Source organism: Caretta caretta, chromosome 6, assembly GCF_965140235.1.
Source record: "Caretta caretta isolate rCarCar2 chromosome 6, rCarCar1.hap1, whole genome shotgun sequence".
In the NCBI taxonomy this organism is placed as follows: domain Eukaryota; kingdom Metazoa; phylum Chordata; order Testudines; family Cheloniidae; genus Caretta; species Caretta caretta.
In genome coordinates, this window is record NC_134211.1 from 69,575,281 (window position 1) to 69,863,638 (window position 288,358).

Sequence of the window (288,358 nt, forward strand, 5' to 3'; positions counted from 1 at the left end):
TCACAAAAACAGCAGTGTATCTCAAGGAGCAGACCTAGCTGCTTAATATGGGGTGCCCAAGATGGAGCCCGGAGCACAGGGTGGGACAAGGTTCTAGTACCAGCCTGAGGAAGGGGCATACTAGCTTTACATAAGGACTATGAGCTGAGTATGGGGCTGAAGACTGAGCCTCAAGGATGGGTTGAGAACTAGCTGAAGAAGGCTCTTTTGTTTGGGGATTATTTGTTGGTCTTTTTATTACACTGGACGGCATAGGACTAAAACGTTGCCTGGCTGGAGGATTAAATCGGAACTAGAAGAGGTGCACCGCCACAGCGACTATCAGCGGGTGCTAGAGAAGACACCACTGCTATGCCCCACCTAGTCATGAGGGGGCACACCTGCAGTGAGTCTACTCTTCCACAGGCCCCCATTACCAGATTATCTCAGCCCCTCACAATCTTTAATATATTAATCACTATAGCACCCCTGGGTAGTTGAGCCCTGCTGTTATCCCATTTTACAGGTGGGGGACCTGAGACAGAGAGGCTAAGCAACTTGCCTGAAGTCACAGGAAGCCTGTAGCAAACAAGGAATTGATCCAGGGTTTCCAAAGTCCCAGGTGAGTGCTCTTGCCATTGGATCATCCTTTCTCTCCGTAACTGCTGTTAATCCAGTGAGGGAGAGATTTGTATAGAGATGAGAGAACTGGTTGTAATTACATAACAATCCTGTTCTCTAAATTCTCCTATGGGGGGGGGGGGAGAATCTTGTGAGAAGTATGCAGGTGCTGTGAATCTTTTGAGGTTCCCTTATCCCTACCTTTGCATCAGTTGGAGTAACAATAGCAGCTGTGTTAAGACCAGATCTACCTGGGATTTGTGCAAGCTTCCCATTGACATCAGTGGAAGATTGTGTGGATTGAGGGGGTTATGGAGTTTTGCATTTATAACCCACTCCATCGATCATGATTTAAAGATGGAACTGAAGGCTCTCCACTGAAGTTTGACACAGCTGGTTTAGAGGAAGTCTAAACTGATGTAAACTCTGCTTTCCTCCACCCCCTTCAACATGTATGGTGTTCAGCTTAGACTCCCTTAACGTTAGTTTAGACTCACACCCACTTAATCATAGAATCATAGAATATCAGGGTTGGAAGAGACCCCAGAAGGTCATCTAGTCCAACCCCCTGCTCAAAGCAGGACCAATTCCCAGTTAAATCATCCCAGCCAGGGCTTTGTCAAGCCTGACCTTAAAAACATCTAAGGAAGGAGATTCTACCACCTCCCTAGGTAACGCATTCCAGTGTTTCACCACCCTCTTAGTGAAAAAGTTTTTCCTAATATCCAATCTAAACCTCCCCCACTGCAACTTGAGACCATTACTCCTCGTTCTGTCATCTGCTACCATTGAGAACAGTCTAGAGCCATCCTCTTTGGAACCCCCTTTCAGGTAGTTGAAAGTACTTACCACTGTGTAACTCGTATCTGCCTTTTACACATAGACATCCATATCATTGGAGGCTTTTAAGAACAGGTTAGACAAACACCTGTCGGGGATGGTTTTGGTTTACTTGGTCCTGCCTCAGTGCAAGGGGCTGGACTAGAGGATCTCTTGAGGTCCCTTCCAGCTCTACATTTCTATGATTTCATCCCTCTGAATTAGGTCCCTCTGAATATAAGTGTATCTAAGGGAGTGTAAATTGATGTAACTCACGCATGAGGAGCCAGAGGGAAACAAGAAGTTAATAAGTAAAGCACCTACACAGAGGGTATCAGAAGGTGGAAGCTAAAGCAACATACACCCTACTGTAACCTGTACCTCCTGCTCTATCTAACCCAAGTTAGATGTAAATGGGTGTAAGTGGATCTAGGGAAGTCTAGCTGAGTGTAAGGAAATCTAAATTAGTGTAAGGAGATCTGATTCCCCTAGCATACCAGTGTCAGCCAGAGGAGACTCATGCCTAGGGGAATCTATTTTACACACACCTTACATATCACCTGAATTTGGTCCACAAACTGTGTGCGCGTTGGGGTGAGGGGAATGGAGCAGTTCCATCAAGGCAACTGCAGGATGAGACCGATTAGGAGAGGGGAAACGCCTAAAAAGACACTGAATCCAGCTCTTCCAACGGCATGCTAGTGTTTACAAAATGTATTCAGGGGTGCGTTAATAACTGATGTGAGCTCTGCTTCTTGGATTCGCTGCCCCCCGCAGTAGCTGAACGTACTGGGGTGAGGGGAACAGTGAGGGTTTTAGGACCCATGAGAACCTTCTTGAGCAGGGGGTGGGAATCCTTCTATAAGCCAGCAAGAGCCCCAGCCTTAACAGCAGAGCTTCTGTGGAGCCGGAGAGAGCGGTCAGCGCGGGGAGAAGCCCCCGGGACCCAGCAGAGCCATGGCTTGTCTCCCGCACCTGGCCAGCCCTCTCCAGCTGCTGCGGCTCTCCACGCTGGGTGAGTGGAGTAACTTCTTTTTCACCCCCTGGCCGCACAGACCGAGGCCCTCTCACCCCCCGCCCCCCGACACCAAGTCTCTTATTTCCTGTCCCCGTTTTCTGTTAACTTTTAGCCGGGGGGAGGAGACAAAAAGGAAAAAGAAGCCGACGGTGCCAAACCTCTCTCCCAGTAGATCGCTCCTGATGGCTAGCTACTGAAATGCCGGGGGGGGGGGGGAGTTTGAGAAGGGCTGCGGCTGAGGGAGGTGAAATGAAGAGCGCCCCTTCCACTGGCCCCGGAAGGAGAGGTGTCTCCAGGGCGCAGGGAGAGGCTGGGCTGGGGGGGCCAGGGCACAGCTCGGGGCGATGCGGTGTAGACGGGAGCGGTTCGGGGTGCGAAGCTGGGTCCCCACGCGCCGCGGTGCTCAGGCTGAGTTTCGCAGGGAGTCCCTGTTCCGGTGCCGAGCGGCCGCAGGAGGGACCCGAGCAGGGTAGGAGGGGAGCTGCCAGGAGAGCAGGGTGGGGAGCTGCCTCTTCGCAGGTTCATTGCTAACACTGCCGCGCCGCGCCACGAGAGCCTGGAAGGAAAAGGCTCCTCCGGGCGCCTGCCAAGGCGCCCCGCATTCACGCGGTGCCGGGGACACTGCCAGGAATGCAACTGGGGACGGCGCCTGGTGGCTGGGGCTGCTGTCAAGCGAAGTAGTGCTGCTTACCCTCAGTCTAGTACCTGATCTGCCTTCCCCTGGGGGGGCTATTGTCTAGCTCCTGCAGGGGCTGGCGTAGGTCTTTGCTAGCTCTGGCTAAGTGCTAAAAGGATGTTGCATTTTTATTTGCGTGGGGCCATTCCAGGCCAGCAGCTTGGGAGCAGGTTTCAGCATTTATGGAGACTTCTGCTTACAAAGCCTGGGCCGGGCCATCCATATCTGTTGTTTCTGGCTGTGTTGTTCCCATTGGGAAGACACTAGAAGTTGGCACACCCCTTGTAAGCAGAGCTGCTGTCTGTTTCCCTCTTCTTCGGAGAGCCCCCGGTTCTTTGGTTGCCCAGGGTCTGATTCAGAGCCATTGACTCTTGTTTCAGTCTCCGCTTTTGGTGGAGTGGTTTTCAAACTGTTCTCTGTGATGAGATTATACTTAGGTTTTCTTATAGTGGCTGTTGGCGGGCACATCATTTGAAGGGTGGCTGTCCTCGAAAGAGGCGGATAAGGAAGATGTGTTTTAGAGGGCACAAGTAAGGAGATAAAGGAAAACAAATATATAGTTTGCAAGCTCTGACCTGCCATATGCCAAAAATATTCTCAATTGTCCAAGAAGTGACAGGGGCACAGAGAGGTTTAACCCCCTTAGCTGCTTTGATGGGCTTCAAAAGGGCGTAATCTGCCTTGGAGAAGGAAGATCCTGAGACTCAGCATTCATTTCTTTTAGGGCCTGCTCCTGAGGGAGTCAAGGGGAGTTTTGCTGATGACTTCCATAGAAGCAGGATCGGGCTGTTCATGGCCATTTGTTTCCTGCTGGATTTAACTGCCCTAAGCCCTGGCAGTGACGATAGCTCCAGCCCCACACTGATCTCCTGCTTTCTGCCTGGTGAAATGCACATTCCTTGTGGGCCGTGCCCTGAATGGGCTATACCAGTGTCCCTCTCTTCTGCTGGGTCAAACTTTCAAAGTGCTGGTGCTTATTGAGGGAAGAGGGGGGGACCAAAAACCTACAAAAAAGCCCAGAAAATCATATGGAGGAAAGAAGCCCAAACCAGGGTGTTGCTGGGGAGATGCGTTAGCCAGACCGTGGGGGGAAGAGACCTATGCTGCCTCTTCAGCGGCCAAAGTGGAGGCTATAGCCCCAAAACACTGCTGGGGAGGGCAAGGGGAAACCAGACAGAGAATGATTGCCTAGAAAAGAGCCTAGTTTTGCATCATCCATGTTGTTCTGAATCCTCCCTTTTAGCAGGTTTCCCCTTGGAATTCCATGAAGGCCAATCCCCTAAGGAAGACTGGGTGCTGATGCGCTCTCTTGATAGAAAGCTTAAATGCCCTGTCAACAGAATTATAGACAAACATATGCCCTAGCGGAGCCTCCCATTTCTAACACACTGTTTGTTCATGACTATACCATGCACCACACAGTGATTTTAGTGCTGGAGAAGCGAGTGGTGGCTTACTGGTTATGGCCACCACTCTACAGCTAAGGTTGTGAGAACTCTTCTGTTCAAACATCTGTTTTCAGCCCTTTCTATTGTCTGCTGTGCGATTGTTATGGGATGGGATTTTTCAAGCTTCATCTTAGGCGAGAGAAGTTTTCTTGGGGGAAGAGTTTCAGAGTAACCTGTCTAGTCACTTTTGACTTGTGCAACATGAGAGCAGTATTGGAATTAAGGATGTGCTGTTACTAGGTATCTCCTATCAACTTTAATTTCTTAGTAACCTTCTGCTGGTAGCAGCCAGGGAGCTTTTCGTGCTGTCTCTGGGTTTGTCTAAACAAGAAAGTTTCACTGGTTTAACTTAATGTGGGAATTAAAACAAGTTTCCTTAAATCAGTGCAAACCTCTTATTTCAGTTTGAGTGGCTTATTTCAGTTTTGCTTAAGTCGCTTGAGAACAAGTTTTAGCACCTGAGATTAAACCAGTGTAACTTTCTCACAGAGATAAGTCCTTTCTCTGACGTCTGAGGCATCCAGGCATTTAGGTGTCTCTTTCCTTCCCTTCGTCTATGTGGAGGTGAACATACTATGAGTGGAGTGAGATGAGGTAACCCCTTCTCCTTCCTATTGTGGGATAGCCTTCCTTTTATTAGCCCCTCAGTCTCTTTTGTGCTACCTGTCACAAAGACAGGTTTGTGGTTTCATTAGACCACTCTACTAGTCCCAGGCCAGGACAGCACCAAGTGATCCTTGAAAACTGTTGGAGGAGGATTCAAGCTCCCTTACTAAATAGCAGCCTGTCTCTGGATATGATGTCCACCTTGGGGTGCATGGTACCAGGCACTGCTACCAGCACTGAAGGTTAAGCAGTTGAGGGAGAGTGCCAGTTGGGGATGCCTTGAAATGAAAGGAACAGATTTTTAGGCATGAAAATTGGGGAAGTAGAGGGAATCTTTAAAGTACAATGGAACAGGTCAGGCTAACTGGAGAGGAATTCTGTTTTCAGGGGAAACTCGGGAAGGCATGAAAACTGGGGATTTTCAGCCTCTTATGCAGGGAGGACACATCATGCAAACAAAGGCTGGAAGGAGGGTGGAACAAAGCAAGGGCTCACATGCACTGTTATTTTAAAGTCTGTCTTCTGACCTGGAAGACATGGTCCTTTGACAACCATGGGAGGTAAAGTCCAACCATTTGTCCATGCTCCTCTGTTCATTACATTGCTACAACACTGTGCTTGCGGCCCACTTAGAAATGGGGAGATTCAGTCAGAGCAATGGATGTACTAGTTCAGTGACATCTCCCTAACTGCATACTGTATGTATGTAAGTGTGTGTGTTTGCAAGCTGTTTGTATATGTGCCTAGTTATGCATGGTGTACTTGTATATGTATGTGCATCTACATGCTGTGTGTGTGACTACCTGTTTAGATGTGCTCTATCCTGTACTATGTAGGTGCATTTGTGTACAAATGCTTGTCTTCAGATTGTAGGGGTGTGTAGCAATGATGATAGTGGTTGTTTCCTTTCCTGGAAGGAAAACTCCTGCTTGTAATTCCATGCTGGATCATGGCAACATTCCTTCTGGCCCCAGAAAAATAGTAATAGAAACAAAGATAACTTGAACTCTCCTTAAACTTTCAGTGAAAGACAGAAAAAAGTGAGTGAGGGAGAGGAGACAGATAAGCTTCCTAGAAACAGAAATAAACAGAGGGGAAATTAGAGGCTAAATTTTGATCTGATGTAGCTCCATTGACTTGAGTGGAGTTACACTGACTTATACCAACTGAGAATCTGGCCCTAGATATTTAAAGACCCTTGATCCAAAACTAAAACCTTCTTAGCACAGCTGTGATTCCTGACCCAAGAGCCCGAATCGCAGCAGGAAAACAATCACACTGATTACTGAACTAGACCAGGTTTCAGAAGGGCAGCCCTGTTGGTCTGTATTGGCAAAAACAACGAGGAGTCCTTGTGGCACCTTAGACTAACAAATGTTTTTGGACATAAGCTTTCATGGGCTATGATGCACTTCATCAGATGCATGGAGTGAAAAATACAGTAGGTAGGTATAAATATACAGCACATGAAAAGCTGGGAGTTGTCTTACCAAGTGGGGGGGGGGTCAATGCTAACGAGGCCAATTAATCAGGGTGGATGTGGCCCATTCACAACAGTTGACAAGAAGGGGTGAATATCAACACTGGGAAAACTACTTTTTATAGTGACCCAGCAGCTCCCAGTCTTTATTCAGTCCTAATTTGATGGTGTCAAGTTTGCAAATTAATTCCAGTTCTGTGGTTTCTCGTTGAAGTCTGTTTTTGAAGGGTTTTTTGTTGAAGAATGGCTACTTAAGTCTGTTATTGAGTGTCCAAGGAGATTGAAGTGCTCTTCTTCTGGTTTTTGAATGTTACAGTTCTTGATGTCAGATTTGTGTCCATTTATTCTTTTGCATAGAGACTGTTTAGTTTGGCCAATGTACATGGCAGAGGGGCATTGCTGGCACATGACATATATCACATTGGTAGATGTGCAGGTGAACGAGCCCCTGATGGTGTTGCTGATGTGGTTAGGGCCTATGATGGTGTCCCTTGAATAGATATGCGGACAGAGTTGGCAACAGGGTTTGTTGCAGGGATAGGTTCCTGGGCTAGTGTTTCTGTTGTGTGGTGTGTACTTGCTGGTGAGTATTTGCTTCAGGTTTGGGGGGTGTCTGTAAGCGAGGACTGGCCTGTCTCCCAAAGTCTGAGAGAGTGAGGGATCGTCTTCCAGGATAGGTTGTAGATCCTTGATGATGCGCTGGAGAGGTTTTAGTTGGGGGCTGTAGGTGATGGCTAGTGGTGTTCTGTTATTTTCTTTGTTGGGCCTGTCCTGTAGTAGGTGACTTCTGGGTACCCTTCTGGCTCTGTCAATCTGTTTCTTCACTCCAGCAGGTGCATACTGTAGTTGTAAGAATGCTTGATAGAGCTCTTGTAGGTGTTTGCCTCTGTCTGAGGGGTTGGAGCAAATGCGGTTGTATCTTAGGGCTTGGCTGTAGACAATGGATTGTGTGATGTGGTCTGGATGAAAGCTGGAGGCATGTCGGTAAGTATAATGGTCAGTATGTTTCCGGTATAGGATGGTGTTTATGTGACCATCGCTTATTTGCACTGTAGTGTCCAGGAAGTGGATCTCTTGTGTGGACTGGTCCAGGCTGAGGTTAATGGTGGGGTGGAAGTTGTTGAACTAGACCAGGCTCACAGCCCTTCCCTGCATCTGAGCACAGTTCATCCTCTGGAAATTCCTCTCTTACTTGCTCCCCTTCCTGTCTCCTCTCCCACATTACAGCACTGGGTTCACTTTTGGTGTGACAGAACCTGTTGGTGCAGAGAAACAAAAGATGGAAAGGAATCCTTGTGTACAAAGCATCAGATAGGTAATAGGTACGACAGCAGGCTGTGTGGAACAGCAGAAAACTTAGATCTCTTATGAGAGATGTGTGACAGCAGATATGACACTTGGCTGTTTGGGCTGGAGGGGAATTCAAAGCCAGATAGCCAGACTGTGACCAGCACCTTTGAGGGTCCATACTGGATGAGGGTGCAAGGAGCTTTCTCTGCCCCATGCACAGGGGTCCGTCACAGTCCAAGCCTAGGATTAGTGCCTACATATGCCTTTGAAAAAGAGACAATGGAGGTGGGACCAGAGCCTTGCACAGTATAATGGAATTGGCTGACTGCAGGGTGGAGTGTACTTCCTAGTGGGTGCCATGCCCTGGGTTAGTGAGACTCCATGATGCTCCCTATTCAGGGCTGTAATTTGTCATCATCAGATCCATAATGAGTAATGGGTAACAGAGAGGGAAATAACATTGGCTTAGTGTAGAATTAAGGGAGATGGAGGTGGCTGTTCAATAAGCGAGAAGGGAACTCTCTGATAGACACTGGAATAAGAGAAGAGCTCTGATTTGTGTCTATTGAATTTCCAGGCCAAATAAAACTCCATTAAGGAGTTGGTAGTGATTCTCTATTTGAATCTTGAAGGTAGTTGGTTGAAAAACATGAAACTCTTCACAACCATTTTTTGTCAATATATTTCCCCCACTTTTCATTAAAAAATGTGGATGTAAAGTTTCCAACCAGCTTTACTTAAGGGAAAGAAACCTCAATGTCCTAGATTGTAACAAATAATAATAAATGCATCTATTAGAAAAGGACATTCAGAGTTAAGGTTAATAATTTTTTAAAAGTAGGGGAAACATGGAAATACAGAACTGAAGTAACTCAAACACCCTGGGACTCTTATGTTCCCACATCCTGACTCAGCTTCCATGTAGAGGTAGATCCATATCTGTCATAAGCACCACAGATTTACAGCTAGTCAGTGTCTGAAATCCCTTGGCATTTCCCCCCAGGAATTATGCCTATTTATAGGTATTCATCTACATAGTTGTAGCATAGTATGTGTATCAGAATATAGAGAACAAGTCTGAGGGTATATGCGGCTTAAGATATCCACAGATCCACTGTTTTATATTAAGAATTTGAAATGGTAAAATTCTTGCCGCCTGGCAGAAGGGAATGAGATTGGTAAATTGGGATGGGGCTGGATGGGTTTTCAGTGTGTGTTAATATGTAAAAAGTGAGATGTTTGCATTCCTCTCATTAAGGAGAACAGCCTCTGATAGTATAGTTTGCATACACACACATGATGGGCGATGCATTGACTAGTATACTGAGTAAGGTACAGAGTACCAGGGGTTAGACTAACACAGCTTATGCTGTCTATGTTGAAAATGAATATTGTGTGGGCATAACTGTCCCATGATTTAGTTGAGGATGTTTGAGTACCTTGACTTTGCAATTCCATCCTTTCCTGGGTTTGTTTTCGTTGTAGTTATTTTAACTTTGTTTTTCCAAGATTTCCATTCTTTGTGGTTTTCCTTAATTTTTCACATACATTTTTTAGGTCTCCCCCCTACCCCCCAAGTGGTTAATGCAGATTTGTTACTGTAATATAAGTTTAACAAATTTCTTTCTTGGAAATTCCTTAGGCTTTTTTTAAAGGTACTTTAAGATTTGTCCTCTGACTTTGGATGTGCGTTATTGGTTTAGGGAATCCATGTCTCTGCATTTGTAACCTTTTTAAAGCACGAAATTCACCACATGAACACTTTAATGCTTTAGAAACCTTTCAGAATTGCTTCACATGTTTCATAAGCTCTGCAAAACTGTGGGTTTGTAATCACCATAGGAGCTTGAGCAGCATTTAAAATTTCAGATCAGGAACTGGCATAAAGATTGGCATTTCAGCTATAGATTTTAAGAAGTTATATTGGATCCTAAAGTCTACAAACCATGATGCAATATTCACACCCGGCAACAAATGTTTGGAATTGTTGACCAAGGATTGTGGTGGAGTCTCCATCACTGAGAACTTGTAAATCAAGATTGGATGTTTTTCTAAAAGATCTGTTCTGGGAATTATTTTGGAGAAGTTCCATGGCCTGTGTTATACAGGAGGTCAGACTAGATGATCACAATGGGCTCGCCTGGCTTTGGAATCTAGGAATCCACCTCTACCTTCTCTCATTCAATGCATCCCACTCCACTCCCAGGACCGGGAATAGAATACAGGAATCCTCACTCTCAGCCCCTGCTTTCACTCACTCATGAGACCCAACTCCACTTCCAGGAACAAAGTCATGAATAGTTTTGTTCAGCCAAAATATGCATTCTTCAGAAAAAAAAGAAATGAAAACATTCCCCAGCTCTAATTATAAGTGAACAAAAAGTGTTATGAGAATTTTCCCAAAAAAGTCGTTCTAATTTTTCTGTGTCTGATATTTCAGAAAGGGTTTGTCCAATTCACCTCAAAATAGAAAGGGGGGAGGGGGAAAGTTCTGGCTACAGACATTTCAGACTCTCTGGAGTAATGGGTACAGAGGGAAGATTTGAATGTCTCTCCCTACCAGCCTCAAAATTAGCCTCTTGGTATAATTTTTGCATTTATTATTTTTGCAGACTGGTGCCTTGGCTGTCCAGGTAGTCTTAAAATCCTCAGTGTAATGAAAATTCAGCTCTTAGCACCGAATCAAGAGCTGTAATTCATTCACTTCCTCCTACCAGTACACACACACTCACCCTTTCCTTTCCATGCTGTTCTTGATGCTTCAAGGCTCTTAGAAAATACTTTCTGTTCAGTTACTTGTTTTTGTCTTTCATATGCTGTTCATTTTCTTTGTCTGAGAAATCGGGGGCAGTTTTTCCACTGCAATCCCAAAATAGTCCTGTCTTTTCCAGGTCAATGTGGAAAACAAAATCTGTTTAATTTTTTATAAAACTGCCAACTTCTTTTGGATCTCATTTCTGCACTGGTATTGGGAGCTGAAAAGATGTGGAGGGAATTTATAGGAAATCATTTATTTCTTGTTTCATATTTTCCCTCCAAAATCTCTAAGACTCAGAAAACTCAACATATACAGTTAACAACAATATTTTGAAAAATCAGCTCATTATTACTTGAGTACAGATGTGAGTAATGTTTAGGGTGACCAGATAGCAAGTGTGAAAAATCGGGACTGGGGGGGGGGGGGGGTAATAGGCCCCTATATAAGAAAAAGCCTTGAATATCAGGACTGTCCCTGTAAAATCGGGACATCTGGTCACCCTGATAACATTCATGTTAATATCAGAAATGGTTACATCCACCTTACTGTTTCATAGCTACTGACATGAATACCATTTGTGACTGTATCAACATTAGCCAACTATCAATTTTAGTAACATTTATGACTATATTAGTCCTTCCTGTTTGTTACTAAGCCTCAGTAGAAGTATCATGTATTCCTGTTTCAGTGTATATGCAGTAGGAGTTACATCCCTTACAGCATTACTAGTAGATACTGATAATTACTGAAGGAACACCACCATGTTGACTGTTACAAGGATTGAGCAGAAGTAATAGCCAAGAAAATGAGGCTTCCAATGTTTGTCATTTATTTGCAGACAGTGTGGTAGGATATCTTCTCTCTCCTACCCCCCCCCCCCCGTAAACGTAGACGTTAAAATGTAGAATTGCTGACTTTTCCATTGGACTTTTTAGGGATCATGAGGGTAAGATTAGTGGTGAGTGAATATGAAGAGGTTTAAAGTTCAGGCTACGTTCAGTTAAACTCTCAAACATTCAGATGCTTAGAACTACTTGAACCTTTTTGACTCTGCGAAACTGACTGGAAATCTGAAAATGGGCTTCCTCATCAGATCTCCAGGACTTCCCTGGGTGATTGCAGCCAGAAATGACCCAAGAAGCATCTTTTTAGTGGAATTCTTCTGATTTTGGTCCCAGCCAGAGTTTGGACATTTTAAAAGAGTATGAAAATGAAAGGGTTATTCAAACGCTTCAAAAATCTTAGCAGTGGTTCAGATCACATTTGCTTTGGGACATGTCAGATGACATGGGAAGGGTGTGACTCTTATTTTTCATGAACAGGTTCACCAAACTCTAGGATAGGAGGAAAAAAGAAGTGCCCAGTTGGCTATTCCAATTCCATTCCACTGTGGGGAAACAAATGCCAGATATGAAACTTGCTGACAAGCACACTAACCTCCCAACTTCAATTTGTAACATCACAAAGACAATTTAAAAAGCCAGCAGTAGATATTTTTCTTACTATTGGGACCTGAACTGGTTTCCATGGAAGTTGATAGCAAAACTCCCATCAGCTTCAGTGGGTGGAAAATCAGGCCCTTCACCTTTAAGTTTATACTGGATTTTAATTAATTTTAAAGAAATACAGAGAAACAGTTGGTTCACCATAGAGCCCTAAAATAAGAAATCACTTTCCTTTTAGCCCCATGGCTGAAATAGGCAGCTGCTTTCAGATTTGATCAAGCCACGGAAGGGCCTTTGGCTGAGTAAAGAAACCTTTATACAGCTGGGGAGTGGACTGAAGTTGTTCTGAAGAGGAAAAAGGGCAGGACTAGATTTAGCTCCCTAAAGAGAGGCAGCCAAATAGTTTAGGGCCTAGGCTTACCTTTTGTAAACAAAAGGTTTTATAGACTGTTCACAGAAATGTTTTCATGATTTTTGAAAAACATGTCAACCATATTAAAAAAACAAAACCCTTAAATATTCCTTTCTAGCAACCCCAATTCCAAAGGATTAGGCTAGTGTTTGAGAACTAGGAAGTGAAGCTCACTAGAAGCAGGAAGTGGAACGGAAGAATGACTTAGTTTCTCTTGATGAGCTGAGTGAAATGCAAAGGGTAAATAAGTAGCATAAATGGTGATGGAAAAGCAGTACTGGCCAGCCCGCAAGCATCAAGAGGTCATAAGCCAGTTCCTCCACCCACCACCTGCCCCCCAAAAGTCATGAGATGGACTTGAAAATCATGAGATTAAAAAATTGTGTTCTTTTTATGTGCTTTCTGGTTTTTGAGCCTTTACAGTTTTTGTTTTCAAACTTTTCTCTACAACTCCGAAGCCCTGAAACTTTTTTTTTAAATGAGGGCTGTGATTTTCATGTAATCACCTGACTCCAGGAGCTGGGCCTCTAAGAAAAACATCAAATGTCATGAGACCAGTGAGAGAATCGTGAGAGTTGGCAGCACGGAGGTGATTGTAATACTTTCAGTTTTACTAACCATACAGTGTTACTAAAAGCACATGCAGGGAACACTTTAAAATCAGCCTTTCCTTGTTGACAATACTTAAAGCAGAGCAGGTGAACTGGGAAGCAGCACTATCTAACATTTAGAACAGGGGAGTGGGAGTCAGAATTCCTGGAATCTGTTCCCAGTTCTGCCCCTGACTTGCTGTCTGATTTTGGGCAAGTCACTTAACCTCGGTGCCTCCGTTTCCCAATCTGTAAAATAGGGACAGTACCATCTACCACTGAGGGTGATCTGAGCCTTAAATCCTTAATGTTTGTGAAGAACTTTCTGATCCTCCAAAACAGGTGCAATATACAGTGCACAGCATCATTATTACTTGTTATATATTTTATATACTATGCCGGGGCGGCCAATCTGAGCCTGAGAAGGGGCCAGAATTTACCAATGTACATTGCCAAAGAGCCGCAGTAATACGTCGTCAGCCCCCCATCAGCTCCGCTCCCAGCACCTCCCACCCACCGGCAGCCCCACTGATCAGTGCCTCCCTCTCTCTCCCTGTGCCTCCCGATCAGCTGTTTTGTGGCATGCAGGAGGCTCTGCGGGGGGAGGGGGAAAGAGCAAATCGTGGCAGGCTCAGGGGTGGAGTGGGGGCAGGGCTGTGGCAGAGCCAGGGGTTGAGCAGTGAGCCCCCCCGGCACATTGGAACATTGGCGCCTGTAGCTCCAGCCCTGGAGTTGGTGCCTGTACAAGTAGCCACATGTTAACTTCTGAAGAGTTAATATATGTGGCTCCGGAGCCACAGGTTGGCCACCCCTGTACTGTGCTCTATTATCTCTTGCAAAAGTAACCCAGAATCCTGAACTCAAATTCAGGCAGATATTGGAATATTTTACTTTAAAATGTGTATTCGTCATTCTTATTTCACCATGTACCTTCTGTTACTGGTACAGGCTTTCAAACAAATCCCCCCTGTTGCACCTGCGAAGGCAATAAAGCATCTCTTTAAAGACTCGCTCTCCACATAGCCAAAGTGTGTTTTGCTATCTCATGACACACCCTGTTGCATGCTGTGCCTTCAGGATAGCAGATGTAAGCAGTGGTGGAATCTACACCCATTTCAGTGGTGACATGACACTTTCTATGCCAGTTCTGCCTATCTCTGCCATCTGACTTTCCATTAAACTTCAGGATACAGTTTCATCTGGAGGCACAGGGATTTACACAAAGTTTAGCAGCAGGAAGAGTAAGAGGGAGAATACAGCTGCTAGGGATGGGCTTCTAGGTAAAATAGCACTGGATGCCCTTTCAAAAAGACAGGTGTTTTGTCAGTGCTGATTGCTGCTCCTTTAAGGAAGCACCCTGCTCTGGGGAGAGAGCCAAAAGCTGGGAATCATTATCATTCTTCAGTGAATTCAGTGTTGGGTCTTGGAACCCTTCTACTAAACCTCTGCTCTGTCCCACGCTGCAGCACATGGCTCTACTGCTCTACCTACTCCCCCTGCACCCTGCTTTTTGCCTTCTGCTGTAGCCTGTTCTCCCACTGCTAGTTTGGTGTTTCTGTAACATGGTGCACAGGAGTATCTTGCAAGTCTTCAATGGTTAAGCTTATGTGCCCATGCCCAGTTATCACCACACTTCCTCAGTACATGTGTGAGGGCACACACCTTTTCTCCCTCTTGCTTCACGCAATCATGGCTGGATCTTTAAAAGAAAGCAAGGCAATTACTTAGTGTCTTCATGCCTTTAAATTTAAGCCCAGATTCTTGGCAGCAAAAAGAAAAACAATGTATTTATAAAAGGGTACAATCTGCTCAGTGTGTGAATGTTTGCAGACACTGCTTATGCCAGCACAGGACTCTAGCTGTGATGCAAGGGAGAAGTTGAAATCTTGGCTGCCAAATTGTTAAACTCCCTGCTGAAAATTTTGTTCAGTTTTTACATTCCAGCTTCTTAGTCTCCTCTGAGTGCTTGTTTGATTGTTTTACTGCACTGGAATCCAGCTGGCATCGACCGGCACAGCTGTTAGGAAGCCCACATTGGGAGTCTCAGCTGGATATTATGGATGGGAGCACATATTGCTGGAGTTTTGGCTGGCACTGTTAAGGGCCCTCCTCTGGGGAAGCTTACAGTGAGATTCCAGCTCATGTTGTGAGGAAGATCCTAGTGTTTGACTCACCTGGGATTGACAAGGCACTGCTGTGCAGATGATCACAGTACTGGGCATTTGGCCACTTCAGTTGGCATAGAAACTGTGTCCCTTTCTCACAGACAGACCTGGCCACGAAAGTGATGCCTTTTTCTGCTCCAGGCTGGATTATAGCAGGGCACTCCAAATAAGTCTGATTGAAAAGCCACATGGAAGCTTCATCCGGACTAGCATGCTGTAGCTTGCCACCTGACAGGGACACGTCAGCAGAAGCATATCACACCAATGTCTGAGATGTGAACGGACTTTCCAGCAAACTTCAGATTCACTTTACGATCCTAGTTGAGCTATGAAGCAGTCATGGACAGAGACCTGGTGACCTCAAGAACTATTGCTGTCTCTACAACCCTCCTGAAATAGACTGATCCACAAGGATATTATTACTGTTACTCTTTTGGGTACCAAGGAATGGGCATTTCTAAAGAGAACTCTTGGCCACGACCGGTGCTTGAAGTGGTCTGAAAAGGTAGGGAAGCTGAAGTAAATTTTCATGTACTCTTTGCAGACAATTCATAATTTCTTGTATACATATATTACATAAACACATTTAAGTTCTACTTGTTTTTAAATGAGGCAACAGGCCTTGTACAAATTTTAAAAATGAAATACATCCTGGGAGTTCAGGGGTAGGGGCCTAGGGGATGCCATGAGATACAGTGGGGTTGTGGGGACTCTTTGGGTATAGGGGGCCTGGCAGGTGCAGTAAAATTCAGTGAGGTTGGTGTCTCTGGAGACTGAGGTTCAGTGGGGTTGGGAGTCTCTGGGGCTGGGGGTGCAGTGACAGTCAGTGGGGATGGGTGGGGGCTGTCCTAGGTATGCTGCCTCTGCCCTTCCATCCTTGCTCTGTCCCTTCCTGCTGGTCTGGCTCACAGCCTGTCCCTACTAGATGCTAGGTAACCAGCAGGGGAGGGTCTAGGCTCCCTGTGGCTTGTCCACGTCCCCTCATGACTTCTCCCTGCCCCTCCCCAGGTTCTAAATTGTATCGCTACCACATCTGCTGCTCCCCAGAGACAAAGGCCCTCCTGTGCATGTGATGGATAGGTGGATGGGCCAATAAGCAGGCGGTGGCTGCCCAAAGGGGAGTGAAATGGAGCTCTGGGAGCTGTCAGAGACTGGAGCTCTGATAGAAGCTCGGCACCCCTCAGTAATCCCACCTGTGAGCTTTAAGCACTAGCTGTGGCATTCCCTTTCCCCCTCCCCCACTTCCCCAGAGGTGACCAGGCTGAGCCAATGGCTCTTCTGGTGAACCACACACATTGCACCTCTTGGCAAAGGCTGTTCCTAAACAAAGGATGCTTCAAATACGCAAACATCCCTTCCTCAAATAAAAAAATGACCTCCTTCAAACTGTTCCCATCCCCCCAAATGCCTGTCCCCTACATCTTTCATAATGTTCTTTCTGGCCTGTGGAGAGAGGAGTTAATGGTCTTGTGACGGGTATGTCCTCACAGCTGATGAAAGAGGTAACTGGAGCCAGAGAGCAATTAGTGCATCTGGTTGCCCCGGCCCAACTGAAGATGAAACCCAGCTGGGTGGTGAGCAAACAGAGAAGAAGGCCCAGTGAGAGAAGAGAACAGCTCCACAGTCCATCTGTGCTTGTTAGAGAATGCAGGAAAGCCCTGGAGATACAGATGTACAGTAACTGCAGGGCGAGACTGAGGGAAAGAGCCTGAAGGAAGGCTGAGGCAGGAAGAAGTCTGAGGGAGCAGGCCTTAGCTGCTCGCCACAGAGTCTGGACTGGAATCCCGAGAAGAGGGAGAGCCTGGATTTCCCTACTGGTCCACTGGAGGTGGTGGTGTGGAAACACCATGACACAAGTGGGAGAAGGATGACTGAGTTTGGAGCCAGGCCTCCAGGGAGAGAGCCCTGGTAGGTTTTGCTCTGCACAAGGGAGGGAGGATAAGCCTTCAGAACCTGGGAAGAGGTGAGGAGTCTGCAGAGGAGTGAGCCTGGGTAGGTGTGAAGAGTGATGTCTAGTTTATTAGACAGTCTTTTATGCTGGCAGGCAGGGACTATGTGTGACCCGGGTGGGGGGGTGGGTGGCAAGTCATGAGAACAGGAAGATCCCCACAGTGGCTGTCGGCAGTGAGTGCTGGAAGTCAAGAACATGTTATGCCATACGCAGCTGTAAGTCCATTCCTCAACAGGGCTGTTTGCAGACAAGCAATGTGTTATCCTTTTTAATTACTGTACCCAGCTCCTGGATATTGCACTCATAGATGCTGTACAAAGTCCTTGACTCCCACCTGGCATTTACAGGACAGTGTTATAAGCAAGCTCATGCTGCTTAAGATGAAGCTCACATGGTGATGGCAGTGCTTTGAGCTGTGGTGTTCTAGGAAAGCCCTTGTCCTGCTGAAGGCCATGGTTAGCCCTGCTAAGAGACCAATATGAGGAAGTGGTTAGCATTATGTCAGCTTCCTTTTCCCTGGCAGGAACTGTAGCATGCTGGAGCAAGGGTTATAGCCAGGGTAGTGGAAGATCTTGGCTAGAGTATCCAAAGGCACTGACTTTGAAATATGGATCCAGGTCTCTCTTTGCAGACACTAATTTGCTAATTATAGCCCTGTTTCAGATTCGTTATGATTGAAGAGGCAAAATCCAGGAGTTGAGTGAGCAGCCAAAGTCCAAACATGATTAAAAAGCATGGGAGTTTGGAAGATGACAGACTCACTAGCTATACTGAAGCCAGCATGGCAAGGAAGCCATGGTTGTTCAGCTAATTCATGTCCATCTCTCTAGTGTGTACAGGGAACAGTTTGGGACTCTCAGGTTAAGGAAACCTCCCCGTCATGCCTATTTGCTGGTGGACGCCTTTTCACTTCGTAATCTGCCTGTGGGAAGTGGCACCGCACAGCTGTCTTGCCCAGAAGCAGAACAAGGCCCGAATTGACTCAGGCTATGTCTACACTCCCACCCAGAGGTGGGATTCCCCGGCTCCCCGCAAGGTATACATAGCAGAAGTGTAGTCGCGGTGGCATGGGTAGCGGAAGCATGGCTGAGCCGTGCCAAGGACGAGCCTGCCTGAAACTGCGGGACGCGTACTTGGCACAGCTCAGCCGTGCCTCTGCTGCCGCTACCTGCGCTTGCTGCAGCCACGCTGCTGTTCAGACTCGCAGGGGCTGGGTGAGAGCTAGCATACCTGGACGTGAGCAGAGGAATTACATCCCTAGCTCCTCGTACCGACGTACCCAAAGTCAGTTTAGTCTCTGCTTTCCCTGTACCTCTGGGAGAAGCAAGCTGTGCCAGCCCTTCCCCTGGCATAGCTTATTTCCCTCCGTTGTCTGGCTCTGCTATTGCTGGGTGGTGCACTGGTAGGCAGAGCCAAGGCTCCACCCGCCAGGGATGCTGGAAGAATGTGTATAGCAGGGGTGCTGAGAGCCATTGAACTAAACTGTAAACCCTGTATAGGATGGAAGCTGCTTCAAGCCAGGGGGTGAGGCAGCAGCCCTAGTTCTGGCACCTATGCCACCCACTCTGTCTCAGCCTGCCCACCTGTGTGGGATAGGGAGCAGCAGCAGCCAGTGCTGGTTTCTCCCTCATGCGGTGACCTGCAATGCAGGTGAGCCCACATGGGGGAGTAAAAGGAACCTTCACATCTTTTCCGTCCTGTTTGGGTGGGATGGCTGCCATCTTGACCGACACCCTGGGGATCTCCAGACCTAGAAGCATGAGCTGCTACTGCTTAAGCTAAAGAATCAAGTCTCTGTAGCCAGGGGCTGTAACAACTCATCCCCTGTGATCAGCACAGAGGGAGACCCATAACACACACTCACTAATGGATTACCTGGGCCCATAGGCTAGCTCATACTTAAGCCCAAAGGAGTCTGTCAAGTTCTAGCGTCATATACCCCGAACATTTTATAAACAATGGCACCCTTTTTAAATGTCCAGTTCTGCACAGTGGGGATTGCTGGAGTATCTTCACCAGAAGGGGACACCTTTCTGGACCTAGCTAAAAGAGTCTGAGAAGGGACAACACTTTGCAGGGAACAATAATATGATATGCAGCCTCTCACATAAGTGCCCACTTAAAACATTGCTCAGGCCAGCAATGACTGAAAGCTGATTGACTGTGTAAAGAAGTTGGTAGCCTCAGACAGTTTCCTTGCAAGCTGTTTCCACAAAGCACAGAGTGTGTTCTCATGCGATCTGCCTTGTCAGTCCTCATATCCTGATGATTCTAAACAGGCTTAGGAAACAATTAAGAGGCTGAGGAATCAGCCGTGAAACCAATCTGGACTGCAGTAGCCACTGTGTTTCATGCCTTGCAATGTTGTGCTCTAATAAATGTTTGGTTTGTTTGTTTTGTTTTTTTCTTGGAAGAAACAGTGCTGAGTTGAGCTGTTCAGAAAGTTGAAAAGTAATTCTCTTTCTCTTAGTGTTTTGGTATCTCTCTTTACGCAGCACATGGTTACAAAATACCTCCAGAAAAACAGTCCGTTAGCAGCAGCATTTCCCTAGTGCCTGCAAATAGAACTGTTCGATGCTGGTGGGAGGGTTTGTTTCCAATATTCTTCCTTTTTGATGCCATTTTGCTTTTTAAGAGATAATCAATTCAGCCATGGTCTGAAAGAAAGAGGGAAAGTTTCCCAAGAGTCTTTGTTTCTCACAGACACTCGTCCTGTGTTCCTTGCTCTTTGATGCTCTCTCACTGATTTCATGCTGGGATTGAGGGTTTTATGTGGTACTCAGTGTTATGGACTCAAGGATCTTCGAGGAAAATGACACAAGCGAGGGGCCCATGTTTTGGTATAGATCGGATCAGCACTGGTGATCTGGTGCGGTCCAGTTTTACAGTCACTTCTCACTAGGTCACTGAGTTATCCACAGATATTCCTCTCCATAAAGATGTTTGAATGTGAGAATCAGATTGCCCAGGCAGGCTGCAGTGTATGTTATAAAGAACAAAAGGAAGTTGATCATATTACAATCACCATGTGTCCATGCAGAGAGATCTTGTTGGAATCCACTGTTAAACTTGTTGAAGTTTGAAGCTCATCCTTGGGTTGGGGGGAACTAGAGGCAATAAATCTGAGGCTCTCAGCCTGGGGAGTGAAGACAGCCCTAATTTCAAAGGTACCCTTTGGGCGAAGGGATAGGTGTTGGCCTTGATGTGGTTCTTCAGAGGAAAAAATGTTACACCCAAGAATTTCCTTCAAAGAGTAGAATAAGGTTTTCACACCAAATATCTCCTTTCAGGAGATCTCAGATTTGGGGCATGGTAGTCCCAAACTCTGCCCACTGATTTTGGCTTCTCAGGTGGGCAGGGCATAAAGTGTCAAAATAAGATGGTACTCACAGTAGATTGTGTAACTGTTCACAGTCCCTCATCTATCTTGCACATTCTGTGAGCAGTGATGTCAGCTGATTGTCATCTCTTTCTTGCATGTTTCTTCAGGAGTGAAATAATCAACAAGGCTGATATGCAAATGATCACCATTCAGCTTCAGAGTCCATACCTTACTTGAAATGAATAGGGGCAATTCTTACCTCTGGGAGCTATTGTTTCAGGCCACCTGCAGACTTGGGTTCACATTTTGAAATTTAACTTTGTAATCACAAGGGCTAGAGATTGCATTTTTTTTTTTTAAATGCAAGTTTAGATCCTGGAGCATATGAGAGTAGCCTCTTAACAAACTAAGTACCAGCATGCCAAGCTGCCATGAGCTAGTCCAATTTGATCCCTGCCTTTTGGTGTGTGCAGAAAGCCCTAAGGCTAAGGCTCTGTGACTCAGTATGACTTACGCAGGATTCTTTCCCCACCATGCTAATCACCCTCCAAGTTTGAAGAGAATTCTCTGTTTCTACTGTGGAGCACACTCAATCCTGGGAATTTCCATAGTACTGTAGGCGTGCCTCAACCCCAGCTTGGTGAGGGTAGTGCCCTCAGCTTGTAAACATCGAGGACCAGTATGAACAGGCGGATTGCTTCCCATTGGTCCCAATAGAGCACACAGACCCTGAGTTAGCCCTGTCTACACTAGCAAGCTTCTGCGCAGTAAAGCAGCTTTGAGCGCTGTAACTCCCGAGGTGTGCACACTGCCAAGCCACTTAGTGTGCAGAAACTGCGCAGTTGCAGCGCTCTTTTAAAAAAAAAAAAAAAAAAAACCAAAGAAACCAACTCCGACGAGAGGCGTGCAGCTTTCTGCGCTGGGGCTACAGCGCTGTGGCGTCAGTGTAGACACCCTGGCGGTTACAGTGCTGCGACTGGCCTCCGGGAGGTGTCCCACAATGCCTGTTCTTGCCTCTCTGGTCATCGGTTTGAACTCTACTGCCCTGACCTCAGGTGACCAATTGTGAGCCCCAGCCCTTAAATTCCTTGGGAATCTTGAAAGTCCCCTTCCTGTTTTGCTCGGTGAGGCATGCAGTGATCTCAGCGCATCTTTCCAGGTGGCCATGCCTGCTCCATGCACCAGGCGATCCCCTGCTTGGAGCAATGCCGAGTTGCTGGACCTCATCGGCATTTGGGGAGAGGAGGCTGTTCAGTCCCAGCTGCGTTCCAGCCATAGGAATGATGATACCTCCGGACAGATTTCACAAGGCATGACAGAAAGGGGCCATGACCGGGACACACTGCAGTGCAGGGTCAAAGCGAAGGAGCTGCGGAACGCCTGCCCCAAGGCATGGGAGGCAAACCACCGCTCCAGTGCTGCGCCCACTAGCTGCCGGTTCTACAAAGAGCTGGATGCGATACTCGGTGGTGACCCCACCTCCACTGCAAAGACCACCGTGAATACTTCATTGGTTTGCTTGCCAGTCGAGTGGACTGAGCCAGGAAGAGGAAATCTTGGAGGAGGATGTGGAGGATGACTCAGAGGTCAGAGATGCATGCAGCCAGGAGCTCTTTTCTACCCCAGAGGAGGCTAGCCAGTCACAGCTGTCAGAGCTTGGCGAAGTGCAACCAGGAGAGGAGGCCCCTGGTGACCGGATTTGATTTTGGGAATCGCTGAAGCGAGTTGTTGGGGGCAGGAGGGTTGAAGAAAGTAGGCTTGTCTGTATGCTGCACGTACCACCACAAGCCTAGTCTGAGCGGTGGAACAGGCTGTTGATTGACTCCCTCACTTCACAGGAATCTGCCTCAGAGATCTCCAGGAAACTCTCCTGGAGTTACTGGGCAATCTGCTGTCGCAGGTTCTTTGGCAGAGCTGCTTTGTTTCTTGCCCCATTAACTGTAACTTTCCCATGCCACTGTGCCGTCATGGGGGTGGGGAGGGCACAGGCGAGTCGCATAAGGGCCAGGGCGGAAGCCGCAGGCTTGGAGAAGACCCTCCCTTGATTCCCTGCTCACCCTCAGCAGCGAGATATCTTCCATAATGGTCACGTTCTGTGGAAAATGTGGGGACAGGAATGATTATCAGGCCCCCCCTACAATGCTGGCTCTTCCCAAGAGCCATGTGCCCAGTGTACGGTAGGGTCTGGGAACACTGGTTTACCCTGCACCTGTGGCTACTCACCGTTTTGGGGGTCTTGTGGCTCATGTGTGCTTGCCTGGTGTCAGCCAGTCAGTGACAGGTTTGTGAATACTGGCTGAGTTTTAAATCACTGAATCAGTGTTATGTGTGTTGCAAACAATACTGCTTCTGTAAAATGTTGCATTTAAACTTCACAGAGATGACCTTGGGAGCCCAGCCTCCCTCTTTGTTGTTGCTGGCTGGACAGCTGTGCAGAATTAGAAAGTGGCCATGAAGAACTAAGGAGGACTTTCTGCGTGACGTTATGATGCACTCTGCAGCCGAAAAACAGGAATTGAAGGAATGGCTGGACATGGAGAAGCAGGAGCAAAAGGAGAACGCGGTGCGCCAGAATCCAGCCACGGAGCAGCTCTTAAACTTTATGGAGCACCAAGTGGACACGCTCCAGACGATGCTAGCACTGCAAACCGAGCAGCTGCACGCTCGCCTTCCCCTGCAGCCGCTGTCACAAAACTCTTTCTTTCCCATGCAGCCCTCAGACACTGCCAACACGCTCTTACCAAGCTCCTGGCTCCAGTCTGTACCTGTGGCATTCCACTCCTCCCCCGTCACAGTCCTTCCCTGTGGACTCCCAGTACCCCCTGCACTCAACACCCATCCCTCTGCAGTTTGGCCCTGCTGAAATACAGCACCTGCTGCATTGTACACTGTTGTTGAACTGCTCTTTGCTGCTGTCAAGTTGCCCCGTGTATGGCTTCATAAGCCATGGCATTAAGGGGTAGGCGGTGTTTCCCAGGATCACAATAGGCATTTCTACTTCCCCTATGGTGATCTTCTGGTCCGGGAAGAAAGTCCCTGCTTGCAGCTTCCTGAACAGGCCAGTGTTCCGAAAGATGTGTGCATCGTGCACCTTTCTAGACCAGTCTGCGTTAATGTCTGTGAAACACTCACGGTGATCCACAAGCACCTGGAGAACCATTGAGAAATACCCCTTCCGATTAATGTACTCGGTGGCTAGGTGCTCCGGTGTCAGAATTGGAATATGTGTGCCATCTATCGCCCCTCCGCAGTTAGGGAAGCCCATCTGTGCAAAGCCATCCACAATGTCACACACGTTGCCCAGAGTCACAGTCTTTTGAAGCAGGATGCAATTAATGGCTCTGTACTCTTCCGTTAACATGAGTCCAATGGTCGATTTTCCCACTCTGAACTGGTTAGCGACCGATCAGTAGCAGTCTGAAGTAGCCAGCTTCCACAGTGCAATCGCCACACGCTTCTCCAGTGGCAGGGCAGCTCTCATTCTCGTGTCCTTGCACTGCAGGGCTGGGATGAGCTCATCACATAGTTCCATGAATGTGGCTTTCCTCGTCTGAAAATTCTGTAGCCACTGCTCATCATCCCAGACGTGCATGATGACTTAATCCCACCATTCAGTGCTTTTTTTCCCCGAGCCCAAAAGCGGCATTCCATTGTGGTCAGCATCTCCATGAAAGCCACAAACACAATCTTGTGTTGTAGCTAGTATGCGTGGCGAGATCAATGTCGAATTCCTCTTGCCTTTGTAATTTAAGAAATAACTCCACTGCCACTCGTGACATGTCAGTCAGAGCGAGCAGCGTACTGGTCAACAGTTCGGGATCATAGAATATCAGGGTTGGAAGGGACCTCAGGAGGTCATCTAGTCCGACCCCCTGCTCAAAGCAGGACCAATCCCCAATTAAATCATCCCAGCCAGGGCTTTGTCAAGCCTGACCTTAAAAACTTCTAAGGAAGGAGATTCCACCACCTCCCTAGGCAATGCATTCCAGTGTTTCACCACCCTCCTAGTGAAAAAGTTTCTCCTAATATCCAACCTAAACCTCCTCCACTGCAACTTGAGACCATTACTCCTTGTCCTGTCCTCTTCTACCACTGAGAATAGTCTAGAACCATCCTCTCTGGAACCACCTCTCAGGTAGTTGAAAGCAGCTATCAAATCCCCCCTCATTCTTCTCTTCTGCAGACTAAACAATCCCAGTTCCCTCAGCCTCTCCTCATAAGTCATGTGTTCCAGACCCCTAATCATTTTTGTTGCCCTTCGCTGGACTCTCTCCAATTTCTCCACATCCTTCTTGTAGTGGGGGGCCCAAAACTGGACACAGTACTCCAGATGAGGCCTCACCAATGTCGAATAGAGGGGAACGATCACTTCCCTCGATCTGCTGGCTATGCCCCTACTTATACATCCCAAAATGCCATTGGCCTTCTTGGCAACAAAGGCACACTGTTAACTCATATCCAGCTTCTCGTCCACTGTCACCCATAGGTCCTTTTCCGCAGAACTGCTGCCGAGCCATTTGGTCCCTAGTCTGTAGTGGTGCATTGGATTCTTCCACCCTAAGTGCAGGACTCTGCACTTATCCTTGTTGAACCTCATCAGATTTCTTTTGGCCCAATCCTCCAATTTGTCTAGGTCCCTCTGTATCCTATCCCTACCTGCCACCGTATCTACCACTTCTCCTAGTTTAGTATCATCCGCAAATTTGCTGAGAGTGCAATCCACACCATCCTCCAGATCATTTATGAAGATATTGAACAAAACTTGCCCCAGGACCGACCCTTGGGGCACTCCACTTGATACTGGCTGCCAACTAGACACGGAGCCATTGATCACTACCCGTTGAGCCAACAATCTAGCCAGCTTTCTACCCACCTTATAGTGCATTCATCCAGCCCATACTTCTTTAACTTGCTGACAAGAATACTGTGGGAGACCGTGTCAAAAGCTTTGTTAAAGTCAAGAAACAATACATCCACAGAACCAGTAATCTCATCATAGAAGGCGATTAGATTAGTCAGGCATGACCTTCCCTTGGTGAATCCATTCCTGCAGGCTGAAGAGGCAGAGTGCACAGTGTGCAAACCGTTGAAAGATGGCGCCAAGTGTGGACGGAAGCACAGGGATTGCTGGGACGCAAAGCAATGCATTATGGGACATTGGGACAGGACCCAGGATGTCCTGTGACCCCCCCTCCTTCTTCCCACAACTCTTAGCGGCGGAAGAGATGCTTTGTGGGATAGCTGCCCAGAGTGCACCGCTCCGAATACCACTGCAAGTGCCGCAAGTGTGAACATGCTATTGCACAGTGTGAACACACAACACCGTTTTCCCTGAGCGGCACTGTAACTCAGCCAGTGTAGACATACCCTTAGTGTCCAATCTCCCCTCCCTCCTAGGGTGTGGCACTATTGGTAACTGTGAAACCGTAAGCAATAAAACCCGCACCTTAAGCTTCTGCTTGGCAGACTCTGCCTAGTTCCGTTTGTATAAAGACCTGGTCCCTTTCCCTTTATAGCTTCAATGAAGCTAAGTGGATCCACTTGCAAGCCTGACTTAGCCACTGTGTTACTCCAGTAGCAACCCCAGGAGGTATTTATATATAGGCTTGGAGGATTACTTTGTTATTGATAAATGCCACTTTCACCATACACACACAAATGGACATGCAAAAATTCCACCAATGATACTTTGCTTACCGGTAAGTTTCGGTTAAGAAAAATGCTTCTTGAGAACTTAGTAGTTTGATCTGTTTTGCCTATTTTGATATGTGTTGACAATTTGTGTCTTTATAGTTATAAACCTTTAACTTATTTTGAATCTCTATGGCTATTATTTAATTGTCTGTCTCCTCCCCCGGAATGTCTGCAACTGTGAAAATTTAAATTGATTAAAAAAGTGGGGGGAAATGCTTAAAAACCATTGATATTATATTTAAAAAAATGAATCTGCTAAGCCTAATTATATAAGAAAGTGTAACATGCTCTCCTCCTTGTTCCTGTGCAGCTCTGCCATAGATCAGCCTAGTGTGGGGATATGCACCCCCAGTGACGCTAGGATCCCTGCAAGCATGACTGGCTCCTGTCTCGGGAATGAAAAGGGACGGGCTGCTTGCTGCCCTCCACCATGGCTCTTGTGCAGGTGCACTGGGGCAGGCAAACAGCCACCACCTCTCTTTGCTGTACTCTGAAGGGACTTTACCCCCACTGGGCTGGTAACACGAATACAGAGAAGAATCCAAGGGAAGGATTAGAAAATAAAGGCTCACTGGGATGTGACATTTAACCTTTGTGATGTTTGTTTGAAGTGATTCCATACCTTCTCCCGGGGTCTCTGATCAGGGAGAGTGCATTCCTCTTACTCCACTTTATGCTGGGCTGGAAGGCTCTTTTGCTTACATCTCCTTCCCTTTTTGGCTGTGCTAAGTGATATGCTGTTCTCCCAGCTTCTTCCCTTGCCAAGAGAAGTTTCCTGATTTAATTTAGGGAGATGCTGTTCTGTCAAACCCCTTTCTATAATATCCTTTAATCAACAAGAAACCCCTCTCTTGGTGAGAGCAATTGGCAAGTGAAAGCTACGTTGACAGATCAGTTTTAATAAACTTTCTACTCTTGGGCTTCTCTGGCTCTATCAATGACCCTGGCTCTGACAGGGAGGGACCACTCTTTCTGATATTAGTTAGTATTCATTTGTTTTACAGTAGTCCCCGAAGGGAGTCCACCAAGATCATAGCCCTGTTATTCTAGGCACTGTACATACATAGAGAGTGAGGCAGCCCCAGACCTGAAAAGCTTACTGTATAAATAGAGAAGATGGACAAAGGCTGGGAGAAAGGGAGCATTCTTACCCCCATTCTACAAATAGAAATGTGAGCACAGAGAGTGTAAGGCTAGCATCGCACAGAGTTGGCAGCAGAGCCTGGAATTTAACCCAGATCTTCCAAGTCCCTGTCCAGTTTCATAACCACTAAGTACTCAGTGGTTAGGGCAGGAGAATCCTGCCTCTGTCTTTTCACATGTTGACATAAGATGGCCAGGATACAATGGAGCAATCTGAAGTAATTTCACTGACTTCCGTGGAGTTATTTAGAAATTACACAGGGGTTACTGAGGGCAGAATTAGTCTTAACAGCACTTGTGTGTGCCACACAACATTCAGCGTGTTACAAGTATACTAACTCCTGGCAAAAATGGCGAATAAAGCTACAAGAATCCTTCAGTCCAGAAAGGAGCTTGGCAGAGCACTAGAGCAGCTGGTTGCAGCAAGTGATATTGAAGAGAAATTGTACAGGATCTGTTGCCACAAGTAGCAGGTCCCAGAGCACTGGTGACCTGCAATACATCCCCCTGAGTAAATGAAGCAGACTGAAAACTGCTCCTTGAAAGTATGCTCCGATCCATGCAAAAGTAATTTGGGAAAGAGATTTTCTTTACAAGAAACCTGTTCCAAGGCACGATTGACCATTATATTACAGACATGATACAGTGATGTGAATTTGAACTGCTACCAGACACACTAATTAGAGAATGAATTATTTGTGGTGTAACTGATAGCTGGGTTAAAACAAGGTTATGATGATAAACAGGCTTGGTATCAAAAGGAGAGTGGATATTTGCAAGAGCAGTGAATAGTACACTTCCCCAAATATAAGTGTTAATAAGAATTGAAGTGTATCTAATTAAAAATGCATACTAAGGCATAAAGAGACCAAACAAGGGCAAATAAATAGACACCAGAGCTGGTTGTAATTAACATGTAGGCAATCACATTATCACAGTGTAATGGAAAAGTCTTCAGCACAAAGGGACCAGTGTCATGCAATAAAAACAACCATTTTGTAAAAGAAGGTGGCCCTCAGTGCAAATTGTAAAGAAATGAAAAAGCAAAATAAATTCATGAACTTGTAGGAGAAAACTCGGCTACAGAAACACAATTGGGTCTCTCAATGCATTTACAAAGCAAAGTTCTGCACCAGATTGTGACACTTGAAATAAAATCACAAAATATGAATTTCAAACTGGATACTGGACATCAGTGATACATAAACATAGCAAGAGTATGCAAAACTACTACTGACCATCCAATGTTACAACTGAAAACAAAATTTTGTTACATAGTGTGCACAAAATAAGGTCACATAGCAAAGCTACGCTGATTTATTTTTTTATAAGGACGGGTACCTCTCCATAGAGTTTCAGTGGAAGAAGTCCAAATTATTCCTGGAATAAACAGTAGTCTGCAAATACAGATGATCTATAGACAAGTTATACACATCTTTGAAGAGGAGGCAAAGGACATTCTTAAAGAACTTGATGGAGAGTTTAACAGACTGGGAAGCAGTAAGGATATAATACATCACATTGACAGGGATCTCAGGGGGTCACCAAAACTACATGCACCATATAAGGTCCCATTATTACTGAGAGATAAAGTAAAAACTAAACCTGACCAGATTATAAAATTAGTTATTATTGAGAATAGAGACAGCAGTTGACTAGGTTACCGAAGAAGCTAAGGATGCATAGATCCACCAGATAAAAATAAGGCTATCAAACCTAGTCACTGTCCCTTGAGAACATGTGAGGAAGATGAGTCTAAACTTCTGTAAACAAGAGTCTTTTCAATTTTACATGCAAGCCAAGAGTTTTGGCAGGTTTGACTTGCAACTTCCCTTTTGATAGATGAAGTGAGTTTCCTTTGTGATTGCTTCAGGTCCCAAAGTGCACCAACGCAGCATGTCCCAGATCTTTGAGGATCTGGGTGTGGCTGTTGATCCCTCTTGATTTGGGGAGAAAATAATGAATACAATGTGAGGCTGCATTCTGTTCTACAGCATGCCAATGGAAAGAGCCTTAAAGCGAACAGGCACAAATCCCAGATCTGACTGGATGAGATTTGCCACAAGAATGTCTGAACATGCTGAAAGAAAAGGAGTACTTGTGGCGCCTTAGAAACTAACAAAGTTATTTGAGCTTAAGCTTTCATGAGCTACAGCTCACTTCATCAGATGCTGTAGCTCACGAAAGCTTATGCTTAAATAAATTTGAACATGCTGAACAGAAATTGACTTTAGCTGAGTTTGTAAAGTGCTGACTAAATTTTCCAACAATTTGTCTTGCATTCCAGTCCTATCAGTGAGGAAGTGAGGTACTAAGCATGTGTCTTTCTGCCATCTGCCCTGATTGGTTGAGGCAATAAGAAAATTGGAATCGTCCCCACCCTGTCTGGTTCCTTTGTAACTAATGGCTCTTTTCAAAGAGCTCCTAGGCTCTAACACAGCGGTTTTCAACCTTTTTTCCATTTGCGGACCCCTACAAAATTTCAAATGGAGGTGATGACCCAATAGAACATCTCTGGGGAGTCTAAGATTTCCAGTGGTAATGACAACCTTTCGTGGACCCCTTCAAGCTAGTCTGTGGACCCCCGTGGTCCATGGACTGCAGGTTAAAAACCACTGCTCTAACACCATTACTGAAATTTCCCATAGATCCCAAAGTTAATGGCTCAATGAGGTTAAAAGATTAGAACTGGTACCAGTGCTGAGCCTCTTCCATGGAGCTGAGAGTTAACTGGAGAAAGTTGTCAGTGACCGCTTCTCCCCAGCATGAAGAGGCAAATTCCTGGGGATTCTGGAAGATGCCATGGGGAGAAATCAGTTTTGAGTCTCAGGTTGTGCATTGAACAACTGAGAAAACCAACGAGATAGGTAAGACATTGTCACAAGCATCCCACATTTGGTGGGCATCCCACTTCTCCCTCTTGTTCACAGTTGATCTAAAGGTGGTTGGGAAATTAATGAAGACATCAGAGATGCACAAACTGAATTGCATGAAACCACCCTGGCCTGCTGCCTTCCAAACTGAACTTTTTCTTCTGGGAAGTTCAAAAAGATTTGATTAGTTTCCCCTATATCCATCCTTCTGGGTTTTGTTTGTTTCATTTTCACATGTCCCTGGATATCCAAATCCTGGCAGGGGTCAGAAATACCAATCTCATGGGATTTCGGGCCCAGCTAAAAACAAGAAGTACAAGCAATATCAGGAGAGAACTTGTTTTTGTGGTTTTTCCACTCCAGTTTCTCCCCCCACCCCCGCCCCTCTCCATTTCCTGAGAGACTCAGAGGATTCAGGTTCAGATGAGCAGCCAAAGTTTGAACTGAGTCTTAATACTGTCACCCTTAGGACAGGAAGTTGAGGATCAAAAGATGAGTAAATTTCGCTCCCAATTTACTCTCTCTCTCACTTCTTCCTTAACTAGCAGGAACTTGCTTCCCTCACTGCTCCCTCCTGATCATTTCCCCACATCTAATGTGGCCCCTTACATCTCCATAGCTCTTTACTGACCTTCCCAGAACAGGTACCAGAAGAGCCTTTCTTCACCCATAGGCCAGCATTATCGTCCTGCCTTTGTTCATGGAGCCACTGGTGGCCCATACTAGTTTTTCTGAAGCCCCAGCTTGCCCTCCTAAATTGAGCCATCTCCCCATTGTTGGTTCTCAGCAGGGAACACCGAGTAAGGAAGAGAGAAGAGGGGGTTCCTAGCAGACTTAAGATATAGTGAGTTCCTTTTTCAGAGTTCTGACTTGACTCATCTTCCTTGCTGCCAAGAAAAACCTCTCTCTTCCTGCCCCGGCACTCCCTGCTGTCTTTTCCCAACCTCAGGAAACAAGCCAGTCAAGGTGCAAAACTCTCAAGGAATACTCACTTTCCTCAGAATTAAGTCAGACTAGCAGATATTAGCATTGCTTTCTGTGTGTGTTTAAGAAGAGACAGAGAAGAGGCTGCTGTATAATTTTAGATCCTTGAGTGACTTCAAAATATGTTTAAGAAAAGGAAGGGAGATGGGCCGTCAGTCAAAAGTGTTATGGCTTCAGGGAAGGAGGGCAGAACAAGGGCTGCCCTTACAATGAAGAGAGAAAAGAGCCTCTCGACCTGTCAGACATGTGATGGACATTAGCAGCAGGAATTACAGACAGAGCCCAAAAGAAAGGCTCTATTTGTCTTTAGAAGACAAGGGTGAGGGGGAATGACTTTTTTTCCCTTTAACAAAATTGACTGCATTCTTCCCTGAGGGCTTCTGATATGTTTGATGTATGGGCACAAACTGGGTACACTTTTTCTCACCAGTCTCAGGAGAATACAGGCCACGTATTCCTTCCCCTTTGATATTCTTAGGGGACTTCTTTGACTAGGCCAGATTCTGCTCCCTTTATTCATGTTCAGCAATACCCAACGCTACAAGTAGTCCAACTGACTTCTGCAGGGTTGCATATGGAAGAAGATGCTACTCAGCATGAGAAAGGCTTCGAGACTCTGGCCCTTTGAAAAGAAGAAAGGAGTAAGATTAGCTCAGTAAATAAGAGGTGGTTTTGTTCTCTCTCCCTGCCTGTTTACAACATGGGAGAGAGAATATTGCAACACTAGGTTGAATTATCAAATATATGTAAGGATATGAACTATTTTCTGGCTGGAGGCCAGTCCTCATATTTACTCCCTGGCTTTTCTGCTAGCTTTTCCTCTCTCTTGCTTCATAACTCGTTTCACTAAAGGGGACTGGCCAATTTTCCTTGTAGATTTGGGGTTGTACCCTCTAAGTAATAGGACAGAATGAAAGGGAAAGTTGGGAGTGGAAGAAGAAAGATCTCAAATCTGGAAAGATCTGATAACTGTATGACCATGGGGAACTTCAATATGAGTGACATGCTGGATGTCTCACAATGCCAGGACTAAAACATCCTTGGGATTAATAGAGGACAGTTTCTTAGCTCAAAAGTGTTCCATCCAACATGAGGGAATTCTATATTATTCCTCATTTGGTCAGATAAGGAGGCATTGATGAGTCTTCTGTTTGGGGAGGCTTACATGTGAGCACCAGAAGCTCCCTAGAAGTTGCGGGGGGGGGAACCAGTGGCACCTGGACTTTGACCCCACCCCCCAAGACCATGACCCCACTCTCCCTCCTCCCATGAGGCCCCACCCTCACTCTGCTTCTTCCTGCCCCTGCTCCACCCCCTCCCCCGAACCTCCTCTTCCTCCTCTCCACCTCTTCCCCCGAGGCCGTGCCCACCTGCTTGTTGCTCTTTGCAGTAGGGTTGCCAGGTGTCCAGTTTTCCACTGTAACACTCAGTCGAAAAGGGACCCTGGGGGCTCCGGTCAGCACCACTGACGGGGCCATTAAAAGTCCAGTTGACACAGGCCTGGCAGGCTCCCTACCCAGCTCTACACGGCTCCCAGGAAGTGGCTGGCATGTCCCTGCAGCCCCTAAGTGCAGGGGCAGCCATGGGTGATCCATGCGCTGCCCCCGCCCTGAGTGCCGACTCTGCAGCTCCCACTTGCCAGGAACCACAGCCAATGGGAGCTGCGGGGGCAGCACCTGTGGGTGGGGGTAGCATGTAGAGCCCCCCGTGGCTGTGCCTCCACCTAGGGGCTGCAGGGACATGCTGACTTCTTCCCAGTAGATGCCTGAGATAAATGCTGCCCAGAGCCCACACCCCAAACCTCCTCCCAGCCCCAAGCCTCCTCCCACGCCCCAATCCCCTGCCCCAGATCAGAACCCCCTCCCATCCTCCATCCCGGAGCCTGCACCCCCTCCTGCATCCCAAGCCCCAGCCCTGAGCCCCCTTCTGTACCCAAACTCCCTCCAGAGCCTGCACCCCCTCCCGCACCCGAACCCCTCATCCCTGACCCCAGAGCAGAGCCATCACACCACCTATACCCCACCCAGATCCCCCTCCTGCATCCCAGAACCCGCACCCCCAGCATTTTGATTAAGAAACTAGAACTATACAAAATCAACATGGCATGCTGTCATAAATATAAAGGGAAGGGTAATCACCTTTCTGTGTACAGTGCTATAAAATCCCTCCTGGCCAGAGGCAAAACCCTTTCATCTGTAAAGGGTTAAGAAGCTAAGGTAACCCCGCTGGCACCTGACCCAAAATGGCCAATGAAGGGACAAGATTCTTTCCAATCTGGAGGGGGGAGGGAACAAAGGGTTCGGTCTGTCTGTGTGATGCTTTTGCCAGGAACAGATCAAGAATGCAGCCTTACAACTCCTGTAAAGTTAGTAAATAATCTATAAGTAATCTAGCTAGAAAATGTGTTAGATTTTCTTTTGTTTAATTGCTGGTAAAATAAGCTGTGCTGGGTGAATGTATATTCCTGTTTTTGTGTCTTTTGTAACTTAAGGTTTTGCCGAGAGGGATTCTCTATGTTTTGAATCTGATTACCCTGTAAGGGATTTACCATCCTGATTTTACAGAGGTGATTCTCTTACCTTTTCTTTCATTAAAGTTCTTCTTTTAAGAACCTGTTTGATTTTTCATTGTTCTTAAGATCCAAGGGTTTTGGTCTGTGTTCACCTATACCAATTGGTGAGGATTCTTATCAAGCCTTCCCCAGGAAAGGGAGTGTAGGGCTTCGGGGATATTTTGGGGGAAGACGTCTCCAAGTGGTCTCTTTCCCTGTTCTTTGTTTAACACGCTTGGTGGTGGCAGCATATGGTTCAAGGAGAAGGCAAAGTCTGTACCTTGAGGAAGTTTTTATCCTAAGCTGGTAAGAATAAGCTTAGGGGGTCTTTCATGCAGGTCCCCACATCTATACCCTAGAGTTCACAGTGGGGAAGGAACCTTGACACATGCATTAAGTTGATTAAAAACTGGCTAATCAGGAGGTCTCAAAATGTGATTGTAAACAGGGAATCATCATCAAGTGAACATATGCCAGTGGAATTCCTCAGTGGTCGGTTCTTGGCACTACACTACTTAGTATTTTTCTCAATGACCTGGAAAATAATATAAAATCATGATTGACAGTGTGCATGTGATGGGGGACATTCACCCCTCTCCTGAGCACCTCCTGTTGGTTGTGTGAAAACCTGTGCAGGTGCACACACACTCTCTCCTCCCGGCACCCTGTCAGCTGTTAACCTCATCACGCACGTCTTCAGTGGCTCAGTCCTCCAGCTAAGTCACACATAATCTAAGCACATGAAGGAGCCCCTGCCAGGGTAAAAGGTCCAACAGGGCCTGTGCCTGTGCCCTTGGTAATGTCTTTAGCCCTGTCTCTGGGCTCAGTCTTCAGCCCCTTCTGCACTAGCTTTAAGTCTGTGTCTGCCTGGGTATAGAGCAGTGCCCCCAGGGCTTTCTCCCTGGAGACGCTTGAAGTCCTTCCCTTGGGCCTTATCAAGGCCCTTAACAAGCCTTATCCCCTTCTTGGGGCTTAGTCACTTTGCCAGTGGCTGGTGGGAGGATCTAGGCCTGCCCACTACTCCAGGTCCCAACCCAGGGATCTTATAAATAGCAGCCACGTGCTGCTTCCTGTAATAGTTGCTGCTGCTGCTATTCCCTGGGCCACTTCCCACATAGCTCCTTCCTTTTCTTGGGTTCTCTGTCTGAGCAGGGTCTCTTCTAGGCCTTCTTTCCAGGAGAGCTTTGCAGTCTCCATTACCCTTCTGGTCCCAGCCAGCAACTGAACTGCTCAGGCCCTGCAACTCCTTTTAACTGAGCCTGCTGAGCTCTCATTGGCTGCTTTGCTGCAGCCTTTCTAGGCAGGCCTGGAGGACCCACCTTCACTGCTGCTTTTCTGGGGGAGTGGTAAATAGTGGTCTCTGATACAGAGTGATCAGAATCACTCAGTAAGCTGGGTGCAAGAAAACAACATGCATTTTAATATAGCCAAACGTAAGGTCATGCATCTAGGAACAAAGAATGAAGGCCGCAATGATAGGAAGGGGGCCTCTATTTTGGGAGGTAATCACTCTGAAAAAGAGTTGGAGGGTGTGGTGGATAATCAACTGAATTTGAGCTCCCAGTACAATGCTGTGGCTAAAAGGATTCATGCAGTCCTTGAATGATGAATTAGAGATGTTTCAGGAAGAGCCATGAGAATGACTAAAGGGTTGGAAAACATGCCTTATGGTGAGAGAACTCAGTCTGTTTCACTTTACCAAGAGAAGGTTAAGAGTGACTTGATCACAGTCTATAAATACCTATCAGGGGAACAAAACTGTGATTACAGAGGGCTAAATGATCACAATCGCCCCTTCTTGCCCTTAAAATCTACGTAAAGGGTTGGAAGTAGGATCCAGGGTTTTTTCTCTCTTAGTTAAACTGAAACAAGACTCCAAATCTTCTGAGGTTCACCAGTTCCTAATGTGTGTAATGTATACACATACACTTGAGCTAATGCACATCTATATGTTTGTGTGCAGTGGTGCTGTAGCCGTGTCGCTCCCAGGATATTAGAGACACAAGTTGGATGAGGCACTATCTTGTGGCACAGGCATTTGTGTGCATTCATGTGTGTGTGTGTAAAAGCTGAATAAAAGATCTGTTGGGATGGGAAAGGACCTGTCAGGAAATGTATTAGAATGATAAAAAGATGAAGAAATCCCCTCTCTGAAAGAGTATCTGAGCACAAACTTGTGTGCGAACAAGAATGTGTGGATGTAGCATGCATGTGGTTTCCTAGTGCTGGCCTCATTAGCCAGAGGGAAATGAGCATGTGTTTTGGCACATGAGCGAGCAGATACTCTATGCAGAAAGAAAAGGAGTACTTGTGGCACCTTAGAGACTAACCAATTTATTTGAGCATGAGCTTTCGTGAGCTACAGCTCACTTCATCAGATGTTTACCGTGGAAACTGCAGCAGACTTTATATACACACAGAAATCATGAAACAATACCTCCTCCCACCCCACTGTAGTGGGGTGGGAGGAGGTATTGTTTCATGATTTCTGTGTGTATATAAAGTCTGCTGCAGTTTCCACGGTAAACATCTGATGAAGTGAGCTGTAGCTCACGAAAGCTCATGCTCAAATAAATTGGTTAGTCTCTAAGGTGCCACAAGTACTCCTTTTCTTTTTGCGAATACAGACTAACACGGCTGTTCCTCTGAAACCTGTCTCTATGCAGAAAGAGGACAAAGAGGATGCGTGAACACAAAGTACCTGCTCATTTCCCCCCTTCTTGTGCCCACACTCAGTGGGGAGAGAAGGAAACCCATGCTGATAGTTTAGCAGGATCACAGCACAAGGGAGATCTAGTTGTTCTTTTAAAAAAAAAAAACAATTAAGATGAGTGAATTGTCAGGATTTAAAAATAGAAATAATTTCTTCTTTTAAACCCCCTTTTCTTGAGGCAGCTGGAGCCATGCTGACTCCTATTCAGAATATTTTATTAGCAATATTGGATTAGTCATGTAGAGACCTGTAGGCCTGGACAATCTGAAAATGAAAGATTTCTTCTTTGTGTGTGTGTGTATTTTATTATATTGGAAATTGAGCCCAGAAGGTGAGGAAGGGGTGTTAAGAGCATCTTTGTTTTAAAAAAAGTTCCTTGGTACAGAGACCATCTTCCTTTACTGTATTGTACAGCACCAGTCACACTGTCAGGCTGAACAAATAATGATACAAACAAGTCCTTTGGCAAGCTTAATGCTTTTAGGCTATGTCTACACTACAGCTTATGCTGGCAGAATTTATGTTGCTCTGGGGCTGAATAAATCACCCCCTGAGCGACATAAGTTATACCAACATAAGCACCGATATGGACAGTGCTATGTCTGCGGGAGAGTTTCTCCCACCAACATAGCTACCGCCACTCGCCGGGGCTGGAGTAATTAAGGCGACAGGAGAGCACTCTCCCATCAGCTTAGAGCGGCTACATTAGAATAGCCATACCCTTATTGAGCAATCTTGAAATCTTGGGCAGACACGTGGAGGCAAGTGTTTTAGGGGGAACATATTCCCAGTCTGCTTTCTTCTTAAGTAGGATGCTTAATGGAATCAATGTCTTAATAACAAGGAGACTACTTTGAGCCTGGTTCTGATCTCACACCAGTGTGAATTGGGAGTAACTCCAATGAAGTCAGTGGAATCTCAGTTGTGAACATGAAATTGGAGTCATGCCCTTTAAATTGACTTTGTGTTTCTATGGGGACTTTCACTAGAAGACCCCAGAATGTTTTTAAACATACATTAATTAAACCTCACAACACCAGCCCTGCAAGGTAGGTAAGTCCTATACCCACTCAGTACATGGAAACAGTCTCAAGGGGTAAGAGATGTGCCAGGAAAGTAGAGGAAGCCAAGCTGCCCCCTATCCAGAAGGAGGCATGGGGTGAAAGTGGGGAAAGACAGTGGGTCTTTTTAACACCTTCTTTATTTCTTCTATGTAGCCTTACATTGCATAGTTAACCATTGCATCTAACTGTCTATATTGAAGATTGACAGCATTACCCTATTTGATTTTGAGCCTCCCAGCAGAGGAACAATACTTATATTCCAGAGAAACCACAAAAGAAATACATGCACATGTGTGTATGGAGACCTCACATGCCACACTTCCGCACCTGTCCACCTGCATCGACCTTGGCTAATACAAATATAAATCAGAAGCTGTCATTGTAGTGTGCTTGGTGACAGGGTATCCTCCTGCTTGAGTGGCTTTAAAAAATCAGAACCCTTTGGAAATAAAAGAGAAAGCAATGAATTCTACTACCCCCAAACAGCTTTCGAAATATAAAGTATCAACCTCTCCATGGACCTCAACAAAATGAAATGGTCCACTAACTCCAGTGGCTGAATCTAGGGGTTTTGCTCTCTTGCATGTTCCCTCCACTCACCCCAGACTTGTATTTTTCTTTATGCTGCTTCTGTTTTTCTTTCTCTGATTCCATCTCTGCTTCTTAATCCACCTGTTTTCCCATTGGTCATTCTCCCTCCCTCTTTCTCACCTTCTTTATCTTTATCTGTTTCTTAAATCATTTATTTTTCTTGCTCTCCCTAGTTTTGAGACATAGAGTTTAAGGCCAGAAGGGACCACAAGATCATCTAGTTTGACCTCCTGTGTATCACAGACCACTAACACCACCCACCCACCCACACACTAAACGTAACAACGCGAATTAGAACCCAAGTATTACAGCCCACAGGAGAGTAAACAGTTGTGTGCTATAGGCAGAGAATAGGAGGGATTAAGGTGCACCAGTGCAATGACAGGGAATTGATGAAGTGAGATGTACCCACATGATCCTAGTAAGTGACTGTGACAGAATCCCTGGGGTGCAACCTGGAACTGTGGGACCACTGTGCCCCCTTAACTCTCCAGCCTGGACTGTCTCTCACAATGCTTTGCCAGTGACAAGCAGCGACCTCCTCCCGGCACTGTTGTCACTCAGGCACCAGCATGCAGAGGCACACCCAGCTAAGGTGCATGAAAGCGCCCCAAACCCAAGCCAGTGGCAGAAGCTTCAGAGGCAATGAACAGAACAGAGCAATTATCAAGCGATACATCCCCTGTCGTCCAGTCCCAGCTTCTGGCAGGCAGAAGTTTAGGGACACCCAGAATATGAGGTTGAGTCCCTGACCTTCCTGGCTAGTAGCCATTGGTGGACCTATGCTCTAGGGCCGTGTGTATTTACATTCATTTTAACCCAGTTATACTTTTGGCCTTCACGACATCCCTTGGCAAAAGTGCCACAGGTTGACTGTGCGTTGTGTGAAGTACTTCCTTTTGTTAGTTTTAAACCTGCTGCCTGTTAATTTCATTGGGAGACCCCCGGTTCTTGTGTGATGTAAGGGGTAAATAACACTTCCTTATTCACTTTCTCCACCCCAGTCATGATTTTATAGACCTCGATCCTATCCCCCCCTTAGTCATCTCTAAGTGAACAGTGCCAGTCTTTTAAATCTCTCTTTATATGGAAACTGCTCTAGATCCCTAAGCACAGGCATTCACCTGCCTTCTCCTATGTTCCCCCTCATAGAGAATAAGTGTGGTATCATTTGGCTATTATTCATGGGTCAATAGTCAATTCTTTATTAACTCTTCTGCTTTGTTCCTCTTTTTATTGACTCACCTCTGCTGCGCAAAAGCTTCACGTGTGCGGCACAAACATATCATCAAATGTACTGGTTCTCAGTGACCTTCCACTATCTGATGGCCCATCATCCCTTCCTTCTGGCATGATAGGGCCTACCATAAAGGCATGCAGCATGAGAACTTGTTGGCTTCTTTAGATGCAAATATGGCTTGACTTTGCCTAACAATCAATGGGAACTCTTACATGCATTTTGAACTCCAGGAGCCAACAAGTAGGCAGGCTCTGTCCCGCTTTTAACAAGAGACACTTGTTAGATACCGCACCATTTGATTGTTAACCCGGAAATCTATCAGAATTACACAGATGAGACTGTCTATTTTGTCTTTGTGTGGTTAGTAACATCCTGATTTTTCTAGTAAAATAATTCTGGGGAAATCACAATTTTAGGGCAGGACACAGAATTGCTAGAACCAGTGCTAATTGCAAGCTGCACTAACTCCCCCTGAAAAAGGCATGGGTCGTGCATGCCATTCAAATGTGTTGCACCAAGACCTAACAGCAGCTTGCATATGCGCTCCAAATGAGCACCCAAAGAAGCAGCCTTACTAGCCATAGGAGTCCCTGCTAAGGGCACGTCTTCACTAGCAACGACAAGCGGCAGCGCTTTCACATGGCTGTGTAGTCGCAGCATAGTGCTGGGAGAGAGCTCTCCCAGCCCTCTAAGAAAACCACCTCCACGAGGGGAATAGCTCCCAGCGCTGGGAGCGTGCTCTCCACTGGCACTTTACAGCGCTGAAACTTGCAGCGCTCAGGGGGGTATTTTTTCACACCCCTAAGCAAGAAAGTTGCAGCGCTGTAAATTGCCAGTGAAGACAAGCCCTTAGTGTAGTCTGAATGTAGCATGGGTCTCTCTGCCTGGGACAGGGGATCCAGCTGCTGCTAATGACCACCTTTGATGGCAGGCTCAGCAGAGAGGCCAAGCACCGAATAGGCCATGGAGACTGTAAACAATACTCTCAGTATTATAATTGGTTACACCAGGTCAGGGTTGAAGGACCTATGTGGGGGAAGCTTGCAGTGCCACTGTACATTCTGTTTCTGATCTGTAAATAAACAGAAAACTGCAGTCTCCAGGGATTTCAATTTGGCACCTTTCATGCAGCACTTAAATTCACTTTTTAAAGGGCAGCTTTCAGACACAGGAGAATGTCACACTCTCTTTACAAAAATCTCATGCTGTTCAAAACATGGTGGTTTCAATTAACAGGGCCTTGTGGGAGCCTTTTGATTGTAAACCCCATGTGTTTACAATCCAGGTAGATTTCACTCTGGTAGTAGATTCAACTGAACACAGAAATTCAAGCTCACTCTAACTAAACCACTGTGTTTCATTCGGTCTGGCACCACAACCACGAATCATGGACGTTTTCAATACAAATCAATAAATCATGTCCAGTTCACTCAAAACTTGGGCCAGGTTTGCTCTAAATGTTTTGAAACCCTAATGAAGTTTTCAGTGAACCTGAGCCAAGTTTACAATGAAACCTTAAAAGCTGGCAATTTTCACATGGTTTTAGGGCTTAATAATACTGTGCACATTTTTAGCCCTTTCCAGTCAAGGATCTCAAAGCACTTTATGAATATTCATGAATCACATTTCAAAATACGCCTGCAAGGGAAAAATGATTACTCCATTTTACAGAGGGTGAAAATGAGGTACAGAGATGTTCAAGCTGGGCACCTAAAACCTGAGCCACCCAAAATCAGTGGCCACTTTTGAAAACTTGGCTGCACATGAATTTGGGACTCCTGATACTTAAGTGGTGTGGTTCTTTTAAAATCCTTTTGAATGTTTCAGAACCATCAAGCTCTGCACATAACTAGATGACAGCAGCACATGTGCTTATTACTGTTCCCTCCATTCGCCGCACTCATTCAGTGCGTCTGTCTTAGATTGTCATCACTTCTAGACAAGGACTGTGTTTCCCTTTGTGTCTGTACAGTACCTCGCCCAGTGGCCACCAATACTTATCGGGCCCTTTGAACTCAACTGTAATGCAAGTGGTGATGTGACCTGCCCAAGGTTGTGCAATGGAAGAGTAAGAACAGGACCCCGCTCTTCTGGCTCCTAGGCCTTGTGTATTTGCCGTAGGACCATCCTGACTCTCTTTGCATAACTGACATTTCACACAGCTCTAATAAACCACAGCCTCCTACAGTTTTATAAGGGGTTGCCAGCAGCTGACTTCAAAATAAACACTCTAGTCTCCTTCATGAAAATAAACCATTATCGTAATATTAAATTGCAAATAGAATGAGGGAATTCTATTTCCTTCCATGCAAGTAATTATCATTTGAAATCACTCCGCTAAAAAAGAGTGACTTGAGTCACAGGAAGGTGAGCAGAAGGTGCGGGGAAGGGAAAATTTAAACAAGACAATGGTGTTGGTCATTTTCCATGTTCCCCAGGCAGTTACGGGTCAAATCTTTCTCTCTACCCACACCTTGTTTCCTCCCTTGATCGCCTCCCACTCTGACTCTGCCAATTTGTGACCAGGGAATGTCACCCAAGCTATCTAGCATCTTACAAAGGAGTTTATCTCTCTGCAAAGTGGGGCTAAGAATATTTACACACCTTTGTAAGGTCCTTTGAGTTCCTTGGATAAAATCATTGTATAAATGCAAAGTGCTGTTGTTGTTGTTATTATTATTACTAGATGGTTGAGGAAGCTTGAAAATAAATTAAACTGAAATAAGGAGTGTATGTAATAATAAGACTATGACACCTGGAAGAGCTGAACTCTGTTTCTTGGTCCCAGTTAGTAGCCTTATCAGATTGAAGTGGTCAGGGTCCACAAACACCAGCGGTTACTGCTACATCTTCTCATTACAAAAAATGAAAATAAAAATAATAATAACCCCACACTAACACAACCAATTAACGAAACACAAAAGACTGAGGTCAAGAATGGAGCTCAGGGCAGGAGATCTGTCAGAGGAGAGGATTACTCTGCCTCTGATTGGGTATCTGGCAGTAACAGCCATATTTGAACCTTGATATTTTTCTGATCACACAGCCACTTTTTATCCTTAAAACAGGTTCTCCTATGGTGGCCTGTTCAGCCACCTGGAGCCTGCATCTACAGACCCTGATATTTTTCACTGGAAGTGGGCATGTGTTACTTCTTGTCAGGGTTCCTTCCCCACTCTGAACTCTAGGGCACAGATGTGGGGACCCGCATGAAAGACCTCCTAAGCTTATTCTTACCAGCTTAGGCTAAAAACTTCCCCAAGGTACAAACTTTGCCTTGTCCTTGAACCCGATGCTGCCACCACCAAGCATTTTAAACAAAGAACAGGGAAAGAGCCCACTTGGAGACGTCTTCCCCCAAAATATCCCCCAAGCCCTACACCCCCTTTCCTGGGGAAGCTTGAGAATAATATCCTAACCAAAAAGAAATAACCAGATGCAGTTACGTCTCCAAGTGGTCTCTTTCCCTGCTCTTTGTTTAAAACGCTTGGTGGTGGCAGCATACAGTTCAAGGACAAGGCAAAGTTTGTATTGTGGGGAAGTTTTTAACCTAAGCTGCTAGGAATAAGCTTAGGAGGTCTTTCATGCGGGTCCCCACATCTGTACCCTAGAGTTCAGAGTGGGGAAGGAACCCTGACAGCAGGATTCTAGATGTCTTCAAGAAATGCAGAGCTATGTCATGCTTGGTTTTGTTTAGGTGTTTTCTGTTCTTTCTGTAGGACTGACTCTAAGGAGTGGTTAGGACAAATGTCCCAGAGGCAAATAGTATCACTGTTCCCTAATGCCGATTGCGAGTCACCATCTGTTTTAAATCTTCTAATGTTCCCTTTGTATCACGATCGAGGGAACTGGAGTCAGGGGGCCCATGTTCCCTGGAGGTGACAGAAGAAGAGAAAAACAGGAATTATAGGGAGTTAGGCTGGAAGCAATGCAGACACATGGACAGAGCAGTCCACTGGGTTTAATAAAGTTCCACTTTTGTTCAACTTAACCTGTGCTCAGCTTCAGTGTTTGCAAATGAAACATGGTGGTAGCATCTGACTGGTGAGTTCTCTGAAGTGCAACAGCTGGCAGTATGAGCCATGGAATTCAGTCTGAAGTCTTCTAGTGGTCTGGATTTTGCGGACACAAACACACCCCAACAATGGACCCAGTGCAAAGAGGAGCTCAAGCTCTTCCCAGATCTGGCCATGCAGGAGGGCAACAACAGCAGGAAAGAAAAACTATTCTTTTACCTTATTGGGGAACAAGGCAGAGAGGTCTGCAGCACTCTGGAGCTCACCACTGCCTCAAGCCTCCCAGCAGCCCTAGGAGCCTTGGGACATATCGTTCTCCAAAGCGGAATGAAACTGTGGACCAAAACAAGTTTTTCACTAGCGCCCACTCCAAAGGGGAGGAGATAGAGCCCTATGTTACAGCCTTATGCACACTGTCTGCTATGTGCAGTTTGGGGGATTTGACAGACTTCCTAAATCTGGACAGGATAGTCTGTGGCACTTGGGATCATCACTTGTGGGAGCCACTGCTTCAGAAAGGCAATCTCACCTTAGACAGATGCTTAGATGTTGGGAGTGCCATGGAAGCCACATCAGAAAGGATGAAAGCCCTTGGAGGCACAACACCCCCAGGAGTACATGCAGGAGACAACAGCAAAGGAGAGCAGGTGGCCAGTGTTCCATATTCATAGTGAGATGCATTACTCTGGGAGGCAGCATGAGCGGGTAAAGGAGAAGTGCCCCGCACTAAGACAGCTCTGCAGAGAATGTGGTAAGTTGAACCATTTCAGCTGTGTGTCCGAGAGCAGAGGAAGGTCCCAGAAAGATTCAGTCAGACTTGTCCAAGAGGGGGATGGCACCTCAGCCAGTGGTGATGACATCCTGACTCTCTCCTTATCTGAGAGCATATCATGTTCAGGCTGTCAGGACAGGAAAGCAACAAGGCACAAAACCAACCTCCATGCGTACAGCAATGTTAACGGGGAAATGTTCAGTGCAATTTCAGCTGGATAGCGGGGCCTCCTGCAATGTGATTCCTTGGGGTGAATTGGGCTTGAACATATCCATTACAAAGAGCAGGCACAATCTAATGATATTTAATGACAGCACAGGAAAATGTGACCTCACACTAACTAACTTGAAAAATAACAGATGATACCAACTGAAGTTTGTGGTGGCAGATGGTTGGCACCACAGACCCCTCTTAGGGAACAGAGTCATGCAAGCCATGGATCTGATCAGGACGCAGCATCAGAATTGTATGGCTGAAGTGCAAAAAGCAAAAGGAGGAGTCCCATGGATAATGGCAACAATTTTAAAAGCATTTGGGAATGTTTTCAAAGGTGATGGGTGCCTCGAAGGAAAGCTGTGACTGGAAGTAGACCCCACTGTGTGCTTGCCACAAAGAACAATTCCAGTGGCACTATGTAATCTTGCACACATGGAGCTCAAAATCCTGCAAATGGGGAGTATCATAGCACCTGTAGAGGCCAGGATCGCCTGGGTAAGCAGCATGGTGGTGGTAAAGACTCAATCAGGCAAATTATGCCTCCGCATAGACCCAAAGCCACAAAACCAGGCATTGGAAAGATGCCACTATCCACTGCCCACAATTGACGACCTCTTGCCAGAACTTTCCAAAGCCAGAGTCTTTGTAACAGAATCACTGTGGTGTGAGGAACAGGTTTTGGCTCATACACCTAGAGAAAGAGTCCAGTATGCTGACAGTCTTTTCAACACCAGATGGCTGCACATGGCAATGGGCATAAGCCTAGCCCCAGAGGTATTCCAGAGAAGACTCATCCAAGCACTGGGAGGACTGCCTGGGGTAAAAATAGTGGCAGGTGATATCCTCATTTTGGTGAAGTGAGCAATGATACAGAAGCTGAACGAGACCATGATGGAAAATGACAAGTCTTTCTACAGCAATTCAGGGACAAGAACATAAAACTCAGCCCAGGAAAAATGTGTGTCAGGCAGTGTGAGGTGACATACATTGGACATCTGCTCACAGCAATGGACTGAAAACAGATCCCAACAAGATCAAGGCAGTCAGAGACATGCCCGCCTCAGTGGATGTTACAGCACTTCTTAGTAATGATACATTTTCTCTCCAAGTTCTGTTCACACCTGGCTGAGGTAGCAGAACCCATATGTCAGCTCACAAGACAGGATGTTGAGTGGCACTGGGCAGGTCCCCAGCAGCAAGTATTTGATCCACTGAAACAAATGATAATGGATTCCCATGTCCTCAAACACTGCCAGCCAGGAGAGCCACTGGCCATCCAGTGTGATGCATCGGAGAAAGGACTGGGTTTAGCTCTTTGGCAGGAGCAGCTGGTCGCTTATATGACATTATCTAATTAAAATATAGTCATGCAAATCATTGTTGCTACTACTGTTATATAATTGCAACGAATCTTGTACAAAGTTCGACATATGGCCAGAACGGGTTAAGCAGCTTTCGGGCTAAATAACCCAGAGCCAACCTTTAAAGTCATGTTAGAAAGGTATGCGAATGGTAATTAGAGCCATTTCATGGTAAATAGGCTAGAACTTTGAAATGCAAACCTATGTTGTTAGAAGTGATACTAATTGTATGTGTTTACTTATAGATGCTAGCCATGTAAACAAACAGTTCCTGTCTGTCACTATAGCTATTGATTCATAGATCAAAAGGGAATATTAACATTTAGATGAATCTTGGGTGCAATAATGTCATTGTCTATATGTCTCTCTAAAGTTTATGATAAACTGCTTAATGGATAAATTATCTTATGTTAATCCATGTAGTTAATTACTTGTGAGGTTTAGGAAACAGAAGGTTATATCAAAAGCCTATTGTACACCCAGGACTGTATGGTAAGGTGGCTGCTAGAAAACCATATAAAAGACCCTTGGGTCCTGATCCTGTCATCTCAGATCTGTTTGAGGTTTCATGCTGGGGAAGCCTAAGCCATAAGGCAGGGGTCAGCAACCTTTGGCACACGGCCCATCAGGGTAATCTGCTGGCGGACCGCAAGACATTTTGTTTACGTTGACCCTCCTCAGGCACGGCCCCCGCAGCTCCCATTGGCTGCAGTTTGCCGTTCCCGGCCACTGGGAGCTGCAATGTTCCTACTGTAATACTCTTATTGTTCAAGCCTGGAATTTCCATCCGCGGAGATTCGATAATACAGTTGGAATCATGTAAGATTTTTACTTTGTTTGACTCTATGCTTTCTTTCACATATAGTGCCAGTCCCCCACCTCCGTGACCCGCTCTGTCTTCCTGTATATTTTATACCCTGATATTACCATATTCCACTGATTATCCTCATTCCACCAAGTTTCTATAATGCCTGTTATATCAATATCCTCAATTAATGCCAGCCACGCTAGTTCACCTATCTTAATATTTAGACTTCTAATATTTCTATATAAGCACTTGCACATTTGGTCAATATTCAGTTGCTTGCCTTCACATGTTATATTTAAATGAGACTCTTATACATTTGACTGTTCCTCACTAGCCTCTATATGTACTTTACCAACTTCTTTCCTATTTGGTTTACTAGGCTATAGAATTCCCCCTTTAATAAATCCTTTCCTAAGGGATGTCTCCACCTGAACCATGTGCACCTGTCAGCTTTTCCCCAGCCCTTAGTGTAAAAATTCCTCTACAACCTTTTAAATTTTACATGCCAGCAATCTGGTTCCATTTTGATTTAGGTGGAGCTCATCCTTCCTGCGCAGGCTCCTCCATTCCCAAAAGGTTCCCCTGTCCCTAATAAACCTAAAACCCTCCTCCCTACACCATTGGCTCATCCATACATTAAGACCCTGCATTTCTGCCTGTCTTCCTGGCCCTGCACGTGAAACTGGAAGCATTTCAGAGAATGCTATCATGGAGGTCCTGGCTTTAATCTCTTACCTAGCAGCCTAAATTCACTTCCCCCAAACTAAATTATCTGGATGAGACTCTTCTTTTTTTTAAACTCTTGTTGTTAAGCTTTAAAAACTGGGTCCAGTGCTCTCCCTGTGTAGTAAGTCCTTTTTGCTAACCTTTATTTGCCTTTGTCACATGGGTGCTTATATTACAGAGACAAGGTGGGTGAGGTAATATCTTTAAGTGAACCAACTTCTGTTGATGAGAGAGACAAGCTTTTGAGCCACACAGAGCACTTCTTCAGGTTTGGTAAAGGTACTCTGAGCATCACAGCTAAATGCAAGATGGAACAACTTGTTTACCATAAGTAGTTAGCACATATTGTAAGGGACCATTCCAGGTAGAGTGGCCCATAAACACCTCTGTAGTCATAAGACAAAAAGGGAGATTAGGAGGTTAAAGATTGTTGTAATAAACCATAAATCCAATAAAAAACCAAGGAGTCCGCTGGCACCTTAAAGACTAACAGATTTATTTGGGCATAAGCTTTCGTGGGTAAAAAACCCACTTCTTCAGATGCGTGGAGTCTCTGTTCAGTCCATGATTTTTAGTGTCTATCAGAGTTGTGAATTTAAGCTCCCAAGCATGTCTTTTGGAAAGTGTTATGCAGGTTTCCTTAGAGGATGAGGTCAGATACAGAGCGATTGCTTTGTGAAAAAGTGTTCACCCACAGGTGATAGGGTATTCTTGTCTGTTATCATTTTCCTACACGAATTCATTCAAGAGAGTAGTGGGTCTGGTTTCACCCACATAGTTTTTATTGGGACATTCAGTGCACTGGATGAGGTACGCCACATGTTGTGAGAGGCATGTGTAGGACTCATGGATCTTGAAAGGTGAATTCTGGGGGATGTTGTTGATCATTGTAGTAGTGGAGATATGTCTGCAGGTTTTGCATCTGTTGTTCTGGGAGGGTCTGGTGCCACTTTGAGTTGGTGTGTCCTGATCTGTGGGGAGCTTGCTTCTGGTGATGAGCTTGGAGAGGCTGGGGGTTATTTGAAGGCCAGAAGTGGTACTTATATGCCCCTTGCTAACAAAGAATCTGAAGGCCTTCCAATTATTTAAAAATAGAAATAATAATAATCTCTTTCTTCCTTCCTACCTTCCTTCCTAGCCTGTAGGACAAATAACTTGATGGGTGGTATGCATGCGCGCACATACCTTTGTGTGTGAAGACCTTTTTGAGGAAAAGCCAAGTTGAAGAGTTTTGCACATCAGTCCTATGGCCATTCCTATCTCTGGGAGTGCATTCTACAATCTAGGTCCAGTGCTTGTGAAAGCTCTGTCTCCTGTGCTCATGAGCGTCCCCAAATACGTTGACAATTGCATTGTCCCAGTGGAACACAGCTGTTGTGGGAGGTCTCCTCTACTGCTTAGAGCAAAGGAATGGGAATCAGGACTTCTAGGTTCTGTTCCTACCTCTGCCACAGAGGTACTCTGTGACTGTCCTCTGAAACATCTTCAGACGGGGGCAGGACTAAATAGATCAGTGCTCTGATCCAATATGTTCCTTAGTGACGTCACCAAGGCTACCCAGAGGGAATCAGAGTCAGTCCTGGGGTAAGAGTGCAGTAGTCCCTTGCTCTCAGTGTTATGCTTCATCCACCAGTCACGTTATTCTACCAGTCATGTTATCAAACTGTCCCTCCTAGTATTGAGAGGCCTCACTGGCTGTTCAGTAGAGGAGCTGGCGCAACTGACTTGTGTCCTGGAGAGAGCTGGTAGCACTGTGCTGGGTGGGAACCCTCCTTGGCCAGATGCACACTGATCTAGGATCTCCCCCAAAAGTGAGAAATCCACCGACGTGTTCGTGGACCCCAAATGCCAGCCCTGGGAAGATCTATGGTGAGCCCTTGAAATGAATGGAAGCAGTGTGGCCAATCCTTTAGCTGGCTTTGAAAATCTCAACCCAGATTAAGAAAGCACCATGAGAGACTTTCAAACCTGGTGATCAGTGCATATTTTCAGGGCTATCTCTGCAACAGAAAGGGCTGGGAACATGTTTTTTATTTAAAATAAAAGCCAAGATTGCCTTAACATTTTCAGATCTGTGGAGCAGACAGCCACAGGCTTCGCGAGCCTCGTCTATCTGCTCGTCAGATTTTACAGATACACCGGAAACAGGCTTTCATTCTCTGCAGCGAGACACCCTAAATCACAGGGTAACAGGGTGAGGGGTGAAATTATATCTGAGACCTTATTCAGTGCCATCTGGCTATTACAAAAGATGGAAGGATGAATTCAGGGAGGATTTGTCACTGGTTTCTCATACAGGGAAGCAAGACTGTAAAGAACCAAAGGGTGTTGACTTTGAACATACATCTTTCTCCCCTCAAAAGCCTAAAGCTGCCTTATCAGAGAAGTTCACATCTCCCCTCTCACAGAGCATATGCACCTCTATTAAAGACAAATCAAGCCCTTATCTCCCCTTCTACATCCCTTCCTGGTGCTGACACTGAGCTTCTATTAAAGCCAGAGTCCTCACGCATTCCTTTATCAGCTCCCTGAAGGGCCAGGATTTGTAACCTCTGGTGAATGGAAGTTTTTCTCACAGCTAAGCTAAGGCTACCATTTGATTATACATCAGAGCTCTGTTTAAGCTACTGAAAGGAAGTGGACTGGCTGCCTGATGATTGCACTGATTGGGGAGCTGGGACCAAGGATGCTGGGGGTGCAGCAGCACCCCCTGGCTCAAAGTGGTTTCTATCATATCCAGGGTTTACAGTTTGGGTCAATGACTCTCACCACCCCCACTACACAAATTGTTCCAGCACCCCTGGCGCTAATCAGACTGTTTGACTGAAGAGGGATTCCTGCAGATCAAATACTAGATACTGTAAATTCTGCAAATCCAGCAGTGGGCCCCAACCAACCCTGATTTGGAAGGTGAGCCCACCCCACCTTGGAGTGTGGGGAGGGAGGTATTTAGTCCCCCAGTTCATCCATCTCAAATTAAAGGGAGACCTATAAATCTGCAAGTCAGAAAATAACACAGCACATTAAATAAAATATAAATTTCTCTTAGAATGTAGTCTCTTGACAGAAAACAAGCCCAGCTTTATACCTGTGCTAACAGAGGGAAGTAATCAAATGTGTCTCTAAGATCCCTATTCATGAGTTAATTAATGTGACTGAATGGATAAGCCATTAGAAGTAGTGAATCTCATTACTGGGGGTGCTTCTCCTGGATTTTCATGAAGCTAGAAGACAAATACAGAGCCAAAGACAGAGTTGCCTTTCTGTCAGAGACTGAATAGATACCAGAGAGAAACCCTGAATGAGGATGTAGTGTACTGAAGATGAAATGCATTAGGCTCAGTATTCCCAAAAGGCCCAGCCCCAAGACTAAGGAGCTCTTCTGTTTATATTAATTTTCTTCCTTATGTTTTTAAGTTAATGCTGGTGAAAGGTGCCAGATTAACAGCCCCGGAGGGTGACGTTCTCTGCCCCCAGAACAGAGGACAGGCAGCAACAGTGCAAATTTCCTCACGCCACCCAGTAAATGTACTTCCTCTTTAAGTGTAGGGAGGTAATTCATTCCTAATGAACCTCTGTGGAGACTGCCCCCTGGTCTCAACTGTGTGTATTGGTGATGTGGACACATCTGTCCACAAAGGGAATGGAATAGACACCACCAGCTTTTTTCACATAGGCCATGAACCATTGTCAGGTGGTAACAACTTTCCATCGCTATCAACTTAGGGCAAATTGAAACTGGGATTCTGTTATTTTAAAGGTAATGGGGAACCTCAGATTCATTGAAGAAGAGCAATGTCTGTGTGTATTCTGGTATGTCAAAGTGAATGGTAACATATTTTGCTCTGTGTGTGTTCAGTGTCTGTATATCTGAATATGTATCTGATACAATGGAAGGCAGGGAGAGGGGACACTGTTTGTAAGATGATCCTGTCAAATGGCTTTGGTTCTGTGGCTGTTGATGATGCTTTCCCTCCAGTAGAGGGAAAGAATATTGCTCAGATGTGCCATCTGACCACATGTGCTGATACCATAGAATCCATCAGTCTGAAAAGACTCCTTGCTGTATATCAGTATAGGGCAGGAAAATGTTTTTTCTAAGGGAATAGTGTAATTAGCAGATTGGGCTTCATCCAATCACGTTTTTGTCTTTTCTGTCCATCTCTCCAATGATCCTTGGGTACACTTAGCCATTCTGTGTGGATTCATATTAACAATAATTGCATGTCTGAGGGAAGAGGGAGGACAGCCCAGGTATAGGGGTGAGGAATGGGAGAGGCATTATATAATAAGTGTATCAGTGGGTTTTTTGTCCGAGCTGTCATAGTAGTCGTAGATCTTGTGATCCGGTGAATCGCTAGGTAGCTCTCTGAGTTACTCAACATCTTTCTCTTTTGTTGTACTCTTTCTGTACTGACAATAAAGTAATGCACAAGATCTTCTGCACTGTATAGTTTTGATACCTTCTGGAAATGTTAGTGTAGGGCATATCATTACGTGTCTTTGTGGCGTGAACAGGCAGTTCAAAACACAGAATCAAACGTTAACTTGTCCCAAATCAACCAGTCGGGACAATATGAATTCTAGGATATTAAGGGAATTAGCTAGCAAATTTATTGCACTGCAGGCATTTATTTTTGAAAAGTCAAAGACAGTTGAAGACTGGATGAAATATAGTACCAACTTTCAAACCAGGAAAAACTAGCGATTCTGGCCAGTTCTGTCTTGTCAGTCTAACTTCTATTCCTTGTAAAATATTGTAACAAATACTTTGAGAAATAAAAGCTTGAGGACAGATTCTCCAGTCTGCTAAGTCCACTTGGTGTTCTAAGTGGTGCAAAGTGGATTTAAAATAGCTAGAGATGACTAGTGGAGCATTGCCCTCATGCAGGGGGACATTCCATTAGTGTCAAGCTGGCAGAGATGCATAGCTGCCTACTGTGTCAGCCACTGCCCTCTCTCTGGAGCAAGAGGCGGGAAGGGGCAAGAACAGAGTGTGGCAGAACAGAGCTTCACTGTGCCCAGTACCCCAAAGATCCCTGAACAGCCTTATGCCAGTGGTATATGTGAGCAGTGCTCCCTTGTGGCTCTAACGGAGCTCAAGAACAATCGAAAATGTTGCCTTTTTCATCTGCAGTGTGACAGAACCATGAACACTAAATGGCAGGGGATTATAAAAAATAAATCTCGCCAGGCTAACTTGATTGTTCAGATATATATATACGTAAAACTACAAAATTAGCAGCCATGGGGCATGCTGAAAACAGAATGTACTCTGATTTCAGTAGAGTATTCAACATGGTATTTCCGAAGTCTAATTGGAAAATTTGTTCAACTTGATTTGGGTAGGAACACTTTCATGTGGACTGAAAACTGAATCAAAGATCCTAGATAAAGTATAACATAAACAGCAATGTGTCCAGTTGGGGAGGCATCCAGTGAAGAATCAGAGAGATCATTGTTAGGTCTTATTCAACATCTTCATTAATTATCCCAACAAGGGAGTCAACAGTTCATAATTGACATTTACAGAGAAGGAGTTTCAAACATCAGGGAGGACAGAGCAGTAACAGGTAATGACTGGACAGATTAGAAGCATGGTAGAAAGTAACAAACTAGATTAGTCCTTGCAAAATGCAGGTTAATAGAGCTTGGGGGAAAATAATGTGAAATAGTACACTTTATGAGAGAGAGAATCCTAGCAATCAGTAACAGTAAAAAAGACTGATGGGTGACAGTAGGCATCAAATTAGACATGAGTTTACAAGGTCACATAGATGTGAAAAAGATCAATGCCATTTCAGATGGCATAAGCAAAATTAACACCAACAACACATCATACAAAACAAGTACGCCATTTCTGATCACCACATTACCAAAAACCTAAAATCGGGATTTTTGCCATGACATAAACCAGTGTTGCAACTTGTGAGACAGAAGGAAGAAAATTTGGATACTCATTATTTTGAGGGGGACAAATTGATACAGGTTCCTTGGTGTTGTGGTGAAATACAGCACAAGAAACAGCAACATCTCAATCGTGGAGGTCCCTGTGACAGAGTGCTAGGTATGAAAGCCTGAATCAACACTCTGTTCACAGCAGCTCCAATCTGCCTTGCCTGATTGGAGCTGACTAAGCAGAGCTGTGCCTAATTTTTGGGTGGGGAAGGGCAGAAAGGCTAATTAAGCCATTAGCCAGAGCCCACAAATAGGCACAGGAAGGAAGTGAAAAGGAGGGGAGTGATTGCTTGCTCCTGGTTGTTAAAGGTGCTATGTATGCTGTGAAGGTGGTGGGATTCCTTAATATGTAAGCAGAGTCAGAATGAGCTCTACCCTGACATCTGGGGGTGAGTTGTGGAAAAGGACTTCAGGGGCTGATCTCGTTTGCATGGGCACACCCACCCTGCCTAGCATGATGGGACTGCTCGCCCAAATGGTCACCTTGGCTGCTGTGGGATCCCCAGTCTCTTTGTTATTGGGGCATGAGTAATAAAGTGTTGTTATCCTGGTTATGTGACTCAAGGACAGTAGAACTGTACTTGGCATTTTATGAAGGAGGGCCTCGCCCTCAACTAAGTAGCACTCGCTAGGCAAGGGATGTGGGTTCCAAAGCCCTGTGAACTGAGAGAGAGGATGTGTATGTATAGGCCCCCTTCTGAGGGCCCTAAATGCTACTTTGATCTCTTTAGCTCTCTCCCCACTGTGTAATAACAGAGCTAATTTTGACTCCGTGCTGCAGAGCTGAAATCACTGGTACCTAGGTCTAAGCATTAGACCTATTTTGGGCTAGTGGTTCTGAGTGTGCTAGCATTGGGGCCCCCCTACTAACAGCTGAAATCACTGAATGCTGTGTTAAAGGGGGGGACCTGAAGACATATTGCTGAGTGGCTAGCGGAGAGGTGCAGCTGGTGGTGAAGACTGCAGCAGAACACCATGGAGAGGCGTGACAACTGACCTGAGCAGCGGAGCATGTAAGATGCTCTCCATACCTTCCCCCCACTTCCACCCAGGCTGGGAGGTAAACTCTGCAGATGAACTTCTGAACTCTGGGGCTGTGCTGACCAAGGAGAGCAACTGTGGGAGGGGTGACTTTTGGGTTGTTGGACTTAAGACCCTGAGAGGAAAAGGACACTGCCAAACTTACTTGGGGGTGGGTCTTTTGCTCATGGTTTGTGTTATAAATCCTGTTTGTGGTGTTTCCCCAACAAAATGCCACATTGTTTCCCTCCTTTATTAAAAGGCTTTTGCTACACTCAGACTCTGTGCTTGCGAGAGGGGAAGTATTGCTTCTTAGAGGCGCCCAGGAGGGTGGTATGTATTTGTCCCAGGTCACTGGGGGGGGCTTGAGCCGGTTTTGCATTGCGTTATTGAAACGGAACCCCTAGATACTGAACCCAGCCCTTGTTGCTGCCAACTCTGACGGGCAGAAGGGTTACAATAAATAAGGTTTTGGACCAGCAAGGGTTTCCGTGTGGTTTGTCAACTGAGACAGAAACAGGAGCAAGGAGGCCCTGTTACAGTCCCTAAAGGCTTTTGCTTTAAGAAAATGGAGGAAATTGAGTTGTTTCTTAGTAGCGAATAATCCTGGATACTGTGCTTTATTATAGCAGAGATGATGAATTTGTGTCAGTGCTGAAAGTTCCTTTGTATTTATGCTGATAGTGGAGTATTATTACATTTACTCTATTGTTTGTTTCTTCTTATAGGTTCTTTAGAGGGAGATTTTACTTCTATAAAGAATTTTCATAAATTTCCTCTCTTCTCACCTTCCTGCCCTGTTTCATTTCACTTAAATTGGTGCCTCTGGTGTTCCCTGCAGGCTGTGAGGCAAACCCACAGCCAGATCAGTGCTGTTCACTCAGCTGCCATGACCCACCCTTGCAAAAGGGCCTGCAGTGACTCAGCCCTCAGGCATGTGGCAGCAGCCTATCCCTGAGCAGAGCTTGGGTCAGATGACCCCAGGCTCAGGTATTTCCCCAACCCCTCCAGAGTTGCAAATTAGTCTGCGCAACAGCACTACCCAGCCAGGAACCCACACTGCAAGGCACCAGGCAACAGTCTCTCTAGACTGCCAGCCGGTTGTTCCTCCTATTCCAGCCTTGCCCGTACCCTGTTCTGACCTTGCTTCAGACCTGCATCTGCCTCCTGACCCCTAGACCCCATGGACTCTGATCACCCAGCTTTGACCCTTGGCCTGCATCTGGACTTCAGCTATGGTACTAATTTGGCTTATCTGTGGACTCTGACCACCTGGCTTCAACTTCCTCTCCGACCACCAGGCCTGACTGCTTGGAACCAGCAGCTGACAGTTTGCACAGACTCCACTGTATCAGACCCTACTGGCCTCGATTGAGCACCTGGGTGCTGCAGTCCCAGAGACGACGTCCCTACTCCAGGGCCTCCAGAATCAAATTGCCCAGCTGCAGTTATAGAACGCTTCTCTCCGAGTGCAGGTCCAGACATCTCCAGGACCCTTGAGCCCACCCATGGTGGCAGCCCTGGAGCATGGTCTGAAAATCCCCTTGCCAGAGTGGTTTGATGACAATCACCACAAGTTTTGAGGGTTCGTTAACCAATGCCGCTTGCTGTTGCCGATGCTGCGGCCATCCTTGCACCCAGATGATCAAGCAGAGATGGGATCTTTCAACTCAAGGTTCAAATCCCATTACCATCTGAAACTCATGTATTTGATCGTGAAATGACATGGTGGCCTCAGTATAGTTCCTAGTTTGTATTGGCAGTCTCTACAGAGAAGCCAAGGACTGAATGGGTGTTTTGGCTGGGTACTAGCCTTTTCTCTTTCCAGGGAAGTGGATCTTAGCCTCCCTCTACTGTGTACACAAGTAACTCCTGAGAGTCAGAGTTGCAACCTGAGAGAAATGTCTGCACTGGCAGGTTGCTGCTGTCTATCTACAGTGTGGTATTAGAGTTGTGTGCCGTTTTGCTGCCCTCTGCTTATGTCCTAACTCTGTGGCCACAGAAATATCCTTTTTACCATCCAAAAGGAAATCCCCGTTTCCACACTACCTGGCAAATTTAGGGAAGTTTTCAGTTATCACTAGAGGATCAAAGACCAAAAAACTACTTATCAAAGGGTCAGATTTTTCAAACGTGCTTTAGAGATTTAGGCACCCAATTCCCATTGACTTTCAAAGGGAGATGCACGCCTAACTCCCTTAGGTACTTACAAGAATTTCACCCATGGCCCGTAGAATCAGGTAGAGCATCTAGTACAGCAAGTTAGGTATAACATGTCCTTTGTCCATCAGCTCTTAAACATCGCAGAAGAATAACTTCTCTGAAGAAAGAAAGTTATCGTTGTTGATATCTTGCAAGCAATCCACTGGTGCCAGTGAATAGTTGACTCTCCAGAGTGAATCAAAAAATAAAAAATGGTGCTGACATTGGAGTCCTTTTTTCAACATAAAGACTTCAAAATGGGCTAGACAAAGGCAGAAGCAATCCTCATCAGCTGTAATGTTGTGTTTTATTAGAAGCAAGCTTTCCAAACAGATCCCCTCTGCTGCCTACATGTGCCCCAGCACAGGTGGAGCCCTGCCAACCAGATCTGCAGGTTCCCTCTCCAGCTCTGGGCCTGTGCCACACCCAAAGGAAGTTGTATTTCACTTGCATTGATTGACTCGGGGGTGTCTGGCAAATTTAGAGACTTGGCCTTTGCTTGAGTCAGTCAGTTGCCCATTCAGAGGAAGCTTGTGCCAGATCAGGCAGAGACCACTCACAGCAGTATGCTGACCTCCTGGGACAGTCTCCTATGAGAAAGCCCCTTTCCAGGTCGGGACTAGAGACCACCAGGAAACTATGCAATTCTACCTGATCCTTTTGCTGCACTTTCGGATAAGATTGGACCTCCCCTGGTTCACCCTCCACAATTCAAACATATCGTGGTTGATGTGGGAGGTATGGTTCAACTCTGGGTTTTGATGGCTGCAATGCCTAGGAAGACCCAGCAGGGAGAAGATGAAACCCCAGCCCTGGAAAGGCATCCTTCCTCCTCAATACTACCTCAGCTTCAAACAATACTTGGCTGGAATTGATGAACCAGTATAGTGGCTTGCAGATGTCTTTGATAAAAGGAAGGCCAATGTCCTACCCCCACACCAACCTACAACTGCCCTGTAGACCTCCAGCCATGGACAAATATCCCTTTTGGGCACATTTACCCTTTATTGGAACCTGAGCTCAAGGCCCTGTGAGATTACCAGGATGAAAATCTGGCTAAGAACTTCATCCAGCCTGCCAAATCCCCTGCAGGAGCCTCCATCCTGTCTCTTCAACAGAAAGATGGGACACTGCTCCTCTGTGTTGAGTATCATGCCCTGAATAATACTACCATGAAGAACAAGTATCCTCTTCCACTGATCAATGAGCTCCTAGAATGGGTTGGCATAGCAAAGGTCTTCACCAATCTTGACCTGCAGGATGCGTACAACTTGATCTACGTCTGGGAGGATGACAAGTGGAAGACATCCTTCTGTTCCATTCATGGCCACTAGGAGTACCTGGTTAAGCCCTTCGGCTTCTCTGACTCCCCAACCGCATTCCAGTGTTTGGGGAATGTTCTCTTCTTTGTGCTCTAGACATTCCTCCTGATAATTCTTTATCACGTATCACAGGCTCAGATCATAAAGCATCAAGGTCCTTGTATATTTTGGTCGTAGCATGAAAATCATGAGATCTTTGGCTGTGGTTTGTGGAGACCAAGGCTCTACCTCCTTTATGACAAGGGTTGGCTGCAGTATGAGAGCTCCTCTATTCGAAACTGTCACAGTATGGACTGCAAAGCATTCCCTGGTGGATGATGGAGACTAAGGGTCATCTCTAGTATGACAAGAATTTGATCCAGTAGGACAACACCTCTGCTCAAAACAGGTCACTTTTACCATGGTGTTTTTGTTATTTCCTCTAAAACATGGGAAATGAGGGTTATTCAGGGTACAGAATAATTCTTATGTCCTTCGACATGTTCTAAGACTTGGTCTTTTCGCCACAATTACCAAAGCCCACTCCCATAAATCTGCCTAAAATTTGATGTGAATAAAAAATGCAGTCCAAGCAAGGAGCAAAAGGAAGAGTCATTACTGTGGTGGCTATAGATAACAAAGACATCCCTCAAATAGACATAGTACAAGGGAATTACTAATATGAATCAATATAACACCATTTTCACTGGAGAATGGAGAGCACCTACAACTAGGACATCAGTTAAAATTGGCATCTGGCAAATACAAGAACATTGTTTGGTTTCGGCTACTTTGAAAATCTCAGCCTTTGTGAAAGGCAATAAAGAGAGACTCTGGATTTGTACAGTGGTGTAAAGGTTTTATCAGCATGGCACCGTTAATGCATGGTGAACCCATGAGGTAAGTTATGCAGGTCCCAAATGAATGCTCATAAAGCGTTTATACCATCCTGTCATGTATTCTGTATGTCACATGTCACAGTAAAACTATTTTACAAATGTTTTGGAATAGTAGGTCTCAGACTGTGAACTGCAAAGCATTCACTCATGACTGGTGACTCAAGGGTTGCTGGTGGGTAGATGATGTTGCCTCCACTTTCTCATTTCCAGCCACTTCTAAAATTATATATTCCTCCTGTGTATAGAAACACACCCAAAACATCACTAGGCAAATAGATGGCTACACTATAAGGAGGGTATCATTGGATGAGTATATTGCTGTTGCATGGGCACTTTGGGGGTATATTGTTACAGCAAGGGCATCTTTGAAGGGTATGTTGCAATAACAAGGGCATAGCTGGGCAGAATATATCTGTACTAAAGAGGACATCATTAGTTGAGTTATGTTGCTATAGTGTGTGCATCTCTGGGAGCCATACTGCTATAATGAAGACCTCATTGGAGGAGCACTGTATTGCAACTGTAGGATGAGGGCAGATTTTGGTGCGATATACTGCACTAAAATGGGTTATGCTGGGTGGATGTTCCTATTGTAATGGAATTGAGAATTTTAAGCCTGGATCAATATATATAAACATTAAACGTTCCCCATTCTTTATTGTTTTGTTACAGTTGCTGTGTCCTGCTCTGGATTATATGAGAAAAACCCTTCTTTACTGAGTCCCCCTCCCAGACTGTCTCAAGGCAAAAATGTGATGGTGTCATCTGATCAGTCTTCCAGTCCAGGTACTACAACTCCTGTCCCTTTAGTCCTTCCTATCTCATAAGCAGGACCCACACCGAACAGAGGGGATGAGCTGCCCTCCTTGATAATCAGAAGCCTCCCATCTCCATGTGTGTGTCTGGTTACCAGAAAGCCAAGCTGCTGGCTTTCATAGGATGAATGGAACGGACTCAAACAAGCTAGTGTAGCCTTAAGGCACTGTCTCCATTTCTGTGGTGGGAAGCCCAGAACAAAAAGTCTTCTCCATCAACACACTATGAAAACAATCACTAGAATATGTAGAGTCCCTGAAGCAAATGCTAATTAATGGAACTGTTTCCTCAGCAAATAGAAAATAAATTCCATGGCAGTAATACAGAGTGAAGTTATTTTCAAAGGAAATTCTTTCTCCCATCTGTCTGCAAAAACTGAACAGGACTGAGTGAGTAGCTGCAAGGAAGGTAGGATGAATTGGGCTTCCTGTGGTACCAGGAGTAGTTGGATGAGTGCCCACATTTGTGAAGGGCTGAGAGAATGAGCCAAGCACTGCTAGAAAGGTAGATAACTGTACAAAGCTGTGGTACTCTTGGAGGATTCTGTACATGTGTGGAGCGTGTGCACAGTTCAATACCCACAAGGCTTCAGGAACGCTGTCCTTTCTTGTCTGCACTCCCACCATAGCTCTGCTTAAGGAAAGAGCAAAGGGGGAAGGCTACTACATGAGGCAATTTCTGATAGGGGACCCTTTCCGTTAGAGCAGGATAAGTGTATTGTTACTGTTCACATACCAGAGAAGTTATTCTCTTATGCAATAGTGTGAGTGCCCTGAAGGGCCAGCTAGGAGTTGGCCTCCTGCAGTGAGAACATCCTCATGGCACTACCCTGTCAATGTCACCTAGGAATCTTACAGTGTGGAATTCCTCCCTGAAGTGGTGTGTCTGTGCTGGCTGGAATCCTATGGAGTACGTGTCTTCATTGCAGTTCCATGGCAACTAAAATTTCCTCTTGTGGTGATTGGGGCAATTTTTCCATATTTTTGCCTTCTATTTTAAATTGTTTCCCTTCATTCTTTTTGTATGTATTCCTTGTGCATTCAGCAGTTTTTGAAACTGTTCCAGGATGTGAAATGCCTAGAAGAAGGTGAACAATTAGCTGTCATTAACTCCCCATTGTAATAAAACCCAACCCAATGTCCTGGAAAGCAAGTGGGAGGAGGACAGTGGAGAGGCCCTTTTATCAGGATCTTAGGGATAATGGTAGCATGACAAATGGGAATGAGGATATGGAGGTAGATATTACCATATCTGAGGTAGAAGAGAAACTCAAACAGCTTAATGGGACTAAATCAGGAGGCTAGATAATATTCATCCAAGAATATTAAAGGAATTGGCACATGAAATTGCAAGCCCATTAGCAAGAATTTTTAATGAATCTGTAAACTCAGGGGTTGTACCATATGATTGGAGAATTGCTAACATAGTTTCTATTTTTAAGAAAGTGGAAAAAAGTGATCCGGTTAACTATAGGCCTGTTAGTTTGACATCTGTAGTATGCAAGGTCTTGGAAAAAAATTTGAAGGAGAAGGTAGTTAAGGACATTGAAATCAATGGTAAATGGGACAAAATACAACATGGTTTTACAAAAGGTAGATCATGCCAAACCAACCTGATCTCCTTCTTTGAGAAAGTAACTGATTTTTTTAGACAAAGGAAACGCAGTGAATCTAATTTACCTAGATTTCAGTAAGGCGTTTGATATGGTGCCACATGGGGAATTATTAGTTAAATTGGATAAGATGGGGATCAATAGGAAAATTGAAAGGTGGATAAGGAATTGGTAAAGGGGAGACTACAACGGGTCCTACTGAAAGGTGAACTGTCAGGCTGGAGGGAGGTTACCAATGGAGTTCCTCAAGGATCGTTTTTGGGACCAATCTTATTTAATCTTTTTATTACTGACCTCGGCACAAAAAGTGGGAGTGTGCTAATAAAGTTTGCGGATGATACAAAGCTGGGAGGTATTGCCAATTTAGAGAAGGATAGGGATATCCTACAGGAGGATCTGGATGACCTTGTAAACTGGAGTAATAGTAATAGGATGAAATTTAATAGTGAGAAGTGTAAGGTCATGCATTTAGGGATTAATAACAAGAATTTTAGTTATAAGCTGGGGACACATCAATTAGAAGTAACGGAGGAGGAGAAGGATCTTGGAGTATTGGTTGATCATAGGATGACTATGAGCTGCCAATGTGATATGGCTGTGAAAAAAGCTAATGCGGTCTTGGGATGCATCAGGAGGGGTATTTCCAGTAGGGATAAGGAGGTTTTAGTACCGTTATACAAGGCACTGGTGAGACCTCACCTGGAATACTGTGTGCAGTTCTGCTCTTCCGTGTTTAAGAAGGATGAATTCAAATGGGAACAGGTACAGAGAAGGGCTACTAGGATGATCCGAGGAATGGAAAACCTGTCTTATGAAAGGAGACTCAAAGAGCTTGGCTTGTTTAGCCTAACTAAAAGAAGGTTGAGGGGAGATATGATTGCTCTCTATAAATATATCGGAGGGATAAATACAGGAGAGGGAGAGGAATTATTTAAGCTCAGTACCAATGTGGACACAAGAACAAATGGTTATAAACTGGCCACCAGGAAATTTAGACTAGAAATTAGACGCAGGTTTCTAACCATCAGAGGAGTGAAGTTTTGGAACAGCCTTCCAAGGGAAGCAGTGGGGGCAAAAGATCTATCTGGCTTTAAGATTAAACTCAATAAGTTTATGGAGGAGATAGTATGATGGGATAACACAGTTTTGGTAATTAAATATTCATGGTAAATAGGCCCAATAGCCTGTGATGGGATATTAGATGGGGTGGGATCTGAGTTACCCAGGAAAGAATTTTCTGTAGTATCTGGCTGATGAATCTTGCCCATATGCTCAGGGTTTAGCTGATCGCCATATTTGGGGTTGGGAAGGAATTTTCCTCCAGGGCAGATTGGAAGAGGCCCTGGAGGTTTTTCATCTTCCTCTGTAGCATGGGGCACAGGTCACTTGCTGGAGGATTCTCTGCTCCTTGAAGTCTTTAAATCACGATTTGAGGACTTCAATAGCACAGACATAGGTGAGAGGTTTTTTGCAGGAGTGGTGGGTGAAATTCTGTGGCCTGCATTGTGCAGGAAGTAAGACTCGATGATCATAATGGTCCCTTCTGACCTAAATATCTATGAATCATGAGATCCCTCACAGAGGAGGAGCAGTTTTTGGCAATGAGGGAGAAAACTGGATTTGTTCAGCCTTAAAGGGAACCATATTTTTATTTCAATAGCATTACAATAATTCCTCTTTAGTTTATGCTCCCTCCTTTCCCACCCCACAGTTTCTCAGACATAAACAGAAATATTGAATTAATGCATCCATTCAACAAAATTTGCATCATGCACTATCCAGTTGGTCGTCCAAAAAGAGTTCTCCTCTTGATTTCAATTGGGTGTCATAATTAATAAAACACTCAGCAACTGTACATATCAAAAAGAGCTCTGTATTTTTTTTTCAAATCAGTAAACTTGGTCCCAGCTTGCATAACTCATTTATCATATGAATTTCTTTCAGGGAAGACAGTTTGCTTACTTCACCTGAACACGAGTTTCCATAACAAATAGTGGGATATGGTTAGCAAATATAAACAAAGCCACCAAATCCTATAAATTAATCAATTTTATCTACCTCTTTTATTGGCTGGGAAGGAAAAAAAGAGAGATTATTATTTCTATTTTGAATCCTTGGGAGTTGCACAAATACAACAGAGATGGGGCCATGTAAGCACGTGGATAGATGATTGATTGTCTGGCAAGCAATGCTCATACTTCATATTATCTCTTTGCACGCTTCACCAACTACCTGCATAACTGGTGTAGTCAGGGAGGCAGGCATATGCTATGTAGCCATAGAATCATGGAAATGTAGGGCTAGAAGGGACCGTCCATCGACTCAATGGGAGCAGGACTGCCCTTAGTCCCCAAGAAGAAAATGAGCCTTTGACAAGGTGGAAGAAAACCAGTTCATAAAAACCAAGTCCTAAGCTTGTGAAATGTTCCCCTTAGTGTCTAAAACACAAAGTTCAGAATTTATAATCCCCATGTACAGGGCTCTGGCTCCCCATCCCCTGGTCTGTGGAAAAAGAAGATCCACATAGATGAAATAGTCCCTGCTCTTGTCCCAGGAATGGTTCCCCAAATCCCATCCCAACTATAAGGTACTAGTCAAAGAGTCGCATCCCAGCCTCCACTGTCATGTGCCACCTGAGGAGCAGATGCACATTTAACCTGGGACAGATATTCCCTCATACTCAGACTATCTGATGTGCACCCAACACTTCCTTGCTCTGTAAATGGCCCTAGCCATCCCCTTCCAATTGCCGACCATTTCCCTTCATGCCACAGCTCAGACTGCCCTTCCCCAATAAGCCCTTGATATCTCTTTCCAGATGTCAACCCCTCACAATTTTCCATTCTGTAGTAAAGCTTGTTACTCCTCTCCCAGACATCAGAACCCTCCCAACCTAGAAGTGATGGGACTCCATCCAGCTTTGTACACCTGGAGCAAGTGGGGAAATCATCTGCTTGTCACTGTGAAAGTAGTTGTTGTATTTACTTTATTAGTGGAGCAGTTTGCTATGTGGCTGTATATTCAAGGAGTTAGAAATACATTGCTCTAATATCTGTAACTACAAGTTCAAGACTTGGTAAGATATTTTAAAATGCAATAATTTTCCATAAATATTTATTTTTAAATAAACTTTATGGAAAATTGTTTGGCATTTTTGCTACTCAGACTTCAGTTTGCTATCTCCAATGTTCAACTGTAGCACTGCAGACATAGTGATTGTGTTTTCTGGCCCTGTTTGGGTGCTACCAGATATAAATATTTACTTATAATAACAATAGGGACACATTATAAACTCTCTTACCTCATGTAGGTGAGCAGTCACTGGCATGAATAGTCCTTCAGATTTCAATGAGTGTTCTCATATGAGCAAACTGCTCACCAGTCTGGGTGAATACGGGGTTCATAACCTGGCCAGAACTACTAGGACAAAGAACTACATATTTATATTCTGTATTTTTCCTGAGTTTACCTACTGTGATAATTATATTTTTAATGTAATTACAAATTACTTATACTTATCTACTCAGGATATTATAGTAGAAATAATAACCTCTTCCACAGTGACAAGTAGGTGGCAAGTAGTGGGGAAAAGCCAACAGGTGTGGAGAAGTCCCTTAGGGATGAATTTTGTCAATGGGGAACTCAATATTCTAGTAAAGAGGATAGGAATGAAGTTGGTAAAGTACAGGTAAAAACTAGTGAGGAATAAACAAACAAAATAGAGTCCCATTTAAATAGAACACTTGAAGGCAAGCAACTGAATATTGACTAGTGCTTCTATATAAATGCTAGAAGTCTTAATACTAAGATGGATGAATGGGTGAACCGGAATTATATGAGGATTTTGATATAATAGGTATCACGGAAATGTGGAGAAGTAAGGATAATCAATGGGACACGGTAATACACAGTATAAAATATATAGGAATGACCGAGTAGGTCACGGAGGTGGAGGAGTGGCATTAAAGAAAGCATAGAGACAAATAATTTAAAAAATCTTACATGAAACAAACTGTACCATAGAATCTCTGGGGATAGAAATTCCATACTTGAATAATATGAGTATAGCCAGAGGAATATACTACCAACCACCTGACCAGGATGGTGACAGTGACTATGAAATGCTCAGGGAGATTAGAGAGGCTACAAATTCAGAAAGCACAATAATAATGGCTGAGGCTACATTTTAGTCATGGGTATTTTTAGCAAAAGTCATGGACAGATCACGGGCAGTAAACAAAAATTCACAGCCCGTGACCTGTCAATGACTTGTACTTTAATCCCTGACTAAAACTTGGGTGCTCTGGGGGTGGGGAGGGCTGCCCAGGGGCACTGCAGGTGCTGGGGGGTGGGGGCCAGTGGGTGGCCCAGGACCTCTGCTGGTGCTGGGAGGAATGGGGGCTGGCAGGCTCCCTACCCGGTTCCTGGAGGCAGCCGGCATGTTTCTGCGGCCCCTAGGTGGAGGGGTGGCCAGGTGGCTCCATGCGCTGCCACTGCCCAGAGCACCCGCTCCACAGCTCCCATTGGCTGGGAGCTGCGGGGGCAGCACCTGCGGGTAGGGGCAGCACCTGCGGGTAGGGGCAGCACCTGCGGGCAGAGGCAGCGCATGAAGCTGCCTGGCCACTCCTCCGCCTAGGGGCTGGACATACCAGCTGCTTCCAGGGAGCCCCCCCCAAGGTAAGCGCCACCCAGAGCCCAGCCCCCTGCCTCAGCCCTGAGCCCTCTCCCACACCCAAACTCCTGCTGCTGCTAGGTGGGAGGGGCATGGTGGCCCAATATTGCCCCAGAAGCAGCCGGTGCAGCTGGCCCGGAGGCTGCCTGAGCAGCTTGGGCGGCCCCCAGGCCAGTCACACTGGCCACTGCAGAAGTCATGGAGGTCCCGGAAAGTCAAGGAATCCATGACCTCCATGACAGACTCGCAGCCTTAATAATGGGGGATTTCAACAATCCTCCTATTGACCGGGTAAATGTCACTTCAGGGTGTGATGCAGAGATAAAATTTCTAGACACCATAAATGATTGCTTCTTGAAGTAGCTAGTCCTGGAACCCACAAGGGGAGATTTAGTCCTAAATTAGACCATCATGTAATTAAATATAACATTGTTATACGGAGGAAATGCCAAAGAAACCCACCACGGTAGCATTAGACTTTAAAAAGAGGAACTATACAAGAATTAGGACTCTTGTCAGGCGGAAATTAAAATGAGCTCTCACAAGGGTTAAATGCCTGAAAGCAGCATGGGGATTATTTAAAAACACCATGATAGAGGTTCAGACTAAGTATATACCCCAAATCAGAAAAGACAAGAAGAGGATCAAAACAATGCCACCATAGCTAAACGGCAGAGTAGTCGAGGCTGTTAGAGACAAAAAGTAATCCTTTAAAATTTGGAAGTCATATCCTAATGAGGATACTAGGAAGGTGCACAAACTCTGGCAGGAAACGTATAAAACTGTAATAAGGCAGGCCAAAAAAAACTGGAGAAGCAACTTTGTAAAGATGCAAAAACTAACAGTAAGAATTTAAGTATGTTGGAAGCAGGAAGCCTGCCAAAGAGGCAGTGGGGTGACTAGATGACCAAGGTGTTAAAGGAACACTCAAGGAAAACAAGGCTATAGCAGAGAAGCTAAATGAATTCTTTGCATCAGTCTTTGCTGCAGAGGATGTGGGGGAGATACCCATAACAGAGCTATCCTTTTTGGGAGACAAATCTGAAGTACTACCCCAACTGATAAGTTAATAGAAGAGGTTTTAGAACAAATTGATAAATTAAACAATAATAAGTCACCAGGGCCAGATAGTATTGACCCAAGATTTCTGAATGAACTCAAAAGTGAAATTGCAGAACTACTAACTATAATATGTAAATGATCACTGAAAGAAGACTCTTTACCAGATGACTGGAAGGTAGCTTATATAATGCCAATTTTTAAAAAGGGTTCCTGAAGCGATCAGGGCAATTACAAGCCAATGAGCCTGACTTCAGTATTGGGCAGATTGGCAGAAACTATAGTAAAGAACAAAATTATCAGACAGAAAGATAAACACAATTTTTGGTGGGAAGAGTCAACACTGATTGTGTAAAGGGAAGTAATACCTCACTAATCTATGGAATTCTTTGTGGCTGTCAACAAGCATGTGGATAAGGGTGATCTGGTCAATATAGTGTGTTTTGATTTTCAGAAAGCTTTCGACAATGTCCCTCATCAAAGGCTCTTAGGGAAACTAAGGAGTTGTGGGATAAGAAGGAAGGTCTCATGGATCAGTAATGCGTAAAAGATAGGAAACAAAGGATAAGAAAAAATGGTCAGTTTTCACAATGGAGAGAGATACACAGCAGGGTCTACTAAGGATCTCTACTGGGACCTGTGCTGTTCAAGATGTTCATTACTAATCTGGAAAGAGGAGGGAATAGTAGGGTGATCAGATAGGAAGTGTGAAAAATTGGGACAGAGGGTGGGGGGGCAATAGGCACCTATATAAGAAAAAGCCTCAATATTGGGACTGTCCCTATAAAATCGGGACATCTGATCACCCTAGTGAATAATGAAGTGGCAAAGTTTGCAGATGATACAGTTATTCAAGATAGTTAAGTCCAAAGCTGACTGTGAAGCATTACAGGGGGATCTCAGAAAACTGGGTGACTGAGTGACAAAATGGCAGATGAAATTGAACATTGATCAATACAAAGCGATACACATTGGAAGAAATAATCCCAACTACACATATATAATGATGGGTTCTAAATTAGCTGTTAACACTGAAGAAAGAGATCTTGACGTCACTGCGGATAGTTCTGTGAAAACTTCAGCTCAATGTGCAGCAGTGATCAAAAAGTCTAACAGTATGTTAGGAACTATTAGGAAGAGGATAGAAAATAATATCATAAGGTCACTCTATAAATCCATGGTGCACCCATACCTTGTGTCCAGTTCTTATCGCCCCATCTCAAAAAGGGTATAGTGGAATTGGAAAAGGTTTAGAGAAGGGCATAGATCAAGGGCATAGATGGCCTCCATATGAGGGGAGGCAAAAAAGACTAGAGCTGTTCAGCTTAGAAAAGAGACAAATAAGAGGGGATATGATACAGAGCTATAAAATCATGAATTGTGTGCATAAAGAGAATAGAGAAGTGTTATCCACCCTTTCCCATGATACAAAAAACAGGGGTCACTCAATAAAATTAATAGGCTGCAGGTTTAATACAAACAAAAGGAAGTACTTTTTCACACAATGCACAGTTAACCTGTGGAACTCATTGCCATGGGATGTGGTGATGGCCAAAAGTATAACTGACTTCAAAAAAGAGCTTGATAAGTTTATGAAGGATAGGCCCATCAGTGGATATTAATTAAAACAGTCAGGGATGCAACCCCATGCTCTGGGCAACCGTAAACCTCTGACTGCCAGAAGCTGGGAGGAGAAGATAGGGATGAATCGCTCCAGCTTCCCTTTTTTGTACACTCCATCTGTAGCTCTGGTACTGGCCACTGTTGGAGACAGGATACTGGGCGAGGTGGACCACTGATCTGGCCCTGTATGGCATTTCTTATGTTGTTAGTCAAGTAAATTCCCACAGGAAAACCTTAGTTTGTATACAGCTGGAAATTTAAACCAACAAGAAGAGTTAGCAGATTCTCACCTTAAAGTACCAAACGAACTTGAATTCTACCCTGCTCTTTGTTGCCCATCCTTCACTTACGGTCCATAAGACTGGCCCTGTTACTTCCCCAACCTTAATTCTCTCCCTAGGGACTGGTTCCTATTGTCCTTCCTTCCTTGGACTGGGTCCCTCATTGGGAAGTAGAGAATATATACAGCCCCTGAGGCCTCTAGATGCTATAATAATAATTACCACCTGAATGAATATTAGCCTGCAGTACTTGTTCATCTCACTGTGCATATGTGTGAATGAGAGCATTAGGCAGCTGATGTCCCTGCAGGGACCTTGTATCAGATTGATAAAGCAGCAGCGAATTAGTTCTTTGCTGGTTTATAATATGCTGATTATGAAAAACGACTTGGCCAGGATACTGCGCTGCTCTCAGTACTGTGAATGAGCTCTATGGGTTCCAGTCGGTCGGGGTTCTCCCCGCCTCATCTTAGGGGTGGTGAAACTGTTCTGAAGGACGTCCATTTTACAACCCTTAAGGTATGTCTACATGACAAAGAAAAGCCTCTGGTACCAAGGCTCAGAGCTCAGGTCAATTGACATGGGCTTGTGGGGCTTGGGCTGGCTAGAGCAGCAGTATGGATGTTTCTGCTCAGGCTGGAACCCAGGCTCCAAGACCCTTTTGTTACCTCAATTTCCCTAGAAACCAACCCAGGGTTACACTTACATTGGTTTTATTAAATGCCGCTATTGGATCACACAGAAAAGGGATAGATCTTATTCATACACGCACACATTCAACGCATTCATACCGTCGGTAAAGAGGTAGTTACAAACTTGATGTATCACAGGCTTTTGGACAGAGGTGGCCACCACGGGGATAGATGTGTGATTGACAGTTTGGCAGGAGGCAGAGGGGTAAGGAGAGGGAGGGGTCTAGTTAGAGTTAAAAGGGGCTGTGAGTATGGTTTGTTGCTGTTCCCTGCCTAATGCGGTATCTTCCCTTTTCCCAAACCCCATACACCATAATGCTAGCAATGAGACAAGCACTACAAGACAAACATAAAACACAGAACATAAGACAACGTAGAAGTTTGTCGTGACGACGCACCATGATATGTTTCAGTTGTCCTTCAGCTGGTACCAGCTCTTTCTGGTGCCCTGAAAAACAGAAGCTGCGAAAAAGACTTAAACATTGTAAACCGTAGGCTATCGTAGAGAGGAACATGGAGTCGGTGTGGTTCCCCCTACATGCTTGAGCTGTCCCCGATGGACACACTTCCCAATCAGGATATCGTCCACATATGAGACCACCCACCCCTTATCCCCTGGAGGGAGATGCTCTAACATTTGGGTCACTACCTTATGCGCAATAGCGGGGGCACTATGAAATCCCTGGGGTATACGGGTAAAGCAATACTATACCCCATCCACATGGAACGTGAATCGGTCCTGCGATCCTTCGTCAAGTGGAATAGCAAAGAAACAGTTAGACAAATCCAATACAGAAAATCTTTTAGCTTCCCTTGGTATGTCTTGCAACACCTGGGTCATGCCTGCGACTATTGGCACCCGCTGGGGGGTCATCACATTGACTCTCTGATAGTCAACAGTCTCCATGAGACCCCGTCAGCTTTCCTCACAGGCCATATGGGGGATTTAAAGGAGGAAGTTGTTCTTTTCACTACTCCCTGCCCTTCCAGCTCTCTAACTGTCTCTGCTACAGCCTGACATGCTGCAGCGGGGATAGGACATTGTTTCTGTGGGGGGACTGCTGGTCCTTCTATTTTCACTGGTTCCCCAGTCCATTTACCGCAGTCCAGCTTGTGGGCCGCCCATGCCTGGGGAAAACGCTTCCTCCATTCCTCCTTGCTATCCCTGGTCACTGCAGCCTCTCCCAACATACTACGCGTCAGCAATCCAGTATCTCCCTTCCTTACTTCAGGGGTCGAGTCTTTCTTTGGGGTCCTCCATAAACCTTTGTTAGCACCATCAACCACTATTCCTCCCTCTTGCAAGCAATCTATGCCCAAAATTGGTTCTGTGGTTGTGGGGCTATAAATCAAGGGCCATCTTCGGGTAAGATTCCCCACCCGGGTGACCATTCATCCCAACACTTGTCCCTGCGCCAAGGTGCCATCAAATCTCTGGATCTCAATGGTTCCCTGGATTGGTACTCCCGGCACGGGACAGGGAAGCAGTGAGACAGCCACAACAGTGTCCACCAGCACCACAAAATCCAGTTCAGATATCTCAGGGCACTCATATGGCCCCCCAACCTGAAGGCGCACATGCAACCTTCCTCCCAAATCCACCTGGAGAGGTCCCACCCAGGTCCATCCCTTTCCTCTCCCAGTGTACTCAGGGAGTCGGGCCCCCCCCCAGTCTGAGGTTGTTTTTTTGGCCCCAATATTGCCCCCCAGCTCCAGGAGCTTCAACCCCAGCTGAATACAATGGAGTGCTAGGGACTCCATGGGCTTCCTGTCCCATTGGCCCATGGGTTCCCCCTGATCCTTTAAGGCTATCCTCAACTGTATGCGGAGCTGACTGCTGTCTGATTGGTGGCGCCTGTGTCGAGGCGCTGGGGCTGCTCTTGTGGTCTGGCGTGCTGCTTCCTTAAGGTGTGATATGTCTAGGGGCTCTCCCTGCCTCCACACTTCCATAGCCATCTGAACATCTTTGGGCAACATTGCTGCAATAAGCCTTAATTCGGCCATTGGAATCACAATCTTGGACAGGGTCCTGGGGATCGCTCTCCCCTGGGCGGGCCGGATACCGCCCAGTTAACAATCACACTAATACCAAACTCTCCACAAAGATGTCAGGGGCCTTCCCCAGAGCGGGGAAGCCTGCTGCATACTGGCAGCTGACCTCCTGCAGTGCCTTTCTCTGAGCCAAATTGCAAACCAGCGCAAATGGGGACTGCCACCATCTGGCTGCCTGCGTCCGCAGTGCGATTCTCATATCGCACCCCAGTACTGTGGATGCCGTCCTCAACAGCTTCCTAACCTCCTCTGTGTTTAACCTCCCCTGATCCTCTATCGCCCTCAGAAACTGATATGCCCATTCCGAGAATGTGCTCACCTTGGCTGGCCCTAACCCTTGAGCCAGAGAAGTTATCTCTGCAGGGGTCAAGGCTATTTCCTCCATAGTCACCCTAGTTACAGGTCTGGGGCTCCCTCCCTGGGCTGGGAAAGTTAACCATTGCACAGCTGCCACTGGGGCTGGCTGAGCTCCCGGCCCATCTGGCAGCCATCCCGGGTCTGGGTCATACCAGATGTCCCTTCCCAGTCTCTGGGATCATATCAGAGTGGCGCCTTTGTCCCTGATCCCGGGGATCCTGCTGCTCTCCCACCCAGACGGGTCCCCTGCTCTAACACCAGTCCCCACAAACACTCCACCTGGACGTCCAATTCCTTAGATTGTTCCCTCTCTTCTTCCGCCTGTTCAGCTCTCTCCATCGCCTTGACAGTGGAGGTTTCTAGCTGCTGACAACTTGCCCCTGCCGCTTGTTCTTGTGCCTTCCACATATCCCTTTCCACCCTTACTCGCTCCAACTCCTGCCTCACTTGCATAGTTCCAGAATTATAATCAGCTTTAGCAGTTTGCCAAGCACAACACATTTGCCACAACAATCATGCCACTGCCCGATCCTTAGTCTTTGAATCCAGATGTTAAAACTCACAATATTTCTGGTACGTATTATCTATGTCCACCATGGCGTCCCCTGATGAAACCGACCCTGGGACCCATGGGTCAACCCCCTTGGAGTGTGCCCGGAGGAGGAGGAGGGGAAATTTTGCCACTTTTCCCTCCATTGTGGATGTGGGGGGGCTCTTTCCCTTTCTAAACAGCGGCACCATGCCCCAAATCAGGAAGGGGCAGCAAGCACCGCTCAAGCTCTCTACTCCGTGTCACCCCTTTCCTCTAGTGTACCTGGAAGAGGGAGCAGGCACCGCATGCGCTCTCTACTCTGTGTCACCCCTTTCCACTAGTGTACCCTATTGGTGGTTGACCACATTCTCCACCACTAATATTACCTCAATTTCCCTAGAAACCAACCCAGGGTTACACTTATATTGGTTTTATTAAATGCCGCTATTGGATCAAACAGAAAAGGGATGGATCTTATTCATCCCCGCACACATTCAACGCATTCATACCCTCATGCACCCACACACTCACGCAGGTGGAGAGTTACCGGAGACAGCAGAGGAAGCTGAGAAGCTGAAGCATAGTAGATTTGGTGTGTCCGCCTGCGGTCACGGATCCTGGCCGGCAAGCAGGTCAAGAAGCAGGGGGCTTGCATGCATGCCTTCTTCCTTTTGGTGGAACTGGGTAGCTCCTGTCACGTACACTGAGTTTTCCTTCTGTGTCTGTCACTGAGAAGTATTCCCAGACCTTGTTCCTTTCATGCATACCAGGTTCTTCTTTTCTTTACAGCACCCCATGATTGCCTTCTCAGGGCAGATTACATTAGACACACCTGGCTCCTGGCTCTGGGCTCTTTTCTCCTAGCAGTTCCTCTCTGCCCCGTCCCACATACACTCCTTTGTTCACACTCCCTTATCTCCCCCACACACTCACTCCCTCTGATCGTGTGTTGGAATATTGCAAAGCTTAGAGGTTCATACAAAGGGTAACTGAAAAGGTTACAGAGCTCACAAAAGTTACGAAACTTAAAAGGCTATGCTAACAATAACTAAAGTTACAAAAAGAAAAGGAGTACTTGTGGCACCTTAGAGACTAACAAATTTATTTGAGCAATCCACTGAATACATCCGATGAGGTGAGCTGTAGCTCACAAAAGCTTATGCTCATATAAATTTGTTAGTCTCTAAGGTGCCACAAGTACTCCTTTTCTTTTTGCGAATACAGACTAACACGGCTGCTACTCTGAAACCTAAAGTTACAAAGTTTGCAAAAGGTTACAGAACTTAATGATCATACTAGCAATGACTGAAAAGTTACAAATCTTACAATCGCATTCTACTGGATTGAGTGGAGGCTTTACATAACACCTCTCATCTCGCTGAGTTTCATACACTCAGCTCTTCTATTTGAGAAATTCCTGAGTTCTGTGTTCCACAATGTGAGGGGTCTGTTTCCATCCTCTTTCAATTCTTTTGCTATGCTGGATGTCACTCTTGTTCAGGATTGTACTTACAAGTGGGCCAGATCCTCCACAGGTGTAAACTGGTTTAGCTCCACTGACTTCAGTGGAAGAATGCTGATTTACACCGGCCAAAGAGGTCCAGGGTTGTCTCCCTAGGTTGGCCTTTTCCCCACATCAGGTAGGAGAATCTCCATCATTCTTATCCATGGGCAGCTTCCTCTCTTCCCTCTGACAGTTCCTTTTTACCTGAGATGTCACAGACTATTTTGTTGATAAATTGCAGAGGGTTCAGAGAAGAGCCATGAGGATGATTAAAGGATTAGAAAATGTGCTTTATTGTGATATATGCCAGGAGCTCAGTTTATTAAGATCGGGGTGGCCAACCTGAGCCTGAGAAGGAGTCAGAATTTACCAATGTACATTGCCAGAGAACCACAATAATATGTCAGCAGCTCCCTATTAGCTCCCCCCACTCCCAGCACCTCCTGCCCACTGGCAGCCCCGCTGATCAGTGCCTCCCCCTCCCGATCAGCTGTTTTGTGGCATGGAGGAGGCTCTGTGGGGGAGTGGGGTGGAGCAAAGGCACTGCAGGTTGAGGGGAGAGGACGGGAAGGGGTGGCGTGGGGGCAGGGCCTGTGGCAGAGCCAGCGGTTGAGCAGTGAGCACCCCCTGGCACATTGGAAAGTTGGCGCCTGTAGCTCCAGCCCCGGAGTCGGTGCCTATGCAAGGAGCCGCATATTAACTTCTGAAGAACCACATGTGGCTCTGGAGCCACAGGTTGGCCACCCCTGATTTAGGTTAACAAAGAGAAGGTCAAGTGGTGACTTGATCACTGTCTATAAGTACCTACATGGGGAACAAATATTTGATAATAGGCTCTTCAGTCTAGCAGCAAAAGGTATAACATGATCCAATGACTAGAAGTTGAAGCTAGACAATTTCAGACTGGAAATAAGGCATAAATTTTTAACCGTGAGAGTAATTAACCATTGGAACAATTTACCACGGGTCACAGTGGATTCTCCATTACTGGCAATTTTTAAATTAAGGTAGTTTTTCTAAAAGATATGTTCTAGGAATTATTTCGGGGAAGTTCTCTGGCCTGTGTCATACATACCATATATACATTCATACATGTCATATATACATACATACATGTGGTCACTATAGTTACTTCTGGCCTTAGAATGTATGAATGGACTCATGAATCTAGATCTGCTCATTAACATCCTGGGCTGACACCCTCCCTAGAGCCAGGTGGCACACCAGTGAAAAGTTCTCTCTCTTTCTCATCCCAGAAACCTCTTGTACCTATGGGTCCATCTGCTCCTGGGTAACATCTACGGACACCTTCGGAAAACCAGACTGGGTACCATCTTCAGTGAGGGCCTTGGTGCGGCAGCAGCAGCATCAAGTTCTGGAGAACCATTCATCCAGAGGAGACATAGAAGGTAGACAAACTTCCAGTTTATTCCCAAAGGGGTACACATATGCACACACAGATGTCTATGGCCATCCTCCCTTGTCTCTCTCAGACTGCCACATAGACTATACCTGTTTACATGAAACCATCATGAAATCCCACTCTGAACTCTAGAGAACACACCACTAAGAATCACGTGTATATTAAAAAAGCCATTGATTTTTCCATATATTTATAGAACACTAGACTTGAGCACATTGCATAGATTTATGGAATATTTACTGTGTAGCAGCCTTGCTCATACTGCAATGTACAATGTGAAACTTGATACATATTGAACACAGCCCATTTTTATACAATGCACATACTGCAACATTTGAAATGCAAAGGCAACACTCTCAAAGAACCACAGTTATTGGCAAGTCCCTCCTCTTTTGTCAGCAGTGCATAGTGTAGCTACTTCCATAGGTAGCTACTTCGAGACCCTGAGAAAAGCTAGGGAAATTCAACTCCTCGTGTAGCTAATAGGATTTGAAGGGGCCCAAGTCTGCAGTATTCCAAGCCCTTTCAGCTCACTTTGCCTTTAATGGGAATTGTAGATGCTCAGCACTCTTCACTGTTAGGTCCCAGGTATTCATCACTCTTGGGATTTGGCCCATAATCTTTATGTTCTTATGGTTCAGGCCCTTTGTGAATTAGCTTTGTTTCCACCACAGTCAGAAGAAGCCACTTTTAACTACAGAGGGTGAGACTCCCAGGAAATTCAGCCCCTTGACAAGGCTAAGCTGACTCCTCATATTTGTGCGCTTACTCATGTCTGTGTTGTGTTTCTAACCAGTATTATATCTGTTGCCTCCTCCCTTCTTTTTCCTTCTCTCTCCTTGGTTTCTTTTCCTCTCTTTTCTTCTCTCCTCTCTCTCTCTCTCTCTCGATCTGTTCTCTACTTATTTGCTTTCTTTTTTAACTTAATTCTTCTTTCACTTTTTTATCTTCTCTACTTTTTTCTTGTCTTTTCTTCTCCTCTCCTTTTTCACCACTGCTTCTTTCAATCCCTCTTTCCTCTTGTTTCCTCTTTTCATGTCTTCTCCCCTTGTACTCTTCCCTTCTTTCCTTCAGGGGACATTCTCCTCCTAAACACCAGCAGGTTCTTGGATAGATGTGAGTTCAGTCTGCATAGCCCCATCCTGCCATGGAGCGTGGAGTCCTGCTTGCTGGAGTTGGCCATATATTCACAGGGCACTGCTCCTGCTCTTCAGGGATTCACAGTTGAAATCCGACATGTGGAGACAAACCGGAACATAATCATCCCTCTGAGAGCTGGGCAAGAGGAGAACACCTGGTAAGGCTAGCTACCTGCAGCTATTTAAATGTTGCCTGAGGGGCAGTTCCCTTAGGGCATTGCTTCGAGCAAAGTCTGCTCCGCTTCTCTCTCCCCAAAGTCACTGATTCTGTGATGGCCAACTCTGAGGACTGAACTGAGAACCTCCAGAGCTAAACGCATGAGTCGCCACAGCGTGATCTAAAGAAGTAGCCTCCAGAGCTGCTGGCTGTAACAGACTCTCATCCTTTGGGGATAAGACACAGAAGAGAATGTATAACATACACTTGACCAGTGGGTTACACTTACATAAGAACGGCCCATACTGGGTCAGACTAAAGGTCCATCTAGCCCTGTCTTCTCCTGTCTTCCGACAGTGGCCAGTGCCAGATGCCCCAGAGGGAATGAACAGAACAGGTAATCATCAAGTGATCCATCTCCTGTTGCCCATTCCCAGCTTCTGGCTAGGGACATTATCCCTGCCCATCCTGGCTAATAGCCATTGATGGACCTATCTTCCATGAATTTATCTAGTTCTTTTTTGAACTCTGTTATAGTCTTAGCCTTCACAACATCCTCTGGCAAGGAGTTTCACAGGTTGACTGTGCATTGTGTGAAGAAATACTTCCTTTTGTTTGTTTTAAACTTGCTGCCTATTAATTTCATTTATTAACTTCCTCCCAAACCTTCAGTAGGGTAACGATGCCCCTATTTCATCTGATTCACTTACTGTTGCTGAGATTATAGGCCTCAAATCTACTGAGTCCAAAATGCTCCTTCAGTAATGGGCCGATTTCTCTAAGCAATGTCATGGGTTATCCTGGTCACAAGAGCTAAATTTCTCATGGTTTGGCGTAGTTTTAACTATCATCATTCTTCCCCATTCTTACCACCAGTATCTGCTTGAAAAGGATTGTCAGTGCACATTCGCGGGCAGAGCAAGCAGTCTGATACTCCGGCAGCATACTCCTCAGCCACTGTTGGTGTGGGTGAACTTTTGGCAGAGGGCGTGTTACCCAAAAAACAGTCTCCATAGTTAAAGGAAATACATCCATACTCATCCCATCAGCAGCAGTTGATACCATCAGTCATCACCACCAAGAAACTTCCAGGGTGAATAGAAATGCCCTGAAAGGCCACAAGTCCTTTCTCACAGATCAAGTACAATGGGGTCGCTATTCCTCCACCTCCAAAATGCAAAATGTCCCACACGGTTCAGGCCTCATCCCCAAATTGTTGAACATCTATAGAGCCACTCATCAGCTGTCCATCACCCAAGGCTCCCCATGTGCTGTGAGAATCATCTGGTAACTGGTTAGGCCAGTTTTCTGGCTCCTTCACAATGCTAGAGGGTTCAACAGTGGCTTTACTGGAACCAAGCATCTGGCCCCTAATGCTTTGGCCATGAATGAAAAATTCTTCATCTTCTTTCTTTTCAAAGGCTGCTCCTTTCTGAGATGCCTCCCTGGGTGGAAGAGCTAGGTATAACAGTAGAGCCTAAGTCACAAAGTTCAGTTCCCAGTGCTGATCCAGACTTTTCCAGAGTTCAGGGGTATTTGCTTCTGGTCAATCTGTAAAACTCTGGGCAGGGTAGAAGAGATAGCATAGAAAGAGAGAGGAAGAGAACGCAGATAAGAAAATCAGGCAATACCAAACCTTAGCCTGGATGTTCCTTACTTTGGTCTTCCCCATGGTTACTTTTTCATTCCTGGATGTGTCAGAATGCACATGAGATGGGAACCAAGAGGGTGCTTTGAAGTGCAACAGGGAGACGGAGTTCTAACAGAGAAAGAGAGGGAGGGGAGCCCACATGACTGTTTATTGGCAATCATCCTTGTGCTTGCTGTCCTTTCCTTCTACCTGCCTTTGAGGGGCATGAGTTAAGTACACTGTAAACTCTTTGTTTATATAACCTGATTGGCTCCCATTGAGAATTCCACCAACAGATCCTTGCTCTTGTTTTCCTTGAATTCCCTGGCACCACCTTTTGTTGCTATAGAGATACCCAGCCAAGACTCCTGTTCTGGTGAGCAAATTAAAATTTAATTCTTAACCTCAAATCCCTTCTTCTCCTATTTTCAGTTCTTGCTCACTTCCTTTCTAGGTGGGCCCTTCCCCCTCCAGATGTCTCCTTGCCAGTGTAGCAGGGAAAAAGTTGTCTTCTGATGTCATTCTTACCCCCAACGACTGCCCATGCCACTTCAGGCATGTGACTAGTCTCTGCTGGCTGAGGCAGCTAGATTCACAGGTGCATTTCTGCCTATTATTGATTGATTGAGTGCTCCTCACAAGTACCTAGCTGTTCAGTATCAATAGTGATCACTTCACCCTCACTGACATGCGGCTATCTCTGGAATGGAAAATAGCAGCTATTTAATAGCCTACCTGAAGACTGCCACAACAGCTTTAGGATATGAAGTTAAGTTCATCCTCTCTAATTAAAATTACAGTGGAATTTAAGCAGGTAGAACCTAATTTGCTCAATGGAAATTTGTCAGGACATTGGGTTAATACCTTTGCTTTCATGAAAGGAGCGAAAAGCTGAAAGGGACCTGTAACAATCATAGGTGGTCAGGGGCTTAGTTTTAAAGACATCTAAAATATGTAATATACTTCAGTCATGTTTAAAATATGTGGAAGTAGGGAAAACAAGGGGTTGGAATTAGGGACCCTTGGAAAAAATGAGATTCCTTTCTTTTTCTTTTACAATGGATTGATTTAAAAAGTCTCTATACAAGTCCAGGGTGGACAAAGGAAACCTAGTTTAGTGTGTGTAGCAGAACAAATAAGAGTCACTGTTGCATAGAGATCTAGCTTCTCTATGGCAGGTACATGGCCCAAGACCAGCTTTCTTTTTTATATCTGAAGGTCTTGTGCTGTGAAATGACAGGAAGACCAGCCTGAAGTAATTGGTTTTTTGGATGGTTTGGGATTTTTAAATGTATTTGTCCACTTCTAAAAAATACTGTACTGTTAGGAGTAGAACAGGAAGTATAATGAGCAAATGAGAGTGTAGGGATAAGGCCTATGTGCAGCATATCATTAACCTATGGAGCTCATTACCACATGATATTGTTGAGGGATGATTAGTAATTTATATGAAGAAAAAATTAGCACTCCTACCTTTTCAGGTGGGCAGAAACCAAAGAAAAGCCTACCTCAGCCCTTCCCCATAATCCTCCCCCCCTGTTGTCAAGCCATACCCAATCCCCAATTCCAGACAGAGCACTTCACTGTGTTCTTCTCTTTCTGATTCTGGAGGTCTCCTATAATATTCAGCTCTTCCTTCTGAATTCATCAACAGTGCTTTTTCCCTAGGATTCTGCTCTGTCCTACATTTGTGTTTTATGCATGAGAAGGTGCTTTTCTGATTGGTGCTCAGCTCTTGGATCAGTGAACCATCCTCGGATTGGTAGTGCTGAAGCTACTGTTCTGTCTGTCATACCCACAGTTCAGATCAGTCTCTGGTAAAAGCTTTCTGGTGAAAAAATGGTGAAGAGAGATGGCTGGAACAAACCAAACATCAAAGCCCCTGGTCTAAATTTAACAGGATAGGTGAAAACCCTAAAATAGCATCTGTAGTTGCACTATCTAGAATGAAGAGGAGCTGCTAATCCTCATTCTTCAGGGGACAAGATGACCACTACCTGGGGACAGGAAGTGCTTTTCTCTTCAATGGTATGGTAATGCTAAAATATCCAGGTGTATTGTGTTCATTTTTTCCTCCTTCCTCTAAAATACTAGGCATTGGCCACAGTAGGACGCAAGGTACCAGAGCAAACAAATCACTTGTTTGTTCGAGTATAGCGAGTCCCATATTCCTGATTATTGATCAACACCAGCTAAAGGGATAATAATCCTCACTCAGATATCAGAAGTTACTGTTAGAGTTAGATGCTGGGTCTTGCTCTACGTGTGTGAATGTAAATTGCAGGACTGTAGAAGCAGGTCCATAATCCACATCAGCAAGAGCTCTCTGCTACTGAAATAAGGCTTATCTCGGATTGGTGCCACCAATATACCTAGAATCTATTACATCCTGGTCATCTGGGTCAACACAATCCAGTCTGCCACTTAATGGAAACTGTCCAAAGTGAAACCCATCCAATAACAAAGTCTGCCCTAGGATCAGATATGGAGAAACCTCCCTCAATCTCTTAGTTCACTTGTAACAAGGAGATTAAATCAGTGGCAACCTGGAATGGACCCTGGGTGTAGCCTCAGAGAGGAAATGAGCTAGAACTGGATCTCTGTGCTATAATCCCTGCCAGGAGAAGAAATGGAACTTGGATTTCTGTGCCTCTCTGAAATGGACTTTGGGTACAATTCCTAAGAGGAGACAAATCTGAGCCTGAGATGGATTGATGTTTGACATCTTTATCTAGAGAGCCTCTCATACTTTAGGTAATCTCTGAATAAATTCTGAAGTCCTGAAGCAATCTTAGAATCATAGAAATGTAGGACTGGAAAAGAGCTCGAGAGATCATCTAATCCAATCACCTGTGCTGAGGTAGGGCTAAGTATACCTAGACGATCCCTGACAGGTGTTTGTCTAACCTGCTCTTAAAAACCTCCAATGATGGCATTCCACAACCTCTTTAGGAAGCCTATTCCATTACTTAACTCTCCTTGTAGTTAGAAAGTTTTTCCTAATATCTAACCTACATCTCCTTTGCTTCAGATTAAGCCCATTATTTCTTGTCCTACCTTCAGTGGACATGGAGAACAATTGATGATCATTGTCTTTATAACAGCCCTTAACATATCTGAAGTCTGTTATCAATTCCCTCCTCAATCTGCTTTTCTCAGTACTAAACATGCCCAGTTTTTTAAATCTTTCCTCATAGGCTAAGTTTTCTAAACCTTTCATCATTCCTTGTTGCTTTCCTCTGGACTCTCTTCTTGGTTTGCTTATGAGAATGTCATGTGGGACTCTGTCAAAAGCCTTACTAAAATCAAGATATACCATGTCTACTGCTTCTCCCCTATTCAGTAGGCCAGTAACCCTGCCCAACAAGGAAATTAGTTTGGTTTGGTATTATTTGTTCTTGACAAATCTACATTAGCTATTATTTATAGCTGTATCATCCTCTAGATGTTCACAGACTGATTGTTTAATAATTTGTTCCAATGTCTTTCCAGGTATCAAAGTTAGGCTGATTGGTCTAGAATTCCACGGTTCCTCTTTATTCCCATTTTTAAAAATAGGCACTATGTTAGCCCTTCTCAAGCCCTCTGGGAACTCATCCACTGTCCATGAGTTCTCAAAGAAAATTGCTAATGGTTCTGTGATTGCTTCAGCTAGTTCCTTAAATATGCAAAGGTGAATTTCATCAGGCCCTGCTGACTTGAATACATCCAACTTTCCTAAATGTTCTTTATGCTGTTCTTTCCCTATTTTGCATTGTGTTCTTTCCCTTTTGTTGTTAATATTAATTGTGGTAAGTATCTGGTCACAATTTACCTTTTTAGTGAAGACTGAAGCAAAATTAGGCATTTAACACTTCAGCCTTCTTAATGTTGCCCATTATTAGCTTCCCTTCCTTGCCAAGTAAAGGATGAAAACACCACCTGCGCCACCAACTCCTTCACCCCGGCCTTTTCCTTAGTCTTTCTCTTGCTCCTAATGTATGTATAGAACCTCTCCTTACTGCCTTTTTTGTCCCTTGTTTGGTGTAACTCATTTTGTGCCTTAGCCTTTCTGATTTTGTCCCTACATGCTTGTGCTATTCTTTTGTAATCATCCTTAGCAATTTGTCCATTTCCATTTTTTGTAGGATTCCTTTTTGATTTTCAGGTAATTAAAAGAGCTCCTGGTGGAGCCATATCAGTCTCTTACAATTCTTCCTATCTTTTCTTCACATCAGGATAGATAGCTGTTGTTCCTTTAATATTGTTTCTTTGTGAAACTGCCAGCTTTCCTGAACTCCTTTTTCACTTTTCGTTTCTTTTCATGGAGCCTTACCTACCTGTTTTCTGAGATTGTTAAAGGCTGCTTTTTTGAAGGCCATTGTCCTTATTCTGCTGCTCCCCTCCTTCCTTTCCGTAGAATCATGAAGTCTGTTATTTCATGATTACTTTCACCCAAACTGCCTTCAACCTTCAGATTCACAACCAATTCCTCCCTGTTAGTCAGAATCAAATCTAAAATGGCTGTCCCTCTGGTTACTTCCTCCATCTTCTGAAACAAAAAGTAGCCCCCAGTACATTCCAAAAACATTTTGTGTTTTGCCATATTACTTTTCCAACAGATGTCTGGGTAGTTAAAGACACCCCCCCCCCCATTAACATTGGGTCTTGTGTTTTGGTTATTTCTGTTAATTGTTCCATCTCCTCATCCTCGCCTCTTCCTAATTTGGTGGTTTACAGTAGACCCCCTACCATGATACTGTCCCTGATTTTTACCCTTTTTCTTCACCCAGAGACTGTCAGCTCTTCTGCCTCTGACCTCCTTCTGCACCTCAGAACAAGTGTATATATTCTTGATACATAATGCAATATGTCCTCCCTTTTTTCCCTGCCTGTCTTTTCTGAACAAGCTATCCCCACTCTATACCAATATCCCAGTCATGAGATTTATCCCAAGTCTCTGTGATTCCAATTAAGTCATAATTTAGCTCATGTACGAATAATTCCAGTACTTCCTGTTTATTCCCGATGTGCCTTGCATTTATGTATAGATATCTAAGATGATGAGCAGATTCCATCACTGTTATCCCTCTTGTGGCTCCTACAGCTCAATTGTAATTTTCCATTTACCCCCCAACACTTAGTTCTCTGTTCATTCCACCTTTTTTTAATACTTACTTGTGGGCTTTTGCCACCTGCCTTCTTTTAACCTAAATTAAAATCCTCCTTACTAGATTGGAGAGTCAGTGTGCAAAGATGCTCTTCCCCTTTGTAGTCAGGTGGACCCCATTTCTTCCTAGCAGTCCTCCTTTCTGGAACAGCATCTTAGGGTCGAGGAAGCCAAAGCTCTCCCATTGATACCCATCTGTGTAGCCAACTGGTCATCTCAAGGATGTCATTGTCCCTGCTTGGGCCCTTACTCTCAACTGGAAGGATTGAAAAAAACACCACCAGCACCCCTGACTCCTTCACCCTTGCTCCCAGAGCCCTTTAATCACTGTTGATCTGCTCAGGTTTATATTTGACAGTATCATTAGTGCCATGTGAATGAGCAGCATGGGATAGTGGTAAGAAGAACAGATGAGCTTTAGCAGCCTTTATGTAATGTCTTGGATGCAGGTTCCAGGCAGGCAGCACACCTGTAAGGACATCAAGTCAGGTCAGCAGATGGATGCCTCTATCCCATTCAGAAGGGAGTTCTTAATAACACCACTTGTGTCTCTTCCTCTTGCTTGTGGTGACCATGAGTCTCCTGGACTTGGGGGCAGGTGGCTCCTCTTCTTCAGCCACTGTGGTCTGCTCCTCACCTCCTTTTTCCAGTGCCAGTTCTTGACCTTGTTGCAATGGGGAACTGGATCGATGAAGTGCTGCCTACAGCTCGAGGTGGCCAGCAACCAATCTCCTCCCCTTAGAACAGCTGGGTCTCCTTCCCCACTGGGGGCCGCTGTAGCCATCTGTAGCTGGCTAGCATCCTCCATCCTGGATGTCTCCATCTGCATCCTATTGGTGAAGTCCTCCTGCTCCTGGATGCTATACCAATGAGCCATCTCCTCCTGCAGCTTTCTTACCTACTTCCTGAGGGATTCTACCAACAGGCACCTCTCTACACCAGCTGGCTTCCCCTGCCTGGCTTTCTTCATCAGGGACATGCAGGACACATGTCCAGCAAGTCAAGACCAGTGTCTGGGTAGAAGCCTCCAGGGCCAGAATGCCTGTCTAGCCAGGGCCCCCACAGGTGCAGGCAGAGGCAGAACAAGTAGTGCTTTTGGCAATGTGCCGTTTTCCTCCCATTGCAGGTTCTTCCTTGCAGAGTACCTGTAAGTTGAAACAAACCCTACCTCCCTGCCTTCCTCTGCTGCTAAACTCAGCTGGCTCACTCCTTTAATCTCTCAGGTGGGAGTCTGCATGGTTTTCAAAGCCTGAGCCTCACACACAGCTGGAATAGGTGACTTACCCCCTCTCCCTCAGCCTCCTGTAATCACTAGCCTATTCAAAAAAACTGCTCTGTTGTCATATCAAAGAGCCTTTCTAGGGCCCTTAAAAGAGTCCCGCTAGAGCCCTGCTAGGAGTCAGGCACTTATTCACCTAACTGCAGGGTGATCTAGCCCAGACAGTCAGCAACCAAACTTCAATGTGCACACACCAAACACAGCAAAGCAGCCTGGAGCCCTCCCAAACTCAGAGGCAAGTTCCCAGTACACAAAAGTTTCTCCTTTTTTGCCCCCCAAAATTAATCAATAGCAATAAGACAGAAGTACAGATACTCACCAGCTGGCTAACTCCCTTAGTCTCCTAGCTGCCTTTTTCACACCAGCCACCAGAGAAATGAAATAGCTGATATAATGCTTCTACTTCAGGTGTTCTCTGATTTAGCATAGTGTCACATCTGTGTCAGAATCTATCCCTCTCGCTTAGAGAACATTCCAACTCTCCTGCTCATGTAGTTGAACTCATCATTCTTAATAAAGCAGACTCTTAAATATTGTTCCTGGAAATTCAACAGCAGTTCTCTTTGTTGGAGATAGTGAGGCATTGAGTAGAGGGGACTGGTCAGAATTGGGGGGGAAAGGGCTTTGTTCAACAGAGGGAGACAGAGAGTCTGCAAGCCTCCTAGTGCTAAGAATATTGATGAACAATAGAAATTACTAGGGCCACACAATGCATACTGAATTATCTTGAATTAAACATCAAGTTGTTTGCAGGTTCATACTCTTATTCTTTCCTTGCAAATTGCCCAGAGACATGTCAGGCTCTGAGAGCCCCTAAGAGTGTACACAGCAGTTTCAATGTCTGTATGATCTGTAAGTGTAGTAATATTAACCAGATTACTGAGCTCTAGCCTGACGTAAAATCGATAGTAAAGGTATTGCCAGGCTGGGCTTATCTGAAAGCCAGCTTCAATGATCCATCTTCTGCTGTATATACTAAAGGTTTCGTTCCTGATTCCATTAAGAAAATTAAATTGGCTCTGAATAGGCCCTGTTTGGATACCAGGACCAAGCAAAGATAGTGCAATATTTATGCATTTAGAGAACTTGCTGCAGTTGGACTTTGGACCTGAGTGTGTGTGTCAGAATACAGCTGCCCTAGGGAATACCTGGGCAGTGCTCCTTGGTAACAAGGTGTACATGTAAGCATTCTGGGTGATGCAAAGCTACATATCACTTGCAGTTTCTAGGTGCTGTGCTGTCATACTGTACTGTGGAATTAATGGAGTCAAGTCTCAGTGCTGGAGCTTGTTGGATACAGTACTATAATGTATAAGGAAGGTCATGAAGTCATGAGTCCGTGCTGGAGGTTCTTCGATGATCTGCTGCAATACAGAATGGTGGTAATGTGACTGTGACTGAGTATTAGAGGTTCCTGGCTGCTCTGGTGTGATGATGCAGTCGTGACTCAGTTGGAGAATGTGGGCAATGTGCTGTGTTACAGTGGAGGTAACAAAGCTGCGTGTCTGTGCTGGAGGAACATGGTGGCTATAGTATACCAGGTAATATAATGGAAATGGTGGTGCTGTGGTCCAGAGCTGAATGGTCTTGGATTTTGTGTGGTGTTGTGGCAGAGATAAATGTATTTCTAGCTTAGTGCTGAAGATTCCTGAAGGCTACACTGTAATATAATAATCAGTAAAACAATCACATCTCATTGCTGGAGGCTCTTGGTTACTTAGCTCTGTGGCAGATGTAACAGAGTTGTGCTTCAGAGCTGGAGATTTCTGAAACGGAATGAAATGATATTACAATCTTGGGAAAGCTATAATTCTGCCTGAAATGCCAAAAGTGTGAAAAGGGGAAATATTTTCATCTTCTGAGAAGGTTGAGGGCTGCGCTGGTTTTGATTAGGGGCGGGTGAACCTCCAAAGGGATGGTGGGGGAGAGAAGATGGGGAAGGATAGCAGCATCCTCTGACAGAGAAAGGGTGTGTGGTTGATGTCAAACACTGGCAATGAATTAGGTAGATAATCAGTTAACACAGGCTGATGTAAATGGGAAAGGCCATAAACATTTAAAGCTGCTGACATTTCTACACAATTTTATGTGCTTATAACAGGGGCTCTCATGTTTTCATAGTATGCACCACATCTTCATAGAGTGTCTTGTGCAAACCTCCGATTCACCATGGTGTAGACCACCTCCCCATCCTTTTGTGATCCAACAGACCTTTGACAATGACATAACATCTTGGTGACTAGCACAGCAACTTCTTGCATGGAAATGTAATATTAGGAATGTATTTTATGTATTTTTAGCTGCCTTTTAAAGCGATTTAGCAGCTAGAAACAAGGAAGGGAGTCAGCATCCTGGGCCAGATATTTAAAGGTATTTAGGTGCCTCATGATGTAAATAGGCACCTAGTGGGGTTTACAAAGGTGCCTAAGTAGGTGAAGTACCCAGGTGCACAATATGTGTGTGATTGCTGTTTGTTGTCTTGTTATAGGGTCAAGTGGAAAGTACTCATGGCTCAGATCGGTGAAGTGGAGAGGCCTTTTGAGATCTCCCTGCTGTATTCAACCTGTGGAGCACAAGGGGCTGGGCTATTGGCATTGGGCTCCTTGCAGTTCAGGGACTGCTTCCATGGTAGGTTCCAACACATCTAGTAAGAGCTGGAAAATCTAAATGAATGGAGCTGGAAATGAAAAAAGGACACTGCCTAAAATTGTTGAGTATGATCTAGGAGAAGGCCACAATAACTCCCTCCGACCGCATACCCCTAGTTGTCACCTACCACCCCATGCTAAAACCCATAGAGTCATGAAACCATTACAACCCATACTTGATGGTGAATCCATCCTGAAAGAAATTTTTCATAAACCCACTCTTCTGGCCTTCAAACAACCTCCCAACCTCTCCAAACTCATCATCAGAAGCAAGCTCCACACAGACCAGGACCCACCAACTCAAAGCAGCACCAGACCCTGCCAGAACTACAGATGAAAAACCTGCACACACCTTTCAAGATCCCGGGGTCCCATGCATGCCTATCACAACATGTGGTGTACCTCATCCATTGCACTAACTGCCCCAATAACAGCTATGTGGGTGAAACCAGACAATCACTATGCTCTCGAATGAACTCACCCAGGGAAATAATAAAACACAAAAACATCATATCAGTGGTAAGGTGAACACTTTTCACAAAGCGATCATTCTATATCTGCCCTATCAGTCCCCATCCTCAAAGGAAACCTGCACAACACTTTCAGAAGACAGGCCTGGGAACATAACTTCATAATTTTGCTAGACACTAAAAACCATGGTCTTCAGAATGACACTGGACTTATGGCTTATTACAACAATCTGTAATCCACTAACCCTGCTTTTTGTCCTAAAGACTACAGGGGTTTTAATGTGCCACTTCACCTTTAATGGTCCCTCAGAATATGTGGTAACTATTTTTGCTAAACTATCTGTTCAATCTTGTAATTAGCTGGAACGCTCTTAGTACCTTTCCTGATCTGAGGAAGAGCTCTGTGTAGATCAAAAGCTTGTCTGTCTCGCCAACAGAAACTGGTCCAATAAAAGATATTACCTCACCCAGCCTACACCGGCACCTTTGTCTACACTAGCACTTTTGTTGGCAAAAGTTTTTTTTTTCACACCCCTGACAGACATAAGTTTTACCGACAAAAGTGCTGGTGTGGACAGCACTATGTTGGCAGGAGAAGCTCTCTCACCAACATAGCTAATGCTGCTCATCACGGGGTGGTTTAGCTCACCCGCAGGCCACATCCAGCCCGTGGGACCATCCTGCCCAGCCCTTGAGCTCCCGGCCAGGGAGGCTAGCCCCTGGCCCCTCCCCTGCTGTCCCCCCTCGCCTGCAGCCTCAGCTCGCCATGCCACCAGCGCTCTGGGCGGTGGGGCTGCGAGTTCCCGCTGGGCAGTGCTCTGGGCGTTGTGGCTGGCTCCGGCCAGGCGGCGCAGCTCAGGGGCGGATTTACCAGTAAACACAGGGTGCCCTGGCACGGGGCCTCCCAACAACCGGGGGCCCCAGGGCCTGGCACTCAAGAAGCTCAGCACTGGCGCACCTCCCATGGAGGGCGGGGGCTGCACTGTGGGGGCAGGGGAGAGCAGGGTGGGAGACTCATATGCAGCCTCAGGGGAGCAGGCGGGAGGTACGGGTGTCAGGAGCACGGCGAACGCCGGCTGGAGGACTCGGGAGGAGCACAGCGTGGCTGCACAGCCGGCCGGAAAGAAGTGGCGTTTTGAAGGGGAAACTGCCGCTTCTCTCCAACTGCGTGGCTGCCCCTGCTCCTCCTGAGTCCTCCATCCATGTTCACAGGGCCGCATTCCGGAAGGGGCTTTAGAGGGGGGGTTGGATAGGGGTGAGGTCCCGGGGGGACGGTTAAGGGTGGGGCGTCCCAGGAGGGGGCAGTCAGGGGACAAGGAGCAGGGGGGTTTGGATGGATCGGAGGTTCTGAGGGGGGCAGTCAGGGGGCGAGAAGTGGGAGGGGGTGAATGGGGGTGAGGGCCAGGCTGTTTGGGGAGGCACAGCCTTCCCTACCCAGCCCTCCATATATTTTTGGAACCTCGATGTGGCCCTCAGGCCAAAAAGTTTGCCCACCGCTGCCCTAGAAGCACACATGAATCGTTCTAAAAAATTGTCTATGTTGTTTATAAAGGTTTGATTTTTTTTCTGTACTTAAAGGGCCATTGTTGAGATTAAAAACCTTTACCTGTGCCACTAATACATGAGAGCAGTACTTCCCAATCTTTTCCACACTGTGACCCTATGTTCCGACAGAAAAAGGTTTTTACTGCTTCCCGACCCCCTCCACCATATAGTCATAAAGCAAAGGAGGGTGGTCATGTCTACGTGAAACCTGTTTGGCACTTCCGAGTTAAGAACCTCTGTCTCAGATTATTAAAAAAAGAACAATTAGAATCTAGTTTGTTTTTCACCATGTATGCTGCTTTTTACTTCATGTAGTTCATTCAGCTTGGCAATGAAACTAGCCTGGGCAGTTTCACCTTGTAGTTATAGGCCCTGATCCTACTAAGTGCTGCATGCAGACAGACCCCTGAACCTGTGTAGAGCCTCACTGACCTCAGTGTTGCTCCTTACAGGTGCAGGGGTCCATTTGCTCAAAGCAGTACGCAGGATCAGGGCCATATTCAGCTTCATTTTATGGTTCTCATGCACTAGCATCATGCTGTTGGTTCTGGCTTGCAAACTGCAGAAAGAGCTTTAAATTTACCAATATCCAACAAAATACTGTTTTCACTGACTTTTTAAAATGTTCTGATCCTATTAGTTTTTTCTGTTTAATTTACTTTAGGTTTTTTAAACAAAATCTAAATTTTGGATATAATCTTCTTGACTGTTGCATCATTTATGTGTTTTATGTGTGCAAAGTGTTGTGTGCAAAAAATAAAACCCCCACTGTGGCAGGGAACTTGAGTGATTTAAGCCAGAGAGGATAATTTATACACATGGCTGTGGTTTTGAATTTCATGCAAGTACAAAGAAGTGTGGGGAGATGGTGGGAGGGAATTGGGAAAGAACACAATAAATCAGGTCCATTTGATAACTCGAGTGCCCTAAGGGAATCTTTTGAAACCAGTGCTAAATCTACTAGCCATAAAGATCATCTATTATCCAGGGAATGCATTTCAAGGTCTCACATTTATTGAAAGCCTTAAATGATATAGAGTCTATCGGGGGACTATCTTTAGCAACATCTGGGAACAACTTCACTGGAACTGCTGACAGTTCCGTGACACAGTCTTGAGAGAATAGGGAGCAGGGCCTTCTCAGTGCAGGGTCTGCACCTTTAGAATGCTGCCCCCCTTTGCCTGTAGATTAATGTTTGGTTTAGGGTGGGCTGTAAGATGTTTATGTATTATTACTAAGGAGGTGCAGGTTTGATTCATTTGCAGGCTAGTTCTACTGATTGTTCACTCAACCACATTGCTTTTTCAGCTACATTTTGTTACAGGCTCAGAGACTTTCTGGCACAAACATTGAAATTAAATGAGTATTTATTATTATTATTATTTTATTTTATTATATGGACTGATTGTCTTTATAATGTAGCAAGGGGGAAGGAGCATGAGTGTGACTGAGGAACCATCCAAACCAAAGCCCTGCTCTAGACCTTCTGCTGACTCCTCTCTCTGGTCTTCTTGCTTTGTACCCTTTAGAAAAAGAAAGCAGGGATCTTTCCACATCCAACAAGGGCTCCACTTTCCCGTGCCCACGTGGGGGCTGTGTCAGCCACCTGCAGGTCTGTGACTTTCACAGTGATTGCCCTACCAAAGAGGATGAAGAGGCCATATGTGGTGAGAAAGAAACTTGCTCCCTTAATGGGTTCCTTCAGTCGTTCCTCATTTTAGTCCTGCTGGAATTCTGTGCCATGGCACAATGTGGAATTTGCACAGAATTAATCTTCCCCACAGAATTTTATTTTTTCACAGAGAATTTGTGATTTTCCCCCAGCACTCCCACCCACACCTGTTACATTCAAGTGGGGCTTCTGCTGTCAGCCCTGGGTGGCTGGGACTCGCTGCTGACAGCAGGAGCGTGATTATATTGTGTTATTTTGACAAATAAAATATGCAGAATTTTAAATTATTGTGCACAGAATTTTTAATTTTGGGAGGCAGAATTCCCCTAGAGGTATCATTTGTCATCCCAATTGCATCAGTAAAACCCCCCCACCCCCACCCCAAAGCCAACCGCCAAGACGACTCAGTGAGCACTTAAAAAAGGGTGTTCCAACCAATCTATAGTCAGGATGTATTTCTCCACAAATTTCTGTGGGTCACTATACCATCTACCAACTACTAGTAGGATATAACTAGTCAAGAAATATATCCCTTGAGATACCATTAGAAATAGACACCTGGGATTAACCTAACCACTCACTGTATGTATGTATGTATTGATTTATATAATAAAATACACCTATCCCACACACCAGGTGCATATAAAAACAATTTTAATCAAAAATGCATACCCAAAGCTACAAACCAGACTGATATTGTTAAAAAACTCTTTTCTACCTATTCAGCCAATCAGGAAGAATAATAATTTAGAAAGTGAAATAGATTAATTAAATTGATTACATATAGCGATTACTTAGATATTTTATCTACCTAGTTTAACTGGGTACCTGGACCTGGGATATCCATACGGAACACACTCCTGGGATGAGGAAAATAGGATTTTCTATACAGGATCAAACCACTAGCCTACCAAGTCTGGTATCCTTCCTGGCGCAGTTCCTGCTACTTCAGAGGAAGACAAAAGCTCTTCTTTTTATACCTGTCTCACTGGGGGAGAAATCCCTTCCAGACCCTATCCCGATCAGATGGAAGCACTGACCATCCTTAGAATCACCGCAAATGTTATTGGTCAGAAAACTATCCTTTCAAAATGCAGATACAGTGATTTACTCATGCACCATGGCAGAGAATTCCATAGGCTGACTATATGCCATCTGAGGAAGTGTCATTTTATTTGTTCTAAATTTACTCACAGTTACTATAATCAGCCATTCTACCACCTTTACAAACGACATGGGGACCCCTGGGATATCTATTGGTATCCCATAAAGCAGTCACCAAACAGTTACCACATGGTGGGTTCTCGGGAACCAGAGTTTTCCATTGCACTTAGAATAAGAAATAACAGCAGTATCTCTCATACTACTAAGTGATGAGTATTGACTTTTTGGTGGGTGACTATTGTACATGAAAATAAACTAATAAGCCATTTGGCCATTTCTTGGTAGAAGACTAATATGCAGTGTTGACCTGAAGAAGAGCTCTGTGTAATCTCAAAAGCTTGTCTCTTTCACCAACAGAAGTTGATCCAATACAAGATATTACTTCACCCACCTTCTCTCATGGTAGAAGACTATAGGGTATTACCTTTGTAGCTCCCTAGAGAAACATAGTGAAAGTGACCTTGGTGACTTTACAGTTTTCTTGCTCTTATGCTCCCTAATCAGATCTGTGTGAAATACCCCCATTTTTTCTAATCCTTTCCAGCAGACAGTCTCCCAGCAGGAGCACACTGTTCTTTTGAGCAGGGTCCCTGTGGCTGGATATTGAATGACACTGCATCTCCCTCCTGGTCCATCAGGGGCTTTGAAGAAATGACACAAGAAGCTCCATTCATGGGATCAGCCTTGCTAGCCACCAGAGGTATGTTCCTCATGGCGTACTTTCTCTCGCTAGTCTCAAACATGTTTTATGGAAATGGTTTTAAAATTCTTTGGCCCACCTCACCAAATCACCTTTGCATTCATCAGCATTAGCTAGGACTGTGTTTAAACTGAGCCCAGTGTGGTTTCAGTCCTGGTTCAAAGACCTATATTAAAAAGATCCAAAAGAACATCAGTCAGCTTGGAAGGAACACACAGAGAGGCTAGAGCCTCTGTGAACTAGGGCTAAAAACTAGCAACGGTCAGCTACAAAATAACCCATCCTGGTTCAAGGTTCTTTGCCAAGATTAGGGGTGTTCATGGTATAGCATGTTTTTTCTCTTGCTTGCATGGATAGAAAATGCTTGTGATAACACTGCCCTAGCTGTGGCTTAGAACCATGAGTTAGCACAATTCTTTTTGTAACATAGGCCCTAGGATTGCAGCTTCATTGCTCCTCTCTCTCTTAGTCCTTTTCTTTCTCCTAAGAACCTAGCTAGACCTTCCTTTCTGGGGACAAGGGACCAGAAACAGGCAGTTCAGTCCAAGCTGCTCCCAGCAAGGATCACTGGAGAGAATGTGGTAGGAGTACTGGTTGTTGGGGAGCTCACTGTGAATTCCAGTTCTTGTGCCCACAAGCCATTGTATGGAAAGGTGTAGGAGGTGCACTCACTGATGGTCCAATGAAGGTCTAGCGATTTCAACTCCCATGTTGCTAAAATCCATTTTTCCATAGGTTTTCAGGGCACCAACTTATCTAAGTTTACTACCGCCGTGAGAGATCCATGCCCCTAATGTGGCTTCTATCATGCCTTTCTGTCACAGAGCTTTCAGCACAATGATGTGAAGTTATTTTACAAATGCATGAAAAAGAAAAACGCCAGACTTTTTTTTAAACAAGCTTCCTCTCTAATCAGCAGGCAGTGGGTATCCAGTACGCGAACATCCATCAACGAAGATTTCTTGTTGTCTGGATGAACTGACGCCATTTTTTTTCTAATTCATTGTTCTGCTCACAGGGCACTTCCTGTACTTGCGAGCAGACAGCAATCAGACAGGTGATGTTGCCAGGGCTTACAGTGCCAGCCTGCCAGCCAGTCTTGCCAGTGGAGACTACCAGGTATATTGTTCAGTTTTAGCATCCTTGTGGAGCTAATCCGCAGTTTACAGGTCCCTGTTCCTGTATGATGGCTACCTTCCCTATCTCTCTGTATGCCAAACAGCCTGGGAACATTGTAAATTAGAGTGGCTGACCACACAACCCATCTAGCCAACCATCAGACCCCGAAGCATGGGCAGGCAGGTGCATCCCACCACAGTCAAGCGGCATCCCTAACCTCCAAAGAGAGACCTCAGAGATTTGCAGTGTTTTGATTGTCAGAGAACAAGGCAAACTGCTCAGGGCTCAGATGCCAGGGGCCTGGCAATGCATCATGGCTGGCTAACATACAGATCGTCCAGCCTGAGTGGGGGATCTGCTACTTGGCCATTGGAGGGAGTGAGTAACACAGCTAGCTCATTTGGGGCATATAGTGTACATGTGGCTGAGCTCACGTCTCAGGCATTAGAACATATGTCTTCTTGTACCCTCGTTCATGGGAACAGAAACACCAGATTCCTAATGGGGGGTGAAGGCCGAAGTTAATGCAGTGACATTCCAGGGATAGAGGGACACCAGCATGGCCCACACCGCTGTGAAGCCCCATGTGCTGAAATCTCATCACGTGTTGGAAGGCAGTCAGATGTGGCTACAAGTTCCAAGAGTAAAACCATTTGTCCGCCTGTAGGACAGATCCTTGTAAATACCCAGGAGCACTAAGGGTTTCTGGTGGTAAGGGAGTATTAGAAGATATTCCATCTGATATTTTAGGGAAAATTATGTTGAAAGTTTGAGCCAGAGTTCAGTTGTGCTACATGGCGAATAGGCAACTTTGATCACTCACAGAAGAGGTGAGTGTCTGTGAGAACACAAATGAACCTGTGTTGGGAGAAGGGAGGAAGGCTGCTCAGTTCCCTACTGAGTGAGTGAGCCAGGCGGGATCAAGTGCAGACACAAAGAGGTCAGATTCAGTGGCCATGGAGACAAGTTCCCTGCCTCCCTTTACCTTAGAAAGGGAGGTGTTACCACAGGAAACCCCAGATCTTGACCCTCATGGAGATGGAGCAGAGAGAGCAAACAGTCCCTGAGGAGGGAAATGGTTTCTTCATATACACACAGCCCACAGGTGGAAATCAAGATCCTGAGAAGGAATGCCAGAGCAGGTGAGCCCTGAATCCCTTCCCCACTTGACATGGGGTAACCAGAGCTCAGGAGTTAGTGCTCGGTTAAGACCAGCTTCACAGGGGGCTAGGTCTCTCTTGACCACCCAGCCTTTCAAGGGGGTGCTTCGTACATTATTCCAGTGGGAGAGAAACCCCAGCATATATCTTTGGTGGGTGGCACATTAAGGAAGGAAGTAGCACCCACTCCCTAGCAGACTAGAAGGAGGAGGAAGTGGCAGGTTCAAGTCTCAGCTTCAAACCCAGAAGTTCTGGGGCAATGCGGGTGTATGTGAACTCCATCTGTATATCCGTCCGGTGTGCTCTGAAAGGGGAACAGATATGTGACAGATTTGGAACTGCTCTGTGATGTTGGATGAATACTATATGTTGGTTTGGTTATTGAGATATTTACTGTATGAACATATGGGATGAAGGAATTTGCCTTGATGTATATAGTATCTTTAATGAGACTTGGAAGGACCATGTTTCCCAAGGGACGGGCTTTAATGCCAAATTGCTAAAATAGAGTCTGGCACCCATGATTATGATATGGAGGTGGTTCATGTCAAAGGGGATGCAAACACAATAGCAGATCCTCTATCTTGTGAGGAGATGTGAGAAGGTTCCTTGAGTACCCCTTCTCCATTCCCCTTCAATGATGGGGGTATGTCTTTGTCAAACTGTAAACTCATATTGTTTTGGGAGCGCCATTTTTTATTGTAATCTTCCTTGTAACCTTAACTTTGCATTGTAACCTCCATCTTGGGTTAAGACATCCAGATGGTGTTGAAAACCAGTCAAATCCTGACAATCACTTGATGATTACCTGTTCTGTTCATTTCCTCTGAAGCACCTGGAATTGGCCACTGTTGGAAGACAGGATACTGAGCTAGATGGACCTTTGGTCTGACCCACTATGGCCATTCTTATGTTCTTAAGAACGGTCTATTCTCGATACTGGGTGCTTATGCCAGGGAATTGGGACACCTCAAGAGACTAGCAAGGAGAAAGCCATCAAGGGCTATCAATTCTGAATCAGTCTTCCCTAGTGAAACCATAGGTTTGTTGCCTACAGGGGCCATTGACTTTGAATTGACCCTAGCAGAAACCTGTCTCTGAGGAGGGGGTTGGGGTCGCCCAGTCTAAGCACATGACTGGAAGAGCTGCAGTTGCCTGGCCTAACCACATGACTAAAGAGGAGAGAATTTATTTAAGGGAGCTGCTTCTTGAGTGGGGGCATTCCATCACTGCAGGCCTGGGGAGCTATCTGGACTAAGGACTGAGACCCAACCTAGCACTCATTGTGGTGGTCCGCACATTGAGGGAGAAAGCATTTGGGAGTTAGTTTTCCTAAGATCTGTAGTCCTAGTGCTGTTTAAGAATAAAAGTGTCTGTGGTTAAGAAATTCTTTTGTTAAGCCTTTTTCCTTATCTTACTGCCATGTTGTCCCTGAGGGGTGTAATTGGGAAACCAGAGTTCCCATAGTGAGGTAGAGTCTGAGAGAACATCTCCAAGCAACGGGGGGCTTGGGAAGGCTGGGGCACTAGTTCTGGGCTCCAGGCAGCCAGACTGTGGGGTCCCATTGCCCTTGAAGAGTGTCAGATATGGGGACTGCATCTGGGAGTGCGCTTGAGAGACTCAGAGCTAGAAACAGTGATCAGTCACTGCCCAGACCCAGCAGGGTTTAGAAGCACATGGGATTCAGCAGCTGGATCCAAACACAACAGTCTGGAACCCACCCTGGAGAGGCCAGAAGATGACATGAACTATAAAGATTCTCATTTTAAAGGCTGGTTTGCATGGTTATTAAAGACAATCCATCCTTTCAATTGCCACCCTCCTTTTACCACAGGATGCCATTATTTTCCTCTTATTTTATTCCAGATCCAATTTTCAGTGCATATTTTTGGCAGTTACAATGGCACCATCTCATTCTCTGTCCAGGAAGAGACAGGTGGAGTCAGTATCTCCCCTCTGGTGTGGGAAAGAACAGGGAACTGGAGCGACCACTGGTTTCTCATTACACTGCAAATGCCAGTGCTCCAGAACAAGTAAGAATGCCATTGGTTAACAAATTTGTTTGCTGGACTGTTGTGGAACATGGTTTGCATTCTTGACTTCTTCCAGTGCCTCCCCTACAGTCACATATACTGGGGTTTTGTAGGTATGGTTGTTGGAATACATCCTCTTAAATCATTGCTCTCCTGGATACAGACGTTCCTATCGCCACCTCATGGTGACATATAGAACTGCCCCGGTCCTTTTATAATACCAAAGAGGGGCAAAGAATAAAATAAGGAGGGGCCTGATCAAATGCCTATTGCAGTCAGCGGGATTCTTCCCGGTGATTTCAGTGAGCTTTGGATCAGGGCCTAGATTTACTGTCTGTTCAAGCTGAAATGTTGTTTTGCGTTGGCTGCATTAGCTAGGCTGCATTATGGAACACTGTGTTAACTTTACAGTTAGTTCTTATGACATGCAAAGTGTCGGGAAAAGGTAGGATTTTGACTGAGGGTGCGGTAAACAAAGTGATCCATAAAATGCTATTAATAAATTCTGGATTGTGTATGGCTGAATCAGTCACGTAGGTAAGTGAATAAATATCATTAGATCATTAGGACATAATTCATCTCTATCTGTTCTGTGGATTCAGCACATCATTCAAATTACCCCCATCTTTCTAACTGCTTGAATGAACTTTTGTGTGTCCATTGCTGTTTGAGATTAACTGAGAATGGATGCAAAATTAATATGTTAAGGAAAGGTCTGTTTTCTAAAATGAAAAATACCCAGATTTTCAAAAGGCCACACACATGCACATCTACTAATGCACACCCCCCAACTTAGCTCAGCACAACACCCAATGGGCGGCATGCACGTGTCAGTGATTTGCATGCTCATGGATGCTTGTGTGCAGCATCACTGTGTGCATGTGGATTGGAAACATCAAGTGTCTAAGACAGGCATGCACAATACTGCTTGTGTACATTCGTGTTCACCTTTTGTACAGATGGGGCTAATGTTTATTTGTTGTTCTATGGAGTCAAGTTTTAAAGTCTATAAAATCTCAAACCAAGTGTTTTTTTTTAATCAGACTTTCCTCATCCCCCTCTCAGCCTCAGTCAATTTCAAACCAGGAGGAATATATTGGCAGCTTATTGTTTTGTGCAGAGAGAGAGGTTTTAAATTTCACTTTTCTGTTTTTGAGTCTTCCTCAGCAGAGCCTCACCCAAATGACATTTCTGACAAAAAAAAGTTAGCTTCCATTTTAATTATTAAACAGTACAATGAAAGGAAATATCCCATTTAATATTTACAACAACTAACGACTTCGAAACATCATTGTCAAGAAAAAAGGGGACTCCATGTAACAGAGCTGGGCGCAAGGATCCAGATCCAAACCTTCCCAGAGTTCAAGTATCTAGGGGTTTGGCTCAACTTGAAATACAGACTAGTTACAAAGTTTACAAATGATCCAAACTCCAGTAAAATTCAGATCCAGGATTTTTGTTCAACCCCATCTCTAGTTTTTAATATAGGAGTCTCAGGTTTTCCAACCCTTAGACCATAGTGCACATCTTTGTCCCGACCTATACTTAAATATAGGGTGGATCCTCATGCTGGCAATATGCCTAATGCTTGGGAGTGATGTTGAGAAGCAGTATGGAACCTTGTCAGTTTGCAGCTCTTTAGTTCTGATCATGTAAAAGTTTATTAATGTAACCAATGAATTGATTTAGAATGAAACATCCTGCAAGGAACTCCTACTTGGCACTAATTGTTTGGAATCTCAGAAAGGAATTCCAAGGGCTGTCCAGATATAGTTAAGACATTGTGTATTCTGCAACAAGCAGATCCTAACTTCTGTGCCCAGGGTCCTTGGTTTCTGCACATGGCAGTGCTGAATTTTGAAATAAAATGGACACTCTGGGGGACATACATGGGAAAATGCTCAGAAAATGAGGGAGATATGGAATGATACATAATATTACACACAAAAAACCTCCTTAAACTAACGTTATTAAGATTGCAAAGTCAAGAACTCAAAAGTTAAGAAATGCCACAATTAAGGTTGCCTGTGCAAACTTAATTTGGCCACTTTGTGAGTATGCATTATGATATAGATTCATAGATACTAAGGTCAGAAGGGACCATTATGATCATCTAGTCTGACCTCCTGCACAACGCAGGCCACAGAATTTCACCCATCCGCTCCTGCAAATAATATTAAATAGTCTTTAATAACATGGTTACATGCTATTTTTCCACAGTACCCCTGCCTCATTTAGTGCACAGGATGGATGGTGCTCACTTAATGAGCAGCTATTCAATATGTTGTTTTATTCTCATTGTTCAATTTGTGGTGCCAGACTTTATTTACTGCACACCCGTCCAACCCTGCTCTGAAGACAGAATTATTAACTAACTTACGCATTTCTGTGGCACTCATCACTGTAGTATCTGAGGGCTTCACAAACATTAATTTATCTTCACAACACCCTGTGAGGTGAGGAGATGGTATTATCCCCATTTCACAGACAAGGCACAGAGAGATTAAGGTCAAAATTATCCACTAATTTTCAGTGCCAAATCTGAGATGCCCATGGCCTGGTTTTTCAAGTACATGGCATTATTAAAGCACTTTAGATATTAAAAGCACAGTTCCCAAGGACTTCATTTGCAATTATTAGTGCTCAGCACGTCTGCAAATCAGACCGTGGGTATATCAAGTCAATAACCCAGATGAGGACCACACAATTATTGACCATATGTGAAAAGTTTGGTTCAAGTGACTTGCCCAACATCACATAGGGAAGCCTGTGGCATAGGCAGGGGTAGAATCCAATTCTCCAGAGCAGTATTCAACTGCCTTACCCATGAGATCATCCTTTCTCTTCCTGCAATTCCCTTGCTTCATTCACTACACCCCTTCCAACAAAGACATCAGGTGTCCTACAGACAATGGCCTCCTTTACTACACAACCTTGATTCATCCCCAGTATACAGTCCATCCTGTGCACAGATAAGGCAGGGATCCTGTCGAAATTATAGTATGTAAGCATGTAATTAGAGTGTTTGTAACACAAAAGGGGGACAAATTAAGGTTGCCCAGGCGATGCGTTAATTCTGTCTTTTCCTTAATTTTGAGTATTTGACTTTGCAACCTTGTTAATGTTGTTTAAGATAGTGTCTCGTGTGTAATTACTAGGTTTTTAAAAAAGCAAACTGAAAAAACAGATATTCCATCATGTGGCATCATACTGACATCCACAAGGGTCATCAGCAAGGTTGGAACCTTTATATCCACTGCACAGACCTCTGCTACTTAAACTAAGGGAATAACTGAAAACAGAAGTAGGTTGTCATCCTCTGTGTGGACCACACTAGTAGGGGATAGGAAATGTTACTAGTGGGTTTCAAATATATTTGCTGACAACAGAGCTATGGTAAGACTCAGGAATCTTAGGTTCCATTCCAGGCTCTGGAGGGGAATGTGCTGTAGTGGACAATGACCTTTTTGCCTGTTTCCCCCCCAAGCCTGACTCCTTCTGCCCCATCCCCTACAATCTGTCCCTGTCCCATTCCTTTTTCTCCCATACTCTTGGCTCCTCATCCCAGTTCCATTCTCTTCACTTCCACTCCCCAGGTTTCTCTCCCAGTCTCATCCTCCAATATCAGTGTTCCCCTGGCTCCTTATCCCACTCTCTTTCCTCAACTAGGCCCAGTTCTCCCACAACATGCTAGGTTCTTAGAATCACAGGACTGGAAGGGACCTCGAGAGGTCATCTAGTCCAGTCCCCTGCACTCAAAGCAGGACTAAGCATTATCTAGACCATCCCTGACAGGTATTTGTCCAACCTGCTCCTAAAAATCCCCATTGATGGAGATTCCACAATCTCCCTAGGCAATTTATTCCAGTGCTTAACCACCCTGACAGCTAGGAAGTTTCTTCTAATGTCCAACCTAAACCTCCCTTGCTGCAATTTAAGGCCATTGCTTCTTGTCCTATCCTCAGAGGTTAAGAAAAATGATTTTTCTCCCTCCTGCTTGTAACAACCTTTTACGTACTTGAAGACTGTTACAGAATTCCACAGCAAGGATCCTTTGAGGCACAACAATACTGGATCCTGCATTAAAGTGGAAAGATGGCAGCAGCCAAAAATGCATCAAAAAGGAATTCACAGACAGATCTACTTCCCTGCCCCACTAGTTCTCAGTCTAACTCTCACTGTCCAACCAGCCCCAGTCTCCCACCCCCAGCTCCTTGGTCGATCTCAGTCCTCTCTCACTGGCTTCTAATCCACTCTGAACCCCCAGTTTCCCTTCCTGGCTTTCAGTCCTAGTCTCCTTGCCCGCCCCGTCCTAGTTTCTCCTACATCCCAACTCCCAGTTTCCCTCTCCCTCCATGTCAGCCTCCAGCCCCAGTCTCTCCCACCCCAAGTTCCATATCCCAATCTACTCCCTTCACCCCACAGATCTGTATGTTGTTCCCCCTGTATTTGAATCAGGCCATTTCCTCATCCATCCTCTTATTTGCATGTATAGCACAGGAAAGACAGACTCCTGCTGTTAGCTGAGGTGCCTGGACCTGGCTCAACCCATAGAAGCTCATAGCAGCAATTACAGGGAACAGCCTGCTCATCCACGGGCTGTTGCATGCCAAATATAGATGAAATCTTTGGAGATTTTTGCTGTTAAACTCTAAGAAGTTTCTACTGACCACATGCAAATTGCAGTTTTTGAAACCTTATAACTTGGCCAAATTTGAGCAGATTTTCACAGGGATGGCAAAAGGCAAATCCTTGATACAAAGGCCACTCTCCTGCCAAATTTCAAGTCCTTGCTCCAAAGCATGGGGGTTCTGGAGGGTGTCTTCAGAACTTTTTAACACGGGCAAGGCAATGTATTTTTCCTCAGCCTCATTCTCAGAAATGGTGGAGCCGTTTTGGCTGAAGTTTAATAATAATGATATCAAAAATAATAATGATCAATGATCAGCCTGAGGCAGACACCCTGCGTGAAAAATTTCAGCCCAAATGGCTAAAATTTGGTAAAGTTATAAACAACTAAAAGCAGGGGCTTCTAATGGGAAGAATCAGGCAACCTTAATAATAAGTGGTGCTACCAGCCCCATCTATAACAACATGACAGGTAGTGTTGTTCATTGTAATTAAATAGAAATCTCTGTCTTTGAATTGCTTTTTGATGCATTTCTGGCTGCTGCCATCTTTCCACTTTAATGCAGGATCCAGTATTGTTGTGTTTCAAAGGGTCCTTGCTGTGGAATTCTGGGCCAAAGTGCCATGCCCCTTCTGTCTTCTTCAGGGAGACCTCTAACCTCCTCCTTCTGCTGTTGGGTAGAGTTCCTGGCTCCCAGGAGGGGGAATACCCATGGGCATGGGTAGAATAGGAGAAGACAGGAAACAGGAAGGAGCAGTGTGAACTTAGACCCAGATAATCAAGCCTGTGAGGACTGAAAGCAGGTAAAAAGGCAGAAGCTGGTGGAGGCCAGAAGGAAGGAGTACTAGGTAGTTGAGGGCAGGCTATGTGGAGCGTAGTTCTTGGTAAGTTCAGCTTCCTAGTTGATTATTTCTTACCTTGAATGGGGAGAGGAGAATGACAGCCTAGAAGGTTCAGTGCTCAATGTCTTGATCAGAAGCTTCACTATCTATAAAACTCCTTCTGGTTCTCGTAACTACGCTGCACACCCACTAAAACCAGATAGAAATCCCCGTTCTGAGGGGAGAGATGGCGAGGCAGAAAACAAGAGAGGCAGGCAAGGAGCCCAAAAAGTCTTTGATTGCAGTAGTCAGCAAAACTGCCCCAGTAAGCAGGAACAGTGTGTTTACAAGGAGGGTTTCTGCAGCAACTGGCTCAAATAGCAAATTCCTCTGCGGATTCTCTGGCTCCAGGGCTGTGAAATTTGACAGGGCCCTGAATTTATAGTACACTGATGCTGAACCAGCAAATGTTCTTCCTGTATGGGTCCAGCTCCTGTAGTTGTGAATTTTTTCACTTAAACATAATGGACCAGCTCCTCAGCTAGTATAAAGCAGGGTAGACCTAAGGATTTCAGTGGAGCTACACCACATTACATCATCTGTGATCTGGGCCAATGTTTGGCAGGTATATATATTTTAATTGCCTCTCATTTAGAACAAGACTGTTCCCAAACTGTACAGTGAATATATTTAAACAGCATACTCTGCATGTCAGTGCTCCATCTCCCATAAATCATGATGGAGTTTCACCAGTGGCAGTAACTGAGGTTCTCCCCATGTGTTTTAAATGAGATCCAAATGTATTTAGATGTCAGACATCTATTTATTTATGATGGTAAATCAAAAACAGTTCACCTTCATCCATTAGGAAGGGACCCCACAGCATATTTTTCCCTCTACTGAATTCAGAGTGTGTGACGTGATGTCTTCATGCACACATTGTCTTCCTGGCACCCGCCTAGCTAAGCTAGTTAACGTATGACTCCTGCTGAGCAAGCCTAAGAAGGGTAAGACAACAGCAAAGTGAACATGCTGGGGAGCTACTGCTAAACTTCTCAGGAGCCAGTCCCTCATCTGGTGTACATTGGTGTAGCTCTTTTGATTAACCTCTGTGACAGGGTCAGGCCAGATGGCTACAGGAGAGTGATAGAAGGCAGCTATATTAGCCCCAGGTTAAGTAGGTCCCTTTTCCCTGGATAAGGTAACAGGGAAGGTTCCAGAACAATCAGGAACTTTCTGGAAACAATTAAGGCAGACAGGCTGATTAGAACACCTGCAGCCAATCAAGAAGCTGCTAGAATCAATTAAGGAAGGCTAATCAGGGCACCTGGCTTTGAAAAGGAGCTCACTTCAGTTTGTAATGCACGTGCAAGGAGCTTGGAGCAAGAGGCGCAAGAAGCTGAGAGTGAGAAGGCATGCTATTGGAAGACTGAGAAGCATAAGTGTTATCAGACATCAGGAGGAAGGTCCTGTGGACAGAATAAAGAAGGTGTTGGGAGGAGGCCATGGGGAAGTAGCCCAGGGAGTTGTAGCTGTCACACAGCTGTTACAGGAGCCACTGTAGACAGCTGCAATCCACAGGGCCCTGGGCTGGAACCCAGAGTAGAGGGTGGACCCAGGTTCCCCCCATCCCTCCATTCCCCCAACTCCCTACTTGATACCGGAGGAGTTGACCTGGACTCTGGGTTCCACCAGAGGGGAAGGTCTCTGGCCTGTTCCCCGATCCACTAGGTGGATCAGCAGAGTCTGCGGGGATTATTCTTCCTTTTCCCCATGCTGGCCAGTGAGGAGGCTAACTGAGTGAACGGCAGATTCGAGCCACGAAAGTGGCCAAACTGAGGGCTGCCATGAACCTCTGAGGTGAGCAAATCTGCCAATAAGCACAGGACCCACCAAGGCAGAGGAAGAACTTTGTCACACCTCATTTACACCATCTGAGGATCTGGCCCAGGGTTTGTCTCTTGTTTTGTAAATACTGGGGAAATCATTGGGGTTTTGGGTTTAATTTTTGCCTTTTGTGCATGGATATTTTCCTTTTGTCTTGTGGTGACTGAAATGGGGCAGTTTACTTGTCCCCTTCCCTCACCCCTCTTTCTCTCACTCTTGGTCTGTAGGTTGCATACTGCTTAGCATCCCATGAACTGTTGCATTCCCCTGAAGAAATACTCTGACTCAATGTTATCATTATGGGGTGGCTGTTTTGGGAGTTTGTTTCTCTCTTTCACTCTCTGTCTCTAAAAGCTTTCTCTTGTTCCAAAGGTTTCACCTGCAGCTTTTAGCAACCTGGGGTTGGAATTCCCAAGCTGACATTGCAATGGACAATATTACTTTTGGAGTGGGCTGCTTCCCTGTTGGTGAGTCACAAAGCATTCTGAGCCTCTCAGATAATTTATATAGGATAATCAGCATACCAATGATCCAGGCCTTGCAAGTTATGGTCTCCCTGCAGAGGGGACTCGGATTATATGTGCTACATCTTATCGTGCTGTAGTATTTGGACATAGTGACTCTCAGCTCCTTCCCTGCAGAAGATTTCCTTCATTTACACAATTTTCCAGTGTATCTCTGCCTTCTTAATGCTCTTTCTTTTCCGTAACCTGCAGTATCCCAGATCACATATTTTGGGACCTTTGCCCATCTTGACTGGAAGCACTGGCCTTGCAATTAGCTCAAAGGTAGAAAGATCATATTGCACTGTTCTTTAGTGACCCCTTCTGACCTACCTGCTCTGGAAATTGATAGACTTCAAAGTCACATTTAGTCTGAATCAACTAGTGGAAAGGTCACCGTAATGTATCGCCTTTGAGTGTGAGGGTAGGAAAATAACAGAACCTTGAGAAATCATTTCCTCCCCCTAGTACCAATGCTTTCTCTCTTTGATAAAAAGGGCTAAGATTATGACTACCGATACAATGAGTTTACTCCTCCCGGCTAGGAGAGGCTTCACATGTCACTGGTGGATGGGTAGTATGCAAGCAATCAAGCAAGGAAAACCACAAATACCTGTAACTTGTTACAATGTATTCTACCTAGAAATCCAACCAGGTGCCTGGAAACACAGGAAGCCACCCCCATTGGCCTCAGGAATGAAGTAGGCCCTAAGTGCCAGTGGACTCTGGTGGGGCTCACACGTTAGGATGTTGGTTAAAGTGCGCAGAGGGGTTAATTTGCAGCCTGCAGAGCAGATATGTGGAAGGAGGGCAAGGAAGCACTTGCTCTAGCACTTGGAAACATCAGCAGCTGACTTTAGTTTTTAAACACTGAAAAAACTAGCATCTCTGTGAAAGAAACAGAACATAAGGAAAATACATAGTTCTTTTTCCAAACCCTGGCTGGCATCCTAAGGAAAATGTGATAACCGTGTCTCAACCTGCTCCCTATTTGTGCACAGCACAAAATCACCAAGGAGTCTATTGTCATTCCACACAATTGCCTGTCTCTCTGCCCAGGAGGGCTTCGGGCCTGCGGGATCAGAGGTGGTTGAGTTTGCGACTGAGGTGTGTTAGCGGAACTATGCAAGGGAAGTATACGCAGCATCTGCCCACACTGTGCCTGGCTCAAGTCAGTGCTATCAGTCCTCTTCTTTGTGCTTCGCGGAGCATGACTTTCTGAAGGGCTGAGCACTTAGACCTCCAATTTGAAATCAACAGGACCTGCAGGTGCTCATCAGCTCTGCAAGTGAGGCCATACATCTACTCCAACATTTCTGCATTGCTAACTGCTGAAGGTACGTGGGTGTAGACTGGATTTGGGGTTTGGTCTGTAAACATTTCTCTGGTGTCTTTGGAATATAATTGAAGAAGAGATGAAGGTTTTCTAAAGGTGCCATCTCATTTCCTGTCTCAATGTGAGATGTGGAGGGGACGCAGATCTAGCCTCTCTTCTCATTCTTCTGCAAAAAGATGATGTTGGGAGCTAAAAGCACGGGTATGTTAAACATGTAGGCCCAGATGTTCAGCTGGCATAAATCAGTATTGATTTGAATGGAGCTACAGCCATTTATACCTGCAGAGGATCTAGCCTGGAAGGCACAATTCATGCAGTGGAAGGACAGAGTGAAGAAACTGTGTTTCTTACAAGACTCGGGTTTACCACTGTTCTTTGAATCCTCATTGTGAGTTGACATTTTCTTGCCTTTGAAAACAGCCTTCTATTCATCTTCTCATCCCTTTAATTCAGTTAGGTCACGGAGAAGCCCAGCAGCTCTGCTGTGTTTTCAGTAATGAAATTACTTCTCTCTGGCCAGGAGAGGCTTCACATGTCACAAATGAAGCCAATTAAGATCCAAGCAGAGAGAACTACATTCTTTGCAGAGGGAGGCAAGAAGGAAGCCTGGCAGCCTGGCAGGCAGGATTTGCTCCTTGTTAGGATGTAAATACTAATACCCAAATCCACAAAGATACTTAGGCACCTGAACGCCATATTAGGCACCTAAATCTTGGGTGGTGCCTAAATCTCAGTTTTAAGTTCCAGTGCAATCCACAAATCTCCCACCAAACCCTGTAGGTGCCCAAATGGGGGGAGGGATAGCTCAGTGGTTTGAGCATTGGCCTGCTAAACCCAGGGTTGTGAGTTCAATCCTTGAGGGGGCCATTTAGGGATCTGGGCCAAAAATTGGGGATTGGTCCTGCTTTGAGCAGGGGGTTGGACTAGATGACCTCCTGAGGTCTCTTCCAACCCTGATATTCTATGATTCTATGAAATGTTCTGGGTAAAAGTGCCCTCAGCAATTAAATTTCTGTCTCTGACCATGCACACTGCTGCCTCACTCCAGGAATCTGGATACCTATCTCCCACCTAGACCTCAGAGCAAATTGTGAACTGTGGGGAGAGAGAGGTTTGCTTGCCTTTCTTGCATGTGGAGCCCGATCCAGTAGGTGGCCCCTGAGTACCCCTCCTTTGAATTGGGTCTCATTCAAAATCCAGCCAGCTGCAGCAGTGCCTACCTTATGACTTTTAGAGCACTCGCATGGGATGTGGAAGACCTGGGTTCAATCCCCCCATCTCTGCCTGAGGGGGAGAAAGGATTTGAACAGGGATCTCCCACCTCTGAGGAGAGTGCTCTAACCACTGAGCAGTGCAGTATTCTGATGTGGGGCTCCTTGAGACTCTCCTGTTGCAGCTGTTCCGCTCTGACTAAATAATGGAAGTGATTAGGGCAGGGGGACTGGACTCAGGGACTCCCAAGTCTCCCCCTCCTGCCTGCCCCCCCACCATGATTGAAAGATAAGCACCTAATTCAGGCTTTGTAGAGTCCAGTGGTGTTCCCGTGATTTTCTACGCATCAGAAAGTTAGGTCTTGCAATGGTCAGTGTTGCAATGCCTAAATCCCTTTGTAACAGGGAGTAGCTGTATTACTGTAGCTGTAGTAGTATCTACAAAAACAACAAGGAGACTGGTGGCACCTTAAAGACTCCTTGTTGTTTTTGTAAATCCCTTTATGGATCCAGGCCTAATTTCCTCATTAGTTCCAGTCCTCTCTCTTCTACAGAATGCAGCACTGGCTTTAAAGGAATTGTCTCTGAGCGGAAGGGCTGGGAATGGCAGATGGGGCTTCAAAGCCCTCATCACTGAGCCCAAGAGGTTAGTGGGATTTGAAAAATAGATGGTCTATTTCTGTGGATACTGAGAGCAGCTCAAGGAACACCAGTAAGGATTAGCAACAAACAGATAAGCACAGAAATTTGGATATAAACGCTCCTGCTTCAGGGCATAAATCAACCTCTGAAACATGTAGTTCTGGGCACTGTTGGAGCCAGGATACTAGACGAGATGGACCTGGGGTCTGATTCAGTCTCACAATTTTTATGAGAGAGGGAGAAGTTATCGTAAAGGGAAAGGGGACACTGTCCTGGCTGACTAGCTAGAGCAGTGGTTTTCAAACTTTTTTTCTGGCAACCCAGTTGAAGAAAATTGATGTCCATGACCCAATGGAGCTGGGGATGAGGGGTTTTGGGTGTGGGAGGGGTTCAGGGCTGCAACAGAGGGTTGGGATACAGGGGTGAGGGCTGTGGAGTGGGGCCGGGGGTGAGGGGTTTGGGGGGGCTCAGGGCTGGGACAGTGGGTTGGGGTACAGGAGGAGGTCAGGGCTCTGGGCTGGGGGTGCAGGCTGTGGGGTGGGGCTGGGGATGAGGGGTTTGGGGTGCAGGAAGGGCTCCAGGCTTGTGGGGACTCAGGGCTGGGGTAGGGGGTTGGGGCACAGGCTTACCTCAAGTGGCTCCCAGTCAGTGACAGCGGAGGTGCTAAGGCAGGCTTCCTGCCTGTCCTGTCACTGCGGACTGCACTGCGCCCTGGAAGTGGCCAGCAGCTGGTCTGGCTCTTAGGCAGAAGTGTGCAAGCAGCTCTGCACGGCTCTTGCCTGAAGGCACCGCCCCCACAGCTCCCATTGGCCAGGAGCCGGTGCTCAGGGCAGGGGCAGTGCGCAGTGCCCCGTGGTCTATCCCGCCTAGGAGCCGGACCTGCTTCTGGAGGCGCAGCACAGTGTCTGAACAAGTAGGGACTAGCCTGCCTTAACTGGGCAGCACCGCTGATGGGACTTTTAACGGCCCAGTCGGCGGTGCTGACCAGAGCCGCCATGACCCAGTGCCTTACATTCTGTGACCCAGCACTGGGTCGCGACCTGCAGTTTGAAAACCACTGGGCTAGAAGGCCAGATATTCAAAGGTGTCTAGGCACCTACTGGGATTACCAAAAGCACCTAAGCAGGTTAGGCACCCAGCTCCCATTGAAATCAATATCTGCATAGTTAGATGCCTGAATACCTTTGAAAATTTCATATTGCAACATGCTTAAAAGAATGTATCTTGAGCAGTCACTGCCCTCTTGAGTGCTTAGAGGCTCTCTGCTTTTTCTCTCTTACCATGCATCGCTCTGAGCTTCGCTGTATCTTGTTCTTATTAAGATTGCAGTCTCTGATGTGTGAAAGCAGACTCTGAGTTGGCTTGGCCTGCAGGATTAGATTTAATGCTGGACCTTACTTGTGCTTTTGTAAAAGATTTGTTTTTATCATGGCCGGTCTGTCCCGGGGAGCTCTGTATGGCAGGTGTTCAGTTCCTGATTTCCAGGCTCCCACTCACCATGCTGGCACTGGGGTGGGGATGGGAGACAGTGACTGTGGAGGCACCATGCTTGGCTCTTGAGATGGACAGAAGGGAATGCAATGATTTGACTGATTTAGTACCAGCATTCACTGGAAATTTAATGGATCAGCAAAGGGGGTGTTGGGGAGCTGATTCTACTTCCTGATTCTCTGCCGCTGCTGCAATACAGGTTAGAGAGGCTTGGCGGTTACTTCATTTTGCACTGGCTGGGATCCCTAAGGGACCATACACCATTTGGGCCACTATCTCTCCCCATTACCAACACCACATTTGCAGCAGGGGCTGTGAGAAAAGAGGTGTAAGAGAGAGCCACTTCATCTCTGTGCCTCCAGAAGACTCCCACGGTCTGCGGGGATTCCCAACAGGAGACCTGCCCCCAGGGCTGCAGTGTGGGGTCTCTACGTAAAAGAATAAATGGACACAAATCAGATGTCAAGAATTATAACATTCATAAACCAGTCGGAGAACACTTCAATCTCCCTGGTCACTCGATTTCTGATCTCAAAGTGAGTATCCTTCAACAAAAAAACGTCAAAAACAGACTCCAAAGAGAGACTGCTGAATTGGAATTAATTTGCAAATTGGATACAATTAACTTAGGCTTGAATAGAGACTGGGAGTGGTTGAGTCATTATACTAAGTGAAACTATTTCCCCTTGTTTATTCCTCCCCCCCCCCCCCTCCCCCGTTCCTCAGACATTCTTGTTAACTTCTGGAAATGTGCTGGAAATGGCCCACCTTGATTATCACTTCAAAAGGTTTTCTTTCCCTCCACTCCACTCTCCTGCTGGTAATAGCTCATCTTAAGTGATCACTCTCCTTACAATATATTTTTTTTTCATGGTCTCTGTGTATATATAAAATCTCCAGAGAGCCCATTGCTCTGCAGATTTCTCCAACATACATATACCCCAAAGTGTCATCTAGCAACTCATGATCAGAGGCCTTCCCCGTTCCATATGCTTATAAACCCCACACACACACACACACACAGAGTAGGGGACCAGACAGAAGATGGAATAGACTGAAACACAGAACTTTGGAGCTTGCACCTTCCTGTATATAGAACATACCCTCCTATGCATTCATTTCTCTGCAGTCTATAAAATGCTGGCATTCTAAGCGGTAGCAATAATTGATGGGAGCAGCCTGATGCTCAATGAGGCTAATGGATGCAGTTCTTGGTCTGGCAAGCATGAAGGAGACAGAAGGTTTGGAAAAGGAGGATAGGGTGTTTGAATGGAAACGAAGAATTCCCCTAGGACATGCTGTTAGGATGCTACCTTGCTAAAAATCCAGCCAGAGACACAGACTGAGGCTTTGTTATGGGGACTGATTTACATTCCTTCGCTCTGGCTAAAGTGCTTGAGTTTATTGTACATCTCTGGATGCTAGACGCTATGCTGGAAAAATGGTCTTGACCTTCTGGATTCATAATTAATTTAACTCAGGCCCTCAGAGACCAAGAGCCTCTTTCTGTCTGACCTTCCAGTCTTTTTACTTGGGTTCTTTTGGTCTTTAATCCCCATAGTTTGTTTAGGTTAATTTCAGTTTTTGTTACAGCTGTTAGTTTGACACCTCTGTCAGGTGAAGTCCTCTGTCTATCCACAGAACAGATAAATTATGGAAAGAGTCAATACAACACTCTCCTTCACTGTCACCTATTAGTGTGCTTCAAGTCAGACCTGCAGAGAATACCCCTAAGGGAGAGGTCAGTTCAGTTTTCATGGCTCAGTTTGGTAATTGGCCTCTGCTGAGACTGCTGATGAGGGTGTTAATTAATGATAAATGTAGTGGTGGCTTTTTGAAGGGATAACTGTCCAGCTGGAAATGAATGAGCTCAGTTTGTGTTGGCCACTGAACAGGCATTAGATGGTGTGATGAGGTGTACAAACCTCAGACTGGAAAGAAGGGGTTAAAGAACTGCTCTGGGCCCAGTTGGCTTCACCCTGCCACACCTGTAAAACATGCATGGAGTGGTGTGTACAATATCTGATCAATGCTGTTTGTGACTGTTTCGATGTTGAGTCATCTCTCCCTGTTTTCTCTCCACAAGCAAAATTTGTAAAAACATGGCTACCTTGCCACTTTATGAAATCTGGAACTTGCAAAATCATAAAAGAATGAAAATGCAAATTAGAAGGGCATTTCACAAGCTGATCTGCACGCACACAAAAACTGGGAATCAACATTTCTCAGAAAACAAAATTTTGAGAACTTGGAAACTTTGTCAAATGAATTAGCAAAAAATGTATTCTGAAATTTCATGAACGTTTTTGCACCACCATTAGTAGTCTATTAATGTTCAGTCATTACTGAGCTGATTAAAAGCAGGATGTCCATTATCAATATATAATATTCCATTGTCGATTCTCCTGGGTCATGCAGTCTCTGAATATTCTTTGTTAATCATAGTCAAGTTTATGGTTAATATTCTTGTTTACTGCATGTAAATGCAAACTAAGGCCCTTTTCCTGCTGTTGGCTAAATGGGGGTAGAGCCCTGTATCCATGCAGAGTCCCTTTTACTTCAGTGTGGCTTCATGCGGCAGCAGGCAGGTCCCTGTGCCTGAGCAAAGCCAAGGATCAGGACCCAAATGATTTGTAAGGATAATTGAAAACAGAAGTTCTTTAAAGTACTAAATTTCCTTTCTCCCTGTCTCTTTCTCTGGCTTCCTTTTCTCTCTCTCTCTCTCTCTCTCCTCTTCTTTTCCATTCATTCTATGACACACATGCACATCACATACACATGACAGAACTCTGTTCCTTTTGCTCCAGTAGTCCATGTGGCATAAGGGACACCATAGTTACTTCTCTGCTGCCTTGCAAAGGGGACTTTTTTATTTTAATAAAATGATTGTGCCTGATTTATCTGCAGTTTGGTTGAAATTCTCTCTTTTTTGCCCCCATTTCTTTCTCATCCATCCCACGCACGGTGACAGGAAGAAGACAAAGCCATTCTGCTGGAAAGCACCAATACCCACGGGAAATCAGTATCATGGATGAGAATCTCTTGAACCCATTGGAAGAGCCCTCCCTTTCAGGTAGATAGCTCCATACTGAAGCCCTGACTCCTGAGTTCAATAGACGGTCCTGGATCAAGTTCCTGCCTTACAGATAGAAATTCCCATAGTTAATTAGTGGATCTTTGTGTCTCAGGCAGATGGTCCCATACTTGAGCTCTGTCTCTCACTCATGTAGACATTTCCATACTGGAGCCTGGTATCTGGTAAATAGTCCTTGCAACAGCCCATCCTTACTACTTTATCCAGACTCCTGAATCTGGAAAACTGGGCCAGAAATTCCACAATGGCCATTGCTGAGTTTTTTCAAGTTATTTTTCTGACACCAACCAGAGCATGGAAGCACAGAAGAAACAACAAAAAGTCTGGATCAGCTCTTATTTTAATCTAACTAGTGGACTCCTCATTTCTAGTCAATGCATACCCAGATAGAGGTTAAATAATCATATGGTTAAACACAAAGGACCTGAATAAGTCCCGATCACATCCTGTGAGGTTCTGAACACAACCAATTTCCAACAGCTTCAATGGGAGTTGAAGGAGCTCAGCACCTTTCAGGAGATGATCAGCATCTTGTAATATTAGGCCCAAAGGAATAATCAGAATGACTTGGTATTTTCTGTGTAGCCATAAAAAATATGCAGACCACATGCCCTTTTTATAAAAATAGTATATACAAGAATTCCTATGGCGCTCGGACCATACCAGGGGCTCTTGCAAAGAATCCACGAACAGATGCAAACATTGCATCACACTCCTTTTTTAAAAAAAAATATATATTAGCGGGTTTTGAGCCCAGTCCTGTTCCAGTTGACGTTCAAAATAACTTCAATGGGAGCAGGATTGGACTTTTTACTTGGAAAAAGATTTTTATTAGCTACCCAATATTCTGCCTCCCTGCTCGCCTTTGGAATTAAACAGACATAAAGAGTCACTATCTTATATACAAGGCCCCTGTATTTCATAATTTGGTGATTCTGTTACCTACCCATTACCTCAGAATCGAACCTTTCGTCCTAAATAAAAATGTTGTGTTTAATGTTGCAATGAAAACCCGGAAAGCAAGAATCAAGTGAAAATCAATGCAGTGCTGTTTGCCTGAGTTTGCAAAAGCCTGGAATAATATTTCTGAAGGGTGGGAACTGCCCCATAGTTCCTTTTTCGACACATGTTTTTGTGGATTTCTTGGTTATTAAACTAGGAGATTCATGAACAAACAAATGTCACATCACACCCCATTCAATAATGTTAGTAGTATTTGTTTAGAAGCAAGACAATTATAAGCCAGTCAATGTTTCAGCAATATCTGCCTTCTGCCGGGTTTTAAAATCATCAAACACATTCACTTTGTCATACATATATGCATCAGGATTTTTATTAACATAGTTTTTGTGCATAATTATAACTATGTTAAAAGAACATTACGTTTTCAAAGTCAAGGACTCAAAAATTAAGAAATGTCAGAATTAAGGTTGCCTATGAAACCTTAATTCAGCCCCCTTGTGCATATGAATTATGATACAGTTTTTTATTACATGATCACATACTATTTTTTCCACAGGACTCCTGCCTCGTTCAGTGCACAGGATGGACAGTGCTCCTTTAATGAGCTGCTAGCCAATATTTTGTTTTATTGACTAAAACCACATTTACTCCACATTATTCAAACCTTGCGCTGAAGACAGAATTGTTAATTTCCTCGTGGGCTTTTCTGGGGCGTTCATCACTATGGTATCTGAGCGCTTCATAAATATCAATAAATTTAAATTTACCACACCCCACTGAGGTGAGGAGCAATTATCCCCATTTTACAGATGGGGAGCTGAGGCATAGGGAGGTTAAGGTCAAAAATATCCACTAATTTCAGGTGCCAAATTTGAGATAACTAGGATCTGATTTTTCAGAGTATTTAGGATTATACAACACTTCATAGGTTGAAAGTACAGCTCCCAATGACTAGGGTTGCAGCCGTGAGTGCCCAACATTTCTGCAAATCAGAACCCCCAGGTATATTGAATCAGGCACATACAAAATGAACACAAAATCCATCACTACCAAAAGCAAATACCATTCCAGGATGTACTCGCAGGAATGTTGAAAGCAAGACACGAGAAGTAATTCTGCAGCTCTACACAGCATTAATAAGGCCTCAGCTGGAGTACTGTGTCCAGTTCTGGGCACCACACTTCAGGAAAGATGTGGACAAATTGGAAAAAGTCCAGAAAAGAGCAACAAAAAATATTCAAAATCTAGAAAACATGACCTACAATGAAAGATTGAAAAAAATGGGTTTATTTCATCTGAACAGGAGAAGATTGAGGGGGACATGATAAGTCTTCAAATACATGAAAGATTGTCATAAAGGGGAAGGTGATACATTTTTCTCTTTATCCACTGAGGACAGGACATGGAGTAATGGCTTAAATTGAAGCAAGGGAGATTTAGGTTAGACATTAGGAAAAACTTCCTAACTGTCACAGTAGTTAAGCAGTGTAGCTAACAAATTACTTAGGGATGTTGTGGAATCTCTATTATAGGTTTTTAAGAACTGGTTAGGCAAACACCTGTCAGGGATGGTCTTAGATAATGCTTAGTCCTGCCTCAGTGCCGGGGACTGGACTAGTGAGGTCCCTTCCAGTCTTACAGTTCTATGATTCTATGCAACCATCCTTTCTCTTCTTGCAATCCCCTTCCTTATTCACTATATACCTTCTGACTTCTACAACAAATTAATCAGGGACCCTACAGCCAATAGGCTCCTTCACTATACAGCTCTGATTCATACCAAGAGCACCATTCATCCTGTGCTTTGCATGAGGCAGGGGTCCTGTGCAAAAACAAAACAAAACTGTATGCAATCAGGTAAGTAAAGATTGTATCATAATGCATATGCACAAGGGGGCTGAATTAAGGTTTTGCAGGCAACCTGAATAATTCAGGGATTTCCTAATTTCTGACACCTTGACTTTGCAACATTAATGTTCTTTTAACACAGCTTTTGTGTGTAGTCATAACTATGTTAAGGAAAACTTTGATGTATATACGTATGACAGAATAAATGTGTGTGATGGTTTAAAAACCCTGCACAAGGCAGATATTGCTAAAGCCGGGACTGGCTTATAGTTGTCTTGTATCTAAATTAACATCACCGAATGGTGTGATGTGAAATTTGTTTTTTCATGAATCTCCTAGGTTAGTCACCAAGGAATTTACAGAAACATGTATCAACAGGAACAGTTGCTGCATTTCAATGTCATTTGCCCTGTGATTGCGGAGGGGTTGTGTGGGTATTGTATCTGACTATGAAAGGGAGGCTGACATCTCTAGGCTCAACTCTCACTGTTTTTGTTGCAGGAAATGTGCCTGTTGTTCTTTGGTGGTTCACAACCTGTGGTGCCAGTGGCCCCCAAGGACCAACTCAAGCACAGTGCGACAGCGCCTATCACAACACCAACATCTCAGTGACTGTAGAGAAAGAGGGACCGCTCCGAGGGGTGCAAGTGTGGAGAGTGCCAGCAACAAACCGATACTTGTGAGTGTCAGTGTATGCCGGGGACCAGAAAGGCAGTCAGCTAGCAGCTCCCACTTACCATAGCATTTGTACACCCTTTAGTGCAGCAACATCTGTCGGGAGTGGCTGAGTGTGGGGTAAATGTGAGTACCTCAGAGCCAGCAGGAGTCACAGTGGAGAGCTACGGTTCAGGAACAATGTAAGTGAGGAGTTATTGGGAGGAGTGAAGTAGCACTGATAGTGAGGAGCTCAGGACTGGAACGGCCTCGAGGCTGTGGGACTGTAGGGGTGCTGTCTGTGGGGAGCTCACTTTGGGGCTGTGATGGTTTTAGAGAACTGGCTGCAGGGAGCTCAGGAACGGAGTCACTTTGGGGTTGTGACCGTGCAGGAGCATTGGCATGGGAAGCTCATGGCTCGAGTTGCTTTGGGGCTGTGGATGTGGGGTTTCTGTCTCTCTAACTGCTTCCTTTCTTTTTCAGGATATCTGCATATGGAGCAGCCGGAGGGAAAGGAGCCAAGAACCACAAGAAGAGATCGCATGGGGTCTTCATCTCCGCCACCTTCCAGCTGGAGAAAGATGAGCTCCTCTACATCTTGGTGGGGCAGCAGGGGGAGGATGCCTGCCCAGGGGTGAGGGACACACACACACACACACACACTTGTCACTGGGCACAACCACATTACAAATAAGCTGCAGACCCCCTCAGTGAGTGGGTTTAGAGTTTGGCTGTACTGGTGATGAAGGGCAGGAATCCCAGACCTGAGCGAGTAAAACCCAGAAAGGAATTGGGAGGAACCAATGAGCTGAGCTAAAAAGAATCTTCTGAAAACAAAAACAAGGAAATCTGAAATGAAGAGTGTACTCCAAAAGCACAAGCATAAAAGTCTGCTTTTAAATCCTGGTGTTCAAAATAGAAAGCTGCCCCTTTCACTTGCTTTAACAGGGCAGTCACAGCCAACTGCTAGGTCTGAGCTGCATGTTCCTGGTCACAAACAGCATTTCTTCACAGTAGGGATTTTAACAGGCCTGCCAGGATTTGAGATCATTACTTGTGAGTGCCTCGAGGCCCCTGTTGGGATCACAGCCCCATTGTGTTAGGCACATATAGTAAGAAGTGGTCCCAGCCCTGAAGAGCTTACAATCTTATGGCTGGATTCTAAGCTTGTTAAAGTTAATGGGGATCTTTCCATTGACACCAATGGCCTCTGCAAACACAAAGAAACACAGGAAAGAACAAACTCCAAAGATGTGTGTAGCTCAGTGTCCCCCAAAAAATCCAAGCTGAGAAACAATTTTTCTGTATTTTCTCTGTGTCGTCTAGTGTTTTGTGCAGGGAATGGGGAGCTAGGACTGCTGGGTTTTATTCCCAGCCTTGCCACTGACTCATTGTTCAACCTTGTGCAAATCAAGTCATCTCTCTGTTCTTGCATTTCCTCATCAGAACAATGAGTACAAATAACACTAACCTATCGAATAGCAGTATTCTGAGAATTAATTAGAAAGCATTTTAAGTTCCTGGAATGTAAGGAGCTCTAGGGGTGCAATGTATTAGCATTTGTTATGAATAATAAAACTAATATGGGCTCATTGCCTTTTCCTGATTCTGCTGTGAACCTTTCTTATGTCACTTGCACATGGGAGGTGTGTTCCCAGCTCAGGAGAAGCTTGTGAGGGGCCAAGGGACAGGTCACTTACCAAGCTAGTGGTCCATCCACAAGGAGAACACATACTATGTGTACAGATCTATGCATGCAGACTAGACTGTGTTGATCTCTAACTGCATCTGTTGTCTCCTTCAGGGGAATGTTCAGACCCAGAAGATTTGCCTGGGGGAGTCATCTCTCATTGAAGAAGATTACAAACTCAAAAAGGATCTGAAGGACTGGGCTGGAGGAGGGGGTGGGGGTGGAGGAGCCACCTTCATCTTTAGAGTAAGTCTTCCCTCTTTCTAGTCCCCTTCTGGACAGTGTCCAGCAGAAGAGCTAGCTTTCACTAGTGATCATGTGATACGATGCTATCTGCTGTTTCAGGAAGTTGAAGGAAGGGAGAGAATGTTTTACAAAAACGCAAATTCCTCCTATCCTCATTCCCCCTCATTTCAATCACCTGCTAGCTACTGCCTCCTCGGCACTGTCAGCCCAAGCAACAATACCAGGACTGGAATTCAAACCAGGGTCTGCTGCTTAACACTGGTACTGGTCCAGCCTCGACAACTCGTGTTTAATTGGACCTGCCTTAGATACTTGTCACAGTTGGCAGACTGCTCTGAATAATGATGTCAGGAGACAATCTGTAGCATTACTCTGGGCTATGGCCAGTATTGTATGAGCTGCTTTTATGCTTACTGATGCAATGAGTTAGGTGAGTTCTCTCATCTGAGAGGTTGAAGGGTTTTCTGGTATCTGATGGTTTTGAGCCTGCTGCACCTTTCAGCTGTCCTGTGTACTGAATTGTATTTGTCCTTGAGCAGCCGAGGGATGGGGTTTTCGAACCGTTGCTCATCGCTGCAGGAGGAGGGGGAAAGGCATACCTGAGAGATCAGGACAGCTCCCTGGATGATGTGCCCCTGGAGCAATTTGAGAACACCACAGCAGTTCCTGGAGTCAATGGGAGAACTGGGGCAGCAGGTGAGGCCCTGTAGCAATACAAGGTCTGGATTTAATGGCTGAACACACAAAACTGGCCTGCAGACATTAAGCAACACAAATCCTTTTGATTCATATTAACTTTTCTGTGGGAGTAACCCACTGAGACATGAATGGTTCTTCCTCAAGTGCTTGCATATATCCGTTACCCTGTAGATATGTGCATGTCCTGTGCACTGGTGCCAGGCAGTTTTCCCTAGCAGCACCCATGGGGTGGCCCCACCCATCTCCTAGCTCCTTGTGCTCCCAACAAGGGTATAAAATGTAGAACCACCTCCTTCAGTTCCCTCTGAAGGAAAGTCTATGAGTTTATGAGTAAGACACTCTGACCACAACCATAACAGCTGTTTCTTTGGCTATGACAAAAGAGACTTCTCTGATCACAGCACAACCATCCGTGTCGATACTGCTGATGCCGGAGGCTTAAGCCAGGGAGCCATGGCCCAGTCACTCTTTAAAGGGATGGACACCAGTACATGTAGTTAGCAAGTGCTTTTCACAGCTAGCTTAGCAACAGAGAATATAGACCCTGCACTGGGTTTTCATCGTGCAAGCTGCATTGATGGACATCCTCACTCCCTTGGCGAGGGGGTCAACTTAGCGAGGGGGGTCAACTGGCGAGGGGGTCAATGCAGGTACATCTTAGACAACCCATAAGAGAGATTTTCTCTCTCTTCACACACTTTCCCCCACTCCACTCTGCCCACACCCTGCTCACCTGCTTTTCTCTCTTTTTTTTTTTTCTGCAGGTGGAGGTGGTGGCTGGGAAGACACCACCCTGTTTCCTCAGACTGGGAAGTCCCTCCTGGAGGGTGGAGAGGGAGGCCAGGCCTGTCCCCAGTCACTAGCCAAACTCCAGTGGGCCACCTCAGGTGGTTTTGGTGGAGGAGGAGGAGCTTGTACATCTGGCGGGGGCGGTGGAGGCTACAAAGGTAGGTCTGTTTGCCCTATCGTTTAGGGGAATGGAGACTGTAGGTACTGGGAACATTGCTCTGGATCTGCAAGGATATTTAACCATCCTTTCGCCTGCCTTTGACCTGTCTAGAGGGAAAAGATGATTCATTCTGTTGAAAACTAACCTATTTGCACCAAATTGAACCACGGCATACTTTTGGATAGAAGGGCTCTGCCAGCCCTGATGGGTCTGGGATGAATGATTTCATTTTCCTCTTTGAGGACACGAGGTAAACACATTATCTCACTAGCAAGTCCCAGTGGAACTCCATACTTCAAGAGACCAATGCAAAGTAGGGACCCTGGCATCTCATGGCCACCACACCTTTGCTGTCATTCAGCACTTGCACATGATGGTGCCTCTTTTTGTCTAGGTGGGCATGTATCAGATGTTGATGATATCACAGCTGATGGGCAGGATGGTGTTTCCTTTGTGAATCCAGCTGGGGAGATCTTCCTGCATCCCCTGGCAGGTAAACCACACTTTTTCTATTCTCCCACCACCGTCTTTCCTCCCCTTTCCCTCCTGTCTCTCTTCTCTTTCCTTCTGTCCCTTTCTATAACCTCCACCCCTACATGTACTCCTATGATGCAGAACCTCAGGTAATGTAAATTGTCATAATTCCATTGCCTTCAGCTTACACTAGCTGAGCATTTTCCCCCTACAACTCTCTCCTAGGCTGAGAGGTGACACCAATCTTCGGGTACAGTTACATGTATTCAGTCCCGGCCTTCCCCATCCCCCTTCCCCATTGCACCTCAAGGTTAATCCAGAGGGGTCATGCTCTTGGGCGTGAATTTCAGTGCCAGTACTCATTCACTTCTCCTGGCACTCCTCAACTGGTTGACGTCTGGACTGTGTTATGTTGGGATGTGTGTTTTCTTAAGTCGGGAGACTAACATTACAGCTCCTGCATTTGCTCTCTACCTTTACATGGGAGAAGATAAATTAAACCCTTCTGTTCCGTCTGGTTCCTTCTCATTCAGCCATGGAGAGCCACGGGGAGGCGGAGATTCAGGTCTACCTGAACTGCAGCCACTGCCACTCGGGCAACTGCAAGCGGGACCTTGACACCAATCTGCCTGTCTGTATTTGTGAGATGGGAGCCGTGCTGGCCAGTGACAATGTCACCTGCATAGGTAATAGGTGGAGCTTTATACTCACAGAATTTCTTCTGTCTTCTTAGCATCTCCCCTCCTTCCAGCTTTCTCAAGGTAAAGATACTTGACTCATAAATGATATTGTTCCTCTCTGTTGCCTGCCATCAGAGATATTTCAAACTTTAAACAGTTAATCTTCCCAGCATCTCTGGGAGCTGGGTATTATATACGTTTTACAGGCAGGCAAACCGAGACCGAGGGACAGATTTTCAAAGACACTAAGACATAGGTAGGCACCTAGTGAGATTTTCAAAAGCACCTGAGCAAGTTAGGGGCCTAAATTCTATTCAAATCAGTGAGAATTAGGTGTCTGTCCTGGTTAGAAAATCTCACTTTTGAAAATCTCACCAGGTGCCTATCTGCATCTTTAGGTGCATAAATATTTTTGAAAGTCTGGCCCAGAGAGGTTAAGAAGTTTGCCACAGAGCTGGAAATAGATCAAAGATCTTCTGACTGCCATTTTTCTACTCTAACTACTAGACAATGTTCCCTCATTGTAAAGTCTTAGATCAGCAGTTCTCAACTGGGGATCCGCAGCCCACTGTGGGGCTGCAAGCAGGTTTCTGGAGGTCTCCCAAAATAAACCTGGCTTCAGCCCTGGGCGGCAGGGCTTGGGATTCAGCCCTTGGTGGCGAAGCTTGCTGGGTGTGCCACCTCCACCCCCTGGTTCACCTCAGCAAGACACCAAGGGTGTGGGTCAGCACCAGCAGCAAGTTTCACACTGAGTAAGGAAAATAAAAATAATATTCAGTTATTTATTTTTGTATCTATATTATCCTTTATATATATATATATATATATATATATATATATATATATATATATATATATATATATATATATATTGTGTGTGTGTAACTGTGTAATGATCAATTAGGTCAAGAAACTGGGGATGAGCCAGAGAGTCTGCATAGTTGGAAAGGGGAGCCTAGATGGGAGTGAGCACCATTCTTTGGAGGAGAGGGGGAAGACATCTCTCTGTATTTCACTCTGGGGAATGCAGGATTATGAGGAGTGTTGGGAATAGATGGGACTGAAAACTCCAGACACCATTTCAGTGCCAGTACTCATTCTCCTCTCCTGGCGCTCCTCAAAAGGGTGACCTTGCAGACCAGGATGAGTTGCACCACCCCAAAGCCTCAAAAACTGAATGTTGTTTGAGTTGAAAGCATGACATCTGTAAAAGAGCACAGTGTAAATTCATCTGACAAGCAAACAATGCATTCTGAGAGAACTTTGCAGCTGAAAGTTCCCCAGTGGGGATCCAGGACAAATGATCATTTTCAGAAGGGATTGTTTTATCAGTAAGGCTACATTTTAGTCACGGGTATTTTTAGTAAAAGTCATGGACGGGTCACGGGCAGTAAACAAAAATGACTTGTCCATGACTTGTACTATATACCCCATACTAAATATTAGGGGGTGGGGCGGCTTGGGGGGTGCCATGGATGCTCATGGGGGGGGGCGACCCAGAGGACCCAAGGTCCTCGGGGGGGGTGGCCTAGGGGGCACCATAGGTGCTGGGGGGATGGCCCTGGGGGCACCGCAGATGCTCAGGATGTGGCCTGAGGGGCGGGGGGTGCTGCGGGTACTGGGTACGGGGGTGGGAAGCAGCAGAAAGCCCAGGACCCCTGTTAGTGCTGTGGGGGGCGGGGTTGGTGGGGCGGACAGACTCCCTACCCGGCTCCTTGCAGCTCCCTGGAAGGGGCGACATGTCCCTCCCTCAGCTCCTAGCTCCGCGCACTGCCCCCACCCCAAGCGCCAGCTCCACCATGGGCAGTCTGTGCTGCAGTGGCAGCTGCAGAAGTCACGGCGGTCCTGGAAAGTCATGGAATCCATGGCTTCCGTGACCTCCATGGCAAACTTGCAGCCTTATTTATCTGTAAACATCTTGGGTTAAACACATCTCTCGTGTAACACCACCAGATAGAATGGCTGAATAACATGGAGTTACACGAGAGATGAATCTGTCCCCTTCTTTTCACACCAGTTAATACCCGTTTGACTGATAGTCGTCATTATTTTCTAACACTGTCTCTTGCAACTCTGAGACATGGAGCTTCCATAGGGGAATTCCAGCTGGTGGGCAGTGTTGTTTTCCATCTATCAGGAACCTGAAGAACAGAATAAGGGATATGTTTGTTTTAAGCTGTTCATGTTTAGATAATTACATTGGTTGAACAGTGATTTATGAGTGTTTACGACTCCCGGGGCCCTAATGGAATTTGCTGTAACATGCAAGTGATGGTCCTTCACCACCATCATCATATTACTTTTTGGAAGGGGGGAACCATGGCGGGAGAAGTTCTTTAATGGGGCTGTGGTTGTCTGCTGGTTAATGTGTCTGTGTCTTTGTTTTGGCCAGTTCCTCACAGCCCCATCCCAGAGGGACACCTTCCTCTTCCGCTCCTCTTAGCTGTGGTCATTGTGATTGTAGTGCTTGGAATGGCTCTGGCTTGTGGCAGCCTATCCATCGGTAAGGAACATTTTTGGCTTGTATTAGTATACTCATTCCTGCTGTTGTATTAATCTATATGGAATATATGTGCCCAAAGAGTCAAAGTTGTTACCATGACCCTGTCACTGTCCCATGTTAAACTGTTAAACAAGGGTCAGAGTTTGATATATAGAGACCTCAGTTTGCTTCGTTCCATGCCAAACAGACTAAGAAATGTATGCTAAAGTTTGGAGATTTATTGGTTTGGATACAATGAGAGAAAGAGCTAAAACAAGTTATGAAGCAGTTTAAAATTGAATGATTATGTAAAATGAACTTAACCAAAATCTATTAAAGTGCCTTTTAAAAGAGAGAGTCTCTCTTATTTCGCCAGCCAACCCTTCTTGATGTTTGTTTGTCTTGGGGGATGGGGTCTGGGGGGAAAGGGTTAGGTCTGTTGCTGTTCCGAGATAGGAAGCGTGGTGGCCTGTCCTGCTTTTGACAAATAGATCCGAGGGGGAGAAGAGACAGGATAGTAAAGAGGGGAGAAATACAGCTTTTGTTGATGCTGCCAAGATTCCGGGTGGCAGGTCAGTCCCAGGCAGATGCTCTAGATTGGTGGGTTGGCCATAACACCATTTGCCCTGGGCTCAGGCTCCTCTTCTGGTCGGGGACATCATCAGGCTGGGCTGGTCCCCTCTCCTTCACCAGTCTCTCTCAGGCAGGGCAGAGCAGGTTGGACCATCTCTTTTCATTGAATTGATACTGCGTAGTACAGTTGACCTCAGGATCAAATGGAAAGCCCAAGAGAGAAGGAGAGAGACAGGGCAGGATGAAAAATAGCAGGGCCGAAAGGAATGCACAAGAGAAAGGGAGACAAAGCAGGATCTCGCATGTCTCCGGCTGGAGTCTCCGCTGGTGCGGCAGTGATAGCCAAGTGTCCCCACTGATGTGCTGAACTCTGGGTTTTATGATGATGCAATAACTTTTGGGATCTACAGGAGAAGGACAAAGTCCCTGGAGTGGAGCGGAGGCCTGTCAGCCTTTCTCTTCCACCAGGAATTGCTCAGTTGACCCGCTTGTCCTCAACCCTGAAAATTTCTTTGTAAAGGCCCTGAAAGAGGGGTGCTATGCAGAATAGTCCATTTTCTCATAATAATTGCAGCGCTGCTCAACCCCACTGTCCCCGACCTGGCTTTTACCAGCCTCTGAGTTGGCCCCGCTGGAAGAAGGGAGCCCACCTTAAAGCTATATTCTGCTAACCATGGTACTGATGGGGAATTGAGAGGAGCTCCAGCAAGGAGACTGCTGACTACCCAGCCAAAGCCAGAGGAAAACTAGTCTGCCTGCAGATTACATTACTGCTGCTGCTAATAATTGGGGCCAGACTATGTTCTATCCTTGCGTAAGTCAAGGCATGGGGAGCCAGCAAGAAACATAACCCTTTGCCTGCCCCATGTAAGGATGGGGCACAGTAGTAGCCCCATGAGCAGGGACTGCGCTGGCCTTGCTCCTTCTGGGGAGAAAACCACTTAGAAAGACCACTAGATCACTTAGCAGGCCCTCCCTTAGCAGCCACTAATCCATAGACTGCCGTCATGACCACTGGTTAAAGACAGAACTCATTCAAGAGCATGGCATGCTCTGTCTGATTGCCACTTGCTTTGTTGTTTTGCTTGAGAGACAGCAAGTCCTCTTGCTCATTGGTTCAGGGGAGGCTGCTCCAGAGAAAGGGAGATGGAGCCAAGGCTCCACCCGGGGTCCAGGACTACATATGGCCAATACTCCATGCTCATGTATCCCATTCAAGATGGAGAAGTTGCTGCAAAGAGAAAGAATGGGGATGATGCTGGGGATTTAAGAATATTACTTGGATTCATAACTGCTGACTTGGTCTCTTTGTGTTGTTGATTGTTCTGTGCTGCTGATATTATTTCCTCTGCTCTACCCACATGTTGACATTTCACCCTCTGTTCTTTTGTGCTCTACCCATAGTTTATCACCGTAAGAAGCAGCAGCTGGAAGGAGCCAGAGCACGACTGCAGAGCCCAGAATATAAACTGAGCAAAATCCGCACCTCCACCATCATGACTGATTACAACCCCAACTACTGCTTTGCAGGAAAGGCTGCCACGCTGAGCGAGCTGAAGGAGATCCCCCGGAAAAACATCTCCCTGCTTCGGTAAGGCTTGCTGCTGGGCCTGCTCCTTGATTCAGGAGAGGAATTGTAGCCTTTGGTAAAGGTAGCAGGGTCACGTATTTATTTTGTTTGAATGTGTAAAATGTGCCATGGAGCATGGAGAACAAGAGACTGAGGGCTAGTTGGCAGCTCACAGTCCAGCATGGTACAGCCTAAATGTGGCTTTCATGACAGCTGCTTATAACACCTATGCCTCACTTTTTTGTTCTACAAGGCACCACTTTGTAAGAATTAGGCCCTGACTTAAGCACATGTTTAACTTAAACTCATGAGTCACGTGTCCCATTGACTGATTGGCTTCCAGGTCGAAGTAAGAAGATTCCCTGTACGGTTCTCTCCATTACACTTTTGGGATGTCCTGAATTACTAGGGCTCCCTGGCTCCCAACAAATCCCTTCCAGGTCCATAGCAACGTTTCCTTTTCTGCATCAGAACAGAAACTCACATCACAGGGAAAGACACCCTGGGCTACTCACATGGCCCCTGCAATCCAGCTGATGTCAGTTAAGAGGGCATAGGGAGTATGGGCAAAATTTTACCACCTATATTTATTCTGTTACTTCACCGCCTTCAGACATCAGCCCACAGCCTTCTCTCTCTCTGACGCCCTGATTCACTGTCGCCTTAATATCATCACTAGTAGCTGAAAGCCCATGCTGTTGCCCAGGTGTGTTTCGTGGAGTCACGTGTGTAGAAAAGCTGAAAATGGCTGAGAATTTAAAAATTGGATGGTAACAGACTGCGAATCTCAGTGATGATTCAACCAGGTGATATTCTGAACAAAGACCCCTAAACCATGCTTGTAGCTGCTTCCATTGCTTCACATTGACTCTTTTCTGCTTCAGAGTGGCGCACCGAGTGACATTCCTTGAATCTTGTTATATAGATCTGTCACCAAATCTAGGGTGCTGGTACCAGTATAGATTCAGGTAGTGACTTTGTCAGCGTACAGTAGACTGCTGTGTTTTCAGTACTACTGGAGGTCCAACATTACAGCACCAGAATGGGTCCAGAGGTGATTCTGGACATTTTGACACCAGGTCATGTCTGGGACTGATTACTTTGCCCTGGATTCCAGTTACGAGAACAGATCCAGAACCTATTCCTGAACTTGACCCAGTAATACCTGCTTTTTCTCTTCCCTTCAGGGCCCTAGGGCATGGTGCATTTGGTGAGGTTTATGAGGGGACTGTGATAGGAATCTCAGGGGATCCCAACCCTCTTCAGGTGGCTATCAAGGTCAGTACCTACAGCTAATGGCCTAATCTTTCCTGTACAGTAGCGAATACCCATGAGAGTGATGTTACCATATTAAGGTTCCCATTAGAAATGGCTTGTTACAATTATCATATACTGCATGGTTAACAGTGTTACACATGCTGCTAATGTCACATGTGGGAGTTATGAGCTTCCCATTGTTTTGATTTTTAAGCCACGTGGCAATAGCAGCAGATTGCAAATAAACAGTTCTCGTTTGCAGCATGACTTTGTAGTGGCTACACCTGATGGTCTAATGGGGGTGGGAACTGGTATGTTAATGTCAGTGGAATAACTGGGCCCATTGAGTCAAAGGCCTCTGCACGGCAGAACCTGAAGAGGAGAGTCTGTCCCTCAGGCTCTGCTGCCAAGGCCAGAGAGAGCTCTCCTACTACATCTAAGAGGAGGCTGTATGAATCTCAGTCACCCATCCATATAAAATATATTAGCTAAAATTAAAACAAGGTGCTAAATCCTCCACTAGTGTCAGTAGCGCAGCTCCACTGAAGTCAGGGAGCTCTGCTGTTTGATACCAGCAGAGAGTTCCACCCAAAAGCTTGAGTGTCTCTTATGGTGTTCGCTGAGAGCCTTTCAGTACAGGAATAGTCACGTAGGCTACAGCTACACTTGGAGCTGGGGGTGTGATTCCCAGCTCGAGGAGACATACTCGTGCTAGCGCTCGTCGAGCTAGCGTGCTAAAACAGAGAGCAGCTGTGGCAGTGCGAGCAGCTAGCTGCGCCATGGAGGTGCCCTCAGATTCCCTTGGTGCGTGTACTCGGGGAGGCCAGCCTGTCCCACAGCTCGCACTGCCACAGCTGCACTCTATTGTTAGCACACTAGCTTGGTCAGAGCTAGCACAGGTATGTCTCCTCGAGCTGGGAATCACCCCCAGCTCCAAGCGTAGATGTACCCATAGACACTGTTCCAGCCATTACGGATACTCTAGGCTTTGTGACTGATACTCCAGACTCCTCTTCCTTTTTAAAAAAGGCTCCAGAGGCAATCCTGGCAATTACAGGCTGGTAAGCCTAACTGCAGTACCAGGCAAACTGATTGAAACTATAGGAAAGAACAGAATTATCAGACACCTAGAAGAACATGACTTTTTGGGGAAGAGTCAACAGGGCTTTTTTAAAGGGAAATCATGCCTCACCAATCTACTAGAATTCTTTGAGGCAGTCCAACAAATGTGGTCAAGGGTGATCCAGTGGATATATGTACTTGGACTTTCAGAAAGCCTTTGACAAGTCCTTCACCCAAGGCTCTTAAGCAAAGTAAGCAGTCATGGGCTCAGAGCGAAGATCCTCTCACAGATCAATAACTGGAAAGACAGGAAACAAAGAGTAGGAATAAATTATCAGTTTTCAGAATGGAGAGGTAAATAGTGGTGTCCCCCAGGAATCTGTACTGGGACCAGTGCTCTTCAACATATTCATAAATGATCCAGAAAAATGGGTAAACTGTGAGGTGGCAAAATTTTCAGATGATACAAAAGTACTCAGGATAGTGAAGTCCAAAACAAGATGGTGAAGAGTTACAAAAGGATCTCACAAAACTGGGTGACCAGGCAACTGGGTGATTGGCCAACAAAATGGCAGATGAAATTCAAAGTTGATAAATGCAAAGTAATGCGCATTGGAAAATATAATCCCAACTATCCATATAAAATGATGGGGTCTAAATTAGCTGTTACCATTCAAGAAAGAGCTCTTGGAGTCACTGTAGATAGTTCTCTGAAAACATCTGTTCAGTGTGCAGCGGCAGACAAAAAAAGCTTACAGAATGTTAGGAACCATTAGGAAAGGGATAGATAATAAGACAGAAAATATCAAAATACCACTATATAAATCCATGGTATGCCCACACCTTAAATACTATGTGCAGTTCTGGTTGCCCCATCTCTAAAAAGATACTAGAATTGGAAAAGGCGCAGAGAGGGGCAACAAAAATGATTAAGGGTATGGAACAGCTGCTGTAAGCAGAGAGATTAAAAAGACTGGGATTTTTCAGCTTGAAAAAGAGACGACTAAGAGGGAAGAAGATCGAGGTCTATAAAATTATGAATGATGTGGAGAAAGTGAATAAGGAAGTGTTATTTACCCCTTCACATAACACAGAAATCAGGGGTCACTCAATGAAATTAATAGGCCGTAGGTTTAAAACAAACAGAAGGAAGTACTTCTTCACATGGTGCACAGTCAACCTGTGGAACTCTTTGCCAGGGGATGTTGTGAAGGTCTAAACTATAATGGGGTTTAAAAAAGAATTAGATAAATTCATAGAGAATAGGTCCATCAATAGCTATTAGCCAAGATGGTCAGGGATTCAACCCAAGCTCTGGGTGTCCCTAGCCTCTGTTTGCCAAAAGCTGGGAGTGGACAACAGGAGATGGATCACTCAATGATTGCCCATTGTGTTCATTCCCTCTGAAGCACCTGGCATTGGCCACTGTTGGAAGACAGGATACTGGGCTAGATGGCCCATTGGTCTGATCCAGTATGGCTGTTCTGATGTTCGCCCCTTGATAAGTCCCTGTCGTAGGTTCTGGTGCTCTGCCATTCTCATTCAGTAACAGGTACTCCAGCCTGCTAAGGAATTTGGAATGCCCAAGCTAACACACAAGTGACTGGAAGGCAGTGGACACTAGCTAGTGTTCTCGTATATTGGTAAAGTTGCCTACAAAGGTTGTGAGCCCTGAACTTCTGAAATTAAATGGTGCTTAGTAGCATTAATTATAGTACCGTAAACTCATGTATCAAAGGGCCATGATCAAGTGTTGTGTTTTAGGGCCTCCCCCCAGTTAGGCTTTGTTACCAAAAAAAGGTTTAAAAATCTAATATTAATCGTGAGACTTTCATGAATCATTTTTTAATGTCAATGAGATTCATTTGTGTCATTTTTGTGTATACGTTCCCCTGCAAGTGGCAAAACCCAACCCTGCAGCACTGAGGGCATGTCTCCACTGCAGCACTTCGCTCAAGTCAGTACACGCAAGTTACTGCACTCCAACCTGCCTAGCTCCAGTGAGCGCGACCACACTTCAAACCAGCACTGGAGTTGCATAGAGTGATTTCACGAGCAGCACAGAGTAATTGGATTAGCAGCCTGATTAGATTGGCAGCTGATGAGTTCATAGAATCATAGAATATCAAGGTTGGAAGGGACCTCAGGAGATCATCTAGTCCAACCCCCTGCTTTGACCAATCCCCAATTTTTGCCCCAGATCCCTAAATGGCCCCCTCAAGGATTGAACTCACAACCCTGGGTTTAGCAGGCCAATGCTCAAACCACTGAGCTATCCCTCCCCCAAATATAAATAGCTTGTTGTAACTCAAGCTATTGCATCACCACTGAATTACTAGCTCAAGCAGCTGCAACACTGGAGCGTCTATCTCTTCCCCCCCCCCACCCCCCTGGCAGGCCAGCTAGCTTGAGTTTAAGACCTCATTTAATTCGAGCTAGAGGTTTTTGTGTGTGCATGTGAGTTGAATTGGGGTTAACACTCGAGCTAAGTGTGCTGTAAAGACACGGAGGATATGTCTAGGCTGGCAATTAAAAACCCAGCTGAGTCAGGCTAATGGGGCTCAGGCTGCAGGGCTGTTGAATTGCAGTGTAGATGTCCAAGCTCTGGCTGGAGCCCATGCGCTAGGTCCCTGTGAGGTGAGAGGGTCCCAGAGCTCACACTGCAGCCCGAGCCAAAATGTCTACACAGCAACTAAACAGCCCAGCAGTCCCAGCCCAAGTCAGCTTGCATGGGCCAGCTGTGGGTGTCTAACTGCAGTGTAGACATACCCTGAGTAAGTGTGAGAACCCAGAATTGAAACTGCTAAACGCTGCAAGTGAAACGGTCTAGTCTAGCTTCACAGTCCTGAGTGACGTGCAAAAGTAAATAGAGGGAAGAAGTACATTCAGATGTTATTTATTGCTTCCGTTTTAATGATTCAGGGCCAGACTGTGGCCAGCTTCTGTGTGAGTGAGCAAGGACTGCTCCCTGTTTGTGTCCTGTCTGCAGCCTTCCCAGGTATTCACATAGCCCCCAGCAAATGAAACTGCTGAAAATCTGCTGTACTTCCTTCTGGAAGATGATATAATGACCATATGGTAGATGAGAGAGGGAGTGTTAGTTAAGGTCATATGGGCTGAGCGCACACAAATCACTTCATGGTGCCCAGATGGGGCGATCATCACACAGAAGCTGGGTTCATCATGGTCTGGCTGTATCCATCCGTCCCTTCTTTCACAGAGTTTCTTTGACAGAGTGGGAATAGGGAGCTTTAAAGAATACATCAAATAGTAGAACAGGGAGCTTTAAAGAATACATCAATAGTAGAATAGGGAGCTTTAAAGAATACATCAAACATACTCCTTTTGTAAATGGTGCACGCACCAATGTAGTAGATTGAAATAGACCATCCCTTGGGCATTTTGCAAAATGCCGCCCCACCCTCCAAAGCCCACGCTGCAAATGGCATTAGCCATGTTCTCCCTCACAGCCTAGCCTGCAGTCAGTAGCAGACAGCCCGTCTCCTCAGTCTGCACACACATAGCAGCAGCCATACCATCCTCTACAGCGGTGGCCACACCATCCTGCGCAGACCTGCACCTGCAGTTTGTAGCTGTCAATGCCATTAGTACACATTGTTTTAAATGAACTATTCAGACCTGTAGTTCCCTAGCAACTACACTTCTTTGTATGGAATCAGGTGTGATTTTCTCTAGCTACAAAAGCACTGCATGTAGTTAAATGCACGCACAAGAATATTCTTCGCGTAGGCCAGTCAGCTCGTGTTTCTTTCCCACCACTTGTGTAGTATACGACCCAGTGAATAGAGGATTGGAAGAGGAAAGAGAGACCCTCATCATAGCTACCACATAATCATATTGTGTCTTCGCTGGCTTTATTATACGTCTCTTAAATATCTTCTTTTCTTCTGGGTGCTTCTCCCCTTTCGTTCCCTCTCAACAGACATTGCCAGAAATCTGCTCTGAGCAGGATGAGATGGATTTTCTGATGGAAGCACTGATAATCAGGTATATTTCTAACCAGAAATATTAACTCACTGACTCAGGAGATTAATAACAGGATGGAGAGACTGTCACATTTAAGTCACTGGTTCCAATGACCACAACCAATCCAGCCCTGATTGATATTAACTACAAATTGCTACAGCCGATGGCTGTTTGGTGACCTATGAGTTAGTGCATCAGCCTAGTTTCTAATGGACATGTGTCCACCTTGTACATGAGACCCTTACTGGTTATCTCAGCAAAGCCGAAAGTAACTTCTCCAGTGGTTGTTTGGGAAATAAGCACTAAATTCTTTTAACAGTGTTATATGTATATTGTAACTTTCATCTCAGGAAATCCCAGGGCCATTGGCCATGTCGATCTCACATTCAGCAGTCCTTGTGTAAGGAAACTCCCTTTGATTGAATGGAAAACTGTGTAATATGCGAACTACAGGATTTAGCCCTATAGCCATGCAACCCTACTCAAATTCAGCCACCACTGGGGTGGAGAGCAGCAGTCAGATGGCACGCAACATGCTGCATGCCAAGGAGGGATTTTTCAGCCAAGGACATTGGGGCAAACCTTTCTCTTATTAAAAATGCTATGGGGTGTTTAGGGACAGCCCTGGACCTGCCTCTTTCATGGATGGCTGCACAAGGAGACAACGCATGAAGCTTCCCCTTTGTGCCCTTCAAGCAGTAGCCAACTACAGCTGTAGCTCCTGTGCTCCCCTAACCACAGGGACTTCCTAATGCCTTCTGCAGGACTAGTCACCCCAAAGGCCCCATGTCTCCGCACCGGGCAGCGGAGTGGGGCACTCTGAACCCTCTTGAGGGGTGAAGTCTTGAATAGGGAACCGGTGTAGTGCAGCTTCTCACCTCCTTCAGTGCAGGCCAATGCTACTCAGGCACAATCTGTCTTTTGATGTCTGTGCAGAATAGACCAGACAATAATTTATATGGCCGGATCTCAAAGGCCTTCTCATGAGCTAGGTGGTGTATAATTTATCTGCCTAGGAAAGCTAGAGGGCTGAGCCATCCCCGTAATTCCATGCACTCTAGGTATTTCAAACCTGGGGTTTATGCAACTAAATCAAACTCACAAAGAAAGTTTGAAAAGAGGGAGATGATCTGGAAGAACTTCCCTAATCTCTTTCAGAGCACATAGCTGCTTTACTGGGGAGGTGGCTCTCACTTACCGTGGCATTGCACAGATCTTGCCTGGCAAAGCACTCACCAGAAAAATCCAGAAAGAGCCATACCTATTATAATTTCTTGCAAGCTTTTAGACAAAATAAAGTGTCTGAAAGCCATCGTGAAATGTATTGCTGGGGGTTATTTATTTTTATTGCTCTTTGAATGTTTGGAATAAAATCATTCCTGTACGTGTTTGTATGTGGATGACTTCATCTCACAGCATGCAGCTGGGATTGATCTATTAACATCAGTCCATCTCCTGCAGACTGTTGGAGTTCTGACTGGCAAGGCAAGAGGCAGCAGTGCTGACACATGATTTTTAAAAGCAACCCACTGGATCATTTCATAATGTTTTGATTTATTTAGTAGGGTCTTCCCTCGCTGTCCCTCCACCCCACCAAAGTCCTCAGTTCATATCTAACCCAGGTTGGTAGTGATCAAAAGTCGCAGCCTTCTGATGATAGTTCGGCAGCCTATGTTAAATGAGTTGATAGTCTCCAGCCAGTTCCTTGGGGACAGAAAAATTACAAAACCAGTTGCTACAATTGGCACTATCTGGTCCTGTTTCTGGCATACTGGACACTGAACTGAGACCCCCAACTACACAGAAATTTATTTAACAAACAATGAAAAAAATGAAATCCCCACATGATACCATTTCATTTCAAATAGCTGTAATATTCTGGATTTAAAAGCTATAAGATATCACATTTCCTTTCTCCCATGACCCCTGTCACAGTTAAATCCATTAATCTTCTCTGCATTAGAGAACCATGGCGGGCGGCGTGTGTGGAGAGAAGGTGCTGTTGTATTTGGTAGCTTTTGCCACTTTTCTCCCACTTTCTGAAGAAGTTGGATTAAGGCAAGGCTAAGCAGAATCTCTTTGGGTTCCTTGTAAGTAGAGGTGGGCTGAGGGCACCATGCTTTGATTTAGCTGAGGTCTAGATTTTCTTTGACAGTGTGTTTCAGAACCAGGTTCTATTTAATCTGCTTCACCAAAGTTCAGGGGGAGTTGGGTAAGAGGTTTTATCCCTTCTCTGATTTTGTCTCCTCCTTTCCATGTCGCTGTGGTGGTCGATTCGCAGTAAGTTCAGTCACCAGAACATTGTGCGGTGCATTGGCGTGAGCCTTCAGACACTGCCTCGCTTCATTCTGCTGGAGCTCATGGCCGGTGGAGATATGAAGAGCTTCCTTCGGCAGAATCGACCCCGGGTGGTGAGACCATCTTTCCCTTTCCACTTGTCTGTTTTCATTACAGGATTTTAATAGGGCTGACCTCTTGATTCCCAATTTCTACAAACCTCTAGACATTTCCCCCCTTCCCTTGACTTGAGCAGATGCCAATAACAGAAAATGATTCTTGATCACATATTTCAAAGACTCCAGTTTATTAGCAATCAAGGAGGATACAAAGTAAAGGATGTTTTCCTGTCGCCTCCCCTGTTCTCCGCCAGGGTCAGCAGGACAACAGCACTTGAAAATGTTCCCTCAGCCTCCATCATACTGCTGTGTCAAGTGAAAAGCTGAAATTACAGCAAGGACATTGACATCACTGCATTGACTTCAATGGAGCTATGTCAGTTTACACCAGCTGAGGACCTGGCCCTACATGTTCCATTAGTGCTGAATGAAATAGCCAATGCAAATAAATAACAACCTGGAATTAGCCTTGGGTTTTCTGCTTGTGGGTTGTTCATGAATCAATGCTGATTTCCACCAGTGTATTTGTTATGGGCAAAAGGCTCCATGAATAATTTGGATGAGCAGTTTTCATTGTATTGGCTGTTCACAAACTGCTAATTTCAGCTATTTGCTATTGGTTATTCAGAGTGTGTCACTGGTAATGTAACTTGTATGATATTCCTTCTGCTCCGTGCGTGGATAAGTGAAACTTTCTAAACAGGAGAATAAGGCCTACTCTACAACCATTGTTTGTACCGGTATAGCTATATCAGTTAGCTACAACGCACAGTGTGGACACAGTTATAGCAACATAAAGGTGTCGTACACATGTGTATTAGCGACAAGGTGGGTTTGGTAATATCTTTTATTGGACCAACTTCTGTTGGTGAGAGAGAGAAGCTTTCAAAATACACAGAACTCTTCTTCAGGTCAGCTCAAAAGCTTCTCTCTCTCACCAACAGAAGTTGGTCCAATAAAATATATTACCTCAGACACCTTGTCTCTCTAATATTGTGGGCCCAACACAGCTACAATTAAACTGTACCTGTATTATGCAGTGTATTCCCCTTCTCATACTAGAATAAATTATACTAAAGTATAGGTATAAGTATATAAGTAAAGTATAAGTACTTTCAACCACCTCCACACCAAGGGGGTTGTAGGGCTTTAACTACATCAGTATAGTGAAAGTAGTACTATACAACTTTTGTGAGGAGACAAGGCCTATGGAACGATGAATAGTGACTAAACAGCGAAGAGCTAATGTTCTCATTTGCACACAGTGAATACGAGTAATAGTGTGAAGAACAGTCTTTCCCTAAACATTTGTGAGAAAACAAACCTGCTATCAAGAATGTTTGCTAGCAACAAACAAAAAGGGGCAAGAATTTAGTTGAACCAAAACAGCCCTTCCAAATTCAAAGGAATGTTCCTGGAAAAATTCAGCCAGCTCTAGATCTTGCCATGGGTTTGTTTAGCCACAGTAAAAATGAAACTCCATCTGCCTCCTGACAAAGGTATCCCAAAACATGCTGATCTCTGCCTGCCTGTCTCTTATTTACTCCCTCGCTTTCACCTTTATAAGGTACTTGTTTATAACTCTAACCTTCAATGGCAAATATGCAAGTGTTCTGTACAATAAAGACACGACCCATCTAGCTGATTAAACACCAGCTGCCAACAGCTGGAGTACTAATTAAATGGTTCCAGGCTGTGAAATGAACAAGGTAACAGCATCCAGAAACAACAGGAGAAAAAAGAGAAATTTGCCTTGACATCTCCCTGAGCTTCACTGTGCTTGGTAGTAATTTCTCGCTACCTCTCCCCAGAGCACTGGAAAGCACTTGTCATAACAACTTTCCTGGAGACACACCAAGGAACTTTCCCTGCAGGGGAAGATATGATTGCCAGAGAATAAGTGGGTGTCACAAGTGAGTGTGTGTGTGTTGGGGGGAGGGGGGTGAGTTTTGGCCCAGTCTAAATAAAATGGCCAAAGGTGTGAAGTGTGAACTGCTGCTGTGGCAAGCGGTGTGAAAATAAGCACAAAGGAGCATTAAAAAGTGGGAGAAGGGGACTTCTAAAGAATGACTCTGGGATGCTAATGGGTCACATAGCAAAAATTTGTGAGGTATTTTAAAAACCACATCCGTCTGGGATATTTTGAAAGGACAGAGAGAGGGAGCGCATGTGAGAGAGCAAAGATGGGAGACTGCAGTACTCTGTGCCAGCACCAAACCCTAATGACTTCCAGACCTGTAACATCCCTTGTGATGGGGAAGAGGTAGGACTCAGGAATAATAAACACAAAGGGGTCTCTTTACGTAGGATCCTGTGCACACAGATGCTGAAGCTCTCCCAGGCTCTCTAAGTGCACAGACTGATGAAAACACCTTGGGGCTGTCTAAGCAAGCACACAATGGTTTGCTGAATACACTGTAGCCCTAATGCAGATTTTTTTAGCCCAGAGGAATCCACACTCCCAGCACTATGGGAGTTAAGCTGTGCTCTTCTCAATGAGTCCCACTGTGATGCGGTGTCTACCCCACACAAGGCTTAAGCTGGTCAGGTGGGCCTATTAACCGCCTAGGCTGTACCTAGGAGGAGTAGCTAAGGAACACGAACTAATTAGAGATGAGGCTTAGCTGGAGAGGAACGGGAGGGGCCTGCATAAAGCCCAGTAGTGGAGAAAAGGGGGCAGGGGGAGTTGCAGAGAGAGGCTGCAGTCAGTGTTAGGGTGAGAGAAGGGCAAGGTAGGAAGTAGGCCAGGGATACAGCAGTAAGGTTTGGGACTGTGCAGACCTTGACTGCTTGTTGTAGGGAACCCAATGTAGAGGGGGGGCCTGGATTTCCCTACCAGCCACTGGACAGTGGTGCTGTTAAGGTGTAGTGAGAGGAAGGACTGCCTGGGACAGTGGGTCCCAAGAAACCTTGATACCTTTGAAAGGGAGGACTACAGTGACCTGGCTAGAGGGCCAAGCCATGAAGTGGGAGCAGCTGAGTCCCAAACGAGTGAGATAGGAAGAGTGATAGAGTGAGCAATGTTAGGGGACCCAGAGGTATGGGGGGTGACTGAGGAGCCCACCCTCCTTGGTATGTGGGACTGAATGCCTCCCAGGGAAAAGAGGCACTTCAGTCTGCTTGAGAGGTTTGAAGTAAGGGCAGCATTATGGGAAGCTGCCAGTAATCTTTCAAGTTTGGTGCTGCTTCGGCAAAGGCTGCTGAAGGGTTGTACGTTAGTTAGGGGTAGTTAAAGATGATGTGGCACAAAAGGGTTTATAGTCAAAAGCAGAGTTAACAGACTACCTTTAGAGACTGGATCTGGGACTTGGTCCTGGGGGAGTGGAGAGAAAGAAGAGAAAAAAAAAAAGTTTCAAAGTGCAACCTGCCTTTCCACAGTCTTTTGTTTTTCTGAAGTTTTAATGGAGGGTACTTTGGATACTTATGTGAGATGTCAAGAAGGAAGTTTTTGTTTAAAGATAAAACCCAGTTATATAAATGTAACTGTATGTGCAACTCTGTGCAGTCACATTGGATGGAAGCTTGGTAATTAAATTTTCCAAGGGGGTGGTGGTGGGCATTCGGGTGAGGGAAATGAGAACAGGGAATGGGGGTAAGAAAATTGGAATCATGTTTTGCAAAAAGGGGAAATGGGAACAGGGAATGGGGCTGGGGAAATTGGAATCATGTTTTGCAAAAAGGGGAAATTGGAATCATGTTTGGCTAAGGGCAGGAATGGGAACAGGGACACAGGTGTAAGGCTCTGTGGTGTCAGAGCTGGGAAGGAGGATACTAAGGAAGGAAACTGGAATCATGCTTGCTGGAAGTTCACCCCAATAAACATCGAATTGTTTGCACCTTTGGACTTCGGGTATTGTTGCTCTCTGTTCATGCGAGAAGGATCAGGGAAGTAAGTGGGTGAAGGAATAAGCCCCCTAACAAGCAACCACAGGAGGGATATTGGACTGGTAGAGCTAATCCCCAGATGTGGCCAGAAGGAGGTGCTCTGGTGGTGACTAGTGACACCCTGCTAACCTCACCAATTTTTGCTGTGTAACCTATTAGCATCCCCATAGTAATTCTTTAGAAGCCCACGTCTCCCTTCTCCCACTTTTTAAAGCTCCTTTGTGCTTATTTTCACACCGCTCGCCACAGCGGGCAGTTTTCGCTTCACACCTTTGATACAAGTGTTGGCTATTTTATTTAGACTGGGCCAAAACTCCCCCCACCCCACACACACACTCTCAGGGGGAATCTAATAGACTCACTTCCTGTGTCTGGCAAACGTTAACCTTAAATAGAAACCTTTTCTCTCCTTTGACCCACCTCCCTTCCTCTTCATTCCTGTCTTTTTATTTCCTTCCCCCCACCCCCGCCTTCTGTATATCTCTCTCTTTCCCTTCCTATCTCTCCAACTATTCTATTTTTCCTATACTCTCTCCCACACCTCACCACGTTTCTCCTCTTCTCACTTGGATGCATCTCTCTCTTATCCAGAATCAGCCATCCACTCTGATAATGCAGGACCTGCTGAACATAGCCTGGGACATTGCTTGTGGCTGCAAATATCTGGAGGAGAACCACTTCATCCACAGGTGAGATGGGGCAGTCTGGCCCAGTGTGAAGGTTGCTTTAACTCCACTGGGCTTGTACAAAGTCTATGGTTTTCCCTTTGCAAGGGAATATGCATACATGTTTTTCAGTTTGGATCCATGTGGCTTTACGCTCCCCAAGATAGACTGAGTCTCAAGATCTCAAGGAGAAGCTCAATTGAACCCATAGGGTTTCGACAGGTTTCACTGCAAAAAACATGTGGGAACAAGAATTTCCTATGTTTCTGAAGCAAAAACCATAAGCAGGTTGAAATTGGTCCTATTTGACTTGAAAAGTGGTCTGAAGTTAGAGCTTGGTCTGAAGCCAAAAGCAGGCAGGTCTCCTTGTATAGCCCTAGGAAACCACTAAGATAAACTATTGTGGTGCCTTCACAAGTGACTACCTAAGTGACCGGTCAATCAAGAATATAACTCATGATTAGGAAGGTTTGCGGACGTTAGCTAATCCCCGAACACAACACAACTAATGATGCCACTTTAATAGCAAATATTATAGAGGTTTCCATGTTGTGACAAAATGGTGTGAACCCTGCTGCTTTGCATACAGTGCTAAAGCACAACATTATGGATAAAGATTTTCAGAGGCAAAAATGGGAGTCAGGTACCCAAATCCTATTGACTTTCAATGGGAATTAGGCTCCTTGTTGTACTTCTAAAAATCTCCCCCTTGACTGTGTACACTTCCAGCAGTTCAGCTACAGCAGTGGTCTCCAAAGTGGGGTGCGCAAGACCACCCATTGGGGGGCACGGCAGGAGGAGCACCGCTGGAGGAAAAGGGTGGCACAGCAGGAGGAGCGTCACCGAAGGGCAGCCGGAGGAGCGCCGCCCTAAGATTGGCCGGAATCCCGCCCCTTTCAGAGTGCCGCCCCAGGCACGTGCTTCCTACGCTGGTGCCTGGAGCCGGCCCTGCGAGATATCCTGAGGGGAGAGTGGGAGTTCCACAATGCGGAGGGGTTGACAGTGGCACTCTCACTCGTTCGTTCGCTTTCAGCGTATTGCAGTTTATGTGTGCCCGGTTAAGTGGATTTATGGATTGTATTATCTAGTTTTAACTAAACTAACCCTCACAAAATGGACAAGTGGCTTAAAAAGATTCCTGCAAAGAAACCGCGGATTGAAGATACTAATAATGCGAGCACAAGTGAACAACAAGAAAACGGCAGAGCTGACCGTTCTCCTACTCCTAGTACGAGCTCTTCGTCAGCCACATTACGAGGTAAAAACAATGACATCTAATCAGATTTGACAAGAAGTCGGCCAAAAAAATTCGAAATTATCAAGGAGACTATTTGAAATATGGATTTACATCCACTATCGTTAACGATGAACCTCGCCCTAAGTGTATATTGTGCCTTGAGATATTAGCTAATGATAGTATGAAGCCATCACGATTAGCAAGACATTTAAAAACTAAGCATCCAGAATGTGAAGACAAACCTCTACAATTTTTTCAGTGATGTTTAAAGTTCACCGGGGGAAGGAGACCAAAGCCCTGAGGTAAGTGGGGAAATGGGTTACCGGGAGGAAGCACGAGCAGGAGCACATGAGGGGGGAGGGCTCCTGCCTCATACTGAGAAAGACAGGCGATCAGCGGGTTATCTCAAGTGCCTATACACAAATGCACGAAGCCTGGGAAACAAGCAGGGAGAACTGGAAGTCCTGGCAAAGTCAAGGAATTTTGATGTGATTGGAATAACAGAGACTTGGTGGGATAACTCACATGACTGGAGTACTATCATGGATGCATATAAGCTGTTCAGGAAGGACAGGCAGGGCAGAAAAGGTGGGGGAGTTGCACTGTATGTAAGAGATCAGTATGACTGCTCAGAGCTCAAGTATGAAACTGCAGAAAGACCTGAGAGTCTCTGGATTAAGTTTAGAAGCCTGAGCAACAAGGGTGATGTTGCGGTGGGAGTCTACTATAGACCACCAGACCAGGGGGATGAGGTGGACGAGGCTTTCTTCCGGAAACTCGCAGAAGTTACTAGATCGCACGCCCTGGTTCTCATGGGAGACTTCAATCACCCTGATATCTGCTGGGAGAGCAATACAGCGGTGCACAGACAATCCAGAAAGTTTTTGGAAAATGTAGGGGACAATTTCCTGGTGCAAGTGCTGGAGGAACCAACTAGGGGCAGAGCTCTTCTTGACCTGCTGCTCACAAACCAGCAAGAATTAGTAAGGGAAGCTAAAGTGGATGGGAACCTGGGAGGCAGTGACCATGAGATGGTCGAGTTCAGGATCCTGACACAAGGAAGAAAGGAAAGCAGTAGAATATGGACCCTGGACTTCAGAAAAGCAGACTTTGACTCCCTCAGGGAACTGATGGGTAGGATCCCCTGGGAGAATAACATGAGGGGGAAAGGAGTCCAGGAGAGCTGGCTGTATTTTAAAGAATCCTTATTGAGGTTACAGGGACAAACCATCCCGATGTGTAGAAAGAATAGTAAATATGGCAGGCGACCAGCTTGGCTTAACAGTGAAATCCTTGCTGATCTTAAACACAAAAAAGAAGCTTACAAGAAGTGGAAGATTGGACAAATGACCAGGGAAGAGTATAAAAATATTGCTCGGGCATGCAGGAGTGAAATCAGGAAGGCCAAATCACACCTGGAGTTGCAGCTAGCAAGAGATGTTAAGAGTAACAAGAAGGATTTCTTCAGGTATGTTAGCAACAAGAAGAAAGTCAAGGAAAGTGTGGGCCCCTTACTGAATGAGGGAGGCAACCTAGTGACAGAGGATGTGGAAAAAGCTAATGTACTCAATGCTTTTTTTGCCTCTGTCTTCACGAACAAGGTCAGCTCCTAGACTACTGCACTGGGCAGCACAGCATGGGGAGAAGGTGACCAGCCCTCTGTGGAGAAAGAAGTGGTTCGGGACTATTTAGAAAAGCTGGATGTGCACAAGTCCATGGGGCCGGATGCGTTGCATCCGAGAGTGCTAAAGCAGTTGGTGGATGTGATTGCAGAGCCATTGGCCATTATCTTTGAAAACTCATGGCGATCAGGAGAAGTCCCGGATGATTGGAAAAAGGCTAATGTAGTACCCATCTTTAAAAAAGGGAAGAGGGAGGATCCTGGGAACTACAGGCCAGTCAGCCTCACCTCAGTCCTGGAAAAATCATGGAGCAGGTCCTCAAGGAATCAATTCTGAAGCACTTTAGAGGAGAGGAAAGTGATCAGGAACAGTCAGCAAGGATTCACCAAGGGCAAGTCATGCCTGACTAATCTAATTGCCTTCTATGACGAGATAACGGGCTCTGTGGATGAAGGGAAAGCAGTGGACATGGTGTTCCTTGACTTTAGCAAAGCTTTTGACACTGTCTCCCACAGTATTCTTGCCAGCAAGTTAAAGAAGTATGGGCTGGATGAATGGACTATAAGGTGGATAGAAAGCTGGCTAGATTGTCGGGCTCAACGGGTAGTGATCAATGGCTCCATGTCTAGTTGGCAGCCAGTGTCAAGTGGAGTGCCCCAAGTATGAAGTATGTTGCTGGGGCCGGTTTTGTTCAATATCTTCATAAATGATCTGGAGGATGGTGTGGATTCCACCCTCAGCAAGTTTGCAGATGACACTAAACTGGGAGGAGAGGTAGATACGCTGGAAGGTAGGGATAGGATACAGAGGGACCTAGACAAATTAGAGGATTGGACCAAAAGAAATCTGATGAGGTTCAACAAGGACAAGTGCAGAGTCCTGCACTTAGGACGGAAGAATCCAATGCACAGCTACAGACCAGGGACCGAATGGCTAGGCAGCAGTTCTGTAGAAAAGGACCTAGGGGTTACAGTGGACGAGAAGCTGGATATGAGTTAACAGTGTGCCATTGTTGCCAAGAAGGCCAATGGTATTTTGGGATGTATAAGTAGGGGCATTGCCAGCAGATCAAGGGACGTGATCGTTCCCCTCTATTCGACACTGGTGAGGCCTCATCTGGAGTACTGTGTCCAGTTTTGGGCCCCACACTACAAGAAGGATGTGGAAAAATTGGAAAACGTCCAGCGGAGGGCAACAAAAATGATTAGGGGACTGGAACACATGACTTATGAGGAGAGGCTGAGGGAACTGGGGATGTTTAGTCTACGGAAGAGAAGAATGAGGGGGGATTTGATAGCTGCTTTCAACTACCTGAAAGGGGGTTCCAAAGAGGATGGCTCTAGACTGTTCTCAGTGGTAGCAGATGACAGAACAAGGAGTAATGGTCTCAAGTTGCAGTGTTGGAGATTTAGGTTGGATATTAGGAAAAACTTTTTCACTAGGAGGGCGGTGAAACACTGGAATGCGTTACCTAGGGAAGTGGTGGAATCTCCTACCTTAGAAGTTTTTAAGGTCAGGCTTGACAAAGCCCTGGCTGGGATGATTTAATTGGGGATCGGTCCTGCTTTGAGCAGGGGATTGGACTAGATGACCTCCTGAGGTCCCTTCCAACCCTGATATTCTATGATTCTAAGTCATGCGATACTTAATCCAGTACTTTACAAATTTTCACTAAACTTGATGATAAATGTTTAGAAGCCTCTTTTGAGGTTTCTTACTTAATAGTGAAAGACAAAAAGCCACATACCATTGGGGAAACACTTGTTCTTCCTGCCACGGTAAAAATGGATGAAATAGTACACGGAAAACAATAAAGCGACAAACTAAAATCCTAACTAAAAAGTATTTGTCAGCAAATACTGTTGGAAGACCCATAGAAAACATTGCTGAAGATTTGAAGAAACAAGTATTAGAACAAATTACGCAGTGTGGGAGGTTTGCTACACAGGTGGATGAAAGTACAGATGTTTCTAACATGTCTCAGCTTATGGTATTTGCTAGATTCTGTTTCAGTAATGAAGTACACGAAAAACTACTTTTTTGTGAGCCACTAAAGGAAAGATGTACCAGAAAATATATATTCTCAACAGTAAATGACTTCTTTAATAAAAACAACGTTTTATGGAAAAACTGTGTAAGTGTAACCACTGATGGAGTGGCTACTTTGACTGGAATAAAGAAAGCACCACATGTGAAATTCATTCACTGTACCATGCATAGGCAAGCTATTGCAGCAAAGAAGTTTGGAGCCAGAAGTGCACAAACTGCTACAGGATGTCATTGATGTGGTTAATTTTATAAAAATAAGACCTTTAAATAGTAGAATCTTTACAATACTTTGTAATGAGATGGGGAGTGACCATGAAAATCTTTTGTACCACACAGAGGTTCGCTGGTTATCTCGTGGCAAAGTGCTTAAGAGTTGTCGAACTAAAAGATGAGTTACTCATTTTTCTTTTACAAAAAGACAAGTGTTCCAAATTTGCTGACCTTTTCTGTGATGACAAGTGGCTGTCAGAAGTATGCTACCTAGCAGATATGTTCAAAAAAATAAACGCACTTAATCTGTCCCTTCAAGGTAAAGGTGATGTTTTAACAATGAGTGAGAAAGTTACTGCTTTTCAAAAGAAACTCATGCTATGGAGAGAGCATTTTGAAAACGGATGTTTGGAAATGTTCCATGGTTATGTGATTTTGTTGCTGAAAATTATGTAAGTGTGTCACCTATAAAAACTCTCATATCTGCACACTTAAAAAACTTGGAAACAGAATTTTCTAACCGGTTTAAAAATCTTCCAAACGAAGAGTTTCAGTGGGTTTTGAACCCATTTGTTAAAAATATAAAAATGCAACACCTTCCGATTAGTTTGCAAGAACAACTGATTGACATCAGGGAAGATGGAAATTTACTAGCCGAATTTCAACAAAAACCGTTGCATACTTGGTGGACGGGACTGAAAAATGAGTATCGTGATTTAGTAAGCTCAGCCAACGATGCACTTCTTCCATTTGGCTCTACGTAGCTTCGTGAGGCATCTTTTTCAGCTATGACAGCCATTAAAACCAAGGTGCCAAATAAACTGAACTAACCAGACCTTCGAATCGCTGCATCACAAAGTGTTAAACCAAGATTTTCAAAAATAATGAAGCATATTCAATCACATTGCTCTCACTAAAAATATTATTAATAATAATTTTTTTAGTGAGAGCAAAAAATATTGTTTTTCATCTTTATCTCATCCTTTTTTAATTTCTATTTTTTGTGTTTTATAATGTACATAATATATTACTACAGTAGTACATGTATATAATTTATACATAAATAAATATACATATATTGGGGGGGTGCTCAAAAAAATTTTTACTGATAGGGGTGCTTGATCAAAAAAGTTTGGAGACCACTGATCTACAGGATATCTATTGCATACGCACTTGAGGTTCTTCCTGCTTTCCACTAGATGGTAGCATTACCCTACCCAAATGTGCATGAGGCTAAGGAGTAGTTTATTTCTCTCTCTTCTGACCTCGCTGTAATTGACTTGTTGATTGTTTTAGAGTAGCATCAGCATAGAATAACCTTTGATGTTTGATCCATTGACTAGGGAAGCAGAGAGCAGGTGGATTCAGAGTAAAGCAAAGCAGGGCTTGTGCAGTATGGCCCAGGGGCTAGGATGCTGAACAAGGAGGAAGGGTATGTCTGCACTGCAATCACGGGTAGGACCGCGGCACATGTAGACATACCCAAGCTAGCTTTGATCTAGCTAGCTCAGATTGCAACAGCAATGAAGCCGCAACAGCCTGGGCAGCAGCACAAACCAACCTGGGTCCCAGGGTATGTACTCAAGCAGCTAACCCATGCTGCTGCCCACGCTGCCACGGTTTCACTGCAAGTCAGTTTGCCTCTTTGTGCCTCAATTTCCTCATCTGTAAAATCAGGCTGATGAGATTTGCCACCCTACTGTCTGTGGATGTCGTGCTAAAGAAGAGCTAACAAGGGCTACGAGTAGCTTCTAAAAATTCCCAGTTGGCTGGCAGCATCTCCCCGTTCCAACTGAGAACTGGTTTCAGTTCATGGAATTCCCAGGCACCTTGCTGAATTCACCTGTCACCGCCACAGCTCTAAAAGCCATCATGTGCCCAGCTCATGTCAGTGAAAGGAGCAGGGACCCACACCCAGGAGGCGGGAGTAGGTTTCAAATGGGATTGTACTCAGGGTAGCTAGCCTGTCTCACCACCCATGCAGCCAGAGCTACGCTGCTCTTTTTTAGCACACTAGCTCAATCAAAGTTAGCATGAGTATATCTGCCTGAGCTAAAAATTACACCTCCAGCTCCAACATAGACATGCCCGTGGTGTGTGTGCTGCACAGTAACAGGGTGCAGCTATGCTAGGAAGGGGAGGCTTCACAGTGGCAGGCAGAGCAGAATATCCACAGCCAGGTAGAAGCACACTTACACACATATCCCCTTTCTGCAGAGCAAACAGGCTTAACCGCTACACTGCCAGGCAAGGGTGGGAGAGACTGTAGGGAAAAGAGGGAAACAAACAAGAGGCAGGCAGCAATCTGAGCAGGGAACTGTGAGGCTGGTGTTTTGCTTTCCGCATGCTTCCTCATGCTCTTGTGGTTAGGGCAGTGGAGGAGGAGATTGGACACTGGGGTTGTGTTGTCAGTTCTGCCACTGATTCAACAGGAGGCCTCAGTCAAGGTACTTCACTTCTCTGCCTCAGTTTTCCCCCTCTGTAAATTGGATATAATAAGGGATATTATAAAGGTTAACCAATACAAAGCACTTTAAAATCCTCAGATGAATGTTGCTATAAAGGGATTATTATTTATTATTAAGCACAATACAACATATGGAAATTCTAATAATATCTTCTCAATGCAAACATTTCTGAAAAGGACGTTAACAACTCAGGACTGTGCTGGCTTGCCAGCTTACTGACACAGGGCAAAATTGTGACTGTGTGGGGGTGAAGGGATGTAAAGCCCCAACCCTAACTCCTTGCAAAGCTGTCTGGGAAGGGAGAGCGGGGTCTGTGAGTCCAAGCAGGCAGAAAGAGACAGGGAGTGGGTGGATCCAGGACTGTGCTGCCCTCTCCCACACATACCCCATACTAGGCAGTAGAGTGGCTAGTTGTGAAGGGCTGTGAATGCTGTGCCTAGTAATCATCCAACACAGCATATTCTATCTCCTGCACAAAGCAGGAGCTTCAGAAGAATTCAAACTCAGAGGGGTGTCCTGAGTCACACTTCCTTTCTGCAGCTCCTCCTGAGCTGCTACAGGTATGTGGCACCCCTTACTCAACATAGTCCATACAGTGTGACAAATGACTCATCAGAAGCTGAATTACATGCGAGAGGCTGAGGAGTTTCATAGCTGTCTTATAAACTGTTTCTCAGTCTCTTCCACATCAGAAAGTCTCCACAGGGGGCTGTTCGCAGTCCCTGTAGTGACTCAGATCTTTGCTCTGAGCCCTTGGTTTCGGACCAGCCCTCAGGTAGAACTCCCCAGACTGCTTTGCTTCCAAGTGGTGTACACGGTAGAATCCAGGACTCCCTCTGGACCAGACCTGGCATAGGACTTGTGAAAGACTTTTCTCTGTATCTTGATTTCTTCATTGCCCTCAATGATTTTCTCCTCAAAGCAGCTAAACTCAAATTCTTTTGGCTTTCTCCCCTCAGTAAAGGCAGGCAGTCAGGCAGCCTGCAGGAACCCAGCTCCCAGCCAGTATGGGGGCAAGGTCCAGACTGAGATCGTTGAGCAGGTCACATGAAAATTCCCTCCACTGAGACCAGGCCAGAACCAGTGTCAGGCTCTAGGTTCCAACAGACACATGGGGCAAGTTTTTTTTCAAACCCCCTCCCCTCCTCCAAAGATGGAATCCCTATTCCTACTGCTTTCAAAGCAAGCCATGAAACATTCCAACTCCTGTGAATTCTCAGATACCAATGGGAAATTTGTCTCCGGTGGCTCCAACTCACTCTTCATTAGGTGCAGACTGCGGTTGGTCCCCACTTAGCCCAGACCCAGCATCAGGGAGCGCAGGATGAAGAGTTTCAGATCCTGCTCTCCGAGAGATGGACCAGCTTCTAGGAGTCCCACAGGAGGTCATGAAGTGGCTACTGCTTTCCTTAGGGAGGCATGCAGGATTCATGCCTGCAGATTGTTGTTCCAGGCTGCTTGGTAATGCACTGACCCCTGCACAGGATCCCTGCTCTCAGGTGTTTGGCCCAGGGACTAGTGAAGGACACTGGTCACAACCAGCTCTTAAAGGGGCAGCACAAAGTCTTAAAACCTCTCAGGAGAGACTCCCCCTCTAAAGGAGAGGAGGAAATCTCTAAGTCTGAGGCTTTGAGTGAGATACCTCAGATGCTCAACTAAGCTTTGCAGAGTTAAGCATGAATGGGGGCTCTAGCTTCACAAATGCTTAGTGTTTTATTTTCTAAAAACATAAAACCAAACAAAGAAACTGGCAAAGCTGAAGAGCTGTGTAATTCTTCCTCGCCTGCTTTGTGGCTGTGATGAAGTTGGATGGGAATTCCCTAGCAAGACCTACTTATACCTAAGAACAAAAAAGGTCTTCTTACTCTGCCTAAGCTTAACCCTGCTGTGGCCATAGTGAAGCATATAGCCATATCAACTGAGTGAGACAGGATCCATAGACAGGACAATATGATCATCACTCAGACTAAACTTGGATACAGCAACCTCAGCCTTGGGAGTATTGGCTGCAGCCTCTAATTGTGTAGGTCTACACACTCTTGGGATGCCCTTGGGAGCATGTGCCCCCCTGACATACACATCCCAAGTCCTCCATAAATCTATTTTAAACTACATTTCCCAAGTAGCTTTTTCAGGCCTGATACTTCACCTGATTCTGATTTGCTGTACATTCAAAACTTCCAAAGACAGGTCCTGGGGGCAACTATGACTCCAACTGAAGAAACTGGAATTGTGGACTAACATCTGGTGTCCTTCCAAATATTTTGTTGATGCACTCTTTGGGTAGCACAGAGACAAAGGCATTGCTGAGGCTGTATGCCAGGGGCTACGTCCCTCACTCCTTCCGGTGGGAGACTATTCAAGCTCCCTTATCTCAGCCAGTGTTCCCTTTGAAGCCATTGTCTCTCCAGGTTCCAGCATGGAGATTATGTAGCAGAGGAGGTCATTGATACCTATCCTAAGAGTTGGAAGACTCCGGCTGAGATTCTCTGGAAAACCACCCAGCCCCAAACATTTCTTTTGTTTTTCGGTGTTCCGAGAGATTTCACTCTCTCTGTGAAGGTCACTATACAGTGTGGGCCCTCATATGTGGGTGAACCACCTCAGAAAATGGGTGCTTGAGAACATCAGGGAAGGCTATTCAATAGAACTCACTCCTTATCCTAGGAACAAGTTTATCCCTTCCCCACAGTATGTTAAAAGAAACCAGCAAAGTCCCTTCATAGCATCAGAAGATGAAGGGCACAATAGACCATCTCCTACGCACTGAAATGATAGAACCAGTTCAGTGGGGGGAGGGGGGGAAAGAGATATTTTGGAAGGGACACAAGATGCTTTGATGTACACAGAAACAATGGCATGCAACCCATTTTAGATCTCAGGTCTCTCAACAAGTCCATAAGGAGATCAATAGTCCAGGTAGAAATACTGAAATCCATCATTACAGCACTATCTTCCCAAAACTTCAGAATATGAAAATAAATATCCTGGAGACCTACTGAAGATATGATCAGGGAGAGTCACCCAGGGGATACTTTAGCTTCTGTTACAACAAGATGCATTTTCAATATAGAATACTTCCGTTTGGACTCATAAATTCTACCTGGGTATTCACAAATTCTGTATCATCTGTCCCTTCAAGTGAAAGGGATACATGTCTACTCTGGTCTGGCCAACATTCTCATCAGATTATACAGAGCCCAGAAGACATAGCTGAAAGCCTTCAGAAACCTGGCTTTGTGCGAACAAGTGGAAGGGCCAGTTACAGCTCTTACAAAATTCCAGCATCTCAGTTATCATCCAAGACTATCTTTATTTCATTTCAGAAGAATATATTGTCTGATTTGCCAAACATTAGCACACATCTCCCAAGATAAAATATCTGACTCAGCTCCTGTGCTACTTGGTCTCATGTGGATACCCAGTCCTAGTCTTGCTTCATTTCCAGACAGCAATTGCAGCAAATAAGTATATGAAGATCTTGGTCCAGAGCCAGTACTAGTATCACTTGGTGAATTTAATATTATTTAACAGCTACCTGATCATAGTTTCCAGAGAAGCTGGTCTGAACTACAGATTCTGGACACCATGTAGGGGGAATGTATATGGACTCCTATGTGATTTGCGGGGTGGTGGGGGGACGTAGACCAAGTAGGCGACATGGGGTACAACCTGCTTCATGTTATGGACATCAAGATCACTCCTTTTCCAACAGAAGATTCTTTTTTAACTGTGTATATAACTGCTAAGAAGGCAGAAAACCTTCAACACTGCTTAGAGAGGTAGCCTTGTTCATGTCCTGGACAGATGCTCTTACTCTGTTCTTTGGGGTTCTATACCAAGAAGGAGAGTCATGGTCAACTGACTCAGCAAGACACACTTAGAACTAAGGGAATGCGGCCTAGATCAGCTAGCTTTTTGGTGCATCTCTGGCCAGGTTGGAAGCTTATTGATGAACTTCTTTGCACCCAAGTCCAGTTGGAGAACCAAAAGAGGAGAGGAGGAAACACTTGAAAGCAGAGGCTGTTGATCCTCTTGTGACGGGTTAGATTCCACTTCTAGGATGCCACTTGATGTGCTGGGGTTCAACTGAGCCTCCCCTGCTCAATCAGCCTGGGTTCCCACTCCCTGCTTGGCTGAATTAGGCTCTCCAGCCTCTTGCAGCGCATGCACACACACACACACACACACACACACGTATTCCTTTTTGTGTGTGTGTAGGTAGGGCCACACCCCACTGCAGACACAGACTGAAGTCAGCTCTGTGTGACAAGACTCCCTCAGCACTCACGTGCCCACCCCTTTGGGGAGACAAACCCAAAACACTACTGTCTTGCCCTGCATAGAAATATCCATACAGCACAAGCTCATAAAATGCTCCCTCTTCCTCAATGTGAAGAGAGATGTGCATGACTTCTTGCTGCCCCCCACAGCTAGAAATTGCATAAACTGGGTTTAATAATAAACAAAACAAAATTTTATTAACTATAATAGGCAGATTTTAAGTGGTTAAAGGGATAGCAAACAGAACAAAGCAGATTACTAAGCAAATGAAACAAAGTGTGCAAACTAAGCTTGACACACTAGATAGGTAGGATACAAATTAGCAAATTCTCATCCTGAGTGATAAACAGGCTGGCAGATTCTTAAGGCACAAGTTGTCTTGGCTTTCCTAGGTTTTCATACACAGGCTAAAGATCTTAGCCTGGGACCATCACTTCTCACACTTCAGTCTTTGTTCCTCAGGGGTTTTCAAGTGTGTTGTCATAGGGAGAGTGAGGACCCCTCCTGTTGTCATTTTCCCTCTTTTACATCTTCCCCCCAACTTGCTGGAAAGCTTTTTTGCTGTGACCTGGGTCAAACAGTTCCCATTGTGTAGAGCTATCTCTGAGAGGCTTCTATTACACACAGTTCCTGGGGTAATCCTTATGCTTGTGTACATTTCTTTAATAAGCCACTAACATTGTTTGGCCTCATCCACCATAGCACATTTGAAATACAAAAACATGGTCAATATTCCTAGCTTCAGATACAAAAATTATACATGCATACAAATTGGATAAACACATTCAGTAAATCATAACCTTTCCAATGATACCTCACATGAGCCATCTTACATAAATTATATCTTAGTTATACCATATTCATATCATAACCATATTTCCATGAAGAATAGGGGGTGTAACGTCACACCTCTTATCTCAGAAGTGGGCTAAAAGGCCTACTTTATACCTTTCCTCCCTCAGCCGCTGAAGGTGAAGATTGTGAAGGAACAGGCCACAGTGATTATAAACCTCTTCTCATAAACCCTCAGGTCTTGGTTCTCAGACCTGATTCAGATGTAGCTCAAACCTTCTCTCAAACTCCCAACAAATACATAAAACATAGCTCAAGAGTGACCTATCCTGAACCAATATCCAAACCTGCCTAGCCCATCAGCTGGGAAACTGAGAGGAAAGATCTATAATCACTCATTCTGAAAAGCTGATAAACACCCTCCTAGCATCTGAGAGGACATTCACAGATTATGTCTGTGGGTAACTTGAGGTTTAGATGTTGGTGTTACAAGGGACACACATCAGGGCAAAGTCAGCTGCAGCAAAAGATGGTCTAGCATTTTGATCAGATGGTCTGACCATGGGGCTCCAGGGCAACACTTTTTGGAAAGGCCAGCCAGCAAAGTCAGGCATATTGCACTGTATGAAATTCATGAGAATCTCCCATCACTGTCACACAACAGATTCCTGAGGACCACTCCTCTTATCAGTCCTCTAGCAATACACACATCCAGTCATAATCTGGATCTGTGTGTAGGATCTACAAGTCCACATAAAACTACTTGTCAGCATCACAGTTGGTAGCTGTCTTCCTCTTCTCACTCAAACTGTCTTGCCCATCCAACACCTCCTTGTCCAAAGGACTGCAGAGCTTGGTATGCTCTCAGTTATACTTCAGTTACACATTCCACCAAACATGGCAGTGCTGTAGACTCCCAAGGCCTCCATCTCCAAGGTCACCACATGTAATAGGAAATGGTATTGTTGCCTTTTTGAATGAAACCAAGCACTCTAAGAACATAGAAATGCATAAGTTAGATGTGAACAGAGCCAACAGAGGAATAAAAATTTCTATAACAAAGGTTTCAGAATAGCAGCCGTATTAGTCTGTATCCGCAAAAAGAAAAGGAGTACTTGTGGCACCTTAGAGACTAACAAATTTATTTGAGCATAAGCTTTTGTGAGCTACAGCTCACTTTATCAGATGCATGCAGTGGAAAATACAGTGGGGAGATTTTATATACACAGAGAACATGAAACAATGGATGTTACCATACACACTGTGACAAGATTGATCAGGTAAGGTGAGCTATTACCAGCAGGAGAGCCGGGGGGCGGGGGGAAGAAACCTTTTGTAGTGATAATCAAGATGGGCCATTTCCAGCAATTGACAAGAACATGTGAGGAACAGTGTAGGGCGGGGAATAAACATGGGGAAATAGTTTTACTTTGTGTAATGACCCATCCACTCCCAGTCTTTATTCAAGCCTAAGTTAATTGTATCCAGTTTGCAAATTAATTCCAATTCAGCAGTCTCTCATTGGAGTCTGTTTTTGAAGTTTTTTTTCTTGAAGAATTGCCACTTTTAGGTCCGTAATCGAGTGACCAAAGAGATTGAAGTGTTCTCTGACTGGTTTTTGAATGTTATAATTCTTGACGTCTGATTTGTGCCCGTTTATTCCTTCAGGATAGGTTGTAGATCCTTGATGATCCATTGGAGAGGTTTTAGTTGGGGGCTGAAGGTGATGGCTAGTGGCGTTCTGTTATTTTCTTTGTTGGGCCTGTCCTGTAGCAGGTATTCTATCTGCTACCCAAGATCCATAAACCTGGAAATCCTGGACGTCCCATCATCTCAGGCATTAGCACCCTGACAGCAGGATTGTCTGGCTATGTAGACTCCCTCCTCAGGCCCTACCCTACCAGCACTCCCAGTTATCTTCGAGACACCACTGACTTCCTGAGGAAACTACAATCCATCAGTGATCTTCCTGAAAACACCATCCTAGCCACTATGGATGTAGAAGCCCTCTACACCAACATTCCACACAAAGATGGACTACAAGCCGTCAGGAACAGTATCCCCGATAATGTCACAGCAAACCTGGTGGCGTTTGCTCCAACCCCTCAGACAGAGACAAACACCTACAAGATTTCTATCAAGCATTCTTACAACTACCACCTGCTGAAGTGAAGAAACAGATTGACAGAGCAAGAAGAGTACCCAGAAGTTACCAACTACAGGACAGGCCCAACAAAGAAAATAATAGAACGCCACTAGCCATCACCTTCAGCCCCCAACTAAAACCCCTCCAACGCATCATCAGGGATCTACAGCCTATCCTGAAGGACGACCCATCACTCTCACAGATCTTGGGAGACAGGCCAGTCCTTGCTTACAGACAGCCCCCCAACCTGAAGCAAATACTCACCAGCAACCACACAACAGAACCACTAACCCAGGAACCTATCCTTGCAACAAAGTCCGTTGCCAACTGTGTCCACATATCTGTTCAGGGGACACCATCACAGGACCTAATCACATCAGCCACACCATCGTAGGCTCGTTGACCTGCGCATCTACCAATATGATATATGCCATCATGTGCCAGCAATGCCCCTCTGCCATGTACATTGGCCAAACTGGACAGTCTCTACGTAAAAGAATAAATGGACACAAATCAGACGTCAAGAATTATAACATTCAAAAACCAGTGACTTCAATCTCTTTGGTCACTCGATTACAGACCTAAAAGTGGCAATTCTTCAACAAAAAAACACATTCTTGTCAACTGCTGGAAATGGCCCATCTTGATTATCACTACAAAAGGTTTCTTCCCCTCCCCCCCTCCGGCTCTCCTGCTGGTAATAGCTCACCTTACCTGATCACTCTTGTTACAGTGTGTATGGTAACACCCATTGTTTCATGTTCTCTGTGTATATAAAATCTCCGCACTGTATTTTCCACTGCATGCATCCGATGAAGTGGGTTTTAGCCCATGAAAGCTTATGCCCAAATAAATTTGTTAGTCTCTAAGGTACCACAAGTCCTCCTTTTCTTTCTATAACAAAGGCATTCAAAAGCCTCAGGTACAAAAGCCTTACTGTGCACACTGTGAAAAGAGCAGCAATTTTGTGGGCAGAGAAATCACATATATGAGGAGGTATGAAATGCTATTACAGGGTCTTCCAGCCACCTTTTCTCAAACAAACACTCTAGACTTGACATCTCCACCTGTGCTGATGCAGTATTTGGTAGAGGAGTGTTTTGGAGCAGGGAGCACCCATAACCCTTAAGTTTATTTTCAGTTCTACATGGGTAAATTTGAATCTCCCCTTCCTCCTGCCCTAGGGATGATTTACGTCTTTCTACAGCCCACTGTGAAGGCTGTCTGACACAGAGGGGACTGAGAAAAGGGAAATCCTGTCTTACCATTGAATTTTCATTCTAGGACTCTCCATGTCAGACAGTCTGACCTTCCCTTGGACGACTGCATTATATCTACGGTTTTATTCTGGCCGTTGCTCGTTTGTTGAGTAGTTTGAAAGGGAAGAGGTGTTCCTCCAGGAAATCCTTACATTTTATGTCAAGGCTCTGCTGCAAAGAGTTTGAGTTGAATAGTACTTTTATACAGTTAGGATTTTTCAGTTTTGGGTGCTGTCTTTCTGGAGAGTTCTTTTGGGGGGGCCAACGTAATCCCCACCTCAGAGCCAAGATTTGGTCTGCCTCCAGTCACCCTGGAATTGGGGAACACCCCACTGTGAATACCATCTGACACAGAAAGTTCTAGAATGAAAATTCTCAGGTAATACAGAATTTTCCCTGTTATATATATCTATCTATATCTATCACACAGTGGAGCCGGTTCGCTGGAACCGCTTGTTAAATTTAGAAGTCCTTCGCAGGACAACTGGTTCTAAAAGGGCTTCTAAATTTAACAACCGGACAAAAGTGGCGCCTTAGGCACCAGTTCCGTGGGTGCTTCGGGGCTGGAGCACCCAAAGGGAAAATTTGATGGGTGCAGAGCACCCACCGGCAGCTCCCCGCCCCGCGCCCAGCTCACCTCACCTCCGCCTCCTCCCCTGAACACACCGCCCTGCTCTGCTTCTCCGCCCCCCGCCCCTGGCTTTCCACGAATCAGCTGTTCGTGCGGGAAGCCTGGGAGGGCTGAGTGGCAAGTGGCGGCTTCGCGCTCAGGCTCGCAGAGGTGGAGCGGAGGTTAACCGGGGCGGGGAGGGGGAGGGGGCGCGAGGAGGGCCGCCCTTGCCACAGCAGGTAACTTGGGGGGCGCACAAGGGAACCACTCCCTGACCCCGCTCGCCTCCACCTCCCTGGGCCTGAGTGCGAAGCTGCTGCCTGTTTCTCAGCCCTCCCAGGCTTCCCGCGCGAACAGATGATCCACGGGAAGCGACGGGGGGGGGTGGGGGCACGCGGAGAAGCAGAGCAGGGCGGCACGTTCAGGGCGGAGGCAGAGAGGAGGTGAGCTGGGGCTGGGAGCGGGGAGGGGAGCTGCCGGTGGGTGCTCTGCACCCACCAAATTTTCCCCATGGGTGCCCCAGCCCCAGAGCACCCACGGAGTCAGTGCCTAAGGCACCACTTTTGATGTGATGAGTGGGGGGAGCGGCCGCTCCCCGCCCCCCAGCTATGCTACCCCGCCTCTAGGAGCCAGAGGGACCTACCGGATACTTCTTGGGAGCCGCCCCAGGTAAGCACTGCTGGGACTCCCCACCTCGTCCCCCGGCAGGTCTCTCTGGCTCTTAGGGGCGGGGTGGTGGGCACCCACTACGGTGGCCCACGAGACCCTCCTGTCTGGTTCTGGGGGCAGTCAGGGGATGGGGGGTGGATGGGGCAGGGGTCCCGGGAGGGGGGAGGGGGCCTGCCACGATCCCCTCGTGGGGTTAGGAGGGAACCGGTTGTTAAGATTTTGGCAGCTCATCACTCTGTGTATGTGTATATATATACAGAGAGAGAGAGAGAGAGAGATTTTTCAGGCAAATAACAGAACTTGCCTTAAAGTGCCCTTCTGCTCAGAAAAGTGACTATATAAAAGACACCTTCCCACTCAGCAGATCTGCCCCCTGTGTGTAGTCAGAGTCCTATCTGCTGATTTTACTGACTAAAATAAGCTTGACTGCTCTCAGCACTGCAGAGCCAGAACATCTACGAGGGAACAGTATGGATCCTATTCCTTTATGTACATCATCAATAAAAGACTTGTGTACTAAGCTTCAATCTGTTACACCTATCTAAACCCACTGAAGACAGGGGGATTGCACAAGTGTCACTGAGGTTATCATTTGTCCTGGAACAATTTTGTTACTGTGGTGATGAGGTAAAAAGCAAAACCCCAGCTTGTTTTTCAGATGCAGGGGGAGTTTTCAAGGCTGGTGGGGAGAAGAAATATTTTACTTGCAAAGTACACACATTTTTCTGGCCATCACCAAGACACAATTAAAGACAGACACACCCCTCCCCCCCGTTTCATTATTTTTAACAAGGTGCTTTTCAGAGCACAATGGTACTTTAGAACAAACACAAACTCTTCAGCTTCGCTCATGCATTCACCTCCTTCCTGTGTCACAAATTAAAGGCCGAGTCCTGCAAAGTTACTCTCAGATGCAACACTGTTAATTTCAATGGGACTAAGGACGGGTGTAAGCCTAAATGTAGGAGTTACGATTTGCTAGATCCAGCCCCAAGAAAATACAAACTTCTTTCTGGGAAATATCAGTCAAATGGCATTTTGCATTAAACGAGACACCATTGAGGGTTATGGAGAATGCGAAGGAGGCACAGGTCTTTCTTTAAAAAAAAATCCAAGAGGAAGGGAGGCTATGTTAGCAAATGGCTAAAGTGGGAGAACTGGGTTCTGGCCTGACTCTAACATTGACTCTCTGTGTGAGCTCTGACTCAGTTTCCCACTTTATATAATGGAGATGGTGCTTACCCTTGCAAAATGCTTTGAGATTTTTGGATGAAGAAGCTCCATTTAGGTGCTATGTAGTAACTGCCATTAATAAGAATTAGAACAACATAGCAATCATTTTTAATAAACAAAGGCCTAATCCTACTATGGCTTAATTTCAGTGTGGTCACTTGTGGGAGTGAGGGTTACTCATGTAAGGCTCACCAGTTCAGCTCCTATAATCTCCCCCCCCCCTTTTTTTTAAACCTAAATATGTAAGATGTAACAGGAATGGATCTGATATGTAATCATGTTATGAGTACTATACGAGCTGTGATGTAAGAATCTAAGAATATTGATTGTAACCTAATTACTGAGAGAGACTGTAACTTACATTGGCGTTATAAGAACTTCCTGTGTGAATGTATTGATTTAACTTAATAAAGTCTGTGGGAACAGCAAACAGGGAAGACCATCTAGGTACACACTAGAAAGACAATGGGGTTCAGCTATTAGCATCAGAGAGCCTGTATCTTGTCTCCAACACACTGTAAACACTGTTTGCCAGGCTGGAAATTAGAGATCAAAGGAAAAGCCTCTCTGCGGGGCAGATGGTGAAGTTCACTGGTGAGCGACTGTCTAGCCAGGCAGGCTGGCACAGGTAGACTTTGCAGTGGCAGTCTAATGAAATTGTCCTGTTCAGATCCAGGGGACGGTAAGCCTTAGAGAAACGCAGGCTTTGCAAATTTAGGCTGGTTTATTGATTTTAGGATGGGTATTTTTTTTTAAATGCTTTTGTTCTAAATAAATGATACTTTAAGGAAGCTGCTTGGTCACTAATTACCACTGTCATTGTCCTCAAGGGGTGGGCATGGATCGGAGTTCATGTTGCACTTCCTGTCAGTGCCTGGCTCAAGCCAGGGAAGCTAATGATCCAACCAGCGGACCAATATCGGTGATGAATCCTAGTCATGTGCCACCTGAGGCATGTTGCACAGATGCTAAGACGACTGTCCCCAGGCCGGGGCGCTGGAACAATTTGCACAGTGGAGATGCTGAGAGCCATTGAACCAAACCGTAAACCCTGTATATAATGGAAACCACATCAAACCTATGTCCCCGAGGAAATAGTACTGCAAGGTCTGAGCCCAAGGCAGATCTGCCACATTGATCACTGCTGATACAGAGGACTGCCACCTGGCCTGAGAATGAGAGAAATGCATGTTTCCACCCTAACAAAGCGTGAGGCCTGACACCTACAGTGTGGGTGGTACCTGGAGAGACCAAGATGTGTAGGAAGTGCAGTTACCCTGGTAACCATTTCATAAGGTATTATAATTCATAACTCCATTTCTCTTTTAAGGGATATAGCTGCAAGGAACTGCCTGCTGACCTGCACTGGGACAGGACGAGTAGCCAAAATTGGTGATTTTGGAATGGCCCGAGATATATACAGGTAAGGAGCAGGAGTATTCAATTTGCTTGGAGAAAAGTAAATGAAATGACATCTCCAGAGCATGGAGGGATCACATGTATGTCTGAAAAATATGAGCTGTCCCATGACAGCTGAGCTAGAATCACCCCAATGGAGCCAGCCATTATCTCTAGGGGAGTTGTCTACACTAGACTATTTACTCCAGTTAATTGCTTGTCAGTTAAGTTGGCTAACACAGTGGTTTTCAACCTGTGGTCTGCAGACCCCTGGGCTTCTGCACACTAGGTCTAAGATTTCCAAAGGAGTCCACACCTCCATTCAAAATGTTTAGGGGTCTGCAAATGAAAAGAGGTTGAAAGCCACTGAGCTAACACATTTGCACATGCTAATCTGGACATACCATGTATGTTTGTTCCAGGGGGCACACTATTAATGTTTCTTGTGTCCAGACTAGCATGCACAAATGCATTCACCAATTCCAGCTCATTGGCATTCAGTGCACTTAAGATTAAAAAATCTAGTGACAAACCCAAGGTTTCTGAAATAAACACTGCACTGTTGCCCTGCACCTTGGAGAGTCATTGCGCCCGTGCAAAGTGGGTGTAAAATCCACACCAGCTCAAAATGGTTGCATTTGAGACCTGTTCCCCATTCAGTGTGCACCAGTGTAGGTGACCATATGAAGTGCAGCCAACTGGAAAACCAGGTCAGGGAACCATCTGGGAACCAGTCTCTGTGGTGGAGTTTCAATTGTGGGAAAACAGGATACAAAGCCAAGCATTCATCTGGCAGTCCAAAAATAAGTGGATTCTTCAAGGCATCATGTTCTTCAGGAGGCCCTGGTTCAGTAGTTAGCCTCTTCCGTCACTGAACCAGAGGCCAAGCTTCTTGAACTTGTGCAAAGACCCTGTTTTGCCCAGACATCACCTTTAAAGAATTCATTTTAGTCTCTTTTATCAACTCTGAGGGTTACAAAGTTCTTGCTTATCAATTCTCACACAGAATTGTCTGGGTTTATTCTGCCCCCAATTGGCGGAGTGGGAAAGACTCGTTATTCATCTGACCCCTTTCAGCCCCTGTGGAATTTGATTCAAAGCCCTTAATTCTCCTTGCATTTGGTCTTCCCAGGGCAAGCTACTATCGCAAAGGAGGGAGAGCCATGCTGCCTGTCAAGTGGATGCCACCAGAGGCTTTCCTAGAGGGGATCTTCACCTCCAAGACTGATACCTGGTGACGATTACCTTTTACTCACCTCTGCAAGCCAGCCGGGGGGGGGTCGGGGCGGCGGTTAGGGAGTCCAATGCACATGTGGCGACGTCAGCTGGTCATCAGGAATTGAGGTCTTCTCACAGATAAAGCTTTAATCATGTCAAAGTTGCCCAAAGTCCTAGCAGAAGAAATCAAGAATTCTTCACTTTGTCTTCAATTAGAGTTTTGACTAAATGAGTCCTGAGTGAGAATTTAAGAATCTGGCCCAACATCAGTAGAATACATAAAAATACGCAGACACACTCCTTTGGGTATGCAGCACCCCTTCACATTATGCTACGAATGGCTACAATTTACAGCCCAGGGGACAGCTGTCCAGAAGCAGGGTTCACCGCTGATGCTGCTGCTCTTTGCCTGGCAGGGACCCCATTGGCAGAATCTGCCTGAAAGATATGCTTAATCAGTGTATTTCCCATGTGTGCTGGCCCTGCTTCATCTCTGTCCAGCCTTGCCCACTTTATGGACTGCTCCAGATGGTTCTGGGCCATCTAGCAGAGCAGGTCCTGGAGCTGGTTTGCACCACTGAACCCCTGACTCCAACAGGGCTTTCCACTGCCAGGGGCTGCAGCCTGTGGAAAGAAGAAGCTGGGTGACAGCACGTTTGTCAGCCTTGCAATGCCCCAACACTTTGCTAAGGTACTAGTGGTGCAGCATGTCCGGGTTGCAAAAGCTGGCTGCAGGACTGCACGTTTGCAGTATGTGGCAGCAAAGTGCAGAGGGGAAGGGCTGTTTAAATGCCTGATATTAAAGCACAGTTTTAAAATCCAAACAAGCAGGAGCCTGATTTTCAATAACATCACTGTCAGACACTTCTAACTTGTTAACCCTCAGCATCCGTCACTCAGCATCCATAGCTGACAAGACTGCTTAGATGCTGCTATCTTCATAATCACACGCATAAATCACTCCTTTGCTTTGGCATTATTTTAACGCGGAGACACAAATATAAAATTACTGTAGACTTAAGCGGAAGCTCTAGCAAGCTGCTGAGGGAATGGTATTTATATAAATGCCTTTCAGATAAACTTTTTTGGTTTTAAAATAAGCACCTCCATCAGTAGAGCATTTGTGAAAACGTACTGGAAAATGGAAGGTGTTCAGTTTGTGAAGAACCCTGTCTATCAGCACAGTATCCTCTTAAAGTGATGCTGGCACATTGCTTCCAATGCCACACTGACCCAGTTCCCTGACAATGTATTTAATTAGCAATGCCTGGACCTCCAAAAGATTAGGGATAGATTATCTGTCGTATCAGAGCAGACCAGTCAGTGGCCAGCACCAGATATTTCAAAGGAAGGTGTACAATCCCTGTAATGGGCAATTATAGGTAACCCACCTTTAGTAGAAGTTTCTTCCTAGCTCCCATCAGACAGGGGTTGGTGAAATTCTGGTAAGATTAAAGTCAATGGCAAAACTCATATTGACTTCAGTGGAGCCAGTATTTTACCCTTGATCTCAATGATACCTTGTGACAGGGAGTTTGCTAGGTTAAATGTGTTGTGTAAAAAAAAAAAAAGAGAGTTCCCGATGATCAATTTTAAATGAGTGGCCTTTCAGTTTCACTGTCCCCTTGTTCTTGTATTATGAACACTCAAATGTTTGGACACCTATGCAAACAACTTGAGTCTACAGAAAGTGGAAATCTCATGCAATGTCTGATACTTTTATGTTGCCAGTCAAGCCAGATATACCACCTTAATGGTGCTTTGGTATTTCCACTTCCAGAGCCAGGTAGTGCAGAAAGAAACAACACTTTAAAATAAGTTATTCTGATATTTTGGAACCTCACAAAATTAGGTTTGGGTGACCATCCAGATTGATTCTAAGGGTTTGTCTACACATGGAGTTATTCCAGAATAGCTATTGTGCTTTACTTTCACACCCCAACTTCATCCAAATTATCTTTCCAATATAGACAAACCCTTATTTTAGTCACACTGATTTTCTGTCTGTATGAGTGATCTGGAGCTTTAGGATGCTGCACCAAGATAGTGTTGTCTGAAGGCCTTTTACACCAAATTCTAAAGGCAATAGGGTACAAATCAAAGCCTAAGGGGCATTGTTGGCTGGTTTCTGTGGCAGGTCCTTTGGCGTGCTGCTGTGGGAGATCTTCTCATTAGGCTACATGCCCTATCCTTGCAAAACCAACCAGGAGGTGCTGGAATTTGTCACTAGTGGAGGAAGAATGGATCCACCAAAGAGCTGCCCAGGACCTGTGTGAGTATCTCCTCAGCCTTAGACACAAGTCAAAGGCTAGAAAACATTCAGACTGGCTCGTCAAACATGGCTGCCACCCCCTCTACACCCAAAACAAACTTTTTACCCTAGGTTTTCCTCAAAGATTAACAGAAGTTTAAGTTGAGAACACCATTAATTGGTACCCATTTTGGCAGTCTCAGCAGGGAGGCCCAGGGTTCAATGGAATGGGAGACTTAGTTACATACTTTCCTCATACCAGGGGGTCCTTCCAAAACCTGACTGAGGCACACAAGCGGGGCAAAGTGAGGAAGGTTAAGTTGCTATTTCCATGTTATACCCGTTCTGTGAATAAAACAACGACTTCAGGGCTGGTAACCTGTCAACTTTCATCACCAATAAACTTCCATACAATTAAAAATACAGGCTCCAGTTCTGGGATCTTGTACAGGCCCTCTTTGCCACCAACTACCAGCAGATTTCCTCAATGTGGTGAATACTCACCTGCCTTAGGAAGCATATCAGGTGTGTGGCCAGAGAGCATGACTGAAGCATGCACAGGTTCTCTCCAGAAATTCCCCATTTGCCAGAAAATCCCCTTGGAACTATTGAAAGCTGTGCAGAAATTAGAGCAGCACCTTCCTCCCCCACCCCCCCGCCCCACCTCCCATGGCCCCAGGATCAGGGAACATGAAAATGACACAAGGCCAAGTTTGCACTGCCCCTTGGGTACTGTGCTGAGTGCAGTTCTTCTGGACCTGAGAACTGGGCCCAGAGACAGACCTGAAAAATGAATCCATATTGATTTGTGGTTCTGATTTATCGTTATTTATTATTAATTGGCACAAATATGTATTTATGTCTCAAGTTACCGGATCATGACGCAATGTTGGCAGCACAGTCCGGAGTACCGGCCCAATTTCTCCACCATTCTGGAAAGAATCAAGTACTGCACACAGGTACTGGCCTTTAGGATTTAAGTTTTGACTTGTTTATGGCATCCAGACCATCCTATGATACAAACATTATCACCCAAAACAGAGGGAATAGATTGCTCTGATTGGCTAATTACTTTCCCAATTCCCTTTGTGCTTGGCCTGTACTTCAGCTAGTATTTTCATTTGTGCTTCTGTACATCTCTCATCTCACCTACCTCCAACCCATCAGCATGCATACAATCCCTTCCTGTGAAAATGGTCTGCTTCCACCTCTCAGCTCATTCAGTAGTGAAGAGTGTTTGATTTTTGATGGAAAGGTTTCCAGAGCCCATCACAACTTCTCAGGCCCTCACTTCACTCTTCAAGGTTTTTTCAAACTTCCTTGAAAGCCACAGCTGAACTGGCATGGAAGAAGGGGGTGAGAGGGCACGAGGGGTTGATAAGCTGCTAGCCTTTTGCTGCTGGAGACCTGGATCCAAGCATAGTTTAAGATGCAAGAGGAAATTATTAGATGTTGGTGATCTCTGCCTCGTCATTAATATCAATAAGACATCACAAATTGGCAGCCTGTGTTCAAAAGAAACCCTAAAATGAAATAAGTTTTAGCAAATAATAAGCAAGGTGCACAATCAAAATGGTGCATGGCAGCTTGCACAATGCATGGCTGCATTACACACAGCTGGCGCTAACCACTGCTAACATTATCTTACTTTTCTGAACACTTCCCTGAAAAAGTATGTGGAAAAGTCACAACTGGGCATGTTCAGAATGTAAAACGTGATTACTGAATCCTTTCTTTCTGTTTCAGGATCCTGATGTGATCAACACAGAGCTGCCCATTGAATGTAGACCAGCATCAGAGGATGAGGGGAGCTCTGTGATGTGCCCAAATAGTTCCAGTGGGATGGTCCCTTTGCTGGTGAACCCATCCCTCACACCTCAGCTGGCTCCCATAACATTAGAAACTCATCATGCAGGGCATAAAGCTGGACGTCCACAGGAGCTGCTGGTGGAGAACCTTGGCAATTGGACTGGCAGAGGTCCCAGCCTACCGTGCCTCACTGATTCCAGCAGCAGGTCATGGTTCCAACAGACCGCGAACCAGAGGCTGGAATCAAGCAGTCAGCCGGCACACAGACCACACAACACCAAAAACCTTTGGAACCCAACCTATGGATCCTGGGTGATGGAGAATATCTGCCGCTCCTGTCCCAACGCCAAGCTCAAAGCAACCACAGAGCGAGAAGATTCAGGTTTTGATGGGAACTGCAGCTCCTCCCCTAGTTCTCGGGCATCTCCAGCCTCTCCGAACAGAAGCCACTGTCCTCACAGGAATATTGGTGGGATAGAACTGGTGAAGCTCCAGACTTTCCCCTGCGGCAATGTGAATTATGCGTATGATGATCTCTACTATGTCACTGATCGGCCTTCAGCTTTGGCAGTGGGTAGAGCAGGTGTGCTAAGGAGCACCAGTCTGCACAGGGATGGGAAGCCTTTTTGTAAGCCAGAGAAAACATCAAGAGAGAGGGACTCTGGCCTCTCCTTGTCAGACGACCTGAGTGTTACACCTGTATAATAGGAGATGTTCTTCCAAAGGTCAGGACCTCACACTGGGCGTGTATGTATCTGAAAGGGCAAACTGAAACGTCTTCTTTGGTCTCTTATTTCCTCCATTCAACTTTCAGATGGGTAATGTTTTAACATCAGAAGTGTTCTGCTGCACCCTCCGACACACTGGATTCCCAATCTAATGAGGAAAATTGAACTTGCTACTTCAGTCCATCAAGAGTGTTCCCTCCTATTGAGCCAGTGCCACTGATTTCAGGATATAAATAACAATGGCTTTGTTGCACTGACTCAGAGTCCGGTGTTCATGAAAGGAATCATTCTCAATCTGCTCAGGTGAAAAAAAAAAAAATAAAAAAGAACCTACCATCCAATTGTTACAGTTGGCTGGAAATGACAAACAACATAACCACTCTTTTGATCTAACATACCAAAAATTACGTGCTGTGGCAGCAGCAAACTCATAAAGGCCATTGTGTTCCCCAGAGCTTTGCACATTCTAGTGATGCTGGTGCACTGACAGGGAAGTAACCAAATACAGCCACGTTTGCACTTGCTTGATCGGCAGAAATACCAGAAGAACATTAAATTGAAATCAATGCAGCAATTGAGAAAAACAGAAGAAGTGGGAGGGGAAAATATTATTTCAGGCTCTTCCAAGATCATGTTTTAAAAAAGATGAAGAGAAAACAAATTAGTATTTTAAAAAAAAAATAATTAATGGAGTTGATTGCATCCCTTTGACTGGTAAAGAAAACTTGCTTCTTACCTCAGGGGCTAACTTACCTCACAGTTCCTGACCTTGGAGGTTTGGGAAAAGTTCTAATCAATGCCCAACTCCACTACGTTGTGAGAACTGGATTTCTCCTTTCTTTAAATGGACTTTACCTGGGATGAACTTTATTTTTAAAAAGACTCTAGTATTCAGCAGTAATAGCCCATGGCTATAAACTGAAGATTTAGGGCCATTACTGTAGAATGCTGGGTTCTTGATGTTCTTTATTTTAAATACAGAATATAGAAACTCCTCTGAAGTGGACTTCACTGAGACAAGGAGGGCATCTTGAAGGGAAACCACCAAGAAGTGTTTTATTTGAACATAAATCTTAAAATGCCTCTTCATAAAGCAGGATTGGATACTTCAGCCCCCTGGGAAGTCCAAACAACAGCTTGGTTTTATGCACCAGTCTCTCCTTTTGGGGAATGCTTACAGCAGAATATGGTTTCTTCTTGACCTCTTAATAGTACAGCCCTGTCAGTTAAGAAGGCAGGTCCCTGTTCTGGAAAAAGAGTTGTTATTTAAAAGGCTTCCTACTGTAGTTTGCAGTTAACCTGATATTTACTGGTTAGAGCCTTCCAAACAAAGAGACTGAAAAGGTAAAGACAGCACTCGTTATACGCCCAAAAACATCTCAGAAGCGCTTTGCCCTTGTGCCATTTCTGAATTCCTGGCTGCCAACGTTCAGGTAACAGGGGAGGGTTAGCTGTGTGGAGGGAGGATGGAAAGAGTGCCGCGAAACTTTATTGATTTGTAGAGTCTATCAGAAGTGCAGCTCCTTCAATCACCATCTGTATGTTTAGTGTGAAAGTAGAGCCCCAAGGATACACATAAGTTTCATAAAGTAGCTGTTCCCTTCAGGCAGGAAACCGAAGTGTGAATACACCAAGATCTCTGCCTTACACCTCACCTATGTTTCCTGAGTGAAGAGTGGCTGCTGCAGTCATAGTGGTTAGGATCACTTCACACCCCACATAGGCATATAGTCTGTGTACGCAATTTGGCATAACAAGCAGTCTCCTCGAAAGAGATGGTTAACTATAAGCACAGATTCCATTTCCTCTGCAGCAACAATTCATGTATGGTGCGGAGAAGCACACAGCTGATGTGGTTGCATTCTATTTCACACCAGTAACAAGTGCTGGGTGTCTCCAACTCAGGGTTAAGGTCAGTCAGTGACTTACAGTTTGTCCCATAGCTTCCTCTACTCTCCAGGACCACTGTCTATAGAATGGATAGTTTCAAACACCATCAGTTCTCAGCCCTTTTGGTGGTGATAGGTGCACTTCTACCAATGGAGCTTGCACTGAGAAAATCAAATCCATGTAACGGAATTATAGATCTTGATGGCCAAAAATAATACCTTATTTTGATCCTTGGTGTGAGGTAAATGGATGTAAGGATACAGGTAGCTCCCAGATGTGTGGGATTGTTCCAGGAGGGATGGGGCAGAAATGAAATGATTTAATAACTATTACTGCTTCTAAGTGGAACTTTTTCCTCCCTTGCCCCCTTCTGCTGTGGTCTTCCTCTCAGAGCTCTGCGCACCCCGTCATTTATCCACCTTCCACTCCCAGCTCTGAGACCCTGCTTCCTGGCTACCACCCTTCCAGGTGGGGAGCAATGGACAGTGTCAATCCTTGGATCTCCTCAGTGTAAATCCTTAACCGACTAGCAGAGGCGCTGGTGAGCAATTCTTCCTCCTCCCAGAGGCTAAGCATGTTTTCTCCCTCACTTCTAGCTCTACATGGCCAGCTCTGGTGTATGCCAACGAGGAGCAACTACTGCTCTGTCACATCTGGCCTGAACCTATAAGCCTTGATTCCCCCATCCCACCGCTGCTCAGTAGCATGCCTCTGCACTGCATTCAACTCCATCCTATTTCAGGTGACACTCTTACTCCCATGGCTCACTCATGACCCGCTGTTTCCCCAGAGATACACTATCAATAGCTCTTAAAAACTGTTGGCACTCATAGTAGTGAGTTTCTCACAATTGGGAGGGGTCAAGACCTATTGCAGTGCAGTTTCTTAAGCTTTAAGTCAGCTGCAGTGGAGGTTGCTCAGGGAAGGTATTGCCCACACTGGTGTGATTCAGATACATGAAGATCTTTACTTGCTGGTTCTGATCACACTTTCATGTGCCACCGATGCCTAACCACTTTCAGATGTCACTGACCTCCATTATTCTGGGGGGATTGGTGGTACATATCAAGGAGAAGGTGATGTGTAGAAAACAGAGCCAGGGGGGTGAGTGAGTGGGGTGGGAAGTAACATACTGTCTTCCTTTGCTGGATCTTTTCCTACTACCAAACTGAGTATGCACTAGACTGCAAAACTGACTATGGACTAGACAGTTTTGCTTCATTCTGCAGTGGAGATGACTACAGGAGACATACACACGTTCTACCTCCACCCCACAATCCTCCAAAATTAATGACTTTTAATGATGTGACAGTGAGGATCAGAAATGAGCTAAGAATGCTGTGGAGTGCCTACATGCACTGTGGCTAGCTCACACCAGTGCCATTTCCTCTTAGGATACACTACATTGATTCCCAAATTTAGAAAGTGAAACAGCGATTAAAAACAGGTTAGGAAGTGAGGTGGGCTAAGGCTAAGAATGGGACACTATCACCATCAGTGCTTCTCAGGCCTCCCTCACCACAGCATTTAGGTGCCATTGTCTAAATGTAACAACATCAAGTCCTTCTAGAAAAAGAACCAAGCTCTCCCCCATTCCCTTTGGATAAAAACCGCTTACTTATGCATAGTTGATTCTAGCTGGAGCCTTCCAGGAGAAGGCTAGAACATGGAACTGCACAGATGGAACAGTTATCCACAATAATGGGGACAGGGGGCAGTTCAAAAGCATCCGAGTTAAGAGCACCAGTCCTATTGAAGTTCAATGGGCCTAACTCACTTAGCTGCGTTGGAAAATCCCACCCACTAATATTATGTATGACTATACTAGAGGAGAGCTGTTAATAATTCCCCTATCATGACGCTGTCTGTCCAATCCAAAATCTTATTACTCTAGGCACAAGTAACCATACCAATGACACATGCCAGTCTTGAGGGCCTAACATGCTGGGAAAAGCTCGAGCATGATAACTCATACACGCAGAATGCCCAAATTAGAGGATTACGGGTAGCAGATTTTTAATTGCCTTTATTTATTTTTTTTAAGACACTTTCAGTTGATAGCAAATGAACGAACCAACGTTGTTAGCCTCGGGCTAGATTAGCATGGTAGCTAATGCCCCTACGGATTTGGTTTTGGAAGAGGAAGTGCGTGAAAATGAGACCCTTCCACAGAGTCTTCAAACACTGGTGCGTCAGCCACCCATGGGAATGTTGTATAAAAACCCTGCTCAGCTTGATGGGTCTTTTAATCTTTGCATTTAGCTTTGCGTGATTAAAATAGTTTCACGCTGCCAGCGTTGAATACTGTCTTGAAATCAGGACCTGCTTTTTTGCTCATGAGGTTTTAATCTTACACCTGTTTGCTTTGATTGATGATTTATGTTGCTTTTTACAACCCCCTTATGTTACAGTTTAGAGAGGAAACTGTAACACAGAGAAACCAAATTAATCAGGAGTCTAACTGGTCTTTCTTTTTGGAATTAACTTTCTGCCTTTCTCGGCTTCCCTCTCACAACACCCATTATATCCACTTTCCTCAAGTCTCTGCACTCCTGCCCCAGCTAGTTTGTATCTTCTTCTGACACCCCCTTTTACATAAGCTTTAAAGTAAATAGGCACAGTTTAAAATACCATTGACTGAAAATGCCCTCCCCAGCCCTGCTATCACAACTCTTTCCTAAGATTGGTTCCATTCTCTCTGGTCCTCCATCTTGGGCCAGGTCTACAGTAGGAGTGCTTTGCTGATATAGCTATACTATTCTAGGAGTGCACTCCTTGTATGGATGCAGCTTTTGCCATTATAGCTTATCTCTCACACAAACGGATGCACACAAAATACACTATACTGCCAAAAGGGCAGATATATCAGTAGAACTGCTTCTACACTAAGCATTTTTGCCAGCAAAGCTATGTCAATCACAGCCCTGACTGCCATAGGTATACTAGCAAGGGTTTGCCGTGTAAACCTGGCCTTCCTCTGTCATCCCAGCCAGTTCACCCTTCCTACCCTACTTTAGAGAAAAACAAATCCCATGCTTATGAGGGACAATACCATTGGGTGTCTCTACACTGCAATTAAATGCCCACGGCTGGCCTGTGTCAGCTGATTTGGGACTCAGTCTCTGGGGCTGTAAAATTGCAGTATAGATGCTCAGGCTGGAGCCAGAGCTCTGGGACTTCGCAGGGTGGGTGGGTCTCCAGCCCGAGGCCTAAACATCTACACTGCCATTTTACAGCCCTGCAGCCGACCCAGGCCAGCCTGTTTAATTGCACTGTAGACATACCCATTGAGACCCTAGAGCCTTGTCCCACTTCTTTATTTAACTGAATTGCTTTTGATTTGTTGTTACCACTGCTTATGGCAACACTGCACCGACCTACCCTTTGGGTCACTGTAAATAAATAGATACCAATTCTGCTTCTATGCAATTTCAAGCCAGATAAATGTATACTTATATATTTACAATACAAAAATAAAGAGATGCTAACAGTCTCTATTTGGTCTCCGTGTTAAAGTTAACACCATCTGGATACAGGGGAGAGAACTAGGTCTCTGTGAATAATTGCCAGCCCAGGAGCCAGGTGGTTCAAAGGACAGAGCACTGCTCTTCCTCTGGTAGCACCTAGTACGGGTTCCCTGCTGGAGTTATCAGCTGCTCTGAGTGTGGAGAGATCATCTCAACTGCTATGAATCATTGGGTTTTAGGACACTGAACCAGAGATTTTCATGGGCCAGTACCTATATCCCTGCAGAAGCCATCAGGTTTGGTGTGGGATTAGGGATAGATCCAGTCTGTCTCTGATAGGCAGAGGGATCTAGTTCAAATGGGCCTTTGTATTCCACGTGACTTGGGGGCAGATTTGTAAAGGTACCTAAGCACCTAAAGACAAATATAGGCAGGTAGGATGCCTAAGACCAATGGGACTCAGGCACCTGTGTGCTTTTGGAAGTCCCACTGGGTGCCTAGCTACATCTTCAGGTGCCTACATGCTTTTTAAAATCTGGCCCTGGGCTCCTTGGCCCTGAGCAGGGCAGGATTTCCTCCGTCATCGTCCATGAGTGTCTTCTCAGTGCGTAACTTAAAGATGGCCAGGATCCCAGCCTCCAGGAGCCTAGTGGAGCAACAGGCACGATCTTGAGCCAACCTCAGCTAGTCCACTGGGGACAAGCACCAGGAAATCCTGAAATGCTGCTCCCACCTGCAGTGGAGTTTGGCTGTGCTCCTGTTTTGTGGTGGCAAGAGCTGACCAATGACTACAGTAGCCTGCCTGTAAGTACAAAGCTGTACTGGTTCCCACCGTGCAGAATTTCACTGCTCTCTTCCCTCTATTTGCAACTCCTTGGGCTTCCCCAGTAAAAACAAGGAACACTGGAAGTGGTATGTGCCACCAGGGTCTACAGGAACAGCAGCAAACTCAGGGAGAGAGCTGGCGATTGAGTCTACTCCCACCCCTTATGCTCATTCCAAAATAGCAGGATTCTCTGAGGATGCTATTTCCATATTTCCACCCTACCCTTTCCAGAAGCAACAGGATTTTTGGAGCAGACACAAGTGACTCAATGCCCCTTCCAAAAGTTGATAAAAATAATTAATTGCGAGAAACCATTGACAGACAAGACTCTCCCTTGAGAGACAGTAGGATTCCTTCGTCATACACTTCCCAGTTCCTCCCAAGAAATCTTTCATTGCAAGAGATGGAACATTTTCTAGACTGAGCTCAGTTTAAGTGGAAGTAAATTCAAAATGACAGCACATGATGTGACCAGTTAAGACAGTATTTGTTCTGGTTTCTCTTCTAACCTTCAGGGCTCAAGTCCCATTATATCAAATATGTCTTGGGTATTGGGATGCACTCTTAGAACTCCTACATCAAACACAGTTCTTAGACTATGTAAAGAGCAACAATGAGAACAAAATGCAAACTGTGGTGTGCTGTTGCCCTGCAAAGCCAATATAAAACATTTACCCATCCATCAGCACAGCTACCAAACATTGCCTTACAGGAACTTCAAAGAAGTCCAACAGAAACATTTGGAGAAATAATCTCCTGCAGGGTTTCTCTGTGGAGGAGAGAAAAAGAAATCACAGTTCAAGTATCAAACCATGTTGGATGGCTTTTTTTTCCCCAAACTCATTTATTTGGTAACATACACACCTTGGAATAACAAGTACTCAAACGATACAGTCAGAATGTCAAAAATGACCTTGGTCATAATTGCACTGTAGTGTTCAGAACAGGATGCACTGTAGAGGATACAGGCCATTAGTTCTCAGTATCTTGATAATAACAAACAGTAATAATAATAATACAAAAAATAAGCAAGGGCCCTCTGAATTGTTTAAGGGTTTGGTCCAACTCCCAGTGAAGTCTTTCCATTTACTTCAACAGGAATTGGATCAGACCCAAAGTGACTTCTTCCCTCTGTATATCATCATAAAAGGGATTTCAATTTAAATTTCTTGGGCTGAGTTTCATCTGAACTTGCATCCTTAAGGGATGGACAAAAATCAGTTATTTTTAATTCAGTTTAACTATTTCTTTGCATTTCTCTATACTGCATCTTTCCTCCAACGATCTCAAAGCACCCTACGAACAATAATTAATGAAGCCTCACAACATCCCTGTGAGGTAGGTAAGTATTATTGTTCCCATTTTACAGATGGGAAAACTGAGGCATAGGAAGTTTGCCCATGACCACAAAGCAAGTCAGTGGCAGAGATAGGAAACAGTCTAGGAGTCCTGGCTCCCAGTTCCATGTTCTAACTGCTGTACAAAACTCCCTCCCCTTTCTTCTTTCATATAACTGACTCCACAGCTGTCTACCAGCAAGTAGGAGTTGGATTGTAGCTTCTTCCAAACTAGTTCTGGTATAGGCCAAAAAGCCACTTCAAAACAACTTTGCTACAATTGTCATTTTGAAATGGACAGAGTTTCACAGCTCGATGTCTCTTGTAATAAAGCTTTTCCTTCTGCTGTCCTTTCCAACAAGTGCACAGGAATGGATCCCTTTCCATGACAGAGCACTTTCCCCTGAGATTGTCTACTGCAAAATACCTTTTCAAATGACAGCACTGCTGTTTTTGGAGCTATTGCTTCCGTGTTGCCTCCAACTTCCATTTGGAACTGTAGAACTAAACAGATTTGACATGAGTCCTAGATAGATCTTGGTTTCTAAATTCTGCTCAAAGGAAATTCATCACCAATTTTTCCCTAGAGCATGAGGTTGCATAGGTGCAAAATGCTGGCATATGTACTCACGAAAGAAAGAAATTTAACTCTCACTGCCAATTAAAACTAGACAGGACAAAGTGTTATTAAATGAACCTTAAGTAATAATTTTGCACTTGCAGGGAGAATTGCTGCATTACCATCTCTAACTTCTGTGATTTTATTATTTTTGTCCCTGGCAGGAGTGCCTGAAATAACAATCACATGATGAAAACCAGGGGTTTTCTCATCTAATTATCCCCTGTAAGAACTCAGATTCAAACTGTAAAGAACAATTTGTGTTTCCTAGTCTACTTTAACCCGTTCTCTTGAATCATTGCAAGCAGGGTTGTTTTTATTAGGGCTATGGGAAAGTAGGAAAACATTTTCACCATATTTTTGGCAAATTTCACTGCAGGTCATTTTGCTATCTTAAAATATTTCACAACCTAGGGACATTTGGAATAAAACCATGCATGCTTTCTATGAAAGACTGCATTCACTTGAAAAGGGGCCTACATTTTCTGTAAGTCATGTCCTATTTCAAGCGAACTTGTACCTTTTTCAGCTCAAAAACAGGACCATTTTCACTGAATATAAACCCCAAAAGATTCACAAACATAGGGAAAGTTTTGAATTTTCAACTAAATATAAAAACAAATTTCAGATTTTGAGCAATTTCAGTTTTGGTGTAAAATACTCACACTGCTCTATTTCAATTGCTTCCCCAGTAGTACCTTGGATAACTGATCTTCTAGGTCACTGTTGGCATGGCAGCACTATTAACATCAATGCTTTCTTTAATGTAGATGAAAAATAACTGAGGTTATTAAACTTGACTGGGCTCCAACTTCATTCCAGTAAATGAACCAAAGTGGCTTCCTTGAGAAGTTATCCTAGGCTCCTCAACCCTTAATACAACAATTACATCATGTACATTTAGCTCCAAACAAGAATTGTACAGTCTCCTTTACCTCATTTTGCAGTGATCATTGGTGTAGTGATTCCTGACAGAAGCAAGGAACTACTTTCAGTTATTCCAAAATTTCTGAAGTTTCTTTTGACTACAGTTGTATTGGCAAAAGAGAGTGATTTCTGATCAACTGATGTTGCTTAAACAACTTTTAACTTCTAAAGAAAGTGATTGTAATGACTATATGGTCTTGTTACATGGCAGATGGCTCCAACTTGGAAACTGCACTGTCAGATATCTGGATATGGGATGAGCACAGAAATATTAATTTGTATTGTGGTAGCACCTAGAGGCCCCAATCAGGGTATATGGCACAGCAATCAGACCTCTAGTCTAGTAATGTAATATCTTGCTTTCAAAAGTGGTGAATACCTCATGCTTCCAAGGAAGAATGCCCATAACAGATATAGCCAACAGTGTAATGATGTTTATGGGGATACAATTCCTTTCTGATCCACTCAGCTTATGCCCTGACACTTTCGGTGTGGCAAAAGAATGAACATGGCACCACCAGGAAATCTGACCCACAAGCAAAAAGATGGAGAGTCTAAGCCTTGGTGTAAAGTGGCATGTTTATAACTGGCTTGCTAGTATTTAGATAGATTTGGTTTTTTCTCTAAAATAACTAAGCCCTTGAAAAATTAATTTTGCCCCCCAACCCACCTGCTAAAGAGAGATGCCATTGACCTTTCACAAATGCTGTCCAGCTGCAAGAGCCAGCATTACCACTTCACCAGCCTCTCCAATATCATACACAGTTTGAAAGTCACACAGTGCCAGAGACAACCTGGTGCTATTTACTTAATGGGCTACCTGTGACCTCATTAGGAACTACCTGGAAATAGTTAAGAATGTTCTTAGATAGAAAAGAGGATAGGCCAGGGCAGGGAGTAAGAGAAAAGGTCAACAGCAGCTGTCCCTTGCAGACACTAAACCAACCACTGCCATGAACTATAATCACCCTTCTCCCCATGTTTTCTGGGCCTCATTCCTGGAGGATTTCCCATCTTGCACACACTTGTAATGTAATACAACAGCTGGGGCGGGCCTTGCCTAATCTATAACATAAATGGCAGCCTAGTGACTTGGGGTTAGGGAGCAAACACTCCTGCTGTTTTCAAAGCAATGCCATCCAGTGGAGAATTCTGCTCAACCCTCCCCATAACCTCAAGCAATCTGCCATTTACTCTGGTTCACTAACAGGTAATCTAGAGTCACTTTGGTTCATCTGAAATCAGAGTCACTCTGATTTACTGTACAAACCTCCTGGATTCATGCTGGTTTGGTTCCTGAGTTTGGAGACCCTGATTCACGGAGGACCAATCCGAAGTTAATTTGATTCACTAACGACCAATCCTGAGTCACTCTGGTTCATGGAAGGCCAATGCAGTCACTTTCATCATGAACAGTCTGGGTCTGAAAGCAGCACCATTTTCACTGCAATAACCCCAGGAGTTTGGAGAGACTTAAAGGAGTTTTACCTCTAATGGAGAGGTCCTAGTAGAGTAGAAGGTTACAAAGCAGCCCCATGAGTTTGTGTGAGTCTCTTCTCATCTTTCAGTGATGCTGTCCAAGATACTAATCAAATTGTCCAATCCCAGCAGGTACCCATCCTCCCGGTTGCCTTCCTGCCAGGGGATCCTGTGGTCCAAGGTCTGCCCATCAGGGAGAAGCGTGGTCTTTCCAAAATCAATCAGCCATACATTGGCATGTCCGCTGTCATCATGCACAAAGAGTAGTGAACTTCCAATGACCTGCAGGGTAGTGATTGGTGATGATATGCACAAGTGTTATTAATGTCTCCCTGACCCTCCCACCTCCTTGCCCCATAGGCAAGGCCCCATCAACTATACCTGTACAGACAAATGACGACTGCTGAGCTGCAAAGCCTATACAATGACAAGCAGTATGCCAGCTGCTCATTGTACCCTGACTGCACTGTACTGATATAGGGGCACCGCGGGACAGGACTCCAGCAGAGAGGGAACAGAGGTGAATCTTTAGCTCACTGACAATGTATCTGGGTTATTTGGGAGGGAACAAGATGCCTGGAGAGAGATCATGGCCCAAACCAATTATTGATTTACAAAAATCCTGCCAGCGGCTAAGGGGGAATTACTGCCAACAGTGTAAAATAAATGGCCAGATCTCAAAGCTTCAAACAAACACACAGTCTGCTAAGGACTGTTGCGCTTGTCAGAGTGATCACAGATGACAGCCTCGCACCTGGCGTAGTACAGTGAAGTTCCTAGATCTGGCTCAACTCTCCATACCCACAAATCTCATAGCCTGCAGTGTAGTAAATACACCAATAATGCTGTGTAGCTACCAGTGACATCTTCTCTACAACCGTGCCTGGTAGGGGAAACTAGGGAACTAATTTACACTGGTGTAAATCAGGAAGAACTCCACTGAAGTTGTTAGTCTAAAATCAGAATCAGGTTCTGCCACCGACCAAATGAGAGACCTCACAGCACCAGCACCCCTAGCCCGACTCCTTCGGGAACCAACCAGGAGTGGACTAGCTGTGAGAAGCTAGCACTAGAAAACCATTCCTTACAGGGAACTCCTGCTGTGGGAAGCTGGGATTGGAGGACTTGTCACCTCTCAGCTGGAACAATATTCTCTGCTCTTGGGAAGGAGACTTGGTGGCTCACGTGATGTTAACACGTATTAGTTCTCTGCTCTGCGGTACTCTCCTCGAGCCCCTCTCTCGCCAATAGGGTAGTCTAAAAGCTTATCTGAATGGCAAGCTGAGGCAGCAAGGAGTCCCCACACAGGCAACGCTGCCCCCCACCCCTACGCACTCACCCACAGCTCACCTCATGTCGTTTAAAGAAGTCTGAGGACTCGAGGATGAGGTGGATATCATGCAGACGCCTGAGGTATTTTTTCTGAAATGGGGGGGGAAAAATCCATGCACATTTTAAGGTCACTTTGGGGAGGGAAAACAAATAATAAGAGGAAGCGAAATCAATCTCTGGTGCAACTTCACTGACATCAATGGTCTTACGCCAGGGATAAATTTGCCACAAGGTTGTCACTCAATACATGCCCCTACAAAGGCTCACAATCACCAGTCTGTAGGCAGGAGAGGGGGATACTTGACTTGCAATGGTCGTTATAATGGGGAGATGCTCTTCATTCTAGGACACACCCTTTAGGCTCATATAGCCCAAAACCTGTTCTAAAAACTATATTTCAGAAACCTGCTTTTTCTCAAACCAACACAGTAGGGTGGCATGAGGCAAGGACTTATGTGAACTAGCTTCACACATCCCAACAAACTCAGACTCCTAGCTCTGGAAGCAGTGGTGTGTCACCTGGCTGCAGAACCAGGATCTTAAGGCTTCAGCATCCCTCATTTTAGCCAGAGGAACGGATATGTTCTGAAAATCCCTCTCTCCCCCCACAATGAGAAGTCTATTTTGTTAGGAGAGGGAGAATGTGGGCCAATTTGGGGCCTGTCAAACTGTTTTCCCACTGCCCAGCACTTTTGATAACGTGGGGTGAAAATGCTCCTCAAATGCTACCCTGTGTTACCTGGTACATTTGAAGTGCTGGTGTTCCACTGAAGCGGCCTATGTGTGTGACAGTGGAATGAGACAGCAGCCTTTGAGGTCATGACACATATTATATCCTGCCCATTGAGGCCACAGCACAGGCCAGCAGGGAAGGAGTTAATATTATCCATTCAAAGACCAGGGTGTGGGAGTACAGAAGTTGCTTTTCAAAGTTTCACACATGGCAGCACAATGCACCACCAATCTCCCTCCTGCTCCCACTTCCTGGCTTTGTCTTCACTAGATTAAATTTGTGAATCACAAGTTTTCTTGTTAACACACCTTGTGTTCAGACACCAATGCCACAGTCATGACACATCACGAGGCAGTCACTGCACTCTGAGGCAAAGGGCAAACCACTTGTTAGCTTGTCTCACTTTTTGCTAACTCAAGGTGTCTGCAGTGAAAAAACACTGTCACAACCAAATCACAATCACCAATGGATGATGATCTGCCAGCCCCTATCCGTAACCCACTCCTTTCATCCAACCACTCCCACCCTCTGGATTTTCTTCTTTGGAAGTTTCTGGTCACATGTCACAAAGGGGTCTGAAAGAACCAGAGACTAGTACCGCTCAAGACTCACCAGAATAGTTGTGTTGCCCTCAATGAATTCCATAAAAACCTGGAAAACTTGCTCCCGTGTCTTAGTTGTTTTGAAGTTTGTGTTACATGTCCCATCAACCCTCTGCACACAAACACAGAGAGAAAGAGAGAGAAGGGTTTATATCATATATAATTCAGCCAATCAGTAAACCTTCCTGAATCATCAACAGCTCAGTCTATCTGTCATTAATCAATAGAAGAGGGTGGCTGGGAAGAGATGATAAATCAAGCAAGAGCTGAAGAGGAAGAGAGTGAAAGACAGAATACCTTTGAATAACACTTGGTTTCCTGTTGACTGCACTTTCAAAAGACCTCTCGGATATTGTTAGCCTGTGGGAGGGTTTCCCTCTCACCTCACAAGGGACTGCAACTTGCTAAGTGTAGTGGGTCAACCACAGGGTGCTCTTTGGCTGCACTCTCTTCTAGACTGACAGGTATCCCCCCAGGGTTGTGTGTGGGAGGGGATATTCTGTGGTCTCTCAAACCCAGTTTGTGTTAATTCACCTCTCTTTCAGTGGTGAAACCACAGGGCTCTGGGTGGGACTCTTAATCCATGATAAAATATCTTTTCATATTAGCATGTTCTAAGTCACAGAAAAGAAAGTTATTTGCTGATCATAAAAACTTGGTATTTTCAACAACATGGCTGTGTTGTACAAGCATGCGTGCCAATGTACAAAGTATGTAAGTAAATTTACAAGGGAAAAATGTGTGTGGGAGCATGTATTTAATTGCATCTAGAAGAAAGTTTAGAGTATCTGTGTATTTGTAATGCAACTACACATGGCAATGGGATGCAGATACGTGTGTCTGTAGTTATCAGCTTGTGTCTGTGAGGTTGTATGTGTATGAGATGAGTGTGTGAATCTGGGCACATCTGTCAACATGCACTCTGGGTGACCTTCTGAATGTCACCATGTCTTGTGGTAAACCCAAGACAAACAGCTACAAAGGGTGGGGGGGGAAGGATGTAGTAATTAGTCCCAAGGGGTTAAAGGGCTCTCCCTATCCACTGAGGAGAGATAACCATGGACCACCCAATAAGGTTCAGCTGGAAAAGGGGTTGCTAGGGAACCAATTAGGTTCAGCTGACTCCAGCTACTTGAGACCCTTTTAAACCCTCCCCTGCATGGAAGGAGTGGGGGAGTGAGAGGAGCAGGGAATACTGAACCCGGCCCTTGTTGCTGCCAACTCTGACAGGCAGAAGGGTTACAATCATATAAGAAAGTTAACTGACTGCATGGCAAAACTAGTCATAACACCCTCCCACTTCACAGACTATTTTACAGCAGAATAAACTGCTTTTACTCCAAGACTGTGGGCCACATTTGAATGCGGTGGTGTAAGGCCGATGAAGCATGTGCAAGTTATGCAATTGAAGTGCAGTAAGTAGGCAGGGGAATTGAGGAGCAATCTGAAGTGCTGTACAGTGGCACACCAATGTGTACGGAGGAGTTTGGAATGTCAATCTGCTGTCTAAATGGCATGCTAGCTGTACGTGTCTGTATTCCAGTGACACCAGCAAAATACCAACGGGAGGACACTTGTTCTGAAAACGTATCCCACAAGATTTTAATACTCTAACAAAGCTTTGCATGGCTGCTGTGTTCTAGCCAGGTAACACTTTTTTATTTTAATTTGTGGTTGCACAAGGCGTTTGCTCCCTTATCTTTCAGAAGTGCCTTCATGATTTTGTTACCCTACAGTGGCTAGTTGGGAAATACCAGGCATGCTTGCTGCCTTTATGCTCCCATTAAACACACATCCAACTCTGAGCTATACCATCCCTTCCATTCTAGATCATCTGGCTTGTGCCTTAATCCAAAGAGCAGCTGGCATGGCCATGCTCAAACCACATCTGTCTTCCCTGAAGCCATGCCTCTGTCAATCACTCCATCAGTCCCTTACCATACCTCCAGTGTAAGGGCTTCTCTACATGGGGGTTACTGCACGACAAGCCAGGGTGTGAATCTATAGCACACAAAGCCTTGAGACCCCATTCAAGTGCCCTCCATACACTGTACACCTCCCCAGCTGCTGTGCCACTCTTTGCACCTTCCACCTCCCGAGCCAGTGCCATTGCTGACCAGGCATGCCAGGGGGAGCAGATTTTGCCACCCTATGGGATGGTGCTGCTTGGACTCTCTTCCTCCAGTGGGGGAGGTGCAGTTCTGCATTGCTCCTGCTACAGTGTTTTGGCTACATGCCACAATCTAGCCCTAAAACAATATATTACTATTTTATTATTATATTATGCCTTCCAGGCAAGGATCTAAATCGCTTTACAAATATTAATGCATTACAATCTCACAGCGCCCAGGGAGGAAGAGAAGTATGGTCATCCTCATGTAATAACTGCAGAAACTGAGAGGTTAAGGGACTTTCAATATTGCAAAGCGGGTCAGTGACACTGAGAAATACAACCCAGAGCTCCCGATTCCTAGCCCTATACTTTAGCCAGATGACCATCCTTTCACAAGGAGACACAGTCTGATAGACTCCATTGGCGTTTGCACTAATGGAGCCATCAGCCCTGCAATTGATTACATTGTTCAGATGGTCACTTGGAGAGAATATTCTTGCTTCTGAGGCTTGCAGGCACACAGATCAAGTGCCTTGTGCTCTAAGACAACCCAAAAGGCTCCACTTATCTTTCCTGCCTCTTGCATTAGAGACAAGTCCAATACTGCAGTGAGAGTTAATAAAGGGCTAAATAAATCTTGACTTATTTCAGGGATATGGACATGATGTAGGAAAAGAAGATGCTGCAGGATGGATTAACCACAAGAGAAAGTACCCAGTTCAGCAGGAAGGAACACACGTAGTGAATAAAATCTCATTTGGGGACCACTTCACCAAAGGGCCTTGATGATTTCACTCTCGTTGGTTTTCAAATGAATGGGTGATTGTCTCTCACCAACCACTAGATGGCATCACTGGTTCTCCCTACACATACATACCAGCTCACCTTTCAAAATGGGGACCTCTGAGTTTCACAGCATGACTGCTCCCTAATTTGAAAACAGAACTGGGATGTCATGAGATATAACTGTGCTCCATATGACAAAGTTGTTGTTCTGTAACATATGTATGTAAACAGACAACAATGACAAGAGGTTAGGCTGCTGGTAGTTGGGTGGCCTGTGTTCCAAATATTGACTTGCTGTGGAGCCTGCACAACACATCAAACCTCTCTGCCTCAGTTTCCCTAATTGTAAAATAGGGATAATACCACCCAGCTAACTGCCTCATAGGGGTGTTGTGAAGATAAAAGTAATGCCTGTGGAGCTTTTCGAATATTTCATGCATGATTTAAATGCTAAATACTGTGGCCCAGATTGTGCCATTCTGGTACTGTCCCACACCAGGAGAAACTCCAGACGACATTGTGCGGTGGCCCTTAGGGCGGTACATCATACATGCTCAGCCAGCCAGATCTGGAAGAACCTGCTCCAGGGTACACACTATGATTGAGCGTTTCCTGTGCACGAAAGAGAAAGGCTCCTTGCTCTCTCTCCCAGTCTCGCACAAAAGCCCAGAGTAATCTGCCCCTATGAGTCATCTGCAGTGACTAGGATGCATTGGAATGTCTGCAGAGAGCACAGGTATGGAGTGTTGATTCCATCACAGAGAAGAACTAAAGACAAACTGGATACTATTAATTTAGGCTTAAATAGAGACTGGGAGTGGCTAAGTCATTATGCAAGGTAGCCTATTTCCCCTTGTTTTTTCCTAACACACCCCCCCCCCCCCCCCCCCCGACGTTCTGGTTAAACTTGGATTTAAACTTGGAGAGTGGTCAGTTTGGATGAGCTATTGCCAGCAGGAGAGTGAGTGAGTGAGTGTGTGTGTGTGTGTGTGTGTGTGTTTGGGGGGGGGGGGGGGTGAGAAATCCTGGATTTGTGCTGGAAATGGCCCACCTTGATTACCATGCACATTGTAGGGAGAATGGTCACTTTGGATGAGCTATTACCAGCAGGAGAGTGAGTTTGTGTGTGTATGGGGGTGGGGGGGTGAGAAAACCTGGATTTGTGCTGGAAATGGCCCAACTTGATAATCACTTTAGATAAGCTATTACCAGCAGGACAGTGGGGTGGGAGGAGGTATTGTTTCATGGTCTCTGTGTGTATATAATGTCTTCTGCAGTTTCCACGGTATGCATCCGATGAAGTGAGCTGTAGCTCACGAAAGCTCATGCTCAAATAAATTGGTTAGTCTCTAAGGTGCCACAAGTACTCCTTTTCTTTTTGTAAAGACTAGACAATTAGCCTGGCAACATTACTGGATGGCTAATGGGCTAGTGAGGAAGAGCCAAAACCCACCAGAAGTGCCCAGGAGTAGACATAAGGCCTGAAAGTTTCCACTAGCAGCTGACTGCAGAGTTTGCTTGACAGGAGCCTGCGTCAAGAAGTACCCATCACCCAGTTTGTTTTTGAGAAAGGGTGCTCAGTCCCTGCAGGTCAGGGCTGTGGGGAGCAGTGTGGAGAAGGCCAGCACTGTGTGAGCTTGGATACCTCATTCATCCTATAACGCTAGGAGAGACCATCAACGAAAAAGGGAAAAAGCAGCCTAGGGAAACAGAGAAAAGGGGATAGTTAAGAGAGACTTTGCTACCTGGGCTTCAAACATGGAACTGTATTTTAGACCAGAAACCCCAGCTCTGTTATCTGACCCTGTACATGTCAACAGTCTGCCAGAGAGCTGAAACATGCTCTGGTAAAAATCCTGAAGTCAAACAGAGCAACTCTGGTAACTAACCCCTTATATGCAGTCAGCATCCCATAATGGACACTCACGTTACCTTATCACTTTAAAAACAAAATAACACTAGCGCTTTCACAAGGAGCTGGATTGAGTCTCCAGGGCCCCCTCAGAAGAAATGCCATCCCAGACCACACCTGTCCATACGAAAGAAGTCAAACTAGGCCAGACAAGACCAGACCAACCTTGGGAAGAAAAGCCAAATCTACACCAGCTGGGCGGAGAAGCCAGCAGAGGCCTACCTATGGGCCAACCCTCAAGCAACCCCGACAGCTATCTCCAGTATCTGAAGGTGAGGCTGGAGCCCTGTATTTTCCAGGTGGTTACCCATGAGACTCTGAGGTGGTATTTGCCCAAGTGACGTACGCCCTCAGGGTATGGTGAAGATCGTTGGAAGTTTTCTGCAACACTGAAGTAACATCATGAGATGTAAGGACCAACCCCTTCTTGCCTGAGAAGGACTGGAAGGGGGATTATAGCTGAAGTCTGAACATTTGGGGTTCTGGGTCTATTGTGATTCCCCTTCCCCCCATACTGGATATCTGCACAAAGTGAAAGTGATTTGCCTAGATACTGGGACTGCTACATGATGTTTCCACATTGCTTCAGAAGTGTGCAGGGTTGGAATAAATCTGTTTTACTTCAATTCACTCAGAATAAATCTGTGCGCTCCCAGGATGGCTACTGGGTAAAGGTCATGGCTGTGAGTAGGAGGAGGGGATTATTCCACCAGTTCAGAATTTCCCCTTATATCAGTTTCACTTTCTTTCTGTCTACACCATGATGTAGCTATTTGGTTCTTTTCTCAATGTTCCTGCTGTTGTTCTCAGAGCAGTCAGTGTGTGTTCGATGGGTTTCACATATTTCTTGCTTCACAATGCTTTTCTCATCGTTGCCATAGAAGCTCTAGTCACAATCAAACAGACCATGCAGCTCCAGGTAGGAAGTCACACTGTCTTTTTGGAAACCGGGCTGATGATGACGACAAGTTGATCAACCAACAAATCGGGCAAAGGAGTGAGTCTACTCAACAGGAAAGGACAGCAGTGGAAGTCGCTCACCTTAATCCCTTCTATCCTGAAGCCCAAGTTGGCACTGGAGCTGATGGTCTCTCTCCACTGCATGTAACGTGGCTTGGTCACCGCATGCTGCGTGTTCTCCTCAGCTGTGGGCGCAAGAGGATCCACCTCAATCATCTTCTTGTACATGTCCTTACGCAGCTTTGGCTTCTCACGGGCTTTAGTCAGCTCCTCCTCCAGGTACGTCCTGCAAAAACATCACAACCCAACAAGACAGTGAGAACCCCCTTGGAATCTGAAACAATACCACCACCTTGCATTTCACTGTCATCTTCCAGCATGGGATCTCAAAGCACTTTACAAACTTTAAGCCTCATGCATTACACACCAGTGAGGAAACTAATTATCACCACCACCCCTATTTTACAGATGGGGAAACTGAAAAACAGGGACAAAGTTCTTGCCCAAAGTTACTTAATGAGTCAGTGGCAGAACCCAGGACTTCTGACTCTCCATCTTTGCTCTAATTACATCCTTACCTATAACTAAATCCTACAGCCCTCCCCTAGTTATAGTGCTTGGAAGAAACACTGGATTCCCATTAAGAAAAGGAGTACTTGTGGCACCTTAGAGACTAACCAATTTATTTGAGCATAAGCTTTCGTGAGCTACCGCTCACTTCATTGGATTCCCATTCTGCACCATGACAAAGGAAAGCAAAGTTCAAATAGACCAGTGGTAGTAAACCCAAGACTGAATGAGCCTGATGGAGACTGAACACCTCTCTCAGCTCAAGAGAAAGGAAAAACTAACTCCAGGCATGGCTACTTTTAGAGGCCCCTGAAGCCTTGTGAGGCTACATACGCCAAGCATCGCACAGAAAGGGACAGAAAATAACCCTGCAGCTGATTAAAAAAAGAAACGAGTAAAGGAAATTATCTGCTGGACCAGAGCTCATAGCAAAGGATGGCCCAGGGTCAGATTGAGGGGGAGGAGGGGAAAGCTCTGCCCATGTGAGTTGCCAGTCACTGTCGATTGTGCAGTTATTCAAAATAGAATTGTGCATGCCCTCTGAGCTCCACTGGGCTGCTTGATCTAGGCTCTCCCTCAGTGGGGCTTGAATATACCCATGGACTCTTCTAGGCTCTTTGACTAGGGAGCAATAAGTGGTAGCATCTCCCAAACGCCATCCACGTGGGTCACTAAAATGACAGTCACTCAGGCTATGTCTTCACTGCGCAGTTAGCCCAGGCAATTGGCACCCCAGTCTGAGAACCCGGGTTAGCCTCCCCGTCATGAGAGCGTTCTTAGAGCAGAGCCCTTCCCATGTTACTGCATCCTCAGGAGTTTCTGCGCTTACCCAGGTGTGTCTGGGGGCATATCCCATGGTTCTTTGTGAGGAGATGCTTTAGGATTCTTTCCCAGTCACTTGTCAATTGGAGGAGAATCCGTCTCTCCTGCGGGGGGCAGGGACCCTGGGAAGGCACTAGAGGGACCATCAGCACTCAAAAAGAAAAGGGGTACTTGTGGCACCTTAGAGACTAAAATTTATTTGAGCATAAGCTTTCGTGAGCTACAGCTCTGAAACCTGTCATCAGCACTCAGGGGATTTAGCTGGCATCCTCACTGCAAAGCAGGCGGATTCCAGCCCAAGATAAAGTGGAGCTTAAGATTTTAACCCGCCCACCCAGCCAAGTAAACTACATGAGCTTAAAGCACCTCCAACCCTAAATTTGCTGGGTTTACTGTGTAAATGGGAGCGGGGGGTTGGCCTAAGACCTGAGATAAAAGCCTAAACTAATTGTGCAGTGAAGACCTTCAGAGTAAACTGTGCAGAGCTGGGCACAATTTCTGTCCTTTCTGTCTACACTAGACTTTTTTTTACCTTGAGTTAACTGACTGACAGTTTACATGAGGTACTTAACATGCTTTTTGTGGCTCATGTGGACACTCCCTCTGCATTAAGAACTTGAGTTCACTGACAATTAACTCCAGGTAAAGAAGTCTAGTGAAAGGAATGAAATAAGGAACAAATGTTGACATTTACATTATCATCCGAGTCACCCGCTCACTGAGATGCATGGGGCAGTTCACATTTCTCAGAGTCATTGTTCCAGGCTCTCTGCAGACTCATCTATTTATTGGTGAGGCTTGGTTCACATTTTTTGAGGGTTTTTTTCACAGCCACAACAACTAGACACTTTAAAATGCAAGCGGAGATTCTGGAGAACGAGATAACGGAAACACAGAGGTGGTTCCCAGTCCTGTTCTCCCAGGCAGGAATAGCTGCACTCCCAGGACTCACTGACAGCTTTGGAGAGGAGATGTCAGGTTACAGTTCAGTTATCCATGTTTGGGGAAGGGAATTTGACTCTTAATTTTTGAGCGATATTTTTTCTCTCAGAATGGTTAATAAACTGGCCATAAGTGAGCTATGTTGCTTGGGTTGCTTTTTTCTTCTTCTTTACTCTCCCTAAGTCAAGTCCTGTCAGGCAGGTGCAAAGTAAGCTCACATCAATCTGCCCCAATAAATAAGTCAGCCTTGTCCAAGATAGCATCTAAGGAAGAGAAAGAGGTCAGTGTCCAGAGGCTAGGTAAGTCACACTACTCCAGGAATGACCCCACCCTTGACCTGGGTAGGGCCACCCTATGTAAGGAATCATCCTCCCTATAAGCTTCAGGATATCTTCCAAGCAGAGATTTCCCACTGCGCCAACATCCATGTGAGGTGTTTTGGGAGTGAGACCAACTAACTCATGTCACTAGTAGGACCACTGCCCAGGCTTCAACCTGAGTCCCCAGAAATGAGTGCTTCATCCATCAGGCACATCATCACCCCCAGCCCACCCATTCCCCAAATTAACAACATGTACTGTATGTAGAAAGCAGGATCCTTTTCACGTATCCCACCTGATCCCCATCTTACAGTCCATGACACAAGGCCCTTCAAAGTCAGTGAGCAAGTCATCGAGTTGAATGTATTTCTCGCCATCTCTCTCTACCACCCCATGGAAGGCAGGGACACAGGAGCGCAGGGGATCTTTCATCAGCAGCTCAAAGCACTCCTTTTCATTGTCAGAGAAGCGCTTCAGAATCGTACCGCTGTCAGCTGCCTTGAAACTCCCTGCAAAAATCGACACATGCTGATAAGGCCAGTCTTTGTAAGAGGGAAACACCTGCACTCCCTCTTCACCCACTTCACTCTTGTGCACCAGATAAAGAGTTCCCCTGAACAGAAAAGATAACACACTCCTTGTAAAAAATAAAAGCACAGAATGCAAACACAGCCATTGGCTGTGAAAGTCCATTTGGACAAGTTCCCATACAGGAATTTATTGCTCCAAGGAGTATGGCTGTGCCAAACCAGGTTTTTTCCATGCTAAAGTAGTCATAAGAGAATTAACATATCTAGCTGCGCTAAAACCCACGGGAAATATAATGGGCCAGACTGCATTAAGATGCTGACAGCCAGGCTCTTTTTAAAGCTATCCAATATTTCCAGTGTGGGCTGTGCTCCTGAATCCAGCCCAAAGTCGTACCTGCAGTGCTTGTGAGTCGCAGGGTGGGGATCAGTTCCTAATCATTAAACAACAGCAATCCACATTCAGGAGCCAAACACTGCCTCCTTAATACATACACCCCCAACACATACACCTCCAGGTACTGCAACTCCTTTGGAGCTTTGCTAATCTATGCAAACAGGTGCAAAGTGTAGCTTAATTGTTTTACAATGCTAGATTTGCATGGTATACAGTGTAAACGACACAGTGCTTTCAGGCACAAACTGGAAGTGATTAGACTACAGCAGAGGAAGCCGTGCCCCAGTCCTGCAGAATGGTAATAACATCAGAGGAGAGAGATACGTGTTAGTCCACATGGCCTGAAACAAACTCAGGCCCGAAAGTCAGAGCGGGTGTTAAGCTTCTGCCTCACTTTCAGCCTTTATCACAACATGACCCTGCACATTCAGCCATTACATCTGGTCCTTCTCCAATGTGCCCCAGAATCCTTTGCACCAGGTATCAGTGCATCAGAGACACGGTGCCAGGGCTAATGCTGACCAGCGTTACAGTTAATGGAGAACTCCTGGAATCAGAGAAGACTAGCTGCAAGTGATGGGTCAAATCCACTTCCAGAAACCCAGATACAAGGGAACTGGAGCAGATTCATGATCCCTGCTCCTTCTCCAGACAAGTGCTGGCCACCGCTAGAATGGCTCCTCCCACCCCCGCCGCATCCAGATTGCTAACCGCTGTGCTAGCGTTTTAGGAGTAGGGGACATGTAGGAATCAACTGAAACAAGAGAGAAGCAAATCTGATGGCACCTCCTTGTATTTTGACTTATGAATAACCTAAAACTTGACCTAGGGGCACTTCTGTTAAGTACTACAGACACCAAAGTAGACTCAAGCTGCCTGAGCAGGCCCTCGTCTGCTCCCCCCAAACTTGCACAGATGCATGAATAACAGACTTTCAACACAAACACCCACATGCTGGGCTTTTCTTTCCCACCTGGTTCATTTTCCTCTTGAGGTGTTAGATTCAGATGAGGTTTTGGGATGGATTTAGAAATGCACTCATCATTTTGGCTGAAACATACACGCACATGGACACACAACCCCCAGGTAAGATTGGGAGAGGCTGCTAATGGGTGCACTGGTTACTCACTTTAGGAAAAAGATTCTGCTGTCTCATTCCTCATCGACCCGGGAGGCAGCAGGGCTCCGATTTCCCCACCCAATCTCTTGCTGGTTCTTCCCCAATACAGATTTCCCCCATACCACCTTGTAAGGAGTGCTTTATGTGGCCACTTCTTTCAGCCTGACAGACATTTTCCCCAAACTACTGCCTTGCTCTCCTCCCGTCCTAAGGTCTGACACCGCCCACCTGAAAACAGATTCTTCTACTCTGCAGAGGTATGTGGTGTCCAGATACGGCTGGCTTTCCCTGAACTGAACCAACTACCACATTACCCCACCATGACCAAAAGGAAGAGCCTCTGCACAAAATCCCCATTCAAACCAACAGAGGCTTCAGGAAGATTTGAAATCAGGCTACTGCCTGACATCCTCCTGGTTCCAGAGCCAAAAGATCTGAAATTGCACCTCTCACCTGTGTGCCCAGCCAGCTGCACCCATGAATAGCGCTTCTTGAAGGGGCTGATGACTGGCAAGTTGACCATCGTTTTAATTGTATGCCATGATTTTTTCTGTAATACAGAGGAGAAAAACAATTAAACAGGGCAACCTCTGAAATGCCACCATACCTGTGATGTGCCAAGCACTCTGACACGTGTCCACTCAGCTCCACTGCCCCCTGCCTGCACTATAAATGCCATAAATGCCCATGGGAGAGCTGGCACTACATCCAACATGATCACCGCTGAAGAGATGGACGTCAAGCTGCGTGGGCTATTAAAGATACTTGATTAACTTTAAAAATAAAGAAAAAATGCCCCAAAAAACCCTGCCAGCCATAAGAAAACAGCCAGCAGGAAATTTAAAAGTGGCACTTTGTGATGCACATGGCATAGGCCTGTAATTCCCAGCGTGGGTATACTGAGGGTATGTCTACACTGCAAAAAAAAAAATATATATATATATATATATATATATATATATCCCACACGAGTAAGTCTCGGAGACCAACTGACTCAAGCTCATGGGGCTTGAGCTACAGAGCTAAAAATAGCAGTGTACCCATGTTCCCACCTGAGGCAGAAGCCCAGGCTCTGAAACCCAGTGAGGGGGTTGGGTCTCAGAGCCGGGGTTCCAGCCCACGTCTGAATGATTACACTGCTATTTTTAGCCCCTGGGCTGAGCCCCCTAAACCCGATGCAGTTGACACGGGCTCTGAGACTCGCTGATGGGAGAGGGGAATGGCAGGGGTTGCCGCATAGATATATCCAGACATACACCAGGTCTGCTCAAGCTAATGCCTAAAAATAGCAGTGTGGACATGGCAGCACGGGAGTCGGGCTAGCTTGCCAAGTATGTATCCAGGGGGTTAAGCAGGATTATACTCATGGGGCTAGTCTGAGCCATCACCCACACCACAGTGGCCACACTGCTATTTTCAAGCAGAGCTCGTGCATTTATGTCTGTGTGCACCGGGAATTACACCGCCCAGTGGCTGTGTAGATGTGCCGGAGCGTTAGAACCACAAGATGCTCTTGTGAGTACATACATATTCATACTCACGCACACCTGAGAAACGGACACAAGAGGCCCAACACTGTAAGTGCCACCGGCTCTCCCACGGGCCTTCAGTCTTGTCTCATAGGCCCAATGCTCACCAGCAGGTGTCATGGGCAGAGTTTCAGAGGTACAGCTACCCTTATTTCAGTTCTGGGGTAGCCAGTCCCCCTCTGGCGCCCGCTTAAAGTAGGATATAGAACCTTTTCCAAGTTGTGGAGTTTTCTCTCGTCTCCTTCTCCCCCTCCCCCAACCTTGTTACATTTTAACAAGACCAGTCATTGCTACTGCCACCTTGCTCTGTCACCTGTGTGCAGCTGCTCTGTTTGAATATCATAGCCGGCAGAAGGGGAAACAGAGCAGCTGCTGAGTGGACGCTCAAAAGAAAATAACCTTTAAAAAGAGAAGCCAAAAATGTCTCACCCTCTGGAACTGAAATGGAGGTGAGTAAGAATAATAATCCATCATAACATTTACACATTTATATAGCACTTTTCATCTTGAAGGATCCCAGAGTACTTTGCAAACTAGATGCACAGGAATCATTTCACCCAACACTGAAATGCAGCCCCTGCAGGACACAGCAGCTGTTTAACAACCCACAACAAATCTATACAACATATGCTACTCAGCCTTTTGGCTAAGATCAAGTGGAGCCTAAGATTCGGGTGTGATTTTTTTCAGATGGCTCCCAGTGACTCCCGTGGAAGCAGATTAGGTCTATGCCAAACACTTTGGAAATTCCCATCTTTAATATCTACTGTATCCTCTATTGGGGGATTTTAGCTTACAGTTGCAGGGGAACTGATCCATCTCTAACTTCTATGATCCAAGGAAGTTAAGAATATAAAAATTGACACTGCAGAAAAAAGTCTGTAAGCAGAATGTACTTCAACAGCAAAATTTAGCCTGCCCATCGTTTTCCACCCATGCTCTTTAATCTTGTTTATAATAAGGTCTCCTCTACTTATGTTGGTCAGCATGTGAATGAGAAAACACTAGGGATGACTTACAAGTGCAGCAGGAAGTAGTGTTGGTGATGCAGTAGGTAACCCACTTTCTTCAAAGGGCTTGTCTACACAGGAAAGTTATATCAATTTAAGGAAAGGTATGAATTTAAACACTATAGTTATACCAGTATAACACACACACACACACACAACATGGACACTCTTATTCTAGCAAAAGAGAGCCTTTTCCAGTTTAGCTTATCTTGCTTTTGCAGTTTAAGCTAAGCCCCCAAAAGCCGCTCTTATTCAGAATAAGTGTGTCCACCCGGGGAGTTATACTGGCATAACTTTAATGATTTAACTATGCCAGTATAACTGGAAAGTTACCCACGTAGCAAGTCCTTAGTCAGTACTAAAGAAATGTTCCAGAATGATGTTAAGGGATTAGGGTAACCAGATAATAAAAAACTGGGACAGGGTGGGTAGTAATAGGCATCTATATAAGACAAAGCCCTGAATATCGGAACTGTCCCATAAAACTGGGACATCTAGTCACCTTAGAAGGGACGTGGTGTTGCTGAAGGTGTTCTCTCTCTCAGAGGATACATAAAACTGAGGTCTTGGCCATTTGGGATCGTGAAAAATACAAAAGCACTTAATACAAAAGCAGGGATATTATCCAAACTGGAATTTGGCTAGAACACGGGGGCTAACTACACTCTGCAAGTCTAAATTCCCCTGCAATTTCCAGTGGATTTCATGTTCTTCATTATTTGTCCTAAACAATTCTATAGCACTACGGTGTTTTAACAGCAGCTGAACTCCCTCCCAGAGATGGCTGCACTGCAGTGGTAGGGAAAATTATTCTTATATACAGTTTATAAACTGCTGTGGAATCCTTCTGAATGAAAGGTACTATGTAAATGTAAAGATGTTTGATATTAGTATTATTATTCTTCAAGTACACAATGTAGTATCTTTTTTCTGTAGAGTCTACTTTCCGGCTTTAGCTGATAACAGAAGCACTCTCTCCAAACAGCAACTACTCTTCTGTTTCCATTAGACACGGCCAAGGTTCTCAATTAGCAATCAAGCAGTCAAAATCAAAGGGCTCAGAAGACTCCCTTAGATACAGCTTCCACAGAAATCAAGCTTTTGGATCCACCTCAACTTTCAGTGTAGAGCTCCCCTTTTCTTACCTCATCCCCCAATGAGAAATCAGCTAAGCCCTGCACCCCTACCATATAGGTCACACACTCATCTTAATGTCCCACCTCTAACCCTGAATGCCGTCTGCTAATGATTCATAATACACACTGTATCCAAAAATGTTGAGAAGCAGAGCTTTTCTAGGAATGGACGTCAGCACTCAATGTACACAGCACATTCCAGTGACTTTCTCTCCTCCTCCCTCCCACCCAGCCTGAAGCAGCTACAGTGAATGCTTGCACTGTGGGCGTGAAAGAGACACAGCGGGCCAAATTCAGCCTTAGCATCAGCAGGCATAGCTCCCATTGACTTCAACAATAACTGCACCCACTTAGACTAAGGCGGATTTTCATCCGATGTGTTAGGGATGCGCCTGGAGTAAGCACTTGCCTGTCAATTTATCACAAACACTGCGCAGACACTTCCCTCCAAAGGAAGAGAAAACATGGCGATCAGGCCATCAAGGAGAGGACTGCTGCTCTGGAATCGAGAGCTGACACTGGATGTTACCATCAACAGGGGTTTCCACTGGTGAACTCTTCCCCTCTATCCCCCACTGGAATTTCTAGAGTCCAGCCTCACTGAAGTGTCTCTGCTGGCAAGCAATAAGGGTTGAGTGCTCTTGGAGTAGTGGTGTGAGTATGAGAGGGTTAGCAGAGTGTGGGTCTGTTGTGGGAAGAATCTTTCTCACTTCTATTTCTAAAGCAGGATCTCTTCCTCTTTGTCAGTGATGGTTTTACAAGTTTTCAAAGCACAGCTTCATGCAGCAATGGGAAAGGGGACTGTAGCCACTGCTTAACACACGTGCCCTCTCTTGCGCCATCTATGCTCCCTTATCCCTCTGTTCTTCTAGGTACCTGATCGGTATTCTATGCTACCTGTACACATTCAGAGAAGTTCCAGTTTCCCTACACCTCTACGACCTAAGAAAGGGAAATCTTGGCTCCACTGATTCACTTTTATCTACTTCATGGGATCAATATAGCTCATCAATAAATTAAAAGCCCCCAAAAACCAACATCAGAATTGGAATCTGTGAAATTATTACCTACTCATGTAGGGGGCATAGATAGCCCTAAGCAGAATGCAAGGGAAAATAGGGGGAAATTCCACATAAAAGTTTGCTGGGTTTTTTTCCATTTTTCAACAGAATGTCAATTTGAAATTTACCAACCAGATCTAGTGCCTAAGCAACTTAGTCACAAGCAACACAAAAAGAATTGGTCACTAAAGCAATAGAACCATGATATAATTAAGTTTCACATCTTCAGCAGACAGATCTTACCAAAATTTAGCATGGTGATAGTAAACTTTAAAAACGGGGATTTGAAAAATAAAAAGAGGAAGCCAGTCAAGGTGGTGTGGCTGAGCTGGTTAGGTCCTGAGATGGTGTCGCTGGGGTGTAGATATGTGGGCAGAGTTGGCATCGAGGTTTGTTGCATGGATTGGTTCCTCAGTTAGAGTTACTATGGTGCAGTGTGTCGTTGCTGGTGAGAATATGCTTCCGGTTGTCTGTGGGCGAGGACTGGCCTGCCTCCCAAAGCCAGTTCATTTGCAAATTTGCCACCATCAGCTCAGGATTAAACAAAGACTGTGAATGGCTCGCTAACTACAAAAGCAGTTTCTCCTCCCTTTGTGTTCACACCTCAACTGCTAGAAGAGGGCCTCATCCTCCCTGATTGAACTAACCTCATTATCCCTAGCCCCATTCTTGCTTGCATATTTATACCTGCCTCTGGAAATTTCCACTACATGCATCCAAAGAAGTGGGTATTCACCCACAAAAGCTTATGCTCCAATACGTCTGTTAGTCTACAAGGTGCCACAGGACTCTTTGCCACTTATGCCTGTGTATAACTTTCCTCACGCAAGCAGTCTCACTAACTTAAAGGCTACACATATGCACAAGTGTTTGCAGAATCAGGCCCTACTGAAACAGCGAACGTAACTATACAAAAGTGCCGGCTAATACTCAAAGTAAACAAATGGAAAAACACTCTCCCACCCCCACCCCCCAAGATCTGTCAGTTAGGTGTTACTTGAAACTATTGTAAGAACTCACGCTACATAATGCAAGCCTACACAAGCCCACAAAGAGCTATTATGACAGCAAGAAACAAAAGGAAGGGGGAAGATTTTCTTTATAATCTTTTTTTAAACTTTTATAGAAAGAGAGAGATTAATTGCCATCCATCATCACTTATACTCTGTTCCCCTCTTTACATCATTTGGGCTGCTTGTGTAACTTTTAGGCCCTGGTCCTGCAACTAGATCCATGCAGGTGGACCTTGGTCCCACACAGAGCCCCCCTGGCCCCAACGGGGCTATGAAAAAGGCATAGGGGCACTCCCATATGGATTCAGCTTCAGAAGCAGGACCTATAATTGTTAAAACATTAAAATGTTGGTCTCAGGTTAATACTTAATAGAGAAGTGTTCACATGACACAAATCACATATTGTGAAACGGGCACTGAGTGCAACCCTCGCTGGAAGTCTCTGGACTAGAAGCTAACACTTGAATGTGCATGTAGGAGGCTAACCTACCTACACATCACTGGAGTTGGCCCTAGGATTGCAAAATAATAATAATTTTTGACATTAGAAAATGTAGGATAAAAGAATTGCTCAGACCATTAACAGAAACAGCATTCTATAAGCAGGGAATGGGTAAGTAATCAGGTACTCATGAAGAATATGATTGCATTTAGGGACCAGTGCTGTGTTTCATGTATATGCATATTACTCATACTCCAATGTCTTTTTTCTTCTTGTACCCACTTCGTCTTTCTCTTCTGCTCTTCTCATTCGTCCCTCGCTCTCTTTTTCATTCAAGTTCATTATGGGCTAGACTCTACTACCCATATTCATTCTGGGTAATGCCTTACTCTGCAGGTAGTCCCACTGAAATCTATGGAGCTATTCATGAAGAAAGGTACCCTTCATTGTGAATAGAGTGGCAAGATCTAGCCCTGTGTAATTTAGTCTTTATTAATATTTGTACTGAAAATTATAGCTCTTTTGAACTTTGCATACTTTTTGCAGTTTTATTATATTTACTTACGTTTTACTGTATGTACATTTCTTTATTTAAAAAAAGGTAAAGTTAATATTTATTTTTTTAGAAAAACAAGTTTATAAATCTCAATAAAAATGATTTAACCGTGTCTTAAAAAACCCAACTCCTTAACTCTTTTGAGAACATCACTTTAGGTTATTAAAAGTGAAATCATTCTGAAATCTACTTTATTTTTCATCATTCATACTGTTTATTTACCTTTTGCCTGTAATTCAGTTTGGATGGTGAAACTAGTCTCGTCAGTTTCATTTTGATTCTAAGCATTCTCTCTTTGTAGTTCTCATGTATTAGCTTAATGCTGCAATGTTGGACTTGCAAATGCACAAAACCGAAATATGGAGCCAAACTTACAGAGTTTTTTTGTTTTTGTTTTTTTTTTTAAGAAATTAAAACTAATCAGGTCAAATTTGGGCATTGGCCATCCCACTGCATATACGTCAATCAATTAATACCTACAGTCACCCCAAAAAGGTTTCTAGAGAAACCCACTGTGACCAGACAGTTGCCAAGTCCAGGCAGGCACTAATCTAATTTAAATAAACTGCAACTATATCTGCCTACTTATGAGTGACCATGACCAATTCACTGCAGCATTATACCTGGCCATAAAGATTCTGATGAAATAATTTTTTCATTGAAATTTGCCAATTTGTCAAAAATGAAGTGTTCCATAGAGACAGTTCAATTTCAACAAAACTCCTCTGGATTCCAGGCAGGATTCTAATGATTTCCCACCAGCTTACCCACCCAGCTCCCTGCCTGCTGGGAAGCCCGGGTTTCCAGAGTCCATGCCTCCACGACAGCTGACCAGGTGGACTGCCTCAGAGCCTGACTCCATCCCCTTTTGAAATTTGTCACATAGCAGAATACCTTTCTCTACCCAATTCTAGTATAACAATGAATTTGTATTACCAAGGGAGATAGCCTCTGTGTTCTTTCAATCTTGGGCTTACCCACATTACTTGTCATTCCACACCCAAGGAGTTACCTTCTCCTGCAGTCATAGAACGAGACACTTCTTGTTCACTTCATTTCAAGTTTCCCAACCCTGCCTTGCCAAGGGACCACTTTCTGCTGGGTAAGAAGAAAAGCTATGTAGTGTAATTGCTAGCTCTTTCTTGAGAGTCCTAAACAGATTCTATAAACTCTTTGTCAACTTTCATCCTAAATTCAGCCCTACCTCCCTCCTCCCTCAAAGATTGCTCACCATCTTTTGCAAATATCTCTTTGTAAATCCCATGTCATCTGCTGTACAAAGATGTTTCTGCAATGTTCATAGTCATCCCAGTTATGCGCGCAGGGGAAAAGTGAGAAAAAAAGGCACTGAGATTGACCCTGGATCAAACCCACAGAGACAGACTGTATTGACAAAGTGTTGCCCAGCTGCAGTCATGGAAGTAGCAAGTCCTACACATTTGCTTAATCCTGCTACACATGTGTGCAAGTGCACAAGCCTCAGACAAAAGAAAGAAATGCAGCAGCTGTAGCCAACTCTGATTATAAAAGAATTACATTTATTAGATATTTTTTCCCTCAATAGGTACAGACCAGTTAAGTAAGGTGACAAGTTTGCAAGGTCAGATTTTAGGCCCTGGAACAGTTTTAGTATACCAGATATAGTGAGTAAGATTTTGATCTGCCTTTGCAAATGAACTTCTCAGATATACAGAAACAAGTTAAAACCTTCTCCTCACAGCCTATTAAGATTCCAGGACTTTGTCCTTTATTGTCCAAATCAGAAGTGTTTATAAATTAGGGATCCCTCTATGCTCTGAGAACTGGAGATACCTACAGGACTAAAATACACAATGAGGCAGAAATGGAGAAAGAGGGTTGGGGACAATGGGGCTCTGGCCTTTCTCACATACTTGCTGGAGGGCAGCATTGCTACCCCATGTTTACGGGGAAATTTTGCACTTGGATATGGAAGTGGCTCCCGCAGAAGTCAATAGGGGCCCTGGGTGAGGAAGTGAGGAGTACAATTTGGCCCACAGCTAAAGAGCATAATGTCCAAAACAGGAAACAAGTCTGCAGACACAATCTAGGGCACTGTTTTTTTCTGATTTCAGTAGTCAATTTCCCCATTTTGGCCCCTTATTAAAGGATTCCAGCATCCAGGGTTGAGGAGCTACTAGCTGCCAAGCACACTGCCCACTTGTTTGTATCAAATATGAATTACAGATTTCGACACAAAAATCTTTACGGGTAGGATGTGAAGGAGTAAGTCAATAACAGGAGTGCCACCAGGGCAAGCTGACAAGACAATGTGAACAAACATGCACACACACCTCTTAAAAATCAAGGCTGCAAGCACAGCAATTGAACCAGTTCCCAAGCCAGGGCAGGGCTTTCCCCACAAATAACTGGTTATTACCACAGCTTGCTCCTTCCCGTCACTGTGAAAGATAGGAGGATAAGAAAGAGGGATCTGGTACACAAAAGAGGAGAGGATTATTCCTCAGCAACCCTCCCAGTTGAGCCTATTTGACACCAGACAACGAGGCAGGTAGGCCTAGATTCAAAGCTTAGTCTACTATGCAAAAAGAAAATGAGTACTTGTGGCACCTTAGAGACTAACCAATTTATTTGAGCATGAGCTTTCATGAGCTACAGCTCATTCCTACCTACATGCCTCCAGCTTTCACCCTGACCACACCACACGATCCATCGTCTACAGCCAAGCTCTGCGATACAACCACATTTGCTCCAAACCCTCAGACAGAGACAAACACCTACAAGATCTCTATCAAGCATTCTTACAACTACAATATCCACCGGCGGAAGTGAAGAAACAGATTGATAGAGCCAGAAGAGTTCCCAGAAGTCACCTACTACAGGACAGGCCTAACAAAGAAAATAACAGAATGCCACTAGCCGTCACCTTCAGCCCCCAACTAAAACCCCTCCAACGCATTATTAAGGATCTACAACCTATCCTGAAGGATGACCCAACACTCTCATACACATTGTAAGGAGAGTGGTCAGTTTGGATGAGCTATTGCCAGCAGGAGAGTGAGTTTGTGTGTGTGGGGGGGGGGGGGGGGGGGGGTGAGAAAACCTGGATTTGTGCTGGAAATGGCCCACCTTAATTATCATGCACATTGTAAGGAGAGTGGTCACTTTGGATAAGCTATTACCAGCAGGAGAGTGAGTTTGTGTGTGTGGTTTTTGAAAAAAAAAAAAGGGGGGGAGTGAGAAAACCTGGATTTGTGCTGGAAATGGCCCACCTTGATTATCATACACATTGTAAAGAGAGGTTTCAGAGGAACAGCCGTGTTAGTCTGTATTCGCAAAAAGAAAAGGAGTACTTGTGGCACCTTAGAGACTAACCAATTTATTTGAGCATGAGCTTTCATGAGCTACAGCTCACGAAAGCTCATGCTCAAATAAATTGGTTAGTCTCTAAGGTGCCACAAGTACTCCTTTTCTTATTGTAAAGAGAGTGGTCACTTTGGATGGGCTATTACCAGCAGGAGAGTGAGTTTGGGGGGGGGGGGGGGGGGCGGAGGGTGAGAAAACCTGGATTTGTGCTGGAAATGGCCCAACTTGATTATCATACACATTGTAAGGAGAGTGATCACTTTAGATAAGCTATTACCAGCAGGAGAGTGGGGTGGGAGGAGGTATTGTTTCATGGTCTCTGTGTATATAATGTCTTCTGCAGTTTCCACAGTATGCATCCGATGAAGTGAGCTGTAGCTCACGAAAGCTTATGCTCAAATAAATTGGTTAGTCTCTAAGGTGCCACAAGTACTCCTTTTCTTTTTGCGAATACAGACTAACACGGCTGTTACTCTGAAACTAATCTACTATGCTGACTTTCATCTGCATAGTGAGGCACAGAGCCCTACAACAGAAAATCTACTGGAATTTGGGGGTTGCAGCTGTAAATAATGGGCCACATCCTGAGTTATCGTATGTCACTGTAGCTCCATTGACATCAATGGAGCTAGGGGCCAATTTACACCCAGCTGAGGATCAGGCCCAGTAACAGCAGCCCACTTTCTGCCATTGGATCAATGCTGCCCCAAGAGTGGTTGGCACTGACCAGAGAAGAAGTAAAGTCAGGGTGGCTGGATGATGCACTGATTCAAGCACATCACTGAGCAACCTCAGCAGGTGGGACACCTTTGGAGCCCCCCTTCCCCTCCCCCCAGTGGAATCCCCAAGGGAGAGGTGGCAATATCAACACTGCCTACTTTCCAAATGAGTGAATACCCCTGGGGTGCAGGGGTGCCAGCCACAGCAGGGAGATTTAATCTACACCTCCCCTTGCCAACATGGCTGATTTTAGCACAAACCTAAGGAAGAATGGATGGCATAGAAAAAACAACAATAATTGTGTGTATTATAGGGGCATCTCCCTGATCAGTGTTGCTAATCAGACCACTAGGCAAAAAGTGTTACTGCAGCTCAACCTCACTCTCTCATTCTCTCTCTCTCTCTCCCCCCCCCCCCCCCCCCCCCAACTTGTGAAGATATTAGCAGACTGCACCCAACCCTTGATGCTTCCGGTTTCTGCACTCAGCCATAGCTGAAGGACACAGATGCTCACATGTGCTTCAGCAGGTGTATCCTCTGTCTGGCGGGTTCTGATTTCCTGTTTGTACCACAGTCAGGACAGGCTGGCTAGTCCTTCAGAGTGATGAGAAATATTCAGTGATATAAGCCAAAACAAAACCAGAAACAAACAAAAAACCCTTGCAAGACACAAACTTCGCGTCCCCATATTTTCCCCTCCGCCATGACTCACAGTGCATTACTTAGCACAGTGCATAACCCCTTTGATGTGCTGCTTTTAAGAATGCTTGGCAAATCTGCAGAACACTCACAGTGACTACGGAGAAGCAGGACATTCAGGAAAGAAAAGCTGGGCAATACGAAGGGGAGAGGAATCGATGTTTAGCATGGGGCAGAGTTCCTAAGAGCATGTTATCTCCATTCCCAGCACACACCTGGATTCATTCCATAATTCCAGTTGCACTTTCCCTTTCCACACCAGAGAAATAGTAGAGCAGAGGCCCTGCTAGCTATTTTGTAATTCTGGAACACTACCTGCTCCCTGAACAGGGCCTAGGGGTAAAAATTTGCTGAATTATTTAATTTAAGATTCATAAATAAATTATTATAATCTCTGGATGCATGTGTAGCATACAAATAAAACTGACAGGTTTCGACCACCTTCTCCTCCAAAGAATTACTTCAAAACCACCAACTTAATTCACCCCACCATTACCCTCCTCAAATAATAAATGAGCCTTACGCCATGTCCTCATGGTCAGCAAACTAGAGTACTGTTGGTCCAACAGGGAAGCAAGCTCCAGAGCTGATGGCCCTTCGTCATGTCTCTAGTCCCCCAGAGATCAAATGTTGGGACTGTTTGCACAAGCACAGGAGTTTATCTCAACAGCCTCAACGGTACAGGGGGAGAGAGTTGGACTCTAAAGTATGTTCTGACTACCTGGGGCAGACACCATCTTTGTCACACCCTCAAAATGCTTCCCTTTACCTACCATCATCACCTTCAAGCTATCTGATGGGACTATTTCACCCAGGAACTGGGAAAGCAAAGAAATTGCACTGTTCAAGTCCAAAGAAAAACACAGAGCGCCTTTCAGCCCAACACCTCCCACTGTCTCCCAAAGTGTCATCATGTCTATGTTGAAGAGGCGAGGTGGCAGAATAGGATCCTGTGGCACCCTGAGCCCTCAAGCAGCTGCCTTCATTGTCTAATCACTACATTATAAATGGATAGATAGATGTGCAATTTCCCAGCATCATGATCCAGGGCCTCAGAAGGAAAGAACAGAGCAAGACTCCATCCACCATTACCAGTGCAAAAGGACAGTCAACAAAACCTCATGAAATAGAGGCCACTGACTGATCTAAAGCAATCAACATGGACACTTGATTTCTGCCCATCACTAGTAGTAGGTCTACACTACAGCGGCACAGCTATGGAGCTGCAGTTGTACAGCTAAAGCACCGTAGAGTGGACGCTGCCCACATTGATAGAAAGGGGGTTTCCATCCATGTAGTTAACCCACCTCGCTAAGAAGCGTAGTTAGGTTGATGGAAGAAATTCTTCTGTCGACCTGGCCACATCTACACAGAAGGTTAGGTTGACCTAACTACGTCAAAAAATATTCACAGCCTTGAACAATGTAACTAGGTGGATCTAATTTTTAAGTGTAAACCAGGCCTAACGGTTCCTCAGCAAGTAAAACCACAGTCTCCATATCAAACCCAGGCCAAAAGTCAAAGGGCTTTATATGGCATCAAAGCTACTTAGTCACAATATTTTCTTTCAGTTTCATCACCAGGTATATTAAAGCCAATGTAATAATTTGCAAGATTGTTAGACAATTGTTAGCCAGTGTTAGAAAGAGTATTTCTTCAGCTGGGGCCAACAGTTACTCATTTGAGGAAAGCTGATACTTTCCACTCCCACAGGAAGGCACAAGCAATCTCTGCCAACAGTCCCAGTACTTCACCACTTCATGACACCTTGCTTTAACACTCTGTAAAAGGCATCAGTCCAGTTGTAGTGGCAGGACAGGCCTCTCCCATCCCCCCCAGAATCTCAGCAGAACTGAATAAAATTGATTCAGAGAATCAACATGGTCCTGAGATGGTCAGTCTTGAAGAAAACTGACTGATAATGTACAAGTGTTAGGGAGAGCTCTGCCACTGACTCACTGTGTGACTTTGGACTAGTCACATATTCTCTCTGCACTCCAGTTTCCCCAATTAGGGATACCACCACCTATTTCACAGGGGGTGCTGAAAGGACTGATTCATTAGTGCTTGTAAAGCATTTTGAGACCCTCAGATAGAAGCCAGTGCATAGTGTAAACACAAAGTGTTATTCAAATCTAAAAAATAAATGCTGTGAAAGGGGCTGATCAGACATGCAGACAGTAGTAACAGTTCTCCTGCTGCTCTGCTAATCTACCACAAGGCAAAATCCAACATTCCATCTCACTTCTCCTCCTTTGCGTCCTCCAGACCAACACCCCACACCCCTCTGAAAGGTTACAAACAAGTTACTGTTTCATCCAGTAAGTACTCTAGTGTATAGATAGGGCCCAGCCTCTGGAAAGGAATGCAACTGTCAACACACCAGGACATTGTTACTAAAGGGGTGTGGTATTTACCTACAGGAAAGCCACATCCTTAAGCAATTGCTTTGCTTAATAACCCACCACTTTAAGGTCCTCATTGTGTGAGTTTTCCAAACCACTGTATTAAAAGCAGGGTGGATAAAAATCAATGATTTAAGAAAAAAAAATTTTTTTTAAATCTGCTTTTTTTAATTTAAATCAGATTTTTTTTTTATAAAATGCCTTTTGAGGAAAAACCTATCAAAAGATAGTTTTAATTAAGATATATTATAGCTCAAAAGATATCTCATCATGGAATAGGGATTATAAATTCTAATTCTATAGTGTGAGACAATATATTCATGTAATGTTTAAGAAAAGTTTATGGGGTTCCAGGAGCTTCTGTATAGATTATTTAGGTTAATCTTTCTATCTACCCAATGGGACTCAGTGCTCAGTCTAGAAGATGCTTAGTATTGCAGTTCTCAAACTGTGAATTTATGTCTCCAAAGATAACATGCTTGTTAACAGCAAAAATGTTTTTAAATAAAATAAAATTAAATAAATAAATAAATTAGAGAGAGAGAGAGAGGTGAGAAATAACAGACAACCCTATTGTCCCTCTGCAAATTTGTGTACACAGAGTCAATCCCTTACCTCTCTCTAAAGTGAAAAGTTTCAAAAAGTTAAATGAATAGAAGATTGTTGGGGGCACAATAGATCTGGATAAGGAGAAGAAGTCTGGAGATAAGTGTGAGAAGGGAGGGACAGGCAGTAAAAACAAAAGTGAAAATGTTGGTGCATCATATTCCAGAAGTCTTGAGGTCTTTCTGAGTCTAGTCTTCATTGATTTGAGTTCTACCATACCATTCTCTTACTAGAAGGGAAAACCTATAATGGCAGCAGGCCATAAAGGAGACCCAGTTTGGGAATAAGAACCATTCAAGAAATGGATGTTTGCTGATGATGATTTAAAGAAAGTCACACCAGTGAAGTGGTGGAAGTCACTTAAGCACTTGGATTCAGAGACTGTTGAAGTGATAATCTCACTTTTAACAGCAGTAGCTTCTTCTGCCGGTGTAGAAAGAATATTTTCTTCCTTTGGACTAATTCATTCCAAATTGAGAAATTGCTTGGGACCTGAAAAAGTAGGAAATCTTGTTTTTCTTTTCCAGATTATGAACAAACAGGAAAATGAAGGTGAAGACAACTGAGTTAGCTGCAGAAGTCAATATTTTAAGATTTTCATGTTGACCTGGCTGACATAGTCAATTTAATTTTTTTTTTAATTTTCATTTAACTATTTTAGTTAAAAACAATTTTAACAAAAACAAACCTGATTTTAAAAAACGTGAATGTTTAACTAAATTCAAAATTTCATATGCTTGTTTTGTTAAAGTATTATATATTTGCTGTTGAAGAAAAAAATCCAGAATACATAACATTGTTGTTTTAGTTAAATACAACAATTTAAATGTCTGTCTGGTGATGTTCTCCTCCTAATACAGAATGGCAAGGAAATCCTCCAAATATTAATGATTAACCTGTTGAATTGGAGATAGTTCACCTCCCAATGACTTCATAAATATCTGCTTCAATTACCTTTGGTAAATGAAATAACCAAACTATCATTCATTTTCTGATATAGCTGTAAAACTAACCTGAAAAGTTTTCCAAATAAATCACTTTAAAAATGTATAGTGTGTACCTTCTAAAAAATGAAACCTACATCTATCTCTGAGTTGTGAAGAATATGTATTAAGGTTAAAACAACCATTGCCCCTATAAGGAGTCAATATTCAACCGTTTGTTACTTTAACTGGAGCTACACAAAAGTTCAGTTTAAACTCAGCACTGGATTGGTTTAGATTAGAGATAAAACAAAAACAAAAGAAGATAGGATTTTAAGTGAATTCAAGAATGAGAAAAGTTAGAAACCGTTACAAGAAATAAAAGTGAAAACATGCATCCAAAAGTCTAAAACTTAATCAAACACGTTTTGGTTCAAGCTTTCTTTAGGTTGGCCTTTCTCATCCACAGTCTTCCAGGAAGATGGTAACTGACCCTTTCCTTAGTCAGGATCTCTCCCAGAGGCCCAAAGGTGCTGGTCCCTTTGTCTTCTTAGGTGAAAGAGAGCACTTAGGGTTCTCTGTCCCCACCCCACCCCCCTTTTTTTTTATAATCTAGTGAACCTCAGAAGTGGATTCTTCTGAGGGTTACCCTTCAACGCCAAGTTTATTCAAGCAGTAAAGAAGGTGACATGGAGTCTGCTGGTGAAGGAGGCTCCATGTTCTCTCTCCTCACCTGTGTTTGCTGAAATGCAAATTTGCTTTCCCTCCTGCTATATCCTCCTCCTGCTGTCTTGTGGACCCTATTTACTACTTACACGTAAACTGAGGTAAACGCGCATTCCTTTGTTTAGGATAGACCTGTTTAACAACTTTTGCCTTGGCAGGGCTGTGTGGTTTTGAACATGTTCTAAGAGCATTATACGGGGGATTTCATACCTTTGCATATAATGTTGCTACATACATTTCACCATAATGTTATTGGCCAGTGAGTCACTAGCATTCAGATGATATCTCAACAAGGCATATTTTGTATAAAGATTATTACAGTGGTGCGTAGGGTGTGATACAGGGGAGCTTTTGGTCACGTACCCCCAAGGCAGTGTTCGGCCTGTTAGTGAAACAGTGTAGGAAACATATAGGATAGAAGGATTCCCCTCTTGCCCCAGATCCACTATGGTCAGGGCTAGGTTCTGTTAACGGACTAGCATAGGAAAGAGAGGCTGAATTCCCTCCTAACCCCAGCAAATCAGGGATTATTTAAAATGTTCCCTTCCAGACAATAGTCTTGATGCAAGGGGTTAATTCAGACCTGACATAAGTGGCTGGGAGTCAGCTGAAGTCAAAGAAATCACACCTGCTTGCATCAGATATAAATTGACCCAAAGTGTCTGGTTTCAGAGTAACAGCCATGTTAGTCTGTATTCGCAAAAAGAAAAAGAGTACTTGTGGCACCTTAGAGACTAACCAATTTATCTGAGCATAAGCTTTCATGAGCTACAGCTTTATTTGAGCTTATGCTCAAATAAACTGGTTAGTCTCTAAGGTGCCACAAGTACTCCTTTTCTTTTTCCAGTGTCTGGGTTTCTAAGATATGGTGGGTGTGTATGCTGCTGTTTGTGTGTTGTGATGAGTAGTACTTTCTCTGCCCTCTAGGTAAACAAAGCGTTTTACCATCAAGATCCTGGGGATCCCTCACCTTTTACAAACACAAACGTCAATTGCAAATTATTAAGAAAATCTGTTTACCCTGCTAAGAAAGTAAACACATGCAGCTTACACGTGGTTACTACCTGTCATTCTGTACCTCACCCTTGCAATAAAATAGACAGACACAAAAACACACTTTACTACCATGGGCTCCTGGCAGCAGAATTGCAAGCCAAACTTAGTGTGCCTTGCGGAACCACACAACCTAGTTGAAAATTTGGAATGAGCAGCAGCCTTGCTTGCCAGACTGGAAATAGATAGGAGAATCCAACAGTGACCAACAACAATACTCCAAAGCAGAGCAGCTGAGGATAGGGAAAGTAAGGCAACCTATAAGATGTCACTGCAGATGGATTATGGTTCATGGTGCATGCAGGGAATTAGCAGTTCACCCAGGCTACTTCACAAGCCAAGATTGAATCCGCTGCCCTGTCTGTATTATTTTTAAAAAGAAAAGGAGTACTTGTGGCACCTTAGAGACTGACAAATTTATATGAGCATAAGCTTTTGTGAGCTACAGCTCACTTCATCGGATGCCTTGTTACTGAGTGCGACATACAAATAAAATAATTTGCTTGACTTCATTCATTCCATGCCATCCCACCTCCTATACAGCCCACCCCCTGGCTCCTCTCAGGCAGAATTGCTAAGTCTGGTCTCACAATTTGAGGGCTCAAATCAAGACTGGGAACACAGTGCTTAAATATTTCTGTGATGAGTGGGGAATAAATTCTAGACAGACAGAGGCTGAAGGAAGAGTCAAGGAGAAAGAATGGAAATTAAATCATGAATTATTTCCCACTCCAGTCTGGCTGCCAGAGTGGGAGAAAATGTATCATCTGACCCTAGAGTGGGAGTCTGGGCCCAGGTGGGACTTGGCAAGCCAGTGCAGGATCACTGGGATCCTAAAAGTATGTGGCTTTCCCCAGTCTCTGGTCCTCCGGTTGGAGGGGGAAAGTCAGGCCTTCCCCCTTTGGTCCTGCCGTGATTCTTGTGGAATCAAGTCATGAGTTGGTGAGGCTGGCATAGGCCCCTAAAGCACAGGGCCCCAAGCAGTCATTTGCATTGCTTGTGCCTAAAAGCCACCCTGACTGATAGGCTGGAGAAATTGTCACAGACAGGCTCTCTGAAAGCATTTATAAAAGGTTTTATTATCTTGTCTGCAGAATCCTGCTAGGACATCCCAGTGCCTGGAGTAACAGCAGGAGAGGGCACAAGGGCACCAGCGATTTCCTCCTCCAGAGTCCTCTCCTGCAGGTTTTACCACAGGAAAGGATGATCTGGCCCGAAGCAAGGACTACAGAGTTAGTCATTTAATGTAATTTTATTAATCTGTTTGGATTTGTACGAAGAAGGTAAAAGAGGTGTTTATCCCCGGACTTCAGGTGCTCTTCCCAAACAGTGAACAACCAAAGTAGATCACTTACAAAACCAGCATACCTGATGCCCAGCATTTTGCACTGTGTTAAGCTGATAGTTGGAAAGGTTGCCTTGTTTCTGCAGACTGAAGTCTCCTCTGACTAGAGCTGACCCATTGTGGAACCAGTATCTGTTTCCTTCCAGGACTTCTGTGGCTTGAAAAGGCAGGGAGTCAGAATCATGCTGGATCAGGAGCCCCTAGCAGGCAATGCTTATCGTGAATACAAAACTCAGGTCAAGTGCACGCCCATTTACCCCACCCAAGGCTTCAGGCTGAGCTGACTGATCTCTGCATCTAAATCAGATATGGGCAAACTACAGCCTGGGAGCCACATCCGGCCCTTCTGACTTTTTAATCTGGCCCTCGAGTTCCTGCCGGGGAGCAGGGTCCGGTGCTTGCCCCGCTCCATGCATGCCATGGCTCTGCTCGGCTCCTGGAAGCAGCAGCATGCCCCCCCTCCGGCTCCTACGCATAGGGGCAGCCAGGGGGCTCCCACAGGTCCCATTGGCTGGCAACCATGAGCCAGAGGGGGGACATGCCGCTACTTCCAGGAGCTGCTTGAGGGAGCCTGCACCCCTGACTCCCTCCAACTCCCCAACCCCCTGCCCCAGCCCTGATCCTGCACCCTGAACTCACTTCTGGACCCACCCCAGAGCCCACACCCCCAGCCAGAGCCCTCACCCCCTCCCACACCCCAACCCCCAATTTTGTGAGCATTCATGGCCCACCATACAATTTCCATAACCAGATGTGGCCTTTGGGCCAAAAAGTTTGCCCACCCTGATCTAAATGAATAATGCTACTAGTAACACTGAACACATACACAGGGATTTATATCTTTTCCCAGCGTTTGGAAGAAGTGCCAGAAATGTGGATCCAAATCTGAACTGCCCCAAAGCTTGAGAAGGTTCAGATCCATTGTTCCAGGTCCAATTGATCTCAGAGAGTCTGGGTTTAGACCCACAAAGTCTGGATCCCAATCTAGGAGTTGTGTCCCTGACCATCTTGGCTAATCGCCACACAGTTTACTATATGACTTGCCCAAGGCCACAGAGTCAGTCAATGTAAGCTTTTATTAAAGAGCTTTCTTTAATTAAAATCAGGGTGGGGCGTGGGGGAGAGAATATTCCTTTTTATACCTTTGTAGCCTGACTTCCTCTTTTTATTCCGTACTTTTGCTTAATCAGGCATAATTACTGTTAATCCCTATACTTTGTATTGGGAATACTGCAAATGGAGCCTGACCTAAATCCCCACTTACAGCAATGGGAGTCTATCAATTGACTTCACTGGGAACTGGATTGAGCCAATACTCAGGATACAATAATAGCTTGCAAGCAGCAAATTTGACAATTTTTATAGTGACCACTCTAGGCAAAGCAATTAATCTTCAACGTACATTAATGGGAAAGGCAAGTTTTAGGTTTTAGAACTGGAAAAGAACATACATTTGATTAAAGGAAGAGTAAATCAGACTAAAATTTGTTTATTTCTGTTCAAGTAACTAAAGTGCTAGCCAAACCAACCTTCAAATTTCAAACTTGTATTTTAAAAATGTCCCAGTTCTCAAAATAAGACCAGAAAATTTCAGCTTGAAAAAACCTTATATTTTCTTTAAACGTATGCTTGAAAATAGAGGTCCCTATTCACCTAAACTAGAATACTGTCTCCTATATAAACACCCCAGAACTTTAATAACTAAAGAGTCCTCAGGAGCAAAAATGTCATAAAACAGAAAAAACTTTAAATCTATTCCCATTTTCTCTCTGACTTTTGTTTGTTTCATTTTCAGTCACATCTGAAGTGAAGTAGAAGAAGAAAAGAAGATCTCCAGTAATAATGCCTCACCTGTGCCTATCATATAAGGAACAGCAAAGCACTGTACATTCATTAAGTTCATAGCATCTCTGTGATTTAAAGATCATCATACTCATTTTACAGAGATTATGGGCCTGAGGCATACACTGAGTCAGTTTCAGAGTTGGGGAAAGAACCTAGGAGTCTTGAGACTCCCAGTGTTCTGGTCTGACCATTGGACATTCCAAATGTAGAGGATACTGAGTATATTCTAGCCAGCTGTCTATTTTATTATAGGTGGGCTGGTAGCACTACCTATTATCAAGGCTGTCCTTGATAATCCTTAGATCTTTTAGATTTGCTGAATCCAGGTCACTGAGTGCCCTGAAAACGAGGACTGAGCCCTTGACCCAGTGTGCTGTGGGAAGCCAGCATGGAGAGTGGAGGACAAGTTTGACGTGTTGCTGAGAAAGATGCTGCAGCATTCTGTACTAACTGAAGTTTCCTAAGGGCTGATGGCTTCATGCCCAGGTATATTTACATTGCTATAGGCCAGACAGGAGGTGACAAAGACATGTATAACTCAGACCAGGTCATCATCCACCGAAGCAGGACAGGGTGTCCTAACCCTCAAGAGTTGGTAGAAAGCATTACTTACAGATGCTACTATGTGAGCACTTCGCACCAGAGAGGAACTCAGCAGCACTCCTAAACTATGGACTCTATTGCCCTTCCACCAACAGAGACTGTACCATGGCTGCAAACGCTTCAAAGTGCTTTGCCTACCAGCATCACCTCAGTCTTACTCAGGTTCAGCTTCAACCAGTTATTCACCAGAGAACTGATCTCATCCAAGCACTGAATCTTGGTGGTAGGGGTAAGGTTGTAGGCAATGAAGGATATGTAGAGCAGTGTGTTATCTGTTGCTGACATCTGAGTCCATGTCATCTGACCAGTTCCTCCAGTGGCTACATATTAGATGTTGAAAAGGACAGAAGAGAGAACTGATCCTTGTGGGACTAATGCAAGGAAGGGGACTAGTGGTAGAGGTGCAGCTTCCCATCACCACTGCTGGGTACATCCTTCCGGAAGGATGTAAACAATTTTAGTGCATTCCCCTGGATCCCTGCCACCTCTCTCAGGTGAGACAGCAGTATTTTATCCTCAACAGTGTTGAATGCTGCACAGAGGTCCAGGAGGATGAAAATGGACTTCTATCCACCATCCATTGACAGCAGGAGATCATCAATCAGTGCCACTAAAGCAGTTTCTGTCCCCCATCATGGCCTGAATCCAGATTCTGCTGGGTCTCCAGTGTCAGCTTCAGTTAGATTAGCTTGCAGTTGGCCTTCAGCTAGCTTCTCTATAAAAGCTTGCTCAGGAATAGAAGGTTTGATACCACGAGGTAGTTGGCTAGAACTGATGTATCCAGGATGGGTTTCTTCAGTGTTTGATGTAGGAAGGGAAGATTCTGCCCCTACTGTAACGTTCAGTTTATTGTGCAAAAAGAAGCAGCTGCTTTCCATGTTTTATCCCAATAGCATTCCCCATTAGTGTCAGGACAAATCAGATTTACATAGGAAGCGATATACAAGCCGAGTGAATAAAATCACTAGAAAGTTACTGGATGGGTAGCTAGCCCAGAGTCTTCACTATGTTGTTCCTACTGCTCGTAGATAAATGCAAGATGAAAGGATGAAGACTAACTCCTGCTCACCAAAAGTTCTCCCCCTCCCCAAATGGTGTTACTATATGAACATGCAATACCTTTCTGTCTGCTGTGTACCTGTTAGAAGGGACACTGTTGATAGGATAAGGGTAAAAAGGGCTGCTCACAATAACTGAAATCAAAATCGACCCTACCTGAGCTTCACCATGTAACAGGCTGATAGGTTGGTTCATTCTGTCTCTGCCCCTTTCTCTGTGAAATCATGTGTGATCCCTAGTTATTACACATAAATGTCACTAATTTCAAAAGCACCAAGGTCACCAAGTTTGGGCCCTGGCTTACTTCCATGGTGTGACAGATGCAGTATCCTAAGAGCTGGGTCAGCACTCTGATCACCGGCCTGTGACTATGACTGTCATGAAGGCTGCTGTTTTAGAATCAGGTGGAACTCTTCACCAAAAAGTACCAGCAGAAATTTTTGGCGACTAGATGGGCTGAAGGGGTATGACCCAGGGAATAAGCAGAAAAGCTAACAGACTCGGCTACCCACTGACTAGGGCCAGATATTTGACCTGTAGGGGAAATTATGGACCTGGTGATACTGGAACAATTTCTCCATAGCCTCCCTGAGAATAGAGTCTGGGTGAGGAAGCACCAGCCCAACACCCTGGAGGCTGCAATTAAACTCTCTGAAGAGTTCCTAGAAGCTGACTTTCCCAGAAAAGAGGTCCAGCCACCAAGGGGCCCAGAGCCAGGGAGAAGCGGCAGCAAATTGAAACGCCCCAAGAAGAAAAAGGAGGAGGCGAAAGAAATTCTTTCAGAGAATAGCATGCTATCAACATGGAAGGCCAGGATATATAAAAGAGGACTGATCCAAAATGGAATAAGGGTTTGCACAATTCTGTGGATGAACTGGGATTCTCAAGGGCAGGGTTAAAAAGGAAAATGCCTACTATCCCTATAAAGGCAGGAAGGAGGCATCTAAGGGTGGGGGGGATCATGGATGCTGGCTCAGGATATTCATTGATCTGGGGGGACTTAGTGAAGGTCCACCGGAGGCTCCCAGGGGAGAAGGCAGAGTCAGAACGCATTCATGGGGAGAGGAAACTGCCCAATGGCAGATAAGGTTGTAAGTATTAGAACTGTTCTACTGTACAGGCGTTGGTGGAGGGGACTTGAATAAGCTACATGGAACGGACACCAAAAGAAGAGTCTGAGCAGTTTTTGCAGTGATCCAGGACATAGGGGGATGCACGCTCCATTACATATGGGAAGCAAACTCCAAAGGGACTGACTCTTAGCTAAGGGAGCTGAAGCCCTGGACATGGAAGACTGGATCCATGAAGGCACTCAGGTGCCTACATCCCAGTTTTGGCTCCACTGTGAGCCATAATGCTCTCATCAAATCCTGCAGGCATCTAAACTCACTCTGCACTGAGATTTTCCTGGTAAAAGTTCCCACCTCTGGACATGCATACTGCTGCCTTCCCGAGGCATTCAGATGCCTATTTCCTGCCTAAGCCCAGGGCAATTCACAAACCAGGGAAAGGCAGCCATCTGGCTACCTGACTTGCTCAAGCAGCCTGATCCTGTAGACATGTGCAGAGGCAGCCTACCAGCTCACATCACATTCAAACACCATTCATAGTGGTGGCGCCCGCCTTATACCTCTTAGCCCATTGGTTACAGCACTCATCTAGGATGTGGGAGACCCAGATTCAATTACCCCTCTCTGCTAAAGATTTGAATAGGGGGTCTTCACAGGAGGATGCACTAATCACTGAGCTATGGGATATTCTGATGTGGGGCTCCCCCTCTCCTGTTGAAGCTGTTCCATTGTGGTAAAATAATAGAGAGATTAGAACAGCGGGACTGAACCCAGGGTCTCTCACATCCCAGGCAGGTGCCCTAACCACTGGGCTAGAGAGTTGTTCTCTCTATGTGGCCCCATGGCTAGATCTGAATTACTGGATGATTAAATGACTTGCTCAAGGTCACAGAGCGAGCCAGCGACAGAACCAAGAATAGACCTAGGAGTTCCTGGCTCCCAATCCACTGCTCTAACCACTAGACAGCACTCCTTTTAGTTATAGGTATTGCATTGCACCACTTCTCATGAGTATTCTCCACCTCCACTGTTAACCAACCCCAACGAGTTCTGCCCAGAGGCTTTTTTTTTCTTTTTTTTTCTAGAACTGACCCCTTAAACATTGATACATCTCCTGATGATGCAGACTTGTTGTTTTCCTCCCCATGCTCCAGATACACCACACCTTGCAAACAGGTTTCAACGGCATATTGAAAGTACAAGGAAGAAAACACAAACACCCAATCTTTCCATGAACAGTTATGCAACAGTACTGCATCTGCTCCTCCCAGTTCATCCTGCATGGCCAGGCAGGAACTGTGTCCTTTTAAATATTTAAAATAAAAACCGTAACGGGAGACTGAATGGTTCAGGAGACTAATGATGGGGTAAACGGTCTATTAACTCCTAGGTCATAACTTCAAATCCACCCCAGCTCAGAAATAACTAAAGGCTAATGGAACTGAGGGGTATTTAGTAGACTATTAGAAATGAGTTACTGAGTCTTAGTTCAGTTCCTATTAGACAAATGTCCTCAAATAAGAGGCCACAAATTAAGAATATAAAAACAGGCATACTGGGTCTCACCAATAGTCCATCTAGCCAAGTATTCTGTTTTCAGACAGTGGCCAACACCAGGTGCTTCAGAGGGAATGAACAGAACAGGCAATCATCAAGTGATCCATCCCTTGTTGTCCACTCTCAGGTTCTAGCAAACAGAGGTTAGGGACACCCAGAGCATGGGGTTGCATCCCTGACCATCTTGGCTAATAGCCATTGATGGAGCTGTCCTCCATGAACGTATCTAATTCTTGGAACCATTTAGCACCCATACTGTTGGCATGTCAGTACAGGGGGCACCATTTAAGTGTGCTGTGGAAACGGAACTATCCTCAGGTTAAAAGGCCCAACTCTGGGTTGAGGCACATTGAAAGGGTGATGAGGGAAAGCTTGCACTGCTGCTGTTCACGTCACACTAAGGGCTTGTCTACACTGGCACTTTACAGTGCTGCAACTTTCTCACTCAGGGGTGTGAAAAAAACACACCCCTGAGTGCTGCAAGTTTCACTGCTGTAAAGTGGCAGTGTAGACAGTGCACCAGCTCTGGGAGCTCTCTCCCAGCTCCGCACCGCAACCACACAAGCCATGTTAAAGCACTGTCACGGCAGCGCTTTAACGTTGCAAGTGAAGACGTGCCCTTAGACTGTGGACAAAGAGATGACTTCAGAGTACAGGGATGTTACCATCAATCTAGCATCTTTTAGAATAGCATGAAGTTCACACAAGGTAAAAAATAAATAAATAAAATAAACCCCTTAGGGTCCCTTCCCATCTCAGTTTAAAAATAAAAATTCTTCTCTACTGGATTAGTTTATGTAATCATCTCCTGAGCTGAAACTGTTCATACTTTTAGTCCTTAATTATGAAACATGTTTATCTATTTTAAGATATTTTATTAAGGATGAAAAAGGAAGAGAGAGAGAGAGAGAAAGGACCAGCCAAAACAAATAAACTATAGGTTAAATAGCCTACCATTCCCAAAAAATTCTGGGCTAGTATCACTGCAGGCAAGAATCTAATGGGTCTTTCTGGCTGTCAGCTGTTCTCATGGTTACGGTTACAGGAATCTGTGGTTTGTGTATTTGGCACATTTCTACCTAGTAAATCACATTCCTCTAACATGGTGCAGCAGCCATTATAGCACGTCACTTACTTGCTGAGCAAAACACTTTAAAGGGACACTGTCCAATAGGAAGGTCCTAACCTGACCTATTTATTTTTCCTTATCTCTGTTTGAGAGCGGTTTTTAGAAATGCTTGTGACTCGTGACTGAGAGTGGCTTGACTGGTCTCTCAGTGGAAGTTACCACTGTACATATACTTCCCAACAGGGATGTCCTATCTCATGAAGCAAAGTAGGAATGGGAAACTGTAAGTCTCCAACTGAATGCATGGGAAAGCAGAGACTTTTATAGCTGTCATAGGATAAGATCCAGCATGTATTTTAATAGTTGGTTATTTTAAAACCTATTACTTAATTAACCAAAAAAATATAGCTGTCAAGTAGCTGTGCAGCTCCATGTATAACACTTTATGCAAATGTAATAAATTGTACAGAGCTACAAAGTCTGGCTAACAGGGCAGCAGTAGAATAAGCTTCCCACAGACACTGCCCTGATCCTGACACAGAGGACCTTCCCCTAGGGATCACAAGGATAATTCTATCTCCATGGTCCATGCTGCTCTTTGCAGTTTGTCAATTAATACAAAGTGAGGTGGTCAGTTTCGGAGGTGGGAGTTGAAACTCAGACCCACCAAGTTCCACTCATGGTGGGGCCAGTAAACCTCCATCAGATGGGAACAACTTTTAATTCCTAACTAATGACCTACAGCCAAAAAAGGCTCTAAAGCTCATTAGAGCTGCCCTGAGGCACCCACTCCCTGGGTAAGTGCGGTTACACCTTCAAGGGTGAAGCTTGTTTTCTGGAAAGGTAATTTCAATAAATCGAGTTCTGACCTTTCTGGTGTTTAAACAGGTACAGTCTTCCCTCTGCACACACAAGCAAGATCTCCTCCAGGCACTGCTTTTAATCTCCTTCAGACAAACCCTGTGGTATGTGCCCCACCCTGTTCTTAAAAGGGCAGCTCACATTAACCAAAATACCAACACTAAATACAACGAAAAAGAAATGTAATAATTTTATTAAGATGATGTTGAAGTAAAAAGAAAACGGTACTGAGTTTAAGCACAGAAGTTTCTGGTTATCAGGGAATAAGGTACAGATTATCAAGGGGTGCGAAATTCAGTTTAGGAATGGGTGGCGTAAGGAATACATAATCTGCAATCTCCCTGATTGGGGTAAAAGTTTAACGGGTCAAAGTACAGACATTGAGATATGGGGGTATGTTGTTCATATAATGGCGATGTTCAGGTGTGGAGTATAATGAGCGGATACGATGATGAGGATGGATTTATCCTCATTTGGTGGGATTTAATGTTCAGTGAGTTTATGGTTCCAGTTTATATGGTCCAATGGAAAAAGTCTCAGTCCCTTTCCCATAGTTGATGCACGATGTTGTACCAGCTCACACCTCCTGGTACTGTCGGTGACCGGTGATGTGTTCGATGTAGATGTCCCTGGACCATCGGATGGTGTCCGAGACCATTAGGCGCCGCATGAGCCGTGCGTAGCGTCAACCGATCCCACAGGTCCTGCAGCACACGCTCGTTGCGGGGGGGGGGGGTCCCAAGCACCCAGGGCTCCAACGATCAGGGCATCCATCTGCACCTCGTAGCCCTTTGCTCTCAGGGTGTCGGCCAGGGGGGCGTATTTTTCCAGCTTACGAGCTCAGGCTTCGCGGAAGGCCAGGGTCCTGTTCTCAAAGGAGACCGTGACATCGACGAGGATGATCTTTTTCTGGGCCTCATCGATGACTACCATGTCAGGTCGCAACTGGCTGTCAGTACCGGGGATGGCGCAGTTCACGGCAACCTCCCCCAGGCGCGGTGCAATGGCTTTCACCAGGCGGTTCTGGATGGCGTTGTGGCACAGCTGCCAGGCTCTGGAGTGGGGCTTGCAGCTGCACAGGACATGGGGCAGAGTCTTGTTGGAGTAGCCGCGTTTCCTGCAACGCTTGTCTCGGTTCCCATGGCGGACAGCTCCGTTGAGTGGGACGCAGTTGAGCCGGGCATGGTGGATGAACCGCCAGTTGGCAAAACGGGTGAAGCCGCCCCTGGCGAGGAAGTGGTTGCTGGCGTCCCACTTGCTGGTCAGTTCGAAGGCTTTACCCTGGTCCGGTTTACACTTCAGGGTTTCCACGTACAGTGAGTGGATGGCTGCCTTCAGGGTCCTCTCCAGCATGCCCCTGGCGCTCGGGTGATGATGGTGTTGTCGTCAGACCTGATCTGCAGCACCAGGACTCCCAGCTCCTGGCACTCCTCGCACCACTCCCAGCAGCGGCCGATGTGCTTCCCCAGGCGACGCGTGGCATTGCGAGCGCGGGACCACAGTGAAGCGATTTCATGCCCGTCCAGTCCGAATTCGCCATCCAGGGAACCGCTCAGGAAGGTGGCGGTGTCTTGGTTGAAGGGGGCTCTGCTGATCCGCTTCTTTGTTGAGTTATGGAGGGCGTTTGCTGCGATGTTCCTTACCATGGAGTCGGCACACGTCAGCAGGCGGAAGGCGTGGATGATCACTGCGATGTCACACAGGTCGCCCATGCGGGGGACATTGGCACCGCCATGCCTGTGGGCGATGTAGACCAGCTGGTTGCTGGCTCTCTGGGAAAGGAACAGCCACTTCTTCACCAGCTGCCGGATGATCTTGTCTGCCTTGTTGAGGGGTACCTTCGCCATGGCGGATCCCCTTAGGACAAACGAGATGCAGGGGATCAGGAAGGTGTTCAGGGCGTTTACCTTCTGCCACGATGCTAGCAGAGAGGCATCGATTTTGGCGGCACCCTGCAAGATCTCCTGGATGGTGTCCTTGGGTGTCTGCCGGACACGGAAACCCGTCGGCGTGCCAAGTGCTGGTACACCTGCCCCTCTGCCAGGGGGATGATGGGCTCGCCCTGGATCTGGAACCCTGTCGTCTGCACCGAGTCCCTTTTGATGCCATCGATGTGGAGAGTTGCGCGCTTCTTTGCATTGAAGCAGAGCCCCATCCAATCGGCAGCTCGACTGGTGGCATCTAGCATACATTGGAGGTTCTCTGGGTCCTCCGCGGTCAGGACCAGGTCATCCGCGTAAGCCAGGACGCTCACCCTCTCACCGTGGAGGTTGAAGCCATCTGTGCCATTGGAGATCGCTCGCAGCAACGGCTCCATGGCGAGGTTAAAGACAATGGGGCTGAGGGGACAGCCCTGCTTAACTCCGCTCCGGATCGGGATCTCGGCGGTCTCCCCTTCGACCGAGCGAATGGTGGTGCTGCATCCCTCGTACACCTCTCGGATCACATGAAGGAAGTTCTCTGGCATCTCAAACTCCTGGAGCGTGGCAAAGATGTGGTGGTGGGGCATGGACCCAAAGGCATTAGCCAGGTCGAGCCACGCTACCATATATTAACATCCAAACTCACCTCTAACTATAAGGCTTGGCAAAATAAAGTCATTTCACCTGCTATCTTGAGGTCCTCCCACTAACTTGCATGTATTTCACCCCATGAATCACAAGCCAGCCTTGAACCCACAACCTTGAGATACACAACACAGAACTCTACCAATTCTGCTGTGTGGAGTAGGGGGAATCATTATTTTTCTCTATAAAGAATAGGCCATAAAAGGACACAACACACACTTATCACACATTTTCTATTTACTTACTGGTTCACAACTATTTGTGCCCTAGCATTGGAGTGTTGGCTATCAGGATTCCTGGCCCTGGGAGCAGAGTGTGGTCTAGTGATTAAAGAGACTATAGGAAGTATTATATGACCCAAACAGGGTCATTCTGCCGGGATCAACAAGCATGCATTTTAACCATTTGAACTAAAAGGACAATAATGCTCATTAAATGCATGCAGGCAGTAGCAGACTCAAACCGTTAGATGTGGTCCAACCACACTGGTTACATCTCCACTGCAGCTGTGAGATGCAATTCCCAGCTCAGGAAGACGCGCTAGTTCTGCTCCAACTAGTGTACTAAAAATAGCATGTAGTTGACAGCATGGGTTAGCTGCCCAAATATGTACCTAGTATTTCCGACTGGATTGTACTCTGGCTAATAGCCTGAGCCGCCACCTGTGCCACAATGCTACTTTTAGCAAACTAGCATGTGTACATCTTCCCAAGCTGGGAATTACACCTCTCAGCTGCAGTGCAGAAATAGCCACTGTTTTAGGATTGGCTAGACAGACACACAATTTGGCCCAATTCACCTGAAATTGAAAGGCAGTGTGGAAAAGCTAATAAGCCTTGGGTCTGTCAAAATAGAGTCCAGGATTTTATTTGTAGCTTTGCCTAAAAAGAGCTTGTCTAGGCTCACACTTATCTGTAAAATGGGTTGTCTCCCCTAATTTAGGGGTAATGAGGTATTGGTTAATGAGGGGTGCAAAGTAGTATTAAACCCAATCATAAGAGGAGCTTGGATTAGAATGCATGGGCTCTTGGATTAGTAGCTCAGTACACCTTTCCCTAAGCTACAGGATCTTGCATGTGGGTAGGGTATCTCTCATCAAAAATGTGTGACTTTTTACCTGTTCTGTGGGAATGCATGACACTTGGCAGGTCTGTAAAAACATTTTAAAGAAACAGAATTTATCCTAATACTTGGAAAGTCCCTGATTTCCCATGCACTCGAATGGATGCTGTCTCTCTCCATCCTATAATAGCTCAAAACATTTAAGACGGCTGTTTTCTATTTGTTTAAAGACAGGTTTCAGAGTAGCACCGTGTTAGTCTGTATTTGCAAAAAGAAAAGGAGTACTTGTGGCACTTAGAGACTAACAAATTTATTTGAGCATAAGCTTTCATGAGCTATACAGCTCACTTCATCGGATTCATTCAGGGAAAACTCACGAAAGCTTATGCTCAAATAAATTTGTTAGTCTCTAAGGTGCCACAAGTACTTCTTTTCTATTTGTTTAAACACTTTTTTCCCCATTAGTTAGTATTCTTTAATTATTTACTTTTATTTGTAATTAGACGTAGTGCTTTCTCTGAACCCTGTCCAGATTTAAATAGTGCTAACAAACTTAATAGGATTTTAAATGGGTAACACAGCTTATATCCAAAACATACATTTGTGTACCATGTTTTTAAAATGTAACATGCAGGGTAGTAAGCTGTTCTGACTAATGATTTAGGGCCTGATACTGCATACAGGTACCTTGAAGCCAATGAGAGGTTTACCACTGACCTCAGTGGTGCTCAATGGACCTGGACCAAATTGCATCCAACAGGACACCTGGCTTGGAAGATAGTTTTGCTTCAGACTATTCTCAGGAGACAAGTTAGCCTGGGGCCAGCATGGATGGGCACCAGGTTCTTTGTATTGATAAAGTGCTATCAGTGAATCTCTGCTCTCTATTAACCACACATCCAGCCCACAGCTCTCAATGCTGGGTATTCAGAGCTAACAGTGTTCCATCATCATACCCACTCACCGCCTGCAACAGCAGACAGGAATGAGCTAGATGATCTAATATTCCACCCCCCGTCTTTAATTTCTATTATTCTGTAACTCAAAGTCAAATGTCATGGGCCACAGATATTTATAAAAATAACATTAAAGTAATGTTGTTGTCATAATAATAGTTTGCCCTTCTGCGGGGGATTCCATCTGAGGATCATAACTTTATTAATATTAATTAATTAAGCCTTGCAAAACCCTTACACAGGATATTATTTTACATAATTGGGAAACCGAGGCACAGAAAAGTCAATTAAGGTGACAAAGCACGTCTATGGGAATAGAACCAAGGTTGTATAATTTCCTGGCCTGTACTTTAGCCACTCAACCATACTTTCTCTAATTTAATAATCCTAAAACTCTCAGGAGAACAACCCAGCTGGAAGAATTACCTACAACACTGTGTCACTTATTTTTTATCTTGTTTCAAAATATACACTGTTTTTCCTGATTCAATTCACTGTGAGTGACCCTGTAGTCTATAATAATAAAACATTGGTTGGTCTCAAGAATGGTAGATGAGGCAATTTGCTAAGGAAACATTTCAGTTTCAAGGCACCCAGAGAGTTGTTATAAACACCAAGTAAAATATGTATTACCACTATGAAAAACAACTCAACTGCATGTCTTCAAAACTGCCCTTTATATATAAGAGCAGCTGCCAAATTACATAAGGGATTTACTGGGAAAAATGTATTACTGCCAAAATGGACAAAAGTATGCATGCTAATAATTCCAAGCTCCTCCCAATTTTCTGTCAAGATCACACCACAAAGTAGCTCAAAAACTGACAACCAGAGACTGAGGGAGTAGGAGAGGCAGAAATACCTGCTGGTAAATGCCTGGAAAAAATGTTATTTTTAAAATCCAAGAGAGAGTGAAAAATGCCTGTGATCAAAAAATGCCAAAACAATTTGAAAAAAATCTTAATAGGTTGGTGGCAATTTCATAACAAGAAGAGAAACAGTGGCAGCACTTGGCTGGGTTTCAAGAGCCTCAGTTCCCCAGCAATGTAACGCAGAGAATCATGTAGCATTATCACTGATCAGCATGCTGGATTGTTCACAGGGTTTATGCGATTGAGTAAGGGGAAATAGCAGCTTCCTTTTAGTTAGGTCACTGAAGCCTTGCTTAAAACACCAGTCTGATGAGTGCTCAATGACTCCCATACACATTCCGAGACCACGGGACTGGAAGCATAGGTTGAATTGTGTATTTCTCCACGTCCACAGGCATGATATGTTGCTGTTTGCAGTACAGCAATACAGGAACAGGAGTAACTGAGGGGAAGTAACTTGAGCTCACATGAGCTGACCAGTGACTGGATGTTGTTGGAGGACTATGTTATCAAGTTGGTGTTTACCACGGAGTACAGTGGAGCTGAGAGCCTGATATCGCAGGCACTTATGCAACAAAGAGCCCTTTGGCTTAGATTAGGGCAGCCCTGTTTTCATTTTAACAGCCTTCATTTTAAATTAACGTAGTGCTGGTGAAACGTGCCAGATGGACAGCCCGGTGGAGACCCAGCCCCAGAAGTACAGTTGGGGCAGTGGAGGCCTCCCCTTTCTATTAGCCCACAACAAGGTTGCCCATCCCCAGGGTACCCATCCCCTGCTGCTATATCCCCAGCCCAGGCACATAGCACTTGTTCTCCAGCACCGCCAGGAGGCGCCGCTTCTAGATCAGCGACGCGGCTCGCTGGCGGCATCTGGACCCGCGGGCACGTGGGAAGCAGCGGGCTGTCCAGGGTGGGTCACTCGGCTCCGCGCAGCGTTCTGCGCAAGGACAGCCCTTAGTCTACCGCGGGGGGCGCCTACCTGGTTGGTGTCCTCCCCGTGCTCCAGTTGCACGATGCCCTGGCTCCTACCCTCCGTGTCGCTCAGCAGGTCGTCCTCGGAGTCCTCGAGGACGGACGAGGAGCCCGTGGAGGACAGCGAGGAGTTGGAGAGCCGGCGGGACTGCAGCAGGTGCAGTGAGCTGCCCGTTCCCAGCCAGCAGCTCTCCGGGTCCGCCGGGGGCCCTTTGGGGCTGCCCTGCGCCTCCTCGCTCTCCTCGGGGGTGACGGTCAGCTGCGGGATGACCGGCGGCAGCAGCCCGTTGCGGGGGCTGCAGCTCCTCTTGGCCAGGTCCGGCAGCTCCCGTGCGGCAGCGGCCGCGGCGCAGTGAGCCTCGAAGAACAAGCGTAGCTCCCCGACGCTCAGCCGCTTGCCCCTGCCCAGCTCCGGGCTGCTCTGCCGGCCCCAGCTAGAGTCCATGGTGGGGCCGGTGCGGGGCGCCTCCTGGGCGCCGCTGCGGAGCCGGGGGCTGTGCGTGTGCATGGGGGGAGCGCGGCGCTGCCGGGAGCCCGGCCGCCGCTGCACCCGGGCAAACTTCCTGCTGGCTGCGTCTGCCGCGCGGAGCCGGGGGCCGAGGAGCGCCCAGAGTCATGTCCCAGCCCGCCCGCCCTCGCCCGCAGGGAGGCTCCAAGCCGGAGCCGCCTATCGTGCCTCAGCCGGGGCCGCAGCCAGGTCCATCTGGGCTGGCTCAGCCCGCCCGCCGCAGCAGCAGCTGCTGCTGAGGGAAGCGTAGCCGCCGGAGGGAGGAGTCAGGCCCACGCCCGCTCCTGGCTGCGGCTTGGCCCCTTCATCTCTTTTGCTTTCAGTTTCCCCGGCGCCACCCAGAGACGCCTCGGGGGAGCCAGGCCCAGACCCAGGCCCGGCCGTGGCCTCGCGCAAGCGGGGTGGCAGCCCGGGCCAGTGCTGGCTCCGGGGCCCCAGGGCCACCGCTCGGCTTCCTCGCGGGCGCTGTTCACGTGGCCGCGCTGAGTGGCGCGTAGGGCTCCAGCCTCCATCTTCCGCGCTCCCCTACCCCGCTGAGAAGTTCCCCAGCCTGTGCTGTGCCCCAGGCGACGGGTCTCCATGGACGGCAGCCGCATGCACAGCCCCCTTTCTAGTCCTGGGTGGTTATCGCTCACCAGTGTGCCCCTCCTCTCACCGGCCCACAGCCTGGGGGCAAAACAACCAACAGAAACACCCTCCCATCTTCAAGAAACAGGGATGCCTTCCCCTTGTTCCCTACTCCCACTCCCCGCCTCAGGCCAAATCCTGCTCTCACGGGCCAAGGGGAGTTCAGGCTCCTTTCCCCCTTAGGAAATCCGTGACCTCATGGACAATGACAGGGTTGGTAGACCTGCCCCCCACAATCTTCCAGACACATATTTCAGTAGTTCAGTACATGCCCCTGGGCCCAATGCTGTACATTCGATAAGCTACCCCAATCCTGGAGCCCAATTCTGAACTTCCACAGACATCAATGGGAGTCAAGGGCTCTCAGCACCTTGCAGGAGCTGGTCCTGCTTTAATATTTAAACTGGTCTCTGCTAGGCAAATACTTGCTGACTGAGTTGCACAATGTTAATGGCCCTGTTACTCAGGCTGGCTGAATGTGCATCTGGTGTCCTGAGTGGGTGTTGCATTTTAGGGTTGAGCTGGATACTTTAGATTCTCACATATTTCGCTAGTCAAGCATTCAGTAGTAGCTTCCTCAGGCTGTTTTCTGATGCACTAGCATATTTCGTGTGTTGTGAAAGTTGCATAATATGTGGTTTGGTTTCATATGCACCTGAGCTTAGTTTGTATCACTATTTCACCTGCCAACCTGTACTTAGTTCAGTTTTTCTAATCCACATCCTATCAAGATACAATTCCATTCAGTAAAGGAGGGTACCCTGTTACATCAGAATCCTTCCTACCTCATTTACTTTGCCAGTTATCTCCCACTCTCTTTTGCTTACAATACATGAGATGACAATTTATGTCTTACATTGTAAGGCCTTTGGAGCAAGGAAGGCCTTACAGTAAGGTTATATCTCTGTAGAGTTGAGTAGTACAATGAATAATTTGGAGATCAAATGGTGACATCTTTAATCTGTTTTTGCTTTTTACTATTATTATTATTACTTATTATTATTATTATGACTTTAATAGGTTTCAGAGTAACAGCCGTGTTAGTCTGTATTTGCAAAAAGAAAAGGAGGACTTGTGGCACCTTAGAGACTAACCAATTTATTTGAGCATAAGCTTTCGTGAGCTGACTTTAATAACCATTGAAGTCAGCTTGAGGTTTTTCTCAGTAAGGACTTCAGAATTTGTTCTTTTTATTTCTCATGCACATGCAGAGAGAGAGAAATGTGACCAAGGAAGAGAGGCAAGGAGGCCTACTGGTGCCCATAAAATACCTCTCCCTAATCATCCAGAGGAGATCTTATTGAGTAATACAAAGCACTCCTCTGCTCTTCAAATGAGTGCACTATAACCAAATTGTTCCTTTTTCGGCCAACCTGGGGAACAGCAGCCCACATGTATTACTATTACTAACGTATTACTATTGATTCCACGTCTGGTTGATTTATCTGTTTTAGAAGTTAGGGATTTTACTATATAAAAGTGGCAACAGATCTGACAGAGAACCTCTAAGGCAGTGGTGGGCAGCCCGTGGGTCGCATGCAGCCCGTCAGGGTAATCCACTGGCGGGCCGCGAGACAGTTTGTTTACATTGACCGATTGCAAGCATGGCTGCCCGCAGCTCTCAGTGGCTGCAGTTCGCCCTTCCCGGCCAATGGGAGCTGCGGGAAGCAACACAGGCCGCAAGGACGTGTTGGCCGCCGCTTCCCACAGTTCCCATTGGCCGGGAATGGTGGCCACTGGGAGCTGCAGGCGGCCATGCCTGCGGACAGTCAATGTAAACAAACTCTCTCATGGCCCGTCAGCAGATTACCCTGATGGCCTGCAGGTTACCCACCACTTCTCTAAGGTGTGTCACAGGGGATGATAGCTGCTGGCAGGCTACATCTTGGTGATAAAGTGTGCAAGAAAATAAGACTGATTTAGCTGACTGTCTCAGAAACAAGCACAGGCCAAAATCAAGGAGTTTGTGAGCCGACATTCCCTTATGATGGAAATATAGATAGATGCACAACATTTTTAATTAATTTTTAAATGATGTTTTAGTACTCAGGAAGGTACCATATTGATATGCTTGCAGGCTCAGACTGATCCATAAGCCGAGTTGTACACGCTTAAATGATGGTATGATTTTATACTGATTTAGTTAAACTGGTGTGGTTCTGTGTGGATGCTCTTGAGTTAGCTTAAGCCTAGTTTATATCAGTCTGGCATGCATCAGAAAATTTACAGGTCCAGCTAAACCAATGTAACCAGTTCTAAACTGATGTAAGAGAGACCACGCACAGAAGTTGCATCCTTTTAACTAACCTGATTTAAGTTAAATCAGTGTGTAACTTGTGGTAATTCAGTGTTCTTCAGATCAACCAGTCAATGCGCCACAATCAGCCCTGCCTTCAGGGATCATCTTTGAGTGTGAGATGGTAATTCAATTTCCAGGCCCATGCAGCCCTTGACCTCTGCTGAAACTGTCAACAAGGCTGCTAGCTGTGATTATGTGTTCTGTGATGTGAACACCTGGCTGCCAGAAATTGTACTCAGACCACCAACTCATTTTACATAGGGTACCAAGCAGCCATCAGAGGGCACCCAGTTGGAGGAGCTATTGATCTGTGTTAGATTTTAACAAACATTATTTTTACAAAATCTTTAGATCTAGGTTGAAGAGATAGAAGACTAGCAGAAGATACAAGAGATTCTCCCCTGATTCACACTATCACAACTTCATTAAGTAAATGTGCACTTTTTTTGAGGGGAGGGGGGTATTTCCCAACACAGGAACTTAATAATAATTAATAACACTTTGCACTTTAATAATACCTTCATCCATGGTTCCAAAGTGTTTTATGAACATTCATTAATGAAGTGTCACAACACTCCTAAAACTTCAGTATGCACTGTCCTTATTTTAATGCTGAGTAAACTGATATACAAAGAGATCAAATGCCTTGACTGAGGTCATGCTCATGCAGTGAGTCAGTGCCAGAGATGCAAACAAAACTAAGAATTCTGACTTCCAGTGTGCGGCTCTAACCATGAGATCACGCTCCCCACCCACTTGGGGTTTTAAGTTTTGTTCATTTCAGTCATTATGATTCATTTCAGAGCTATTTCTTACTGCTATGGTTTTCAGTTTCAGAGAGTCCTGCTACAGAAGGAACTTTCTGCCTTTGTTTGAATTTGCAAAAAAATTGCCACTGCATCCCCATCAAACCCCTTTCTCAGTCTCATTACCTGCAATGTATTGTTTGCTTTTACTCCTTTCATTTTTTTTACTGCTATAAAAAATTGAAACACAGCATTTCATTGGAAAGATAACAAAGAAACCCCTCTTGGGCCTTGTCTAAACTAGGACAAAAGATGTACTGTTAGAGTTCCAACTAACACAATTGACAAATCTAATGTGGACAAGACACAACTTTTATTGTGTGCTAAACTGGTTGAGTTACCGCCTAGAGGAAAGCATTGGCTTTAACTCGACTAGTTTAGCACGTTAAACTATATGTACCACCTTGACTACATTAGAGTTCTCAAACATATTGATTAGGATATGTTTGCCAATGCTTTGTGACATCACATCTTTAAATCCTAGTCTACTTAGACTGTAATACAAATAAATTATAATAAATAAGACCCAAGAGGATCTGAAAAGTCACTGAGAATTTTAGTTCATCTCCATGCTAATTTTCCCCCTACTGTTACTCACACCTTCTTGTCAGCTGTTTGAAATGGGCCATCCTGATTATCAATACAAAAGTTTTTTTTCTCCTGATCATAGCTCCACCTTAATCGATTGCTGTATTGAGAGTTGATATGGCAACCCCCATTTTTTCATGTTCTCTGGGTATGTGTGTGTATATATGTATGTATATATATACCTACTGTATTTTCCACTGCATGTATCTGATGAAGTGGGCTTTAGCCCACGAAAGCTTATGTTCAAATAAATTTGTTAGTCTCTAAGGTGCCACAAGTACTTGTTCTTTCTGCTGATACAGACTAACAGACTACACTCTGAAACCAGTCCAGAGACAGTGTAAGGTTGCCCCCTGGTGGCTGGCATTGATTACGTTTCCAACTGGAAAGTAAAATCTTTTTTCTACACAGGCCAGGTGGACAGACTTGGGCTCGCACTACTGTGATAAAAGTAGCTGTGTAGACAGTGCTTTGGAGTTGTAACTCGTGCTCTGAAGCCCACCTCCCTCTCTAGCTTCAGAGCATGAGCCTCAGCCCAAGACCCATGAGCCCAAGTCTGTCAACCTGGGCTGGGAGCCTTGCTGCTGCAGGATGTGTAGACATACAGGGGTATTAATCTGGAGTAATTCTGTTGAAGTCAATGTAGTTATGCAGGTGAATAGCTGGTGTATGTGAGAAGAGAATCAGGCAGCAGAACACCCAGCCAGTCTGAGTTGGGAGAGGGGAACTACACAACAAAAATTTTAACTCAAGGGGTGGGGGCTCAGCTCACAAAGTTTGAAAACCACCCAGGGTACAGGGAGAGGATAGCTTAGAGCTGTGTGCAGTGAGGGGTGTAGCTCAGGGTGCAGGGAGAAGGTAGCTAGGGGCTGTGTGCAGGGAGGGAGTAGGTCAGGGTACAGGGAAGGGGTAGCTAGGGGCTGTGTGCAGCGAGGGATGCAGGGAAGGGGGTAGCTAGGGGCTGTATGTAATGAGGGCTGTAGCTCAGGGTTCAGGCAGGGGGTAGCTAGGGGCTGTGTGCAGTGATGGGTGTAGCGAGGGGTGCAGGATGGGGGTAGCTAAGGGCTGTTTGCAGCAAGGGGTGCACCAAGGGGGTAGCGAGTGGCTTTGTGCAGTAAGGGGTGTAGTTCAGGGTGCAGGGAGGGAGGTAGCTAGAGGCTGTGTGCAGCGAGGGAAGCAGGCAGGGGGTAGGTAAGGGTGCAGAGAGGGTGGTAGTTAGGGGCTGTGTGCAGCAAGGGGTGTAGCTCAGGGTGCAGGGATGGGGTAGTTAGGGGCTGTGTGCCAGGAGATTGCAGTTGCTGTTCCCCAGGGGCTCTGAGGGCCCCGGAGCTGGGTCCACTCAGCTGGGCAGCTCTGGCTGTGCGAGCAGTCAAAGGGGGCTGGGACATTAGGAGCACCCACAGCCCCAGATACCAGCCGCAGGAAGAGGAGATAGGGAGCACAGTGGCTGCCCAGCCGATGGCACCAGCCAGAGCAGCCGCCCCATCCTGCTTCCTACCTGGCCAGGGGTCTGGGCCTGCGGAGAAGGGAGGATGGAGGGGAGGGGAGAGGAGGAGGTGGGGTGTGTGGAGCTGGCACTGCAGTGCGGGGGGCAATGCCCCCCATTCCACCTCCGCCCCTGATCTCAGGGCTTCTGCCCCTAGAGCACCAGAGTTTGGGGCTCCCGGAGCCCCTGAAACCTGCTCATGGCCCCCCAGGGGTCCACGGACTCCTGGTTGAGAGCTGCTGTTCTAACTTATTTCACAGAAAGCACCATTAATACTTAACATTCTCACAGCATTGAAATCAACAGGACTATGCTGATTTACCTCAAATGAGCATCTGGCCTGGTAAATGAACTGAATCAGTGTGAGTCAATCCTTCCCATTAGGCATATTGTTGGGGCAATGCAGTCAGGAACGGATATTTTAAGTCTCAGTAATAGCATATCTCTTCTAAAAAAAGAGAGAGAGGGTGGGAGCTATTGGTGGATTTTCCCCTTTCAATGACAAGACAACAGATTAGGGTAAATTAGAAGTTTTTATCGGAGCAACGGAGCAGTTGTCTGATCTTTATTTTTTTTTAAAGTGCATTGGATATAAAATAGCAACTTAAGGATCTTCATATTGGTATTCTAGTAGTTCATCTGAACATGCCACTCCACCAAAGATCTAGCTCTAGTTGTGCGATCATAATTAAGCACTCTGGAGAGCATAATGACATCAAAGACAGAAGAGTATGTCTTCAGGTGAAGAACAAACAACAGGAGCAAATTCATTCTTAAATAATAAAGATCCTTGTTTTCATGGAAACGTCCCTATTATATTCACAAGCAGAATTATTTCTAAATAGAATGTTTTATGCGGTTTTCTAGGAAACATCAGCAGATATTTAATATTCACATTCTTGGACATGAATGTTCACTTGCATAGCCTAAAATGAGTGCCCTTATCTGCATATGCCTAACTACCTGCTTGTACATGCATTTGTCCAATTTGAGCAAACAGCTACATCACATTCTAATGGTCTGAGCAGTAGTTGACAGGAAAACTGAATTCTGTTTCCAGCTCTTTCACTAATTTGCTGTGTGAGCTTTACAGGTCACTTAGGCCCAGATCCTCAATGGTATTTCAGTACCTAACTCCCCTTGATTTCAATGGAAGTTAGGCAGCTAAATATCTTTGAGGAGCTGGGCTTTAAACTCTCTCCACTCAGTTTCCCAGTCTTTAAAATAAGGATAATAACTAGAGATTTAAAAATAGGGTGCATAGTTTGGAAAAAATATGAACATTTTGCCCATTTTCTGGGGGGGGAATCAAAATGTGAACATTTTTGACAAGCTCTGATATTAATATTTACTTGCCTTTGAAAAGCACCTAGACTGTTTTCTTCACTTGAAGTCACAGGAACAAATCCAGCTCTGATGTGAGTGCAATTCCTAGTATCTTCAATGGGAGTTGCAGTCGCCTATACCAGGCCTGAATAGACTTTAAAGAAATAGAAAAGTGTTGCATAAAACATTACTTTGGCTTCATCCCCAAGGGAATCGCAAATAGTTTCCAGGAATACAGGATGGATGGAAAATCTAGGAGAAGACTGAAATTCACAAAGGGGAATAGCATGATTAGAAAGTGGTTGAAAAGGGATCTTGTACACAGTCAGCCAAATTCACTACTGAGGTAAGCTTGTGCCAATACATTGAGACCAATAGGGTTGTACCTGTTTATATCTGTGGTGAATCTGAGCCAATGTCTCTTTTCTATAAAAGATATAAAGCTATTACACACTCTGGATCATAAGAGGGACACTTCATGGCACATAGTGACAGGCCACATCCTATGGACTAAGCTGCCGTTTAAGCTGCCACTGAATGTTTTTTCCTTTGCGACTGGATAATTATATCTGTGTTTTAAGGATCATAAAAAAATAACTCAAGCTTCACTTTATCTAGCTCCACAGAGCGTTCTTTTCAATTTTGGCAGCCTTTTGCCACTTCATACGCATGCAGCTTTGAACCTCATTTCAGCACCTTGGATAGTTCATGAGTGTCCAATATCAAAAGGGTGTAAAAAATAAATGCTGCTATCCTAAACCAAAACCTAAGCCCCAGAAAAAATAATCACCTTGAAAGCAGCCAGCAATCTTCTGTCATGCCAATTCTCCTAACGCTGTGGTTTGCAAAGGAAATGATGGATAAGACAGAAACGAAATCTACCAAAAGGTCGAGAATGGATTACTTTAGGTGGCTTCTGCCTCTGTCCAAAGCAGAGATCACACAGCTCCCTGTCAGCTACAATACCACAGCAGCCACTGCTTGACCAGTGCAAAGCAGGCTTAGAGCCAGCCTAACCAGCTACCTGGGATTTCCCCTGGCATAGGTGAATCCCTGAGTGTCATACAGCTGGCATAGATGGTTCTACCTGCCATCTCTCTCCACCCCTCTATGGCACGGGGGAAAGAGCCATGGCCAGAGCACTGCCTTATGGTGATCCCCTGCTGCTAGAACAGTCCCTTGGGAGCTGCTGCAGCTGGCGCACCTTGAAGAACCCCTGAGGCTGCTAAATTGCGCCTTGGGACCAGACGAGTGTCCAACAGCTAAGAGATCATGGCGGTACAGCTGGCTCACAATCATTTTTGCTATTTTGTTGCCTCTCGAAGCTGTGAAAGGTACCAAATAGCCAATGCTGAGGATGTGACCCTTTGATTCAATGGTACTGCTCACATGAGTAAAGCCCGTAGGACTTGTCCTTATAATTAGCAATCACTATAACAGTCTTTCAGAACTGCCATGTAAACTTACAAGCTCCATCACAAAAATCTCCTCACCTCCCTTTACCATGATGAAGAAGATAATGAAAAAAACCTAATGAAGATAATGAAAAGATACTGAAAAGAAGATAATGAAAAAAACTCACCCATCAAAAAAAGTCATTTGCCTTGGATAGGTACAGTTTTGCAAGGCTGCATGCACTGTGACAGGAAGTGAAGAAGACTACCTGATCCTGTTAGGAATACCAGAGAAAGATTAGGTAGGGAAAATGTAATAATTTCCCAGGCAATGCTGTTGCCAGCCTGAAAAAAATACCATATGTTTGGCCTGATTTCCCTTTCCCCACCCCCTCAATCAAGTGATTTTAAAAACTCCTACCTGTAGTCTGACAGTTTTATTCCATGCATAGCTGGAGAGACAGGGAATCCCCCTGTCATAAATATAAAGGGAAGGGTAACCACCTTTCTGTATACAGTGCTATAAAATCCCTCCTGGCCAGAGGCAACATCCTGTTACCTGTAAAGGGTTAAGAAGCTCAGCTAACCTGGCTGGCACCTGACGCAAAGGACCAATAAGAGAACAAGATACTTTCAAACCTTGGGCGGGGAAGGCTTTTGTTTGTGCTCTTTGTTTACGTGTTTGTTCTCCCTTGGGACTGAGAGAGGCCAGGCAGAAATCCATCTTCTCCAACCCATCCTAATCCAAGTCTCCAATATTGCAACCAGTATAGGTAAGCCAGGCAAGGCAGATTAGTTTATCTTTTGTTTTATGTGAATTTTCCCTGTGTTAAGAGGGAGGTTTATTCCTCTTGTCTGTAACTTCAAGGTTTTGCCCAAAGGGGGCTCCTCTGTGTTTTGAATCTGAATACCCTGTATTTTCCATCCTGATTTTACAGAGGTGATTCTTTTACCTTTTATTTAATTAAAATTCTTCTTTTAAGAACCTGATTGATTTTTCATTGTTCTTAAGATCCAAGGGTTTCGGTCTGTTCACCTGTACAAATTGGTGAGGATTCTTATCAAGCCTTCCCCAGGAAAGGGGGTGTAGGACTGGGGGGATATTTTGAGGGAAGACGTCTTCAAGTGGGCTCTTTCCCTGTTCTTTGTTTAAAACACTTGGTGGTGGCAGCATATTGTTCAAGGACAAGGCAAAGTTTGTACCTTGGGGAAGTTTTTAACCTAAGCTGGTAAGAATAAGCTTAGGGGGGTCTTTCATGCGGGTCCCCACATCTGTACCCTGGAGTTCAGAATGGGGAAGGAACCCTGACACCCCCTGTCATAAATATAAAGGGAAGGGTAAACACCTTTAAATCCCTCCTGGCCAGAGGAAAAACCCTTTCACCTGTAAAGGGTTAAGAAGCTAGGATAACCTCGCTAGCACTTGACCAAAATGACCAATGAGGAGGCAAGATACTTTCAAATCTGGAGGGGGGGGGGGGAGAAACAAAGGGTTCTCTCTGTCTGTGTGATGCTTTTGCTGGGAACAGAAAAGGAATGGAGTCTTAGAACTTAGTAAGTAATCTAGCTAGATATGCGTTAGATTCTGTTTTATTTAAATGGCTGATAAAATAGCTGTGCTGAATGGAATGTATATTCCTGGTTTTGTCTCTTTTTGTAACTTAAGGTTTTGCCTATAGGGATTCTCTATGTTTTGAATCTGATTACCCTGTAAGGGATTTACCATCCTGATTTTACAGAGGTGATTCTTTTACTTTTTCTTCTATTAAAATTCTTCTTTTAAGAACCTGATTGCTTTTTTCTTTGTTCTTAAGATCCAAGGGTTTGGGTCTGTGTTCACCTATGCAAATTGGTGAGGATTTTTATCAAGCCTTCCCCAGGAAAGGGGGTGTAGGGTTTGGGGAGGATTTGGGGGGAAAGACGTTTCCAAGCGGGCTCTTTCTCGATTATATATTTGTTAGACGCTTGGTGGTGGCATAAAGTCCAAGGGCAAAAGGTAAAATAGTTTGTACCTTGGGGAAGTTTTAACCTAAACTGGTAAAAATAAGCTTAGGGGGTTTTCATGCAGGTCCCCACATCTGTACCCTAGAGTTCAGAGTGGGGAAGGAACCTTGACACCCCCTTTATCCAAATATTACAAAATCAAACACAAATGGAGTTGGGATACATCTCCGTATGTAGATAACACACTTCACAAATGGAAATGTGGCTGACATGGCATTAGTAAAGTGAAATGCAGTTTCCATGTTTTGTTCCTTTTTCATTTTGGTAACTGCCGATCCCTCACAATCTTTGGGGTCATTTTAGGGTTTCTCTTATTCCCATTGATACCTTTCCCCTTGATATCCAGACACAGGGGTTCCTGAAGCTAACATATTGTTTGAACTTAGAAGCAGCAGTGAAATATTTATAAGATTAGTATCCAGTATATTGATGCAAATGATCACCAAGTTACACCATAAGCAGAGAATCAACAGGAGATATATTCAAACATTTCAATATGTTGCATAACACTGAGGTGCATGTTTACTTTCTAGCTCCCATTCAAGGATCTAGATGGTAAAGGAAAATTCAAAGAGAGAAAATGTTAAATATCTTCCAAAAATGATGCTAGTACTGATAAAATTAGTGAATCTTTAACCTAAGCGCACAAAAGGAAATTAGGGTGGACAACCGTGGTTAATTGTTAGTCACTAGTTCAGCTCTTGCAGAACAAGTTTCCATACAGGTAGGACACAATGGTAATTTAAGAACTTAATGAGTGATCTGAAAAGGTCAAATTCACACATGACGCACCTACCTGTCTTGCAAAATAATCCCTTAATATGAATCAGGGAGTGACAAGCCCAGAAAGGAAGAGAGCAAACTTTAGAAATGGAAGAAAATAAGGTGAGTCAGAAGTATAAGTAACCGAGTTGGAAGTGAATCCTATGAGTCATAGCTCCAAAGGAGAGATCCAGTATCACATTCCTATAATGAAAGACACACAGACAAGAAAAGGTCAGCTTTGTGGGGAAAGAATTAAAGAATTCACACACGTAAATTTAACAGATGTATTAATTCCTGCATAGACCACAATTCACCACCAGGTGGCTCTATGTGAATTTGGGGAAAACTTTGATGTGGATCCTAATTTCAAACACCTTGGGCTTCTTGAATCTGGCATTTTGGTTTAGTCTATAAACTATAGAACGTCATGTGCCAAGTTCAGATGCAGACCCAGGTTTGAATTTTGAAAGCGTTAGTCATGGCCATTGCAATGTGAGAGCTTGGCATCAGCAAGGAATCCAAGAGTACTCTTAGACTATGGACTGAATTGACCAATTATGAACATGAACTTTCAATCAAAGGAGACTGCACTGTGACTTCAAATGCCTCATAATATTTTCCTTTGCCCACCAGCATCGCCTCTTGCTTTGCTCAGGTTCAGCCAGCTGTTCATCCATGAGCTGATTTGAAGAGGCAGAGGAAGAGAAAAAAACCTCTATAATAGCTCTAAAATACATCTGGGTGTTGTGATTTTTGAAGGGCAGCTATCTTGCAAACTGCCAGGGCTAGAAATGAATGCTCTACCTGATTAGCTTAGAATCCCATCTCCGACTTGAGCTGAGGAAGATTGTGATGGAGTATACTGGGCCAGAAGAGGTTAAAGGGAAGTACTAGGCCTAAATACCTCCAACCCTGCAGAGCATTCTCCAGCTGGAGAAAGGTATAAAAATGAGCCACTCTGCTCAGAAGGGGGAGGCTGGGGAGGAGTGTAGACCTATCCAGAAGGCTCCTGCAAAAACGGGCCAGAAACTGAGAGAGTGAAGCAGCACTCGGAAGGGATGCAGGGAAGGTAGCTCAGAGGGCCCCCTGGAGACCAAATGCTGCTGATCCTCCTAGGGCGCTGGGTCAGTTGAGTGGGTGGGCCTGGGCTCCCCTACCTCTGCTCCCATGACTAGGTAGGCGCTAACCAGTGGGTCACCCAGTCCATCAAGGACCCTATTACAGAGATGTTTTGATATATGATGGCTCATTGCAACCTCTTAGATGTGTCACTGGTTTAAGGCCTCTGGTCTTGGGCTGCAATGTGGAGCTAACAAGCAAGGTTATCTGTAACAGTTGACAGAAACTGGCTGCCAGTAAGATTCTACCTCTGAAAGGTGAGCTGGGGCAGGAGCTGTGTTCAGATACGATAACTTTTAGAAAAGGCCTGGTTCATCCAGTGACATTTCTCAACATCTCTGACTTGCACTAAAGGTCAAACATTCTTCAGGGACACACAGTATTGTTCTCCATGATAATACTCTCAGGCCTGTTTCTCACATTCACCAAGTGGGCTGTGAAAAGCTGTCTCACAAAGCCTCTGAGCTCCACAGAGCAGCCCAGACCTGCTGATATAAACAGAACCATCTTCCTTTTCTATCCCCTTCACTGACCCTCCCTCTCAGTATGGAAGTGGTTCATATTACCAAGGAAAGCTAACAGTAAGAACCCACATTACTCTGGATTCACTGGACTCGGGCAGGACAAATGGGATCCTGTGTTGCTTTATTGGCGATTTGGCAGCCTCTGAAATGTACAAACCTGAAAAGAAGGAAGTTAGAGATCACTTTAATGCTCTCTTTGAATTGATTGGATTGCCTGAGGTCCTGCAGAAATCCTTACATAGATCATATACCTTGAGATGGGCCTGAACAAAATCCCCAGATACAAACACCCATAACCTTGTAGGATGTGGGGTTTCTGCCTGTAGGAGCTATGCTGCCAGAGGGAAGGAAGACCAGGAGATCAGCATGAAGAGGATGGTTCTCTGCAGGACTGCTGTTCCCATTCTCTGTGGAGCCTCAGCATCCATGAGATTGTACCCCTAGCCTCTCCTCTTTGATGGAAAGAGTTGTAGGAAATCCATTAGATCAGTTTTGCAATGTTTCCTGGCCTTCCTATTCCTCTTGCAGGAAAAGCCCAACATAGCCCTATCTCTTTCCTCAGGAAATTAATAATTTTCAGCTCTTTAAGCTGGTTTAAAGGACCGTATAAGAAATCATTAAAATTACTATATGTCACACACCAGAGGGTGAGATTATGGTCACTAACATGGCCCGAGTGCACAGAGCAACAAAAACATTGTGTGAACAATATAACCCACAAATGTTATATTCAGTTTATAAAAAACCTTTGAAGTGTATTGTTTAGCACAACACACAGGACTCCATTGTCACAAAAAGGGGACATGGATTTTGGGATAACATAGTCAACAAAATATGGAATTAGATTTTGTCTCAAATTGAAATATCGCTATTAGTTCAGGACATACAGAAATATGATTAAGGCCTCAATCCTGCAATATGGCGGACTTCAGTGACTGCGCTTAGCCCCATTCACTTCAGTGGGATTGGGTGTAAGTACAGCACCCCACCCACATGTTGCATGGTGCAGGACTGGGGATCTAATTTTTTCACAGTTGAAATGGACCACCTATATAAAGATGTCTTCATTCCTATTGTATCAATACCACTGTCACGCTGTCTGGTATGGCCTACAACTGAAAGTGCCAATCTCAGGTCAGAAAACAGGGCGGACATGCCAAACTGGTGGTGTATTCTATAATTAGATTTCACCAAGCCAGTAACACCAGTGCACCCCTGGATTACAATATTCATCTTACCATGGAGCCACAGACAGCCCCCTTCGGCTCTCCAACCCCTCTTTACCACCCCGACAAACTGGACTTTGACATGAAAGGTTATTAAAACCAAAAATCACCTCATCTTAGGTTATCCCCAACCCCAAGCAGTCAGTCACTAACCCCGGGTCAATGGATACTCTGGATCTCACACCAAAGACAACGTTGATGCCAATTTCTTTAGTATACTAACTAAAGGTTTATTAGCTAAGAAAAAGAAATGACAATTATGGAGAGGTTAAAGCAGGTAAAATATATTAACCGATTTGTAAGTCCAAAGAGATAGCAGAGATGTAGCAATCTGCTAGTGCTCCATAAGTCTCTCACCATTCCCCAAAGTTATTTTGGGGATCTCCATCTTTGCACCTGGAATGCTCCCTGTAAGTGTCCAAAACAGCTCAGACAAACAGGAAAGATCCCTGGGTTCATTATTATTCACAGAAGGCAATTAGGCCAGTGTTTTCACTCACAGCAAGGCTCTTTCTTTGTTGACTAAATGCAGACTTGAGCTATGTCTGCACTAGCATTTTTTTCAGTAAAACTTTTGTTAGTCAGAGGTGTGAAAAAAACCACACCTCTGTGCAATATAAGTTTCACTGACAAAAGTGCTGGTGTGGACATTGCTATGTTGGCAGGAGAGCGTCTCCCACTGCCATAGCTACCGCTGCTCATTGGGGGTGGTTTAATTATGCCGCGGGAGAGCTCTCTCCTGTTGTCATAGAGCAGCTACACGGGAGACCTTACAACGGCACAGCTGCAGCGGTACAGCTGTGCTGCTGTAAGGTCTGTAGTGCAGACATAGCCTAAGTCTGTGGATTTCCCATTGTCCAATACAATGACCCATGCTTTGAAGATAGCACTTTCTGAGATACTCCATTGTCATAATAGCACTGGTCCATTTCTCAGAGTCATACCTCTTAAAGTTAGTGTAATGCAGACCTTCTGGGGCTCAAATACCCATGAGAACATGTTCAACACTTTGCTGTGGGGTTTCACATTTCCTCGTGATGTCAGAGTGAATGTTACAGAGTAGAAACATTCCAATGAATGTCCAAATGTCCTTCTGCTGGTGGGGAGAGGGGGTGCTTGTTGTTGGTATTGCTTTTTTTATTTGCTTTGTTTTGTCCCTTGGGTTTTTTTAGAATAAAGTTAACAACCTCCTGGAAAGACACTTTCTCAGTAGCACTGTTGTTTTCCCTGAATGTGGCCCTTCTTTTATTTGCTAGAATGACACTACAGAATGGCTCAGAATGCAAACGCTTGTCTCTGTGGGCTGAGACCAACTGTTCCAGGGGATTGGAAGCAAACATCACATTCGTGTAATTATGCAGCAAGTCCACCTGCTGGGCAGAAGTGTAAGAACAGTTTATAAGTAGGTGTGTCCCTGTGTTCCCTGCAGGTGCCCCCATCTGCAGATTATAATGTCCTTCATTGTGTCTGTGCGTCTGGGAAATATGGTCAATGGTGCACCCTTTTCCATGCCTGAGATGGGTCAATAGCACCCTTTTATAGCTTGCCAAGTGCCTTATACTTGTATAATCTAGAATGATTTTCCTGGTCACTTCTCTAGGAGAGAGGAGTTGGTTGGAGTTTTCATTCTGGATCAGACCATGGGCCAGATTCTGGTTCCAGCTACGACAGTGCAAAGAGTCTTCAAAGCTGCTGCACACTTTTTAGCTGAGCATTCCTATGACCAGGAGTGGGGGGAACCCAAGCTAGCACAATGCCAGCTTTGCTGCATCTACGCCAAATCGTTCCAACACCCACAAAGGTAGGGGAATTGATGGGGGTATGGTGAGAGTGCTGCTGTACTCTGGCAATTTCCAGAAGTGAATTTAGTGATGATTCTGTTTGGTGCACTGCACCTTTACATGTAAGACATCTGCCTGCGTGCCTGCCTGCCTGCTAGAGAATTCCCGTTGGAGGCTCCTACGTGGTTAGGGACACACACGCTGCTTTGTATTTTTTTATTAATTGAAAATCAAAATAATCTAGACTCAAAGTGGACACTCTGAAACATCTGTGCATGGAAAGACCATCCATCCTTCACCCCCATCATGCCAACGGACTCTGTAAATTTCCAATACATTCAAGGCAATCAGATCAGCAGAAGGAAAATATCATACAGGTGCAATGTTTCTCACATTGATTCAATAGAGGAGTGTGTACAACAAATAGCTTCATGAGCTATAAAACAATAAGTGCTTGACTGCTACCATCAACCACCTGTAATCATCTGTGTAGACAAGTTCATGTGATTTTGTAAGAATAAAAATGACCCTCGTGTTCATACTGTATCAGTCTCGTAAAGGTTCATTTTCAAATCATAAGGATAGTTAAACAAAATAAAATCCATCTGGTACAGCTTCTTGATCTTTTGAATTTGCTCTACGCTCAGCTTTCTGAGATATTCGAGGGTGATATCATCACTAGTACGTTTCTCTGAGTCATACTTCTTAAAGTTAGGGTAGTGCATATCCTCTGGGGCTCCAATGTTCCTGAGAACATGTTCAGAATCTTGCTCCAAGGTCTCAAACTTCCCCATAATGTCATAGTGAATGTTGCAAGGATCACAGAGTAGAAACATTGGTTTCCAGTGAACATCCAAAAGTTCTTGTTTTTTTGTCAGAATAAAGTTAACAAACTCCTGGAAAGTCACCTTTTCAGTCGAATTTTTGTTTTTCCTGCACATGGCCTTGATCTCATTTGCCAAAGTGATACCATAGTATGGCTCAGAGTGCAGAAGTTTGTCTCTGTAAGCTGAAACCAACCGTTCCAGGGGATCTCTGGTGAACATCACTTTGGTGTAACTGGTCAGCAATTTCGCCTGATAGTCAGAAGGGTAAGAACTCAGCCTCTTTATCAGTGGGGTTTGGTGGATGAGATCATAGTGGACTTCATTAGCCTTTCTGCTCAGGTTCATTGTGAGGAGAAGGATGATTTTCTTCCAATTGGAGCAGCCCACCTTGGGCACCTCACAGTAGATGAACTTGTGGTTATGCTCCACAAAGATCTGTCTTGCAACCGTATGTTTCAGTTTGCTTTGTGAATGAGAAAGGTTGTTCATCAGGCAGGTGGAGTTCAGAGTGTCTTTGCGATAGACTTGACCCATCAGCCAATCTTCCTTAGGAACTGAAAGAGAAGATGTGTGCAAGAAAGGAAGATAAACTATCAGTGTAAAGTAATTTTGCGGAATTCTCTTTTCATTCAGGAAATCATAGAACTAAAATTGCAGCTCCGGATTAACATGAATCTCTAGTTCACTGTCACTTGTCTGCACTATTATAGGCATGCAACACAAGCTACCGTGATTATTAAAAGGCTTGTTAGAAGGAGAATCTGGGAAATGAATGGCAGGAGCAATATTCTTAGGGCGAATCCTGCCATGCATCTTCAAACACTTAGCTTCAGTGGCAAATGTGGCTTTTTGTGGCATTCTCTTCCCTACTCATGCCACAATAACTAAGAATCTGTCAGGCCAAGCCCCTCAGATATTTTATTTGTATTATTTGTACATGCACCCTCATTGTGCTACTTATTTTATATACTCCAAAAAGATGGTCACTGTTCCAAGAAACAAAAAATCCTTGTATTTATATATTCTTTACTCACTCATCATTTTTGTTTGCCACTTGTAGAATACCCCAGAAAGAAGACTTCCAAGAATGAAAATTAGGACAAGAAAAATGAACACCTTCTGGAGCACCTTGTCCACCATGTTTTCCCAGGAAAGAGAAGGATGTGGCCTTAGTGTAGGAAATCTGTCTTCCTAGCTTCAAGAAAATGAGAGACAGTTTATTATATGACTTTTGCTACAAAAATATCACATGCTACAAAGAGTATAAGAGGTCAGAGAGTCAGTGAGGTGCAGGAATGTGCTGGTAGAAGGACATAAGAATGGCCCTACTGGGTCAGACCAAAGGTCCATCTAACCCAGTATCCTGTCTTCCGACAGTGGCCAATGCCAGGTGCCCCAGATGGAATGAACAGAACTGGTAATCATCAAGTGATCCATCCCCTGTCACCCATTCCCAGCTTCTGTCAAGCAGAGGCTAGGGACACCATTCCTGCCCATCCTGGCTATTAGTCTTTGATGGACCTATCCTCCATGAACTTATTTAGTTCTTTTTTGAACCCTGTTATGGTCTTGGCCTTCACAACATCCTCTGGCAAGGAGTTCCACAGGTTGACCATGCGTTATGTGAAGAAATACTTCCTTTTATTTGTTTTAAACCTGCTGCCTATTAATTTCATTTGGTGACCCCTAGTTCTTGTGTTATGAGAAGTAGTAAACAACACTTCCTTATCTACTTTCTCTACACAAGTCATGGTTTTATAGACCTCAATCATATCTCCCTTTAGCCGTCTCTTTTCCAAGCTGAAAAGTCCCAGTCTTATTAATCTCTCCTCATATGGAAGCTGTTCCATACCTCTAATCATTTTTGTTGCCCTTTTCTGAACCTTTTCCAATTCCAAAATATATATATATATTCCATATATATATATATATATATTGGAATTGGAAAAGGTTCAGAAAAGGGCAACCAAAATTATTAGAAATATATATATATATATATATATTTTTTTTTTTTGAGATAGGGAGACCATGTGGGTGACTGGGCAACAAAATGGCAGATGAAATTTAATGTTGATAAATGCAAAGTAATGCACATTGGAAAGCATCATCTATCTTCTGTCCTATTATCTATCCCTTTCTTAATTATTCCCAGCATTCTTTTCGCTTTTTTGACTGCCGCTGCACATTGAGTGGTATCCACACTATCCACAATCCACAATGACTCCAAGATCTCTTTCTTAAGTGGTAACAGCTAATTTAGACCCCATCATTTTATACGTATAGTTGTGTTTATGCTTTCCAATGTGCATTACTTTGCATTTATCAACATTAAATTTCATCTGCCATTTTATCGCCCAGTCACCCAGTTTTGTGAGATCCTTTTGTAGCTCTTCACGGTCTGCTTGGGTCTTAACTATCTTTAGTAATTTTGTACCATCTGCAAATTTTGCCACCTCACTGTTTACCCCTTTTTCCAGATCATTTATGAATATGTTGAATAGGACTGGTTCCAGAACAGACCCCTGCGGGACACCACTATTTACCTCTCTCCATTCTGAAAACTGACCATTTATACCTACCCTTTGTTTCCTATCTTTTAACCAGTTACCAATCTATGAGAGCACCTTCCCTCTTATCCCATAGCAGCTTACTTTGCGCAAAAGCCTTTGGTGAGGGACCTAGTCAAAGGCTTTCTGAAAATCTAAGTACACTATACCCCCTTGGTCCACATGCTTGTTGACCCCCTCAAAGAATTCTAGTAGATTGGTGACGCATGATTTCCCTTTACTAAAACCATGTTGACTCTTCCTCAACAAATTATGTTCATCTATGTGTCTGACAATATTGTTCTTTATTATAGTTTCAACCAGTTTGCCCTGAAATCAGGCTTACAGGCCTGTAATTGCCGGGATCACCTCTGGAGCCCTTTTTAAAAGTTGGCATCACATTAGCTATCCTCCAGACATCTGGTACAGAAGCTGATTTAAATGATAGGTTACAGACTACAGTTAGTAGTTCTGCAATTTCACATTTGAGTTCCTTCAGCACTCTTGGTGAATACCATCTGGTCCTGGTGACTTATTGCTGTTTAATTTATCAGTTTATTCCAAAACCTCCTCTAATGATACTTCAATCTGGAACAGTTCCTCAGATCTGTCACCTAATAAGAATGGCTCAGGTTTGGGAATCTCCCTCACATCCTCAGCCATGAAGACAGATGCAAAGAATTGTTAGTTTCTCCGCAATGGCCTTGTCGTCTTTGAGTGCTCCTTTAGCACCTCAATCGTCCAGTGGCCCCACTGGTTGTTTAGCCGGCTTCCTGCTTCTGATGCACTTAAAAAAAAATTGCTATTATTTTTTGAGTCTTTGGCTAACTGTTCCTCAAATTCTTTTTTGGTCTTCCTAATTGTATTTTTATACTTCATTTGCCAGTGTTTATACTCCTTTCTATTTTCCTCACTAGGATTTTACTTCCACTTTTTAAAGGATGCCTTTTTGCCTCTCATGGCTTCTTTTACTTTGTTGTTTAGCCACGGTGGCTCTTTTTTGGTTCTCTTACTATGTTTTCTAAGTTAAACCTCTATTATGGTGTCTTTAAAAAGTTTCCACGCAGCTCGCAGAGATTTCACTTTTGGCATTGCACCCTTTCATTTCTGTTTAACTAACCTCCTCATTTTTGTGTACTTCCCCTTTCTGCAATTAAATGCTACAATGTTGGGCCGCTGTGGTGTTTTTCCTGCCACAGGGATGTTAAATTTAATTATATTATGGTCACTATTACCAAGCGGTCCAGCTAGATGCACCTTTTGGACAAGATCCTGTGCTGCACTTAGGAATAAATCAAGACTTGCCTCTCCTCTGGTGAGTTCCAAGACCAGCTGCTCCACAACGCAGTCATCTAAGGTGTCAAGAAACTTTATCTCTGCATCCTGTCCTGAGGTGCCATGCACCCAGTCAATATGGGCATAATTGAAAGCCGCCATTATTATTATTGAGTTTTTTATTTGTATAGCCTCTCTAATCTCCCTGAGCGTTTCACAGTCCCTATCACCATCCTGGTCAGGTGGTCGGTAATATATCCCTACCGCTATATTCTTACTATTAGAGCATGGAATTTCTATCCATAGAGATTCTATGGTACAGTTTGATTCATTTACGATTTTTACTTCATTTGATTCTACCCTTTCTTTCACATATAATGCCACTCCCCCACCAGCATGACCTGGTGGCTAGTTATTCTAACCAATATATATTACCGTATATATTTCTGTGACAAAAATACCTCATGAGCTGGTGTGCCAGGTCCAACCTCCCCTCCAGATGGCACGGACTTCCCCATCCCAAAGTAAATCTGGACCCACGCTCCCTCACACCTGCTGTATAGTCCATGCAGTGCTGGAAAGTTCCACATACACCGATGATGATCTTTGGCCATGTCTACATTACAAACTGTGGTCAAAACAAGTCAGTCAGGGTATAGCTGCTGCAGTTAGTATATCGCTCATGTGCGTGCATACTTGGCTGCTTCCATTGGCACGTCAAATACTCACCAGGAATGCTTGTGTCAAAGCAAAGTGCGGTGCACCGGGGATAGGTACCTGAGTGTACCATCCATCATTCTCTGGTGTAAGCCCTTCTGGAGAATTTTCCCAATGTGTTGTGGGGCACATATGAGTCACGCAGGAGGGGCTGGGAGCAAGGGGTTAAGTTCCCAGCATGCAACTTTCTGCATCCCATAATGCCATCCCTATCCCATAATTTTTGCACCTCTTTTAAAAATCTCATAAACATATGAAGCTCTTATCACTGTCGGCCATCTCTGACAAAATCATGAGCCCACACAGCTCTGCACTATTGTCAAGAACATTGCAAACAGAGGACAAATGATCCTCCAGTATTTGCAGAGCCCCAGGAAGTACCACAACAACGGCGGACATGACAATTTCTGTGATGATAGTTTTCTAATCAACATAGCAAAAAACAATTCAAGGTTATTGACATTCCTAGAGCAGCTGCAGACAGGGTAGCACCGCTTCTGGGCCTGAGGAGGAAATACTGATTGGTGGGATCATTTTGTAATGCAGATTTGGGATGATGAGCAGTGGCTGCAGGACTTTAGGAAGCACAAGCCCGCATTCCTGGATCTTTCTGCTGAGCTCACCCAGCAGAACGAGATCTGCACTCACTGCGGAGAAGTGAGTGGTGATCGCACAGTGGCTGCTTCCAGCGCCGCATTGCTGCCAGTCAGTGAGAAATCATTTTGGTGTTGGAAAAGCCACAGTGGGGGGCCATTGTCATGCAACTGTGCAGGCCATGAATCATATCCTACTATGCAGGACTGTGACTCTCTGCAATGTGCAGGACAACATTGACGGATTTGCAGCTAAGTGGTTCCCAAACTGTTGTCGAGCAATAAATGATCTGCACATCCCTATTTTGGCACCAGCCCACCTTGTCAGAGAGTAAATCAACACAAAGGGCTACTTTTCCATGGTTATGCAAGTGTTGGTGGAGCACCAGGGATGCTTCACTGGTATCAACATTGCCTGGTCAAGGAGGGTACACTGGCTACCTTGACAACTCAAGGATTCAACTACCGGCTTCACAGGGGCAGAACGACAGTTGAATCTGCTTTTGGGAGCTTGAAGGGATGCTGGCAGCATTTACTCACTAGATTAGATCTCAGTGAGAAAAATATCCCAATGGTTATAGCTGCCTCTTGTGTCCTGCATAATCTCTGTGAGGCAAAGGGTGAAAAGTTGCTGACAGGATGGAGGGGGAGCAGCTGTCTGCTGGCTTTGGACAGACTCAAGGGCCACTGGAAGAGTTCCACGTGGAAGTAGCTGCTGAGTGAGGCCTTGGAAGAGCACTTCAATGGTCTGCACAGTAACGTGCCATGCTGGACTGTGCTCTACCTGGCCCTGAAGCATTGGGCGTTGCTAGGAATTGTGTAGTGCTTGGTGTATATTTATGAATAGCACACTGTCTTTTAATGAACTTATGAATTATGCAGTGCTCACTGTACATTTATAATTGTTACACTGTGTTTGATACTCAACCTATGAGTTTTGTGGACCTGTACAATTACAAGTAGTGGGTGCTTTGAATAGCACTAGGCATTCTGCAGTATGTGTTATGAAGTAATAAAGATTAATTTATTTCCAAAAAATAAAAATGGATTGCATATCCAAAACAATGCAAAAATAATGTGCAATTAAAAAACAAACTTATAAAATTAATTCACAGAACTCTACAATTAAAACAGTACAAAACATTCGTACCCATTTCAATCCATGCTGCCCAACATACCTGACCTGTGAGAGCCAGAGCTGGTGTAGTGAAGCAGAGGTTTTCTTTACTGTCCCCTGGTGCGGAGTGTTAGGGATAGGGCTGCAGCCCCTGATGCCATGTAGAATGTGGAGGGGAGTGAGGAGCTGCTGAAATGGAGTTCTCCATTGACCGCAAAGGGAAGTGAGCTCCATTGAACCTGTAGGTCAACAAGAGTCTGCAGCATCTGGAACTGCTGCCTGAGAAGCCTCATTACATCCTGGTGCATCTTTCTCTCCTTCTTCTGCTGGGACACCTGGGCCTTTCTCCTGGCCATCTGCCTTTGTCCAGGCTGTCTGCTATATTCCAGGCCCTCTGTTCACAGTCCGATGCAGCACTGGCTTGCAGGATTTCGGTGAACATGTTCCTGCTAGTCTGCTTCTTTCTCCTCCTCGTTAGGGTCAGGTGTGCCACGGCTGTGGAGGGGGGCACCCCTCAAGGCCACAATGATAGCAGCTACGGATAAAACAGACAGGTGTATTATTGTATTTACAGTCACAGCAGTAAGCGAAAGATAAGTTAAATTTCAGAACTCCCTTCCCTTATTCACATTAAATAAGACACACTTATTGACACTTCAGCATTGGAGTGCCGCTGCACAGCACCACCAAGAACAAGGAGGGGGCAGTAAATGAGGAGGGATTTATGCATAAAACACCACCATTTTCAGCCCCTCTTTCCATGGGTACGAGTACAGGGAATGGCACTGAATACTGGCATCATTTCCCACAGGCGGTGGTGATTTTAGCTGAGATCTCACTCCTGAGGGTAGCAAAGGCACAGAGAGCACAAATGCTGCTGGTATCGCAAACCTGCCCCAGCCCATATGCCGCTAGACTGTTTATTGTACTGATGCCACCGAAGTCATCAGGGAGTGGCCTGGGAAAGTGTCCCGCTGCAGAGGAAGAAATTAGGCAGCCATCCCTAGAAACCTTTGGGAGAGGATCACAGAGTACCTCCATGAAAGTTTCATTGAGATCTCTCAGGAGGATACAAGGGACATCATCACTATGTGCATAAACCAACTGCTCCATATGCCACCCCACCTGCCTAACGCTGCAGGAAACAGCTAATAATTCTACTTCTGTTTGTTGTATCGCTATGTCTGCTCTTATGAGTAAAACAAAAAAAAAGGAAATACCCATGTCCTGCTAACCTGGGGTTGGGCCGGGTGCTATCTTCACATTTAAACCTTGTAAGGGAGAATGCATGCACACAGTTACCTGAGGTGCCTTCCCCTGCACTGGGCTCATCCGTGCTCAATTGGCAGGACTGTTCGTCCGCGATGGACTCTCGAATGGATCCTGGCTTGTGTTAGAGCTGGACCCCGCTGCCGCTTCTCCTCCTGTTCTTCCTGTGCCGCCTCCTCACTCCTCATGTCAGGGGTCTGTGTCTCGGACTCCTCGGAGGTATCCACAGTGCACTGCGGGGCGCTGGTGGGGTCTCCACCCAAGTATGGTGCACAGCCCATTGTAAAAGCAGCAGTCTGTGGCTCGATTCTGATTGTTGGCCTCCCTGGTCTTGTGGTATGCCTGGCACAGCTCCTTGGCTTTCACCTGGCACTGCTGCTGATCTCTGTCATACCCCTCTGCCTGCATCCACTGTGCAATCTTTTTGTAGATGTCCCCATTTCTACGACTGGTCTGTAGCTGTGCCCGAACAGCCTCTTCTCCCCACAGGCCCAGAGAGCCAGTACGTCCTGTCTACTCGAGGCAGGAGCACATCTAGAGCATATAGCCAGCATAGTCGGGCAGTTGCATACGTAACCCTTCTGCCAGGTGAAGTCAGCAGCAACAGGGGCCAGGTTCAATATCTTGGGGTCCCTCTGAACAATACAGAACAGAACCGGCTCGTACCACCCAGTAACCTGGGAAACTAACCACCCCTCAGCACCTCTTGGAGGCAACACCTCCCCATCCAAAAGCACTGGGGCTGTGTATAACAAAAGAAAGCTTTTATTAAAAGGGAAAGGGAATCCAGCATTAATTTGGGAAAACACCACAGCCATGATTCAAAAGCACCGAATCATAAGCAAACAACTTCCCCGCACAGTATGTTGGGCAGTGTCTTTTGCCTCAGTTTTCCAACTCGCAGGGTAAAAGTCTGACAAACGAGTGTCCCTTTAACAGGCCACTCCCCTTCCTTCCAGGGCACCCCACTCACGGTTGGTTGTCCGTGGTAAACAAAGACTCAGAGTCCAGAGGTGTGTTCACATGGGTTTACCTGAAGGGGGGCATCAAGCTGCCGCCACCTCTGCAACCGCTTCACTGCTCCTATTATCTCTGCCGCTGCCTCTGCCACCGCCTGCCTCCTGTGCCACAATTACCCCTGTTGCTGTAATCGCTGCTGGCCACTCACTGCCACTGCTGTGATGCCATGTTGTGAGGCTCCACCACTGAGCCCAGTTCTTTGTGATTTCAGCTCTTACTGGTTTCACTGAGTAGCAGGGAACTTCTCTGTTGCTGCCTCTTCAACCTTGTTCAGCGTAACTCTGCCCCCACACAAGGTCTAACTTAGCCCCTGGACTTGCTTATCTGTGACCTCAGCTCAGATCCCTGACCAGAACCCAGAGCTCTCAATTAAGTCCAGTCAGATCTGTGTTTAAACACTGGAGAGGCAAGGGGAGGGGAGGGTCAAATGGTGTCAACAGTTTTTTAAACAGAGCCCACATCACCAGGTAACAACACCTGTCTCCACACTCTCTCTTTTTCGCTGGGATTTGGCATCCCCCCTTTGTTTAGCAAGTGAGGGTCGGTTTAGGTTGACATGCTAAGCACAGTCCTACTGCCTACTACCTACTCCTACTACCCCTTCCTGCTTCTCCACGTGGGCACCAATGATACTGCCAAGAATGACCTTGAGCGGATCACTGCGGACTATGTGGCTCTAGGAAGAAGGATAAAGGAGTTGGAGGCGCAAGTGGTGTTCTCGTCCATCCTCCCCGTGGAAGGAAAAGGCCTGGGTAGGGACCGTCGAATCGTGGAAGTCAACGAATGGCTACGCAGGTGGTGTCGGAGAGAAGGCTTTGGATTCTTCGACCATGGGATGGTGTTCCAAGAAGGAGTGCTAGGCAGAGACGGGCTCCACTTAACGAAGAGAGGGAAGAGCATCTTCGCGAGCAGGCTGGCTAACCTAGTGAGGAGGGCTTTAAACTAGGTTCACCGGGGGAAGGAGACCAAAGCCCTGAGGTAAGTGGGAAAGCGGGATACCGGGAGGAAGCACAGGCAGGAATGTCTGTGAGGGGAGGGCTCCTGCCTCATACTGGGAATGAGGGGCGATCAACAGGTTATCTCAAGTGCTTATATACAAATGCACAAAGCCTTGGAAACAAGCAGGGAGAACTGGAGGTCCTGGTGATGTCAAGGAACTATGACGTGATTGGAATAACAGAGACTTGGTGGGATAACTCACATGACTGGAGTACTGTCATGGATGGTTATAAACTGTTCAGGAAGGACAGGCAGGGCAGAAAAGGTGGGGGAGTAGCACTGTATGTAAGGGAGCAGTATGACTGCTCAGAGCTCCGGTACGAAACTGCAGAAAAACCTGAGTGTCTCTGGATTAAGTTTAGAAGTGTGTGCAACAAGAGTGATGTAGTGGTGGGAGTCTGCTATAGACCACCGGACCAGGGGGATGAGGTAGATGAGGCTTTCTTCCGGCAGCTCACGGAAGCTACTGGATCGCATGCCCTGATTCTCATGGGTGACTTTAATTTTCCTGATATCTGCTGGGAGAGCAATACAGCGGTGCATAGACAATCCAGGAAGTTTTTGGAAAGCGTAGGGGACAATTTCCTGGCGCAAGTGCTAGAGGAGCCAACTAGGGGGGGCGCTTTTCTTGACCTGCTGCTCACAAACCGGGTAGAATTAGTGGGGGAAGCAAAAGTGGATGGGAATCTGGGAGGCAGTGACCATGAGTTGGTTGAGTTCAGGATCCTGACACAGGGAAGAAAGGTAAGCAGCACGATACGGACCCTGGACTTCAGGAAAGCAGACTTCGACTCCCTCAGGGAACGGATGGCCAGGATCCCCTGGGGGACTAACTTGAAGGGGAAAGGAGTCCAGGAGAGCTGGCTGTATTTCAAGGAATCCCTGTTGAGGTTACAGGGACAAACCATCCCGATGAGTCGAAAGAATAGTAAATATGGCAGGCGACCAGCTTGGCTTAATGGTGAAATCTTAGCGGATCTTAAACATAAAAAAGAAGCTTACAAGAAGTGGAAGGTTGGACATATGACCAGGGAAGAGTATAAAAATATTGCTCGGGCATGTAGGAATGTTATCAGGAGGGCCAAATCGCACCTGGAGCTGCAGCTAGCCAGAGATGTCAAGAGTAACAAGAAGGGTTTCTTCAGGTATGTTGGCAACAAGAAGAAAGCCAAGGAATGTGTGGGCCCCTTACTGAATGAGGGAGGCAAACTAGTGACAGAGGATGTGGAAAAAGCTAATGTACTCAATGCTTTTTTTGCCTCTGTTTTCACTAACAAGGTCAGCTCCCAGACTGCTACGCTGGGCATCACAAAATGGGGAAGAGATGGCCAGCCTTCTGTGGAGATAGAGGTGGTTAGGGACTATTTAGAAAAGCTGGACGTGCACAAGTCCATGGGGCCGGACGAGTTGCATCCGAGAGTGCTGAAGGAACTGGCGGCTGTGATTGCAGAGCCATTGGCCATTATCTTTGAAAACTCGTGGCGAACCGGGGAAGTCCCGGATGACTGGAAAAAGGCTAATGTAGTGCCAATCTTTAAAAAAGGGAAGAAGGAGGATCCTGGGAACTACAGGCCAGTCAGCCTCACTTCAGTCCCTGGAAAAATCATGGAGCAGGTCCTCAAAGAATCAATCCTGAAGCACTTGCATGAGAGGAAAGTGATCAGGAACAGCCAGCATGGATTCACCAAGGGAAGGTCATGCCTGACTAATCTAATCGCCTTCTATGATGAGATTAATGGTTCTGTGGATGAAGGGAAAGCAGTGGATGTATTGTTTCTTGACTTTAGCAAAGCTTTTGACACGGTCTCCCACAGTATTCTTGTCAGCAAGTTAAGGAAGTATGGGCTGGATGAATGCACTACAAGGTGGGTAGAAAGCTGGCTAGATTGTCGGGCTCAACGGGTAGTTATCAATGGCTCCATGTCTAGTTGGCAGCCGGTATCAAGTGGAGTGCCCCAAGGGTCGGTCCTGGGGCCGGTTTTGTTCAATATCTTCATAAATGATCTGGAGGATGGTGTGGATTGCACTCTCAGCAAATTTGCGGATGATACTAAACTGGGAGGAGTGGTAGATACGCTGGAGGGGAGGGATAGGATACAGAAGGACCTAGACAAATTGGAGGATTGGGCCAAAAGAAATCTGATGAGGTTCAATAAGGATAAGTGCAGGGTCCTGCACTTAGGACGGAAGAACCCAATGCACAGCTACAGACTAGGGACCGAATGGCTAGGCAGCAGTTCTGCGGAAAAGGACCTAGGGGTGACAGTGGACGAGAAGCTGGATATGAGTCAGCAGTGTGCCCTTGTTGCCAAGAAGGCCAATGGCATTTTGGGATGTATAAGTAGGGGCATAGCGAGCAGATCGAGGGACGTGATCGTTCCCCTCTATTCGACATTGGTGAGGCCTCATCTGGAGTACTGTGTCCAGTTTTGGGCCCCACACTTCAAGAAGGATGTGGATAAATTGGAGAGAGTCCAGCGAAGGGCAACAAAAATGATTAGGGGTCTGGAACACATGAGTTATGAGGAGAGGCTGAGGGAGCTGGGATTGTTTAGCCTGCAGAAGAGAAGAGTGAGGGGGGATTTGATAGCTGCTTTCAACTACCTGAAAGGGGGTTCCAAAGAGGATGGCTCTAGACTGTTCTCAATGGTATCAGATGACAGAACGAGGAGTAATGGTCTCAAGCTGCAGTGGGGGAGGTTTAGATTGGATATTAGGAAAAACTTTTTCACTAAGAGGGTGGTGAAACACTGGAATGCGTTACCTAGGGAGGTGGTAGAATCTCCTTCCTTAGAGGTTTTTAAGGTCAGGCTTGACAAAGCCCTGGCTGGGATGATTTAACTGGGAATTGGTCCTGCTTCGAGCAGGGGGTTGGACTAGATGACCTTCTGGGGTCCCTTCCAACCCTTATATTCTATGATTCTATGATTCTATGCCCTTTTTTCACAGTAAGGATAACAATATTTCATTACCCCTGCATTGAATAAAAATCTTATTAAAGATAATGTTACATGATTATAGAATTATAGATTGTAGAATTACAGGTTAAGAAAAGAGTGTCTGTACATCTGGGTACAGTGCTTAGATTATCCACAAACACAAAGTTTGTTTTAAAAGTCAAAAGAATACATAGATGAAGCCCCTAGACAACGCAATATGAGGACAGTAGAGGAAAGCAACCAAAGTAAACCAACTCTGTATATTCCCCCCCCAAAAAGGGACTATTTATCGTTTTTTAAAGATAAGTACTACACTAGCAGACCAAAATATGATTGCCTCACTAATGTAAACTGCAGTACTTTGGATCATTACTGTAGAATACTGTAGTACTTTTTATAAGAATAGACTCATGCAATGAAATTATGAACTGGAGAATAAAGCTGGCAATTTACTGGCAAGTGAATCAAAGCAAATGGTACAACCAAGAATCACCTGTATGTACAGTTACATAACAAAGAATATCTTACAGATCCCTTTCAAAATAATGACATTTTCCCGACTTTCTATCAGAATCTTATTCAGGCTCAGACATTAAGACGCAGGTAAATGTGAGACTCTTCCCTCTAAAATAGACTTTTCGTCCATTATTTAAGAAAAGCATTATATTTCAATCCAGCATAATCAGTGATGACCAATGACTTTTACATATACAGAGGAACAGATAAGGATGGTCTCTTTCACCATTATTGCTTTCCCTAGCTTTGGACCCACCAATGAGTTAAAAAAAAAGGCACTGTCAAGGGCCAAATTTTCATAAGGGTAGAAACTGATGTCTCTATGCAAAAAGTGCATATACACACCCATAGTTGCACGCACAAATCATTTACTCTTGTTTGCAATGAGTCTTTGCAACACCCATTCAACTATGAGAGTGTTGCAAAGCAGAGGGAGTTTAAAACTTCCATATGTTGTAGCAAAGTCCATCCAGCTCATGAAAGCTTATGCTCAGATAAATTTGTTAATCTCTAAGGTGCCACAAGCCCTCCTTTTCTTTTTGCGAATACAGACTAACATGGCTGCTACTCTGAAATATGACTAGGATAGAAGCCTAACTATCTTAGGTTCCTCTGACAAACCTGACTTACCAATCACATGATTGAAGCGTATAAAAGGGTTAATATCTTCTGGAAATAGCATCAATAATAAAAAAATAGTTGGTGGAAAAAAAAATTTGGAGGCATCTGTTTGCATGCCATCTGCATTTTCAGGAATTAGAGGAGTCCCTACATTAATGTAAAAATGGATTTCTAGTAGCTTACAGTTGCTAAAAACCATATTTAAGGCTCTGGAAGGAAAGGACTGCTTTGTCCATAAGGAGCTTTCTTTATGTCTTCCAGCTATGCTTCATGTAGAGAAGCAAATTATGGATTAGAGAAGAAAATGGAAAAGTTAATAAAATCATGAGCATATTTTTAAATTATGTAGAAAAACAGAAATTAGTAATTATAGAGTGGGATCCAGTGAAGATTAAAGTAGTCTATATATCTTAGAGCAGGATTTCTTCTGGCCATGTAACCCTTACCAATTATTTTAAAAATTATATGCTGAACACATAGAGGTCACATCTTTTTCCTGTATCTATTTGGCATTTATATCCATAGATTATATTTTGAGGGGATACAAACTGTTCAGAGGACTTCTAGCTATAACATTATGTGCTTGGGCTTTTCTTTTAAGTGTAATGATGGTATCTTGTCAAGATTGATAAAAAAGTATCATCTACAAAACTATGCCTGAGTCTGCGGGAACCTCTAAGGAACCCTATCACATTCTCCTATCACAACAGCTAAAGACAGAACTCATAATCTTTGAAACACAAGTGACAGCGAATAAACTGTTCCATTATTTAGAAAACCTGCAGGAGGCAAAACAAAATCACATTACATTTTATATATTCAAAGAGCAGTAGAGAGAAAGTTTGACATACCTGTACTGTTTCACTGGACCCAGCAAAGCCTGGACACAAAATGCCTCTCCTTACAGTTTTGCACACCTCCAGCTCAAATTTGTTTTTTGTTTGCTTAAGAATTTAGCTCAGAAGAAAAACATGCGTATCCTTTTGTGATTTACGTGCAGTACAGTCTATTATAGTATAGTCTGTATACTATAATACCTTTCTGTTGCGGATGTATGTAGGTCTTATTTTTGGCTGTGTAAGAGTTGGCAATGACAATGGATTAGCAGTAATCTGGTCTCTCTTTTAACCTTTTCCTTTACTGCATGTTCTATTATGCTTGCATTGTGCAGCCTGGTGACTTCTTATTCAGCTAGGGTGATCAGATGTCCCGATTTTATAGGGACAGTCCCGATATTTGAGGCTTTGTCTTATATAGGCTCCTATAACCCTCCACCCCCTGTCCTGATTTTTCACACTTGCTGTCGGGTCACTCTATATTCAACAAAGACCTTATTGAAAGACCACTGAAATCAATGTGAGAGTTTTCCATGACTCAGTGGGGTTTGAATCAGGCCCCAAAATCCCCAACATTTGTTATTCTCCTTTTAAAAAATATTTTAAAAATTATAATTTCACTCTTTGTAACAATTAAAAGGAACAAGACATGAAAAAGACCCCTTCATAAAGTTACAGTATTGAGACTTCAGAGACAGATTCATTATTTTTCATTCTTTTATGTACTGGCTGATGTACTTAGTTTCAAACCAGTTTAGGATTGATAACTGTTTGGTAATACATAGCAGCTTGAATGTACAAATTCAAAGCATTCAAAGAAGCTTATGTAGAAGTGTATGTATTACATTCATTTTGATGCTCAACTTCCATCTGTGCCTTTGAAACCCCCCCACCCCCCACCCTCCATCTGTGATCAGTCTATATTATAACTCCAGGTTAGTTTGCCACATTAATATACCTATAGAAGGATGAAATGTGGGTATACATTTACAAATACATTTTGTTAGATTCTAACAGTGACATCAAAACAAAATGGTACAACTCCTGCACATTGCTGCTTTGATTGCAAACATTTAGTAATCTCTCAGTCAAGCATAGGGAATCTCACTCTGTGAAATAGGCTTTATGGGTGTGACCCAATGGCCAATGAACCTAGTGGAATGTCTTCCATTAACTTCAGTTGTCTTTAGATCAGGGCCTGAGTCAAGACCACTCTGAGGAACTCTTCAGGAAGCAGCTCCAGCCATGGCTGTATTTTAATTCATTTAACAGCCATATTAGTGTATTCCAGAGGATTCCCAGTGTTAGTCAAGCTAGAGGGTGCTTTGTTTCTGAGGTCTGGTCTACACTACAGAGTCAGGTCAACCCAAGGCATCTTACATCGGCCTAACTCTGTAAGCATCTACACTAAAATGTCACTCCTGCCAATGTAACTTGCCCATTACTCTGACTTCACTCCATCTCTGCAAAAGGTGTAGTGCTTAGGTCGATGTAATTAGAGCAACACAGTGTCAGTGCAGACACTACATTACTTATGTCGACTTTAATGGCCTCCAGAAGGTGCCCCATAATGCCCCACCATGGCTGTTCTGGTCACCTTTTGGAACCCCGCTGCCAGGGGGCCATGTACACTGGTATGTGTCTGTGACATTCCCCAAGGTACAATCTGGACCAGGGATCTCAAACACGCGGCCCATGGAGTTATTTGTTGGGGCCCTCCAAGCTTCCCTCTCCTCCCCCGAGTTATTTCCTGCAGCCGCCAAGCTCCCCTGACCTGCCGTGCCCCCCCCCCCCCCCAGTGCATCAGGTCCCTGCTCCTCTGCCTACCTCCAGGCACTTCCCACTGTCAAACAGCAGGAGGGAGGAAGGAGCAGGGAGCCGTGCGCTCAGGGGAAGAGATGGAGAAGAGGCAGGGCGGGGGCAGAGTTGAGGTGGGGACTTTGGGGAAGGGGTTGGAAGAGGCGGGGCAGGGACAGGGCCTCATGGAAGGGATGGAGGGTGGGGGGGGTGTCAGTGATGCGACCCTCAGCCCAATGTACTAGTCCTCATGTGGCCCTCGTGGTAATTTGAGTTTGAGATCCCTAATCTGGAACGTTGAACAGCTGTGTCCCCAGGTTTCCAACCAAGGGAGGCTTCTACACTTCTTTACTATGAGATCAGCCACTCCTGGCCAGAAACACATAGTCTCCACTTGCTCCCCGCTGCACAGTGTTGAGTGCTACTAGCTAGCCTCCCATGAATTAAACTGCAGAGCCACTCCAGCAAGTTCTGTAGTCCCAGACTTTCCCCCAGAAATATGAGTCTGGTATTGCCCATGCCGCTCACTGTGCGGTACAAGCTCATATAACGTCCTTCATTTCTTCAAAAGGAAATGATAATGCATCAGCCTTATTGTCCCAAATATAGAGTTTCCTATGCACTTTAATCCAAACACACTGGTTAAGATAAAACAGGATGAAGTTTATTAACTACAGAAAGAAAGAAAGATTTTAAATTATTACAAGTCATGATGCATAAAAACGTCAGAATTGGTTACAAATCTAATGTCTAAATTTAGATAGCTAAGTGAACTTAAAAGCAAAAGGTTTGTCTCAACATAAGCTGAAGTAAATTTCAGCCTGAGACCCTTCCCCCTTAGTTCAGAGTCCTTCAGGTATTCCTTGATTTCTTCAGTAGAGAGATGGGAGGAGAAAGAAAGAGAGGTGAAGTGGAGGCCACTGTCTCTCATTTTTCTACCACCTTCCCCTCTGTGAAGATTACCCCCAGCTGGAGTGCAGGCCACAAGCAGTTTGTTTTGACATGAGATTTGCATCATCTCTGTGATGAAATGTAAAATTTCCTGCTTATACCTTTCCCCCTGCTGGAAAATGGCTGCTAAAGCAGGTGATGACTCTAACACCTGGCTGAGGCCAGTGTGTCTTTGTCTCTGAAAAAAGAGTTTGTGGGTGTTACTGAAATATGCTGTAATTTTGGGTAACAATCATACAGTAGAATCTTATAGCATCATACAGTGTTACACATTTAAACATGACACTAATGTTCAGCAAATTATGAGTTTTCCAATGATACCTCACAAGGCATACTTCGTACAAAATGTATCATAGTCTTGTAAAAGGGATGAACAAAATGGTACAGCCTGTCACAACGCTCCTCCCCTCAGAAGCCTTGATAATTTTTGAAATTCTATTTCCTCTTTGGTCAGAGTGGAGAGCTCTCCTAGCAATTACCTGGCTGACCATGCCAGCTCCACACTGTAGACACACTCCTGCCTGGAGTACACAGAAGGTGGTGGCTCTCCTGGGTCTGTGGAGAGAAGAGGCTATGCAGGCACAGCTCCAATCGAGCTGTAGAAACAACGATATCTACGAACAGATTGCGAAGGGCATGGAGGAGGAGGGCTATAAGAGGGAGCTGCAGCAGTGCCATGTGAAAGTCAAGGAGCTGCAGCAGGCAAACCAGAAGGCAAGGGAGGCTAACAGTTGCTCTGGTGCAAAGCTGCAGACTTGCCACTTTTACAAAGAGCTGCATGCCAGCCTCAGTGGAGGCATGACCCTACCCCACCCAAGAGGCCCATGGATACTTCAGGGGAGCAGGAGTCAGAACCCCCTGCCACAAACAGACGAGGAGGAGGAAGAAGAGGAGGAGTATGGGGAACCGGCAACAGGGGGAATCCAGTGGCGCAGCAAGCCAGGACCTGTTTTTGACTCCTGGATAGTTCAGCTAGTCCCTACAGTCGAGCTTGATGCAGGGGAAGGAACCTCTGGTAAGTATGCAGTTTGCTTTAATATTGCAGGGACACAGCTAGAAGAGGTAGTGAAACAACCAATAGAGGTACAGTTGTTATCTGCTTCTCATTCACTTGTACAGTTAGGCAGGGGGAGACTGTAGAACAGTTTGTTAATGTGCACCAGACATCCTGTGAATCCTCCATGGAGATCTCAAGGAAACATTCCTGGCAGTAACATGCAATCCTCTGCTGAAAGTTTTTGGGAAGAGCTGCCTTACTTCTTCTGCCCTGGCAAGACACTTTCCCTCGCCACTCAGCAATTACTTCAGCAGGCACCATTGCAGCACACAGGCTAGCAGCATACAGACCCGGTCTGCAGCCAGACGCCTGCAGGAGCTGTTCCCTTCCTGCCTCTGTTACTCCCAGGAGAGAGATATCAGCTAAAATCACCTCCGCCTGTGGAAAACAGAGTCAGTATTCAGTTCAATTGCCTTTTGCCCTATATGCATATATTCATGCCCATGAGCTATCCCCCCCCCATTATTGTCCTAACTCACTCCCTTCCCACCCACCTCCCAGGCTGTACTCACCATGGCTGGGACTGCCGCTGTGCTCTATGAATCCCAAGGAGAAGTGAGAATACAGCGCTTGCAACTTGTGTGGATCAAGGGGAGTTCAGTATACCAAGTTTCTATTTAAATTGTGAATATACTTTCAATAGTACCTCTGTGCATTGTATCATGTCTCTCCATCCACACCAGTGGAGTGGCTCAGCCAGATAAGGAAGAGGATGCAGGAGGACATGTTCCAAGAGATGCAGCAAGCCTCTGCCACTTTGGATACCGAGGACAGGGCTTGGAGGATCACCCTCGCGGACAGCATGGACAGGGATGGAGCGGAGAGGAGAAAGCCACAGGAAAAGGAGAGAGACGTGCAGCAGGAAATGCCAGCGCTTCTCAAGTGGCAAACGGACATGCTGGGGACTCTTGTTGACCTTCCGGTTCAATAGACCCATGCTCACCTCCCTCTACAGCCCATACAGAACTGCATTCTGGGACCACCCTACATATACACCCCATATTCCACGTGGCGTCCAGGGCCACTGCACTACCCCTACTACTCCATCACTGGGAAGAGTACAGACAATCACATCCGCACATATGTGGCCTGTGAGAGACACGGTTGGTGTCTGTTTGTGAAATGGAAATGACTGTTCTTTCCGCTTCAGGAGTTCTTTTCACTGTATTTATAAAGTTTCGTTCAGTTATAAAAAAATCTGTTTACATGGGGTTGGAACAAAAGTCTATTTTTAGAAACTTAGTTCATTTTTATTAGTTCTCAAAATGTGCTGGCTGGGGTTGACATCATTCAGAGATAATAGCAATGTTATATTACCACACACACACGACAAGGTTCATACCAGGGTGCAAAACAACATTGCCAGGCACAGCACATTATAGCAACACACACTACTCTGGCTCACTATTAAAATGGTATTTCAAAGCCTCCCTGAGCCACATAGCTCCCAGTGACAGGGTTGGGACTCACCACTGCAGGGCCTCCTGCTGACTCGTCAGGGAATTAGCTCAGTCCGGTGTGGTGCGCTCTCCACTGGTGGTGTCCCATCCATCTCTCGCCCTCTCTTGGCACCTAGACCTGTGTTGCTCCCTTCTTGCGGCATCCTCTTCAAGACACTGCCCTCCAGCAGTGCCTGCCCCCTAGTCCTCATTCACCTCCTTACAGGGGGGTTATCAGCAGTCTTTCACTTAATGCAGCCACAGCAGCCAACCACACCCCAAAGTCTAACCCCTTTTGCCAGAGGTCCAGTGCAGTCCACTATCACCACATCCAACAGCTGGGTGTATGTGCAAGGGGGGGACCCAGGCCCACCCTCTACTCCGGGTCCCGACCCAGGGACCCTTTGGCGGCAGCCTTCCTGCCCTCCTTCTCTCCCCTTGTCTGCCTCTCTCCCTGGGTCGCTTCCCCTTCATCCCCTTTGCACCCAGCCCTTCCCTTGGGGCCTGGGGCCTGCAGCCTAGCCTAGCCTAGCCTAGCCTAGCCTAGCCTAGCCTAGCCTAGCCTAGCCTAGCCTAGCCTAGCCTAGCCTAGCCTAGCCTGCCCTGCCCTGCCCTTTGCACAGGAGACAGACCTTCACCCTCTGAAGGCCTGGGAGAGACTGCCCGCTCTCTTCCTTGGCAGCCTTTATATAGGGCTGAGCCTGGCCCTGATTGGCTATCTCTTACTCAGCCTCTGATTGACTCCCTAGCAAGCCTTCTCTGATTGGCTGCCCACCCACACAGCCTCTCTGGCCTGCTGGAGCCCCCTCTAGTATAGGAGTGAGGCAGCCACCCCACTACACTCCTGTCAACTCCCCATTAAGCTCTTTGTAGAGCCCTAGTATCTGGCTGCTAAAAATCAGCCGACAGCTGTTCCACCTCCACCCTGGCAAAAACATTCCCCCCTTTGCTTCACAGATACTATGAAGCACACAGAAGGCAGCTATAACCCTCGGGATATTTTTTTCACTGAGATCTAAACTCATGAGTAAAAAAAACAACAAGGTGATACCTTAAAGCTAACAGATTTATTTGGGCATAAGCTTTCATGGGTAAAAAACCCACTTCTTCGGATGCATAGAGTGAAAATTACAGATACAGACATAAATATATATTGGCACATGAAGAGAAGAGAGTTACCTTACAAGTGGAGAACCAATGCTGAAGGCCAATTTAGTCAAGGTGGATGTGGTCCACTCCCAATAATTGATGAGGAGGTGTCCATATCAAGAGAGGGAAAATTGCTTTTGTAGTGAGCCAGCCACTCCCAGTCCCGATTCAAGTCCAAATTAATGGTGTTAAGTTTTTAAATGAAACTTGTTTTTGTGGATCCAAACTAACATGGCTACCCCTCTGATACTTTAAACTCGTGAGTAGAGAGCATCAGCGGCCTTTCAAACAGCCAAAGGCACAGTCAACTGTCATTCTGCACCTGCTGAGCTATAGCTGAAGTGCTCCTTGGGGGTGTCAAGGTGGCCGCTGTATGGCTTCATGAGGAGTAAAGGCTAGGCTGAGTCTCCCAGGATCGCTACTAGCATTTCAACATCCGCAATGATAATCCTCTGGTCTGGAAAGAAAGTCTCTGCTTGCAGCTTTCTGAACAGGCCTGTGTTCTTAAAGATGCACGTATCATGCACCTTCCTTGACCATCCCAAGATCCACCTGCGCTTGCAATACCATAGAGAAGTAACCCTTTCTGTCGATGTACTCTGTGGCAAGGTGGTCTGGTGCCAAAATAGGGCTATGCGTACCATCTATCGACCCACTGCAGTTCGGGAACCCCACTGCTGCAAAAGCATCCACTATATCCTGCACATTGCTCAGAGTCACAGTCCTTCATAGCAGGATGTGATTAATGGTCTGCATACTTACATCTCAGGTTTCCCCTAACACCCCTAGTCTACTTGCACTACATTGATGACATCTTCATCATCTGGACCCATGGAAAAGAAGCCCTTGAGAAATTCCACCATGATTTCAACAATTTCTATCCCACCATCAACCTCAGCCTAGACCAATCCACGCAAGTGGTCCATTTCCTGGACACTACTGTGCTAATAAGCGATGGTCACATAAACACCACCCTCTACCGGAAACCTACTGACCGCTATACTTAGCTACATGCCTCCAGCTTCCATCCAGGACACACCACACGATCCATTGTCTGCAGCCAAGCTCTAAGATACAACCGCATTTGCTCCAATCCCTCAGACAGAGACAAACACCTACAAGATCTCTAGCAAGCATTCTTAAAATTACAATACCCACCTGCTGAAGTGAAAAAACAGATTGACAGAGCCAGAAGAGTACCCAGAAATCACCTACTACAGAACAGGCCCAACAAAGAAAATAACAGAACGCCACTAGCTGTCACCTTTAACCCCCAACTAAAACCTCTCCAGCGCATCATCAAAGATTTACAACCTCTCCTGAAAAATGATCCCTCACTCTCACAGATCTTGGGAGACAGACCAGTCCTCGCTTACAGACAGCACCCCCCAACCTGAATACTCTCCAGCAACCACACACGACACAACAAAAACACTAACCCAGGAACCTATCCTTGTGTTGGAGACCCCAGGGCATGGCCACTAGTTAAGTTGAGGGGATGGAAGGCCAGAAGGGTCGAGGAGGTCTCCCTGCTGAAGGCCTAAGGGCTTCTTCTCAACCCCCCTTAATAGAATTCAGGCCTGGCTGGTTTAAGTAAGCTCTTTTGCTCTTAAAACAATGTTGCAGTTGTAGATAATGCCTTATAGTGTAAAGTTTGCTGACGCCAAGTTAAAGGAGAGACAGTTACAAAAGGCCAGACAGAATGTGCTAGTTGTTTAAGTTGCTAGAAATGCTTGTTAAAAGTTGCAAGAAATAAATATTCTTGTAACCCATATAAAAAAGGCAGAGTATTTGTGCAAAGTTTTAATTAGCTAATGTGTAGTGCAGTAGCATTAAGAAATATAAAAGTGTGTGTAATGACCTGCTCTGGTGTGCAGGATTTGAGATTCTATTCTCCCTGTACCTTGTTTGCAGCTGCAAATAAACTTTTCTGCTTCTCCACCCCGTTTTGATTATTGAGTGAAGCATACCGGGTAACGAACCCCTGCTGTTGTTTTGCCTCTGGGCACTGGGTGCTGGCAACAGCTTTTGGCGCCCAACGTGGGGCGAAGAGGCTGCAATTTAGCCTTGCCCAGATCCCTTCTGGCGGTCGAAGATTGCAGCTACAACCAACGCCCAGCGCGCACCGGTGAGTTCATCAGGGGCCTCGGAAGAGATGCAGTTTGATCGACCCCGGAGGGCACAACGGTGCAACGCACTCATATAGTAAAGAAGCAGCTGTGGGCAACAGTAAAAAACCAGTCCCTTAGACATAAGAGAAGAGCAGCTGCAAGCGACGGTGGGGAACCAGTCCCTTAGATAAAGTAAAAACCTTTTAAAATCCAGATTATATGCTCTGTTAAAACCTGAAGACGCCCAGAGTTACCCTGTAAGTATGAGACAAAAACAAAACATGAAAAGTAAAGTACAGTGCACGCCCCTAAAGTGTATTTTAGTAAATTAAAAAGTATTTAAATCAGATCCAATGACTAAGAGTAAATTAAAGCGATTTTGTACAGTTGACTAGCCTCAATACCAATTAGAGGACCAAAAACAGTGGACTCCCGGAGGACCACTAAATCATAATACAATCCTCCAGTTACTCCTGTTCTGTCAGCGAACAGAGAAGTAAAATGAGCATTCGTATGCTTACTTGTTTATGACCTTGTGGTCTCGTACTGATATTTTACAATGCTGTAATTTAACCCCGATTGGCCCGGTAGCAATTAATGTCAGTCCCCGGACCCCCACCACAAATGTAATGGCAGATCGGTGTCTCCTTCGGCCCCTACACCCACATAGAGTGTGTCCCCTTCGGCCCCTACACCCACACAGAGCGAGGCTCAGAGTAAGATTCCTAGTAAAGCTCATAGTGAAGTTTGAGCTCCATCTGCTGGAATATACCCGTTACTTACCAAGACTAAAATTGCCCGTAATGCAATAAAAAGAACAAGCTGCTCTTACCATGCAGGTCTATACTCATGCACCTTTTAATCCTATAGACCTGGCCTCTTTCAAAGCACAGGCTAGAAAATTTTCTATCAACCCAAGCAAGTTTGTATCGGTTTTTGAGAGATGCCTTAGTAGCTACAAGCCAGACTAAGATGATTGTAATGTCCTTCTGCGAACATTATTGACTGAGGTTGAATGAGAACAAGTCATAGCTAAAGCAAGGGAGGAAGCAAAAAAGCAATATGACCAGGACCGTAACAATGTCCCGATCCCAGATGATCAAGTTCCCATAAAAAATCCTAAGGAGACCCAAATAACAATCAAGCTATGACCCACCTCACCTCCTATAAGGAGCTGTTACTGTATAGACTCCGTCACGCAGCTGTCAGACAGAGTAATTAAACTAAACCATATAAAGTAGTACAAGACCCAAAAAAAAGCCCTGGAGCCTTTTTATAGCGCATTCGAGACACAATCCGACAGGATACCAATGCAGATCCTAATGATCTGCAAACTAAAACAATTATTAAAAAAATATTTACAAGCAAAACAGCCCCCAACGTTAAAAAAAAAACTACAAAAAAAATGTAATAAACATGACCATAACACAAATTTTAAAAACAACAAATCAAATATATAATTTAAAAAAAAAATAAAAAAACAAGTAAAATTAATAATAGCAACAATACAAACAAGCACAAAAAAAGTAAACAAAATAATGTAAACACAAACATCCAAGCCCGCAAAAAAACAACCAAAGCGCAATCAGTGCGCCCTGTGTCAGCAAAAAAAACACTAAAAAAATAAGTGCCCAAACAAAACAAAACAAAAAAGTACCTCTATAATAGCAATAAAAGAATAGCAACAAAAATAAAAGTGTCAAGAGAGACAAATCATCCTACCCCCAAAACCCCAAGTAAAAATGAGAGTAAAAAATAAAAAAATAGATTTTTTAGTAGACTCTAGAGAGGTGCAAACTGCTGCAAATCAACCCCTTCAGTTGCCAGTAGCAGACTCCCTCACTGTGACAAGAGCCACAAGCAAAGATACCAAGTGCCTAGTGTATGCCCCAGCAAAATGTGCTTTAAGAAACAAAACCATATCCCATAAGCTAGTATACCTCCCTAAATGCCCAGCACCGTTGCTGGGACAAGACCTGCTATGTCGCCTAGGTGACACCCTGCATTTTACTCAAGATAAAATAACCCTTACCTTACCTCCTAAAAATGCATAGATTATAGCCCTTGCAGTTGAACCCTCAGCTATGCAAGCCCCAAAATAAGACCAGTAAAAAGTTCAAGTGTATCCCCTTGTGTGAGCATCAGAGATCCCAAGAAAAGCTACTCACCAAACCCCCATTCATGTCCAGCTCATACCCAAAAAAAGCCCGGTGCAAGTAAAACAATATCCAATCAAAAAAGAAGCCAGAGAGGGGTTACAAAAAATCATAGATCGATTTCTAATGTACAGTATTCTCCGGAAATGTCAGTCAGCCTGGAACACTCCCATTTTACCCGTACAGAAACCTGATGGCACGTACCGGCTGGTACAAGACCTAAGGGCAGTTAATGAACAAGTTAAGACTCTGCACCCTCTTGTCCCTAACCCGTATACCCTATTGGCTTCTATAGGAAGACAGTATACCCATTTTTCAGTTCTTGATTTAAAAGATGCTTTTTTTGCCATCCCAGTTGACACCTCAGCACAAGAGATTTTCTCCTTCAAATGAAAGGATCAAAACAAAGTCAAAAAGCAACTCTGCTAGACAATGTTAGCCCAAGAGTTTAAAAATTCTCCCACCCTCTTTGGCCAGGCTCTGGCCAGAGACCTAGAGGAGTGGCATAATAAAGAAGCCCTCCTTTTGCAATACGTAAATGATCTGTTAATTGCCACTGTGAGCTTAACTCCCTGCCTTAAAGCCACCGTGAGTCTCCTGAATTTTGTGAGACTCCGAAGATATTGAGTAGCACGAAGTAAAGCTCAGATTGCTCTCCCACAAGTACAGTACCTCGGGTTCTACATACAGCAAAAAAAAAACGCCAGCTTTCAAATAAAAAAGAAAAGCCATATGCCAAATTCCTATCCCGAGTAATCGCAAGCAGCTCAGAGCATTTGTAGAAATAGCAAGCTTCTATAAAATATAGATCCCAAAGTTTAAACTATAAGCTAGACCCCTGTACAACTGTGTAAAAAAAGCAGACCATGACCCCTTTCATTAGGCCCCAAAAGCTGACAAAGCATTTAAAATCCCAGAAAAAAAGCTAATAGACGCCCCGGCTCTAAGTCTACCAGATCTCTCCAAGCCATTTCAGTTGTATGTACATAAACAAAAAAAGTGGCCCTGGGAGTACTCACACAGCTGCTAAGAGCACAAAAACGTCTGGTGGCATATTTTTCTAAACAACTGAACCAAGTAGCCAAAGGCTGGGCAGCGTGCCTGTGGGCAGTGGCAGCCACCGCCCTGACCCTGGCAGAAGCAGAAAAACTGACACTAAAAAGAATACAAGTTTTTACACCACACATAGTACGCGCTTTACTAACTGTTAAAGGCGGCCCCTGGCTCACACAAGAGCGCATGGCAAGATACCAAGCAAAGCTCTTAGAGAACCCCGAGGTCACGCTGCAGCCTTGCCCATCCCTTAACCCTGCCACCCTCTTACCAGAAACTGAGAAATAGGAACATGACTGTTTAAAGATCATAATGCCCAATATACTAGCCACCCAGACTTGAAGGATGTGCCCCTCCCACATGCAGATTATGAGTAGTACACTAATAGTAGCAGCATAGTGGTAAATGGGCAAAAAAGAGCGAGTTATGCTGTTGTGACCCTCAATGACACCGTAAAAGCTGAAAGTTTGCCCGCTGAGACCTCTGCCCAGTTAGCTGAGCTAGTGGCTCTGACCCGTGCACTCGAACTGTCCAAAGGAAAACAGGTCAATATTTTCACTGATTCCAAATATGCTTTACTGTGCTGCATGCTCATGCTGGCCTGTAGAAGCAGAGGGGAATGCTGACAGCCCAAGGCTCTCCAGTCAAGTACAAGCCCCAAATTCTCTGGCTTCTAAAGGCAGTGCAACTCCCTTTAAAAGTAGCAGTAGTACACTGTAAAGCCCATCAGAGAGCAGATCAAAATGTGACCGGGGTAATGCCAAAGCAGATAGAGAAGCGAAGCATGCTGCCATCCTGATGTCCCCTCAGACTGAGAACACCTATATGCATGCCCTTATCCCATCAGTGGGGAAACTCCCGACCCCTCAGTATTCTAAAAAAGAAAAACAGCTAGCTGACAAACTTGGTCTCCAGGGAAAGGAGGGATGGCTTCATTCCTCGGAAGGGAAAGGCCTCTTACCAAAGAGCCTAATTCTGCCAGTATTACAAAAATCACATCAAACCTCTCATGCTGGCAGAGAAACACTTATCCAACTAATAAAAAAGTACTTCATAACCTCCAGACTCAGACCCCTGGCTGCCCAAGTACAAGCAGAATGCCTAGTCTGTCAAAAGAATAACCCCCGACCAAGACACCCAGTACCACCAGCGGCCCTGGAACCCACTCCAAGCCCCGGACGGGTGTAGCAAATAGACTTTACTAAGTATCCCCAGACCCAAAAATTCAAGTATCTCATTGTCATAGTAGATAAATTCAGCAGATGGCCAGAAGCCTTTCCATGTCGCAATTGCACTGCCAGGACAGTGGCTCTCAAGTTTGTTAAAAAAATTATTCCTCGCTTTGGACTTCCCCAGTAAATAGAATCTGACAATAAAACACACTTCATGTCAAAAATTGTCCAAAGCATCTCAGACGCCTTACAGATTCCCTAAAAACTCCATACACCATGAAGACCACAAGCCAGTAAAGTAGTAAAGCAGACCAACCAGATCCTTAAACAACATCTCTCAAAAGTATGCCAAGAGGCCTCCCTACAGTGGCCTGACGCCCTGCCCCTAGTTCTGCTCCACATCCGTGCTCTCCCAAAAAGTAGATTAAAGCTCAGTCCCTTTAAAATTATGTTTAAAAAAACATAGCCTATAAATAGTACACCAGTTGTGTCAAAAAAAAAAGTAAAAATTAAAAAATAAGTTTCTGTCTCAATATATGTGTTCCCTGTCTGCTGTTCTTTTGTCTCTTCACAAGTATACTAAAGATTCCCAGCCTCTACCCTTGGACTCGCCCGTCCACTCCCTGCAGCCTGGTGATTCAGTGCACGTACGTACCTGGAAACACGAGCCCCTCCAGGAAAACTGGAAGGGACCCTATACCATTGTTGCCGGCACCCAGTGCCGAGAGGCTGAACAACAGCTTCAGTTGGTTCGTTACCCGGTGTGCTACACCCAATAATCACAACGGGGTGGAGAAGCAGAAAAGTTTATTTGAAGCTTCAAAAAGGTACAGGGAGATTTGAATCTCAAATCCTGTACAACAGAGTAGGAAGTTACACAGGCTTTTATACATCCTTTTTCCCAGCATACTTATCCAATAGCAAGCTGCTCCAAGTATCCATATAGCCAGCCAATCCAGTTCCCAGCTAGTTCCCTGATTCTCTGTATTATTTGTTAAACTATACATAAAGCTGCTTTATTCAGCATTGTTCTTCCATATCTCCCCTGTTTGGCCTTGCTTAGTTTCAGGCAGTCTGACTCTGCAACATACTGTTGCAGATTCTCAGCATAACTGCTGTGTGTGCCTCCAGGCGGGGGGGCCAAGGACACTTGGGCCTAGCACGCAGAGCTGCTGCGAGTGCCTCCAGGCGGGGGGGGGGGCAAGGACACCGGGGCCTAGTGCGAGGGGGCTTCATCGACACTCGTGGTCTTCCATCCCCTCGAGTTACCTAGTGGCCATGCCCCAGTGTTCCCAACAACTCCCCCCTTTGAGAACACTCAACAGCCTTGGCTCTGAGTTTTCTCACTTGGGCTACTTATTTCTTTACAATATGACTTTGCATAAGCACTTTGTGATAGCCCTGAAGAGAATGACTTATTAACTTTTGCAAAAGGGCCCTGACACATGATACTGCACAGCATAATACCAGTAATACAAGCAATACCGGAAAGAGAAATTTCAATAGCAGGCTAAATAAACCACCAAGCCAAGACAACAAACCCCAACCTGAAAACAAGGTTTGCAACCAATCGTTCTCTGGGGCAGTATAGGCAACCTGTGCTCCGGCTCGGGCATGGGCTTCAGCCTGTACCACCTTTTCATAGATCTCATAACCGCTATCATTGACATATACACAACATTGGGGCCCGACGAGGGCACAAACCCCTCCTTGGGATGCCAAGAGATAGTCCAAAGCCAGCCTGTTTTGGAGGGAAAACATCCTGAGCTGCTGTACCTCTTTATTTAATGTTTTTACTGCTGACCCTAAATCACTAACCGAGTCCTCTAACTCTAAGGCCACTTTCTCAAGTACCATCTGCAGCCTTACAGTATAGCGGCCTATGCATGCCAGGGCTGGCCCGGTAAACAGTGGCGCTATTCCCAGTACAGAGCACCCTACCAGCTTCTCGGTTGTGAGGGGATTCTTCATATTGCCCTCCAATGCCTTAGTCAGTCGCCGCAGGGTCTTTTCTCGTGACTCAACAGAGGTGTCTCGGGCATTTCTAATCTTTCCTTTGGGCAGTGTGGCAGTTATGGAAAGATGAGGAACTCCATGAGCTATATAACAGCTACCTGTCCAGTTGGCTGGCAGCACCTTGTAAGCCTTTCGGCCACATACAAAATAGTGACCCTGTAGGGCCCAGTAAGGACTGTTTTTTAAGGGGATTTCTGGGATATTTAAGGCTGCTTTTTCAAACAGTTTATATGCCCCTAGGGGGGCATTCCATCCTCCTGATTGGGTACAAGTGGGGGCATTTGTAATTGTCCCGTTTAAATTACACTTGCCATAGGGACCACTACAAACCCACCATTGGCTTGCTACATTGGAGATATTAAATGGACGGCAAGTTACATTTGCAAACCCCTTTTTTGTGGTAAGATTATTTGTAAGTGTTTTCCTAAAAGGGGAGGAACCATTACACCCACACTGTTGGCCTCCCCTGTTGGTTTTTATTCAATACCCATTAGCCCACTGTGTAATAACACAGGAGCTTTTTTCCACAGGATGCCCATAGGGATCAGATTGGTTTTGGGTAAAACATAACACTTCCTCAGTGAGTACTGCAACTGAATACTTCTGGTCCTGATAGGTGGCTTGCTGTAAAGAGGTCTTGTTTCAGAACGGTGAGTTTGTTCTTTCCTGCTCTTTGGTGGTGGCTAATTCTGCTAGGGTCAAGGGCAGCATGTTAAGGGGCATTCCCGTCTTGGGGGATAGTGGAGTTGGAGCACATACCCAGCAATTAGTCTGGTTTGTTAAATTAGCAACATGGTGCGCAAGCAAAACAAAGGAGTTATGCTCCCGATATGCACAGTTTGGAAATACCAATACAAAGAATAACAATGTTACCCAATTAATTATTACCAGAGTCTTTCCAACCCAAGGTCTTTAGTACCTGGGTGGGCCCATTTTAGCATTAAGGTGCCCGCTATTTGTGTCTTTTAAACAGTAGCTTTAGCCCGAGATCGTCACTAGATGAGGAGTCAGCAGGTTGGACGGTCCACTGTTCTGCTGACGAGGGGGCAGGTACTGCCTTCAGACGAGAGTGATGGATCCAGTTCTTGTGGCCCTTGATCTTTGCCGCTGTATGGGAGGTCAGCAGGACGGTATAGGGTTCTTTCCACTTTTCCTGGAGAGGCTTGTCTTTCCAGGTGCGAACAAGCACAGAGTCACCGGGCTGTAAGGAGTGAACGGGAGAGTCCAAGGGGAGAGGCTGGGAATCCTTGGTATACCTGTGAAGAGACAAGAGAACAGCAGACAGGGAACACATATACTGTGACAAAAAAACATTACCCAACTCCCATTCCCCTGACAGAACCGGGGTGCCATTCATGGGCCATGCCCTTTCAAACATAATTTCAAAGGGACTGAGCCCTAATCTACCCTTTGGGAGAACGCGGATACGGAGTAGGACGAGGGGCAAAGCATCAGGCCATCTCAGTGAGGCTTCTTGGCACACTTTTGAGAGATGCCGTTTAAGGGTCTGATTGGTACGCTCCACTACACCACTGGCTTGCGGTTTCCAGGGCGTATGGAGTTTCCAGGGGATCTGTAAGGCATGTGAGATGCTTTGAATGATTTTTGACGTGAAGTGTGTCCCATTGTCAGATTCCATCCACAGGGGGAGTCCAAAGCAAGGAATGAGCTCCTTAACAAACTTGAGGGCCACTGTCCTGGCAGTGCAGTTACGGCATGGGAAGGCTTCTGGCCATCCGCTGAACCGATCCACTATAACAAGGAGATATTTGAACCCTTGGGTCCGGGGAAACTCAGTAAAGTCTATTTGCCACACTTGTCCGGGGCCCGGAGTGGGTTCTAGGGCAGCTGGTGGCACAGGATGTCCCGGTCGGGGGTTATTCTTTTGGCAGACTAAGCAGTCCGCTTGTACCTGGGCAGCCAGGGGTCGGAGTCCGGAAGTGATAAAGTATTTTCCCATTAGCTGGATAAGTGTTTCCCTGCCAGCATGAGTGGTTTGATGTAGTTTCTGCAGCACTGGCCGGATTAGGCCCTTTGGTAAGAGGACCTTCCCTTCTGGGGAATGGAGCCATCCCTCCTTTTCCCGGAGACAGAGTTTGTCAGTTAGCTGTCTCTCCTCCCCAGAGTACTGAGGGGTTGGAAGCTCCCCTACTGATGGGATAAGGGCATGTATATGGGCGTTCTCAGCCTGGGGGGATGGCAGGGTGGCAGCATGCTTAGCCTCTCTATCTGCCCGGGCGTTACCTCTGGCCACATCTTGATCCTCCCTTTGATGGGCTTTACAGTGTACCACCGCCACTTCCGAGGGGAGTTGTATGGCTTCTAGGAGCCGGAGGATTTGGGGCCCGTACTTGACTGGGGAGCCTTGGGCTGTTAGCATTCCCCTTTGCTTCCATAGGCCAGCATGAGCATGCAGCACACCAAAAGCATACTTTGAATTAGTAAAAATGTTGACCCGCTTTCCTTTTGACAGTTCAAGTGCACGGGTCAGGGCTATTAGTTTGGCAAGCTGGGCAGAGGTCCCAGCAGGCAAACCTTCAGCTTCCACAGTGTCATGGAGGGTCACAACAGCATAACCCGCCCTCCTTTGCCCATCTATTACAGTACTGCTACCATCAATGTACCACTTATAATCTGCATTTGGGAGAGGTACATTCTTTAAATCCGGACGGCTGGAGTACTGGACATCTATGATCTTTAAACAGTCATGTTTCTGTTCCTCTGTTTCTGGCAAGAGAGTGGCTGGGTTAAGGGAGGGGCAAGGCTGTAGGGTGACTTCAGAGTTCTCTAACAGCTTAGCCTGGTACCGAGCAATCCGAGCCTGGGTGAGCCAAAGCCCTCCCTTTGCATCCAATAAGGCTTGGACCATATGGGGAGTATAGATTTGCATAACCCCTCCCAATGTTAGCTTTTCGGCTTTCTTAAGCAATAGGGCAGTAGCTGCGACCGCCTGTAAACATGCCGGCCAACCCTTTGCAACCTGATCCAATTGCTTAGAAAAATAAGCCACAGGACGCTTCCATGCTCCTACCAGCTGTGTAAGCACTTCTAGGGCCACCCCCCTTCGTTCATGTACATACAACTGAAACGGCTTAGAGAGATCCGGCAGGTCCAGAGCCGGGGCTTCCATCAATTTTCTTTTCAGAATTTTAAATGCCCTGTCAGCCTCTGGGGTCCAATAGAAGGGGTCATGATCTGCTCCTTTTACACAGTCGTACAGGGGTTTAGCCCACAGTCCAAACTCTGGGATCCATATCCTGCAAAAGCCTGCCATACCCAGAAATGCCCTGAGCCGCTTACAGTTACTTGGGGTAGGAACTTGACAGATAGCTTCCTTTCTTTCGCTTAAAAGCTGACGCTCCCCATGCCGTATGTGAAACCCGAGGTACCGTACCTCTGGGAGGGCAATTTGAGCCTTACTTCGTGCTACACGATATCCCCGGAGTCCAATAAAATTCAGGAGGCTCACGGTGGCTTTAAGGCAGGGTTTTTGGCCCACAGTGGCAATTAACAAATCATCTACATACTGCAGAAGGAGAGCCTCCTCATTATCCCACTCCTGTAGGTCCCTGGCCAGAGCCTGGCCAAAAAGGGTGGGAGAGTTTTTAAATCCCTGGGCCAACACTGTCCAGCAAAGTTGCTTTTTAACCCTTTTTCGGTCCTCCCACTCGAAGGAGAAGATCTCCTGTGATGGGGTGGCAACTGGGATGGTAAAGAAAGCATCTTTCAGATCAAGGACTGAAAAATGGGTATACTGTCCCCCTATAGAAGCCAATAAGGTGTACGGGTTAGGGACAAGAGGGTGCAGAGTCTTAACCCGTTCATTGACTGCCCTTAGGTCCTGTACCAGCCGATACGTGCCATCAGGCTTCTGTATGGGTAGAATGGGAGTGTTCCAGGCTGACTGACATTCCCGGAGAATACCATACATTAGGAATCGATCTATAGTTTCCTGTAAACCTTTTCTGGCTTCCCTCTTGATTGGATACTGTTTTACTTGCACTGGGCCTTTCCCTGGTATGAGCTGAATAGTAATAGAGGTCTGGTGGGTGGCCTTTCCTGGAATCCCTGATGCCCACACGAAGACACGGTACACTTGGTCTTCCCACGGACTCCATTCTGGGGCTTGCATGGCTGAGGGCTCAACTGCAAGGGTCATGATCCAGGCATTCTCAGGGGGTAAGGTAAGGGTTATTTCGTCCTCAGTAAAATGCAGGGTGGCACCGAGGCGACAAAGTAGATCCCGTCCCAGCAGAGGTGTTGGACACTCAGGGAGGTATACCAGCTTGTGGGATATAGTCCTGTCTCCCAAAGCACATTCCGCTGGGGCATACACTGGGCACTTGGTGTCCCTGCGTGTGGCTTCCACCACAGTAAGGGAATCTGCTACTGGCAACTGAAGAGGCTGATTTACGGCAGTTCGGGCCGCTCCAGAGTCCACTAAAAAAATCTATTTCTGAGCTTCCCACCCGCATTTTTACTCGGGGTTCCGGGGGTAGGGTGGTCCGTCTCCCCTGACACCCCTATTCCTGCTTCACCATCGCCATCATAGGGGCACCTCCCTTTTCTTTCCTCTTTGGGCACTCATTTTTCCAGTGTCCCTCCTGTCGACACAGGGCACACTGGTTGCGACCCAGTCGTCTCTCCTGCAGGCCCGGACGGTCGCGTCCACGGCCCCTTCCTCCCCGGCCACTTCTTTTAGTGCCGGCCTGTACCGCTGTTACCATCAATCTCACTTGCTTTCTTTCCTTCTCTGTCTCTCTCAGACTATAAGCTCGGTTTGCAGTCTCTAAAATTTGTGCCATGGTCATACCCATTAAATCCTCCTTTTTTTGTAACTTTCTCTTAATATCAGGGGCTGCTCTGCTCGTAAAAATTCCCTTAATAATTGACTCAGTTGCCTGATCATCGGGGTCTGCATTAGTGTTCTGTCAAATGGTGTCCCGAATACGCTGTAGAAAGGCCCCTGGGCTTTCTTTTAAATCCTGCATTACTTCATATGGCTTTGCCCAATTATTATGTCGGACAGCCGAGTGACGGAGTCCATGTAAAAGCAACTCCTTATAGGAGGTAAGGCGGGTCATATCCCCAGGATCATTTGGATCCCACCTGGGGTCTGCTCGGGGGACTTGTGCATCCGGGTCAGGGACATTAATACGATCCCGGTCGTACCGTCTCTGCGCCTCCTCCCTTGCCTTGGACACAACCTGTTGTCTTTCAACCTCAGACAACAGGGTTTGCAGGAGGACGTTACAATCATCCCAGTCCGGCTTGTGACTACTGAGGCACCCCTCAAAGACTGATATAAACCTGCTTGGGTTGGTGGAAAACTCTCCTGCCTGTGCTTTGAAAGCAGCCAAATCCACACGATTAAAGGGCACATGAGTATAAACCTGCATAGTTGTGGCAGGACGCCTGTCTGATCCAGACCGGGCGACTTTAGTTTCGGTGATTAAGGGGTATAGGCCAACCATTGGGGACTTACAAGGTGTGGGTGTAGGGGCCGAAGGGGACACCGGCTCTGCCATTACAGTGGGGGTGGGGGTCTGGGGACTAACATTAGCTGCTACCGAACCAGTCGGAGTCAGATTACAGCGCTGTAAAATATCTGGTCAAGTACATAAAGTCAGAAACAAATGCGCATACATATGTTCATTCCATTTCCTTGTTCTCTGACAGAACAGGAGTAACTGAAGGATCGTGTTGTAATTAATTGACCCTCCTGGTGGCCACCACTCCTGGTCCTCTAGTTGATATTGAGGCCAGTCAACTGTACAGAATCGTTTTAATTGGCTCTTAGTCATCGGATCCGCACCAAATACCTTCCAGTTTGCTAGAATGCACTCTAGGGGCGTACACCGTGCCCTAACCTCTGAGCTCTGTCCCTGTCCCATACCTACAGGGTAACTCTGGGCGTCCCCAGGTTCCAACAGAGCATACAATCCGGATTTTAAAAGGTTCCTACCTTATCCAAGGGACCGGTTCTTCACCGTGGCCTGCAGCTGCTCCTCCCCCATGTCTAAGGGACCGGTTCTTCACCGCCATCCACAACAGCTTCTCCACTATATGAGTGCGTTGCACCGTTGTGCCCTCTGGGGTCGATCAAATCGCGTCTCCTCCGAGGCCCCTGATGAACTCACCGGTGCGCGCTGGGCGTCGGTTCTCGCCGCAATCCTCGACCTCCAGGAGGGGTCCGGGCAAGGCTAAATTGCAGCCTCGAGCCCACCCAGAGACGCCAAAAGCTGTTGCCGGCACCCAGTGCCGAGAGGCTGAACAACAGCTTGAGTTGGTTCATTACCCGGTGTGCTACACCCAATAATCACAACGGGGTGGAGAAGCAGAAAAGTTTATTTGAAGCTTCAAAAAGGTACAGGGAGATTTGAATCTCAAATCCTGTACAACAGAGCAGGAAGTTACACAGGCTTTTATACATCCTTTTTCCCAGCATACTTATCCAATAGCAAGCTGCTCCAAGTATCCATATAGCCAGCCAATCCAGTTCCCAGCTAGTTCCCTGATTCTCTGTATTATTTGTTAAACTATACATAAAGCTGCTTTATTCAGCATTGTTCTTCCATATCTCCCCTGTTTGGCCTTGCTTAGTTTCAGGCAGTCTGACTCTGCAACATACTGTTGCAGATTCTCAGCATAACTGCTGTGTGTGCCTCCAGGCGGGGGGGCCAAGGACACTTGGGCCTAGCACGCAGAGCTGCTGCGAGTGCCTCCAGGCAGGGGGGGGGGGGCAAGGACACCGGGGCCTAGTGCGAGGGGGCTTCATCGACACTCGTGGTCTTCCATCCCCTCGAGTTACCTAGTGGCCATGCCCCAGTGTTCCCAACACCATCCTGCTGGTCTCCCACACAGCAGCAAAGGTCGAGGGACACAAAAATTAGATTAATTATACCCGGCTAAATGTGGTGTCAACCCGCCCCCCCCCCCCCCCCCGGCTGAAAGGTGGACCGTGCATTCAGCCCCCTCCACTAAAAATCTTAAACTAAAATTACTATTTAAACGACAGCCTGCCAAAAAAGCAAAAAAATAAATAAAAAAGTATATTTTATTTCCCCTCTTGGCCATGTGCCTAACCGGTACTGCTGTTTCAGGCATTGTACCCGTAAATACCTGGTTAGCACTGCCCCAGAGTGCAGTGAATGCAACGTCGTTTTGTTGGCCACATACATTTTCAGTGAGTGCAACCATAAAGACTTGTTTTATTAGCATATGTGCAGCCCCAACCCTAGTTCAGAATTATTCCCTGTTAAAAACCATAAATAAAACATTTACTTATACTGATTTATATACCCTTAGATCTGCCCAGTATAAGTTAGATGTCTCCATGTTTTCTTATTACCTAGCCAATACAACCCTTGCCCCCTCTTATATAAAGTTTGTAAATGCTACTCACATTAAAAAAAACCTCACCAATAAAAAACTTAAATATAATAACAGTATAAAAATCTCCTTTGCCTACGAGCACATGAAATTGCCAGCAAAGTAGTTCCTTATATGTAGCAGACATGTATTCCTATGTCCCGGCCAATAGTTATGAGAGTCCCTGCTCTCTTAGTCACGTAGCCCCATTGAGTTTTCCATACCCGCCGCAGTTATCTGCCCGTCATAAAATGGATGCTATTCCCCTTGATTCCACCTGTAAGTCAGAAGTAACCTTTTTCTCAAAGAGTGAGGCAGCAGCTCTGGCCTTTTCTTTAGTTAGTATCCCTAAGCTTGTGGTGCATAATTATCACACAGTAGAGCACCTTGCCTGCACAGTGGCAAAGGCCATTAACTTAACCTCAACCGTCCTGGCCCAACTCTCACATGAGTTAAGAAAAGTACGTCAGAGTATGCTACAAAACAGGCTGGCTGTAGACTATTTGCTTCTATGCCATAGTCACCTATGCCAAGAGTTTGCAGGCATGTGTTGCTTTAATATAACAGATGCAAAGCCATCCATAAAAGCTGATTTACAACGCCTAAAGCAGCTAGTAAAAAGCATTCATCAGCAAACTAAAAAAGATTAGCTAAGCTCTCTATTTTCTAGTTAAGGCCTTTCCCCGTAACTAAGTAAGTTGTTTAGCCTATTATTTAAGGGTTTTTTTCCTATATTAATCATGTTATATTTACTGTGTTGTATGTAGTACTGTGTAAAAATGCTTATTTTACAGAGTTTTAAAATTTTTAATTTTATACATAGCCCACTAATAAATAAATAAAAAACCTCAAACAATAAAAATAAATATTCTCAAAAAAAAATTGTTAAAGACCCCAAAACATAGTCACTAGTTAAATTAAAAAAATAAAAAAACATAAAAGTCAAAAAAGTCTCCCTGCTAAAAGCCTAAAGGCTTCTTCTCAACCCCCTTTAATAAAATTCAAGCCTGACTAGTTTAAGTAAGCTCTTTTGCTCTTAAAACAATGTTGCAGTTGTAAATAATGCCTTATAGTGTAAAATTTGCTATCACCAAGTTAAAAATAATAAAAAAACAGTTACAAAGCCAAACAAAATGTGCTAGTTGTTTAAGTTGCTAAAAATACTTATTAAAAGTTACAAAAAATAAATATTATTATAATCCATATAAAAAAAGCAAAGTATTTGTGCAAAATTTTAATTAACTGATATATAATACAGTAACATTAAAAAATATAAAAGCGTGTGTAATGACCTGCTCTGATGTGCAGGATTTGAGATTCTATTCTCCCTGTACCTTGTTTGCAGCTGCAAATAAACTTTTCTGCTTCTCCACCCCGTTGTAATTATTAAGTGAAGCACACCAAGTAACGAACCCCTGCTGTTGTTTTGCCTCTGAGCACTAAGTGCCAGCAACACTAGCAACAAAGCCCGATGCCAACTCTGTCCACATATTTATTCAAGTGACACCATCATAGGACCTAATCACATTAGCCACGACATCAGGGGCTCGTTCACCTGCACATCTACCAATGTGATATATGCCATCCTGTGCCAGCAATGCCCCTCTGCCATGTACATTGGCCAAACCGGACAGTCTCTATGCAAAAGAATAAATGAACACAAATCTGACATCAGGAATCATAACATTCAAAAACCGGTAGGAGAACACTTCAACCTCTCTGGCCACTCAGTAAAAGATTTAAGGATGGCAATTTTGCAAAAGAAAAGCTTCAGAAACAGACTCCAACGAGAAACTGCTGAGCTTGAATTAATATGCAAACTAGATACCATTAACTTGGGTTTGAATAGAGACTGGAGTGGCTGGGTCTTTGCATATATTGAATCTATTTCCCTAAATTAAGTATCTTCACACCTTATTGTCAGCTGTCTAAATGGCCATCTTGATTATCACTACAAAAGTTTTTTTTCTCCTGCTGATAATAGCCCATCTTAACTAATTAGCCTCTCACAGTTTGTATGGCAACTTCCAACTTATCTGTATGTATATATATGTCTTCTTACTATATGTTCCATTCTATGCATCCAATGAAGTGGGCTGTAGCCCACGAAAGCTTATGCTCTAATAAATGTGTTAGTCTCTAAGGTGCCACAAGTACTCCTGTTCTACTTACATCACAGCAACCCCCACGGTGGATTTCCCATCTCCAAACTGATTCCTGACTGATCGGTAGCAATCTGGCATTGCAAACTTCCACACAGCGATCACCACTCGCTTCCCCACTGTCAGTGCAGCTCTCATTTTGGTGTTGTTGTGCTGAAGGGCTGGGAAGAGCTCTGCACACACACCCAGGAATGTGGCCTTGAGCATCAGAAAGTTCTGCAGTCACTGCTTGTCATAAATATAAAGGGAAGGGTAATCACCTTTCTGTGTACAGTGCTATAAAATCCCTCCTGGCCAGAGGCAAAACCCTTTCACCTGTAAAGGGTTAAGAAGCTAAGATAACCTCGCTGGCACCTGACACAAAATGACCAATGAGGGGATAAGATACTTTCAAATCTGGAGGGTGGGGGGAACAAAGGGTTTGTCTGTCTGTGTGATGCTTTTGCCAGGAACAGATCAGGACTGCAGTCTCAGAACTTCTGTAAAGTTAGTAAGTAATCTAGCTAGACATGCGTTAGATTTCCCTTTGTTTAATGGCTGGTAAAATAAGCTGTGCTGGATGGAATGTATATTTCTGTTTTTGCATCTTTTGTAACTTAAGGTTTTGCCTAGAGGGATTCTCTATGTTTTGAATCTGATTACCCTGTAAGGTATTTACCATCCTGATTTTACAGAGGTGATTCTTTTACCTTTTCTTTAATTAAAATTCTTCTTTTAAGAACCTGATTGATTTTTCATTGTTCTTAAGATCCAAGGGTTTCGGTCTGTGTTCACCTGTACAAATTGGTGAGGATTCTTATCAAGCCTTCCCCAGGAACGGGGGTGTAGGGCTTGGGGGGATATTTTGGGGGAAGACGTCTCCAAGTGGGCTCTTTCCCTGTTCTTTGTTTAAAACGCTTAGTGGTGGCAGCATACAGTTTAAGGACAAGGCAAAGTTTGTTCCTTGGGGAAGTTTTTAACCTAAGCTGGTAAGAATAAGCTTAGGGGGTCTTTCATGCGGGTCCCCACATCTGTACCCTAGAGTTCAGAGTGGGGAAGAAACCTTGACACTGCTCATCAATCCCATACTGGCGTAATGATGTGATCCCACCAGAAAGTGCATGTTTCTCAGGCTCACAACCAACGCTCCACCATCTGCAGCTGCTCTGTGAATCCACAGACAACCCTGAATTGTTTCTTCCTATGTCCCAGCAAGGCTACAATGCACAGATGTTCCCTGCAGCTACTCTGGTGGCTCTTCAAATGCTGTGCTCATCACAAAAGTGCAGAGCTGTGCAGGGTCCTTGCTTCTCACACAGATGGCAGATGTGTGGGTTTGTGGGGCTTTTGAAATTAAGGCACAAAACATTATAGGATGCAGATAAAATTATGGAATGGAGAAAACTGAATTATGGGCCATGGAAATTATATTCCCAGTCACCCCTGTATTACTCATTTGCCCCCATGAGGCATTGCAAACCCTTTCCAAAACACCCTGTGTTAGATGATGGTAAGTTGCACAGTGGGATAGCTACCCACGGTGCACTGCTCTCTGCATCGATGCAAATGCTGGTAAGTGAGGACATGCACCACTGACACAAGAAGCGTTGTGTGGACACGTAAAAGTGATTTAATTACTGTAGAGGCTGTATGTTGACATAACTTAAGTCAACTTAATTTTGTAGTGTAGACTTACCCAAATCAGGCCTGACATACTGAACTAGTGGGGTTTCACCAAAAGATGGGGTGTTGGAACAATTTGTGTAGTGGGGGCACTGAGAGCCATTGAACCAAACTGTAAACCCTGTAGTATATGATGGAAACCTCTTCAAGCCAGGGGGTGCAGCAGCCAGAAACCTTAGTTCCAGTACCTATGCCAGAAGACTGAGATGTCTCATTGTGACAAAGACGTATTCCAAAGGACAGGACACCACATTGACCACTGAATCCAGAGCATTAATCTCTTTTATTCCCTTTCTTGCATACACATAACAATAAAGCCATTTCTGCTAGAAGTGGGAAGGTGCAAATTGTCTTTTTGCAGAAATCAGCTATATTTTATGCTTTTTGCAGTCACCACCACTGTGAATGATATTGTGCTCTATGGTTACAATGTGTTTAAAATTAGGCAGAGACCAAAAAAACAACAACAACAAAACAAATACAGTACAGAACTATGGTAAATGTAAACTACTAAAAAAAGGGCAAGCAGCATTTTTCTTCTGCATAGTAAAGTTTCAAAGCTGTATTAAGTCAATGTTCAGTTGTAAACTTTTGAAAGAACCACCATAACGGTTTGTTCAGAGTTATGAACATTTCAGAGTTACGAACAACCTCCATTCCCAAGGTGTTCATAACTCTGAGGTTCTACTGTAACAGGCAGTTGTCACAGCACATTAACTTATCTTTGGGATCAAAGTAACTGGATTCTTGCTGTATCTTGTCCAGATGCCTGTCGGTATAATGATGTGGGGGATATACATGCTGTATGGTAAAGACATCAGCAGAACACATAAGGGATTTTAACAGCCTTACATTTGGTAGAATTGAAAGCATCGGCAGTGTCACAAAACAGCAGTGTAGAAACTGAAGAAAAACCATAGTGCTCATTGCATAAAAATAATATCCCCATCTTCTATTAATATCCCCCTCTGCTCCTGCCCATCTCAATTCCAAGCTTCTAGTCCCTCTCCCTCCAGGCTCCTATCCTCCACCCCCTCCCCCTTCTCACTCTTCTCCCTTACCCAACCATTCCTCACCCCTCTGTATTTGAAGCAGGCAGACTAACTGGGTACTACAGGGGGTGCATTGAAAGCATTGAATAGACAAGACAGTCTCCCTGCTCTCAGTTCTGGCACTACCGCAGCCCCCAGCAGCTGAGAAGAGAAATTTCAAGGAAAGTCCTGCTTAGCCCTTATAGCCGGAGGATGGAGCATGCTCTTTGGAGAATTTAGCTGCAAAGCGCTTAAGAAGTCTCTACTGAACATATGGAAAGTGTGATTATTCTGAGGCTTATAATTTCTCCAAATTTGGACAAATTTTAATGGGGGCAGCAGACAGCACATCCACAATGATTATGCATCATGACTCACAAGTGTTTTTCAGACTCATTGCTTCCCAGAATAGAGTCCTCCACCCTGTAAGTATGGTCTACATTCCTGGCCCTAGATCTATGACCCTACATTGGCCATATTGAAACACGTGTTGTTTTCTTACACCCAGCTTTTCAAACCAATCCCAGTTGCTCAATATCACTGACAACTCCTCTTCATTATTTTACTTTAGTAGCTGCTGTTTGACATCCTCCTTAGTTATTATTGAAATGGAAAGTATTTCATCATTATTTATGATCACGCAATATGAATACCTCATGTAGCTTTTTCCTAAATACAGAACAAAAATATATAGTGAACATTCTGCTTTTTCTTCATTATTATTGACAATTCTAGCATTTCCATCTAGTAATGGACCATTGTTATGATTCCTTTTATTCCTTATAAACTTAAAAGCTTCCTTTTTATTGTCCTTAACTCTGCTGGTTATGGATTTCTCCTTGTGTCCTTTTTGCTTCCCTTATCAGTTTTCTGCAATTCCTAGCTTCTAATTTCTATTCATTGCTACTATTTTCCCTTTTTTTTTCCATTTAAAAAAAAAATATAACCTCTTTCACTTCCCCTCTGACAGAGGCTGTTTTTATAACCAGTGTAGCCTTCTTTGATTGTGGAATTGTGTCTCTTTGAGCATCTAGTAAAAATGTTCTTAAATTATTCCAAATGATAATTCATGATTTTGTTTACATACGTTCTCCAAGCAGATTTGGCTAAAACTTGTCAGTTTTGTGAAATTTGGCCCCTTTGAAGAGCCAATTATACATATTCTAGTTAGGACTATATTGTATTTACACATAGCAAATGTAATCAATACATGATCACTTGCATCTAAGCAACCAGTAATTTTTAGTTCTGTGACCAATTCCTCATTATCTGTCAACATGGGCACAATGTAGAATTCCTTCGTGCTGGATGCAACACTTTTTGAATCAGGACATTGTCATCTGTAATTTTTAGAAATTCCAAAGATTGTTTAGCACTGGCATCATGAGACCTCCAGTACGTCACTTGGATTGAAATCCCCCCATAATAATGCAGCTGTTTTTAATGCACATAGATAGGTGCTTAACAAGCCAGTCATCGTATTCTCTAGTCTGGTCTGAGGCAAACACCAACTAGTACCCAAACTTACGCTTTATCTGTTAGAACATTGATCGATAGCACATTGTTCCCTAAACTCATTCTTAGAAATGGCTGAATCATTTTAGTTGAAACTTTTTAAAAAATTGGGCCTTCAGCAGACACCTGTCATGAAAAGTTTCAGTCCAAACAGTTAAAGACTGGCAAAGTTAGAAGCCACTGAAAAAAGGGTGTTATAATGGGAAGTGTTGGGCACCCTTAACTATAGTTACCTGTGCCTCCTATAATACACACACACACACACACATTTACACGCATAGAGAAAGACCAGCAGTATAATAGTATCAGTTACACTCAAACCGGTTTATTACTTGCTCAGAGTAAACTAATGAAAAAGAGTCAAAGGTATTTAAAATCATCAGGTGATAAACACAAAAATGCAGGTGTGTCTCAAACTAATCTTTGGTTAGGAGAAATCTTAATGCCATTAAGCATGAGGACCATTTTATCCATGATAAGGGAGAGATTCCAGGTTAAAAAATGAAATGGCATTAATCATCACATCCTTACTAACATGTTTGAGTGCTGATGCAAAAGAATGAGACTGTAGGTCTGCACAATAAAAGGTAGGAGAAACATCTAGAAACTGAATCAATATCAGTAGTTGGGTTTCATTCTCTGCATAAACCTTGTTACTCCATTCTGAAGGGAACTATAAATGATCTGATCTGGTTTCAATTTTAGGGTAGCCACATTGGGTCTCCTAATATCTGGAGTAGAAGGAATTATATCTGCAGCTCCACACCAATAACCAATCACATCCCTTGAGAAAAAAAAATAAAGGAAAGGGGATGTTTAAAGTAAGATATCCAGAGTGCCTTTCTAGTGTATGGTGATTCCCTAAGTGAGTAATATGGCTACAGTTAACAGAACAACAACAAAGAAAGACTATGAAGGACATCTCAGTTTTCCCTTTATTGAATGTTGTTAATACACCATTTCAAGTGTGCTTTGGCTATCTTATACATAGTACGTGCCTGGTTTAAATCAAAACAAACAGGTTGGAAGACATTATACTAAAGAGAGGTGGGTTCTAGGTTAGCTTATAAAGGCCAAGAGGGACAGCAATGTTAGTTGACACTCATTGGCTGTCTACACAGCCATGTAACAAAACTCCTATTGTATGGTATTGCAGGTGTGAACATTTATACTTGAGAAGCAGTCTATGATCACATAGTAAAGACTGTAGCATAAAATATATGTACATGGAAACAGAGAAAAAGTTGCATCTGTATTTCCTAGCAATTTCAGGCATTCGGTGCGTTTCAGGCTCTCTGTTGATATTTGCTAGCTTAGCCATGCCACATTAACATTATCTTAACACCATTTTACTCACATTTCCTAGCTTTTTAAAAAAGAAATTCCATTGTCTGGAAGACGCAGTCATGTGCCATGCAGACACCCTGCACTGCCTCATTCGGTGTTTACCTTATTCAATGTAACACTGGTTCCTGCAGCTCCTGCATCACTTGGTGAACACCTTGTGCCGCTGAAAACTTTATGCAAGAGCACATCAAGATTCAAACGTCATGGAAAATCCCCTGTGTCTGGAACATAACATTTCCAACTGTACTAGCTAAGCACGCTAAATGAAACAGGTTTCTCATAGAGGCTTGCTTTATTCAGGTCTGAACTGTGACTGGCCCTTGTGTGAGTTCATACAGCAAAAGGACATAAAGAACCTTCCCACTTTGTTTGCCCTGAGTAAGGGCCAGTCATAATCACAGTCCCTGTACTCAACGAGCTGAGGACAATGGCTTCAGCCCTACACATGCTCTCTCTCTCTCTCTCTCTCTCTCTGCTGCCGCCTGGATCACGGAGGAGGCTGGGTACACCAGAAAGAACAGGCTGCTTCAGTCCAAAGTATGTTGCAAGCTATGCACCTGTCTTGTAAACTGGGAAATGCTGAGGCACAACTTCTCAATCTAGGACTGTGTGGCTCCCCTGCTTAGGACTGTGTCTGGCTGGTACAAATCGCCTCAAACTTTAGGAAAGTTTGGACGTGGACTCCGCAGCTCAAGTCCATCATTAATGGGAGCACACTGGTAGCCAGTGAGGACACCAAAATATGAGTGAGAACAGTGTAGCACAGGGGTGGACAAATTTTTTGGCCTGAAGGCCACATCAGGGAAGAGAAATTGTATGGTGGGCCATGAATGCTCACAAAATTGGGGTTGGAGTGTGGGAGGGGGTAAGGGCTCTGGTTGGGGGTGCAGGCTCTGGGGTGGCACTGGGGATGAGGAGTTTGGGGTGTAGAAGGGTGCTCTGGGCTGGGACCGAGGGTTCAGAGGGCAGCAGGGGAATCAGGGTTGGGGCAAGGGTGTGAAAAGGAATGCAGGTTCCGGCTTGGGGTGCAGGCTTTGGGGTGGGGCTGGGGGTGAGAGGTTTGGGGTGCAGGAGGGTGCTCTGGGTTGGGATCGACGGGGTTGGAGAGCAGGACAGGGATCAGGCCTGGGGCAGGGGGTTGGGACGTGGGGAGATGCTCAGGGGTAACTCAGTCTCAGGAACAGCACCCAGCATGGAGCAATGCCATATACTCTTGGTTTGCCAAGCCCCAGAGAGAACACTAATAGCTAGCCACAGTCAATGGCCTAAAGAACAGAAGTGTTTGGATCTTAGTTCCTGGCAATTGTACCTTCATAGCCTTGACATTCTAATTTGTCAAATGTCTTATACTGTTAATTTGTGAGATTGAAATGAGTGAACAACTTTAATCCTAAATAAACACAAAGATTCCCCTACGCAAACTTCTGTGTCACACCGGGAATTCAGCAATACAAGGCGGAGGTGACACATAAGTATTGATAGTGGGAGGACACAAATTTGAGCCACTCCCTGAAAAAGAGGAAACAAAAATATAAATATAAATCCATGCAGATATGGGGGGGGGCGGAGGAGGCAGGGCACATGACCCCGCATGCCACCCCCTCTCCTCCCAAAGAGACTCACGTCTCCTCTGATACACAGTATTTCGTTAGACACAGAAAGGGAAACTCTAGTCTATGGTATATATTAAAGGTATAAATGAAAAGAAAATGGCTGCAGAGCAGAGCAAGGTGGAGAGCCCTCTCACAGGCTGGTCAGAACCATGGCACCATGACAAGTTACACAGAAGCCCACTGCCCTCTCCTATCAGACAACCCACGCCCCTAAACCATATTAGACAGAAAATAAACCATTCAGAGAGGGGAAGAACACACTAGGGGAATGGTGCACTTCTGTTTAATGCCTGGTAGGCAAGGGGAGAGAGGAGAGTGTTTGCCTTTCCCATACCTGGATGCCTTTCGGGAGGAGCGTCTGGCAGCCTTTGATATCAGGTTCTTCCCACCTTCCCAAACCTGGGGAGTCAGGGCCTCCAAGGAGGGGGGGATTAACCTGACAGTGGAGGGAAAAGGGGTAAATCCGGAGAAGCAGGAGGCAAAGAGGGACTCCTGGCTGTGTACATAGTGCTCTGACTGCTGGGGTTGTTGCTCCAGCTTTATTTAGAGAAAATATCCGTGGGACTATTTTAGAACATTGGTAAATAGGACTACAGTTTCTCACCTTTCCTGCTACTTCATCCACCTCCTCCCTTTTCTATTACCATTGACTATGCTCCCCTTTTCCTAGGCTCAGAACTCCACTTCAATTCTGACTCCTCCTTCTTCGCCCACCTCCTGTTTTTAAGGTAATAAGGCTAGTCACTTAGACATGCTAGTAAACAACTGCACCTTGTTATACATTATGGACACCCTCCACCAACTCCAGTGGTGGCTGTTAAACTTGCTGAGGCCTGTCAATCATAAAAAAGGGAAGAAGGAGGATCCTGGGAACTACAGGCCAGTCAGCCTCACCTCAGTCCCCGGAAAAATCATGGAGCAGGTCCTCAAGGAATCAATCCTGAAGCACTTACATGAGAGGAAAGTGATCAGGAACAGTCAGCATGGATTCACCAAGGGAAGGTCATGCCTGACTAATCTAATCGCCTTCTATGATGAGATTACTGGTTCTGTGGATGAAGGGAAAGCAGTGGATGTATTGTTTCTTGACTTTAGCAAAGCTTTTGACACGGTCTCTCACAGTATTCTTGTCAGCAAGTTAAAGAAGTATGGGCTGGATGAATGCACTATAAGGTGGGTAGAAAGCTGGCTAGATTGTCGGGCTCAACGGGTAGTGATCAATGGCTCCATGTCTAGTTGGCAGCTGGTGTCAAGTGGAGTGCCCCAAGGGTCGGTCCTGGGGCCGGTTTTGTTCAATATCTTCATAAATGATCTGGAGGATGGTGTGGATTGCACTCTCAGCAAATTTGTGGATGATACTAAACTGGGAGGAGTGGTAGATACGCTGGAGGGCAGGGATAGGATACAGAGGGACCTAGACAAATTGGGGGATTGGGCCAACAGAAATCTGATGAGGTTCAATAAGAATAAGTGCAGGGTCCTGCACTTAGGACGGAAGAACCCAATGCACAGCTACAGACTAGGGACCAAATGGCTAGGCAGCAGTTCTGCAGAAAAGGACCTAGGGGTTACAGTGGACGAGAAGCTGGATATGAGTCAGCAGTGTGCCCTTGTTGCCAAGAAGGCCAATGGCATTTTGGGATGTATAAGTAGGGGCATAGCGAGCAGATCGAGGGACGTGATCGTTCCCCTCTATTCGACATTGGTGAGGCCTCATCTGGAGTACTGTGTCCAGTTTTGGGCCCCACACTACAAGAAGGATGTGCATAAATTGGAGAGAGTCCAGCGAAGGGCAACAAAAATGATTAGGGGTCTGAAACACATGACTTATGAGGAGAGGCTGAGGGAACTGGGATTGTTTAGTCTGCAGAAGAGAAGAATGTGGGGGGATTTGATAGCTGCTTTCTACTACCTTAGAGGTGGTTCCAGAGAGGATGGTTCTATACTATTCTCAGTGGTAGAAGAGGACAGGACAAGGAGTAATGGTCTCAAGTTGCAGTGGGGGGGTTTAGGTTGGATATTAGGAAAAACTTTTTCACTAGGAGGGTGGTGAAACACTGGAATGCGTTACCTAGGGAGGTGGTAGAATCTCCTTCCTTAGAAGTTTTTAAGGTCAGGCTTGACAAAGCCCTGGCTGGGATGATTTAATTGGGGATTGGTCCTGCTTTGAGCAGGGGGTTGGACTAGATGACCTCCTGAGGTCCCTTCCAACCCTGATATTCTATGATTCTATGATTCCTCTACACTCCAGGGAAAATCTGCCCTTTCCCTACAATTCCTATTGCTTATCCATGATTTTGGCATCTCCCCTCTCTACTCTGCAGCCTGCCAAAATGCCATAGCTAAAATCCTCTTCTGCTCCTACCACAGCACCCTTTGGAGTCCTTCGGTGCCTCTTTATTGCACTGCATTCAAGCTTTTGCCCTTACTTTTAAGACTTGGCACAATCACGCTGCCAACTAAATCTCCACTCGCAAACCTACTCTGCCCAAGAAACCAACACGCTTCCCAAACTTCCCTTTCTATAACGCCCTTCCTCACCTCTCACCTTTCGCTTTGCACCATCTCTAATGCTATCCCTTATTCTTCGAACAGCCACCTCCCATTATTTCTCAGCTGTTCTACTTTTAAAAACCCACTTCATCCATCGATCTTCCCTACACTGATCACTTCATCTGTGTCTGCACTTCCAACTCCTTAATGGTCTCCCAATGTTTTGCCTTGTCTCAGTTCAAGTGTAAACTCTTCAGGGCAGTGACATTGATTTATACCATGTTTTATAAAATGCCATATGCGTTTATGATGCTACATGGATAATTAACAATAAAACCCTTAGGGCCCAGAGTCAAACCAAAGACCTAGAGAACAGACCTTTTTTAGAGACCCATGCCATCCTAACCCTCATGTTTTCATTTCTTGGTTTAAACTCTCATACCATCCAATTATGAGAGAAAAAAGAATGAACAATCATATCCCCCACAAACACACCTCCTCATTACACAGCAACAAAGATGACGCATAACTGTTGATAGTGGAGGGGCACAATTTAAACATGCACTCTTATTTTGAGCCCACTTCTCACAAAAAAAGAGAAACAAATATATAAACCCTGGCAGAAATCTGGAGGGAGTCACATGACACCCCCCCCCACGTGTTCTCCCCCATGTCACTTCACCAAAATCAGTTCCTCAGAGGAAGTTTATGAACAGTATAATGTATTTCTGCAGAGAGAGAGAGAGAGAGAGAGAGAGAGAGAGAGAGAGAGGCCTGTCTATATCTTTTTAAAGGTACAAACTAAAAGAAACCCATTGTGCAGCATAGCAAGGTGGGGAGCCCTTTCACACACGGGTAAGAGCCATGGGATCACAAGAGTCTACTAAGACACCAGCTGTTCTCTCCTATCAGAC

The 288,358-nt window shown here is 45.2% G+C and overlaps 3 protein-coding genes and 1 long non-coding RNA gene across 5 annotated transcripts; 1 reads left to right on the plus strand and 3 right to left on the minus strand.

Annotated features, from left to right (window-relative positions):
* The first annotated feature begins 2,327 nt into the window (after positions 1 to 2,327).
* Positions 2,328 to 170,251, plus strand: LTK (leukocyte receptor tyrosine kinase). Its single transcript, XM_048853213.2, has 29 exons — positions 2,328 to 2,434; positions 59,385 to 59,498; positions 75,169 to 75,321; positions 76,410 to 76,632; positions 87,178 to 87,317; positions 90,882 to 91,019; positions 92,733 to 92,888; positions 93,907 to 94,007; positions 97,034 to 97,200; positions 104,911 to 105,005; positions 112,693 to 112,794; positions 116,128 to 116,305; positions 116,764 to 116,914; positions 118,085 to 118,216; positions 118,756 to 118,912; positions 119,680 to 119,862; positions 120,259 to 120,357; positions 120,872 to 121,024; positions 123,411 to 123,521; positions 125,478 to 125,664; positions 126,831 to 126,921; positions 131,906 to 131,970; positions 134,231 to 134,360; positions 138,822 to 138,919; positions 158,805 to 158,897; positions 160,005 to 160,106; positions 162,228 to 162,362; positions 163,210 to 163,300; positions 164,088 to 170,251. The coding sequence occupies exons 1-29, from the start codon at positions 2,377 to 2,379 to the stop codon at positions 164,853 to 164,855; spliced, it is 4,371 nt and encodes a 1,456-aa protein (XP_048709170.1). The 5' UTR covers positions 2,328 to 2,376; the 3' UTR covers positions 164,856 to 170,251.
* A 1,634-nt stretch (positions 170,252 to 171,885) lies between these two features.
* Positions 171,886 to 222,584, minus strand: ITPKA (inositol-trisphosphate 3-kinase A). 2 transcript variants are annotated; one of them, XM_048853209.2, is made up of 8 exons: positions 221,629 to 222,584; positions 207,152 to 207,328; positions 189,013 to 189,109; positions 186,811 to 187,024; positions 183,943 to 184,147; positions 178,101 to 178,202; positions 176,774 to 176,845; positions 171,886 to 175,705 (listed from the first exon to the last, which is right to left on the minus strand). In XM_048853209.2, the coding sequence occupies exons 1-8, from the start codon at positions 222,127 to 222,129 to the stop codon at positions 175,502 to 175,504; spliced, it is 1,572 nt and encodes a 523-aa protein (XP_048709166.1). In that variant the 5' UTR covers positions 222,130 to 222,584; the 3' UTR covers positions 171,886 to 175,501. The 2 variants fall into 2 exon arrangements, with proteins under 2 accessions (XP_048709166.1, XP_048709168.1); XM_048853211.2 differs by lacking the exon at positions 207,152 to 207,328 and having other exon boundaries at positions 221,629 to 222,581.
* A 16,026-nt stretch (positions 222,585 to 238,610) lies between these two features.
* On the minus strand, positions 238,611 to 239,435 carry LOC142072615 (carbohydrate sulfotransferase 9-like). The gene has a single exon (XM_075130049.1). The coding sequence runs from the start codon at positions 239,433 to 239,435 to the stop codon at positions 238,611 to 238,613; it is 825 nt and encodes a 274-aa protein (XP_074986150.1).
* A 27,589-nt stretch (positions 239,436 to 267,024) lies between these two features.
* On the minus strand, positions 267,025 to 275,144 carry LOC125638885 (uncharacterized). The gene is made up of 2 exons (XR_007357309.2): positions 274,216 to 275,144; positions 267,025 to 269,506 (listed from the first exon to the last, which is right to left on the minus strand). It is a non-coding gene; the product is annotated as an uncharacterized LOC125638885 (long non-coding RNA).
* Between the last annotated feature and the right edge of the window lie 13,214 nt (positions 275,145 to 288,358).

Bases quoted from the DNA above. Each gene is read 5' to 3' on its own strand.
- LTK (XM_048853213.2), top strand. From the start codon at position 2,377: ATGGCTTGTCTCCCGCACCTGGCCAGCCCTCTCCAGCTGCTGCGGCTC. The intron at 118,913-119,679 runs GTGAGGCCCTGT...TTTTTTCTGCAG, and splicing joins TGGGAGAACTGGGGCAGCAG to GTGGAGGTGGTGGCTGGGAA. The intron at 134,361-138,821 runs GTGAGACCATCT...TCTCTTATCCAG, and splicing joins GGCAGAATCGACCCCGGGTG to AATCAGCCATCCACTCTGAT.
- ITPKA (XM_048853209.2), bottom strand. From the start codon at position 222,129: ATGCACACGCACAGCCCCCGGCTCCGCAGCGGCGCCCAGGAGGCGCCC. The intron at 207,329-221,628 runs GTAGGCGCCCCC...ATTGCCTGCTAG, and splicing joins ACGGGGAGGACACCAACCAG to GGGCTCCTGATCCAGCATGA. The intron at 184,148-186,810 runs GTGGGATACGTG...ATGTTTTTGCAG, and splicing joins GACTGTAAGATGGGGATCAG to GACGTACCTGGAGGAGGAGC.
- LOC142072615 (XM_075130049.1), bottom strand. From the start codon at position 239,435: ATGGGTCAAGTCTATCGCAAAGACACTCTGAACTCCACCTGCCTGATG.